General features: G+C 39.7%; 7 protein-coding genes and 5 pseudogenes across 13 annotated transcripts; 8 read left to right on the forward strand and 4 right to left on the reverse strand.

Annotated features, from left to right (window-relative positions):
- Positions 1-13813: 13813 nt before the first annotated feature.
- Positions 13814-33448, reverse strand: LOC123819202 (tripartite motif-containing protein 5-like). 2 transcript variants are annotated; one of them, XM_045839499.1, is made up of 9 exons: positions 33312-33448; positions 26926-26984; positions 23316-23802; positions 22642-22737; positions 21773-21868; positions 17633-17655; positions 16085-16185; positions 15773-15799; positions 13814-15539 (listed from the first exon to the last, which is right to left on the reverse strand). In XM_045839499.1, exons 3-9 carry the CDS (start codon positions 23736-23738, stop codon positions 14962-14964), a joined length of 1344 nt encoding a protein of 447 aa, XP_045695455.1. In that variant the 5' UTR covers positions 23739-23802; positions 26926-26984; positions 33312-33448; the 3' UTR covers positions 13814-14961. The 2 variants fall into 2 exon arrangements, with proteins under 2 accessions (XP_045695455.1, XP_045695454.1); XM_045839498.1 differs by having other exon boundaries at positions 21773-22003.
- On the reverse strand, positions 20901-20978 carry LOC123819329 (annotated as a pseudogene).
- A 14478-nt stretch (positions 33449-47926) lies between the features above and the next one.
- LOC123819245 lies at positions 47927-49823 on the reverse strand (annotated as a pseudogene).
- Positions 49824-58215: 8392 nt separating this feature from the next.
- Positions 58216-59175, forward strand: LOC123819246 (annotated as a pseudogene).
- A 5821-nt stretch (positions 59176-64996) lies between these two features.
- Positions 64997-66196, reverse strand: LOC123819247 (annotated as a pseudogene).
- Positions 66197-77820: 11624 nt separating this feature from the next.
- LOC123819205 (olfactory receptor 52B6) lies at positions 77821-78831 on the forward strand. The gene has a single exon (XM_045839504.1). The coding sequence runs from the start codon at positions 77821-77823 to the stop codon at positions 78829-78831; it is 1011 nt and encodes a 336-aa protein (XP_045695460.1).
- A 7157-nt stretch (positions 78832-85988) lies between these two features.
- LOC123819203 (tripartite motif-containing protein 6-like) lies at positions 85989-104272 on the forward strand. Of its 2 annotated transcripts, XM_045839500.1 has the most exons (9): positions 85989-86038; positions 86380-86548; positions 96301-96783; positions 97312-97407; positions 98081-98311; positions 101013-101035; positions 102415-102515; positions 102800-102826; positions 103022-104272. In XM_045839500.1, exons 3-9 carry the CDS (start codon positions 96352-96354, stop codon positions 103582-103584), a joined length of 1473 nt encoding a protein of 490 aa, XP_045695456.1. In that variant the 5' UTR covers positions 85989-86038; positions 86380-86548; positions 96301-96351; the 3' UTR covers positions 103585-104272. The 2 variants fall into 2 exon arrangements, with proteins under 2 accessions (XP_045695456.1, XP_045695457.1); XM_045839501.1 differs by lacking the exon at positions 97312-97407.
- Positions 104273-112680: 8408 nt separating this feature from the next.
- Positions 112681-124660, forward strand: LOC123819204 (tripartite motif-containing protein 34-like). 2 transcript variants are annotated; one of them, XM_045839502.1, is made up of 8 exons: positions 112681-112915; positions 117512-117981; positions 118608-118703; positions 119377-119607; positions 121679-121701; positions 122848-122948; positions 123220-123246; positions 123509-124660. In XM_045839502.1, exons 2-8 carry the CDS (start codon positions 117562-117564, stop codon positions 124072-124074), a joined length of 1464 nt encoding a protein of 487 aa, XP_045695458.1. In that variant the 5' UTR covers positions 112681-112915; positions 117512-117561; the 3' UTR covers positions 124075-124660. The 2 variants fall into 2 exon arrangements, with proteins under 2 accessions (XP_045695458.1, XP_045695459.1); XM_045839503.1 differs by having other exon boundaries at positions 112681-112905.
- Positions 124661-128613: 3953 nt separating this feature from the next.
- Positions 128614-147749, forward strand: LOC123819206 (tripartite motif-containing protein 5-like). 2 transcript variants are annotated; one of them, XM_045839505.1, is made up of 9 exons: positions 128614-128721; positions 129821-129952; positions 132758-133239; positions 133828-133923; positions 134564-134794; positions 143313-143335; positions 144754-144854; positions 145430-145494; positions 145900-147749. In XM_045839505.1, exons 3-9 carry the CDS (start codon positions 132817-132819, stop codon positions 145954-145956), a joined length of 996 nt encoding a protein of 331 aa, XP_045695461.1. In that variant the 5' UTR covers positions 128614-128721; positions 129821-129952; positions 132758-132816; the 3' UTR covers positions 145957-147749. The 2 variants fall into 2 exon arrangements, with proteins under 2 accessions (XP_045695461.1, XP_045695462.1); XM_045839506.1 differs by lacking the exon at positions 145430-145494.
- A 2158-nt stretch (positions 147750-149907) lies between these two features.
- Positions 149908-181850, forward strand: LOC123819198 (tripartite motif-containing protein 5-like). Of its 3 annotated transcripts, none has more exons than XM_045839493.1 (12): positions 149908-149999; positions 155389-155868; positions 156462-156557; positions 157183-157413; positions 161673-161695; positions 162497-162597; positions 169776-170257; positions 171353-171448; positions 172094-172324; positions 178666-178688; positions 179912-180012; positions 180306-181850. In XM_045839493.1, the coding sequence occupies exons 2-12, from the start codon at positions 155458-155460 to the stop codon at positions 180314-180316; spliced, it is 1806 nt and encodes a 601-aa protein (XP_045695449.1). In that variant the 5' UTR covers positions 149908-149999; positions 155389-155457; the 3' UTR covers positions 180317-181850. The 3 variants fall into 3 exon arrangements, with proteins under 3 accessions (XP_045695449.1, XP_045695448.1, XP_045695450.1); XM_045839492.1 differs by having other exon boundaries at positions 149962-149999; positions 155339-155868; XM_045839494.1 differs by lacking the exon at positions 155389-155868 and having other exon boundaries at positions 149964-149999.
- Positions 180365-181850, forward strand: LOC123819248 (annotated as a pseudogene).
- A 17852-nt stretch (positions 181851-199702) lies between these two features.
- LOC123819249 lies at positions 199703-259418 on the forward strand. Its single transcript, XM_045839558.1, is given in 18 exon segments — positions 199703-199810; positions 200785-201022; positions 203713-204177; positions 204749-204844; positions 205478-205708; positions 211200-211222; positions 212448-212548; positions 212829-212855; positions 213094-213606; positions 242875-242942; positions 249229-249340; positions 249343-249758; positions 250343-250438; positions 251059-251241; positions 256452-256474; positions 257561-257661; positions 257953-257979; positions 258233-259418. Coding segments are annotated over 16 exon segments (3045 nt in total). The 5' UTR covers positions 199703-199810; positions 200785-201022; positions 203713-203754; the 3' UTR covers positions 258838-259418.
- The last annotated feature ends 10190 nt before the right edge of the window (positions 259419-269608 follow it).

The following is a 269608-nucleotide window of genomic DNA, read 5'->3' on the forward strand; positions in this document are numbered from 1 at the left end:
ATACCTCCAAGATCCAGGTGATCTTCCCAGGCACATCTGCTTGCCAGTAATATTTCCCCAAAGAGAAATTTGGCAGCCCAAGACATCAAAAGAGAAAAATTACATGACTATACATTTCTAAACATAAAATGTTCCCAACTGTCACTTTGATCTATAGAAACAACAACATTCAAAAGAGTATTGATTGGATTTCACCATGAACTCCACTGTAGAAAAAAATTATATGGCCAGGTCAAGTATGTAGGGCATGTGTGTCTTCTGACACTGCAGGGAGGAATACTGGGAAATGACTAGGAGGAATTTGTGTTAATGGTTCAGGCATGAGTAGGTAATTTTAAAACTGTTGTATATATACATGTTTGAGAGGAACACATGTAACTAAGATTATGGGGCCTAATGGTAACCACGCTTCTGAAAAGAGATCAGAATATGGTGATTTGTAAGTTCTCAATAACAGTAAATTTCTTTGAGACCTAAAATGACAAATGTTCAATGTTTTTATTAAAAACATAGTGTTTTACTTCCGGCCAAGATGGAGGCATAGGTGGACACACCGTACCTCCACATACAACCAAGATTGGAACAACAACAATTTAGAGGCAGAATAACACCCAGAACTGATAGAGAATTTATCTGAACGGAAGTCGGACAGCCAAGAAGTTGAAGTAGACCCGTTCATCCAGACCAGTAGGAGGGGTGAAGAGGAGCAGCTGGGCATGGGTCGCGGCTAAGAGAGCAGAGAGAGTTGGGCGCATAAGGCAACTGGGGACACCTAAGGCATTTGGGGCATGCAAGATTGCAGTGGGTGGACCCTGAGTACACAAGCAACAGCTGGCAGACCCAGTGAGGCAGTGATTGTGGGGCAGAGCAGAGCGTGCAACCCAGGATCCCAGAGAAGGGACTGAGGTCCCACAGAGAATGGAACTACTGCCACTGTTCCCTCCCACCCCCGCCCCCACATACAATATCACAATCTAGCAACTGGGGTGCCCAGCCCTGATGAACACCTAAGGCTCCGCCCTTCACTGTAACAGGAGTGACCAGACCAAAAAAAATTTTAAAAAGAGAGAGATATGTCTCAAACAGAAGAACAGATCAATGCCCCAGGACTCAACATTTTAAGCGACCGAGAGATAGCCAATCTATCAGATGCACAGTTCAAAACACTGGTGATCAGGAAGCTCACAGAACTGGTTGATTTTGGTCGCAAATTACATGAAAAAATGCAGGTTACCATAAAAGAAATGAAGGAAAATGCACAGGGAAACAATAGTGATGGGAAGGAAACTGGGACTCAAAACAATAGAGTGGACCAGAAGAAAGAAAAACAACCAAACAGGAAAGAATGGAGAAATAAGAATTCAAAAAAATGAAGAGACGCTTAAGAACCTCCAGGACATCTTTCAACGTTCCAACATCCAAATTATAGGGGTACCAGAAGGGGAAGAGGAAAAGCAACAGATTGAACAGGTATTTGAACAAATAATAAAGGAGAACTTCCCCATTCTGGCAAAGGAAATAGACTTCCAGGAAATCCAGGAAGCTCAGAGAGTCCCAAAGAAGTTGGACCCAAGAAGAAACACACCAAGGCACATCATAATTACATTAGCCAAGGTAAAAATGAAGGAGAGAATCCTAGAAGCAGCAAGAGATAAGGAGACGGTAACCTACAAAGGAGTTCCCATCAGACTGTCAGCTTATTTCTCAAAAGAGACCTTACAGGCAAGAAGGGGCTGGAAAGGAGTATTCCAAGCCATGAAAGGCAAGGACCTACATCCCAGATTGCTCTATCCCGCAAAGCTTTCATTCTCAGAGAAGGTCAAGTTAAAGGAGTTCATCATCCCAGGCCCTTTTTTAATGAAATGTTAAAGGGGCTTATCTAAGAAAAAAAAGATTAAAAACACGTACAGTAAAAGGACAGCAAACTCACAATTATTAACAACCACACCTAAAACAAAAACAAAAAGTTTACGACACATGGGCATGAACTAAAGGGAAGGAATGTGGGTGGGAGAGGGTGTGCAGGGTGGAGGGGAATAAAGGGGGGGTAGTGGGACAACTGTAATAGCATAATCAATAAAATATATTATAACCACACACAAAAAAAGCAAACATAAGTCAATAAGTAATAAGCCTCCTCACTTACAAAGTTTCATTTCATCCCCACCTCCTTGTGATATGATGGGAATAGATATGGTCTCAGTGTGAGCCAAAGATTAAAAACAAGACCCAGGTCAATTACTCCAGAAGGCTCAGTTAAAGTTGCCAGGTTTCCTACAATTTAAAAGGAATTTTGACCCTTGTGGAAGCACAACATGATCTTCCAGTACCTGATGGTAAGTCTTACTTGGAGGAAAACATCAGGTCCAAGATATTTACCCCATGTTCATACAGCTCCTCCTAAGATGATTTGAATAATTCATGGTTGTTCATTTATTCAATGTGAATGTAAACCGATATACTATTACTTGTCAAGCATTATGCCATAATTGGGAGAAACAAAGATGAGTAATTATAGTATTCCTCAATAACTTGACTTCTGCTAAGGGTACAGCAAAAAAAAATGTATTAATGTAGGTTTTTCTCAAATCTCTCATCATTTTACACAATATCTATAACTGACCCCATTCACTCCCTAAATTAAACACACACATGTGCAATTGATTTCCAAGTGTTTATTTTTACTCAGTTTTTTCTCTTAAATGCAGGTTAATATATTACCTGGAAAAGAAGCCACAGAAATCAGTAACTTAGGATGTCTCATATGTACCTTACGCTTCACCAACCAAATTGTCTCCTCCCTTACACCCCTTTCTCTGTTACCGATATCCACTCAGTCACTGTCCTCAACATTACAATGCTTACTGACATTTCATTCTCTACCAAGCCAGTTTAGTCCACACCATTAATAGTTTTTAGTCATCTGAACATATTTACCATCACTGATTTATTTTCTTGAACACGTAAGTTCCAATATATTTTTTCTTTTTATCTCAGACTAACTTCTTCCATGACACCAAAAGGCAGGCCAACTTATGGGTCTACACACAAAAAATTACTTTGCTCGCTGTGTTAGGGGTTTGTTGTTGAATATTACAAAAACAATTCAAAGTGGATGAAGTAGAGAAAAGGAATTTGGGGGGATAGCTGTGACTTTAATCAAATTTTAGTTTTGAAGCTCCAACATTGTCATCAAGATCTGGTCTATGTCATTCTCCAATTCTATTTATGCTTCTATATTGACTTTATCCTCAGTTCATGAAGAAAACATGTATCTCCTCTAATAAATTTCTGGAAAAAAAAATAGAACTTGTCTTCCCAGTTACATCAGACTCTGAGGCCCTCATGGCACTGGCCTGCACTGGATCAAATGCCCATGTTAAACCATCATTGTGTTGTTGCTGAAAGAATATAAAGCAATGTTAGAGGCTAGTATCCATATTTTATTGGAATTAATTTAATATTAATCTGAAGTAGATCACGAGAAAATAGGACACATGTTCTAAATATAAAAGCAAACATCAGAAAAGTAGAAAATAGTAAAACTTAAAATTTTATACTAAAAAATCTGTTTAACTTACAAGAAGCTTGTCAATGAGAAAAAGCACAATTAAAACAGCAGGCAATATGTAGAAGCAAATAGGAATATAACTTAAATAGGGCTACATCAACGATTGCATTAAATTTTATTGTCTTAATCCACCTATTAAAAAGCAGAGGTGGTCAGACTAGATAAAAAGCTACTACAATTACTGCTATCTACAACAGATGTGTTTTGTATTCAAAGATACAAATATGGCAAAACTAAAAAGATAGAATTCTCATTTAAATGGTGCAGTAGGTAGTGAGAGTCCCACTCCACTGGGATTGATTCTTTCTTCCTAAGCCATACAATCCCTTGATGATAAAAGCACCAAGCCACTCATGCTTCCTGGCTTTTATACCAGCTCTTCTCTCAGCAGGCAATGCTACTCTCCTCCTGTCATGTAGGACTCACTCTCCTCCTGTCATGTTTGTTTATCAGAAAGACCTGCTTTCATTTGCTTGTTTACAGTTTAACCATTGTCATCACTTGTTCCACATTTACAACCTCTCTTATTATCATGACATCCTACATGACATGTTTGTATATGTGACAAGAGTAAACTATCACATGTCTACATAGAAATAGTAAGTGATTTACAAAAATCATTTGACTTCAATACAGAGTTGAAATTAACCTAACATATTTGGGATATATATCCCTCTTCAGAAATCTAGTCCTACTCCATTGAGTCATTCAGTGACAAACTGAGGTAATATTATCAACCCATTTAACACCCATAGTAATGGGGAAAAGGGTGATAGTGAAGGGATACAGATGAGGTAAGAGGTTTTTGGGAGTCTTGTACTTATAAAGAGTGAAATTTCAGCTTGGCCTGGATGTATGCCAAGGACATTTATAGGACACAAAATATGTGTGTGTGTGGATGGTAGGAAGGAAGATGGTATAAATATAATCACAGGATTCAGTCACACATCTAAAAATAGAGAAGCACAGATGAAATTAATGTCAGTCTTGAAAAAAAGTCTCAAAATATTAGGGAAGATCACTCAACAAGTTACCATTGACAATGAATTACATGTTAACAACTGGTTAATATTCAAAAATACACAGATGACTCTAAATAGAGGGCTTAAACCACTAGGACCTTGACATTCACCTGGAAATAAATAGTAAACTAAATAATCAGCCATATATATGTGCAAATGAGGTGATATGAAAAACACTGAGAGATGTACATTCTGTTGGGAAATTTGAGAAGGCGGGCAGATAAAGGGTTGCCCAATAATTCCAATTTGAAGATGTAAAGGTTGAATTGACTAATTAAGGAGTTGAAGAAACTTAGGGAGAGAAATAAAAATAGTATTAGGTAGAAGAAATGACCTGTTTATGGAAAATAAACAATCCACCTCTGTGTATTTCTTTGAAGAAACCCAAAACACTAAATCAAAAAGACATATACATCCATGTGTTCATTGTAGCATTATATACAATAGTCAAGATGTGGCAGCCACAAAAGTGTCCATCAAGAGATGAATGGATATAGAAGAAGTGGTGTATATATGCAATTGAACATGATTCAGCCCTAAAAAGAATGAAATCTTGCCATCTGCAACAACATGGATGGACCTACAGGGCATTGTACTGAGTGAAATAAGTCAGACAGAGAACAACAAATGCCAGATAATTTCACTTATATGTGGAACCTAAAAAAACAAAATAAATGAATAAGCAGAATTGCAATAGACTTGCAGATACAGAGAACAAATGGATGGTCGTCTGACTGGAGTGGGGATGGGTAAATAAGATGAAGGGATTTACAAGTACAAATTTGTAGTCACAGAATAGTCACAGGAATATTAAGTGCAGCATAGAGAAAATAGCCAGTAATGTTGTAAAATATCAATGGTATGAGATGGGTACTAGAATTATCAGAGTGATCACTTTGTAGGTTATACAAATGTGTAATCACATTGTTGTACATTTGAAACTAAACATCAACTATAAAAATTTTTTTAATGTTTTAAGAAATAGAATAGAGTTTTTTCAGAAAAATTACCAAATCCATTTCTTTGCCTAGTGCAAGGAAACATTGAGTTAGTGGTTGAAGAAAGAAACAATGGAAGGATATATCTAAGGTGAAAAAGAAAAAAATTTAAAGCAGGAGAGGACATCAGAGGGTCATGGGGTGCACTGAGGTAAGAGTAACCCTTGACACTTTGGGGAGAACAAATTCCCTGTGCCTGGTCCCCGGAGACACAAGTAACCCTCCCATGGGAGCTACAGAGATGGGCAGCTTCCCTCCTCAGACTTGCCAAAGGGCTGGTAATTTATCCCTAAGGTTGTGCACAGCTTCCCAAACATTACCAGGATGAGAGTACAAGAATAGCAATAAGAGGGTCTGATCCTGGCAAAGGCGCTAAGATCCTGTCTCTCAAATATACATTCAAAAAAGGCTTTCACTTTTGCTGACCCTCATCAAGAGCTTTTGCTTTACAAAGAGGGAAAACAGGGCTCCATCTCACAGGCTTCACTGGAGAAAAGCAGGAAGGGATTTTTCTGCCTGGAAAAAACAAAGAGTATGAATATTCTGGCTCACCTTGGCAAGGTAGAAAGTCAAAACTACAGAAATGGAACAAGTTCAGGTTAATACAGCCTGGAGAAATAATGGTCCCTCCAAAAAACAAATAAGACTCTTTGCTCTTTTAAACCACCCTTCTTTAAGGTTATTCTTCCTCTGGGCTCAATGTTCTTTTCTGCCACTTTAGTAGAGATACCCACTAGTAGAGCAGTTTCAGAACCACAATTAAAGACATCAAACATATTCAATCCATTCCCCCAAAGCCTCCTGCCCTTTTTTCCTCAGAAACTGGCCCACTTACTTTCAGGAAAAGTTGGGAGTCTTAGATCAGTGAAGAAAAGGTGTAGGTTTAGTCAAGATTCAGTCACCAAGCTAGAGACCAGTTACCTCCCCACAGGACAGAGGTGAGAAATGAAAGTTAATTTATAAGAGTGGAATGAAACAAAGGAAGCAGAACAGAAACTTAAGAACAAAAACAATGGGAAACTACCAGGCTTAATTAACACCTGAAGAAGTTACTGTATTTTGCCTGTGTATAATGCACACGTTTATAATCCTGTGTGCATTATACACAGGATTATCATATCCATTATTATACCCATGGTATGTAATCATTATATCCATGTATAATGTTCATCCTTATTTTTCTCTAAAAATTTTAGGCAAAGAGTGTGCACTCTACATGGCAAAATATGATAATGCCTTAGTACATTCTAGGAATTACACTTGATTGACACTCAACCACGGTTGTTTTTAACCATTTTGCAGATTATGCTAGCAAGAATATTTGAATAAGAAGAATGTAAATTCCAATGACACATTCTACAACTTGCTTAAATACTCAGAATTTCTATTCAATTCTGTAGCTATTAGTTAAGCTCATCTTATATTCATGTACTAAACCACTTAATAGGGATAAAATCATGATCCAGAAAGTCTGAGTATCTGCCCTTTGTAATGCATAGTGTTATTAGTGATAGAGCTTGTTAATTTAAGCTGACTGGTAGCAGCTATCATTGTGAAAGTTAAGGCATCTTAGAAAAGATTCTATTTTTGAGTAGCAGCTACCAAGAGTTGCTATGTTTAGAAAATGTTTGAGCCTATTGAAAAAATTTTTTCACATTATTGAATTTTTTACTGATTTTAGACAGAGAGAAAAGGAGTAAGAGGAGGGGATGAGACAGACAGACAGACAGACAGACAGACAGACATTGATTTGTTGTTCCACTTATTTATGCATTCATTGGTTGCTTCATGTATGTGCTCTGACCACAAATGGAGGCTGCAACCTTGGCATATTGGGACAACACTCTAACTAAGTGAACTACTCGATCAGGGAAACAGCATTGAATCTTAGGGGTCCACCAATTACTTAACAGCTTTTGTTCCTGACCTAGGCCAGCCAAATGAGGAACTCTTCCAGACATAATGGTAGTACAACTGCATCATTGACATTTTGCCAGCAATTAGGAGGCAGAAAGAACATGGAGGTTAACAGATGGTGCTCTTCAAATGTAGTGCTTCTCTGGGTAATACACCTCTGTAATCATCCAATTTCCCCACTTCTTGTGGAAAACATTTGGTCCCTTTTAAAGCATCAGTCAAAAGCAGAACTAATAAAAATGAATAATGCTTAGCACAGGCAACTACCAACCTCACATCTCTTTGTAGCTTCTACCAGGTGACTCTGGGCCACACACAGGTGGTGGCTGACTTTGCCCTACCCCAGAGCCCCTCCTAAGAGGCCTATGAACCAACAAACCTGGTGGCCAGATTCAAACCACACCAGAGCACCACTCAATTAGTGCCACAAATTACATACCCAAAGGGTAGACTCAGCAGTCACTAGAGCACAACTAAAGTGAATCTCCCTCCATGGAGTCAGCTTGTTCACTGCAGTAAATGCTATTCCTCACAGATTCTCATCCTGAGATTAATCCCACCCACCAATCTGCAAACAGCAATCAAAGCTGAACTACAACAAAAGAGATGCACAACCCATAAAAGTGACACTCCTGGAACATCCCATTCAGATGAACAGGGATATCACACAGGAGACCTGCTATAAAAAGTCACTCTGCCAAAATGGGGAGACTTGGCAGATATACATAATACATAGAAATAAACATGGGGAGGAAGCCAAAATTAGGACACAGAGAAACATGGCCCAAATAAAGGATCAGGACAAAACTTCAGAAAAATTACTAAACAAATGGAGGCAATCAATCTACCAGATGAAGAATTCTAAATACTGGCTATAAGGATCCTCACTGAACTAAGGGGAAAAAAAGATGATCTTAGTGAGAATTTCAGCAAAGTTATAGGAAATGTAAAAAATGAAAAAGCATTTTAAAAAGCAGTGAACAATGAAGAATACAAAGAGAAAAATCTGGAAAGCAGAAAGAGAAAAGCAGTTAGTTACTTACAAGGGGTCTCCCATAAGACTATCAACTCATTTCTCAAAGGAAATTTTAAGGCAAGAAGGGATTGGCATGAAATATTCAAAGTGACAAAAAGCAAGGACCTACAAGCTATATTATCCAATCCAGCAAGGCTATCATTTAGAACAGAAGGAGACATAAATAGCTTCTCAGAGAAGAAAAAGCTGAAAGAATTCATTACCACCAAACAAGTATTACAATAAATGTTAAAGGGATTTGAGAAGAAAAAAATTTTTAATGAATTAAAAATCATCAAGAATATAGACAACATGATGAACATTATCAACCACCTTGACTTAAATGTCATATATGGAAGCGGTCACCCAATGAATGCATAATACATTTTTTAAATTCATATGAAAAATTTTGGACATATAATATTTTAAGCTATAAAAGTGTCAATAAATTTAAAAGACTGAAACAATAAAGTACATATTTTCTGATTAGAAAAGAACTAAATTTAAAATACCCAGCAGATGAAATAGTGGAGAAATCACCAATTGTTGGTAAATTAAACAACACAGTTTCAAATATTCCAAGGATTAAGAAAAAATCACAAAGAATATTTGAAAATAAGGTAAATCAGATCAAAATAACAGGTGAATAATCTAAAAGCATGAAATATAGACAAAATATTAGACATATATCTTTAAAAACTGTAACAGAAAAGATTGTATCAAATCAGTGGAATAAATTCTCACATTAAGAAACTAGAAAAAGAAGAGCAAATTAAACACAAGACACTCATGTACACCTGTGCATTTACACATCTTAAAAGGGAAGATGTAATTTCCCTTACATCTTAAAGGGAAACTATGTGAGAGAAAAATCAGTTATATAGAAAGGTCAAAAACATGTAAATCAATAAGACAATAAAGTTCATCCTTTTATTAATTGTAATATATTGATTACACTATTACAATTTTGTCTCATTTTTTCTCCCCCTTATTTCCCTCTACTCTGCACACCCCCTCTCGCCATCCTTCACTCATCTTATTTCATGTCCATGGGTCATACATGGAAGTTCTTTGGCTTCTCCCTTTCTGATACCATTCTTAACCTCCTCCTGTCTATTTTGTACCTACAATTTATGCTTCTTACACCCTGTACCTTTTCCCCATTCTCCTCCCTCCCCCTCCCAGCTGATAACCCTCCATGTGATCTCCATTTCTATGATTCTATTCCTGTTCTAGTTGTTCACTTAGTTTTTTTGTTGGTTCAGTTGTTGATAGTTGTTGAGTTTGTTGTCATTTTACTGTTCATAGTTTTGATCTTCTTTTTCTTAGATAAATCCCTTTAACATTTCATATAGTAAGGCCTTGGTGATGATGAGCTCCTTGAACTTGACCTTATCTGGGAAGCACTTTATCTACCCTTCCATTCTAAATGGTAGCTTTGCTGGATAGAGCAATCTTGGATGTAGGTCCTTACCTTTCATGCTTTCATTCCTTGCTGGAATACTTCTTTCCAACCCCTTCTTGCCTGTAAGGTCTCTTTTGAGAAATCAGCTGATAGTCTAATGGGGATTCCTTTGTAGGTAACTGTCTCCTTTTCTTTTGCTGCTTTTAAGATTCTCTCCTTGTATTTAATCTTGGGTAACATAATGATGATGTGCCTTGGTGTCTGCTTCCTTGGGTCCAAATTTTTGGTTCTCTCTGAGCTTCCTGGACTTCTTGAAAGTCTATTTCTTTTGCCGTATTAGGGAAGTTATCCTTCATTATGTTTTCAAATAGTTTTCAATTTCTTGTCCTTCCTCTTTTTTTTCTGGCACCCCTATGATTCAGATGTTGGAACATTTAAAGTTGTCCAGGAGAATTCTAAGCCTCTCCTCATGTTTTTGAATTCTTGTTTCTTCATTTTGCTTGAGTTGAATGTTTATTTTTCCCTTCTGTTCCAAACTGTTGACTTGAGTCTGGTTTCCTTCCCTTCACTGTTGGTTCCCTGTACATTTTCCTTTATTTCACTTCACATAATCTTCACTTTTTTCTCTATTTTGTGACCATACTCAACCATTTCTGTGAGCACCCTGATTACCAATGTTTTGAAATCTGCATCTGATAGGTTGGCTATCTCTTCACCACTTTATTGTATTTTTTTCTGGATCTGATCTGTTCTTTCATTTGGGCCATATATATATTGTCTCAGCACACCTGTTATGTAGCTGGGGCAGAGCCTTAGGTATTTGCTAGGGCAGGGCAACCCATGTCTCTGTGTTGTGGCCTTGTACATGGGGGAGGGGTCTAAGAAGGAACAATGCCACTTGCTCAGCTCTCTGCCAGCTTTCAGTCACTTCCTCCACTATCCACAAGTAAATTGGGCCCTTCTGGTGCTGAATCCTGGGTGGATGGGTTTGTGTATGTTCTAAGACTGTGGGTCTCTCCAACGAAGTCTCCTGTGAAGCTGAAAGTTTCGCTTGCTGCCTCAACTCCCACAAATTTTTTCAGCCAGAGGTTTTGAGGTTTCATTTCGCCATGCTGGAACCCTGAGTTGTGCAGTCTGTCTTGCTCCCCAGTTGTCTCTCCTGGTTTATCCACATGTGAATGTGGGACCACCCATCTGCTAGCTGCCACCTCACCCACCTGGTCCTCCCCATGCCACCTTGCCATGAGTCCTCTCAATTGCCGCTGCCTGTCTCTGCCCCTCCTACCAATCTGAATGAACGTTTCTTCTTTAATTCCTTGGTTGTCAGGCTTCCATACAGCTCCATTTTCCGTCAGTTTTGTTTGTTTTTCTGTTTCTAAATTTGTTGTTCTCCTTCTTTTGCTTGTTTGAGGAGGCAAAGTGTATCCACCTATGCTTCCTTCTTGGCCAGAAGTCTCCCTCCTTGCACTTCCTAATCCCCTCACCTCTTCACCCATTCTCCCCATCCAACCTCCTATCCAACAACCTTTAAAATATTCTCCATGTCCATGATTCTGTCTCTGTTATCCTTGTTTGCTTAGTTTCTTTTTTAAAGTCAATTGTTGATAGATAAATATTTATTGCCATTTTATTGTTCATATGTTTATCTTCTTTTTTCTTAAATACGCCCTTTTAACATTTTGTATAATAACGGTTTAGTAATGATAAACCCCTGTAGGTTTTTGTTTTGGTTTGTTTTATCTGAGAAGCTCTTTACCTTCCCTTTGATTCTAAATGATATCTTTCCTGGGTAGAACTATCTTGGCTGTAGGTTACTGCTTCTCATGACTTTGAATATTTCTTGCCAATCCCTTCTAGCCTAAAAAATTTGAGAAATCAGCTGATAGTCTTATGGGAACTTCCCTGCGGGTAACTAAGTTATTTTCTCTTTCTGCTTTTAAGATTCTTTCTTTATAGTTCACTTTTGGCATTTGAATTATGCTGGGTCTTAGAGTGAGGCTCATTGCATCTGTCATGTTTGGGACTCTGTGCTTCCTGGACTTGCGTGTCTTTTCCTTCACCAAATTAGGCAAGTTTTCTTGCATTATTTTTTCACATAGATTTCTAATTTCTTGCTCTCTCTCTCTCTTTCTGGCACCCCTATGGTGTGAATATTGGACCTCTTGAAGTTGTCCCAGGGGCTGCTTATACTATCTTAATTTGGGGGGGATTATTTTTTTCTTCTGGTTTTTCTGATGGGCTGTATTTTGCTTCCTTATTTTCATAATCATTGATTTGATTCTTGGTTTCATCCACTCTATTGTTGTTTCTCTATAAATTGTTCTTTATTTCAATTAGCAAATCCTTTGTTTGTGACTGGATCATTCTTATGCTATTGAGGTCCTCACTAAGTTCCTTGAGCATCCTCATAACCAGTGTTTTAAACTGTGTATCTAATAGATTGCTTACCTCCATTTTGTTTAGCTCTTTTTCTAGAATTTTGATCTGTTCTTGTATTTGGCCATTTTCTTTATCTCTTCATTTTGGTGGCCTCCCTGTATTTATTTCTATGTATTAAGTAGAGCTGCTTTGATTTTGTGTCTTGGTAACATGGCTTAATGTAGTAGGTGTCCTGTAGGGTTCAGTGGCACAGCTTCCCATCACTGAAGCTTAGTACTAGATGTGCACCCTTCATGTGAGCTGAGTACACCCTCCTCTTGTAGTTCAGACTTGGTTGCTGTTGGCATATCCGTGGAAGGGGTTTAGCCAGGCCAGTCAGCTGCAAGGACTGGCTGTGACCTCTGACCACCAACCTCCACCCTCCATGGAAGACCAGCTGTGCAGGAACAGAATGGTGGTGCTCCAACATGGTCTGTAGCTATCCACTGGGCTCACTGACCCTGGTGTTTCCTGGGTAATGCAGGCCAAGTTCAGGCCCCATTTGTGTTTTTCTTGGAGCACTCTGTAGAGGCTATAAAGCAATCTGAGATGCATGTTACTTGTGCTGGGCTTGGAGATTCCCAGGCAAAGCCAAGCTATGAATCTGAGCTGGCTGCTGCTAGTGCTGGGCCCTGGGCCTGGTCCTGACTAAAGACAGCTGTTGCTTGTTTGATAGGATTTAGGAAACTGTGAAGCACAAGCCAAGACCAGCCAATCCTATGTAAAAGCAGCATAGGTGGGCCCATAAATTGCATGGGGTAGAGAGTCTCAGGGGGTCTCTAGGGTGGGTCAATGTTAGCCAGGTTGATGGAGTCTCAGATATGGCACAAGCTTGCCTGCTTTGTGGGGGGAAGGTTTAGAAAAGGGATAATGGCCTTTGCTCACCCTGACGCTAGATACTTCAGTTCCTCTCTTTATGCCACCGGTGCCTTTCAGGCTGCTATCCTGGTGCTGAAGCTCAGAGGGAGTGAGTCTGAGTAGGTGAATCTGTGGGTGGGTTCTTTAAGGGGAACTGCTTGGGACTCCAGAAGTTTCTTCCATGGAATCAATCCCCACTTGTTTTTGAAGCCAGAAGTTGTGGGGACTTATCTTCCTGGCACTGGAACCCATGGCTAGAGTCTTGGTGTGGGGCTGGGACTCTGTGCTCCTGAGATATCCCTTCACACATTAAATTTTTATCCTTCACACATTGGTGTGGGACCAGCCCATTCCACATCTGTGCCCCTCCTACCAGTCTGGATGGATGTCATCTTTTTAATTTCATACTTGTCAGACTTCCATTCAACTTGATTTCTGACAGTTTGAGTGATGATTATCATATATTGCAGTTGTAACTTTGATGCAGTTGTGTAAAGAGGCAAGCCATTTCTGCCTACACAGCCATCTTGACTGGAAGTCAAAGTTATTTACTTCTTAAAACAAAGCAAGAGGAATAATATTGAAAGTAAACTAATACATAGTCTTAAAAACATTTATTTCCATCACAGTGACAGGCAAATAAAAAATGAATAGAGCAAACAAAAAATGAATAGACAGCATACTTGATTACTCTTTAGGTACTAAAAATGACAGAAGATATTGAAAACAGTCTTGTTTAATTCACATAATTATACATCAAGTAAATTTCATTACTGTTTTACAAATGGGCAACTGAATCCTATAAAATTTAGATTTTTTTATTAAGGCCCATATGTAGCAAACCAGAATTATAATAAAATTCTCTCTCTCTCAATCTCTCTCTCTCTCTCTCTCTCTCGATCTCACACACACACTCCTATATCATAGGCAGAGCTACAATAATGTGGACAGAAGCACAGAGGTATCTGGCATCTGAAACATGATACTTCAATAAAAACCACCATAGTACCATGAAGGCACAAACCTGTTTCATAAGACACTGGCACAGCTTATATTTCTCAGTCCTTAGTAGAGAAAATGTTTATTAAGTTGAGTTACTTATGTTTGATACTTAATGACATTTTTCTTCTTACAATAGTCCTAATTATGGTGAAATTTTTATACCAAAATTATTTTAAGAATGTACAGTCAATATTCAAGTGTATTATTTAAAGTTATACTGCATGTATTTGGAGACTACAGACTTGAACTCAGACACTCTGAATACAAACCTTCCACTAAATACATATCATTTATGATACTGTCTCCTTCACTCCTTAATGAAGAAGAGACATTGTGGTTGAAGTGACACACCCCTGAGGGCTCATTTTGTAGTGAATGATTTCTATACAAGATCTTGAATAATACACAAATGGTGTTGAAAAGCCTTCCTTATTCTCAGTGGCACAGGAAGTGAGGCTGTAAAAAATGGTAGAGCAGTCACCTTACTGGCTCTTTTAAATGAGCTCATTTTTTTAGCTCATTTAACTGGCTCATTTTTCTTGGGATTAAACAAAATGGTTAAATGAGATTCTCTACTAAGGAAAACAAAATAACGGGAAAAATATGAGATGAGGGAAATTGGACACCCTATTGATGAATGAAGAATATGCAAATGGTAAAAAAGGGGGGACCAACAAGAAAAAGATGGTGAGAATGGTGCAAGTAAGCTTGGTGAGTTAGGTGCACCCAAAAATGTGAGTTAAGGTGTAAGTGGTTTAGGAGCTTGGAGAACACACTGTCATGGGGCCAGTACAATTCATAGGATTGAAATATGGATAAATTTTATGAGAAAAGGAACATGAAAAGAATTTATAGATGAGAAACCCATGGTTTGTAACATTCAAAAATGAGACAGTGCCTGCCTCATAGTCTAAGAAAACCCCAATACAATTGGGAGGAACAGTCAATTTGAGGGTTACTTTTGGGGGACAACTGAACAAAGACTGCTCAAAAGCATTATATTCAAATTGGCTGTTTAATGCTATAACCCAGTAGCCATATTTAGGTTCATAATTTTTACCTTTTTTAACAAAAGGCATATTCCAGTCAGGCCATGTTTCACCACATACCCCCAAGACCCAGGCATGTTTCTGTGACACATCTACCTCCCAGTAATGTTTCCCTGATGTGATAGCTGGTAAACCAAGTACAGCATAAATGTCATAGTTTTCTTTCTGATGAGTATCTTTCTGATTTCTTTTTGCATTGCAATCTAACACACATCTCACTTCTCTCCGATTAGCAGAAATGACAACATTTGATTTTTTCCTGAGAGGATCCAGGGTCATGTGAACTGTGGAAAAATCACAGGGTAGGGTGAGTGATATGATGTAGCTTCATTTGTGCCATTATAGAGGGATCTTGAGAATAACATGAGTGGGAACTGGGATTAACTGAGTTCTATTCTTGGGAAGAGGTATAACACTGCAGAAATATAATATGCATCTGTGTCTTAATACTTGAGACCTAGTACAAATTGTAAAATTCTGAAAGAAGATGAGGACATGGTGGCTTCATGATACTTACCCCAATAGCATCTCATATCTCTTAGCCCTGAAATTATAAAAATCCATAATATTAAACATAAGCAATGGAGTCAGCATTAAAATCTACCTCCTCTCCAGATCAGGGTAAAGACTGAGGTCTATGAGAGGTAATATACAGAAAGGTGAACAAGACAGCTGGTCACTCTCCATTAGCTATGACTGAATCCTCAGCACATGATATCCATCCTCCATTGTCACCTCTATTCACACCTAGAAACTGAACTCTCCTCCCTCTTTAACTCCCACCATTACCAGACCCCCACAGCTATCCACTGATACTGGCATTCCTCACCATTAAACACTTGCAGCATCTCACTCAGGTCAGGAACTTGGAACACTCTCCTTTGATTCTTAGAGACAGTTTTTGGCTTCTTCAGAGTGAAGGTCTTACTCCTAGGGATGACAAAAAAAGATCCCCAAACCTCTGACTTTTTGTCTTTCCAAAACTCTGATTTCTGTCTATTCATCCATTAAGCATTTAAGGCCCCTCCCACAGAGACCCTGAGAAAGGAGAGAGGAGATTCCTGACTTTGGAGTCAAAGGAATGTGCTCATGTCCAAATTTATTACACTCTGTGTAATCTTAGGAAGGCCTTGACCTCTCAGAAGCACAGTTTATTCCTTCCAAAGTGATAATTAACCTATACCTCTCTGCCTCCTGGAATCATATAACATTATATATAATGAAATTTTTTTAAAGATTTTATGTATTTACTTCTTGAAGAGAGGGAAAAAGAGGGAGAAAGAGAAGGAAAGATCAATGTGTGAAAAATACATCACTTAGTTGCCTTTCACATGTCCCCACATGGGGAACCTGCCCCACAACCCAGGCATGTGCCCTGACAGGGATCAAATCTACAACCTTTTGGTTCACAGGCCAGTGCTCAATCCACTAAGCCCTATATAGGGCCTATATATATAGCCCTATACGAGCCAGGGCTATATATAATGAATTTTTTAAAAAATGGTTTCTTGAAACAAGTTAATGTCAGAAAAAGTCACTACAGAAGTGGAAGGATATTATATGAAAATGAAGTTGCATAACCTGGATCCTGGTTGTGTGAGATGTGTCAGGTGTGAAAAATCTGTCTGGAGAGGACCAAGACCTTGAAGGTTTGATCCCAGTTGGGAAGCCCTCAGAATAATGCCTGAGATTTCAGGTTCTCTGGAAAAAAATTGTAACAATTGGAAATGAAGTCATTATGATTATTACACTAATATTGGTCTGAATTTCATTTCTTTTAAGAGCTTGATACAGCAGAGTATGTGTGTAAATTTAGATAAAAAGGTACAGCCCTTTCATTCTGACTCCAAAAGTTCATAGTCAAGAGGGATCAATTGTTTGCACCAGAGGCAAAATATTCTTTGCAACTCAAGTCTATTTTTGGAAAATAAAGAGAACCATATAGAAGGACTAAGTCTCTCCTATTCAGGGCAGACATTTAAGTATAAACGAGTTATCACCAATTCTGGGTGGTTGGTAGGTAAAGAAGACACAACACTACCCACAACCGATCAAGTAGCTATGAAGTACTCAGTTAAATAAGGCATGCTGTGTGAATAAAATTTATAAAATTACATGGATCCGATACTGTAATATCTTATCCCTAACTGCTTCTGACCCAAATTCTGCAACTTTCCCCACCTAAATTCCCTATCATAGAAAATGTGGTCCATTCTCAATAGTTAGAAAACACACAAACCATGATATGAGAACAGAAATTTAAGATAAAACTACACACAAATTTTCCTGCTTTTAGCAATATTTTATTCTAATTAACCACCAGATAACTTTAAGATCTTTAAACCTCTTTTGACCATCTCTAGTCTCCAAAACATACCTTTCCATAATGCCATTCACATCCTAGGGAGAAAAGAGAAGAAGACATGAATCAAGAAATCATAAGCCTTCTCCACTTACAAAGCTTCATCTCATCCCTCCATCTTCCAGTGTGGTGGGAATAAAGATGGTCCCAATGTGAGAACCAAAGAGAAAAGACAAAACACAGGTCAATTAGTACAGAAGATTCATGTGAAGTTGTCAGGTTTCCTACAATATAGAAAGAACTTTGACACTTCTGGAAGCACAGCATGATCTTCCAGCACCTTGAGATAAGATGTATTGAGGAGGAAAATATGAGACCCTTGATATTTTCTCCACAATCATAGGGTATTAATGAGAAGATTTGAATAATTAATGGTCTGTTTATTTATTCAACATAAATGTAAAGTAACATATTACTACTTGTCAAGCATTATGCCATAATTAGGAGAATCAAAGATGAGTAGTTGTAATATTCCTCAAGAAGTTTACATGACTTCTGCTGAGGGTACAAGCAAACAAATGCATTAATGTAGGCTTTTCTCAAGTCTCTCCTCATTTTATACACTATCCATAACTGGCCATATCTACTACCTAAATTCAATATGTGTAATTGATTTCCAAGTTTTATTTTTTATTCAATTTTTCTCTTAAATGCAGTTTAGTATATTCCTTAGTAAAGAAGTCACAAGAATCAGTAACTATAGATGTTGCATGTAACTTACTCTTTACAAACCAAATCTTATCCTCCCTTATACCCCTTTGTCCATATTATCAATATGCACTCAATCACTGTCTTAACCATAATATTTACCTGAATTTCAGTCTCACTGAGCCAGTTTAGTACACATCATTAATAGCTTTTAGTCATCTGAACTTCTTTATCATCACAGATTTATTTTTTGACTATATATGACCATATATTTGGTCTCCTCTACCTCAGACTAAAATCTTCCATAACAGCAAAAACTAGGCAAACTTCTGGGTTTATGCACACACACACACACATATTGCTTTGCTCTCTGTATTAGGGCTTTGTTGCTGTATATGACAAAAATTTTTTAAAAATAATAAAAATAAAAATAAAAAGCAGCCCTGGCTGGTGTGGATCAGTAGATTGAGTGCCAGCCTGAGAAACAAAGGGTCGCTGGTTTGATAACCAGTCTAGCTTTATCCTGGGTTGAAGGCCAGGTCCCCAGCAGGGGGGATGTGAGAAACAACCATACATTGATGTTTCTCTTCCTCTCTTTCTCCCTCCTTTCCCTTCTCTAAAAATAAGTAAATAAAATCTTTAAAAAAACAATTAAAAGTAGATCTAGTACAAAAAAGAATTTGTAGGACAGTTGTAACTTTAATCAAAGCTTAATTTTGAAGCTCAAACATTGTCTTCAGGATCTGGTCTATGTCATTTTCCAAAGTCTGTTTATGCTTCTATGTTGACTTTATCCTCAGTTCATGAAGAAAATATGAATCTCTTTTTTTTGGAATTCATTTGTCTTCCCAGTTGCATCAAATAATTCTGAGGCCCAAGTGACACTGGCCTGCAATGATTAAAGTACCCATGTTGAAGAATCACTGTGTTGTTGCTATAATATAGAAAGCAATGCTGGAGGTGAGTATCCATATTTTACTGAAATTAATTTAGTATTAAACTGAAGTCAATGGTGATATAATAGGATGCTTATTATAACTAGAAAAGCAACCACCACAAAAATAGAAAATAGTACATCTTAAAATTCTATGCTAGAAATAACTGTTTAACTGGAAAGAAGCTAGTCAATGAGAAAGAACCATGAAAATTTCAGGTGACATATAGAAGCAAATAACACAATCTAAATTAAATAGAGCTACATTGACAATTGCATTAAATGTTGTTGTGCTAATCAACCAATTAAAAAGCAGAGATTGTTAGAATACATAAAAAGCCATTTCAATTACTGCTGTCTACAAGAGACATGTTTTTGGTTCAAAGACACAAATACGGCATAAGTAAAAAGATAGAATTCCTAGCAAAATGGTGCTATAGGTAAATACTGTTCTAGTCTCCTCCTACAACCACATCACATTTATAAATAAATTATAGAATAATCACCCCTGAGAACCACATCAAGATGAGCTGAACAGAATTCCTATCACTAAGGATATAAAAAAGTAGCTACCTCAAGACTGGTAGGAGGGACACTGACTAACCGGCTGATACCACACCCACATATAGATGTTAACAAATTTGGGAATATTTTGGCTGCAGAGATCCCACCTGAGTAATGAGGAGTTCCATACCCACGTCAAGTTCCTCAGCCAAGAGTACCAGTGGTGGGAAAAGGAATCCCCATAATACCTGGCTCTGAAAACCAGCACAGACTCAGTCCACATGTGATAGAGGGATCCTACACAACTTGGCATCTTCTTAAAGGACCCTAGCACAGAGTCACTTTCTCACAAACACTTGTCCTAAGCTCCAGAGTATGGACAGAAGCTTGCAAAGGCAAAGGACATACAGAGAGAAACTGAATTGACTGGCTTTAGGTTGAGGGCTGGAGGGGAAACTCTCCCAGGGACTAAAGTACCAACAGGTACCATTTTTTCTCTTGTTGAGCCCTGCCACCACATAGCCTACAGGCCCAGGTCAATGCCAAATCTGAGTCTTCACTAAAAAGATTTAAAGTTAAAAAGCTTAAAAATATAAAAATAAAGAAATCATTAAGAATGTAGATGATGAAATGTCCAACAGTATGAACCAGGTTTACCTAACTGTCATCTACAGACCCTGTCACCCAATGAATGCACAACACACTTTTTCAATCAAATTCATGTAATAAATTTTGGGCATGCAATATTTTAGGCAATAAAGCAAGTGCAAATACATTTAATAGATTTAAATACTAAAATACGTTTTCTGACTAGAAAGAAATTAAATATAAAACACACAGCAGAAGAAAAAGTAAAAAAATCACCAAGTGTTTGTAAATTAAAAAAGAGAGTTTTAAATATCCCAGGGATTTACAAAGAAATCACAAAGGAAATTTGAAAATAAGCTAAATTGAATAAAAATAAGAAGTCAGTAACCCAAAAGTGTAGAATAGTTTAAAATGCATTTACATGATTAAAAACTAAAACAGAAAAGATTCTGTCATAGCACTATTCTAAATTTCCACATTAAGAAACTAGAAAGAGAACAGCAAATTAAACACAATAAGCACACATGTGCATACACGCAAATACACACACTTGTCATATACACATGTACACACACAAGGAAACTACATAAGAGAAAAATCAATGATCTAAAAAGGTTAAAAAATAGATAGCTTAATAAAACAATCATTTTTCTACACTTGATCTTAGCCAAAAGGCCAAGAAGCGATAACAACAATCATTTTTCTTATAAAATATCAATAAATTTAAACACACATAAATTACCTGACAAAAATAAGAGAAAATCACCAAAATCAGGAATAAAAGAGGGAAAATTACTATGAGTACTGTAGAAATAAAAGAAATTCTAAGAGATTATAATGACTAACTTCATGTTTACAAATGTGTCAATTTAGAATGGACACATTTCTACAAAGATGTATATTGTAAAAAAAAAATACTGACTCGAAAGAAGAAAGAAAGAAAGAAAGAAAGAAAGAAAGAAAGAAAACCTAATACAAGTTTAAAAAATATCTGAAACATTTCTAAAAAGAAAGGCCCAGAATGAAAAGGTTTCAGTGGTGAATCTATTGAATAATTAAAGAATAAATAATACAAATTGTACACAATTGTATAATCAGACAAATACAGAAAGTGGAGGAAAATCTCAAATCATCTATGAAAAATAAAAACTCTTAGAATAAAGAGGTTTCTGAAAACTGTTCTTAGGCTAGATCACAGATATAGGAGTCTACAGAATATAATTAAAAATAATCGATCTTTTTTCCATAGTCATATCTTTGCACTGCAGTTGATACATTAATAACAATGAGATTTTTCCTTGTTATTCATGTAAACAATTATCCCTATGACCTCTGAAACAGATACAGGAAAAGGTTACTGCAAGACCATGGGAACCTCAGTGTCACTACCAGAAACAGCACAGTCACACAGCAGACAGAGCAGGAAACTTAGTCATCATTTTCCTCAAGTTCAGGTGCTGGGGATTCATCCCAAGTCTTACCTGAAGCATCTTCATTGTTGACCCCTGCAAACGATGCTCCAGATCTGAGATGAGTTCTTTCAATGACTGGCTCTGCTGGACCAGCTCACTCTCAGCCTGTTCCAAGCAAAAAAGAACATATTCCTCCTCCTCCTCCAGTTTTTGCAGTTCCTTCTGTTCCTCACAGTACAGGAGGCCGTGCAGTTTTTTAAAACAATCCCGGACACTGTGGCTCTCATTTTGTATTTGATTCTTCAGGAATGAGAAAGACAGAGAAGGACTCAGACTATTAGGCAGAGACTGGGAGCCAGAAAAAGAAGTATTTGATTTGGAAGTTCTCTCAGGGAAGGGAGATGGAAGCAAGGGAACAATGCTTGGGGGGGCTGATTTTCCCTATTCTTTTTCATCACATTCTAAAATAATGGCCTTAAGTCTGCACTATTCAGGTCAACTCTCTACCAAAATAGGACACCTGGGTGTGGCTCACCTTTTTACACAGTTGTCCAGGACTGTCATGCTTCCTGCATTACTCCTGACCCCCATCCCCACCCTCAGCCAGACTTTCACTACCAGGGGACAGAGCTATGGAACATTGGCAATTGTCTTCCCCTGGAAGAGTTCAAAGCTTAAAATAATGACAAAAATGAACACAGAATTCACTAGCCATCCTAACCAGAAAGTCTCTCTATGAGAATCACTAATCTGAAAATATCTGTGTTAGTTTGTGACAGGTTCATTTTCAGCCCTGGCCCAGTCAGGATGAAGAATGGCTAATCAATGACTGGACATATCAACAGTCAGAGGCAAGGAGGAAGGGAGCTCCTCATGACTATGACCTAAGATTCAGCCTAGATTCTTGTGTAACTCCTTCAGGAAGAATCTCCCCATACCTCCCAGGAAGCTCTCTCTACTGTGATGTCATCTTTCAACTTCTCAGCTTTCTGCTGTTCCGCCCTCAGCCTGTCCAGAGCTGCCTGGAGCTTCTCCTATAAGGAAGCAATTATAAAGAGTTAAGCCTTGAGCTTTCGCAGCATCAAAATAGAGGACAAATGTGGAAGAAATCAGGCCAGTCTCTGTAGAGACTAGAGTTCACAGAAACTGAAACAATAATTACAATCTGTGACTTGAAAGAAACCTAATGTGGTATATGTGTTCTTTAAGATTCAGGTGATAAAGGCATTATTCTCATGTCAGGAGAAGACTGATTCTCTTTGTCCTACAAAGAGAAACCTGATCCTGTAGTAAGGAAAGAACTCAGGTCCCCATCCACCCAGCTGCCCACTTATCCCTCCTGTCCAAATGGGCAAAGGCAGCTGTGCTTAGACACCAACCTTCCACGTATTAGCACAAGTTATAAAAATATCTGCTTCTTGTTTTGAGCCTACTCATCATTTTGAAATTTTGTGAGATGCACTGAAATGTCATTCACTCTTTAAAAGATGAGCATAGGAAAGAGAGGTCACTGGTTTCAAGCCCGTGGTGGAAAGGTACTTAGAGTCAAATGCAAAGTAGAGATTTCCCATCAGGTATTATTTTCTGTCCTGTATTTCCTCCATCCTGTTACCTTGTACTCCTGGACAACCTCTTCCATGAGGAAAGTGTGGTGACCACGATGCTCTTGAGACCTCTCACAAAGCCAGCAAATGAACTTCCCATCCTCCTTACAGAAGAGCAGGAGTTTCTCTCCATGGTGCTCACAGAGATCTGTCTTTTGCTCCTCTTCTGGGTTTAACTTGACCTCCTTAAGCTTCTTCACTATGTTGGCAACATGCCAATTAGGCTGCAGATTCCCAGGCTGGTAACTGATTTGGCACACAGGGCAGCTGCTCTCCCCTTCTTGGCTTATCATAATTTCCTTGCTGTTTGCAGTGATGCAGGCTTGGCAGAAGGTATGCCTACAGTCCAGGCTCAGGGGTTCTGTCAGGAGCTCCAGGCAGATGGGGCAGGTCACCTCCTCCTTTATGTTTGCCAGGATTCCAGAAGCCATTACAGCTGCTCTCTTGCTCTTACTTGTCCTAAAGGCTGGTGTTCTCTTGCTAACAGATCCAGACCTGATAGGAAACGTTAAAAGGGACCAGAGTAAGAAAGGTAGGAATAAATGATGTTAATTGTTTAGAAATCAAAGTGGGCAGAAACCAAAATTGAAGGAAAGAATAATAGAAACAAGGGAACAAGTTTGGAAACCTGGTATAAAAGTTTAACATAATAATTTCAAACACTCTATTTCTGACTCTATTTGTCATCTCAAATGACAAATTCCAACCTTATATATGAAATTGTTGTTATTTTAAATTACTTTTACTGAATGAAACAATGACCTTGTTACAGTCTACAGGGGGTTCCTCCCCACCTAACTGTGTTTGTTTTGTCTGCCGCCTGAGGAAAGATGTCTCTTAATACCAGAGATCAGTGAAAAGGAAAGGAATTTATCATTCATTTGAAATAACACAAACTAAAGTTCCCCACAAATGCACACAGTCCTTCCAGCACGCTCCATGTGGCAAAAGGAACACTTCCAAAGCCTCGTGGTCCTGACTCTCACCCAAGCTGTATGGTCCCAACCAAGACACCAAAGCCACGTGGTCCTAAACAGATGTGTGGTCCCAAAAAAGAGAGACACCCAACGGCTGCTGTGCCTCCATTTAAATCCCAACACTAATCTTCCTCTGCAGCCTCATTTCTGGCTCCTCCCACAATTGGCCATAGCTGCCCGCATTCTGGGCAGGTGTGGCCCTGTGGTGTGGAGCCAATTATCTCCAAGCTCTTCTGGACCCTATTACAAATCCCTGTTTGGGGCTCCCCTCTTGGCTGCACCCTGTTACAACCTGAGGCCTTTTCTCTCAAGATCCTTTTGTGATCCACCTTCTCCCCTGCTACTTCTTTCCTAAGTCAGACACACCCTTAATGATAAAAGCACCAAATCACTTCTGTGTCTGGGTTTCCATACCAGCTCTTCTCTCAGCATGCAGTACTGGTATCAGTATGACTCACTCTCCTCCTGACATGTTTGTTTTTCAGAAAGGCCTTCTTTGATTTGCCTATTTACAGTTCAACCACTGTTATCACTTGTTGCACATTTACAACTTCTCTTATTATCATGACAGAATATGTGATAATATGTTTGCATATGTGATAAGAGTAAACTTTTTATCACATGTGTACATAGACATAGTAAGTGAATAACAAAAATCATTTATCTTCAATATACACTGTTGAAATGAACCTAATAAGTTGTAGGCCCCCTTCAATGATCTGTCCCTACTCCACTGGGTCTATTAGTGATGAACTGAGGTAACACCATTGACCCAATTAATAGCCAAAGTAATGGGGGAAAGGTTGCTGGTGAAGGGATACAGATCAGCTAGGAGGTTTTTGGAAGTCCTGTACTTATAAAAAATGAATATTCAAGCCCTGCCTGGCGTAGCTCAGTGGATTGAGCGCAGGCTGCAAACCAAAGCATTGCAGGTTCGATTCCCAGTCAAGGCACATGCCTGGATTGCAGGCCACGGCCCCCAGCAGTTGCACATTGATGTCTCTCTCTCTCTCTTTCTCCCTCCCTTCCTTCTCTAAAAAAAAATAAATAAATAAAATCTTTTAAAAAATTAAAAAAAAAAAGAATGAATATTCAGCTTAGCCTGGAAATATGCCAAGGACACTGATAGGGGACAAAAAATATGTATGTATTTGGATGGTGAGAAGAGAGATGGTATAAACATATTCACAGGATCACACCAGTCATATACCTAAAAATATGGAAACACAGATAAAATTAATGTCAGTCTTGAGAAAAGTCTCACAAATTTAGGAAAGATCACTCAACTAATTATCATTGATAATGGATTATATGCTAACAACTGGAGTTAAGCCATAAACACAAAGATGAGTCTAAACATATGCTTATACCACTAGGACCTTGATATTCACCTGGAAAGAACAGTAAATTAAATAATCAGGCATATAAATGCAAATGAGCTGATGTGAAATCACTACTAGAGAGATGTACATTTGTTAGGAAATCCAGTAATGGGAGAAGATAAAGGATTATCCAATAATTCCAACTTGAAAATACAAGGGTTGAATTAACCGCTTAAGAAGATGAAACTGAGGAAGAGAGAAAAATGTATTAGGTATAGGGAATGACCTGTTTGTGAAAGAGATATATCACTTCTTCTGAGTTTGGAAATGGCAGGGTAGCAGGTGTGCAGAAAACTGCCAGGTCTTTGATATCATACGAGCCTGTAGTGACCATGGTATATGGCATTTCCCTGATACATAATATTTAGGGACTCATTTTGAGGAGCAAAAACAAAAAATTATCTGTATTTTTTCACCAGAGAACACAGGGAACATAATTAGCTCTGAACTTTGTAGGCTGTGGAATGTTAGTTGGAGTAGTTGAAAGAGGGGTTCTATGGATAGTTACCTCATGGGATAATCTGATCATAAGTTCCTAATTGGACAAGTCACCCCCCAGGCATATAACTTCTTTACTCAAAGGATTATCTTTGCCTGAAGTGACCCTGTCCACTGTGCGGGTGCATTTAGGTTTAGCACACTTTTGAAATGACCCATTTTCAGTCCTCTTCAAAGAGTGATTACCCTCAAAAGAGCACATAATCTTTACTATCCTGTAATCCAATTTTTGCCTTTTTTCCCACTTTCATGTAATCCTTTTACTATCCCTCTTCATTCCAAATGCATAAAAGAAAGTGCAAACTGCTTTTCCGGAAGCATTTTCAAAACCTATTGAGATCTTGCTTCCAGGCACATCTTCTGTTTGGCTGGAACAAATTTTCATAAAAATTCTGTACAAGTTTTAACATTTACACTTTGGCAGTAGAATTTGGAAGATGAGTAGGATGCATGCACCATTGCCCAGGAGAGAGATGATGATAGATAGCTTTTAGGATAAGGAGATGAAAAAAAAATGGAGAGCAGGAGATGAGAGTGAGACATACCATGAGGTAAAAGGACAGGAAGGGAGTTAGATACATGGGAACAAAGGGTCAACATCAGGTCTGATCTCATATAAGGTGTATGTGACTCTTATATACAACTGCATTTTATTTAGGCCCCTAGAAGTTGTGCTTACAGGCTTTTACAAGATAATCAGTCCTTTGTAATTACTATACTTACATAAACAATATTTGTTTGGTTAGCAGTAAAAACAGTACCTGTTGTTAACCAGTAGAGTCAACCGGGACCTTAGTTCAGCAAACTTGGTACTTGAATTCTGGAAAACAATTCAGAATGAAAACTCAAATTATGAGGACAAGTTTGTTTAGAAACTAACAGAGATAGAAGTGATCCATAGAATGGGGCTCAGAAAACAAGTTACAGAGGCAAAAGTAGGGCCCTTGGAGCTTAGGGGGTGGGGAGAGAGAGACAGAGAGACAGACAGACAGACAGACAGACAGAGGGAGAGAAAGAGAGAGAAAGAGAATGTGTGTCTTGCTCAGTGAAAGAAGGGAGAAGAACAAAAGGTTCAGGCATTCTTGCGGGGGAGGGGGAGAGAGCTCTAGAAAACAAGAAGGTGAGGAAATCTTCAGTCTTGCTCCATAGAAAGTGAGCTTCACTGGATCCTCAGTTCTGAAAGCATGTATTTAAGGCTTTTTTCTGAATTCTCAGGGGAGGATCTCAATAGAGTATTCATCATCTTTCCCAGTGTGTCCTCCGGGTCATGTTTTCCACACATTGGTCAGCACTAGAGGAGAGGGGTCATTAGTCATTGCAGCTAGTCTTAATGCCAGCCATGGTGTCATTCCACCTGTACTTGCTGCCAATCCAGATCTGGACCTGAAACATACCTGAGCCCTAGATGTCATTTCCAGGGGTTAGAGAGTGGTCATGCAAGAGATTATAGTTTTGCCCATTACTAGGCAGCTAGGGCTCTCCACCTTTGTGACCCTCTGCACCTGACCCATCATTCCTACTCTGCTTGTGCCTGTCTAACTGCCTATTACTGTTTCACACATATCTACTAGTTTGGTTTCTTTTTTAAAAAAATGAGGTGACAGGAATAAAGTACCTCCTGTATCTATAAAAGATATCACTGAGAGCACACCTGAGGAACCATGCCAGGATAGGAGAACTATGTCTCCTATCCTGACAGTCTGTCTGTCCTAAGCAAGGTGGAGTCAAGAATGCAAACCAAAATTATTTTAGAGGATAATAAAGAATAAAAAAGCATGTATTTAAGAAAAAGGAGCTGCAGCCTAAAGACACAGATTCAGGTTGCAATGTTAGTTGTGTTTCCCTCTGCAAAGGGGAGGCCAAAATTTATAAGACCAAGTTCTGCCTAGTATTCTATCTAGGCAGAATTCTATCTAGGTCTGTTTTATGTAAATGAGATATCTAAATATAGTGGGGTTTGGTGTGGGGTTCTTCCCTGTACACAGAACAGGTGAGAAGCCCCCTGTCAGCAAATAACTTTATCATGGTCTAGTTAGGTTACATTACACATCCCCTTCTATTTCTTTACCTGTCATCCTAACTTCCCCACAACACACACTCCCTGCCTTTATGATCCTTAATCACTCAGGACAAATTTCATCATTTCCTTGAATACTCAACTCAAAATCATCTTCCTACACTGAGACTTAATCTGAAGTCTATTTAAAATTATAAAGATTTTTTACTAGTGTTTTATGAATACCTTCCCTGTAGCAGCCCTTTTGATTTATTATTGTTGTTCTTTCATTTTATATTTATAACATGGTAATTTTTATTTTGTTTTATAACACTTCTCCTTCTGCATGTTATTTTCTCTGTCATATCTGGATATATAATTTTTGTAGGTACTTAATATTTATTGTAGGTTCAATAGACGTTAATACAGTTTATACTAAGGTATATACACTTGTTCTTGTGATTTTAATAAAATATGTTCAACATTTATAAAAATTTTTTCTCCTGTATTTGGGACTTCTGATAACCTCTGTGGAGCCCATGAGTGTAGATCAGATATGGACATGGTACATGTGTAAGGCACAGACTCTAGACCTCTAAAAAGGAGGAGAAAAGGAAAATACACATCAAAACATATGTGAAAGAGATATCAAGGTACAACATGATCAAAGGTGAAATTAACATGGAGTTCTTTTGACTTTTAGTCCAGATGGCAGTGTAGGTATACACGGTGCTCACATCTCCCACAGGGGCATAAAAATTAAAACTAAACTACAGAACTACCGTCATTCAGAATTGCCTGAAATCTAGGTGAACAGAAGTTCAATAACTAAGACTGTAAAGAAGCAGCCACGTGGAGACTGGTATTAGGGGTGGAGATGCAGAATGGGCTGGTCCCACACCCACATGTGGCAGATAAAAATTGTGAGGAAATCTCAGCTTCAGAGGTCCCTTCTGAAGAACTGGGGGTCTTAGCCCCACACCAGAACTTTCAGCCCAGGGTTCCAGTACCAGGAAAAGAGTTCCCCATAACTGCTGGTTGTAAATAGCAGAAGAAATATTGGCTGATTGAGATGGAGGTTCCTGGAGTTCCAGGCTCTTCCTCTTAAAAGGGCCCATGCACAAACTTATTTGGACTCACTACCTCTGAGCGCCAGCATGGGGGCAGCAGCTCCAAAAGTGCCAGGAACATATGAGGAGGAACTGAATTGTCTTTCTTTCAGGATGAGGGGAGAAGGAGCAGGTTTCTCCCCAACAGAAGTTCTGGTAGAAGTTGCTGTTACTTTGCTGTGCCCTCACCTCACAGAGCTGGCAGATGGGTACCATATCTGAGTATCCATAAATGTGGCTAACACGTTCATCCAGCCCTGGTGATTCCCTGAAACCCCACCCAAAATAACTTTTGGCCCCACCCAACCTCATCCAGAGGCATTTCCATAGAAACAATCTGTATGGCTCATGCCACAGACTTTCCTGAAACTGCTCCAATGAGCAACATCTGACTTTTGTATACATTGTACCACTTGCAAAGATGACACAGTCCTGGCAAAAACACCACCTGGCCTTGGTTCACCATTTGAACTCTCTCAGGTACCTCTAGTCTAGCACAAGTAGCAGTCATCTGCAGATCTCTTTGTAGTTCATGCCAGATGGCCCATTGCAGGGCACAGGTAGCAGCTGATCTTGGCCAGTACCTGCCAAGAGGCCCCAGAGACAGTATACCCAGTGGATAGCTTCAGATCATGCTGAAGCACCAACCAACCACCTCCACAAGCAACACATTCAAGGATGCACTTGGTGGGTACCTGAGCCCTGCTCGAAAATGTCCTGCTAATGGGGTATCCCCAGCATAGCAAATTCTTCACAATAGTCAAAACCAGTCCTCCCATCCTACAGGCCTGGGACTAATCCCACCCACTGATGTTCCAACATCATTAAGGCTCAACTACAACAAGAGGAAACCCATAACTCACATGGAGGGTGCACCTATAGTGCTCAGCTCAGGTGACAGAGGAAGCTAAGCCACTGGGCCCTACAGGACTCCTACTCTGTGCGGCCACTCTACCAAGCCAGAGAGAGGTAGCAGCTCTGCCTAATACATAGAAACACACACATGGAGGCAATTGTAATGAGACAAGAAAACATATCACAGATAAAAGAACAGAACAGAACTCCAGAAAAAAGAGCTAAACAAAATGGAGATAAGGAATCTACTAAATGCAGAGTTCAAAACACTGGTTATAAGGTTGCTCAATGAACTTAGGGAAAGAATAGATGATCTCAATAAGAACTTAAAGAGATAGGACACACAAAAGGATACAGAAAACATAAAAAAAATGCAGTGAGAAAGGAAAAATACACTAAATAAAATAAGGAATACATTACAGGAAATCAATAGTAGAGTAGATGAAGCAGAGGATAAAATCAGTGATTTGGAAGTTTAAAAAAAGGAGAAAACACCTAATCAAAATAGCAAAATTAAAAAAAAATCCTAAAAAAGAGGATAGTGCAATATAAGGAACCTCTGGGACAACTTCAAGCTTAACAGCATTTGCATAATTGGAGAGCCAGAAAAGAAAAGATAAAGAAATTGAAAATCTATTTGAAAAAATAATGACTGGAAACTTCCTTAACCTGGTGAAGAAACTAGATGTACAAGTCTGGGAGCTCAGAGAGTCCCAACCAAGATGAACCCAAAGAGGCCCACACCAAGACACATCATAATTAAAATGCCAAATGTTAAAGACAAATAGAGAATCTTAAAGGAGCAAGAGAAATGCAGTTAACTACAGGCATGCTCCCATAAGACTGTCAGCTGATTTCTCAACAGAAACTTTACAGGCCAGAAGAGACTGGCATGGAATATTCATGCTAATGAAAAGCAAAAACCTATATCCCAGCAGATTCAACCCAGCAGAAAAATATTTTAGAATTGAAGGTCAGGTAAAGAGCTTCCCAGAAAAAAAAAAAAAGGTAAGGAAGTTCATCACAACCCAATCAATATTACAAGAAGTGAAAAAATTGTCTCCTTTAAGGAGAAGAATAAAAAGAAAAATTAGGAATAGTAAAATGGTAATAAATACATATCTATCAATAATTACTTTGAATGCAAATGGATTAAATGCTCCAATCAAAAGATATATGGTGACTGACCCTTACATACACTCTTTTCAAGGAACTCACTTCAGCTCAAAAGACATACACAGACTGAAAGGAAAATAAAAACAAACAAAAAGCTGTGGTAGCATTATTTCTACCAGGCAAAATAGACTTAAATATAAAAAGGCTATAAGAACTGGCAAAGAAGGATTCAATAATTCTACTTCTGTGTATTTATTTGAAAAATAACCCAAATAAATGGGTTAAACCCAAAACACTAAATCCAAAAGACATATACATCCATAAGTTTATTGCAGAATTATTTACAATAGCCAAGATACGGAAATGAACAAAGTATCCATCAAAAGATGAATGGATCAAGACATGGTACATATATATAATGAAATATAATTCAGCCATAATAAAAGTGAAATCTTTCCTTCTGCAACAATATGAATGGACCTACAGGGTATTTTACTGAGTGAAATAAGTCAGACAGAGAAAGACAAAAGCCAAATGATTTCACTTGCATGTGGAATCTAAAAAATAAATAAATACATAAATGAACAAGAAGAACAACAGCAGACTCAGAGATGCAGAGAACATTTCAATGGTTGCCAGATTGGAGGGGGGATGATGAGAAAAAAAGGTGAAGGGATTTAGAAGCACAAACTGGTAGTTACAGAATAGTCAAGGGGATATAAAGTACAACATAGAGAATATAGTCAACAGTTGTATTAACTATATATGGTGTCAGATAGGTACTAAAATTATCAGAGTGATCTCTTCTTTAGGTTATATAAATGTGTAATCATGAGGTTGTACCTTTGAAAGTAAATATCAAGTCTAAAAAATTTTTTAAATATTTTTTAAAGATTTTATTTATTTATTTTTAGGGAGAGAAAGGAGGAAGAAAGAGAGAGAAAGAGAGAGAGAGAGAGAGAGAGAGAGAGAGAGAAACATCAATGTGCGGTTGCTGGGGGTTATGACCTGCAACCCAGGAATGTACCCTGGCTGGGAATCGAACCTGGGACACTTTGGTTCCCAGCCTGCGCTCAATGCACTGAGCTACGCCAGCCAGGAAATTTTTTAAAATATTTTAAGACAAAGAATGGAGGGTTTTTTTTTCTCCCCAGAAAAATGACCAATTCTATATCTTAGCTTACTGCAAGGGAAAATTGAGTTAGAGGTTGAAGTAAGAAACAATGGAATAGTATGTCTAGATGATGAAGAAAAAGATCAAAATCAGAAAAGAACACCAGAGGGTGTTGGGGTGCACTGTGGTAAGAAAAAGCCATGACACTCAGGGGAGAACAAAGACACTGTGCCTGATTTCCAAAGACACAAGTGACCACATGAGAGCTACAGAAATGGTCAGCAACCTGATCTTCCAGGCTCTCTCATCAGGCTTGCCAAAGGTCTGACCTTTGTCAGGAAGGTTGTGCACAGCTTCCCGAAAGTTACCAGGACAAGAGTACAACAATAGCAATAAAAGGGGTGATTCCTGGAAAGTCCCTAAGACCCTGTCTCTCACACATGCATTCAGATAGTGGCTCTCATTTTAGCTGGCCCTACCAAGAGATTTTGTTTTATGAAGAAGGAAAACAGGGCTCCATCTCACAGACATCACTGGAAAAAAGATGAAGGGATTATCTGGCTGGGGGAAAATAGGTTATACTGTTTCACATTGGCAAGGTAGAAAGTCAAAACTACAGAACAGGCAAAAGATGATGAAAATAACACAGCCTGAAGAAATAATGGTCTCTCCAAGAAACAAATAAATCTCTGCTCTTTTAAACCTCACTTCTTTAAAGGTCACTCTTCCCCAGACTCAATGTTCCTCTTCTGCTACTTCAGCAAAAACACGCAAAAGCAAAGAAGCTCAGAACCACAATTACAGACACCAAATACATTCAATCTGTGTCCGCAAAGGCTCCTCTCTCTCCCCTCAGAAACTGGGCCACTTACATTCAGAAGTAGAGGAGCCTAAACTCAGTGGAGAAGATCAGGTGTAGGCCTGATTAAGATTCACTTACCAAAAGGATTCACTCACCAAGCCAGAGTTCAGCTTTCCACAGAGGAGTTCCTCACAGAAATGAAAGTTAAATTCATAGGAGAGGAAATGAAACAAACCAACCAAAAAAGCAGAACAGAAACTTAAGAACAATGTCACCTAATGGTACACTTGGGAAGTTAATGCCTCAGTTTGTTCTAGCACCTACATCAGCTGGGCACTCAATCACTGTTTTATTCCTTTGCAAATTATTCTAGTGAGAATATTTGAATAATAAGAATGAGAATTTTAATGATACATTCTACAGCTTGCCTGAATACTCAAAATTTTAATTCAATTCTGTAACTATTAGTTAAGCTTACCTTATGTTCATGTCCTAAACTATTTACTAAGAATGAAATCATGATTCAGAAAGCCTGGGTACTTGCCCGTCATAATACAGAGTGTGATAGGTGTTACAGCTCTGTTAGTTTGAGCTGAATGGTAGCAGCTGTCATTATGAAAGGTAAAAATGATATTTTCAAAAATATTTTTTTCTGAATAGAATCTATAAAGAGCTGCTATTTAGAAAAATTCTGAGCCTATTTAAAAAATGTTTCCACAACACAATTGAATATTTTTATTTTTCATTGATTGATTTTAGGGAGAGAGAAAGAGGGAGAGAAAGGAGAGAGAGAAACATTGATTTGTTGTTCCACATATTTATGCATTCATTGACTGCTTCATTTTCATGCCCTGACCAGAGATGGAACCCACAAACTTGGTGTATTGGGACAACATTATAACCAACTGAACTACCTGGTCAGGGCGATAGCATTGACTCTGGATCCACCAATTAATTATCAGTTTTTGTTCCTGACCTAGGCAGGCCAGGTGAGGAAACCTTCCTGACATAATGGCGGTACAATTGTGTCCACACATTATCAGCAACTAGGAGGCAGGAAGAACATGGAGGTTGACAGATGGTGCTCTTCAATTATAGTCTTTTGCTGGATAACACTCACACCTCCGTGATTGTTTAATTTCTCCACTTCCTGTGGGAAACATTTGTTCCTTTTTAAACCACTCACCAGAACCAGAACTGATAAAAATGAATAAAATGAAGGTACAACTAATGAATTTCATAGCACTACCTCTACAAGGCACCTACAAGCTCAGTACAGGTAACCACCAACCTCATATCTCTTTGTAGCCTCTACCAGGTGGTGCCTGGCAAGAAACAGGCAGTGGTTGACCTTGGCCTACACCAGAGCCCCTCCCAAGAGGCCCGAGAACCAACAAACATGGTAGCCAGATTCAAACCACAGTAGAGCACCAACCAATTAGTACCATAATTGACACAGCCAAAGAGTGGACTCAGCAGGCACTAGAGCCCACTAAAGTGAACCCCACCATGGAGTCAGCTTCTTCACTGTAGTAAATGCTGTTCCTCATAGCCACTCATTCTGAGGATCAATTTCATCCACCAACTTGCCAACAGCAATGCAACAGAAGAGGCATACAACCCACACAAGTGATACCGCTGGAGCACCCTACTGAGGTAAACAGGAATACTAAAGAACACCTACTACATAAGGCCACTCTGCCAAAATGGGGACACTTGGCAAATATACATAATACATAGATATAAACATCTACTAAACACTCTGCCTCTGCTAAAATGGGGAAGCAGCCAAAATAAAGACACAAAGAAACATGACCCAAATAAAATATCATGACAAAACTTCAAAAAGATAACTATACAAAATGGAAGCAAGCAATCTACCAGATGAAGAATTCTAAACACTTGTTATATAGAGGCTCACTGAACTTAGGGAAAGAATAGATGATCTCAGTGAGAACTTCAACAAAGAGACAGGAAACATAAAAAAAAAATAGCAAGCATAAAAAAAACAGTAAGAAATGAAAAATACAAAGACATAATCTGAAAAGCAGCAAGCAAAAGCAGTTAGTTACCTGTAAGAGGGATCCTGTAAGACTATCAGCTAATTTCTCAATGGAAATTTTTCAGGCAAGAAGAGATTAACATGAAACACTCAAGTGATGAAAAGCAAAGACCTATACCACCTAGATTAACCTAGCCAGAAAGACTATCATTTAAAATAGAAGGAGACATAAAGAGCTTCCCAGATAAGAAAAAGGTAGAGTTCATCATCACCAAACCAGTATTAAAAAACATGTTAAAGGGACTTAAGAAGAAGAGGAGGAAGATGGCAGCAGTGTAGATGGAAACTGAGCCCACTTGGCTTGTGCCCACAGCACAGATTTTGGCTGATCATCTGACAAGTGACCTGAACAATCAATGGAGTATCAGCTGAAAATGAATTTTTGAAGCCAAGGAGTACAGAGGATACTTTTTACCACCTAATACATGATTTTATAAGTTGAAGGGGAAATACCCTAAGTGAGATGCCTATAGCCAGAGAGACCAGATGGAAAATGCAGCTTAGTTTCTCCCTCCATTCCTGGAGCAGGAGGCCCAAGTCCTGCACAAGGAACCCCCATCCCTAATCAGGAGAGACTTGGGAAGATGCACAGAGTCTGAGAGACTCAGGCTGCATGTACACAGCAAGCAGCATGACCATAGTTGCAGCATCAACCAAGAGAGTTCCAGAGAGAAATTCTATCTTCTAAAACTGTCAGAGGCACTGGCAGGCTGGCTCAGCAAGGGGTATTTAGGGTCCTACCCAGACTCAGCTTTATACAGAGCTGCCATCAGCAGCAAGAAGGAAAGAGCTAATCTGTTTACAAAGATTAGCCACTCACATGAAACAGAAAGTTAATTCATCAGAACTACAATATTGTAAATAACCTGGGACAGACCAAGACATGTGGGGCATGAGTGGGAGAACACACCCACTATCTTCCCCGAAGACTGAGCAGCATCTCCCAGGGGAGAACCAGGGTTTCCACCCTCCCAATCACACCAGAAGCCCACTCTAGAGGCAGGTGGAGGTGTTATATGCGGTGCCATCAGACATTAAATGAACCATCCCTAGGCCTCATGCTGATGTAAAGCTAGCAGGGCAGAACAGTGAGGACAAGTCAAGCCTGAAGGACAAAGCCTAAAACTGTGAATCACTTGTAGCCTTGAATAGGCTGCCTAAAACTAGAGTGGGACCTCATCTGATGTTACCAAAGATGGCTCCAGAAGGAGAAAACAGTAGGCAAATATTAGACACTGCTGAGGTGAATTCCACCTTGTTCTTTTTCATTATTTGCATTATTTTTTCTCCTGCATACATTTCTAACATTTTTTCTTCAATTTTGTTCTTACTATTTTACTTTTTATTTTAGTTTTATTCAAAATCTCATATTTTACTCTTCCTTTCTCTTATTTTATTTTGATTTCTTCCTTCCTTTTCTTATTTTCATTTTTTAAAAGATTTATTTATTTATTTTTAGAGAGAGAAAAAGGGAGGGAGAGAAGGAGAGAAACATCAATGTGTGGTTTCCTCTCATGTGCCCTCTACTGGGGATCTGGCCTGCAACCCAGGCATGTGCCCTGACTGGGAATCAAACCAGTGATCCTTTGGTTCACAGGCTGGTACTCAATCCACTGAGCCACACAAGCCAGGGCTTTATTTTCATTTAAAATTTTATTTTTCCCTTCTAAAACCTTGTTCCTATTTCTCTTCCCTCTATTCTCTCAAAATCATTTTTTTCCATTAGTCATCTCACATTGTTTCCCCTTTGTTATAATATCCTCATTCTCTTTCCACTTTATTAATCTTTGCTTGTTTGTCATTGAGAGTATGGTTGTATAGCTATTGTTACATTTATCCCATTTTATTCCCAGGTGTTCACATTGTTTTATTTCAAATCTCATATTTTAACTGTTCCCCCTCCTACTTCATTTTGCCTCCATCCTGCCCTTTCTGCTTCTTTCTTTAAAGTGTATTTTATTGATTATGCTATTACAGTTTTTCCAATTTTTCCCACTTTATGCCCCCTCTGCCCTACACCCCTCAACCCTCCAGCATTCACTCTGTTAGTTCATGTCCATAGGTTGTACATATAAATTTTTTGAATTCTCTGTTTCCTATGCCATTCTTAACCTCTCCCTGTATATTTTATGCCTACAAATTATGCTTCTTAGTCCCTGCACATTTTCCCCACTATTTCTCCCCTCTCCCTCCCACTGAAACCCCTCCATGTGATATCATTTCTATGATTCTGTTCCTGTTCTAGTTGTTCACTTAGTTTTTGTTTTCATTGTTTTTCTTTTTTTAGGTTCAATTGTTGATAGTTGTGACTTTGTTGTCATTTTACTGTTCATAGTTTTGATCTTCTTTTTCTTAGATAAGTCCCTTTAACATTTCATATAAGGACTTGGTGATGATGAATTCCTTTAACTTGACCTTATGTGGGAAGCACTTTATCTGCCCTTCCATTCTAAATGATAGCTTTGCTGATAGAGAAATCTTGGATATAGGTCTTTGCCTTTCATGACTTTGAATACTTCTTTCCAGCCCCTTCCTGCCTGCAAGATTTCTTTTGAGAAATCAGCTGATAGTCTTATGGGCACTCCTTTGTAAGTAACTCTCTTCTTTTCTCTTGCTACTTTTTAGATTCTTTCTTTATCTTTAATCTTGGGTAACTTAATGATAATGTGCCTCAGTGTGTTCCTCTTTGGGTCCAACTTCTTTGGGACTCTCTGAGCTTCCTGGACTTCCTGGAAGTCTATTTCCTTTGCCAGACTGGGGAAGATTTTCTTCATTATTTGTTCAAATAAGCTTTCAATTTCTTGCTATTGTTCTTCTCTTTCTGGCACCACTATTATTCAGATATCAGAATGTTTAAAGTTATCCCAGAGGTTCCTAACCCTCTCCTTATTTTTTTGAATTCTTGTTTCTTTATTCTGTTCCAGTTGGATGTTTATTTCTTCCTTTTGTTCCAAATTGTTATTAGAGTCCTGGTTTCCTTCGTGTCATTGTTAGTTCCCTGAATATTTTGCTTTATTTCACTTTGGGTGTCCTTCATTTGTTCTTTGATTTTGGAACCAAGCTCAATTAGTTCTGTGAGCATTTTGATTACTAGTGTTTTGAACTCTGTATCTGATAGGTTGGCTATCTCCTCATCGCTTAGCTCTTTCTCTGGAGTTTTGCTGTGTTCTTTCACTTGGGCCATATTTCTTTGTCTTGGCATTAAGTTCTAAGGGGGCAGAGCCTTAGGTATTCACTAAGGAAGAGCAAACCTCCTTGCTGCGTTGTGGCACTGTCTGTGGGGTTGGGGTCAGAGAGGGAACAATGCAGCTCATTTTCTCGGCTCTAGCCCCACTTTCTAATGAACTCTTAGTTTCTCCCACTGTGGCAACCCCTGCTGTAGTCCACAGTCAGCTCTGAGCCTCATGTTTCTGTTCAGTCAGCCCTGCCTGCATGATCCACCACCTTGCCGCTGGTTCTCTCTGTCCGCCCATCTGCCCCATCTCCCTCGTCTCCTTCCTACCAGCCTGGTTGGTCTGGTTGACTGTATCTTTAGTTCCTTGATTGTCAGAGTTCCATGCAGTTTGATTTTCTGGCACTTCTGGTTCCCCTTTCTTATTTCCATTTTAAATTTTATTTTGTCCCTTTCTTAGCCTTCTTTCTATTCCCCACTCTTATTATTTCTGCTACCCCTACCCTCTCAAAATTATTCTCTTTCCATTAGTCATCTCATATTGTTTTTTTCTTATAATATTCTTATTCTCTTTCCATTTTTATTAATCTTTGCTCATTCACTCTTGATATTACAGTTATGGTTATAGAGTATTTTGCTGGTGTGGGTTTTGTTTCCTGGATTGTTTTGATATATTCTGGCAGACCCTGTAAAGTAGCATATAGGATATGGTGGGGTTGTAACTCTCAGTTAGCCAGCCAAAGGGGAGAACCCACCAACAAATGAGCCAACAACAACCAAAACCCAGTTATAACAATAGAGCCCACATAAACTATGTAAAGGACATCCCAAAAGCATCAAGTTCAAGAGATCAAGGAGACTGCACCACTGAGTCCCACAGGTCTCCTACCACAGAAGGCCACCCCTGAAGAAAGGGAGTCAAAGCAGATCAATACAATATGCAGAAACAAACAAAAAGAATCACCTAAAATGGGGAGACAAGGAAAAAAGCCCTAATCTAAAGGAAAGGATGAATCCCCAGAAGGAGTGCTAAATGAAATTGGGGCAAGCAATTTATCAGACATAGAGTTCAAAGTAACAGTTATAAGGATGACTAAGGAACTCAGTGAGAACTATAAGAAACTTTATGGGAGTTATAAGGAACTCAGTGGAAACTACATCAGCATGAAAAAAGAACATAGAAACTATAAATAAGAACCAGAAAGAAATGAAGAATATAATATCGAAAATGAAGAATACAATATCATAAATGAAGAATACACTGAAAGGAATTAAAATCAGGCTAGATGAAGCAGAGGATAGAATCAGTGAGTTGAAAGACCAGATAGAGAAAAACACCCAGCAACTAAATGGAAAAAGAAAGATTCATAAAGAAAGAATATAGTTTAAGGGAGCTGCAGGACAACATGAAGTATAACAATATTCACATCATAGAGACACCAGGAGGAGAAGAAAAAAAAGCAAAGGATAGAAAACCTGTTTGAAAACATAATGACAGAAGACTTTACCTAACTTGCTAAGGAAAAAAAGTCAGGAAGTTCAGGAAGCACAGAGGATCCCAATCAAGATGAACCCAAAGAATTACATTCCAAGACACATCATAATTAAAATGGTAAAATTTGAAGACAGAGAATTTTAAATGTAGCAAGGGAGAAACAGCTAGTAACATACAAGGGAACTCCGATAAGGCTATCAGCTGATATCTTGCACTGGCTGATGTGGCTCAGTAAATTGAGCACCAGCCTGTGAACCAAAAGGTTGGCAGTTTGATTCCCAGTCAGGGCACATGCCTGGGTTGTGGGCCAGGTCCCCGGCTGGGGGCATGGGAAAAGCAACCAGTCAATGTTTCTCTCCATCTCTTTCTCTCTCCCCTCTTCTCCACTCCCCATCTCTAAAAATAAATAAATAAAATACATTTGTTAAAAAAGGCTATCAGTTGATTTCTCAACAGAAACACTGTAAGCCAGAAGGGAATGGTATTAAATATTCCAAGTAATGAAAAGGAAAGATCTACAACTGAGACTACTCTCATCAGTAAGGCTCTCATTTAAAGTGGAAAGCAAAATAAGGACCTTCCCAGACTAAATAAATAAATAAATAGCTGAAAAAACTTATCTCCACCAAACCAGCATTGCAAGAGATGCCAAAGGGACTGCTTTATGAAGATGAAGATAAGAGAGGAACACAGGTATGTGGTCGACGTCACTGCGTCATGGACCCTGGGTGAGTGTCCGAGCGGCAGAGCTCGCGCAAATCAGGACACAGGGGATGCAAATGCGGGTGATCAAGAGCAAATGCATGCTCAGGCTTTATTAGCAGTGATATTTATAAAAATATATTTGGCAAGTATTCCTAAGTATATTGAATTTTAGCACAGCTGCACCTATTCAAAACAGCTCCTAACAAGTTTACATATTTGTAGAGTACCCTTATATCTTTGTTCTTTTCCCAAGACTCATTTTCCCAAAACTCAACTCCTGGTGTGAGATAATGGCTCTTATCCTACTAGCCCAGGGGAGTAATACAAGCCAGGAGTCCGGTCTCAGAAAGCCTTCTTTCTGATGCCACCTGGTTTGCCAGGGCTGACACAGACTTCCAGCAGCTTGTCTTTACTCAACCCGAGCCTCAGGAGTCCGCACATTATCCCCACACAGGTACAAAGGGAGAAAAGGGCAATAAATAAATACCTATCGATAATAACCTTAAGTGTATATGGGTTACCACATTTTGCCATGTATAATGCACACCCATGTTTTTTGCCTAAACTTTCATTATATACATTATACCCACATATAATGTGCATCCTCATTTTTCCCTCAAAAATTTGGGCACAAAAGTGTGCATTATACTTGGCAAAATACAGTAAATGCTCAGTCAAAAGACATAGGGTAGTTGAATGAATAAGAAAACACAACTCACATATGTATCTTGCTGTCTACAAGGGACGGAAGAAAATTCCAAGCAAATTGACACACACACAAAAAGCTGGGGTAGCAATACCTATATCATACAAAGTAAACTTCAACACAAAGTTCATAACAAGAGGCAAAGAAGGTCACTACACAATACCTAAAGGAGTAGTCTGACAACAGGATATAACTCTGGTAAACATACATGCACCCAAAATAGAAGCACCTAGATATATAAAGAAAGTCTCAGAGAACTTTAAGGAAGAGACCAATAACAATACAGTTATAGCAGATAATTTTAACACCCCACTGTCAACAGTGGGTAGAATGTGCAATAAACAATGATCAAGGATATTGTGGCATTCAATGACACTCCAGATGAAATGGGCTTAATTGACATTTCAGAGCATTTTACCCCAGTGAAACAAAATATACATTATTTTCAAGTACATATGGCTCATTTTCAAAGATAGGCCACATGATAGGGCATGAAAGAAGCCTCAATGAATCCAAGAAAATTGAAATTATATCAAGCATCTTCACTGACTTGAAACTAGAAACCAACTTCAAGGTAAAAACTCAAAAACATTCAAATACATGATGAATGAATAACATGGTACTAAATACTGAATGGGTTAACAATGAGGTCAAGGAAGAAGTCAAAAAGTTTCTGGAAACAAATAAAAATGAACACACAACAACACAAAATGTATGGGACACAAGGAAAGCAGTCCTGAGAAGAGATTTCACAGCAATACAGGCATACCTAAAAAAAATAGAATCATTTCAAGTAAAAAAATCTAATCCTACATCTTAAAGAACTGGAGGAAGAACAACAAAGCCCAGAGTGAGTAGAAGACAGGAAATAATTAAGATCAGAGCAGAATTAAATGACATACAGATTTTTTTAAAAAATCCAAAGGATCAATGAATCCAGGAGTATGTTCTTTGAAAGAATAAATAAAATTGACAAACCTTTCACCAGACTCATCAAGAAAAAAAGAGAAAGGACCCAAATAAATAAAATCAGAAATGAAAGAGAAGTAATAACCAATGCCACAGAAATACAAAGGATTATAAGAAATTACTGTGAATAAATATATGCCAAGAAATTGGACAACCTTGGCGAGATGAACAGATTTCAAAAAACATGCAATCTTCCAAAACTGAGTCAAGAGGAAGCAGAAAGCCTGGATAGATTGATAACAAGTAGTGAAACTGAAGCAGTAATCAAAAAACTCCCAGCACACAAAAGCCCTGGACTGGATGGCTTCACAGATACATTTTACCAAACATTTAGGGAAGAGTGAACTCCTATTCTTCTCAAAGTATTCCAAAAAATTCAAGAAGAAGGAAGCCTCCCAAATGCCTCCCTTTTTATGAGGTCAGTATCATCTTAATTCCAAAACCAGGTAAAGACACAACAAAGAAAGAAAATTACAGGCTAATACTTCTGATGAACATAGATGTTAAAATCCTCAACAAAATATTGGCAATCTGGATCCAGCAATACATTAAAAAGATCACACATGATGATCAAATGAGATTTATCCCAGGGATGCAAGAATGGTACAATATTCACAAATCAATAAATGTAATACACTACATAAATAAAAATAGGACAAAACCAACATGGTCACATCAATAGATACTGAAAAAGCATTGGATAAAATCCAGCACCCATTTATGATAAAAACACTCAACAAAGTGGAAACTGAAGGAGGATACATCAACATAATAAAGGCTGAATCATACTTAATGGACAAAAATTAAGTTTTTCCCTTAAGATTAGGAACAAGATGAGGGTGTCTGCTTTCATCACTCTTATTCAAATTAGTACTGAAAGTCCTAGCCACAGTGACCAGACAAGAAAAATAAATAAATAAAAGGCATCCAAATTGGAAAGGAGGAAGGAAAACTCATTGTTTGAAGACTACATGATAGTGTACATAGAAAACTCTATAGGGTTTTCCACCAAAAACTACTCAACTGAAAAAGTGAATTTGACAAAGTATAAAGACACAAAATTAATATTCAAAAACCCAAGGAATTTTTGTATACCAGCAATGAACTATCAGAAAGAGAAAGTAAGGAAAAAAATCTCATTTTCTTTAGCAACAAAAAATAAAGTGTCCTGGCTGGTGTGGCTCAATGGATTGAGTGCCCACCTACAAACCAAAGGATGACCAGTTCAATGCCAAGTCAGGGCACATGCTTGGGTTGTGGTCTAGGTCCCCAGTAGGGGGTGTGTGAGAGGCAACCACATGCTGATGTTTCTCTCCCTCTCTATCTCCCTCCTTTCCCCTCTCTCTAAAAATAAATAAATAAAATCTTTTTTAAAAAAGAAAAAGAAAGTGCCTAGGAAAAAATTTAACCAAGGAGGTAAAAGAATGGTTCTCAGAAAATTATAGAACACTGAATAAAGAAATTGAGGAAGATACAAATAAGTGGAAGCATATGCCATGTTCATAGATTGGAAGAATTAACATCATTAAAATATCCATACTACCCAAGACTTCCAGGCAAGATGGAGGTGTAGGTAGATACACTGTGCTTCATCGCATAACCAAAAGAAGAAAACAACAAATTTAAAAACAAATAACAACCAGAGCTGATAGAAAATTAAACTGTATTGAAGTCTGACAACCAAGGAGTTAAAGAAAAAATCAACCAAACTGGTAGGAGAAGCAGAGATGGACAGCTGGGGCACACAGGACTCATAGCAAGGAGGCAAACTGGGTGAGGCAGCCACTGGTGGGGTGGGTAGTCTTATATTTGTGTGCAGATAAACTGGGAGGAACAACTGGGGAGCAAGACAGGCCACACAATCCAGGGTTCCAGCACTGGGAAATAAAGCCTCAAAACCTCTGACTGAAAAAACCTGTGGGGGTTGAGGCAATGGGACAAAGTCCCAGCCTCACAGTAGAGTTCATTGGAGAGACCCACAGGGTCCTAGAATGTACACAAAACCACCCACCTGGGAATCAACACCAGAAGGGCACAATTTGCTTGTGAGTAGCAGCAGAAGTGACTGGAAGCCAGCAGAGAGCTGAACAAGTGATATTGTTTTTTTTCCAACCCCTCCCCCAAATACAGCACCACAATGCAGCAACGTGATTGCCCTTCTCTGGTGAACACCTAAGGCTCCATCCCTTACTACGTAACAGGTTCATGAAGACAAAAAAAAAAATGGACCAAATGAAAGAACAGATCAAAACTCCAGAAAAAAATACAACTAAGTGATTAAGAGATAGCCAGACTATCAGATGCACAAATCAAAACACTGGTAATTAGGATGCTCATAGAAATGGTTGAGTATGGTCCCAAAATAGAGGAAAAAGTGAGGCTATGAAAAATGATATAAAAGAAAATGTACAGGGAACCAACAGTGAAGGGAAGGAAATTGGCAGTCAAATCAATTGTTTGGACCAGAAGGAGAAAAGAACATCCAACCAGAAAAGAATGAAGAAAGAAGAATTCAAAAAAAATGAGGATAGGTTTAGGGACCTCCAGGATAACTTTAAATATTTCAGCATCTGAATCATAGAGGTACCAGAGGAGAAGAGGAAGAGCAAGAAATTGAAAACTTATTTGTAAAAATAATGAAGGAGAATGTCCTTAATCTGGTCAAGGTAATAGACTTTCAGGAAGTCCAGGATGCTCAGAGAGTGTTGGGAACCGCCCTGACTGGTATCAGAAGCTGAAACCCCCGCCTAGCTAAGGCTAAGGGAACACCCTTGGAACTGTAAGCCAGCAAGGAGACAAAAGCTTATCTTCCTGGCAGGAATGCTGCTTCTGCTGCTTTATTCATGACTGAACCCCAAAAAGCTTGGTCGGTTAGCCAAAGATGGGTAAGATTCCCCATGGGGGGAATGACCTAAGACAGGCACGATCACTTTGGAAGGCCCCCCAAAAGAAGGACTTGGGGGGCTACAGCAAAAGGGGGTGATGGACCCTCGCTCCTCGGCTTTGACATAGCCTGAGTTCTCAGTGTCTGGGAAAAAACCTCCTTGTCTCTCGGTTGCCTTAGTTCCCTTGCTCCACCTAAGCCTGAAACAATGACAGGGTGGTGCAGCTCTGTACTGAGAAGTGCGGATTCGCCGGGGTGATCAGGCCTAAGAAAGAACATGTAAATTACTGTGAAACCTTCTTTGTTTAGAATGTTCTCAGTTGAATGAGAAGGGTCTTAGGAGGAAGTTATTTTGTTCCTCAGTCTTACAGCTCTTTGACCCCAACTCAATAGACCAGCAGAGTTCTTTGTTTTCTATAGTTTCTTACTTCCCCCTAATGAGTACTGTACTTTACCTGAATTATTATGCAGAATGAGCCCAATAAAAGCAGGTATGGACGGTAAATCAGCGTGCTCCCCACTGGGGGGGGTGGCCATTCCGTCCCTACTTCCCCACAGAAACTAGTCTGTCTCTGTGCATGTGTGTTTTTTCTCGCATGTTTATCGTCGAGCCATCCACAGCGTTCCGTGGTCACTGCTGGCCGGAGACCCACGCACAACAAGAGAGTCTCAAAGAAGTTGGACCCAAGGAAGCAGGCACCAAGGCACATCATAATTACATTACCCAAGATTAAAGACAAGGAGAGAATCTTAAAAGCAGCAAGAGAAAAGGAGACAGTTACCTACAAAGGAGTTCCCATAAGACTGTCAGCTGATTTCTCAAAAGAAATCTTGCAGGCAGGAAGGGGCTGGAAAGAAGTATTCCAAGTCATGAAGAGCAAGGACCTATATCCAAGATTTCTCTATCTAGCAAAGCTATCATTTAGAATGGAAGAGCAGATAAAGTGCTTCCCACATAAGGTCAAGTTAAAAAAGTCCAACATCGCCAAGCCCTTATTATATGAAATGTTAAAGGGTCTTATCTAAGAAAAAGAAGATCAAAACTATAAACATTGAAATGACAACAAACTCACAACTATCAACAACTGAACCTAAAACAAAAACTAAGTGAACAACTAGAACAGGAACAGAATCATAGAAATAGAGATCATATGGAGGGTTATCGGTGGGGAAGGGGAGGGGTGAGGATGGGGGAAAAGGCAGAGAGAATAAGTAGCATAAATGGTACATAGAAAATAGACAAGGGGAGGTTAAGAATAGTACAGGGAATGGAAAAGCCAAACAACTTATTTTTATGACCCATGGACATGAACTGGGGGGCATGATGTGGGTGGGAGGGGGAGTGCAGGGCAGAGGGGAATAAAGGGAGGGGAATGGGACAACTATAAAAGCAAAATCAATAAAATATATTAATAAATTAAATTAAATTAAAGACTCAAAAAAATCCATACTACCCAAAGTAATCTGTAGATTCAATGCAATTACTTTTAAATACCATAGTTTAAATGGCATAGTTCAAATATCTAGCACAAATATTTCAAAAATACATAGATATATTATGGAACACAAAGAGACCCCGAATAGTCTCAGCAATCTTGAGAAAAGCAAAGTTGGAGGATCACAGTACCTGATATCAACCATACTTCAAGGCCAGTGTAACCAAAATAGTCTGGTACTGGCATAAGAAAACACACATAGATCAGCCCTGGCTGGCGTAGCTCAGTGGATTGAGCGTGGGCTGGGAACCAAAGTGTCCCAGGTTCGATTCCCAGCCAGGGTACATGCCTGGGTTGCAGGCCATAACCCCCAGCAACCGCACATTGAAGTTTCTCTGTCTCTCTCTCTCTCTATCTCCCTCCCTTCCCTCTCTAAAAATAAATAAATAAAATCTTAAAAAAAAATGACTGTTTCAAAAAAAAAAAGAAAACACATATAGATCAATTGAACATAGTAGAAAGCTCAAAAATAAATCCATATCTCTAATGTCAATTAATATTTTCAGTGGGGGCACAAGTATAAAATGGGGTAAAAATAGTCTCTTCAATAAAATTGTTTGGGAGAACTGGATAAGTACAGCAAAAAAAAAAAAAAATGAAACTAGACCACCAACTACACCATATACCAGAATAAACTCAAAATGGATAAAAGACTTAAATATAAGTCATGATACCATAAAAGTCCTAGTGGAAGACATAGGCAGTAAAATTCAGATATCCCACATAGCAATATTTTTGTTAATGTATTTCCTAGGGCAGCAGACCCCAACATATTTGGCACCAGGAACTTGTTTCGTGGAAGACAATTTTTCCACAGAGGGTGGGAGAGACAAGAGTCAGAGCTCAAGTGGTAATAAGAGCAAAGCATCACTTGCTCATCTACCATTCACCTCCTGCTAGATATCTTTGAGAGATATCTCAAAAATGTTATGAACTAGATACACAGTCCTATAGAATATAATTGGACACAATAGTTCTCTCCAAACTCAAATGTTTGCACTGCAATTGGTACATTAATAAGCATGAGATTTTCCTTTGTTATTCATGCATTACATTATTCCTAAAACCTCTGAAATAGATGCTGGAAATGCTACTGCAAGACCAAAGAAACAGCAGTGTCACCACCAGAAACAGCACAGCCACACAGCAGAGAAAGCTTAATCTTCATTTTCCTCAAGTTCAGATGCTGGGGCTTCCTCCCAAATCTTACCTGCAGCATCTTCCTCATTGACCTCTGCAACCCATGCTCCAGCTCTTAGATGAGATCCCTCAATACCTGGCTCAGCTCGAAGGCTGACTTTCAGCCTGTTCCAGGACACAGAGAATATCTCCCTCCTCTGTCACCACCTTTTGCAGCTCCTTCTGCTCCTCAGTGTACAGGATAATTCTCCGTTGTTTAAAACAATCCTCGGCACTTTGGCTCTCATTTTGTAATTGATTCTTCAAGAATGAGAAAGAGAGAGGGACTCAAGCTATCAGGCAGAGACTGGGAGCCAGAAAAAAAGAAGTTATTTGATTTGCAAGTTCTCACAGGGACGGGAGATGGAAGCAGAGGAGCATTTCTTGGGGAGGCTGATTTTTCCTATTACTTTTTCTTCATCATATTCCAAAATAATGGCCTCAAGTCTGCATTATTCAGGCCAACGCTGCACCAAAATAAGACACCTGGGTATGTCTCAGCTTTCACACAGCTGCCCAGGACTGTTAGGCCTCCTGCATTACTCCTAATTCCCACCCACCTCTCCAGCCTAATTTTGAAGGGGAAAGAACCATGAGCCATAGGCAATTGTCTCATGCTGAAAAAGTTAAAGGCTCAAAATAATGACAGAAATGAACACAGAAATCACCAGCCAATCTCACTAGAAAGTCTCTCTATGCGAACCACTAACGTAAAAATATCTGTGTTAATTTGCGACAGGTTTATTTTTACCCCACCCATACCAAGAAAAGGATAAAAAATGTCTAATCAATGACTGGATATATCAACGGACAAGGAATAGGAGGAAAGGTGGTCCTTGGGACTAAGACTTAAGGTGCTGCCCACATTCTTGTCTAACTCCCTTAGGAAGAGTCTCCTGCTACCTCCCGGGAAGTCCTCTCTTCTCCGATGTCAGCTTCCAACTTTTCAGCTTCTTGGTGTTCAGCCCTCAGCCTGTCCAGAGCTGCCTGCAGCTTTTCCTGTACAGGAGGAATCACACCAGAGTGAAGCTATGGGCTTTCTCATCTTCAGAATAGAGGACAAAGCGGGGCGGGAAATCAGCTCAGTCTCTGAAGAGACTAGAGTTTGCAGGAACTGTGAAACAGCAGTTAGAATCTGTGACTTGAAGGAAACCTGATGTGGTGAATGTTTTCTCTAAGACTCAGGTGATGGAAGTCACAATTACCATGTGAATAGAAGACTGATTCTCTTTGTTCTAGAAGAAGAAACCCGACCCTGTAGGAAGGAAAGAACATAGGTCTTGATCCACCCAGGTGCACAGTTACCCCACCTGCCAACAGGGCAATAACAGCTGTGCTTGGGGACCAAACCTCCACCTATTAGCACAAGATATAAAAATATCTACTTGTTTTGACTCCTCCTCATTTAGTAAATGTGTGTAAAGCACAGAAATGTCTTTCAGGACTTAGAAGGTGAGCATAAGAAGAAAAGTGATCACAAGCCTCAGGGCTAGTGTGGCAAAGTAACTAGAGTCAATGCAAAGCAAAGATTTCCTATCAAGTACTATTTTCTGTCCTGTCTTTCCTCCATCCTATTACCTCATACTCCTAGGCAATCTCCTCCATGAAGAACATGTGATGACCTCGGTGCTCCTGAAACCTCTCACAAAGCCAGCAAATGAACTTCCCATCCTCCTTACAGAAGAGCAGGAGTTTCTCTCCATGGCACACACAGAGATCTCTCTTTTGATCCTCCTCTGGGCTCAACTTGGCCTCCCTGAGCATCTCCACTATTTGGCAACATGCTGATTAGGCCGCAGGTTCCCAGCTGGTAACTGATTTAGCACATAGGTCAGCTGCTCTCTCCTCCTTGGCTGACTATGGATTCCTTGTTGTTGGGAGTAATGCAGGCTTGGCAGAAGGTGTGCCCACAGTCCAGGCTCAGGGATTCCGTTGAGAGCTCTAGGCAGATAGGGCAGGTCACCTCCTCATTTATGTTATACAGGATTTCTAAAGCCATTGCAGTTGTTTCACTGCTGCTATCTGTCTTGAAGTCCAAGGTTCCTTTTTTGGGCAGATGTCAGCTTGATGGGAAAAGTTAAAGGGAGCAGAGTAAGAAAGGTAGACATAAAATTATAGTAACTGCAGAAATCAAGGACAGGGCAAGAACACATATTGAAGGACAAAAAAGAAAAGGTAGAGAGACAAGTAAAGGAGTTTGGTGACCTGGTAAAAAGGACAATTCATAATAATTTTAAATGTTTTAGTTTATCTAACATAAGAAATTTCATTTTTATTTGTGTGATGGTTGTTATTGTCCTTTACTTTTACTAAACAGAAGGATGACCTAAGGTCTTTCTATCAAGATCCTTGTGAGATGTTCCTATCAACATCTCTCTCACTTCTTTCCCATGTGCAAACACAGCCTAGATGATAAAAGCACCAAATCTCTTATAGATTTGGGATTTATTACCTGCTCTTCTCTCAGCATGTAATGCCACCCTTGGTATCAGTAGGGATCATTCTCATCCTTCAGTTAACTCCCTGCTTACATGTTTGTTTGTTTGTTTGATCAGAAATACCTGTCCTGCCTTGCTTATTTATAGTGTAACCAATTGCCATCATTTGCTGAATGTTTAGAATGATTTCTCTTATTATGAAATGTGTTTGTATATGTGACAAGAACAAACCCTTTATCAGATGTGTATATAGAGTAGATACGTGACTTAAAAACATCATTTATCTTCAATACACAGGATGGGGATGAACCTAATTTATTCTAGGTTGCCCTTCAGGGATTTGTTCCTACCCCACTGAATTTATCACTGACAAACAGAGGTAACTTCATGGACTCAAGATAACTAGATAATGGTAGCTGTGGAACTGAGGAGGTCTAGACCAGCTAGGAGTTCCTGGAGAGTCTTGTGTTTGTAAATGATAAGATTTCAGTTTGGCCTAGAAATATGCCAAGGGCATTGATAAGAGCCTAAAAGTATTCATGCTTGTTGATGGTGAAGAAGGAGATAATATAACTAGACTCAGAGGAATGCAGAAATCACATATCGGAAAAAAATGAAACATGAGATAAAAGTAATGTCAGTCTTGAGAAAGAAGTACCAAAATATTAGGCAAGATTACTCAACTAATTATCTTACTAACAACTGAACTAACATCCGTAAACACAAATATGGGTCTAAATCGAGGGTTTAAATCACTATAATCTTGATGTGGAAAGTAATATAAAATTACATAATCAGCCATGTATATACAAATGAGCTGATATGAAAAACACTACTAGAGAAGTGTGCATGTTGATGGGAAATCAAATGATGGCAGCAGATAATGGGTTGTCCAGAAATTCCAACTTGAAAACATAAGGGCTGACCTGAAAGCTGAAGAAGATGAAGGAAATGGGAAAGAGGAGAAAAATGCATTCTGTTAAAAAAATGCACCACCTTGTCTGAGTTTGAAAATACCAGTATGTTTGGTGTGGAAAAAACTGTTAGGCTATTGGTATCACATGAGTCTGCAGTGACCATGATATATGGCAGTTCCCCAGTTATGTAGCATTTAGGATCCCCTCTTCAAAAGCAAAAATATTATCAAGCATTGGGCTGTGGAATACTAGATGTATTCAGTGTGTAATTGGGAAGATAGGTTGGATGCATGCACAGTAGCCCAGTGGAAAGGTGATGATAGCTTTCAGGACAAGGAGATGAAGGAAATGAACAGCAGGTGATGAGAGTGAGACATACCATGAGGTAAAAGGAAAAGATTGGCATTTAGATTAGTTACATGAGAACAAATTGTTAACACCAGGCCTGGGCTCCTTCTTCCTATAAATGTAATATTGGTTTACTTTTCTCTTAGTACATTTTTTAATTTAACTTAATTTAATTTTTTTTGAGAAACCTATAACAGCAAACATAGCCTCAAGTAGAAAGTTCATTTGGACTAGAAGGACTTTACACAGACCTCAAATGCTAGTTAATAAATTTAAAACCCACTTTTATAAGGGGATGGTAATTTTGATAACCAAGTATGCCACTTATGGTCAACAAATTTGTAAAATAAAACTTCAACAAAGAATTAGAGTCAGAGGAAATCCCAAAATGTTGGTTCATGACCTCAGGACTTCCCTGGGTAAAATTCAAAACTGGCCCCTGTACAAGGGGGGCAAGGAGAGATTAAAGAAAAAGACAGACCACTCTAGACTGATAAGTGGCAGGTTTAGTAAACAAAGGATCTTACATACAAGACTTGTCTTGGGTGGCTGCAAGCAAATAGATCTCTGTACCCACCTGCCAGCACCTTAAAAATTTTAATAGAGGTTTCAACAGGATCCAGTTTTGTATACCATCCAGATGGTATCAACAACACAGTGCTTTTTTAAGACTGTGTTCTTGAAAAATGGCTCCATCTATGGAAACAGTGGGTGGAATGTGTACTCCAAAAACAAGAAAGGGGGTCAGGAGCCTTAGATTGCCCAGGCCCACCTAATGGGTCAACTGGTGATCACATGCTCTCAATGACTTGCTCCCATAAAGATGTCCACGGAAAATGAGTGAAGGGATAATACCACCACCTAGAAATTAGGGAAAATCTTGAGGAATTGGTTAACTTAATAAGTCTTGGGGATTCATAAGGGTTAGAGAAAGACAAAGAAAACACATTTCAGGATAAAAAAAATATTAGCATTTACAAAGGCTGAGAGGTCTGAGAGGATATGATGTGTTGCAGGGAATGTGTGTTGCTTAGTAGACCCAGGTACATTTAATTAAGTGCTAAGGCGGGCAGACAACTGATTGTTCATTCATGTATTTTCACATTCAAACATTTGATACAGATACACTGAACAGCTGTTAGAAGCAAGGCACTGGCTAAACATCAGAACACAGTGAAGAACAAAAGAGATAGAATTCCTCTCATCATACAGTATTCATTCTGTTGTGAAAGATATATATTATTCAGATAATCAACAGATAATGTGTATAAAAATAATCACTACCTTTGATAGCTGTTATGGAAAACTACAGTGTGTCAAGAAAGTAAATAACAAAGCTATCTGAGTCAGGCCTGAGGAGATAGGAAAAGATTCTTTGAGGAAGATATTTGAAAGACAAGGTTAATTTTAACGAAAAGCTAACATAACAGGTAATATTTATTGGACTCTTGCTGTGTGCCAATTACAAAGCCAAACTCTTTAAAAACATTATCAGATTTGGTCCTTAATCCCTCCCAGTGAGGTAGATCCCCTTATTATTTCCATATTACAGGTGAGAAAAATGACAGGTAGAAAATTTATCTAAGTTATTCAGCTGTTACAGATAATGGCTAGTTTGGTATGAAAGATCCAGAATTAACAGGTGGACTAAAAAATTATCTCAAAGTACTGAAGATGAGAGCTGGCATGGACCCAAAAATGTTTCATAAAAAAGACTATAGGGATGGCTTCCCTAAGTACTTCTAAATGGGAGCCATTGTTGACAATCCAGCTGACTTCTACCATTCAGAAATTCCCAAAAAACAAAGAAAAAAAACTATTGTGGAAGAACTGCTGGCTGACTGAGTTCAGAAGATATAACAAAAGAAAGTACTCAGAGACCATGGCTGAAAAACCAGCAAGTGCAGCAGGAAAAAAAATTTGAAAGAAGAAATTTTGCAATTAATATTCACCAAGCAAACCACAGTATTTTACATTTCCCCTTTTTATTTATTTACTAAAGACGTTTTTGTTAACTAACACCATTACAAAAAAAATAACATAGACTGGCCTTATTTATTTACAGGAATCTCTGTTTGGAAAAAGTTGATTTGAGAGAGAATTGATCGTGTTCCTCTTGGACTAAAAGCAGGTGTATCTATAAAAGACCCAGCCATTCTTAGGAAAAAAGGAAAAGAGCCCTAACAAATTTAATTGGCATTTTTGTAAACTTTTCGATGTTTAGTTATTTAAAGAAAAATGAATTAAACTACATTCAGAAAGTATAAAACATAAAAATTAATTGTTTGGCTGTTAAGTAGAGAATTTTCTAACTTAGGTAGTCTGGCTCCTAAAACCCTACTTCCATTTCACTTTATGGTATCTTATCTCTAGTAGGCTAAAGGAAAGAGGAGAACATTCCAGACACAGATAAAAGTATGTGCAAAGACCCTTAAGGAAAATGAAAGAAGATATGAATTTAACTCCTTAGAAGCAGGTATTTTGTTTATCATTTGCGGTCCATATATTTAAAAAAATAAATGTATGAAAAGTAATGGGCAATAAAACGTTTTTTTTAGTATGTAAATTGCCTATTTAAGGAATTATCTTGAAAGATTATATTGAGTTAACAGCATGTTCCCTGCCCCAGTTTGTCATTCATTTCTTTACACCTTCATCCTACCACCACGTGTTGAGGCAATCTGCAGGCCAACATAGAAGAGGTGATTAAGGGCATCGTGCCTGAGGCAAAACACTGGCTGCAATTTACCAACTCCACCAGTCCTCACCTGTGCGTGTGTACATGGAGACCTGACCTAGACCCTAAGGTTGAGGATTGATTGTGATGTATGTAAGGCACTTTGTACATTGTTAGGAAAATTACATAAGTCAGTTATTTTAAATGTTATCTTACTCTAATTACTGTGTAACATGCTATGGATGCTGATATGGTAAGGCAATGTTTTACTGTCCTTCAGGAGATCACTGATTAGTGAGGAAACACACACATGGAAGTAGGCAATTTCAGTAGAGAGTGACAAGAAGCAGGGAAAAAAAACCACGGGGAGCTCTTAGGAGAAAGAGCAAGATGGTTAAGAATTTAATATTGGAGCTGTGTTTTGTTTTTAATTTTATTGTTGATGCTATTACAAATGTCCCCATTTTCTCCCCGCTTTGCCCACCTCCACCCAGCTCTTGCCCCGCCCTTCCCTCTGGCGGTCACCACACCTTGTCTGTGTCTATAGGCCATGCATATATGTTCTTTGGCTATTCCCTTCACTTTCTTTCATTCAGTCACCCTCTCCTACCTCCCCTCTGAGAGCTGTCAGTCTGTTCAGTGTATCCATGCCTCTGTTTCTATTTTGTTCATTGGTTTATTTTTTTTTCATTAGATTCCACATATAAGTGACATCATATGGTATTTGTCTTTCTCTCACTGGCTTATTTCTCTTAGCGTAGAATAATACGAGTTTTTAAGACAAACTTTGGCAATACAAAGATGCTAGGCAGAGAGAACATTATTTCAAATGAGAAGAAGCAAATGAGAACATAGTGAGCATTGACGAACTGTGAGCACCTTGTTATAGGCACTCCCGGAAGTGGATGAGGCTGAGAAGAAAGAGGGAGATTAGAAGGATTTGGGGAGGTGAGCAGGAACTTGTTCCTTGTGCTTTGGAACTTGGGTCTTATTCTAAAGTCTAAGGGATGAAGGGGTCTGATGGAAAATTTCATTTGGGAGTGAGACAGCATAAAATTGACATATTGCAAAGAATATTCTGGCTGTCATATGGACTTACTACTGGAATGAAGTGAGATGCACTTGGAGCAAATCTTCAGAGACAGCAAAAATACTTTGAAATAGTTGGACTATCTCTGTAGTCCAGGTAGACTTGTGGAGCTGTGGACGCTGAATTGAATAATGCTTCCTCCAGATCTGGGAATACTGTAAAGCAAGGCTAATGAGATGCCTAGGATGAAAGTTTAAAGGAGCATTGACTCTCTGGATCTTAAGTGAGGCTTTAAATTTTGTGCCCTAATGCCTCTATGCAGCTTACTACCCAGTACACAAACAATCAGGGTGTTATTGGCAATGCAGCAGAAAAGGAATTAAATATTTTCTTGACTCATTTGTCCCTGTCTGCAGTTTCGCTGGAGGCAGGACCAGGCACCAAGTCCCAGAGGTCACTCCCCTGGGACTTTCCAGGAGCAACAAATGTTACTGGGCTCATTCTGTGCAGTGGGGAGTTTGCCTTCTGCAATTGAGGGAATGATTACAGGTGAGTGACTTATGTTGCACAAATATCAAGTGCAACACTTCAGGGAACTTAGACTCTAGGCAAGTAGCAGTTACTGTAACCACATAGACTGCAATGGGCATTCCTATGTCTGAGGACTGACCTCAGGAGGTAAAAGAGGTCAAGAGCTAAAATGTACTGTTTTGAATACCCTTCTCCATGCTTCTCATTCTCTGGACCTACATTTCACCCCTGTTCTCCCGGCATAATTCTTCCCTACTTCTGGGCTCAGCTTTCTTATGGTCTTCCCCAGGAATAATTTCCACTCCTCTACCTTGCTTTATGAGCCTTCCTTGGTGACATTTTACAGCTGTGATAATTTCATTTCTACTTTTCATTCACTGAAACACATATGAGGAGATTGCCAGCAGCCTGGGGCCCCTGGATGAAACAGGCTTTAAAGAAGGTCTATTTCAAGAGACCCTCTAACATTTTAACTCAAAATAGAACTCCAGATCTGAAATGTGCCTGGGTGGATAGTCTGGGGAAAGGGAGTTCTTGATAGGTTAGGGAAGTTAGGGATGCTGTGGGTGCTTCTCAAGTCCTATCTCTATGATTGGCTAAATCCTGACTTTCACTTCCTAGTTACCCATAAAGTCTGGGCTCACACATACAACATTTTTTATTTTAAAAGCTTGAGACACCATATCAAAGATGTTATTTTTTTCCAGCAAGTTAATGTTTGTAAGTGGAGAAACTGCCCTAGTTTTTAACATTACGTAACACTAGGAAGATATCTTAATATAAAGTAAAGACAAGTATATATTGTTCCATACACATTTCTGCTCTTTGGTAAATGTAACTCCCTTTTCTTTGTTAGGCTAACAGTCAATACCAGAGTTCTCAAAGGACCAGAGTTAATCCAACAGAAAATTAGAGTACTGTGGGTTAGAGGAAATATTGGATAAATTTCTTTAAGGTTTGAATATATGAATTTCCATATTTTAGGACTATAAGACACACCAGACCATAAGATGCACCTAGGTTTTAGAGGAGGAAAATAGGAAAAAAAATTTTTGAAGCAAAAAATGTGGTAAAATATTTAATAACCTGTGACACTGCTCCTCTGCCGCCACCCCGCCCCCCCGCCAGCCCACAGCAAGCCAGGTAAGCTACATTTGGACTGTAAGATGCATCCCCATTTTCCTCCCAAATTTGGGGGGTGAATCTTATACTCTGAAAAATCATATATATACATTTTTGTAATAATCTGGGTAAACTTCAGTACAGAATCTCACACTGAATTTCAGAGAAAGCACTCATCAAATGCTATAACTGCAGCTCCACTCATTCTCAAGTATTATTGTCCCTAACTGTAATGATAGTACTTTATAATTCAATAAAACCTTCCATTACAGAAGCTTCAAAAACATCTGTACTCAATGGATAATCATTTGTTAAACAGGCAAACAGAAAACACCTGTATTGACACCTTTGTTCATATAGATTACAACCCTAGGGGCAGGATTTTTATTTAATAGGCTTTGAACTCCTTTTTCTCATTATGCACATGTTGATATCTCTGTTCACACAGAAGGTGATCAGTAGATGCTTAGGTAATAGATATACCAATAGTTGATTAGGCAACCATGAAAAATAGGGTGGGAAAATTACTAGAATTGGAGTGAGATCCATGTTTGGCATTGTGCCTGAGTTTTCACAGACAGGAAATATCGGTAGCAGGTTGCAGTGAGGTTTGTGTGAGATTTGGATGAAAGTACCTTGTAAATGGTAAGATATTGGGAGTTAGCATTATTTGTTATTACTTACATTACTATTGTTCACTTTTCACTCAAAAAAAATCTCTGAAGCATTTCTATTTATGACCTATATAGATATTTAAGTTTAGAAAACTCAGTGCATAAGTTTTTTTAATATATTAAATGCCTAAGGATAAAAGAATACCAACAAAAAAGAAAAAAGAACAATTTAAAAATAGTTGATTACATAAATGTGTGTGCTAGATAACAAAGCTGTTGTTTAGTTCAATAAAAAGAAAACTTTGTGTTTTTATTATTACATTCTTTATAAAAAGGCTTAAAATGCTTAGAGAGTAAAATTAATTATTACAGATTTTTAAAATTTGTGGACCATCATGTTAAGTTTACATTAATTGTGTAAGAAAATAGTGCTTGCTGCAGGATTTTCCCTGGGAGCATCTTCTAAAATTTCTTTGATCCCACTTTGAATCTCTAGAATCTTTCTCTGCAAAAACAGATTACTGCACACATGTAGGACCATAATTAAAACCTCTGAGTAGGTGGAAATTCATTAACTGAGATTTTCTATAGCAAATGTGAGCCTACTGAGAGTTAGTAAGTATATATATCCTATTGATTATGACAGACTCACTCTCTAACTCCTTCTCCTTATAGGTAAGTGATGAAAATTTAATTTTACAACATAATTAAGGCATGTCAGCTCCCAGCTATTCCACTGTCAATTATGATATGTTTGCCCTCATTGGCATCCCTGACCTGAGAGACCTACACATGTTGATCTCCATCCACTTCTGCCTGATGTACCTGGTGGCCGTGGCGGGAAACACTACCCTGATCTGTGTGGTGGCAGTGGAGCACAGTCTTCATGAACTCATGTACTTCTTCCTCTCCTTGCTGGTTTTTTGGGATCTGATTCTATCCTCACCCACAGTACCCAAAGCCCTGAGCATCTTCTGGTTCGATGACATGGACATCTCCTTTGGTGGTTGTGTAACCCAGCTCTTCTTTATGCATTTTGCCTTTGTAGTGGAGTCAGGCATTCTTTTGGTCATGGCTGTTGACTGCTAAGTGGCCATCTGCTACCCACTGAAGTATACCACCATTGTTGACCATGATGTCATTGGAAAAATTGGGGGTGCTGTAGTGATCAGGAGTTTTGCAACTGTTTTCCCCATTGTCTTTTTTATGAAACACCTACCTTTCTGCAGGACAAACACCATTGCTCACACATTCTATAAACACAAGGGCTGGCAAAGCTGGCTTGTGCTGATATCACCATCAATATTTGGTATGGAATCTCTGTGCCATTACTCAGTGTTATGCTAGATGTGGTGACAATAGTCAACTCCTATGGGCTCATTCTATGGGCAGTCTTCAAGCTGCCATTCCATGATGCTTGGATGAAAGCACTCAGCACCTGTGGTTCCCATGTCTGTGTCATCCTCATGTTCTACATTCCAGGGATTTTCACTGTCATCGCTCAGCGCTGAGTGCTTTTTTCTCCAAAAAATCCCCAAGCATGTCCACATCCTGCTGGCCAATCTCTCTGTTCTTGTTCCCCCAATGATGAACCCAATTATCAATGGAGTAAAGACCAAACAGACTCATGAATGAGTGGCTCTTGTGTTTTCTTCAAAAGGGAAGTATCGGTGAGGTTGACTGGATCACATTGTGGTTGTTTATAGGCAAGAAGGAAAAGTCCTATTAGAAAAGAAGAGACATTTGCCACTTAGGATAGGCTGTATTTGCTATGAAATCAGTCCTTTTTTGTTAAATAGGGATGATCCAAATTGTATGAGACCTGTATTTCAGAGGTACTGTAAATAGGTTCTTGAAAATCAGTGTATTAATGAAATGCTATCTTTGCATGTCCATAGGGTTCTATTGTACATAATAACATCTCTATTTCTATCAAACAAAAAAATGTATGAAATATAAGTACTTCTTCATCTACTACTTAAATTTTAGATCTCTAAGTGCCCTCCTCAGCTATGATGAATACAAATTAGAAAGAGCGAACAGGAACATTGCATACAAACAGGGGAAACATGAGTCTCCTCCCATGCCCACTTCTAGCTCATTTTATTCACAAAAGACCTTAACAATATTGCAACATAAATGGGAATACTGAATTATACTAGATAATACCATCCACACAAATGAAATATTTACTGCTGTAAGTGTGGCGGGGGGCTCCACCCACAGGGCCCCACTGGCCACCACAGATGAGAATAAGTCTACCAAGACATGATCTGCTTAGGGAGGAAAGGTGGCTGATCTCTCAAAGGAGAAGGGCCAAGAGCATTTTCCTCAATTGGGTTCATTTGCACAGGAATACAGAAAAAGCTCATTAATCATTGTCAGGCAGTAAGGATCAAACCATAGGTAACAAAGAACTCTGAGGGTCTATTTTGAGTCACGGTCAGATGGCTAAAGAGCAATAAAACTTTTGAGGAACAAACTCGCTTCTTGCTTACCCTTATTTAATTGAGAGCATTCTAAACAAAGCAGGTTTCACAGGATTTTACATATTCTTTCTTAGGCCTCATTTCCCTGGGGAACCCACCCTTTCCAGCACAGGGCTGCACCACCCTCTGTCATTGTTTCAGGATTAAGTCAGTCAGGGGAAGTAAGGCAGCCAAGAGATTAGGAGACTTCTCACAGACAGAATGAGGACTCAGGCTTTGTCAAAGCCGAGGGGCAAGGGTTCATCACCCCCTTCTGTTGTAGCCCACCAAGTCCTTCCTTGGGGGCCTCCCACATGATCATGCCTGTCTTAGATAGTTCCCCGCTTTGGGAATCTTAGCCACCATTGGCTAACTGACAAAGCATTGGGGGCCAGTTATGGATGAAGTAAAAGGAGCAGAAGCAGCACCCCTGCCAGGGAGGTAAGCTTTGTCTCCTTAGTGGCTTCTGGTCCAAAGGTTGCCTACTCAGCCTTAGCCATGGGGGGGTTACAGCTTCTGAAACCAGGTAGGGTGGTTCCCCACATACGTGCATGATTTGGGGGGATTTAAAAAAAAGAACAAGATAATTAAATGTTTGGAGATAAAACTTGCCTTGGATGCTGGGTGTCCTATTCAACCTTCCTAATTTGCAGTTGAGCAACCCTCTTTTTAAACTTCTTAGTATCTATCTCACAGGGTTGTTGCATGATGATCCAATTAGAATGGATGCTAAAACATTTTAGACACTATAAAATTTTGTACAAATGTGCTGTGGCACTGTAATATTACCTGTAACTGTAGTTAACATTATTATGTTCCCTGGTATGAGCTTTTACCCTTTTTATGGCCAAAGGTTAAAAATAAAACAAAGGAAAAGCCCTGTCCTTTGTCTACAATAAAGTCTCTTCTCCTTTCCTTTCCCACCAGAATTCATCTACCTACAGTGAACCATCCTCCCATAGCTTTTCCCTATCTTACGTGCACCACCCACTTTAAACAGAAAATGACATTAGGCCACAATTCAGGCTCCTGCACTGCCCACATTCCGGGTAGTATGGGCCAGCCCTGTCCTTCCATCCTTCAGAAGTCCCTACCGGAATTTCAAAGGAAATTTTCCCTTGGTCCATAACCATAGAACTTTTTCTTCCAACTTGTCTGCTCAGATTTCTAGCATATTATGGGATGTAGAGAAAATATTTTTGGTTTTTTTCTGAGTTGGACTTTCTGAATAAATTTTGTCAAAATCTTGGGATCCTGGGCTAAGACCAAGTCTTGGGAAATTAATTTATAACTATAGTTAGTGAGGGAACTCCAAAGAGATCAACCTAACTCCAGAAGTATAGAGACTGACTGGCTTTTAGAGATAAAGACAAAGATCTTATCTTTTTCCCAAAGAGCATTATTTCCCATCAGTCTCCAAAGAAACTTTCTCAGAGGGGATAGAGAGAGGAGAAATAGTCTCTCTGGATTTTATAGGCAGAAAAAAATGTATTTTTCTTCATTTTTTGACTTTATATATATATAGGACATTTGGATAGCCTTAGGGCTAAGGATTGGGTGTGGAGGCCCACACAATGATTATTTCCTTTTTATGTGAATAACGATAATCTGTCCCTGATCCAGAACACTCGTGTGCATTCAAGACAAAATTGATAGTATTAATATTTAAGAACCAACATGTGATCTATACAAACTTCTAGTATATATGGTCTTCTCAACCCTGTAAGTTCTGGATGGTTGCAGTCCCTATGTATACCCTTGTCTCTCCTTCCCATTCTATTACTTGTAGCCACATAAATCCACATACCTAAAGGAACCTATCTAAATCACAATAAAATAATGTGCCCTTCCCCGATCCCAACAATACTACCAAATTTAGAATGTAAAAGTGCATTGGGGAAAACATGACCAAGGGGGCATAAATTTGGAGGTTGGAAGCAAAGAGCCCAATAGTGGCTGAAGTTCAGGCTTTAAGTTAAGAAGTGAGGGCTAGGGCCACCCCAGGGCCTGTGAGTCGACCTCAAAAGGACTATAGACAATGGTGTACTGGTGAATGTACAATAACTGATTTTTAGGAGTTTGATTTGTAGATGAACTGATTCACAAAGTGTAGATACTTCCACTGTGGCAAATTTTAAGTGACTTCCTGGCCAAATTTCTAAAAATTTAAGACCTGGCTCTCATGAGCCTGTATGGACAGTCTCCAGCACACTACTGATGGTAGCTCTTATTAGGCCCAACATAATGGGATTAAAATGAGCCCACAAACTGCAGCTTCCATTTAACTCAGAAAAGATGTGAAAGGGTGAGGTCACTGTGCTAGAGAAATCCTACCTCCAAGAAAGGTAAGAAAATGAGTTGATAAGAACAAAAACTTTGGATTGAGGCACACTTATTTACTATATGCTAATCATATGTAATTTGTATGACAATGAGCATAGTTTTAACTTCCTTATTTGGATAAAATTCACATAACATAAAATTTGCCATTTCAACCATTTTACAATGTGCACTTTAGTGCCTTTTAGTATGTTTACAAGGCTGTACAACTATCACCACTATCTAATTCCAGAACATTTTTTAGAAATAGAAATAATTCATATTTACTTTAATTTAATTGTATTTTAATTTATTTATTTTATTTTTATTGTTGACAGTATTACAGATGTCCCCCATTTCCCCCTCTCTGATCCCCTCCACCCAGCTCCCATCCCTCCCACCACCCAATCCCCACCACCACCATCCCTGCCTTCGCCACACTGTTGTCTGTGTCCATGGGCTATGCATATGTGTTCTTTGGCAGATCTCTTCCACCCCAAAAACAAATCCCATGCTCACTATGCAGTCACTCCTTATTTCACCTTCCCACAATCACCTGGAAAATGCTAATTAACTTTTTGTCAGTATGGATTTTCCTATTCTGAACTTTTAACACAAATGGAATCATATAATAAGTCAGCTTTTTGTGACTGGCTTTTTCACTTAGCATGATGTTCTCAAGGTTCATCCATGCTATATTGTATATCAGAACTTTATTCCTGTTTTAAGCCTGGAAATATATCATTATTTAGACTTAACACATTTGCTTTATTCATTCATCAGTTGATACATATTGACATGAGCTGTTTTTACCTTTTTGGCTATTATAAATAATGTTACTATAAATATGCCTTTGGATTTGAACACCTGTTTTCAATTCTCTTTTGTGTACACCTAGAAGTAGAATTGATAGGTCATTTCATAAACCTATAATAAACTTCTTGAGGAATCACCAAACTGTTTCCCACAGAGGCTGCATCATTTTATATTCCCACTAGTAACATATCAAAATCCCAATCTCTCCACATCCTCACCAATAAATGTAATTTTCTTTATTTAAAAACCAATTATAGCAATCTTAGTGGGTGTGAAGTAGAACAATAAAAAGGGATTGAAAAAAATTTCTTTATACTCATTTCTACTCAGGTTCAAGCTAGGTTTCAGATTCCAGAGGGAAAGTAGTATGTGTGTGCGTTCAGAAGGAAAAGTGAACATAGTTTATTTGAAAAACCAAAAGAAATACAGAGTGGTTTTTATATCAACAGCATGCAAAGGAAAGAGTGAGAGGGATGGAGAAAGAAGAATCAGTGGATACCAAGCAGTAAGTGGTCAGCACCAATCATACCATAAAAGGTTTTGAAGATAAGTTAGGATATTTGGGTTTTATTCTAAGCAAAATGATTAACTGTTCAATGATTTTTAAGTAGAGGATTGACATGATCAAGTTGGAGTTTAGTAACAATAGCACTCTTGTTTTTGAGTAAAAAAATAATTGAGAGAGAGAAAAATTAAGGTAGAAAATCCCTCAATGAGACTGGTGAAAAAAAAAATCCAGGAGAGAGCAAAAGTCGTGGTCATGTTTTAACGTAAAACATGAATAAATTTAAGGATATTCAGAAGACATAATCAATAGCAAATTAAGTTCAAAATAATTAAAAATAAGTAAATAAGTAAAACAGGTTTTGACATGAGAAACTAATTGGCTTTCATATCATTTAGTAAGAGAATTCAAGAGAGTGTGTTGATCATAAAGTAAGGAAGAGAAAAAGATAATTTTTTGTTTCATGTTGATTTTGAAGTTTCAGAGGCATAGTCAAGAGAAGTTATCAAATAGAGAATTAACTATGTAGGACAGAAATAGAATTGGGAGTAGAGCTTTATACTTTGGAATTTTTAGCATACTAATGGTTATTGAATTTATGAGCTGGCTGTTGCTAGTCATTTTTAACCTCACACAAGCTTCTGAATTGAGTATTAGATTTTTTTGTTTGTTCATTTTAAGAGAAAATTGAAATAGGATAAAAGGACCAAAGGAAGAGTAAACATTTTGTGCATTTATGTTTTTGATGGTAGAAAGTTAGGATACTTTCATCTGATGCTTATCATTTTCTTGGAACTTGAAAAATCTTACCTCTTTTCCTCTAATTCTACCACTGATTTTATCCTACAGAAATTAAGTTTTAAAACATATAGTCATTGGATTTATTATTGAAGGGTTTTCTGCTACTGATTTACATAAGAAATTCTACTGTCATGGTTTATTAATTTTATTTTTCAATTACAGTTGGCGTTCAATATTATTTTATATAAGTTTCAGGTGTACACCCTAGTGATTAGACAATTATATAATTTATAATGATGCCCCCTACTATTCTAATAACCATGTGACATCATGCACAGTTATTATAATATTATTAACTGTACTCCCTAGGCTTACTTTACATCTGCATGACTATTTCTTAACTACCAATTTGTACTTCTTAATCCCTTCATTTTTTTAAACCCAATATCCCAACCCCCTTCCCATCTGGCAACCATCAGTTTGTTCTCTGTGTCTGAGTCTGATCTGTTTTCTTTATTCACTTATTTTGTTCTTTAAATTCCACATGTAAGTGAAATCATATGGTATTTGTTTTTCTTTAATAAATTATATTAAATCAATATAATTACTTGACTTTCCACAATCTCTCCATGTCCTCCTCCTCAGGTCACTGCATTCCTTTAGGAAAAAATAGAAGGATAAGTTTGTCTCTGACCTGCTTTGTATTTGTACCATAAATGATGGGATTGAGTGCAAGAGTGATTGACCTTTAGGGGTCAGCAAAGATGATGTGAAAGGTGCAAGAGATATTGTGACTGAAGCAATGTGTAAGGACCGAGAATGTGGCTCGTAAGTAGAATATGAGAATGACACTGACATGAGACCCACAAACACTGAGGCCTTACTGGCTGGCATGTCTGAATGGAAGGTGGAAAACAGCATGAAGAATGAGAGTGTAGGAAATACCAGTGAGGATCAGGTCTGAGACAATAGTCATTACAAGCATGGCAAAGCCATCTCAGATATTGATGAAGACATTAGCACAACAGAGCTGGGACATACCTATGTGCTCACAGTACATGCGAGGGATGATTATGTATCCTGCAGAAGGGCAAATGCTTCACCAGGAAAATAATAGGCAAAATGACATTAAAACTCTGCCCAACAATGCCCATCATGACCTTGACAATTGTTCTACATGTCAAAACACTGCTGTATCTCAAGAGGGAGCAAATGGACACATAGTGATCAAATGCCATACCCAATAAGATGGCTGAGTCCAGAAAAAAAGCTGAAGTGGAGAAAGAATAACTGGGTGAGGTAGCCAGGAAATGTGATGTCCTGAGCTTTCGACCATAATATGCCAAGACTTTTGTGCACACATGAGATGCACAATATGAGTTCTGCAGAGGCCAACCTTGAGAGGAAGAAAAACATGGGTTCTTGGAGGCTGTGGTCCATAGTGATGAAGTGGAGAAGGAGGCCATTACGTGCAAGGGCCCTAAGGAATTCTGATCTAGATATGGAACTACTCCAGCACTGGGACCCCAACTGAATTAAAAGTTGTCAAATTCAACATGGCCATTATGTTGATTGTCATTCCGTAAAGACAAAATACCATATTTGATTTCTGAGACTAATTATCCTTAAGCTCCTTTTAAGTTTTTTTCCATAAGTAGGATCTCTCCCTTCCTACCACCTAACACTAGAAAAAAAAATGCAATCTATCTCTTCTCACAATCTCTACAGCATTTTCCAAAAGGTGCCAAGAAACTTCAATTATTCCCATCTATAGGCATTACCTTACCATAACTGTATTATTACTATGTTGAGACCATGTTCCAACAGATCTATGACCGAGGAGCATATTGGTCTTTTGTTGTCAATTAAAATTCCAAATTGTCTTGTTTTCACCAAATAATTCAGTCTGAGATTTTTCAAGGATGTCAACATTAAATATCCTATCTGACAAAAGTCTCAAGAATATCTAACAGAAATATTCATTTAAAGAAATAACAGGGGCCATGTGTGAATTAACAAATTGGCATTTTTTTAAATGCCAGTGTAACACTAGGACTCAGGTGAGTCAATATACTACTCCCCAGAATTTACCCCCAACCTCTTCAATATCTGGAAGACAATCCAGGTATTTTTAAGATACAAAAATAATTACAATTATTCTTCTGTCAACTCATCAACAATGTTCCTAGGTTCATTATCTTCTTCCAACCTGCCAACTTCCTAATCAGCTACCCTATTATGTCATCACATGGTTCTCACACTGTTGGGAACGACCCTGCTTGGTTTCAGGAACTGTAATCCCCCCATGGCTAAGGCTGAGTGAGCGACCTTCGGACCATATGCCACTAAGGAGACAAAGCTTATCTCCATGGCAGGGGTGCTGCCTCTTCTCCTTTTACTTCACCCTGCCTGGCCCCCAAAGCCTGATCAGTTAGCCAATGACAGGTAAGGTTACTCAAGGGAGGGATGACCTAAGACAGGCACAATCACAAGGGCCCCTAGGGAAGGACTTGGGGGCTACAGAAAAGGGGTGATGGACCCTCTCCCTCGGGTTTGACATAGCTTGAGTCCTCATTCTGTCTGTGAGAAATCTCTTGGCTGCCTTACTTCCCCTGCCAGACTTAAGCCTGAAACAATGCCTTAAGCCTGAAACAATGCTGATGGTGGGTGCAGCCTTGTGCTGGAGAAAGCAGGTTCCCTAGGGTGATTAGGCCTAAGAAAGAATATGCAAAATCTTATGAAACTTGCTTTGTTTAGAATGCTCTCAATGAAATGATAAGGGTCTGAGCAGGAAGTGAGTTTGTTCCTCAAAGATTTATGGCCTTCTAGCTATCTGACCCTGACTCAAAATAGACCCTCAGAGTTTTCTATCTGTATGTTATCTATTTGATCCTTACTGCCTGATAATGATTAATGAACTTTATGTATATACCCTGTATTCCTATGCAAATTTAATCCAACAAAAATTTGTCCAAGCAAGGGTCAAGGTGCTCTCCTCTTGAGAGGGTGGCCGAGGTGCTCCAGAGGCTTGCTCTCCCCTTGAGAGAGAAGTCGCACCATCCCTTTTCCTCCACAGGACTCAGTAGTCCGTGTGAATTTATTTCATTTCATCCATAACGCCATGGACACTGTGGGCTGGTGTCCACGTGACACACTGCTGGAACATTGTGAGCTGAGGATTAACAGCAAACTTTCTTCCTCCTTCATTCCCTATCTCTTATCTGTTAGCTCTGTGATCCTTTTTATGAATCCCTATTTGATGTGCCTATTCCTTTTCTTTTCTACTTACTCATCTACTCAAGTCATCTTAATCACTAATTGAAACCATAGAAAAAGAATTTTGGTTCTTTCACACTGAAATAGAGGACAGACTGACAGTGACCAGAGGGGAGAGAAGAGGGAATTTCAGGGGAGAATGGGAAGGGTTTACAGGAACAAATTTAAAGGACACATGGACAAAAACTAGGGGGAGGGTGGAAATGGGAGGGAAGTGGGGAGGGTTGGGTGGGTGGGCTGGAATGGGAGTAAAAGGGAGAAAACTGTACTTGAACAATGATTAAAATAAAAAAAGATAGATAAATAAATAAATAAAAGAAATTAAAAAATTTTAAAAAAAGAATTTTGGTTCTTTCAATACATTACAAACCCTTTTCCTTCTGATGCTGCCACATTGCTCTCTTTAAAATATGAAATTATCAAGACATTTATGATTCATTTAAAAGAAGGTCATTGCACCTACTATGCCAACAGATTATTTTTATTTTCAGTTTTGCAGTCAATACTTTCCCTGTATAGAGTGATTCTACCTATGTGAATGAGTCTCACATTCTTCCCTAAAATGTATGCATAGAGGTCTCTCCATATTTCTTATCATTCCTACACCTCATTACTTGTATTGTTGTCTTTTCTCAATATGTCTAAATTCCACTTGTTTCCCTTAATCCTTACAAGTGCTGAAACCTCCTCCAGGAAACCTCCAATTTTGTTAAACCATGCAGTTTACTGCTCTGCTTGTGCAATCACAGTTTTAATCATGTTATCACACTATTAGATGGTTGTATTGAGTGTTGCATTACATTTTTTTACTTATTTTCCTGAATTTTCTCTCCCACATATGTGGCCAATCCTGTGTTAATGATTGAGTACTTATTCCTCTTGAGGAAAAAAAATCTGTCTTCACATGTTTCTTTCGGAGTGGAAGAAGGCAAGATTTTACATAGTCAGCTATTAATACAGTCTCAGTAGAATATTGATATTTCGAGTCTGTCATTATTTACTTATTTTTTTATAGTTTGCACATAAACCTTTCTACTGTGTCCCACTTGAATTGGAAAAAAACATACCACCCTGGCTGGCGTAGCTCAGTGGATTGAGCGCAGGCTGGGAACCAAGTGTCCCAGGTTCGATTCCCAGCCAGGGTACCTGCCTGGGTTGCAGGCCATAACCCCCAGCAACCACACATTGATGTTTCTCTCTCTCTCTCTATCTCCCTCCCTTCCCTCTCTAGAAATAAATAAATAAAATCTAAAAAAATTAAAAAAAAAAAACCATAGTTTTAGGACTATAAGACACATCAGACCATAAGACACACCTAGGTTTTAGAGGAAGAAAATAGGAAAAAAAATTTGAAGCAAAAAGTGTGGTAAAATATTTAATAACCTGTGACCCTGCTCCACTGCCACCCTCCCCCCCACAGTACACCATGTAAGCTACATTTGGACGATAAAACACACCCCCATTTCTCCCAAATTGGGGGGTGCATCTTATCCAAAAATACAGTATATGTATATTTCCTTGGCTTAGTGACTCTTCATCTTCAAAGCTAATAATAGTAAGCTTAGTCTTTCTCATATCTCATTCTGACCTCTAAACTTTTTAGAAAATGTGACTTCATATTTCTCTCTGACTCTGAACTTTTCTCTCTCCCTCTTCTGCTTTTAAAGATCATTGTGACATTGAAATTCAGTATAATTCTCCTATTTTAAAGTCAGCTGATTATTAACCATAAATCTTCTTTGACATACAACGACATGCACAGTTTCCAGGGATTAGCTTGTGTGTATCTTTGAGGGGCCATTCATTATTCTGCCTACCACAAGGTCTTTTTACACTGCCTGGTCTTTCTCATTATGCCTCTCCAAGACCCTTTCCACCATTACCTTACCAGATAATACTCACTGGCAACTAATTCTGAGGTTGGTGATTGGTTAGAAAGCCAGTAAGGGGCTTGAGGAGGATAGCTGCAGGATGAGAACAGAGGCCCAAGAGGGAATACAACACAGCTGGGCAGAACATATGAAAAGAAAGAAGAAAAGGGTGCCCAGATAAGAAAGTGAGGAATGGGGAGAAATAAATTTAATTTCAGCTAGAAAAGATAGACACACCTAAAGAGCATAACCTTTTTTTAATCTTGGTTTTCTCAGGGGATGAGAGATTGAAAAGTGAGGGACCTGAAACTTAGTAGAACTCCAGGGACTCCAGGTCCCAGTCAATAACGTCAGTATTTTAATAAATTATTACATTAACATTTCCTTGATCTAGAAATGGAATCACATGTATATGGGATACAACTCAGGGTTTTCGACAGAGGAGAGAACCAGGAAGTGCTGTGATTCTCAGAGCATGGATTGCATAAACAAGTAATTTATAGAAACTTGAAAAATAAATGAATTAAAGTAGGTAGTCTCCAGGTTCTGACAGAATGGTATGATGATGACCCTTTAAATTCTGGATCCTAGGAGACATTTATGTGACTATTTGGAGAGAAGACAGTTGATTGGTTAGGGACACTGGTGAGTTCCATGTGATATGGCTGTTGAGCCAACATGAGTATCAGGCCTTCAGTGCCCTCCAATTGTGATGCATTCAGTTCCCCAGCTCCAGCTCCTGGATTAGGTTTTTGTCTGGATTATTCTATTCTATTTCACTGAACGGGACTTTCTAGTCTTTACTTGTAATTGCATTGAGATACTTCTTGAACAGAAGAAACTCAGTGACTGCAGAGAAAGGTAAGTTAAATTAAACCTTTACATAAGCCACTCCCCTTAGGTCATTGTGTATTATGCTTAGCATGTGATTGGAAATGTATCATTAATATCCAGGTGCTTATGGCAGAAACCTAAGTTATTCTTGATACCACATTTTCCTCACTTCCCATATTCTTTTTTTATTTTATTGATTCTGTGTATGTATTCCCCACACAAAAAAATACTATAGACCTCAGTGTCTTACATCAGCCTTTCATCTGTGAATTGTCTTTCTAATCATGTAACAAATATATGGTACAAAACAAGCTTTATATCTGCAGAAAGAGCTGAAGACACATTGTAATGTTTTGGTGCTAACTATTCTTTCCATTTTATTGATTCAGATATAAATATCAAGTCCAGAATACCTCAAAGGAAAATAGACAAAAGAGGGGGGAAGGGAGGGAGAAAGAGAAGGTCAAAACATCAAGCAGTTGCTTCTTGTACAACCCCAACCAGAGATGGGGCCCACAACCCAGGGATGTGCCCTGACCAGTAATTGAACCAGTTGACCTTTTAATTTGCAGGATGACGCTCAAATCACTGAACCACACAAGCTAGGGCAATACACAGAGTTTTAAAAGTGGCTGTATGCTGACTAACTTGATATAGCAACTGTAACAGATAAAAATGAGTAAAATAAAGCTTCTGTTTCCCTAAAATCATATTTATTCTTTTGACTCTGGCTGTGTGAGTTCTTGCAGATCTCTGAGATCCTTACAAGTAACTGACTTTCTCTCATTTCCACAAGTCAGAGTTGGAATTTCATGGCAAAAAAAAAAAAATCAGAATGAGCAATGACACCAAACCCATCCATTTAGATGATATGAAAGAAATCATTTAACCTTTTAAAATAAAAACACATAACACAAAAAAGCCATTTTTAAAAATCAAAGTAAAATTGTAACAGATTTAAAACATTTGAAAACTAAGCTGTTGTAACGAAGAGGAACCTACATAGACATTGTGACTAAATATATTGAGATTTCCTGAGACAGAAAAAGCACATTAGATGGTGACCATGGTTGAACAACCTAGCACATATACCAAAAGCTACTGAACTGTATAATGCAAAAAAAATAACTTCTGTCTCAATTAACAAACAAATCAATCAACAAAATTAAATAAAGCCTGGCCCAGAAAGGGGAGACTGATTGATGCTATTTCCTATCTTTTGAATACTAGTCTTTAGTTTGTGCTCTGGTTCTTGTAGTCTAGTTTCCATTTTACCCCTCAACTCAAATTCTCCAAAGCATTGCCATCACTATTTATGTCATTTGTCAAGTCCTTTCACATTCATTCTTTCGGTTGGCCCTCACAACTTCATATACACACATACCCACACACAGTCTTTTTAGTCTCTACTGAGCTGTGCTCTCTTTGAAGCCTGCCTTGATCATACCAAGCAGAATTACTCTCCAGGCCTCTTGATTCCACAGCACTCTGTACTCACTGCTGTGTTATAATTACTGGTAAGTAGGTGCTCGTGGTAAGGGAACATGATTCCCTTAAACATTGACCTGAAATGCTGACCCAAACAACAGATATATCAAGGCCTGTCAAATTTTTTGAATGAATATATTCTTTCCTTTAGGATGATGATGCAGACCCCGGCTCCCAGGGTCTGTGTGTTATGGCTGCAATGAACAAATTCACAGGGACTACAGAAGTCCTGTGAGAAAAAGGGACCGCATGGCCACTCTCTGAGTGAGAGAGAGGGCCCTGACCCCTGCTTGGACACGCTTTTATTGCTTTTCTGGGCACATTACATCGTAGATGGTCCTCATTTACTATGCACAGGTTCACTTTAGGTGGTTACCTTTTACAGGTAACAAAGGAGAGGAAGTTGCTAATTACTATGAAGAAAAAGGATATTTGCAAATGTAAAGGGAAAAGTGGTTGAACTGGTTACACTCATCCTTGAGAGATTTAGCATAGATTTTAGGAAGTTACTTTAAAGATATGCAGTAAATACTTGCTGCCTCAATTCAGGGTGAGGGAGTTTTAGCAAAAGCAAGCCTCATAGTAGCCTAGATACAATGCAGGCCTGATTCCCCACTGGAGAGCCTATCTGTGGGCTTGGGTCCTGTGTGCTGACTGGCTCCACACTGGATTTTCCGAGTCAGGAGCTGGGCTACATTCCCCATGCCACACAGAATGGTTCCCTATAGGATGACAAACAAATATAATAGATTTTAGGGGCAATGAAAGGGTGAAGAGAAAGCACTGAGGTAAAAAAGAAATAGGGGTTTGAAAACAGACACTAGATCGGTAATGAATGAAAGAAGCCTGAAAGGAAAATACTGTAGGGAGGAAAATGGGAAGAAAGAAGAAACAATAGGATTGAATGTGTGGAAGAGACCCAATACTAGAATAGAAAATGCAAAAGTAAATTCAACAAAAACTTTCAGGCTAAGCCTCTGAGTCGGTGCTGACCACCTCCCTCAGATGCTCAGAGTGTCAAACAGTAGATCTCTTCTATCTGGCTTTATGCCAAAGCATATCCCTAAGTGCCTTAGGGTCTCAGGTTGAAGAGAGGCATATTGGCCCAAGTGGTGGAGGAGGAATTTGCAGCTGAAGAAGGTAAAGAAAAAAAAGAGGGAGGGGAATCTTTGCTCCCAAAGGAGAGGAAGGAATAAACAGCATGTAAAGGAAGATCTGAGATTCAATTTTATATATTAAGGAAGTTAAGCAGTGTATGAACTGCTTAACAGAGAAACTGTGAGTCTGAGAAGGTGGCATTGAGGAGGTGAGTCTGGGTCAGATATTTTCAGGATGGAGCGGAGGTTGTAAATGTGGAGGAATACATGGGAAATGAGTGCTAGATAAGTAGACAGCTCTGTAGCAGTCTTCAAAGAAGGATGGAACGCTTAAGAGTAAAAATTATCTAGAGTGGCTGGTGTAAACTATTTTCCTGGTAAGTAGGATGGGAGAAGGGCAGTTTGGAGGTTCACTTCCCAGATGAGGATGAAGAGATTGATGAGTAGGGATCCTTGGCTCCTAAGGAGGATAGAAGAATTATAAATGACACAAAGCTTCTATCCTCAGACCCTGAGTAACAATACAAAAATAGTTATTCTACTGTATCTGGGGGACAACTTAGGAAGGACAAAGTTTCTGGATGTTGCATCAGGTGAAGGATTCAAAAGCAGGTAGGAAAATTAATTCACTGAAATAAAAAGGGTAGTTTTTCTAGCAATTTTTCTAAAGATGAGAGAAGCATGAACCAGTGGGCAAGGAAACTGGGCATATAAGTAGTGGAAGGTCTGAACATGGGGGCTGCCAGAGAGACAAAAAGCTCTTGGGGGTGTTCACTAGTTTGGGGATACAGCAACATTAATGGGCGCCTGATTGGAGTAAAAGCAGAAGTCTCATGGGTAAATGATAGAGAGATACTGTGGACAAAGACTGCCTTGGAGGGTGATCATTTCAGAGAACTGGAATTGGAGACAGAAAGTGTATGCAGGCGCTGGCATGACTGACAAAGGTGGGAAGGTGTAGTGGAGGGTGAGCATGGTGAGTGATGTGGGAAGAGTGAACACAAGTGGTACAGTGAGAGGAGAATGTGAGGGCAGATGATCTATGATTACAAACTTGTCGTTTTCACCATATGAGTGTGAGTCCTTGACTGTGCTAATTTACATGGCTGTGTGGTTGAGAACTTAACTAATCATCATTTTTTAAAAACATTCACTACATGTCAGCTCTATCCCAGACAACAAGTGCTGACCTTTAGGGAGTTCATAATATACTGGGGCTGAAAATATTTCAGTGTGATAAATCCTACAGAGAGAAATACATAACTGCAGGGGAATAAAGCATAACCCAGCTCTGGGAACCAAGGAATGTCTTTCTGAGGAATGAGAAATATAAACTGGCCAGGTTAAAGGGAAGGATGGAGATAAAGTGGACTGTATAAAAGACCAGAGAGGAAGAAGAACAAATTTAGAGACACACAATTTGTCCAGCATTGGTAGAGCAAGCGGATAACATGTGTATGTGTATCTACTAGGCAATGGGAAATTATTCTCTATTGTCTAGTAAGCAGCATTCTCAAAACTTAGCTTTTGAAAATATAATTTATATGGGGAATGGCAAAAGCAAGTTTACAACTGTGAGCATGTGAAACACAGAGTTTATTGTTGTATTATTATTTACTAATTATTATAACCCCGCTTTCTACCCACACCACATATGGAGACTGGTTTAGAGACCAGAAGGACTGCAGGTCAGGAAGTCAGTTGGGAGGTCTTTGGATAAGTGAATCTGAAGCCTGAAAAGCAATATATTGTAGATGGCAAATACAGATCTAGGAGGTATTAGTACATGTGGGCCAAATGAAGCCAAGGTAGGTTACCAGATTGGCCAGGGAGACTGAAGAGCAGGGAGAGCCTAGGAAGCCATTCAGCAGGGACCAAGAAGTCCTTAATGAGGCCTGGAAAGGAAGGTCAGAGACAAAGGAAGATCTAGACTGGAGTAGAAAATCAAAGTCAAAACAAATGTTTCATGACAGGTGTGATTCTGAGGGAAAGAAGAGAGAACGGCAGGAAGAAGTAAGACAGGATAACAGAATAAGATATTTTTATTATAGCTGTTAATTTTTGTTTGTTTTCAAGGTTAAAAATATTTGAATGTTCATAAGTAATAAAGGTAAAGATCTAGGAAATTAGAAAACACTGAAGATAAAGAAGAGTGGGATAACTGATGGAACAGAGTCCCTGAGGAGGTAGGAAAGAAAAGGGACTCAGAGAATATTAGGGACTCAGAGAAAGGGACTCAGTGGGGAAATTATTTTTGAAGATATAGACACATACAAACTCATACACATATGTATGCATATACAAATATATGCATGCATGCACATGTGTACATCTGTATGTATTTATGTGTGCATTGTGTTTGCATGTGTCTGTACCCAGCTTGTTTTAAAAATAATTTAAAGAATAATTTATTAAAATAATTTAAAAATTAAAAAAAATAATTTAAAAATAATTTTAAAATAATTTAAAAATAATTTAAAAAATAATTTAAAAAATAATTTAAAGAATCTTACATTTTGTGACAGTATGGATGGACCTAGAGAACATTATGCTAAGTGAAATAAGCCAGTTAGAGAAAGACAAATACCATATGATTTCACTCATATGTGGAATCCAATGAATAAAATGAAAACAGGCAAAATAGACACAGGTTCATAGATAGAGAGTAGGCTGGCAGCTGGAGGGATGTGGGGGAGGCTAGGCAGTTACAGGAATTGAACAAAAAAAAAAAACAAGAGAAAAAACTCATGAACATGGACAACAGTGTTGCTATTGCTGGGAGAGAGTGGGTGGCGGGAAGTGAAGGAGCGTGTAAAGATGTTGGAAGGAGGCTTGAGTTGGGGTGGTAAACACACAATATAGTGTACAGATGATGTATCTTACAGTGGTGCACCTGAAAACTCTATTATTTTGTTAACCAGTTTCAATTCAATAAAAAGTAAAATAAATAGGTAAAATAATTAATTTAAGGCCACAAAAATGGTAACTCTGTGACATGATGGATGTGTTAATTAACTTGAATGTGGTCATCATTTCACAAGGTATTCATATATTAAATTATCATATTGTACACTTTGTAGAGATATGATTTTTATTTATCAATTATGCCTCAATAAAGCTAGATATTTTAAATTAAATTAAAAAACTAACTACGAATTTACTCTGAGAAAATTGATGTGTTAACAATCAATGGGTCTTCCAATTGGTGTGCATAGTATATGTCTCCATGTATTTACATTTTTTAAAAAATCTCTCCTGGCAGTATTTTGTAATTCTCAGTGTACAGGCTTTGCAAATTTGAGTTAAATTTATTTTTAAGTATGTTATGTTTTTAACATACATTTTGTGTGCTTGTACATTTGCATTGCAATCGGAACTTTTAAACTGTGACTGTGTAGCTGTTTGCTGCTAGGAAAGAAAAATACAATTGGTTTATATTGTCCTTGTACTATCTAAATAAACAAATAAATAACTTCGGGGAACTTTTTTGTTTCCAGGCAAAGTAAAATGTAACGGTAACAAAGGAGACATTGAAAGGCATAATGACATTAACACTACTTTCTCTGAGAGTGGAGGAAATGAGGGAAAGACAGGTTGAGAGATAGGATAAATTAACGAGAGTAGAATAATAACACAAGCAGTTTTCTCCAGACAGTTTGGAAGTCTCAGTTATGCAGAAGGAAAATTCTGTTGAAAGGGAGCAGCAAGAATTTGGGCACTGATAAAGTTGTATATTCATTTTGAGGATAATTTAATAGGACTGAGGAAGAGTCAACTGGCCTAAAGGGTAGTCAAGACTGTTTGTATGGCTGCGTCATCTCCTTCATGTCCTAAGAGAGCTGAGGAAAACACTGGTTAGATTTAATTGAAGCCTGAAAGTTTGCAAGGAGAATGATGCAGGAACCAACTGGGGCTGAGACATTATTGGTCATGGCAGAAGAGATGGACAAGTAGATTAGATTGGGAAGAATGTAAAAGACTTCTCACATTAGCAGCTCACAAACCTTAGCATGAATTGGAACTACCTCATGGACTTGCTAAAACATAGATTGCTGCCACCAAACCCATTTTTCCCATTTGTTAGGAGAGTGGTAGGGTTCAAGAAATTTGTAAGTTCCCCAATGACGCTGGTCTGGGCTCCACACCTTCCTCCTGGGTGATAGCCCACACTTCAGGGTCACAGAGGTGACTCAGTTTAATAAGGTTTCCACAGACAAGATTAAATTTAACACACTAAGACCACCACTATGCTCATTTCAAAGACCAGAAAATTGTTAGTCAGAAGACAGGGACTTGTCCAAAATCACACAATCTGACAGCAGATCTCTGACCCGGGGTTTTTCACACTTTGTGTGTGTTATTTCTAAATGATGCAGCTGCCTTCGTGGCCTCTGTATTTGTCAGAATGCCTATGACTGCAGGGGAAAGATACGCAGGGTCTGCATTGCCCACTGGCCTCAATCCTCCTCTTCTACAACCTGCTAATCCGAGATTATTTTTTTTGATTCAGACAGCAGCCTTTCTGGGCATAGACTAGGGCTTTTGCAGTTTATTACCATTTACATACCTATAGAGATTATACAGACTGTTTTTGATTTTCTAGCAATTCCTGTTCTTCTCAGAACCTGTGACACTGCCTGAGTTTGGCAATGTTTCTGAGCCTTGTACTGCCAGAAAGTCTTCTAGCTGTGTGGAGATCCTCCAAATAAGGACACAGCCTGTCTGCGGGCAGGGCCTGTAACTATGCACTTTGTGCAGAGCTTGTGTGTGACTATCTATAGGGAATATGTCTATGTGCATAATGACTGGAGAATCTGTGTGTGCGTGTGGAGGACTTGGAGTTGTTTGCAAACTTTTATATTCACTCTGTTAATGTTTACAAAGTCTGAAGCTCTTTCTCTCCTATGGCACAGGAGAGGATTCTGCAGAAAATCATGACTCTCTTATCTGCCAGCAGCACAGCCACTATGAACAGCTCTGACACTCGCATGGCAGGCTGCCTCCTCATTGGCATCCCTGGGCTGGAGCATCTACACATCTGGCTCTCTGTTCCCTTCTGTACCATGTATGTTGCCGCCCTGGCAGGCAATGGCATTTTAATATGTGTCATTCTCTCCCAACCAAGCCTGCATGAGCCCATGTACATATTCCTGTCCATGTTGGCCAGTGCTGATGTCTTGCTTTCCACTTCCACAATGCCCAAAACACTAGCCAACTTCTGGCTAGGTTCTAGCCACATTTCCTTTGATGGCTGCCTCACCCAGATGTTCTTCATCCACTTCCTCTTTGTGGCTGACTCTGCGGTCCTGCTGGCCATGGCCTTTGACCGCTATGTGGCCATCTGCTATCCTCTGCAATATGCCACCATCCTCACAAACACGGTCATTGGGAAGATCGCTGCTGCCACCCTGACCCGCAGCTTCATCATCATGTTTCCGTCCATCTTTCTCCTCAAGCGCCTCCACTATTGCCGGATCAACATCATTGCGCACACATTTTGTGAGCACATGGGCATCGCTCGTCTGTCCTGCTCTGATATCTCCATCAATGTCTGGTATGGGTTGGCAGCTGCTCTACTCTCCACTGGTCTGGACATCATCCTTATCACTGTTTCCTACATTCACATACTCCGAGCTGTATTCCACCTCTCCTCTCGAGATGCCCGGTCCAAGGCCCTGAGCACTTGCGGCTCTCATGTTTCTGTTATCCTACTCTTCTATATCCCTGCCCTTTTTTCTGTCTTTGCCTATAGGTTTGGCGGGAGACACATCCCACGCTATGTCCACATCATTCTGGCTAATCTCTATGTGGTCATCCCACCGATGCTCAATCCCATTATTTATGGAGTGAGGACCAAGCCAATTTTGGAAGGGGCTAAACAGATGTTTTCAAATCTTTTCAAGGAATCTAGCTAAAGGCTTTCAACTTGAGCTCAATGTAATCCCTTTTTATAGCTATTAATTATTCTATATTCTCCGAATTTTCCTCTCTACATCTTCCAGTTATCTTGTGTCATTCTCACCCATGTCCTAACTTATTTAAATAAATGTTATACTCAAATTGGTGCTCATCAGATTGCAGAGGGGTTAGGAGAGAATGGGTAAAAAAAGGTGAAAGAGATTAAGGAATACAAATTTCCAGTAATTAAAATAACCACAAGAATGCAAAGTACAGCATAAGAAATACAGTCAATAACATAATAATTATGTATGGTGTCAGATGGGTACTAGATTTAACAGGGGATCACTTTGTAAGGGATATAAATTGTCACGACCACCGACTGGCAGTGACTTCGGAATGCTGCAGATGGCTCGTTGAAACACCAGAAAAACATACACACGGACAAACAAGTCCTGTGGAGAAATAGGGATGAAACGGCCACTCTCTTTAGGGGGGAGCCTGCCATCTCCTGCCCGAGAAGGCTTTTATTGGGTTCATTTGCATAAGAATTCAGATACAGCTCATTACTCATTGCCAGGAAGTAAGAATCAAACAATAGGTAACAAGAAAGTCTGAGGGCCTATTTTGAGTCAGGGTCAAAGAGCTATAAAAAACTTTAAGCAACAAACTTACTTCTTCCTTGGACCCTTATCATTCAATTGAGAGAATTCTAAACAAAGCAGGTTTCACAGGATTTTACATATTCTTTCTTAGATCTGATCACCCAGGGAACCCCCCCTTTCTAGCACAGGGCCGCACCACCCTCTGTCATTGTTTCAGGCTTAGGTGGAGCAAGGGAAGTAAGGTAGCCAAGAGATTAGATTTTCTCGCAGACAATGAGTCTGCTATGTCAAAGCCGAGGGGTGAGGGTCCATCACCCCCTTTTCCTGTAGCCCCCAAAGTCCTTCCCTGGGGGCCTCCCACGTGATCGTGCCTGTCTTAAGTCATTCCCCCCTTGGAGAATCTTACCTGTCATTGGCTAACTGACCAAACACTGGGGGCCAGGCAGGGTGAAGTAAAAGGAGCAGAAGTGGCGCTCCAGCCAGAAAGATAAGCTTTTGTCTCCTTGTTGGCTTATAGTCCAGGTTGTTCCCTCAGCCTTAGCCTTGGCGGGGGTTACAGCTTTTGATACCAGGCAGGGCTGTTCCCAACAATAAATGTCTAATCACTATGTTGTACATGTGATACTAATATAACATTATATGTCAACTCTAATTGAAAAATAAGTTAAAAATCAATCCATCATGGAGTAATTCAGCTCAGGCAGTGGCACTGAGACTAGACAACTTCCATTGGACAGCTCTCTGTGACTACACTTGAGGGAGGTATTTTAAATCTCCTAGTGCTGATTGTAATAGGCTGTTTTCATTTTCATGATCATTTACTGAAATAAAATAATGTCCACTTTTCTATAGCTCTTACCAACTCACAATATAGATTAGTGGGCATTTTTTATACTCTTTTGTTCACTAACAGGAATGTAATAATAGTCTAGAAAATCTACAATCAACAAAGATTACAAGTTTTGTAATCTCTCTCTAGAGGTGGTTTCTCATATATATTACGTACTTGCAATAAAAATATGTCTGTAGTATTATGTGGAATTTAGCAATATGCATCAAATGCCTCAAAAATGTTCATTCTCTTTGACCTACTAATTTCTTTGCCTGGAATGTAGCTCAAGAAAATAGTCAGAAATGAGCCAAGAAAACAGTCAGAAAATCTTTTGCAAAGATTTATGCAAAAGTCATTAACACCAGAATTATTTACAATAGCAAAAAACGAAAAAGAGAAATAGGTTTAATAACCTGCATGAATAATAATAATTAAATAAATAGTGCTATATAATATATACTTACTATCAAACATTAGTCAGTCATTAAAAGTAATGTTTATAAAGAGTTTTTATTGATTTGCAGAAAAGTCTCTGGTAGAATATAGAATATAAAGGAGTGAATATAAATAAAATAAAATAAATGTTCTACTAAAATCCACCTTTGACTTATTTTTTTAAATGTGTAGAATACCCACCTCACTTTTTTTCACCTATTATTCAAATGCCTTCTGACCCTTCACCATTTCAAGAAAAACGAACTCAGGCAATGTGATAACTTATCTGGTATCTACCATCCAAATAGGACTTTTCTTAGTATTCATTTGCATTTTCTCCTTAACAAGTTACTTAATTCCTTGCATATCATTTTGACATTTAAATCTGCCAGTTCAACATCTTTCTCACTATGTGTACCCCAAAGAACTCTCATGTCTAAAAATTCATAATCTCATGAAATGATACTTATTTTTATTACTAGCTACACATGTCCATAATCACATATGTGTATGCACCCAAGTTCAGAGATGCTAACACACAGCAACATATGCTACTGGGCACATCCGTTTATTAAAATGTAGATAATTGCATAGGGATAGAGAACTCTTTTCCAACTAAATATGCTTTGTATTTAAAAGTTATATTCATCATTAAAATGAGAAGTCAAAATACCTACCTATATCTAACAGATGTTGATTTGTGTATTCTTTAATGATTTTAAATGAAATATAAACTTCTCTGTGTAATTTGGTAGCTTGTTCACTAATTAATTATTCACACCAGAGATTATGTTAGCCTAATGTACTCTGAGATTGAGAAGAGCTACTCAGCCAGAAGTTTAGTCCAAAATCCTAGACAATCTAGTTCACATCTCAACTCTGTCCACTCCCATACCCTGCCTACAATGAAAGATCCATTGTGTTGGGTACTGAGGATATTGGCTCTGTTTTATCAGAGATCTTTTTATGTTTGTTCCTTTAAGCCTTGTCTAGACAGCATTCCTTAAAGAAAGGGGTAATTTTCAAATACTTTTTATCACTATTGTCCCAAAGCAAAAAAACCTGCTCATAGCAGAAATGCATATCCAATATTTTCAAATGATGTTACAAGTGGCTAATTTTTCCCACTATATAAGGGGTCTTAAAATGCTAGAAAAGATAATCACAAGTTTGATGAAAAAGAAAACAAGGACATAAATAGAATATGCTTAATTATTAATAAGAAAAATACAACTAAGACTACACCAAAATACTATTTCTCACTTGCCTAACTGGCAAAAATGAAAAGGATTAACATTGTGTTGGCAATGTTGTGAGAAAACAGGCTCTTTCACAGACTGCTCATGAATATAATATCATTTGTGAGATTTATCATTTAATCTAGAAATCACATTCTAGGAAATTACCTTTCGAATATATTGTCACAGTACAAAACAACATCTACATAGGATTAGTCATTATGGCAAAATTTTTGTAACTAAAATGTTTGAAACAACTTCATTTAATCCACACCCTTATGCTTACCAGGAGTGTAACTGTTCCCAAGTTACCTAAAGGCTTGAGTCCAACTCCTTTGGGTGAAAGTTGCAGTCACCATATTCAGTGCATACTAGTTATTTGTTGGGGAGCTATACTTAACCTCTTTAAGGCTTAATTTCCTTCTCTGTAAAACAAAAGGCAATAACATCTACTTTACTGTTGTTTTAATTGTTATTAGCTAAATATAACAAACAATAATTGGTATATTAATGAGCATTTTGTTGCTTTCATTTTTTTTACTATTCCAAAATAGCTGAAATATATTTCTTGTGGGGTATATTTGTGTGCACCTCTAGGAGAACTGTATTTCTATAGGTTAAATGCCTAAAAGTGAAACATTTAGATCACAGATTATCATATTAACCTTTAACAATTTATTAAATGTTTCTTTCTGTTTCAAGATGAAATTTTTCTCTATATCTTCTTATTTTATTACATTTTTAATTATATAATTAACACATCTTATTAGTAAATAATTATAGTTAAGAGAATGGACAGCAAATTTTCTCTGATGTTATTTCTACAAAAGTTAACATGTTCTTGTCCAGAATTAAAGGGAGAATTTGCCACATTTTTTGTGTGTGTAGTAAAAACCACCTCCATTAAGAAACAATGCAAGGAAGACTTGCCTTGTAGATTGAGGACTGAGAATCCGAGAGGGAGATTGAATAAGGTAGGTGTGATCAGGAAAGTATGACACATTTATGTAGGGTTTGAGATATTTTTTCTCATTGAGAAGAAATACTACTGCTCTTCTAGGTCTCGATCTCAGCTCATCCCTAATATTATCTGTATTTTTATCCACCCATTCTTAGTTACCCTGAGACTGCCCAAATGAATCATGGCTTTAGTATTTCAATTTGACAAATTTCAAAGGAATTGAAATTGAAACAACAGTGAGAAAAAGAAAAGCTCAGTCTCTTCCCCACCCAGCTTGCATTTTTCCAAGCCTCACAGCCCTCAGTTTCCTTATTATTTTAAACTTTAGCCCTAGAACAAACATGAAAAGACTTCAGATGAAAATTTTTTCTCAACTTCCAAGTGTCACTGCCTATTGATGATTTATTTATTTATGTATTTATTTATTTTTTATTCATTTATTCTTTCTTCTAGTCATATTAATGAGAATTTTTTAAAAAAAACTCCTTTTTTGCCTATGTCCATATGAATTATTACATGGTATGTATGTATATACAGGGATTCCATAAAAATATAGGGCCCCAGAACAGACTGGGCACTTAAGGTTTTAGCCAAGAAGAGGTAAGGGGAAGGTTGTGGTTTGGCACTTGAAAGGAGAGGAAAGCAATTCACATGGATAGAAGGAAAAGCAAATGTTTACTAAATAAATGTTTCTGGGCATCTTTAACAAGAGAGGACTTTGATCAAAGGGGCCTTGCTAGGTTCCTCTCTGTCTATCACACCTAGTTCATATTAAACTACAGTTATCTACATGATAGCTTCCTTCCTGCAGAAGGTCATCTATCATTCTTTTAGGCAGTTAGCGGGAAGGTCAAAGGGTTTTCCTGAGTCTTTTGTGTTTTAAAAATAACCAGTTTAAAATAATTGATATCCCAAAGAGGCATATTTTGGTGGGGCAAACTCCACTTCCCCTCACTCCCTTAAAAATCACACATATTTCTCTTCTTACTTTCCTTCTTCATCTCTTAATTCACATACCTATTCTTCTTAATGTCTTTCAGTAAGATATGAAAGTAAAAAACCTGGATGTACATCTAGACATACTTATTCCTAATCCCCACATATGCATCGTTCCCAAATTGCAGGGAGAAAAAAACTTTTTTCTTAAAACAAATTCATTCCCTTTTATCTAATACTTGATAGCATCTAGTTAAGCACTTTTTCCTCCATACTAAAGCAATAGCTAGACATTTACTCTCCCTGGATTTAGGCATGTTTGTTGCCTCCAGTCTTTTTGAACCTGCTCACTGCTGCCGGGTGATCTTTTCTTACATAACATTTATTCATTCAGAACATGTCACCCCCCACCCTCCCCTACCATCGCTCACACAGACATATGCACCAATTAAAATTCTTTAGCAGCCTGCCATCAACGTCAAGATGATCAAATGGGAAAAGAAAATGGGCCTGAGACAATAGGATGTCTACATGCAAAAGAATAAAATTGGACCTCTATCTTATGCAATAAAAATTAACACAAAATAGATTATAGACTTCAGTATGAGCTAAATTATAAAACATTTAGAAAAAAATATAGGAGCAAGTCTTCATGACCTTGGATTAGGCAAAAAACATTCATAAGTATAACACCAAAAACTACAAGTAACCAAAAAAATTGGATATCATTAAAACTAAAAACTTGTTCTTCTAAGAATGCATTCAAGAAAATGAAACAATAACTCCTAGAAGGGAAGAAAATATTTACAAACCATATAACTCATAAGGGACTTGTATCTAGAATATAAAAAGAACTTTCAGTAACAAAAACACAAATCTAATTAAAAATTGGCAAAAGATCTGAACAATCTTTTCTCCAAAGATATGCAAATATTAGTAAAGCTTGTTTAAAAAAATGCTCACACCTTTAGTTGTTAGGAAAATTCTAAGATGTCAATGAGATACCACTCACATTTATTAAGATGACTATAACAGAAAAGACATACATTAACAAATATTGGCATGGTTGTGGAGAAAATTAGAAACATTTAATTTTGCTGGTGAGAATGTAAAATGGTGCAGTCACTTTGGAAAAGTCTGGAAGATCTTCAAAGCAGTAAATACACCAATTTTATTCTTAGGTATGTACCCAAAAGAAATAAGACACCTAAGTTTACCAAAACAAAAAACAAAACAAAACAAAAAACACAACTTGTGCAAGAAAATCCATAGCCACATTATTTATAATAACCCAAAAAGTAGAAAAAAATCAAATATCTAAAAATTAACAAATAATACATATGTCAATGTGGGAAATACATACACTAATATTATTCAGCCATCAAAAGAATAAAGTACTCGTACATGATACAAAATGAATTAACCTTGAAAATGTCATGCTAAGAGAAGGAAGTCAAATAGCCTGACTTTCTGGTTTGACTTGTCTGGATGCCCTCCTCCTGCTCCGTTCCACTAACCCAACCCACTTCTCCAGACCAGGTCAGGGTCTTCATCTCAGTGTCCTTGGGGCGGGAAGTTCGGCCTACCTTTTTTTTTTTTTTCAGAACTGCTGTGCCATTGAAACTGTAGTCACAGTCCCTAGGCTTTAGAAGCTTTGCTTGTGTTCATAATCATCTAAAAACAAACATTTACAGTCCTTCAGTTATATAGGTTAAATATTGAAGTATAACTTCAATATCTGTAATTTTAATTGATAAATTTTCTTTCATTTGGCAAAACATGACATCATAAAGCCATCATTTTGCAAAACACGCCATCGTAATGCTTGATTCTCTCCTATAACTTTAGATATTTTTACTCACTTACATATTTTAATTAATATATTAATATGGAGTACAGGTGTATTACCCATGTTATTGAACACTGACATGATGTTGGAAAGCCAAAGTAAAGTGAAGACATTTGAGAAATGTCATCTCTGGCCTTCAGGCGTTCTCCAAGGCCTCAGAATTTGTAGTCCGGGAGGAGAACACCTTAGGGCCTGTTGGGACACTGACGACCACACCCCTGAGTGCAGGACCTAAGGCAACGCTGGGCAAATCCGCCCTATCAGCGGCATCTTCTCCTCCCTTTGTCCCGCCTCTTTGAGTCTTTTTGCTTTGGTCTAGGTGGTAGCAGCAGCAAATCTTCGGCTCTGATCCAGGCTGCAGATTCCAGGTCAGTAATCAAGTCCATTTTCAGGCGGACACCATCCCCACTAGTCCTGAGTGCTTGACCTGCCTTCCAGGTTGAGTTGAGTGGGTCGCGGGTGGAAGAGGAGTGAGAGAGACCGCTGCAGGTTTGAGTTGACTCTAATTTGGGAATGGAGCCCAGAAGAGGTGCCTTTGGAGCTAGGAGTAGTAGACTGTAAAGAGTAGTGATAGTTAACCCTGATTCTGGAAGCTAAAGAATGTGGGGAGGCAGCTCTGGAAGGTCTGGTGGGGAATGACAGCAAACTGGGCCTGGCGTGAATTCAGAGGTCAGCAGCCCCTCCCCCATCTCCTGCCTTTCTGCTCCAGGAAGTGAGCACCGTTTATCCTCCACCCAGGAGGCCCGGACCTCCTCCCTGAGGATCTGGGAGCCGAGCCGGCTCCAGCCGGACCTGCCGGCAGGAGGCGGAGGAGACCTGTTTGTCTCCGAAAGGGGCTGTGCCATGCGCTGAGTGCGCTCCAGAAAAACAGCGCAAAAGTGAGTGCCTTCTGTTTCTCGCAGGATGTATTTAAAACTACTTGGCTTGCTCTGTAGTGCCTGATCACCTGGTGCTGCTCACATCTGGAGCACCCTGGCTTTTCATTCCCTCCGTGTGCCCTTCACAGGGAGATGTTTGCCAGTCCCTGTGACTGGGCCGCTTAATGGCACTTGTGGCACAGGTGACAGCAGTGAAAGAGATGAGGTCCCTTCCCTAGGGAGCTCATGATAGAGATAACTTTATCTTTCCTTTTTATCCTTACGGGGAATGAGCTTAGGGACAACATTTAACCAATCATTCAGTCAAGGCAGAATGTGTGGTTAAGGCCAGGGGTGATGGGTGCTGGCTGCCGTCTGTGTTTCGTTTCTGGCTCTTACTCAGACGCGGCTGTGTGATCCCCACCTGCTATTGAGCTTCATTTCTCCCATCTGTAAAATGGACGGAGTAATACTTATATCCTACAGTTTTGGTAGGGAGTGAGGCAGAGTCTTAAACACACAGGAGACCGTCTGCCAAGTATAGATATGCTATTACTGTTACTCAAATGATTAAGTTGTTATGGATAATCTCAATGCCTACCTTTTAAAAATGCACAAGTTTTGAAATAGCATAGAGAATAAAATATGGTAAAATGCACGATGATCAAGGAAAATATGACTACTGACATCTAAATAGGTTAAAATACAACAGTTACGAATTACAAGTGGAATTTCACAGATGCAGGAAAAAAGTCATATTTTATAACTTATCCAGAAAAAAATCTCAATTAATGGGTTATCTAATACTCCGGGAGAAGAAACCTGTGCAGGACAATATTGTAAGAATTTGCAAAGTTAATAATGTTTTTGAAGTGAAGTTTAAAATATTTGGAGCTGATAATGTGCCAATTCAAATACTTGTGGAGCGCCACTTGTTAGATAATCAATTTTAGATAACAGGTTAAAGGAAATATAATCCTACATGAAGATGAAATTATTGTTATTCTGCAAGCACAAGAAACCCAATTTATTTTATAAACATAGTTGCCACCTGTTTGGATGTTTACTTCACTTTCACTAGAGCTCCTAGCTGGGGGGGCAGCTCTGCCCTTGTTATTTCCAATTTATATTCTGAGCCCCAGCCCCCGCTTCCATCTGGTCCAACCTTTAATAGCTCCTGCCCAGCCACTGACTTTATTATGAAAGCCATTTTGATATTGAATTTTAACCTATTCTAATAGATCTCAATATCAGTCCATTCTCTGCCTTGCCTCATCCCCACCCTCACCTTCATCCTTGCCTCACCCTTTTCTAGGTATTTTGTACCCTAAATTGCATCTACTTGGGAAGGAGGCTGCCTTACCTGAGGCACTGCTTCTGAAGCTTTAATGTGCATATGAATCCCTGAAGATGCTCAAGTGCAGAGACTGAGCTGGTTCTGGCAAATGCCTAGAGATCCTGCACAAATAGCTCCACTAGATGCCAGTGCTTCTAGTTAGCAGACCCCTTGGCTTTATTCAGGCTTTTCTGATTTAACTGTTCCCACTTGGTCAGGAATTGTCCTCTTTCATTTGCTAATTTGTTCATCAGGGCTCTAGGACCTCAGGCTGTGGGTTCTGCTCTCCTCACTGAGCCAGACTGGCATCTCTTTCCATTCACACTGCTTTTGAGACCTGACCTCAGTCAAAGACGCAGTTAGCCTTCCATGTCTCTCCAGTAGGCTGCACTCAACTGCAGCTGGTGGTCAAGGGCCTGCTGGTATGAGGAACAGGGTTACTCAAACCCTTGTTAACTGCATTCGCTAACTTGTTCTCCTTCACCATTTCTTTTCTCCACCCTCAACTTTATTATACCCTTTGACAAGAGACTACAGCTCTTACATCATCTTTTTTTATTAAAGAACCCTGTCTTGACTATCCAAAGTGGTGCATTAGTTGGTAAAGAAATATAATAGGGCCACATATATAATTTTAAATTTTTCTAGGAGCCTCATTAAATAGTAAGAGGAAATAGGTAAAATTGATTTTATTTTATTTTACTGAATGTACTAGAAAATTATTAGGACATGTATCAGTATAAAACCCTTAATAAGATATTTTAGATTATTTTCTCTTACTAAACCTTTGAATCCAGTACCTATTCTATATTTGTATCTCATTTCCAGCTAGCCACATTTCAAATGCTCCATAGCCACATACGTAACTACCATCATATTTGACAACACAGTTCTAATTGTTGTTTAGAAGCTCAGGAAGCCAAGCTTTCAATTTTTCTCATTGCATTTCTTCTTTTGTTTGTCAGCTCTAGTGAGTTATAATTTACATCTATTGAGTTATCAGTTTTAAGCTTTAAGTTCCAGGAGTTGTGACATGTATATAGTTGTGTGACCACCAACATTATGATACATAAAGGACATTTCCATCATCCCCCAAATTTCCTCGTGTCTCTTCACAGTTCATCCCCTTCTCATATACCTGGGCCCTGGATTCCACTAATCTGCTTGCGAATAGTATAGTTTTATCTTTTTTACAATTTTTGTAAATGGAATTATACAGTGACTTTGCTGTCAAGCTTCTTTCACTTTGGATAATGCTTTTGAGAGGTATCTTGTATGTTTTAGTAGTTCCATATTATTTTGTAATATGCCATTGTTTGGATGTACCACAATTTATTTATTTACCAGTTAACAGTTTTATGGATTACTTCAAGTTTTGGGTGATTACTGCATTGTATTTATGAAACAAACTCACTCCTAAAAGATCGTGTATACCAAGTACACTTTTGCCTGAAATAAATGTATGTGTATATATTTTTGTTGAAGAAATGTAGTGGGTCTTCAGTTAAAATAGTATGGTATCACCAAAAATTTCTTAAGAGTGGTTTTATATTCCCAGCAATATCCCCCCAAAATTAAGGGCACGGTAAAGAGAGAGCCCGTATACCCTCTACCCCCACACATGCCTGTTACCATCCCCCACCAGAGTGGTACGTTTGTTAGACAACAGATGCACTGGCACTGATACAGCATAATCATCCATAGTCTATGGTTTGCATGTTCTGTGCCTTCTGTGCGTTTGGACAAGTGCATAATGACATGTATCCATCATTATAATCTCAAACAGAGTAGTTTCAGTGCCCTACAAATCCTTTATGCTCTACCTATTCATGCTCTCACCCCAACCCCTGGCAACTGCTGATCATTTCCTTGTCTCCATAATTTTGCCTTTTCCAGAATATCATATAGTTGCAATTTTGTAGCATGTAGTATTTTTAGATTGAGTTTTTTCACTTAGTAATAGGAATTTAAGTTTACTACATGCTTCTTCATGGTTTCACAGCTTATTTCTTTTTAGAGCTGAATGATATTTTGTTGTCTGGATATACCACAGTTTACTTACCCATTCACGTATGAGGGGCATCATGGTTGCTTCCAAGTTTTGACAATTATGAATAAAGCTGCTATATATATCTGTGTTCAGGTTTTTGTGTAGCCATAAGTTTCATCTCCTTCGTTTAAATACCAAGGAGCGTGGTGGCTGGATCATATGGTAAGAGTATATTTAGTTTTGCAAGAAACTACAAAGCTCTCTTCCTAAGTAGTTGCATGATTTTGCATTTGCACCAGCAGTGAATGAGCACGCCTGTGGCTCCCCGTGCTCACCAGCATTTGGAGCTATGTGCATTCCTGGTTTTGGTCATTCTAACAGGTGTATAGGGTCTCTCATTGCTGTTTTAATTTGCATTTCCCGAATGACATGTGAGGTGGAACATCTTTTCATGTGCTTATTTGCTGTCTGTATATCTTTGGTGAGGTGCCCTTTAAGGTCTTTGGCTCATTTTTTAATTTGGTTTGTTTTCTTACTGTTGGGTTTTAAAGAGTTCCGTGTATATTAGGATAACAGTCCTTCATCCAGTGTACCTTTTGCAAATATATTCTCTTAGTCTGTAGTGTATCTTCTTATTCGTTTGACATTATCTTTTGCAGAATGGAAGCTTTTAATTTTAGTGGAGTCCAAATTCTCATTGTTTATTTCATGGATTGTGTCTTTGGTGATAAAATGTTATATCTAAAAGGCATCGCCATACCAAAGATCATCTAGATTTTCTCCTATGCTAACTTCTAGGAGTTTTAGTTTTGTTTTATACATTTAAGTCAATGATGTATCCATTTTGAGTTAATTTTGGTGAAGTGTGTAAGGGTATGTTTAGGTTAATTTTTTTTTTCATGTGGATGTCCAGTTCCAGCCCTATATGTTGAAGACACTGTCCTTGCTCTCGTGTATCACCTTTGATCCTTTGCCAAGACTAGTTGACTGTATGGGGATATATTTCTGAACTTTGTTCTATTTCCTTTATCTATTTGTCTGTTCTTTAGCCAATGCCACGTTGTCTTGATTACTGTATCTTTACGGAAAGTCTTGACTTTGGGTAGCATCAGTCCTCCAACTTTTTTCTTTTTTAAAAAATATTATGTTGACTATTCTGGGTCTTTTGCCTCTCCATATAAACTTTAGAATCAGTTTATTGATATCTGTTAAATACCTTGTGAAATTTTCAATGGGATTGCATTAAACCTGTAGACCAAGTTGTAAAGAGTTGATATATTGACATAAACATGAAATAACTCTACTTATGTAGTTCTTTGAGTTTGTTCATCAGAGTTTTGTCCTTTTCTTTATATAGAGCCCATACATGTTTCATGGATTTGTAGCCAAGTATTTCATTTTGGGGGTGCTAATGTAATGTGTTATGTTTTTCATTTCAAATTGCACTTGTTTGTTGCTGATATAGAGGAAAGCAATTGACTGCAGTCTTACTGAAATCACTTATTAATTCGAGGAGGTTTTTTTGTTGTTGTTAATTGTTTCAGATGATTATGTTGTTTGTGAACAAAAAGGGTTTTTTTTTTCCTTCCCAATCTGTATACCTTCATTTCTCTTTCATATCCCATCACATTAGCTAGAACATTTAGTATGATGTTGAAAAGGAGGGTGAGAGGAGGCATACTTCCTTTATATTTGATCTTAGTGGGAAAGCTTCAAGTTCTCATCATTAAACATAATGCTAGTTGTATGTTTTTTGTAGGTGATGTGCTCTATCAAATTCAAGAAATTCTCTATTCCTTTTTAACTTTGATTTTATTATAAATAAGCATTGGAATTGTCAAATACTTTTTCTGCATCAACTGATATGATTATGTGATTTTTCTTTTTTTAACATTAATTTATTTTTAAAATTTGAACCAGCCTTGCATGCCTGGGATAGATCCCTCTTGGTCATTGTGTATAATTCTTTTTATACATTGTTGGATTTGATTGGCACATATTTTGTTGAGGAATTTTGCATCTATGTTAATGAGAGATACTGGTCTGTAGCCTCCTTGCATTGTGCTTATTTCCATTTGCATTTCTCTGATAACATATGATGCGGAGCATCTTTTCTGCTTATTTATATACCTTCTTTGTTGGTGTCTGTTAAGGTCTGTGGCTCATTCTGTAATCAGAATTTTTTGTTCCCTTATTGTTGAGTCTAATTTACATTCAAGATACTGGTATTAGGTTGTGCTGGGCACAGAATATACAAGTTAGGCACTTCTACTTATCTTCTGAAAGAGATTGTAGAGGATTGGTGTTATGTCTTTCCTAAATCTTTTCATAAAATTCACAGGTTAACTCATCTGGACCTGTTATTTTGTATTTTGGAAAGTTAGTAATTATTGATTCAATTTCTTTAATAGAAATAGGCTTATAAAATTGTCTGTTCTTTTTTTTTATTTTATTTATTTTTTTCTTTTAGAGGGGAAGGGAAGGAGAAAGAGAAGGAGAGAAACATCAATGTGTGGTTGCCTCTCTCATGCCCCCCTACTGGAGACCTGGCTCACAACCCAGGCATGTGACCTGACTAGGAATAGAACCTGAAACCCCTTGGTTTGCAGGCTGGTGCTCAATCCACTGAGCCACACCAGCCAGGGTATAAAATTGTCTGTTCTTATGTGAGTTTTAGAAAATTGTGTCTTTCAGGAAATTAGTCCTTTTTATTTAGGTTATCAAATTTGTGGACACAGAATTTTTTATATTAGTCCTTTACTATGCTTTTAGTATCCATAGAATTTGTAGTAATGAGTGATGTCTTTCCTTTCATTTCTGTTAGTAGTAATTTGTGCCCTCTCTTTTTTCTTATTTAGCCTGGCTGAAGACTTGTGTATTTTATTGACCTTTCAAACACAATTATTTTTAACATTACAATTTCATAAAATAGCACTTTCGTTTCTTTTGTAATGCCCCAGTGCCAACATCAAGTTTATCTATTATGAACTCAGCAGTAAGTTCTAATTTTAATCTCATTATAAAGTTAATTGTTCATCTCTTGGGTTAGGTACAGTGCTAACTAAGCTCTGGGAGATGCCCTCATAATCCCAATTTTATAAAGGTGATAGACCTCATATTCTGGTGTTCTAAGTGAGACTATGTAGGTATGTAGGGTAATATTAAATCAACTAAGTGCCCATTGTCCGTACGTGTGATTAATTTAGTTAAACATTAGTATATTAGGTGATAGATAAATGCTGTGTGATACCAGTCAGTTGCTTGATTTCTTTAACCTGTTAACAGTTTTATTCTGTACCCTTTATAGAAAAGAGGAATAGGAAGGAAAAGTAAGAACAATGGCTCTGTAGCCTGAGCGCCTGCATTGAATTCCTGGATCTACCACTTGGACTAGCTTCCTAGCCTCTCTGGGCCTCAGTTTATACAACTGTGAAGTGGGGTTAAAGGGAAACTCAGTGGTGTTATAAGGAATTCTTGAGTTGTATTATGTATAATAATTAGATTATTGCCTGATGCATAACAGACTTTTAATACTAACTCTTAGCATTGCTGTTAGTAAACTGGGCAAAGCTGATGAACAGGTCCAGGGCCTGCAAGAGCACCGGCAAACACTAGGTGGAAGCATGAGGTTTTTGTTTTCAACTTGGGTTCCAGGAAATGCCCTGTACTCACCCTGCACAGCTATGCATGCTGTGTTTCACAGAATGTTTTTCTTATTCTTGGACAGTTTCTTCAGCCCTTCCTTCTGAAAAGGTGTGTTATTCCTGCAGGTAATTTGAGGCTTTTTACTCCCCCAATTGGTACAAATTACAGGACCTTGTTATCTCAGATTATACCCACATTGACCATGTTGTATGTATTTGCTAGGGGACTAGACAAAAGAAAATTATGAAATCACACTTGCTCTCAGCCCTCCTGTGTCCTCTCCTGCACACGAGCGTCACAGTTGGGACCAGGGCACTAATAGTGTGCCTTCAACTATGTGGTGCGTTTGTGAGCTGGCTGTTCTTAAATAGCCCAAACAAGACTTCAGTTAGGCAAGCAGAGCGTATGGCTTCCAGTGAAAGTGATTCATTGCTGGAATGGTAAAAAGAGAGAGAGAGAGAGAGAGAAAACTAAAAAAAATTCCCAGTGTGTTATAAGACAACAGTAGTGTAATTTAACTACAAAAAACTTCCAAGAACAGCCTTTATGAGAATAAAGATGCTTTTCAATAAGGACGTTTATCTTAACATCCTCAACACAGACAAAAGATAAGGTTAGAATAAGCTCTAGCACCTTGAGTGTCTACCTAAGCAAGCTTCTAGATTTCTTGTTCCAAAGCTAGAGACTGATATATTCAGGATTCAGACCTAATAGAATTGTGGGATTATAGTATATAATGCCTATAAAGAATTCAGCCATTACCTAGCACAAAAGTGATCAGAAAGTGGTATCTTTGATTATTTTCTGCCTTTCTTCCACTCTTCCTTAACACAAATATTTTTATGTATACATACTTGTCTGAATAGTCTGAATTAATGATTGTTTTTGTCTAATATCTTCGAAAACAGATTTGCCCCCTGTGGAAGTCTAAATGGTATACCTCCTTGTAGAGTGCTCTTTATTTCATTCATTGTTACTTCCCCAGGCCAACTGTGGTAACATGCTTGACTCTTAGATCATCTCCCTTGGCGTGCCTGTGTAAGAGCTGTGAATGGGGAGAATTCTGAACCAGAAGACACAAGCTAGCCTACTCCTCATTTTTTTCTTTCCTCATTCATTTTTTTGTTAATATATAATTCAAATAGCATAAAATTCACCCTTAAAAGATGTGCAGTTTAATTTTGGGGGGTATAATCACCAAGCTGTTCAACCAGCACCACTATGTAATTCCAGAATATCTCATCACCCCTAGAAGAAACCCCAAACCCATTAACAGTCACTTCCCATTTAATATAAATGAAGTAGTATAATATGTGGCTTTTGTGTTTGGCTTCATTCACTTAGCATAGTGTTATCAAGGTTCTCTGATGTTGTGGCATGGATCAGTACCTTATTCCTCCCTTCCCTCCATTTTTACACTTTTCTCCTTCTTTTCCAAAGTGCTGTAAGACCTCTTTGTCCCAACCACTCCACCTGTATGTGTACCTTCTCAAGTCTTTTTTCTGTGGACTGTTCTATCACTAGAATGTATGTTCCTCCACCTGTGCCCTCTTTCCCCCACACATGGGCCCCCTAAGGGTTCCATCAAAGTTTATGAGCAGCCCTGGTGAAATTTCCTTCTCAAATGAGAACTCTCCTATTTTCACACTCCTAAAACACCAGGTCTGTGCCTGACTTATACCACCTGTACCGCTTAACTTTCTGCTTAAAATTAGGAAGTTGAGGACAGAGCTTTGAACTAGGAATGTGGATGTGTTAAGTTATGCCAACTCTACAACTTACAAGATGTGTGATTTTTATAAAGTCATTTAATTTCTCTATTTCTTTATCAAAGGGGCAAAAATACTCTTATTTATTCCAAGTTTTCCTATGAGGGATAAAGAAAACGGGAATGTGATTTAGCAGTGGAATGAGGGAAAGAAAGCAGTGTAAATCACAACTGGTTATAAAAGTGTTAGTTGTAAAAATATTACCTCACGTTATTATGGTCATTGTTTCTTCGGGGTTCTGGGGTAGGGGTGAGAGGGCTCTGTGTAGAACAGAGTCCTCACAGTAAATGATACCCTTTGATCTTGGAGATTAGATACTGAGACCCTTGCCCCAGTGATGGCAAAGAGAAGTGTAAAGGCCTAATCTGTGGAGGAATGAGGAAGTCGCAGGTTTTTATTATGAAAAGTTGAGGACTGGTAGGGTGGACAGTGTGGTAGATGGGAGGATACAGTAGCAAACAAAAACAAGGTCTCTGATCCCATGGACCCTATATTCTGGTGAGAGTTCACACTATTAAAGTTATATAGTAGGTGGTGATAAGAACAAAAATCCAGCAGGTAAGTGTATTGAGAGTGATTGTGTGGGCAGCTGAGCCTTAGCTAGGCTCAACAGAGCAGGCCCCTGTGATAAGAGAACATGAAAGGAGAGAGTTGAATGAAGTCAGAGTCTTGCAGATATCTAGGGGAAGCAGTAACAGCAAGTGCAAAAGTCCTGAGACAGCAGTGTGTTTTGGTGTTTTTAACATTGAAGGGGTGTTTTGGTGGACTGAGAAGAGGTCAGACAGATGGTGTCTCATACAAGGCCACTCCTTTCCAGGGCCTCCATTTGTCCCTCCATCCAGTAGGAGCAGAAGGAAATCATAATCTTTGCTCTGGTGAGGTTGCAAATTCATGTCTAATATGAGCTGCGGTAAAGAATGTGTTTGAAATTAGAATGAGAAGCCCTTGTTACCCAATCCAGGATAGTCAGCATCCCTTTTTTTTCTCCCTCATTTTCTTACTCTGACCCTATTTTGTTTGCATATCTACCCAGGATTCTGTAAGCACCTTAGAAGCCAGGCCTGGGCAGGCAGGGGCCAGAAGAATGGCTGCACTGACTTCGACAGTACTGGTCGACATACAAGATGAGGTGACCTGCCCCATCTGCCTGGAGCTCCTGATGGAACCCCTGAGCATAGACTGTGGCCATAGCTTCTGCCAAGCCTGCATCACAGGGAATAGCATGGAATCGCTAATTGGCCAAGAAGGAGAAAGCAGCTGTCCTGTGTGTCAGGCCAGCTACCAGCTCAGGAATCTGCGGCCTAATCGGCACCTGGCCAACATAGCAGAGAGGCTCAGAGAGGTGGCGTTGGGTGCAGGGAAGCAGCTGAAGGTGATTCTTTGTGCACATCATGGCGAGAAACTCCAGCTCTTCTGTAAGGAGGATGGGAAGCTAATTTGCTGGCTTTGTGAGCGGTCCCAGGAGCACCGAGGTCACCACACGTTCCTCATGGAGGAAGTTGCCCAGGAGTACCAGGTGGGAGCCCACATGGAAGGAAAGTAGGGAGGAACAGAGTTCTTGGCAGGAAACTTAATTTCTAGTTTAATTCCTTTGTAGTCCTCTCATTTAGCTAGAGGAATGAATCTAGAATTTTAAACTCCCTCTGGCCAAGAGGAGAGACTTTACATCTTCCTTGCTACGCAGGATCAGCTCTGCAGGCCTTTTGACTCAAGGATGTTGCTGGGGGCAAAGAAGAGGTTTGGTGGATTAAGCAAGGGGGGTATGTTATGTTGGCAATGAGAATAAAAGACTGAAGTAAGTGATCAGGTTCTTACCCTGGGAGGAGAAAGAATTATCCTGTTCCCACTGGTGTCTGTTTCTGTATATAAAAGATAGTTTGACTTTCTTTGTTTTTTTGTTTTTATTTTATTTTATTTTATTTTTTTAATTCCAGAGCAAGACAGGCTTCTTATGAGATTAGCATACTCTGTCCCATTCATTCCTTGTCTGGTCACTGAAACAATTTGACACTGGACCTTGCTTGACTTGATGTGTTTCTTCCAGGATAAGTTCCAAGAGTCTCTGAAGAGGCTAAGGCAGGAGCAGCAGGAAGCTGAGAAACTAAAAGCTGTTATCATAGCAAGGAGGACATCCTGGGAAGTAAGAGAGACTGTTCCTGAAGGTGTCTTGGGAACCAGGGCAGGGAATGGGAGCCAAGGGCAAAGAAACCTGGTCCTGTCTGTTCCCAGCTTGGCTAGAAGGGCTTCCCTTTGCCTAGTCCTTCACTACAACCCTTCCAAAGAAGGTTACTGTTCTTGGTGCCAGGCAGGGAAGAGAAAAGGGATATTTAGAAAATGAACCCATCGAAAAGGTATTCGGCAATTTTTGTTCGTTCGTTTGTTTGTTTTGTTTTGTTTTAATGACAATCGTATAAGAAAGGAAACATGGCTGTCAGCATACAGTTTCAAGCTCTGAAACTTGGAAAGACAGGTTAGGCGCAGGCTAGTCATTACTACCTTCACACTCAGAGTTGGACAGGGAGGCTGATTCAGAGGCACGAGAGGCCTGGGAGGATGCTTGAAATCTAAACCTCACCCAGGAATCGCAGTGTGTATCTAGGAAGCCTTGATAAGGCTGCCCGAGGCTAATGTTCTGGGAAGAGTGGAGGGTAGAATTGAAGAACCAGGTTTTGCAGGACTTTCTTCTCCTTCATGCTTCCTCTACCAGTGAGGCCTGGTCAGAAAAGTAGTGCTGAGTCTGACTCCGCACCCTTTAGAGGGGAAATCCTCAGCTCCACAGACTAGCAGCCTTTTTCTCTTCCATGAACTTGAAGAACCAGATGGAACCTGAAAGACACCGGATCCAGGCAGAGTTTAATCAGTTGAGAAGCATCCTGGACAAAGAGGAGCAGCGGCAACTGAAAAAGCTGGAGGAGGAAGAGAAGAAGGGGTTGAGTATTATAGAAGAGGCTGAGGATGAGCTAGCTCACCAGAGCCAGGCACTGAAGGAGCTCATCTCAGATCTGGAACGTCGGTGTCAGGGGTCCACAATGGAACTGCTGCAGGTAAGACTCATGAAGGAGTACCCAATCCGAGAGACAGGGCAAAGAGAGACTAACTTTCCTGCCCTCCTGACATGGGACTCGTATCCTCGTGGGAGCATGGAAAAAATTCCTTCCACCCTGGAGTGCCTCTTTTTTTTTTTTTTTTTTAAGATTTTATTTATTTATTTTTAGAGAGGGAAGGGAGGGAGAGAGAGAGAGAAACATTAATGTGCGGTTGCTGGGGGTCATGGCCTGCAACCCAGGCATGTACCCTGACTGGGAATCGAACCTGCGACACTTTGGTTCGCAGCCCTCACTCAATCCACTGAGCTACGCCAACCAGAGCTTGGAGTGCCTCTTCTTACTCAGCCGTGCAGAGGTCATGAATAAAGCATAGGTAATTAGAAGTACAGCTGCTAAAAGAATTTTGCTTTTATTTATTATGTAGAAAAGGTGGTCCAAAAGTTCATTTAATACTGCAGAGAAAATCTGCTGTATCCAGTGATATTCTATGGCAGCATTAATTAGTCTTGGAATTATTGATATTTTGGCCTAGAAAAGTTGCTGTGAGAGGCTGTTCTGTATGTTGTAGGATGTAGCAGCATCCCTGGCCTCTACCTACTAGATACCAGTAGCACCCACCCACAGCTGTGATAACAAAAAAACCCTCCAGACATTGCCAAATGTCCCTTGGGGGAATATCTCCCACCTCCTCCCTGTTGAGAATCACTGGCCATTGGGCACCTGTTCTCTCTGAAACTCTTTTGGGATTTGTCATGTACTTTCATCTGTACTTGACAGCTTAGTCACTGGTAAACACATACCAAACTCAAGTTTACTCAGACAGAGATTCTTGTGTAATTACCAGCCCTTCCTTGCTTTCACTCTCTTCTCTAGGGCAGAATCATTTAACACATTGTAATCGGAGTTTGAACTGGTCTTTTAAGATCCAAAGAAGACTGGGCACTGGTGTGTGTGTATGTAGTTCAGCACAGATAAAGATGTCAAATCTAGAGAGATTTGCTGGTGGAGATTGAACTGAGGTTGAAATCAGAAGAGGTGGTTTTTATATAGAGTGAATAGTGTGACTGAAGTTGAGGCAGGAAGCACCCTGTGACGTTCGGGAACCTTCGGGCTCTTCCCTATTTTCTGTTTGTCTTTTACTTTCCTCTTGCTCTCCCTTTGTTGGTATAATAATCATCTCTATACTTACTCTTGGGCCCTAATAATTGGAGTCAGTGGGTAGTTACTTTCCACCTGTTGGAGCTTTTCTTCATTAATTGCTTATGTTTTCACATCCTCATTTTATACTTTTTGCCCTTTTATTTCCATCTTTGATGTTGTGTTAACCTAAAGTTTTCCTCCCTCCCAGTTCTAACCCCACCCCCCACCGCCCTGGCGGACTCCTCAAACTGTGAACATCGCTCCATAAGTTCAAAGGGATCATCAGTTTATGTTGCTAGTCCAGGCATCTGTCTAGACACTCACACCCATTAATGTGACTACCCTGGGGACATTTAATTTGAGTGTTATGTCACAGTCATTTTTTCTAGAGCTTGCCCATCATAGACACATTCTTCCTTCTCTTTTCCATGGCTCTGTGAGATTGTTGCCCATTAAGATTTGGTAGCCAGATATAAGCCTGCAGCTTTCAAGTTTCAAAACATAAACTGGAAGAAATAACCCATAGAAGAAACAGCCATGCAGTGGCCCTTGATTGGATCATTTGAGTTCCTCCGTACAGCCATGCCTTAAAATCCTAGATATTTTGTGTAAGTTGACATATTTACCACTTCTACTCTACCACTTTCCATATTTGGGCCAATTTGAATAGTGTTTCTGTTAAATGCAATAAAAATAACTTCAATAGTTATTCCTGTGTTACACAAATCAAACTGTCAGTCACTGAAGTGTACAAAGCAGAAGTTAGGGAGACCAGATGGGCTATGAGGTAATTCTATTCAAATGAGGCAGAATAGTGGCAGTGATAACCTTGAAAAGCTGGTGGCTAAAACAAGTTAAGGTTGTGAAATGTACTAGTTTGGTCTAACATGGGACATCAGGGTGAATATAAGGTGTTTTTTAGAGCAGTACTTTACTTAAATTTGGTTACGTATGGATGCTGGTATCATTGAGGAAGGTGGAAGATAATAGAGGAGGCCTCATTGGTTGCAGGAAAAGTAAGTTGTCCTTCAAAAATCTTGAGTTGGTGGTACCTGTGGATATGAGAAGTAGAGTTTGGAATCAGTACGTGCGTGCGTGCATGTGTGTGTTGAAATCAAGAAAAATAGAAAATACCAGCAAAGGGAACATAGCAGGTTACAGGAGGTGAGGTTTATGAAACAACCACATTTAAGACCCCTGCTTCATCAGCAATCAGAATGAAGTGTTTGAGGACGGAAATTATGACTTATCATGGGACCAGGCGCTATATCTGGCAAATGCAGGTGATGTACATGTATAACATTACACACAAACAGACACAGGGTTGTAATGAAGGTACTAATGAATGATTCATACCATTTCCTCACATCCCTACATAGGATCGCAGGGACAGTGCGCTCTTGAGTTCTTATCTCTACCTTGTGGCCTCCATATTGGGGCTATCGGTGTTCTCCTTGTATCACACCACGTTGGGGATGGGATAGGGAACCTGGATGAGGCTTTACTGGAGGACAGGGCCTATGGCGCATTGACTTAACCCTGTCTCTTTCTTCCCTAGGATGTGAGTGATGTCACAGAAAGGTATGTGCGGGAGAACACAAGGTGGTTCCTTTGGGGTGACAGATTCCTGTACCCACCCATAGAGTTACCTTGTGGCCAATGGAAAAGGGGAAAAAATCACAAGGCAGGGAAGATTTAGGACTGTGGTGTCTTAAGTTACTCATCATGAGAATTTGGGAGTATTCCAAGATAAAGGGAATGATGGCCTGGTTTCTATGGTAGGAGAATTTGGGTAGCAGGAGGTCACAAACTGAGGATAGTAGTGCCCATGAGAATAAAGGGTTGCAATATCATTGATTGTCCTAGTACCCTGTGATGGAACTCCTTTTCCACAGACATCTGTATCTGTTTCCAGCCCCAACTCTAGTAGTTTATGCCTACCTCAAAATGCACAGGGCTTTTCATTGCCCATGTATTTCATCAAAGGAAAGTTTCCTATCTGCACTGTTTCCCAGGGTCCACGATTTAGGTTTGGGATATCTGCCTTGAATTTCCTTTTCTCTCTTGGCTTTGGAACAGTCAATGTCTTGCTACCTCGTTCTTCTTGCACTTCCATTTTTCTCAGTTCCAATGAAAACATAGACCTGAAGTATTTGAGAAGAGTGGTTTTAGCCTGAAATCAAAACATATTCTCTTTATCCCATACTCTAGAATCTCATCCTTGAGGGTGACTTTGAAAGTTGTCCACATACCAGGCAGCTTAGAACTCCTCACAGACACGTGAAATATGCAGTCTCGTCTCTTCTGAAGTCGACACTCTCAGCCTGGAGATGAGGCTGTCTTCTTTCTCCAACTGGCGCAATCCTAAATCTAAGTGAATCCTAAGAGACAGTGAATTCTTAAGATGCTGTTCTATAGGCTTTTCTTTTTAAGCCTCTGAGAACATCTAAGGCTTAAAGTCAAAACATTTTCAGAAAGAAGCCCTTCACTTGATGCTCTCAAAGCCCCAGTAGCAGGTTTCCTGGTGTTCTGCCTGTCAAGACATATTTCTAGCCCTTTGTGGTAGACCCTCTCAGTAGTCACTGACATTTTAAATATTTTGGTGTGTTTTTCTTTTTTTTTCTTTTTGAGCAAAGGATTTTGCAGCCATTATTTTATTGAATATTATATAGCCACTGAGATTAGCAGAGAGAGAAGGGAAAATTATTATGTCTTACATAAAAACAACAAAACAAAGAGAAGGAGGTTTTAAGGGGTCAAATATTATCAAAGTTTAGACAGCAGCTAGTTTCTTGTTCATTTCTTCTGCCTCCGGTATCAGGGCTTTTGTGGAATGATGCTAATTTTCTTCAGGAAAGCATGTTGAAGTTTGCCAGGGGGCCTGGGAGATGAAGGGGGGCGGTCCTGCACGAACCCATGTGGGTCAGCTGTGTAGGAGATTCATAGTGTCTGTTCTCTAGGAGTGAGTACTGGACTCTGAAGAAGCCAGAAAATCTCCCCACTAAGCTGAAGAGTATGTTTCGAGCTCCAGATCTGAAAAAGATGCTACGAGTGTTCAGAGGTGAGGAAATTGAGGACAGAGAATTTGAACGTGAGATTATCGTAGTAGTAAGAAGCAAGCGGAAGAGAGGATATAGTTGGTATTTGGGAATGGCGGCGAAGAGAGGGTCAGATAGGGTGGGACATACTGTGGAAAGAAGATGCAGTTCATGTTTGGGGGGAATAAAATGGCCAGCTCACATCCTCACAGAATTCTTTGCCATATCCCTCAGTCAGGTAGGGGGAAAGAGACATCAGACCTGAGGCTGTTGATTCTATACATGATTGACTTTTTTGTCATTACAGAGCTGACAGACGTCCAAAGCTATTGGGGTAAGTAGAACCAAGGCCTCTTTGAGCTGCCATGTCCTGATGCTCCCCAGACACACCCCACACACATTCTCAGGTGTAAGCTGGTGACACTTCTGCCCATCCCCCACCACAGAGCTCCAATTCGTACCACCTGCTTCCATGTGATAAGACCCATGCACTCATCCTCATTGGCTGATGTTGTACCTTTTCCCACAGTGGACGTGACTCTGAATCCACAGACAGCTAATTTAAATCTTGTCCTGTCTAAAAACCGGAGACAACTGAGATTTGTGGGTGCCACGCTGTCTGCGTCTCACCTGGAAGAGCACTATGACTGTGGTGTCCTGGGCTCTCAACTCTTCTCCTCAGGAAAACATTACTGGGAGGTAGATGTGACCAAGAAGACTGACTGGATCCTGGGGGTGTGCAGCCATTCAGCAGGACCTCCAATCTCTTCCAGCCAGTTTTCGAGCAATTGGAATGTTTACTCCAGATACCAACCTCAAAATGGATACTGGGTGATTAGGTTACATCATAAACATGAATATAGAGCCTATGAGGACTCTTCCAGTTCCCTGCTACTCTCCATGACGGTGCCTCCTCGCCGAGTTGGGGTTTTCTTAGACTATGAGGCTGGCACTGTCTCCTTTTTTAATGTAACAAACCACGGCTTTCCCATCTACACCTTCACTAAATACTACTTTCCTACCACTCTTTGTCCATATTTTAATCCTTGCAACTGTGTAGTCCCAATGACCCTGCGCCGCCCAAGCTCTTGAATATTCTGCTGCCCCACCCACACCTGAGCAGTGCCTTTTAAGGCTCACCCACACCTCAAGTCTCCTTTCTGACCTTCTGTGCTCTGCATTCTTTCTGCTTTTTCTTTGAACATCAATCAGTTCTAGAATGCACCCGCTGATGACAATGAACAATTACAGATCTTGAGATGGGTTGGTGTAACTAAACCTTTTACTGTTAATCATGGTATAGGATTTTAATAAGAGGTTTTCTCTCTTTTTTTTTTTGGTCATGTAGGGGATCAAACTTAGGAAGTTGTCTTAATTTGCTGTAAGTTTTTGTACTGAATGGAAGATTGATTTTAACAGCTATTGTCTCAACTATTGAGATAATTGTGTGTCATTTTTATTCTATTACTGGAGTACATTGATTTGTTTCAATTTTTAAATATAATACAAATTTCTGAAATAAGCCACTAGAACTTTTTTTGTGAAATACTGGATTTGTTTTTGCTAATACATGATTTAGGTTTTGTTCATATCTGTTTATGAAAGAAATTGATCTGTAATTTTACATTCTTGTAACATCATAGGTTGTATAAAATGCAGTAAATGAGGTAGTAAATTGCTGTATTTTTGTGTAAGCATATATATGAGATTGAGTGTCAAAACCTATTAGAATGTTAATTTTGGTGGCTTTAAAATAAAAATAAAGAGATTCTAGTTTCAATTTTCATTACAGCCTTCATGGATCTTGAAAATAAGGGTAATGGCCCTGGCTGGCATAGCTCAGTGGATTGAGCACGGGCTGCGAACCAAAGTGTCGCAGGTTCAATTCCCAGTCAGGGTACATGCCTGGGTTGCAGGCCATGACCCCCAGCAACTGCACATTGATGTTTCTCTCTCTCTATCTCCCTCCCTTCCCTCTCTAAAAATAAATAAATAAAATCTTTTAAAAAAATGTAAGGGTAGTAATTGAAAGCTTAAAATCTTCTAAATGCATGGAAGTATAGAAAGGGGGAAATGGGAAAATGACTCATCTGATACAAATTATCTTAGGAAGAGAATGTTTTCTTTAGCATCTCCACATCCCCTTTCCTTTAGGCTCAACATGAACAGCTAGTTAGTTAATGAGCAACTATGACTTCCGGAGAAAGGTGTTACATGCTTTTAGATCCCACTGTAAAAGAAATCCTGATGTAAATGTAAAGGTGCAAACAAATACGGGGAGTTGACTAGAGCTGGCGTTCAATATGGTAGCCAAGGGCCACCAGCAATTCAAACATGACTAGTCTGAATCGAGATGGGCTATAAGTGTAAAGTGCAAACTGGATTTTGAAGGCTTGGTTCAAAAAATAATATGAGATCTTATTTTTATATTGTAGATTACAGTTGTGATCTTTTGGATATGTTGGATACACTAAAATATGTATTAACTTGTTTCACTTTACCTGTTTGATGTAGATACTAGAAAATTTTAAATTACATACGTCGCTCACATATTTCTGCTGGACAGCTTATCCTGTAACGTAATTTCTCCCCCTAAGGGGGCTCTAGTATGAGGCAGATATGTTTGTCTTTATATGGACCCTCTACTTCTCTGAGGCATTTTGTAGAGGAAGGTAATAGCAGAGAGAAGAGGATCTGAACATATCTAGAAATCGACTTTTTGGAAGATCATAGGAAGGGATCATGGCCTGAGAACAGATTCTGCATAGTCTGGTCCCTGTCCTTAGCCCTCAGTGTGTTGGGCATTGGAGTTTCATTGTGGTTTGAGGAAATACTAGTTCATCCTCTGGGCTCAGCTCTAGTGTCTGTGGTGAGGTGAAGTGCAAGTCCCAGTGGAAACTCAGTTCCAGTTTGCTCTAGGGTAGGGTTTCATTTGAGACATCAAATTTGTGGAAGACCAGAGGCCAAATGCACACTCATTCTGATTTGGACTTCAGTTGGAAGAAATAGGAAAGGATGCAGAGCAGACAAACCAGTACCTGTAAAGCTGTTGGATCTGGGGATTAAGAGATGTTGGAAAAAGAATCTGTAATTGGATCCTTCCCACTTATTTTGCCTTGTAGTAAATTCTAGACTAAAAGAGTTAGCCCAGCTGTCCTCTTCCTATGGAGGTTTCTAGGAAATTGACCTTAGATAATAGAGAAATCAAAGGGCCTGCTGGGATGCTGTAGGTGAGTTGTAGGGAGAACTATTAGGATGTGTGGGATGAGCCTGCAGTCCTGGCTTTCCCCTGGGGGCATCTGGGCAGAGGCCTACTGGCCTTGACATTTAGCCTAACACAGTATGCTAAAATGCTATGCAAAATAAATCCAAAAACATAACAATGGATCAAATACTAAAGAAATTTATTTCTTGTTCATGTGAAAATGATTGGAACTAGTGGGTAAGTGGCACTATTCCACATGGGATTCGTGGGCCCAACTTGCTTCCATCTGTGGCTCTGCCATCTGTGGCACGGTCCCCTAGGACAGTATTGCATCAGCATCAAGACACCAGAAGGGTAAAGACAACTGGGGAGGCCATGTGTTTCTTAAATCCTTAGTTCACATATGGAATTCATAATTTCTGCTCACTTTCTGTTGCTGAGAAGAGCTATGTGGCCCTACCTAACTACAAGAAAGATTGTAAAAATGTTTAGCCACATGTAATCATGTACAGTCAAATTTCAAGGGAAAGAACATGCAGATTTTGGTAAAGACCTAGTGGCCTGGAGCCTTAAACTCTTCCTCACAGAAGACCCAGGATATTTGAATTTTTTTCTGTGCTGTTCATTCCATCCCATAGCCTAAAGTTCATAAGGAAAACACCAGAAGGGTACTGCAGTTCCCAGGGTCTTGGGCAAGTGGCATAGTTATCCTAACATTTCTCAAGAAGCCTGATCTTTCTAGTGCTGTCATTTCCATTTGATTCTAATTTAAAGGGCAATTTCTGGAGTGAGGAGCTTTTTTTTTTTTTAAGATTTTATTTATTCATCTCTAGAGAGGGAAGGGAGGGAGAGAGAGAAACATCAATGTGCAGTTGCTGGGGGTCATGGCCTGCAACCCAGGCATGTACCCTGACTGGGAATTGAACCTGTGACACTTTGGTTCACAGCCCGCACTCAATCCACTGAGCTAGGCCAGCCAGGGCTGAATGAGGACCTTTTTCAACACCTTTATTGTGATGTCATTGACATATAGCACATATTTCAAGTATAAAATTTAATAAGTTTTGACTTGTGAAACATCATCACCATCAAGCAAATCAAGATATCTACCCTCTTCAAATGTTTCCTCTGACCCCTTTGTAATCTCTTCTGCCCTTGCTTACCTCACCCCCTCCCCTAGCAACCACTATTCTGCTTTTTTTCATGATAGTTTGCATCTTCTAGAGTGTCATATAAATAAATCATTTGGTATTATTGTCTGGTATCTTTCATTCTCCAGAATTTTGCTTATATCAAGAGCCCATTCCATTTTTATTGCCAAGTAGTATTTCATTGTATCAATGGATCATTGTATCAATACAATCACTGAATGTAACAACTTACCCATTTACCTGGTGATGCAAATTTGGGTGGTTTCCAGCTTTGACGACTACAAATATAACTATGTTACAGTTATATGTTATGAACATTTCTTGTAAAAGTCTTCCAGTAAACATGCTTTCATCTCTTGGCTGATTACCTAGCAGTAAAAGAGCTGGGCTACATGATAGATATATGGGTAAGGTTTTTGAAGCTGGCAAACTATTTTCTGAAATGCTAATGCCATTTTACCTCTGAGTTCAGTTGCTCTACATCCTTGTCATGACTTGGCTCAGTCTGTCTTTAATTTTAAACATTTGAGTAGATGTGCAGTGAGGTAATTCACTGTGGACTTAATCTACATTTCTTGAATGCCTTGGGATAGTGAGCGTCTGTGTAGGCACATGACTTCTGCATATCTGGTGAATGAATGGCCTTCAAATTTTTGCTCATTTTTTAAAAATTGGATTTCTTATTTTCTTAATGAGTTTTGAATGTTTTTATACATTCTGTTTTAAAAATATGTTTATTGATTTGAGAGACAGATAAAAAAATATCAGTGTGAGAGAGAAATGTTAATTGGTTGCCTCCCATACACACCCCATCCAGTACAATTCCCTCATTATGAAACTGATTTGCTAATATCTCCTCACAGAATATGACTTGCCTTTTTATTCTCTTAATAGCCTTTCAAAGAGCAAAAGCTTTTAATTTTGGTGATGTCCCACTTAGCAAGTTTATCTTCTATGAATTGTGGTTTTGATATTTAAGAACTCTTTCCTAACCAAGGGTCACAAGGAATTATTACCAAGTTTTCTTCTAGAAGTTCTATAATTTTAGGCTTTACATTAGTAACATAAAGATGTACAAACCACAATTTTAAATGATTTAATGGTTAAAAAAACAAAAGTGGGAACAGAAAGTATCTTGAAATGAATGAAAACAAAAACATCAAAACTGAGATAAAGTTAACCTAGCAGAAAGAAATATATAGTTCTAGTGCTATATTAGAAAAGACCTCAAATCAATAACCTCACCTTCTACCACATAAAAAAAATAGGAGATAAGCAAATGAAATACAAAGTAAGCAGAGAAAGAAAATAATAAAAAGCAGATAGCAAAATAGGGAACAAAAATATTTGAGGAAATCAAACAAAAATGAGATTCTTTAAGAGGATCAATTAAATTAATAAAACTCTAGCCAGATGAATGAAATTGCAAACCCAAACAAAAATATCTGCATAATTAAAAGGCATCTTCTCTTTAACAGAGCCTCCTGGCCCCAGAGATGGTGCCCTGTGCTCACAAAACTATGGAACCTATAGGTTGAATCCAGTTTTTAAAAACCAGAGAAGGTATCTGAATTCAAACAAAAAATCCAGAGAGCACCAAGTACCAGGAATCAGTTCTAGGGCTTTCCCTTCTCATCTCTGAAAGTATGTGTGGCAATCATGCCATGTTGTATTTCTGGGGCCTTTGGACTTGCTGAGTAATATTTACAGATGTGGTGTCCACAGTAGAAAGTTTGGGTGGGCTCAGGAGAATCTCTGCATAAGGAGCTTCAATCTGCAGGATTTTCTGTGGACAACAAGCAGGCATGAGTATCCAGAACCATCACCTGATGGTAACCAGAAGTTTCTCAGCCCTGGGAACCTGAGATCCTCATTAGGATAAAAGTAGAATCTGCACTCATTTGTATGAGATTCTAGTGACCTTCCATTTACCTGAGGATGATCAATGCTGGGCAATCTCTTGACCCTGACTTCAACTTCACACCTGTTTTTCCTTTTTCTTTTTTAAAATCTCAGCACCCTCAACACTTCCTCCTCCACAGTGCCTCTCTCAAGCTGCAGGCACCTTCCCAATACAAATGACTTTCATCTACTCTCCCTAGGGTCAGAAGAAAGGAGTTGTTTTTCTCCTCAGAGTAGCTTGGCCAGCTGAGATGAGATAAAGACTGAAACTTTGGAAGGAACAGATCAGTCAGGGGGAGCAGGTAGAGGAGGGTCTGTGGAAAAGCTAGGGCTTTTGGGGGAAGTTCTTGCACTCTGTGTAATCCAGAGAGCACTATAGGAAGAACTCTATGTTTATAATAAAGCTCTATGGTTCCAGCTTTCCCCTCTTTTCTTTTTCCCTTCTATAAATACCCGTCCATCATGGCACACAAGCCATGTGTGCACATGGCTGGTCATGTCTACATGCACTGGGTTGCAATTCTTTTTTTCTGAATAAACCCTTTTTGGTGATGAAACACCTAGTCAATATTATTTTTCAGTTGACACACCCTACAGGTACAGTCCTGACATGGCCACCAGTGTTCGCAGTGTTATGGATGAAATATGAGATAAATTCACACGGACTACCGAGTCCTATGGAGGAAAAGGGACAGCACAGCTACCCTCTCAAGGGGAGAGTGACTCGGAGCGGCCTGGCAACTCTCTCAAGAGGAGAGCGTCCCTATCCTTGCCTTGACAGGTTTTTATTAGGTTTCAATTTGCACGGGAATACAGGTAAAGTTCATTCATCATTGTCAGGCAATGAGGATCAAACAACAGATAGCATACAAAGAACTATGAGGGCCTATCCTGAGTCAGGGTCTGTTAGCTAAAGGGCTACAAAACTTTGGGGAACAAACTCAGTTCCTGCTCGGACCCTTATCATTTAATTGAGAGCATTCTTAGCAAAGCAGGTTTCACAGGATTTTATAAATTCTTTCTTAGGCCTGATCACCCTGAGAAACCTGCCCTTTCCAGCCCAGGGCTGCACCACCCTCTGTCATTGTTTCAGGCTTAAGTCAGGCAGGGGAAGTAAGGAAGCCAAGAGATTAGGAGACTTCTCACAAACCAAATGAGGACTCAGGCTATGTCAAAGCCGAGAGGCAAGGGTCCATCACCCCCTTTTGCTACAGCCCCCCAAGTCCTTCCCTGGGGCCTTCATGTGATCGTGCCTGTCTTAGGTCATTCCCCCCTTTGGGAATCTTACCCATCATTCGCTAAATGATCAAGCATTGGGGGCCAGTTATGGAAAAAGGAGTAGAAGCAGCGCTCCTGCCAGGGAGATAAGCTTTGTCTCCTTAGTGGCTTATGGTCCAAAGGTTGCTCACTCAGCCTTAGCCATGGGGTCGGTTACAGCTCCTAAAACCAGGCAGGGCAGTTCCCAATACAGTCCTATATCCTAAATGTTTTACATTTTCTTAAGAATACTGGAAACATAATAACAAATCTCATATTACCTTCAACTCATGGGAAGGGTGAAGGACACTTCATGGTAAGTAAATGTTAATTATTTTCATGCCAAACATGCTATTATGTCAAGCAGTCATCTTTAACGAACTCATACAATTTTAGAATATTTATATATATTTTTAATATTTTATTATTTCTAGAGAGGCAAGGGACGGAGAAAGAGAGAGAGAAACATCAATGTGCGGTTGCTGGGGGCCATGGCCTGCAACCCAGGCATGTGCCCTGACTGATAATCAAACCTGCGATGCTTTGGTTCACAGCCCGCGCTCAATCCACTGAGCTACGCCAGCCAGGGCAGAATATTTATATTTAATGTGGGATATAAGTGCATTTTTGTTGTTGAATGTGTTCTGGGAAAGCTAAAGTAAACGGTTGATGCTTTACTGGTGGGATTTGTGACTCTCAGGTGTTTTCACATGTCAGGCCTCAGACTTTCCTCTTCATTCAGTAAATGCACCACTTGGCACCTCTCTGTGCAAAACATGGAAACGGTCCCCTCCACCTACTGACAGCTGGAGCTGCATCCAGGAAGCTTGAACTCTGAAAGTCTACACTGTGTTGTGCTAGCCGCCCTATCAGCATCCCCTTTCCTTCTGAGTCATTCAGTCTCAAACTACCATTGGCTGCAGGTGTGGGCAACTGCAGCCCTGTGTGGTCTTTTATAAACCTGGGCCAAGGATGTCAGTTTTGAGAGAGCATCCCAGCTCCTTTCTGTCTCCAGATTGCTGTTTACCTCAGACAGGGAGACCTGATTTTTGAAAGAATATAATAGCGTATAAAATATACTAAAATAAATTTCAGTGGAAGGAGTGTGATCCTTTTACACAAATAAAAAAGGCAAAGGGTAGCACAAACTAACAAAACTAAATGGAAAGTAGTTCATTACAAATAATTAAAATATTAAAAAATATTGCACAATTCTATGCTTATAAGCTTTAGAATATCTGTAAAGCAGTTTTGTGAAAAATGTTAAAAATGTAATATTTGAAAAACAACCAGAAAACTTTATAATGAAATAAAAATTAAAAGATATGCAAAATTATCTATGAAAGATAATGGAAATGAATTCCATTGGGCCTTATGTGTGTGTACTGATACTTGTGGAGACCCAGAGCTTCTGAGGAATTTCTGCAGGGAATGGCTCAAAGAGAAGAAAGTCCTGCTAAGCCCAGCTCTGGGAGAGCGTGGGGCTAAAGGGAATACTGGGAGTGAAACCAGAAGTATCTGGGAAAGTAACCGTGCAGAAAATTCATTTCCTTAATATCACCTTTTCTCCTTCCTTTTGATTCAAATTGGCACCATCCAGCACCCTGACTCACCCACGTCACTCTTCCAGGTATGTCCACTCCCTTAATCAGTAAGCCCTCAGGACAATGAGATTCTGATCAGCATTAAATAATCTTAGGAACAAAGCCTCAGTTCTATTGACTACAGTTTCAGTCAAAACAGACCTCAGTTGGGTTTCAGCTCCAGATCCACAGAAGTGGAACCATCCCTCCGATGACACCCTCATGAAGCCAGGCAGAGTGACTCCATGGCTGACATTAAGACCCCATACTGTGATCAACAACTCCCTCCTTTTCCCTGACCAATCAGTAGAGCCCACAATCCCAACGCCCTTAGTTGCCAGGATTAATGATTTGCTCCTATATAACCCACCTCCTATAAGCCATCAGGGAGCCAGCTATCAGAGTAATAGCTCACCTGTGACTCTGGGTTTGGTGTCATTTCCTTAAAAATAAACCTTTACTCTTTTTGCTGCAAACTCCTGTTTGTGATAGATTGATTAATTGGGTTTTTATACATATAAGGAGACAAACCCCTTTACTTAATAAAAAAAGCTACCACTGTACTCCTGCTCTGGTATCTATGTAGTGGTTGTCATCATCCTCCAGATAATTTCAGTTCTCCCTCTACCTGCATAAACAAGACTCCATGATGGGACCCTTGTACACCTCTTGTGGCATCTTTTCTGTTTACCTGGAGCTCCAAGTACAATCCCATGGAACCATTTGCAGATTGCTGAACACACCAAACTTGCTTATCATTCCATCCAGGCCATTTCTGCCTCCCAAAGGTATAGCTCCGCTGCCGGGAATGCATCAGAGGAACTCTTGATACCCTAATATGAGTTTCCAAAAGTGACCAGTTTTTTTTTCTACTTTGAACATATGTGTTGGTAGATGATTGGACTGGGTAATTCTTTGTTGTGGGAACTGGCCTGTGCATTACAGAATGGTTAGCAGTATTCTTAGCCTCTACCCACTAGATGGCAGCAGCCTTCCGCGTAGTTATGACAACCAAAACTGTCGGGCACTGACAAACTCCCCTGGGGCAAATCTTTCCTCCCCACCCCCACCCTTTTAGAACCACTGAGTTAAAGTATTACTCTCTGTAGCAGCCCTAAAGGACTGCCGCCCATTTGGCCCAGAAGCTCTTTCCCCTTTCTTTTTCCTGCCAGCTGGGCGAATTTCACTTTCACTTCTCAGCCAGCTCCTGAGGAGGAACTACTTCATGCTGACTGAGTCCCCGTTTGGAAAATGAATCCTAACCAGGCCTGTCTTTTCCTCACCTCATAAACCGGGAGTCAAGACATCTCCACTGGTACCTAAAGGTGGGTGGGGAGGTTATGGAGGGCAGAGGGTGAGAAACTTCCAGAGAAGAGTACTTGGTGAAGTTAGCTGAGTTTAGTTTGCGGCTCAGATGTGCTCTGAAGGGAAGAAAAGCAAGCTTGCAGGCGTCCTGCTGTGAGTGCAGACAGATGGCAGCACTGGAGAGGGGTAGCCTTGAGAGAAAGGAGTGTTCAAGAGGCAGAGGGCCTTGTTTGTTTCCTGCAGGGGCCCTTATTTTTCCAGGCTGAGTTCATACCCTTCCTCTCTAGTTTTGATTGTCTATCTTGCTGAAAGGAACTGGAATCTCTGTTTCTATATCCGTCTTGACCTCTCTCTCTGTTAAGAAGGTAAATAGAAAGTCTTTTCTGCCTGACTCCATTCTCTGTTTGTGAAAGAGGTCCCTGTTTTACAAATGTGTGAAAGCCCAAGCTCAGATAGAATGGAGACTTAAGGGCATGGCCAGGGATAATACTGAACCTGATTCTTTAACTCCCCTCCTAGCAACCACCAAGGAGCTGCCTGTGGCCTTCCTGACATAACCTCAGCTGTTGGCAGCCCTAAAGACAGCAGGCTGAGTGATTTATCTTCTGCCTGCATGCTTCTGATGCTGTCTTTATCCTCTGACCTCCTGAGCTTCAGTCTCAGGAATCTACTTGTACTTTGCTGTATAGACCTGCTTGCTTCTACTTCAGTAGCCCATTGACACTGGTGTCCTCACCTGCCTTAGAGGTCTTAGACACACCTTTACATTGATTGCTGCCTCTACTGCTTAGCATTTTTCTTTGGTCTGAGCTAATTAATAGGGGTTGATTATTGCTCAGAAGGAGCCCCAAGATTTCACAGTCTTGCTAAGAAGTTTGCTCTGACACTATGTCCCTTCCTAAGCTCACTTGTGAGCAACTTGCACAACATTGATATGTTACATATTTTCCAACACATGCCCATTCTGTCCTATAATCCCACTTTTCAGAAATCACTGTTACTACCTTCCTGGGAGTCCATGCCTACAACGGAGAGGGTACATATCTGCCCAGATATTGATTGTCTCCCCTGGGTCAAAAACAAGGCCCAATACATAGCATGAACAGATATATTAATTTATTTTAAAAATTTATTTCATATGAACTAAAGCAGGCCATTGCTATGAAAAAGTGCAATGACTACCCATTCAACATACAAGTCAAATATGTATAGGAGCTCACATTCCAGTTAAGGAGAGATCATAACAAACAATAAATAATTGATACAGTATACAAGAATGTGACTAAGATTATGAGGTAATGTTTTTAAAATGTTAAATGAGGGTGAGGGATCTGCAGTGATCTACAAAAACCCTTGCTAGAGCAGTTGGGTAGAGGGTCATTAATGTGAGGCGGATTTACCCTTGGCCTCTAAGGGGTGGCTGAAGTATGGACTCTGAGCCTGGAAGAAGAGACAGGGAGAGGTGCAGTGTTTCCGAGATCCCCAGGTCTCTGGATGCCAAAAACAGGTTCTATTTTACCCATTGGCAGTTGCTGACCCAGGAAACCAAGGAAAGTATCTAGGATGTCTGAAAACTTCGAAGGACATCCTTCCTGCACTTTACTTCCAGAAGACACTTTCATTTTATTATAAAACCTGCAGAGAGGCATACCGTTTGCATTATCATGAATCCAGATGTTAGGAGAAGACTCAATTGTTGGACACAGTTTTCTAAAACATAGGGAAGCCAGCTGACCTGACAGTTCTATCAGGCGGATGCTGCTTGTGTTCTTTTCTCTATCTCCCTGACTGCTGCTTTGCTCTTGGGTCACTCTTGGACATTGGTGGCGTTTCTGTTCATGTGTGGGGCTCTGCCTTCTTTGTTCCCTTCTCTTTCTGTGGTCATTATGGTGGCAGCTGCTTTGACACCAACTCGTAGCCCCACTCTAATCTGAGGTCCACTACCCCACGGGAGAAAGCATGTTCCATTCCTCTCTCCTTTATAGGTTCTTGATATTTCTCAGCATTGTTTGAATACTGAACACAGAGAAAGACAATGAAACTGCATGATCATGGTTGGCTTAGAGCTTCAGTTTTAAGCAGGGGTAGAAATTATCATTTTGTGTAGACCCCTGGTTTAGCTAGTCATTCGAGCCTGATCTAATCAATTGTCACTGAAGCCAGGGTTTTAGACAAATTTTAGTAGCTGTGCTATTGGATTGCCTACTAACCCACATTCATGGGACTCTTATTCCTCATTAGGATCACTTTATGGATCACTGGAGAAGTAGGTAGTCTTCTAGGCCTAAATGTAACTCCACACAGCACTCATTACCCCCATCTTTTCTTTTTAGAGCAAGGGGAATATTTATATTTTGTTACATACCTCAGATTTTTTACTGTCAAATCTTTTCAACTATATTCATAACCTAAGGCTGCTGTAACAAACTTCCATGAATTAGATGACCTAAAAGAGCAGTAATTTATTCTTTCATAGTTGAAGATACCAGAAGTCCAAAGGCAAAGCAGTGGTAGAGTTGGTTTCTCTAGGAGGCTCTCAGGGGGAATCTGTTCCATGTCTCTTCGTTTCTGGTGGTTTCCAGCCATCTTGGGCATTCCTTGCCTTGTTGCTGTATTACTCAATCTCTGCTACCATTGTCACATGGCCTTCTTCCCTAAATGCCTGTGTACCTTTTCCTCTTCTTATAATGACTCTGGTTATTGGATCTGGTTATCTACCTAACCTCTTCCAGTATTACCTCATCTTAACTTGATTACATCTGCAAATATCTTATTGCAAAATAAGGCTATATTCACACAGGTAAACATATTTGTGTGAGGAACACAACTTCAATCCATTGGAAGAAGTATCAAGGTAGTTATAGCCACTGAGATCTTCTCCCCCTCCCCGACAGTTCCTTGTCTATATTTTTCCCAGGTTCTAAGAGTCAGCCTCACCATGTGACCACTCTGTGGTGTCTTCTGACAGACCACTAGCAATAGTTTCAGATTTGATTTGCCATTCCCACTTGGTGACAACAGGACATAAACCAGTCAGGTTTACTTAGCTTAACAAAGGCATATAAGATAGGAGACACAGCATATTGTCACGACTGCCCCAGCTGAGTTCTAATGAGGGTCCATACAGGGATATGGGAAGGACAATACTTTATGTCCCTCATGACAAGAGACTGTCACTTTTATACCATTTAGGATGTGTCACATTTCAAGCCCTTTTAGGCTACTATAGTGCAAAAGACCTAGCAGTTCTCTGCACACCAACCACACTGGCATTCTAAAATTTGTAGAAGATACTGTGTCCTCCATCAAAGGGGCATTCTCACATGTGATTCCTTCTCCCTAAAATATTTCCCTTTTCTCATTCCATATTCCATCTTTTAGCTTTTAGCTCAAGCTTTACTTATTCAAAGGGGCTATCTTTGATGTTTTCCTATTTAATTTCCCAAAAATATATCCTCTGGAGCCCTGGCTGGCTTAGCTCAGTGAATTGAGCCCGGGCTGCGAACCAAAGTGTCGCAGGTTCGATTCCCAGTCAGGATACATGCCTGGGTTGCAGGCCATGACCTCCAGCAACCGCACATTGATGTTTCTCTCTCTCTCTCTCTCTCTATCTCCCTCCCTTCCCACTCTAAAAATAAATAAATAAAATCTTAAAAAATATATATATCCTCTGTATGGTAGTGTTTATCACACCTACCAGATCTCTGAAAGAGGACCCTGAGGACATTATATTCACCCTAATTCAACTTACTGAATTGAATAATCTTTGTAAGTCACTTGATTCAAGTAGACACACTGAATAAAGGGAGTGTTCTTATTTTTCAAGGATGTTTATGTGAGGAATAAATAGGCCACAGTAATATATAATTGCAACTGGTTAACAATTGTTATGGATAAGATTACTTCCCTATAGTGGTCCTTGCTGTTTCTGTCGGCATATCTGGGGAGTAAATATGAGAAGGCTCTGAAGGCTCTGTATAATTGCGATATAAATTGCAATTATATTAGGAGGTAAATACTTCTTCAGTGGAATCCATTTCTATGATTCCAAAGCTCACCTATTGCTGAACAGCTAATTAATGAAAAAAAGTCTAATTACCTATGAAGAAATGAGGGGATTCTTCACACATTTATCAAGCATTGTGTTCCTGTGTTTTTGCTGCTCAGCAGTGAATAAAAACAAAGTGCCTGATCTATGTGTGGGTTACATTTTAAGAGCAGGGCATTTAAGAAAGGATATCATGTATTATATAGTGGTAATAAGAAAAAATAGCAAATAACACTCTTAGTGATGTTTTAGTGATTGTGCTATAAAAAGTTTGTCATATTAGGCCCGTCTGCTGAGGAGACATGTAAGAAGGGAGTTCAGTGAAGTATGAGAGGAAGTCATACAAATATCAAAGGCAGGATCATTCCAGACTGAAAGAGAAACAAAAGCTCTGAAGCATTAATGGCTGACCAAGTCACTGAATTCAATTTCTGGGTTTTTTTTCCCCCTCTTCTTTTTTATCCATCAATATTTCAGTTTTGGCCAATTCTTAATGTCAACATGATTAGCATCCTTTTTATTTGTGCCATTCTTACACCATCTCCTTCCAATCTGCCCATTCATCTAGGAATCTTTAAGCAAGAAGAGCCTAAGGAAGAAACCAGGGGAACAGCTACCATGGCTTTAAAATTCCTGGTGAACATAAAAGAAAAGGTGACTTGTCCCATTTGCCTTGAGGTTTTGATAGAACCCCTAAGTCTAAATTGTGGCCACAGCTTCTGCAAAACCTGCATCACTAACAATAAGGAGTCAAAGATCGGCCCAAAAGGGGAAAGCAGCTGTCCTGTGTGTGGTGTCAGATATTCACCTGGAAACTTATGGCTTAATCAGCATCTGGCCAACATAGTGGAGAAGCTCAAAGAGGTAAAATTAAGCCCTCAGGAGGGGCAGAAGAGAGATGTCTGTGTGCACCATGGAGAGAAACTCCAATTCTTTTGTAAGGAGGATGGGAAGGTTATTTGTTCACTTTGTGAACATTCTCAGGAGCACTGTGGTCATCAGATATTCCTAATGGACAAGGTCGTCAAGGAATGTCAGGTAAGGCCCATGACGGAGGGGGTGGGAGGAAGGTAGTACTTGGTGGAGAAATCTTTCCATCCTGCTTTACTCACCAGAGCATGATATATAGTACTGAGTCCTGTTATCTCCTCCCATATATGTCTCTTACCCTGTTCTCACCGTCCCATGCCTGAAGGACATTTCTGTGTATTCCTTCCATTTACATAAAGGATGAGCCTAGAGTACAGACTCTGGCCAAGACTGAAAGATTTTCCTACTTTCTTTTTCGTCACATGGATGGAAAATTTCTCTCACAAGTTGAGCTCTCATTGCTCCTCTCAGCAAAATGATTGCTGTTAAACATTGTGGATTGGATGTGGAAAAAGTTTCAACAAGAGAATAGGACTTTCCTTGGCTGTAGCAGGATCAATACTTACTCTAAGAAGAAAGAAAATCAGGCTATATTTGGTGAGGGAATAGTGACTTTCATCACCCAGGAGTAAAGAAAACATTCACCTCCTCAGATTTTCTCTCATGTCATAGATTCTAATCAGTTTCTGTAAACCAGTCTCTTCTGAGATCAGCCTTGTTTATTCCTCATTTATTCTCTCTTTAAGTACTGAGAAAACCCATGGCTTGACTGTGTTGTGATTCCTCTCTCACAGGAGAAGCTCCAGAAATCTTTGGACAGACTGAGGAAGGAGCAGCAGGAAGCTGAGAAGTTGGGCGCTGACATCAGAGAAGAGAGGACTTCCTGGAAGGTATGAAGAGACTGTTCCTGAGGAATTTCTGAGACAGAAATCTTGGCAGGACCTTCCACATCAATCACAAGGCAGTCCCTTTCTCTTTATTCCCTGACATTGGATGAATCCAGAAGCCATTTGATTAGTTCTCTTCCTTGTCCTATCTCTGTTGGGGTGGGGACAGGAGAGTAGATGTTACAAGTAAACATATTACAATACAGATGTTATAAGTACACACAGACACTTGGAATTGAGAGAAAAGACAGACTTTATGGTAGGGAAGGGTAAAGAATTCTGTCTTCCATTCCTCTTTTCCAGCAAGGCTCTAACACATCCAAGTGGAAGGAACACACTGGACAAAGATTTTCCTCAAGGTCCCATTGTGAGAGTGTGGTCATGCAGGAAGGCATCAATGTCCAGGACAGCTGTCTACAACCTACACCTTACTCAAGTTTTACATTTGTTCCAGGGTTGGCCTAGATATGACAGTGTGAGGCCTTTTTGGTTTGTATAGAAAGGAAAATACCACAAAATAAAAACCAGCTTTCCCCAAAATTGTTCCCATGTTTTCACTCCTCTCCTGGTTAGAACTCCCTGAAAAAATAATTTATTTTCCTGGCACCTAATTGCTTGCACAGTAGGCTCTCTGGCTGATAGAATCATTACTTCTCTCTCTTGTTCTACCTTGCAGAATCAGATACAGACTGAGAGACAAAGGATACAGTCAGAATTTAGTCAGCTTAGAAGCATCCTGGATAATGAGGAGCAAAAAGAACTGCAGAAACTGGAGAAAGAGGAGATGAAGACCCTGGATGACTTGGCTGAGGCTGAGAATGAACTGATTCAGCAGAGCCAGTTGGTGAAAGAGCTCATCTCAGATCTGGAGCGTCGCAGTAGATGGTCAGCAACAAAGCTGCTGCAGGTAAAACGGGTGACCTTAGCTGAGATTCCCCAAATACAGTCTAAATTGCTTTCTCTTCTGTGTCTTTGGACTCTAATCCTGATGCTAGCCCTAACAGACAGGTTCCTTTGGCCACGTGGAAGGTCTAATAATAAAGTCAACAGTTAGTGAAGAAAAGAAACGTATGAAACACAAAAAGCCCGGAATTTGAGCTTCCAGATCCACCTGTGACTAAAGTGGTATCTCTCTGGCCATAATCATCATCATCATCTTCTTCTTCTTCTTCTTCTCCTTCTTCTTCTTTTTCTTTTTTTTGTTAAGGAGATTTTAGTTGATTTCTTTGTCATGTACAACCAATTATGCTAATGCAGAGAGCAAAACATTCCTTTAGTTATAAACCCAGCCAGAAGTATTTAAAAGTAAGCCCAAATATATTGAAACATAGTGTTCAGAACAAGCAATCTATACAGTGATGATATGGAAATGCAGACCACCAAAAGAAGTTAAGGATATGGAAGGTACAGGATTGGTTTGAGACAGGGACTAAATATATATTGTTACCATTTTTGACAAGTGGGCATAAGAAAAAAAACAGTATGGTTATAGGTTATACAGGTTATATTTTTAATATATATATACAGGTTATATATAATTCATGTTATATTATATTTATATAATATATAAACATATAATATAATATGTGTTATTATATATTGATGTACAGTATACTATATAATATATTAAATATTATATATTTGTATAATATATAAATATAACATATATTTAAATATTATATAAAATATAATACAGGTTATATTTTAGATATTCTGGATTGTTGCTATGTTTCTTATTTGTCGTGGAATGTATTATCCTGGATACATGACTTGACAGAAATGCCAAAGATTAAATTTGTAAAGTTTGGAATTAATAACACCTGCTGTGAGCTAAATTTTGAAAAGTGGAAGAAGTTTTCTGTATATAATATGATGTATTCTGCAAATAAAGATAGTTTTACTTTTTTCCCAACACAGATGCTTTTTTAAAATTTCTTTTTCTTGCCTAAACTTCTTTTTCTTACATGCTGATGTAAGTAGTGACAGCAGACATCCTTGTCTTGTATTCAGTTTTTCATGATTCCATATGATATGTGGGTTTTTCTAAGATGCCTTATCAGACTGAGGAAGTCCCCTTCTATTCTTATTTTGTTGTTATTGTTGCTGTTTTGGTTTTATCATTAAAAAGTTGGATTATATATCCAAAAAAAATTGGATTTTATCCACTTTTTTTCTGTCTTTTAAATCATCATGTGGTTTTTATGTTTAATTCTATTAAGATGGTGTTTTATATTGATTGCTTCTCTTATGTTAAACCAACCTTGCATTTCTGGGATAAAACAAGTTTGACATGCTATATAATCTTTTATATTTTGCTGGATTCAACCTTGTATTATTTTGTTGCAAAAGTTTGTGTCTATATTCATAATGACTGTTGGCCTATAGTTGACTTTTTGTGTGTGTGATGTCTTTGGTTTTAACATCAGAATAGTCCTGGTGTATAAAATAGGTTGGCAAATGTGCCCTCAATTTTTATTTTTTTTGAGTGATTTATGAATTGTTTGTAATATTTCATCTTTAAACTTTTAGTAGATATCCCCAGTAAAGCCATCTGAGGCTGGACATTTCTTTGCAGAACGATTTTGATCTCTAATCCAATTTCTCTATGTTTTAAGTCTATTCAGATTTTTTATTTCTTCTTGAATCAATATTGGTAGTTTCTGTGTTTCTAGGAACTTGTCCATGTAATCTAAATTATCTAATTTATTGGTATGCAATAATCCCTAGCCTTTATAGTCTTTAATATCTATAAAATCAATGGTAATAGCTCCTCTTTCACTTCTTAATTTAGTAATGTACCTCCATTCTCTCTCTTTTTTTTTTCTTGGAATGGCTAGCTAAAGCTTTGTCTATTTTGTTGGTATTTTCAAATACCGTTTGATTTCTCTGATATTCTTTATTGTTTTTTTACCCTTCCTTTTATTAATCCTCTTTTTATATGTATACCCCTTGACTTGTATTTTCTTTCTTCTTCCTAGGACATGAGTGGAATCATGAAATGGTGCGTATGGGTGATCAGGAGTGGTGCATTTGTGTTATAAAGAAAGGTTTGTAGTCACAAGAGTTATCTGGTTATCAACCAGAATGAAAAGTCTCTCACAGCAAGAAAGCTTAGATGTAGTATTATTTCAAATTGCTGATCATAGATGAGGATTTAAGAGTTCATATCTGTTGAGAATGAACCAGATTCTATGGTAGTGAATTCAATGGTTGAAATTCACCGAGTTAGACCTGGTGAAGACAATAGGGATAAGAGACTTCACTATTAGACTCTTATGACTTCACCCACTTAATTCACTCTCTCTCCTTTCTCTGGTTCCTGTATTCCATAGATACTTGTGTTTACCACATGCAGGGCCTCATCAAACTCTAAAATAAGTTATGGGGCAGCACCTTTACTCTTATTTTGCTTAAATAGAAATAGAGGATACCAGGCCATTCTACAAGGTTCTCTTCAGATTTCCAAAAAAAGACCTGAGCCTTGTGGTTTGTGGCTTTGATCCTTGTGCCAATAATTAAACTCTCCTGTTCACATACCTTAGAAGCTTATATAGGGAAGTTTAGCCTTTGTGTCTAAAGTTGCCAATTTACCTAATAGCTTCAAATTCCTTACAAACACATGAAATTCTAACCATTTTTCACTAAATAAACAACTTCCTCCTTGCCAAGTGTTTTTAACTTTTCCCAGAACACCTGAAGTCTCAAATGTTATTTGTGGGTCACACCACTGGAGATCAGGGTTTGGACTAGGGCATAGGCACAGGCTCAAAAAGAGACCCATATCACAGCCAGGATCTACACTCTCACCACTGATCTGCCTGAAAGCCCACATCTGTGGCCTCTTTTTGGGAGACTCACGTGATGTGGAAAACCCCGAATATCTATAAGGTATCAAGGGAAGAGATAATTATTCTATTTTTACAAGACAAAACTGTTTATTTGAGGTGCAGACCTGCCCAAGGTCACACAGAGGGTAACTGGGAGGGAAGATCCTTTTTCTGGTTCCAGTAGCAGGGCACTCCTTTCTCCCCATCAGGCTTCTCAGGGAAGAAGGGTCAAGTGTATTAATGGTATGGAAGAAGAAGAAAGTGGTATTAGGGGGACACAAGGTAAGAGACCTGGGGTCAATATTTTTTGTCATCCCTAGGAGTGAGGTGTGGACGTTGAAGAAACCAAAACCTATTTCCAAAAAACTGCAGCATGGATTCCATGCTCCAGATCTGAGTAGAATGCTTCAAGTGTTTAAAGGTGAGGAGAGTGGCAGGAGTGTGGATGTGGGACTAAGCTGGAGATGCTATAGTTCCACTGTGAGAATAGAAGGGTGGATGTTCAGAAAAGAAGGGATATTGCTGACAAAGATGTGGTTAAGGGAAAATGACTAAGTTCTGATTCATCCTCTCATTCATCACTTCATAGCCTCATGGTAGTCTTCTCCCCTGCCCCTACTCTAGAGGAGAAATAGCTATCAGTATTTAATCTTTGATTCTAATCAACATTATTAAATCTTTTATCATTTCAGAGCTAACGAATGTCCAGTGCTACTGGGGTAAGAAGTTACTGGGTCTCCAAATCACTTTGTTCTGATCCCCTTTCAGAAGTTTGTGGTTTCGTAAGATTTGATGATCTCAACCCCCTGTGTTCCTCTCACAGCCTAAATTTAATATGTTTCTCCAGTGTTTTACCCCACTTCCCAAATCCATCAATACAAGTCCTTCCTGGTCACTTTCCAAGTTCCCTCTTCATGTCACCACATAAACCAACCTGTAGCTGTCACCTAATCATATCTTTTCTCTTTTTTTTTCCTGCAGTGGATATCACATTGAATCCATTCAACCTCAATCTGAATCTTGTCCTTTCAGAGGATCACAGACAGTTGGCATCTGTGCCAATCTGGCCTATAAAGTATTGTAATTATGGTGTCTTAGGCTCTCAATATTTCTCATCAGGGAAACACTACTGGGAAATTGATGTGTCCGAGAAGACTGCCTGGATCTTGGGGATATACTGTAGAATACGTTCTAGTAGTATAAAGTTTGGTGTTAGACGGAGCACAAAGTATCAAAATGCTTACTCCAGATACAAACCTGAAAATGGCTACTGGGTTATAGGCTTACAGAACAAATCTGAGTACACTGCCTTTGAGGACTCTCCCACCCCAGATCCCAAGGTCCTGACTCTTTACATGGCTGTTCCTCCCTGTCGAGTTGGGGTTTTCCTAGACTACGAAGCAGGCACTGTCTCATTTTTTAATGTCACAAATCAAGGGTCACTCATCTACAAGTTCTCTAAATGTCACTTTTCTCAGACTGCTTATCCATATTTCAATCCTTGGAACTGTCCAGTTCCCATGACCCTGTGCCCACCAGGCTCCTGAGCCCTCTCCTTCCCTCACCCACTCCTGTGTAGCAACTTGTCCTGGGGCTCACCTCCTGCCCCTGAGCTCACTGCTCCATTCACACCATCTCTTCTTTGCCGTCTCCCTTCTTCAGGACTTTTAGTCATTTGGGGGATTTGCACTGTTTCTGATGTAAGTTAGACAGGAAGCTTATTTGCTCATTTACCATTTTCTGTATTCTCAGTAAGAGACATCTAATCCCTCTTAAAGACAGCAATGTTAGTATAACATCTCTGCACTCCCATTTTTCCTTATTTTCCATTATCACTGATTTGAAGAGGCATGAATCACCTGTCTGCCACCAGCCATGATCTCAGGACAACACACAATCACCCCACCCACCCTCACCAACTGAGGAGTATCTGAGTGTGTGTCTTTGTGTTGCCCAGCATACAGCAGCAGGCTGTTCAGAGGGCTGAGAAAAAATGAAAACCAAATATATTTACCCAGAATGAAAATTTTATGTTCAGAGTGTTTGAATCCTGTTTCTTCTCTTACAAGGTGTGTAACAATCAATAAGTTTTTGTTTCTTCCCATAAAATACAAATTGAAATTTTAAACTGCACCACAGTCTTAAGTTCATTGTCTAAAACTGTCACCCAATGTACAGCTTCTATTTATGTGTCCTGCAGGATATAGTGAATATTTGCTCTTGTGATCACTGAAGAGTATAAGTTGTGTAAGTGACCTGTGCAACAGGTCTGTGTCCTTCCTTCAAAGAAGCAGTAAGTGCTTCTGCTGCAGCCTCATTTGTCAGGTTCCAGGTTCTACTGTCAAGACCAGCCCAGTCCCAGTCTTCAGTTGCAGACCTTTTTACACCGAGACTGGGAATGGATCAAAAAACACAAAAGTATGACATTCTTTCAGGTACAGCTTTTTGATGTTCAAACTCTCCTGTGGTGAAACATCTGAGTATAACACCCTACATATCATCCCATGCACTTTTCCCCCCTTACTTTTAAAATCAGTTTCAAGTTATGATAAGGAATAGACTTCCCCAGGAGAAACAAATTTTTTTTTTAGAGAAGCATGCATTATAAATTAGGGCAGGGTACTGCACAGAACGCAAATGAAGATATAAAGGGGTAACAGTGGAAGGAAAAAGAGAATACGTGGCTTGGGAAGATATGTACATGCACACTTATACTTACACACATACACACATAGGTATGTATAAACATAAATATATGTATAACTACATACAGAGTTTTTTATCCAAGTTAACTTTCAAAAATATAAAAATTCCTATCAGGGAAGTAAAGAAATTTGTAAACTTATGAGGTATGTGCAAAAGTTCCATAGCTAATGTGTGGAGGAACCAAGATTTGAACCAGGTCTGTGTATTCCCAACACAGATGCCATTCCTGCAGAGTTCACTCCCCAGGAATAGGTATGAGCCAAATTCCCTAGGATGGGGGTAAAAGGAAAAAAAAACAGGAAATGCTTATTTACAGCAGGAGCCTGGAGCATCATGGGAAAATCTTAGGTGCCAGGAAATATTAATTGATGTACTCACTCCAGTAGCCATTAATGAAGTGGGAGCTGCTCACAGTAGTGGTTAAAGCCAAGCCACATACTTAATGATGATGGTGCTCTTGCAGGTGTCATGTTGTAGAGTGTGAACACTGGACAGTCAAGAGCCTTGACTTTGAAATTTGATAGAATTTCATGATCACACTGATGCTGCTGCCTACTGGTCCATATTCAGTTCAATTAAATTGGATTCAATTTCTCATCATAAATAAATATACTAGGAATAACATAAGAATATTGTAAGAATTGAAAAATAGAATGTTTGCACTAACTTTCTAATTTCTTAGCACATAAGCAGTGGTCCAAATTGTTGACTAAATCTCTTTGTGACTTCAAATAGTGAATGTTAGAAATGTATATTAATTTACTTTGGATATTAATGACTTTGTTATGCTCTGAAAAAGAATAACGATTAAGGAACCACATCATTTTTATTCTTTTCTCATAACAAATATTTCTGTTATTTAAAAGTTCAAATATATGTTATCTTATAAATAGTTTTCTGGTATACAATTCTAGGTTGTAATCTATTTTTTAAACATCCCTTTTGGCCCTGGCTGGTGTGGCTCAGTGGATTGGGCACTGGCCTGTGAACCTAGAGGTTGGTGATTAAATACCCAGGTAGGGCACGTGCCTGGGTTGTGGGTCAGGTCCCCAGTTGAGGGTGAGTGAGAGGGAGCCGATTCATCCATCTCTTGCACATTGATGTTTCTCTCCCTCTCCTTCTCCCTCCCTTCCACTCTCTCTAAAAGTAAACTAATTAATTAATTAATTAATTAATTAAAAATAATAAACTTTTTTTCGAATTTGCAAGTTAGCAATCTATCAATCATATTGTTTTATTTTTATTGTGCTAAAAACACTATGGGACCTAACTGCTTAAATTTTTAAGGTGCTGCAGTCCAAAAGATTTAAAGTTTCAGTTATGCAAAATGAGTAAGTTCTACAAATCTTTTATATAACATTCTGCCTATAGTTAACTATACTGTATTATGCATTTAGCGATTATTTTTTTATTTTAAAATAAAGTTTTATCTTTTGTTGTAGCTACCTACTCTTTTATTTGAATTACTGGAATAGTTTTTTTCCTTAATCTAAGTGAATATACCAGATATAAGTTGATTTGACACTATTTTCTATTCCATAGTAATTCTTTTTTCTAATGAAAGCCTTTTCTGTGTTGCCCAGATATATTTCCATGTCTCATTATTGGTTCACAGTATGACTTACAGTGATAGAGGCAGGGTCAGGAGTTCTACATGGCCTCCCTCAGCATTGGCTTATGTAGATCAATGTCTCCCTTTCCTGGCCAGCCTCACTCTTTCCAGGGAGCTGAAAGGCTGCAGTTGTCCTCAGGAGTGAGAAAAGCACAGGAATGATAGTTCCTGCAGCACAGGGTGTTGTCAGCATGTCTTTGGCATTTTCATTTCCTGCTCTTCTCAACCTACTTATTGGCCAAGAGAAATTCATAAAATGGGCTACTTGGCCAGTGTCTGCTCTGGTCCCTGTTTCACAAGAAATTCTTTGGTTCTCCATTTGTGGAAGACCTGTCATGGGAGAGGGATTCCAAGATAGCTACTTTCAACCCACACACACTCCTCTCTCATAGACACTGAGGGAAACCCATCCTTATAGTCCCTTTGACCTCTGCTTTCCTGTCACCCTATTGCCACAATGACTGAAGCTATAACTCATGAAGAAACACCTGTACACTGTAGAGTTATACAGCAAGCATCTCTCCAGGATATTCATGGGTTTGTGTTCCCTAGAATGTCCAGGCTTCCAGTTCAAATGTGAAACAACTTACAGAAAAGTACCTGAGTTAATCAAACACAAAGGAAAAATTCTTCACACTAGGACATCTTTAGAAAAAAAGAAAAGAAAAAACAGCATCCATGACCCCAACAGAAGCCTACTCCTTATAGAGTGTGAAGCTTGTACATAGCTTTAATATACTTTGCTTCTCAGAAAATGTCATAAGAACAGATTCTTATGGCAGATTCTGGATTCCAAATGAGAAGTTCACTGGGCATCAAGTGTGGGTTTTCTCATGAGGCAAGTACTTTGTCTAAGGTTTTTCCTTCTCTCTCACCTCTGAACTTCTACACTGTTCAAACCAGATGTAACAGCTGCTGTGAAGTCCTTGTGTACTAAATACAACAGGCCCTCTGCCCAAGCCCTCAATCCATTTTACTGAGACCATGGATCTAAAACCTGATCTTATCTGGAAACAACACCTGCACAGTCAGACCCAGAAATAGTGTTTAATCTGGGAACCCTGTGGCCAGTCACACTGACTGATAAAATTATTCATCACAATTACTTCTCTTTTTGCTTTTTATTATGCTAGCACTATAGAGATTATTTGTTAAACAGTGTTAGATGACATTGCCCAATAAATGTCACTTCATTTTGATCTCTGAAGTTCACTTAGGGAAAAGTGTCATTTTGTCCCTATTGAATCCAGGTTCTGAAAGTCAGCATCACCATGCTACCAGTGTGGGAGAGCCCTCCTGACTGACCACCTGAGGTAATTTCAGATCAGAGCATCCATTCCTTCTCACATGACCTAACAGGACACAAATGGGCAGATTCACTTCCTTCAGCTGGTGGATACAGGACAGGAGAGAGCTGTCAGTACCACTGCCTCAGGTGAGCCTGCAGAGTGGGTCCTCACTGTGGTAAAAGACAGACTTAATTCCCTCCTCAGGGCACCTCTTTTGTAAGGTGCCATGGTGAGGTTGATGTGTGGGACAGTACACAGCTTAGGGAAGCCTAATTCTCCAAAGATTAATTACCCTGAGAGCCATGAGAACAGCTTCAGGGAGCAGAGCTCAGCTAGGATTAAAATGTAGTTGCTGGCCCCTTTGACCCAGGCACAAAAGCTTGCTATTTTAAGGGCCCTATGTGAATGTCCTTTATTGGTCCACAGATTGTCTCCTCCCCTTGCCCCTCCCCTAAGAATTTAACTTTTATTTTCGCTCACTATTCTGGAGCTTCTTGGCCCCTGGTGTGGAGAGTGAATCCTGTCCACGACTGCCCCTCAGGCTGGAATTCCAGAACATATAGGCCTTGTTCCCAGGAAGATTGGGGGTGAGTTTCCTTCTGCTCTGTGTGCAGTGCCTGGAGGGTGGCAGCCTGCCCAGAATACCGTGTTCCTCTGTTACAGATCTTGGGCACAAAACCGCACCCCCTCTCACCCCAGGCACCCAGCCAGGCTCTCAAAGGGTGTCCTGTGAGGGCTACCAGGGCCTAAAGGCTCCGACGGGGACCGCAGTGGCAGGCCACCCCTGTTGAGTTGCAGTGGTGGCGCAGGGGTATGGCCCTGGGAGCAGAAAAGAGTGGGGCTTGGGCACTCCCCAGTCAGCTCTCCTTGCGCGGCTGTAGCGGAGAGCTAGTGCAGGTATAACCAGCGGCACCTACAGGTTAGAAGAAGATACAGCCCTGCGGTGGCTGGGTAGTGCCTGGATCACCAATGTCGCACTCACCACACATCTCTGCCTGGGGTGACAGTCCGTCTGGCTTCCGCTTCTCCTTCAGGAGATAGATCTCTTTTGTGGTCTATGTACTTCTCAAACTTCTGCTTCTGCCCCTCTCCTGAATCAAGTTCTGTAAGTCTTTTAGATACTGTGCAGGAGACCCTTAGAGTTCTCCTGGGCATAAGCCTTGTTCATTTTTGAAGGCAAATGTTCTGTAGGCTCAGCACTCTGCAACGAGTCCCCAGGTTAGAGAGCCTGATGTAGGGCACAAACCCATAGGTTCTCACGGATGGTCTAGGCATTTGTGATATCTGTGCAGCGCGGATACCACTCACATTTCCATATCCACCTATCTCCTTGCTTGACCTGGAGCCCTGGCATCACTGCTCAGGCTATGGAGGGTCAACCTCCATTGTGAGGACTCAAGCTCCTAAGCACTTTCCTCTTCTGTGTCCTGTAGCAGCAGGTGATTTGACCTTAGATCCTTGTAGCCACATTATAAAAATAAATTCTGCAGCCCCAAGGCTGAATGCTTGATCTGCACCTCCCTTCTCTATTAGCTCTTCTTGTATCTGAGGATTGGTTGGATCTTGAATGGGATGACAAATAATTGGATGTCCCTACCCCATGTTTGGATCATGCTTCAGTTGTAAACAGGGGTAGACTTCATTTAATATTTACCCCTGATGCAATGCCTACTTCTGATATTGCAGTTCATCAGAGCCTGATCTGGACCACTGTCTCTGCAACCAGGGGCTAACTTCATAAGGCCTCTGAACTGTTTTCAGTATCCGGACATCTGCTGTAATAACTTCTGGTTCTTCTTCGGCCTTGTTTCTTGTCAGGTTGGTTCCCTTTGTGTGTGATGGACGTGGCACCAGTGGGCAGTGTTAGTAGATCTAAATTCATCTTCATAAAGCCTTTATATTTCCCTTCCTAGCACAGAGCTAAGAGAAAACTTACTCTCATATTGAAAATATTTCTTTTACCTTCAAAGTTTGGCAACCATCAAGACATGAATATCTACTGAGACCTTATCTTTCTTTTTTTATTTCTTCCCAGTCCCATTTACTTGGAGCTCCTGAGAGAACTCCTGAGCCTAGACTGTGGCCACAGGGCCATATTAAGTCCAGGTGGGAGAATGAGCATCACTGTGCTACCACTCGTGCTGCCACTCTGATTCCCTCTCTGACTGACTTCTTCTCAGTTTGGATTATCATTCCCCTTTATGTGACCTTATAAGATATAAACTTCCAGGTCACTTAGCTGAGGTAGGGATACAGGACAGGAAACAGAGCATGTCAGCAATGACTACCTCAGGTGAGCTCCCAGTGAAGGTCTTCACAGTGCTGTAGAAGGTCCTTTATTCCTGTTATTTCAGACTTTTAAGAAGCCAGACTTAGTGGACAGGTGTGAAACCACCTTAGGTTATGTTAGCCCAGAGCTACAAAGTACTAATTACTTTGTGGAAGCTCATAAGCACAGCATCCAAAGGCCTAAAAGAGACAGTGTCCGTCAGAAAAGTCACAATCCCCTTATGAAATGAAGTCTAAGCTTTTTAACTGGCAGTTGAGTTCTATAGGAAGTCCTCCAAATGCACTTTCCATGTCAGGCTATTTTTGTTATCAATCATATGGCCTTGCAATGAAGCTGAACTTCCCCTTTATTGTAGCCTCATAAGATTCTCGGAAAACACAATCAAAACCAAATACCCAGCTTATTAGAAGAGTAAGCCAATATTATCTGTACATGAAGAAAGAGCCTGATGTTGGCTTTTTATTCTCAGGTACCTAATCTAACTGCCATCTTTTCCTCTTATCTCATCCTATGTCTCACTCTCTTCCCTGCTCTACATTTTTTTCATTACCTGCTGTAAAATCTATCTTTTCTCCCCTGAGCATCTGTGCATGCATCTGACTCATCTTCCTATTCCACACTGGATCCATCCAACACACCACCACCCAAGTGCAAAGGTAATTATGTCCCTCTTTCTCAGAGGACAAAACATGGGTAATTCCTTTTACTCTTAGAAAAGACCCTAAGCCCTGGCTGGCTTGGCTCAGTGGATTGAGCTCGGGCTGCGAACCAAAGTGTCGCAGGTTCAATTCCCAGTCAGGGTACGTGCCTGGGTTGCAGGCCATGACCCCCAGCAACCACACATTGATGTTTCTCTCTCTCTCTCTATCTCCCTCCCTTCCCTCTCTAAAAATAAATAAATAAATAAAATCTTAAAAAAAAAAGAAAAGACCCTAAATGTCACATAATTGGGGAAGTGCCATATATCATGGTCACTGCAGGCTTATGTGATACAAAAAGCCTAGTAGTTTTTTGCACACCTGCTACACTGCCATTTTCAAATACAGACAAGGTGGTACAACTTTCATGAACCGGTCATTTCTTCCCCTAAATTATTTTTCCTCACTTGTATGCCATATTTCCTTCCCCTTCTTCAGCTTTCAGTTCAATCCTTTTATTTTCAGGTTGGACTTGCTGGACAACTATCTGTCCCCATTGTTTGATTTCCCAATAGCATGCATGTCTCTCTAGTAGTGTTTCTCACATCAGCTTGTCAGCTGATTCTTTAATTTACTGTTACTTTCCAGGTGAATGTCAGGGTCATAGTGGTTTAAACTCTCTGCTTAGACTCATCATTTTGTTTGTAGGTATTAGTTTAGTTGTTAGCGTGTAATTCATAGTCGTTAAGAATTAGTTGAATGACTTTTCCTAATATTTGAGACTTCTTTCCCAGGCCAGATATTCATTTAATCTATGTTCTCATTTCTCCAGTGACTTGTGTGATCCTATGAATATGTTTATGCCATCCCCCCCCACTATCCACATACATACATACTTTGGGGCTCCTATCAATGTCCTCAGCATATTTTCTAGGCAACCGCAAGATTTTATCATTTATCACACAAGACTTGCCAGATCCTTCTAAGTTACCTGTTATGTCTTTGATTAATTCAGTATGGTAGGGTCTGACCTCTGAAGGTTCATCACAACTGTGCATGTTGAAGATAATAATCTTTGTAAGTCACTCAGTGTCTCTATGTACACATCTGATAAAGGATTAGTTCTTGCCACGTACAAAACACATTGTCACATATTTTGTCATGATAAGAGAAATCATTTCAAACATTCAGCAAATGATGGCAGTGGTTACACTGTAAATAAGCAATCAGAGGAGGTCTTTCTGATAAATGAACATGTAAGGAGAGATTAACAGAAGGAAGAGAGTGAATCCTACTTATACTAGGGGCCACATTGCATGCTGAGAGAAGAGCAAGCATAAAAGCCCAGACACATAAGAGGTGTGGTGCTTTTTTCTTCTAGGGTGTGTTTGTACATGAGAGAGAAGAAGCAGGAGAGATATGGGGTCACACATATCTGTTCTGTAAAAGTAAAGGACGATAGCAACCATCACACAGAAAAAAAATGAAATTAGTCATGTCAGATGAACTAAGAGTATTAAAAATTGTTATGAATTGTCCTTTTTACAAGGTTGCTTAGCTCCTTTACTTGTCTCTCTACCTTTTCTTTTTTGTCCTTCAATATGTGTTCTTGACCTGTCCTTGATTTCTACACAGTTAGCATCATTTATTCTAACCTTTCTTACTCTGCCTCCTTTCACCTTTCAATTCTGGCAGAAATCTGTGAGCCAGAGGAGCCTCATATCAGGACAGACAGGAGCAGGGGAGCAGCTGCGATGGCTTCAGGAATCCTGGTGAACATAAAGGAGGAGGTGACCTGCCCTATCTGCCTGGAGCTCCTGACAGAACCCCTGAGCCTAGACTGTGGGCACACCTTCTGCCAAGCCTGCATCACTGCAAATGACAAGGAGTCCATAGTCAGTGAAAAAGGAGAGGGCCACTGCCCTGTGTGCCGTATCTATTACCAACCTTGGAACCTGCGGCCTAATCGGCATGTGGCCAACATAGTGGAGATGCTTCAAAAGGTCAAGTTGAGTCCAGAGGAGGAGCAAAAGACAGATCTTTGTGTGCACCATGGAGAGAAACTCCTGCTCTTCTGTAAGGAGGATGGGAAGTTCATTTGCTGGCTTTGTGAGAGGTCTCAAGAGCACCGTGGTCACCACACTTTCCTCATGGAGGATGTTGCCCAGGAGTACCAGGTAACAGACCAGGATGGAGTAAAGACAGGGCAAAAAATAGTACCTGATGGGAAATTTCTACTTTGCATTCATTCTAGCTGCTTTGCCACTCAGCCCTGAGTACTGTGATCACTTTTCTTCCTATGCTCAACTTCCAAGGCTGGAAGGGGATTTCTATGCATTCCACACAGTTACAAAATGATGAGCAGACTCAGAAAAGAAGCAGGTATTTTTATAACTTGTGCTAATAAGTGGAGGTTTGGTGCCCAACCAAAGCTGTTTTTGCCCCTTTGGACAGGAGGGATAAGTGGGCAGCTGGGTGATTCATACCTAAGTTCTTTCCATACTATAGGATCAGGTTTCTTCTTCTAGGACAAAGAGAATCAGTCTTCTGCTGACATGGGAATGGGGACTTCTATCACCTGAGTCTCAGAGAAAACATTCGCCACATCAGGCTCCCTCAAGTCACAGATTCTAATTTTTGTTTCACAGTTTAGATTAGATAAACTCTAATCTCTTTAAAGATCAGCCTGATTTTTCCCTATTTGTTCTCTATTCTGAAAATGAGAAAGCCCATAGCTTCACTCTGGTGCAAATCCTCCTTCACAGGAAAAGCTGCAGGCAGCTCTGCACAGGCTGAAGGCTGAACACCAAGAAGCTGAGAAGTTGGAAGCTGATATCAAAGAAGAGAGAACTTCCTGGAAGGTTGGTGGAGACTCTTCCTGAGGGAGTTAGACAAGAATCAGGCAGGACTGTGTATATTAGCCCCAAGGGGCTCCCTTCTCCCTTTTTCCTAACAATCAATGTCTAGAGTTATTGATTAACCATTCTTTATCCTTTTCCTGATAGGGATGGGGCTGAAATAGAACCTATCAAAATTAACAAATATTTGTAGGTTAGTGATTCTCAGAGAGACTATCTGCTGAGGATGGCTAGTAAATTCTGTGTTCATTGCTGTCTTTATGTTGAGCCTTTAACTTTCCAGGGGAAGACAATTTCCAATGGTTCATGGTTCTGGCCCTGGTACTGTATGTTAGGTTGAGGGTAGGGGTGAGGGTCAGGAGTAATGCAGGGAGGCATGACTATCCTGGGCAGCTGTGGGAAAACTGAGCCACACCCAGGTGTCTTATTTTGCTTCAAGGTTGGCTTCAATAGTGCAAACTTGAGGCCATTACTTTGGAATGTGTTGAAGAGGAAATAAGAGGAAAAATCAGCCTCCCCGAAAATTGCTCCCCTGCTTCCATTTCCCTTCCCTGTGAGAACTTCGTAATCAAATACTTCTTTTTCTGGCTCCCAGGCTCTGCTTAGTTGCCTGAGTCCCTCTCTGTTTTTCTCATTCTTGAAGAATCAGATACAAAAGGAAATCCAAAGTGTTCAGAATTTTTTTAAAAAACTGAAAGGCATCCTGGACACTGAGGAGCAGAAGGAGCTACAAAAGTTGAAGAAGGATGAAGGAGATATTCTCCATGACCTGGAACAGTCTGAGAGTAAGCTGGTCAAGCAAAGCCAGGTGTTGAGAGATCTCATCTCAGAGCTGGAGCATCGGTTGAATGGGTCAATGAGGAAGATGCTGCAGGTAAGATGGGAAGAAGCCTTAATATTTGAGCTTGAGGAAAATGAAGACTTAAGTTTCCTGCTGTGCTATGTAGCTGTACTGTTTCTGGTGGTGGCACTGAGGTTCTTAGAGTCTTGTAGTAACATTTTCCTGCATCTATTTCAGAGGTTATAGGAATAATTGAATGCATGAATAATAAGGAAAATCTTGTTTTTATTAATGTATCAATTACAATGCAAAAATCTGACTGTGGAGAGAAGAATCTTTGTGTCGAATTATATGATTCTATAGGCCCATATGTCTGTGATCTAGCCTAGAACATTTTTCAGACACCTTCCTATATCCCAAGAGTGTTGGTTTAGTTTTTTCCTCATAGAATAAGTTGAGATTTTTCTCCTTTGTTTTCTGAATAAGCAATTGTGAAAGATTTGTATTCTTTATTCTTTATTTATTCAATAAACTCACCAGTGAAACCAACTCATTCGAGGCCTTTCTTTTTGGAAAAGTTTACATTTTTTTTATTCTAGTAGGTTTTCTTAAGCTTTGTAACATTTCTTGAGTAAATTTTTGATAATGTACATCTTTGCAGAAATTTGTCCAATGTAAGTTGTCAGTTTTGTAAACATGAAGTTAATTATAATCCCTTATAATCTCTTTCATTCCTCCACTAGTACTCAGTAATGTCCTCCCTTTTTATTTGTTTTTATAAGTTTCTACTTTTATTAGTTTTAGATTATGTTTCCTTGATTATGCTATTACAGTTGTCCTAGTTTACCCCCCTTTACCCTCTTCCACCCAGTACCCCCTACTCCTTCAGGCAATCCCCGTGTCACTGTTCATGTCCATGGGTCATGTGTATAACTTCTCCGGTTACTCCATTTCCTGTACTGTAATTTACATCACCATAGCTATTCTGTAATTACTTATTTTTACTTCATAACCCTCTCACCTCTTCACCAATTCCCCCATAACCCCCTTCCATCTGGCAACCGTCAAAACACTCTCTGTATCCATGATTCTGCCTCTGTTTTTCTTGTTTACTTAGTTTGTTTTTTAGATTCACTTGTTGATAAATAGGCATTTATTGCCATTTTATTTTTCATAGTTTTGATCTTCTTTTTCTTGAAAAGTTCCCTTTAACATTTCATATAATAGTGGTTTGGTGCTGATGAACTCTTAGTTTTTTCTCGTCTGTGAATCTCTTTATCTGCCCTTCGATTCTAAATGATAGCTTTGTTGTGTTGAGCAATGTTGACTGTAAGTCCCTGCTTCTCATGACTTTGAATATTTCTTGTCAGTTCTTTCTAGCCAAGAAAGTTTCTTTTGAGAAATCAGCTGAAGCCTTATGGGAACTCTCCTGTAGGCAATTAACTGCTTTTTTCTTGCTGCTTTTAAAGTTCTCTCTTCATCTTTAATCTTTGACATTTTAATTATGACATGTCTTAGGGTGGGTATCTTTGCATCAATCTTATTTGGGACTCTCTGTGCTTCCTGCACTTGCATGTCTATTTTCTTCATCAAATTAAGGAGGTTTATTTTCATTAGTTTTTCAAAGAGATATCTAATTTCTTGCTTTCTGTTTTCCTTCTCACACCTCTATGATGCAAATGTTGGAATGTTCATTACACTATCTTTATTTTTTTTATTCCTTTTTATTCCTGTTGTTCTGATTGGTTGTTTTTTGCTTCCTTATGTTTTCAATCATTGATTTGATACTTGGCTTCACTCACTCTAGGGTTATTTCCCTATAAATTGTTCTTTGTTTAAATTAGTGTATTCATTGTTCCTGACTGGATCTTTTTCATGCTATTGAGTCCTCACTAAGTTCCCTGAGCATCCTTATAACCAATGTTTTGAATAGTGCATCTGATAGATTGCTTGTCTCCATTTCACTTAGCTCCTCTACTAGAGTTTTGATTTGTTCTTTCATTTGAGCCATGTTTCTTCATCTCCTCATTTTGGCAGCTTCCCTGTGTTTGTTTCTGTGTATTAGGTAGAGCTGCTATGACTCTCAGTCTTGGTAGCATGGCCTCATGTGGTGGGTGTCCTATAGGGTCCAGTGGCATAGCCTCTCCTGTCACCAAGCTGGATACTCAGGGTGCACCCTCTGTGTGAGCTGAATACACCCTTTCCTTGTAGCTGAGCCTTGATTGCTATTTAGGGCCAGTGGACATTTGAGAGATTTTTAGGAAAGTTTGGAATATGGGCTGGCTGACCAGTTGCTTGGGTGGCTTACCCTCTGAAAAAGATTCGGTCAGAGGCTTGAATCGGGTGCAGTGGGGTCTCTTAGAGAATCACTAAAATGGAGCAAGAGTGGTGTTAACATGGTTAATGGAGACTCAGATTTGGCCCTGGCCTGTACTGCTGGCTGTGTGTGGACAGGGCTCCATAAGAGAACAGTGGAGCTTGACAGCACTTTAGTCCCTGGGAGAGTTGCCCTTCCAGCCCTCCACCTGAAGCCATCCAATTTAGTTTCTCCCTGTATGTCTCTAGGGTTGTGCAAACTTATGTCTCTTCTCTGGAGCTTAAGACAAGTGTTTGTGAGGGAGTGACTCTGTGCTAGGGTCTTTTAAGAAGATGCTAAATTTTGTAGCAGCCCTCCATCTCACCTGGACTGAGTCCATGCTGGTTTTCACAGCCAGATATTGTGGGGACTCCTTAGCACTGTACTCCTAGCTGAGGAACTAGATGTGGGGCTGGGATTTCTTGTTTCTCAGGTGATACCTATGCAGTCAATACATTCCTACTATTTCTTACCCTCTACAGAGGGTGTGGTACCAGCTAGTTTTATCTCAGACCCTCCTACCAGTCTTGAGGTGGCTTCTTCTTTATAACGTTAGTTATAGGAGCTCTGTTTATCTCATCTTCATGTGGTTCTTAAGGGTGGTTATTCTATATTTTTTTAAAATATATTTTATTGATTATGCTATTACAGTTGTCCCATTTCCCCCCTTCTCTCCCCTCCACCCTGTACCCCCTCTCCCACTCACATTCTCCCCCTTTAGTTCATGTCCATGTGTCATACTTATGAGTTCTTTAGCTTCTACATTTCCCGTACTATTCTTACCCTCCCCCTATCTGTTTTCAACCTACATTCTATGCTACTTATTCTCTATACCTTTTTCCCCCTCTCTCCTCCTCCCACCCCTCTGCTGCTAGCCCTCCATGTGCCCTCCATTTCTGTGGTTCTGTTCCTGTTCTACTTGTTTGCTTAGTTTCTTTTGGTTTTGCTTTAGGTGTGGTTGTTAATAATTGTGAGTTTGCCGTCCTTTTACTGTACATGTCTTTTCTTTATCTTCTTTTCTTAGATAAGTCCCTTTAGCATTTCATAAAATAAGGGCTTGGTGATGATGAACTCCTTTAACTTGACCTTATCTGAGAAGCACTTTATCTGCCCTTCCATTCTAAATGAGAGCTTTGCTGGATAGAGCAATCTGGGATATAGGTCCTTGTCTTTCATGACTTGGAATATTTCTTTCCAGCTCCTTCTTGCCTGTAAGGTCTCTTTTGAGAAATCAGCTGACAGTCTGATGGGAACTCCTTTGTAGGTGACTGTCCCCTTATCTCTTGCTGCTTCTAGGATTCTCTCCTTTGTTTTTACCTTGGCTAATGTAATTATGATGTGCCTTGGTGTGTTTCTTCTTGGGTCCAACTTCTTTGAGGCTCTCTGAGCTTCTTGGATTTCATGAAAAACTGTTCCCTTTGCCAGATTGGTGAAGTTCTCCTTTATTATTTGTTCAAATACGTACTCAATTTGTTGCTTTTTCCCTTCCCATTCTGGTACCGCTATAATTCAGATGTTGGAACGTTTAAAGGTGTCCTGGATGCTCTTAAGCTTTTCCTCGATTTTTTGAATTCTTATTTCATCATTCTTTCCTGCTTGGTTGATTCTATCTTCCTTCTGGTCCACTGTATTGTTTTGAGACTCAGATTCCTTCCTTTCACTATTGGCTCTCCTCCGTGTATCTTCCTCCATCTCTTTTATGGTAACCTGCATCCTTTCATCTAAATTGCGCCCAAAATCAACCAATTCTGTGAGCTTTCTGATCACCAGTGTTTTGAACTGGTGATAGATTGACTATTTCTTGGTTGCTCAAAAGGATGAGTCCTGGGGGACTGATCTGTTCTGTTGGAAACATGTCTTATTTCCGGTCTGGTCGCTCTTGTTATGGTGTGGGGTGGAGCCTTAGGTGTTCACCAGGGCTGGGCACCCCAGTCGCTAGATTGTGACATTATATGTGGGGGCGGGGGCGGGGGTGGGAGCGGGGACGGGAGGGAACAATGGTGGTAGTTCCGTTCTCCTGGGCTCAGACCCTTCTCTGGGATCCTGGGCTGCGAGCTCTGCCCTGGTCCACATTCGCTGCCTCACTGGGTCCGCCAGCCACAGCTTGTGTACTCAGGGATCACCGCTGCATTCTTGCGCCCCTGACGGCTGTCCCGCCGATTTAGCGCCAAATTTTCCCCGAACCTCCGCGCGCCGCCGACCTGCGCCAGCCCCACGCCTGCCTGGTTCATCGTCTCTTACCAGTCTGGATGTATGGGTCTACTTCAACTTCTTGGCTGTCCGACTTCCATTCAGATAAATCTTCTATCAGTTCTGAGTGTTATTCAATCTGTAAATTATTGTTGTTCTAATCTTGGTTGTGCGAGGAGGTACGGTGCGTCCACCTATTCCTCCATCTTGCCGGAATCCGGTTATTCTATAATTTAATTGCAGTTTTCCTGTGGTTATGGGAGAAGACAATCACAGCATTTACCTACTTTACCATTTTGACCAGAATTCTATCTTTTTACTTTTCCCATATTCGTATCTTTGAATCCAAAATATGTCTCTTATAGCTAGCAATAATTGAAATTGCTTTTCCTCTAGTCCAAAAGTCTCGGCCTTTTAATTGGTGGATTCAGAGAATAACATTGAATGCAATTGTTGATGTAGCTCTGTTTAATTTATATTGTATTATTTCCTTCTATATGTTGCCTGCAGCTTTCTTTTTCTTAAATATTTTATTTATTTATTTTTAGAGAGGGAAGGGAGGGGGCAAGAGAGAGAGAGAGAGAGAGAAACATCAATGTGAGGTTTCTGGGGGTCATGGCCTGCAACCCAGGCATGTACCCTGACTGGGAATCGAACCTGCGACACTTTGGTTCACAGCCCTCAATCCACTGAGCTATACCAGCCAGGACGCCTGCAGCTTTCAATGTTCTCATTCTCATTGACAAGTTTCTTTTGAGTTAAGTGGCTATTTTTAGTATAAAATTTGAAGTTTTACTATTTTCTGTGTTTGTGGTGGTTACTCTTCTAATTAAAATATGCATCCTATTTCATTATGGTTTACTTCAGATTAATATAAAATTAATTCCAGTAAAATATGGATATTTGCCTCCAACATTGCTTTCTATATTACAACAGCAACACGGGGATGCTTTAATATGGGCATTTGATCTAATGTAGGCAAGTGCCATACCTTCAGAATTATTTGCCATAACAGGGAAGACAAGTTCTCTTTTTTATGGAATTTATGGAAGGAGAGTCATGCTTTCTTCATGCACTTAAAGTCAACATGCAGGATAAAGTCAGTATAGAAAGCATAAGTACAACTTGGAGAGTGACATAGGCCAGATCTTGATGACAATGTCTGAGCTTCAAAATTAAGCTTTGATTAAAGTTAGAATTGTCCTCCAAATTCCCTTTCTGTTCTTCATCCACTTAATTGTTTTTAGTCATACAGCAGCAAAACCTAATACAGAGAGCAAAGCAATTGTGTGTATTTGTACGTAAGCCCAGCAGTTTGCCTAGTTTTTGGTGCCATGGAAGAAGTTATTCTGCGATAGAGAAAACCAAATATACTGGTACATATGTCTTCAAAGAAGTAAATTTGGTGATTTCTGGCAAGATGGAGGCATAGGTGGATGCACCGTACCTGCACACACAACCAAGATTAGAACAACAACAATTTAGAGGCAGAATAACACCCAAAACTGATAGAGAATTTATCTGAATGGAAGTCGGACAGCCATGAAGTTGAAGTAGACCCGTTCATCCAGACTGGTAGGAGGGGTGGAGAGGAGCAGCCAGGTGCCGGTCGCGGCACGGGTCGCGGCGAGGAGAGCAGAGAGAGTTGGGTGCTAAGGCAACTGGGGGCGCATAAGGCATCTGGGGTGTGCAAGATCTCAGCGGGTGGACCCTGAGTACACAGCGGCAGCTGGCAGACCCAGTGAGATGGCAATTGTGGACCAGGGCAGAGCACACAACCCAGGATCCCAGAGAAGGGACTGAGGTCCCAGAAGAATGGAGCTACCACCATTGTTCGCCCCTGCCCCCACCCCCACATACAACGTCACAATCTAGTGACTGGGGTGCCCAGCCCTGGTGAACACCTAAGGCTCTGCCCCTCACTGTAACAGGAGCGACCAGACCAAAAAAAAAAAAAAAAGAGAGACAGAGAGAGAAAGAGAGACATGTCTCAAACAAAAGAACAGATCAATGCCCCAGGACTCATCATTTTAAGCAACTGAGAGATAGCCAATTTATCAGATGCACAGTTCAAAACACTGATGATCAGGAAGCTCACAGAAGTGGTTGATTTTGGGCACAAATTACATGAAAAAATGCAGGTTACCATAAAAGAATGAAGGAAAATGCACAGGGAAACAATAGTGATGGGAAGGAAACTGGGACTCAAAACAATAGAGTGGACCAGAAGGAAGAAAAACAACCAAACAGGAAAGAATGGAGAAATAAGAATTCAAAAAAATGAGAAGCTTAGGAACCTCCAGCACATCTTTAAACATTCCAACATCCAAATTATAGGGGTACCAGAAGGGGAAGAGGAAAAGCAACAGATTGAGCACGCATTTGAACAAATAATAAAGGAGAACTTCCCCATTCTGGCAAAGGAAGTAGACTTCCAGGAAATCCAGGAAGCTCAGAGAGTCCCAAAAAATTGGACCCAAGAAGAAACACACCAAGGCACATCATAATTACATTAGCCAAGGTAAAAACGAAGGAGAGAATCCTAGAAGCAGCAAGAGATAAGGGGACAGTCACCTACAAAGGAGTTCCCATCAGACTGTCAGCTGATTTCTCAAAAGAGACCTTACAGACAAGAAGGGGCTGGAAAGGAGTATTCCAAGTCATGAAAGACAAGGACCTACATCCCAGATTACTCTATACAGCAAAGCTTTCATTTACAATGGAAGGACAGATAAAGTGTTTCTCAGATAAGGTCAAGTTAAAGGAGTTCATCATCACCAAACCCTTATTTTATGAAATGTTAAAGGGACTTATTTAAGAAAAGAAGATTAAAAAAAGCATGTACAGTAAAAGGACAGCAAACTTACAATTATTAACAACCACACCTAAAGCAAAACCAAAAGAAACTAAGCAAACAAGTAGAACAGGAACAGAACCACAGAAATGGAGATCACATGGAGGTTTATCAACAGGGGAGTGGGAGGAGGAGAGAGGGGAAAAGGTATAGAGAATAAGTAGCATAGATGGTAGGTAGAAAATAGACAGGGGGAGGGCAAGAATAGTATGGGAAATGTAGAAGCTGAAGAACTTATATGTATGACACATGGACATGACTAAAGGGGGGGATGTGGGTGGGAGAGGGTGTACAAGGTGGAGGGGAGTGAAGGGGGAAATGGGACAAGTGTAATAGCATAATTAATAAAATATATTTTAAAAAAAGAAATAAATTTGTGGCGATGAAGAAGTTCAGATGACTAAAATCTGCTGATGGTGTGGACTAAACTGCTTTAGTAGGGACTGAAATGCAGGTAAATACTATAGTGTTTAGGACAGTGACTAAGGGGATATTATAACATGGATAAAGGAATATGAGGGAAGAGACAATTTGGTGAAGAGAAAGGTATATGTGGAATATCCTAAGTTACTCATTCCTGTAACTTATTTACTAGGGAATATATTAACCTGCATTTAAGAGACAACATTGAGTAAAAATAAAACTTGGAAATCAATTGCATATGTTGAATTTCGGGAGTGGATGCAATCAGTTATAGTGTATCAAATGAGGAGAGACTTGAGAAAAGCCTACATTAATGCATTTGTTTGTTTGTACTCTCAGCAGAAGTCATGTAAACTTCTTGAGTAATACTCTAACTATTCATCTTTGATTCTCCCAGTCATGGCATAATGCTTGACAAGTAAAAGTATATCACTTTATATTCATGTTGAATAAATGAACAAGCCATGAATTATTCAAATCATCTCACAAGAGCCTTATGAACATGGGGAAAATATCATGGGTCTCATGTTTTCCTCCTAAGTATACCTTATGTCCAGGTAGAAGCCTCACACTACTTCCACAAGGTGAAAGTTTTTTCTACCTTTTAGCAAACCTGAAAATGTCACATGAGTCTTCTTGAATGGTTGACTGGGTCTTTTTTAGTTTTTTGTTCTTACATTGGGACCATTGCTATTCCCACCACATCAAGGGGTGGTGGGGATATGATGAAGCTTTGTAAGTTAGAAGGCTTATTACTACTTTACTCGTGTTTTCTCTTTTCTCCCTAGGATGTGAATGGCATCATGGAAAGGTATGTGTGGGAGACCAGAGATGGTCATTTTGTGCTGTGAAAAGAGGTTTAAAGCCATTAAAGTTATCTGGTAGTTAGTTAGAATACAGTACTGCTCAGGGCAGGAAAATTCGGGTGTACTTTTATCTTAAATTTATGTTCATAGATCATTTGAGTGTCCTTTAAGCATTGACAATGTACCAGTTTCTGTAGTGGGATGTTTAGGTTGGGAGGTGGGAATTGCAGAGTTTGAGTCAGCAGAAGTTAGGGATAAAATATTGCAGTATTATGAAGCCATGTGATTTCATAAATTTTATTGACCGAGCATGCCTGTATCTAACTAACTCAGGTTCCCATATTTCAGAGCTGCTTGATCTATTGTGGGTGGGTTGTGTCTTCTTTACCTGCCAAGAACCCAGAATTGGAGACAACTCTTTGATATTTAAATTTCTTCTTTAGGACTAGAAGTAACCAACTCCCTTCCATACAGTTCTCTTTATTTTTCAAAAACAGACTTGAATTGCAAAGAATATTTTGGCCCTGGTGCAAATAATAGGTCCCTCTTGACCATGCACTTTTTTTTAAGATTTATTTATTTATTTTTAGAGAGAGAAGGGATGGAGAAAGAGAGAGAGAAACATGAATGTGCGGTTGTTGGGGGCCGTGGCCTGCAACCCTGGCATGTACTCTGGCTGGGAATTGAACCTGCGGTACTTTGGTTCGCAGCCTGCGCTCAATCCACTGAACTACGCCAGCCAGGGCCGACCATGCACTTTTAAAGCCAGAATGAGTAGGGAGCATCCTCATGTCTAAATCTGTACACCTACTTGGCTGCAACAATCTCTTCAAACACATAAAATTCAGATCACTGTCAATGTGATATTCATAGTGTCTTCTTTTCCAAGTGTTAAAATTTTTCCAGAGATTCTGAAATCTCAAATATTATTTGGATGGCCTTCCCATGGGGGAGCAGACTTTGGAGGTCTTGATCCCCTCCAGGCCATATTCCTTCACTTGATATAACTCAGGCAACCAGCACATTGATTCTGCAACCTCACTTGCATGTAATACCTCTTTATATCCATTCAGTGAGTTTTCCTTACATGATTTTGTTTTAAGGAACCAAAGTTTCTTTTTTATAAAAAAAATCATTTCATGGTTTTTATATGATTCCAGTGAGTAAGAGAAGTAGAGGTTAGTTTTCACTTTGGAAGAAATAAACTGTGCTTCTGAGAGGTCAAGTCCTTCCTAAGATCACACAGAGTATATTGTAAAGTTGGACATGAGCACAGTTCTTTGGCTACAAGGTCAAGAGTCTGCTCTCTCCTTTCTCAGGGGTCCATGGAAGGAGGCTCAAGCACTTAATGGAGTGAATAGACAGAAATCAGTTTTTGAAGAGACAAAAATCAATGGTGTGGGAATCTTTTTTGTCACCCTAGGAGTAAGACCTTCACTCTGAAGAAGCCAAAGATTCTCTGCAAGGAACAAAGAGGAGTGTTCCGAGTTCCTGACTTGAGCGGGGTGCTGCAGATGTTTAATGGTGAGGAATGCCAGAGCTGGTGGATGGCTACGGAGTTTTTGTGTTGGTGGGAGTAAGATGGAGGAGCGTTCAGTTCTTAGGTGTGGATAAAGGAGTAAAGGAGGATGGATCTCATGTGCTGATGATGTAGCCATATAATGGCTAGCCAACAGCTATCTTTTTTACACCTCACTCTTCTGCTTACTACCTCACATATGCCCCAGTATTTCCCTTGATCTGGAGAGGAAATAGATTCTAGTGCTCACTCCTTTTCTTATATTTCATTTGAATTTTTATCATTTTAGAGTTGAAAGATATATGTTGCTCTTTGGGTAAGGATAAATCTCTGTATCATGCAGTCTCTTTCCTCATCTTCTTTCCTATTTTTGTGTTTCATATTAGGTCTCTTGTTTTGACATCTGCATTCCCTTTCCAACACACACATTCACATTATGTTTCATCAGTGTTATACGTATTCCCAAGATTAGAACTGAGTTCTTCCTAGTTTCCACTCACATTATTCTCAAGATCCTACGACAATGTCACAAATAAAGGTACATCTTATCTCTGACCCAACCCTGTAATTTTTCTTACAGGGCACATTACCATGGACCCTCCCAAGGACAAACCAAATGTTGCCATTTCTGCATATCAGAGAAAAGTGAGATATGAATATCATTTCTACATGTATAATACAAATTAGAACAATGATTATGCTGTACTTGTCATACTGGTTATCACATCAGGGAAACCTTACTGGAAGGTGGATATTTCAGAGAAACAGGCCTGGATCTTGGAAGTATATGGTGAAAAACTTCCTGGTCTCAATCAGTTTCATGACTGCAGTCTGTTTTCTGACAAGAATGGGCTCCCTGACCTCAATCACCTGAATTTCGGTACACAATTTTATAGGATGCAACAAATAAACAGTGGTTGATCTCTTAACTCTGGTTATCAACCTACAAATGGTTATTGGGTTTTTAGGGTTAGAGAATCAGTTTGAATATAATGATGTTTTTGGAAACTTTCTCCTCTAATCCCTTGAAATTAACCCTTGGCCTTGCAGATCCCGCAGCTCCGGAATGTCCCATGCCAATCCAAGACCAACCTTACCATCTTCTAAGACATCACTGCTGACAGCGAGCCATTGGCCATATTTCTTTTGAGCTGTTTTCAGATACAGTTCCAAGACAGCAAAAAAACTTTTGTGCTCTGACCACAAGAGAGAAAGAATTTGGTTATAAAGGTTCTGCTTTCATAGAATTATTCTGGGATTTATGTGCCATGGTGGTGACTTCAGACATCACAATGGTATAGGCAACAAGCCCAACTACAGGAAGAAAAGTGATGAGAATTTAATCCTGAAGCAGCTGGCTTCAGGGACAGGTGGAGGTACAGGTAGATATACTTCCTTCCTTGCACAACCTCAAAACAAAATACAACCAGAACTGCCAGAAAATCTAACTGTATGGAAGTCCTGTGCTTGTAATTGTTTTATAATCTTTATGCTCTCACCTCACCTCATTGGGTTCCATGTTTTCCTTATTCCGTCCAAGTCTACCTGGGTTGCGTAGTTAAATTTATGATTATGAAATAAAAACTATGCAAAAACCACAGAAGCAAATTTAATCATTTCCCCAACTATTCCTCCTCATCATGATGGAGTTTTCCTAGACTACAATGCTGGCACTGTCTCATTTTTTAAGGTTATAAGCCATGGTTTTCTATCTGTAAATTCTCTTCATGTTCATTTTCTCAGAAAATTGATCCATATTTCAATCCCATGACATGTACTGTCCCCATGACACAGTGTTCTCCAACCTTTTAAATCTCTTACACCTTCACCCTCTGGTCTTGGGTGCATCTAACACACTGAGCTGATCTGCACCATTCTCACCAACTTTTTATTGCTACCTCCCTTTTTGTTTTATTTCAACATCCTTCATTCAACAATAGAATGTAAGGTTTAGTGTAATAGAGAGTAAAGAGAATACTCATGCCTTTTGTCATGAGTATTATTCTCAATGTCTTGTTTGCATTAGTAAAGAATCATAATTTGCTATTTTCCATCATCCCAAAGAAAATGATTAATGCTCCACAAAAAAAATCATGTGTGGAGGTGACATCTATGCCAAATTTTTACAATTTTATTTCCTTTGCCACTGAGAAGAAGAAGGAAAGGTGTTCAACAACTTTCTTTATCTACAATTCAAGGTTTTGTATAGGAATCATTCACTGTAGAATGAGTCTTCAGGAATGTGTCAGTTTACTCATTATGCTCCTCACTCATTAAGGAGTGAAGGAGAATGTCATAAATAGTATGTACTAAACGGGAGTTTTCTGTCCAGACTGTTTGAGTACAAGTCCAAGTCTCTCCAAACAGGTGCAGTGTAACCTTGAATAAGATACTTAAATGTTTGCTTCATTTACTTAAAAATAGTCCTGGTATTTAAAAAAAAAAACACCATAGTTAGAATCATCATGATAAGAAAAGTGTCATGAAGTATAAAACCTGTAAGCATCTCAACGTAATAAACATTTCCTCTTCTAATTACTGAAAAATATAAGCTGTGTCAATGTCTCATGAAACAGATTTGTCACTTCAGGGGCACTACCGTGGTTTTAACTGAAGTCTGGTGTTTCAGATGCCGGATGCCTCTGTGCTACCATCAGGGCTCCTGCAGCTCTGCCTGTGACAGATGAGAGTGTGTGTATGTGTGTGTGTGTGTGTGTGTGAGAGAGAGAGAGAGAGAGAGAGAGAGAGAGACAGTGAGAATTTTATTATAATTCTGGTTTGCTACATATTAACCTTAATCAAATAATCTAAATTCTGTGGGATTCAGTTTTTCATTTGTAAAAAAATTAATGAAATTTACCTTGTAATACTGTGTAAATTAAACAACAGAATATTTTCAATGACTTCTGTCATTTTTTAGCACAAATGAAGTAATGATTACTTCAGTATGCTGTTCATTTGTTTTTTGTTTGCATCTCACTATGACTGAAATAAATTATTTTAAGAATACATATTAGTTTATTTTCAACATTGTCACCCTTGCTTTGTTTTAAGAAATAAAACAATGAATTATAATTTTCATTAGATTTTAGCTATTGTAAAATAAATGTTTATACCATTTCTAGCTACCTAGTCTTTTTTCCTCCATTTCTTCTGGAGTAATTCTATTTCACTGAAATTGGACTTATATATTTGCTTTGTTTTCTCAGCTTTAAAAACTTATTATTCACAGTGACACCATGAGTTGGAAGTACAATTGTGGGATTTCTTTACAATGGTGCAGCGAAGTGTTTTGTTGTCCAGGTCAGTCCTACATTTGCACTGAGTGGAAAGCTCTCAAGAACAAAGAGAAAAGCCCATTCTCCTTCCAATGAGATAAGAGGGGAGTATGTTCATTCAGAAATTGGTGAGATCCCAATGTGTTTTTGCATTTTATTTCTAACTCTTCCCCAGTCAACATCAGAGATAAGAAAAAAAAAGTGCTTTTTGTCAAGTACTGTTTTCTCAGTCCTGTTGTCTCCAGGAATTCCCAACTTCCTCACTTTGGATGACCTTTAATGAGACAAATGACTCCAACCAGGAAATTGCCAGTATCTCTGTGTGTATGCATGCACATGTTTATACCTTTGCTTTCATCATGGAAAGTGGGGGAAATTAATCTCTAAATTTTTCCTGTTGCAATTTTCCCCATATGCAATGTTTTATAATAAATTTGACACAATAAGGATTTATATGGGTCCCTTCCTACCTTTATAAACCTTAATGTTTTGGGGTGCAGGGTCAAATGAAGAGGAATACACAGTGAAAATGTGTGATGACAAAGATGATAAAGGAAAAAGGGCCAGCCTTTGGAATGCAGTTACTGCAAAATTCACGGTTGTCATTGCACCTGCAAAGTATCCAATTTATTTGTTAGAAATAACTTCTTTCACACCTTTGAAACTAAAACTGTCAAAATGGCTCAGCAAATTTGCCTATATTAATTCCATTTCCTGCCTCACAGAGGTATGTAATACCAAAATACCCGTACTTTTCTTAAAAACAACATCTATGATTCAGACACCATGCATGTCTCATATCAGTTAATGTATGAAGATGGCTGAGCTGTGAAACGTAGTTAGTCAGGGACCCCTGTCTGGAGCTTCCCCATCTTGTAGCTGTACCATCTGAAACACGTTCTCAGAAGAACAAGATCCATAACAGGACATGAAAGCACATGTAGGAAATAGAAATGTTTCAGCTCTGCTTTTTTTAAAAAGTAAATATTTTTATTTTATTGTTACACTATGTCATGCAATATTCTTACCTTTTAAATTTATTCTTTTTAATTTTTAATTTACTTCAGTTCTGCTTTTGACTCATGGTGTAAAAAAGACCATGGGAAGTGGGGAAATTGCATGATTATGGAAGTGTGTTACCCAGAGAAAGGCCACACTTGAACAGCACCATCTGCTTACCTCCTGGTTGCTGATAATTTGTCACTGACACAGTTGTGCCACCATTATGTCTGGAAGACTTCCTCACCTGGCCTTCCTCATGTGGACTTCCTTGGCCAGGAGGAAAAGCTGGTAATTGACAGGTGGACCCCTAAGATTCAATGCTGTTGTGTGAAAATTTTCTCAGTAAGCTCACAGTGAAGAGCCTTATCTAAATTTTATTTTTACCTGTCACAATGACAGCTGTCACCACTGAGCTCAAATTAACAGAGCTCTTTCCCTAATTACCTTCCCCATCACACTCTGCATTACAAAGGGCAGGTCCCCAGACTTTCTGGATCATGAGTTCATCCCTAGTAAGTTGTTTAGGACCTGAATACAGAGAAGCTTAACTGATAGTTATAGAACTGAACTGAAATTCTGAGAATTCAGTCAAGCTGAAGATTATATCATTGGAATTCACATTCTCCCTATTCAAATATTCTTGCTAGAATAATTTGCAAAAGGGAGAAAACCACAGTGATTGAGAGCTGTGCTCGGGTAGGTCCTAGAATTTACTAAGGCATTAACTTCCCCAAGTGTCCCACTAGGTGGCATTGTTCTTAAGTTTCTCTTCTGCTCCCTTGGTTTCATTTCCACTCCTAAGAATTTAAGTTTCATTTCTCACCCTTTTCCTGTGGGGAGCTCCTCTGTGGAGAGCTGATCTTTGGCTTGGTGAGTAAATGTTGAGCAGGCCTACAGCTGATCTTCTCCATTGGTTCAGGACAACTGTACTTCTCCTGAAGATAAGTGAGGCAGTTTCTGAGGGCAAAGGACAGGAGGCTTTGGGAGAACAGATTGAATGTGTTTGGTGACTTAAATCGTGGTTCTGAAGCTGCTTTGCTTGTGGCTGTCTTTGCTGAGGTGGCAGAAAAGAGGAACATTCTGAGAGTGACCTTCCAAGAAGGGAGGTTTAAAAGAACAAAGTCTTGTTTGTTTCTTGGAGGGACCGTTATTTCTCCAGGGTGACTTACCCTCCTCTTCCTCTTACTTTGTGGTTTTGACATTCTACCTTGCCAAGGTGAGCCAGAATACTTATACCCTCTGTTTTTTCCCAGGCAGATAATCCCTTCTTCCTTTTCTCTATTGAAGCCTGTGAGGTGGGCCCTGGTGTCCTTCTTCATCTATCCCAAGCTCCTGGTGAGGGCCAGGAGAGATATAACATCCTTTACCTGAATGCACATGGCGGGAGGGATTTTAGGGGCCCTGCCATGGATGAAACCCTATTGAAGCTGAATTCTTTACTCTTTTGTTATCGATATTTTTTATAAAAGTTTATTCATAAATATGCAATGAGTTCCAAGACAATTCATTCTAGCTATAAGTGGCAGCAGAACATGTCTAACATGTTCAAGTTATAACAAGGTATCCAGATGTTAACAGGAATGGAATGAAGAATCACTATTTCTCCAGGCAAAGGAAACAGCTCACTTCCAGGTAGATTTCTTATGTCACATGTGTCCTGGGGGACCCTTCCCCATGGCCTTTGCTTTCAGCAACTTGAGTTTCCTCTGCTCCCGTTATTTGTTTCTGTTTGAATATTTTCCTAGTCTATCTTCTTGGCCTGCTTCTTGGGCTGTTTCAGGGGCTTTTTCTTCCTCTCTTTAGACCACATATGTCACCTGGTGCCTCTTCACTAGACCATGATACTTTTACTGTTATCTTGGTAACTTGTGGGAATCTGTGCACATCCTTCCTGATCAATGGTCAGCCCTTTGGCAAGTCTGGATGATCAGGTTGCTGCACATCTCTGTGGCTCCCACCTGGTCACTTGTCTCTTTGGGGATCCAGTAAACCATGGAACTTGGGGTTATTCTCCTCTGAATTCCATGGCTTACACTTACCGCAGTTTGTCCCATGACTCTTTGCTGCCTGCTCCTGCTTCAGAATACGTTCTGCATCATCTTAGACATAACCTTCAATTGTTTATTACCTTAACCATTTACTTAACTTTTCCCTAGCATGGAGCTAAAAAAAGGAGTTGGTAATTTTTCAGAAAGAGCTCCATCTTAAATTCCCTTTTGAACAATTTGTACCTTAATCTCTCTGATACATATATTTTGATGTGAGGTGTACTTTCCTTTCCTCCCTGTTCTGAGAGAACATGAGTCTGTGTCTAACACGTACAAGGTTCATAACAGGTATACAGTAATTGAATTCTCAAGGGTTCTTGCAGGTCACCACAACAGAAGAAAATAAATTACTATGCAATTTGAAATTTTTGTTAAAATCAAAAGATCAAATGCATGGAGCTCTGGTAAAAAAAAAAGTGTATTAACTTCTATTGAAATCATAACAAATATTATGTACTTACAAAAATTATGTTTTGGGACAGAGTGAACAGGTATAAAACAAAAAAACTAATTTATTATAAATGTAAAACAATGAGACAACAAAAATAATAAACCAAATGGGCTACAACAGGGCATGGCTTGTATTGTTCCCTCGTAAAGATCTTTGCAATTTTAAATACATTTCAGGTTTGTTCTCAGTATGAGAAGGAGATTTCGGTTAAAGTCTTCAAGAAAATGGTATTTTTTGTACTGATTGATTGAGGAACAGAAAGGCAGCCAGTGTGGGTTGGAGGGAAGGTGGGTTGAGAGTATGAGACAGCAGAAGGGGATGCAGAATTGGACCCAACTAGACCATGATGAGATCAACTCACTGATGATGTGCATCTGAACAAAGGAGTGACACCATTAATAGATACTTTAAAAAATCACTTTGGCTGGTGGTGATTCATGACAACAGAAGACTGTATGAGACCAGGGACAGTATCAGGAAGACTAGTGGGAAACCATTTCTGGAATCCAGGTAAAAGACTGAGTTGGATGGGACCTAAGTTGAAGAAAGTACTGCAGGGTTTTGTGATGAACTATGAGAGAAAGTGACGAGACTAGGCCGCTTTCTGAAGAAGGTCTCTGTTACCAACTGACTTCTTTGAAACAAAATGACCTGAGAGGTAGAGCATTGTGGGAAGGTTCATTAAGTGGTTCAAATTAAACCCTGGACTTGAAGGAGGTGGGGGTGAAGAAAAAACAATGAATACAGAAGAATGAAGAGGAGTTGCAATGTTCCTGAGATTTCCAGGCCTCCGGGTGCTTCTGGTGAGAGCCAGGAGATATAACAGGCTCCCCTTCCCACAGGTAGTCTGTGAATCAAGTTGCAAGAGAGGTTTCAAGGATGTTGGCTAAACCCCACATAGGACTTTTTCAACATTGTGGGGACGCTTTCATTTTTCTTGTCCAAACAGCACAGATACAAAAAGCCCCTGTGCAGGCTGTTAGGATATAGTGAGATAAGAAAACTGACACCCTAGTTGGCCCTTACCTTACTCTGTAAACCTCATACATTGGATTATCTCCAAAAGCAAGAATACATTTTGTCTCTGTCTGTCTTAAGTGGAAGGGTTTCAATGGTATAATGCTTCTTCAATGATAGAATACAATAAAGGAATAAAAGAAAAATAAAAATGTATTTAGTTTTCTGGGGATGCCATACAAAATGTACTATAAAGTAGGTGGCTTAACCAAAATTTCTTCTCACAGTTCTGGAGGCTAGAAATAAAACATCAGTGATGTTGGCAGGGCTGGTTCCTCTCAGAGCTGTGAGGGAAGCAACAGTTCCAGGCCCCTCTGCTGGCTGCACTCCTGATAGTTGCTTGCACTCACTGGCATTCTTTCTTATCTAGTGAATCACTCTGATCTCTGCTTTTATCTTCACAGGGCATTCTCTAAACATGCATGTTTATCTGTACACAAATTTCCCATTTATAAGGACACAGTCATGTTGGATTAACACATATCCTAATGATGTCATTTTAACATGATCACCTGCAACAGCGTCTTTTTGAAAGACACAATTCAATCCATAATAGCACTTTACGTGCTTGGAACAGGACAGTTTATTTCTCCAAGACATGGTATCCTTACATATTGAGTCTTCCCTCTCCTGACTGACAGATGCCTCATTGGAATTTATGTTCTTCAGGTCTCTGTTGTATGTGTGATCCTGATCACACCTCTCCTTCCCTAAAAACACACACATTTATGTGCCTTTTGACATGCTCCCTTACGTCCTGGCTATGGTATAGGCCCCAAGTGTACAAATACAAAACTCCCCAGAACTACCCAGATGGTTTTGTTCTCTCTGTTTCTACACCTCCATAGCACTGGGTATCAATCTAGTTCGTGCAACCTCTACCTTTACTTGATCTGTGCAGTAATGGAGAGAACACTGAATGGCACTATTGAGGATAGTATGTTTCCCACACCGGTACCCCTTTTAAAAGAATGACCTTGAACTTTGTCTTTTATTTTATTTACACATCTAAAGAATATTTTTTTTTACTTTTAAATTCATATTTTATTATTTGTTTTAATTTAATTTTCAATTACAGTTGACATTCAATATAATTGTGTTTTAGTTTCAGATTTACAGCATAGTGCTTAGACAATCATATAGTTTACAGAGTGATTTCTCCCCCACTGATATTTCAAGTACCCACCTGGCACCATACGTAGTTTTTTACCATAGTATGGACTTCATTCCCTATGCTCTACTTTTACATTCTGGTGTTGATTTTGTGACTATTTTGTGTAATCCTTAATCCAAGAAGGCAGTAGTTATTTATCAAAAATTTCAAATAAGAAATAAATGGGTCAAGGTAATTTCTAAATTACAACTGGTTATAAAACCGTTAGTAATAAAATGACCTCTCTATTGTGGTCTTTGCTGTTTCTGTAGGTTTCTCTGGGGAATGAGTTTCAGGGCACGTGGATGCTCTGTGGGGCACAGGTGTGTTAGCAAGGAAACAATTCTCAGGTATTGGAGAACTGCTGATTATGGTATAAAAATGAAGAGCTGATTCAAAAGTTCCAATCTTCCATGGAGAGATGGGGAGCTTCTAGTTTTCTATATGCATCAAATATTGTGTTCCTGTGTGATGCACTCTTCTAGGTATAGAGGACACATCAGTGGACAGAATGGTGCCCAATCTATTCATGAATTTGTTTTTAAGAAAAAAAAGTAAACGGTTAAAGAAAGATGTTATATATTTTATAGTAAAATAAGAAAAATAGAGGAAATTTATAGCAAGTGCTAGTATTGACAGTTTTGCTGTAGATACGCTGGAGCAGGCCCTTCTAATAAAAGGCCATATAGGACGGAGACTGAATAAAATGTAAGAAGAAGGCATGCAGACATCAGGGAGAAGATCATGCCATGCAGAGACAAGAAGTACAAAATCTCTGAGACAGCAGTGGGTTTTCTAATTTTAATATTGAGGTTATGTTTTTTCATGGGAGAGAAAGGCAGGAGAGATGAATCTCAATGACAGATGCAACGTGGAAGAATTCTGACTCACAAGACCATATGCTTTCACTGTTACAAATTTACCAGTAAAAGTAAATCTATAAAAACACAAGTGATATTAATGGTAGTCTGAGACTTGGGATCAGAATGGGAGTGACTGCTAATGGCATTAGCTTTGTTTTCAAGAAATAAATATGTTCTAAAATGAAATTCGGTGATAGTTATACCATTCCATAAATTTACTAGAAATTATTATACTCTTAAAACTATACATGTGATGTAAATATAACTCCATTGAATTATTAAAATAAAATAAGTAATGCAAGTGATAGGTTTAGGACTATTCCATTCAGAAAAGAGCAAGTATAAAAACCTAGCAGTCTGCAGTAACGTTACTGTAACATGTTGGATGTATTTGGGGGAGGGGGAAACTAAATAAGACTCATGATGGAGAGGCACAAAGCTCTTGGTAGGAAGGGCCTCAATTTGTCCTTCTATCCAATAGAAACAGAGAAAATAGCAATCTGTCATTGCCTCAAAAGGATGAAATTTGTCATGTGACATGAAGTAAGAGTAAAGTATTTGAAAGTATTACCAAGCGCCCTTTTCATCCTGTCACTGACCTACCCTTCTTCTCTCTCTCTTTTCCTTTCCTAACTGAATATCAATGTTTTGTCCTGTTCTAAATCTCTGTACATCAGTGTCCTTTCTCTTCCTGCCATTCTTATCCTTTCCCCTTTGGTATCACCAGCCCCACAGAAGTTTGTGAGCAAGAAGAACCTCTGGAGTCAGGACAGGAAGAAGCCAGGGGAAGTTGGCCATGGATTTTTCATCACAAGAGAGCATAAAAGAGGTGATCTGCCCTATCTGCCAGGAGCTCCTAAGAGAACCCATGAGCTTGGACTGTGGCCACAACTTCTGTGAAGACTGTATCACTGTGTACAGTGAATCAGGGAACCCTCAAGAATTGGAATGCTGCTGTCCTGTTTGTCAGAGCAGATACCAGCCTTGGAACCTCCAGTTTAACTGGCAGCTGGCAGAGAGAGTGAAGAAATTCAGGGAGGTGGACATGAATTCACACCAGCCAAGGAGGAGAGATCTCTGTGAACACCATGGGGAAAATTATGATATCTTCTGTAAGGACGATGGGAGGGCTATTTGCAGGCTTTGTGTCCAGGAGCACCAAGGTCACCAAATGTCCCCCATAATGGAGGTGGTCACGGAATGTCAGGTAAGACACAGGGTGGGTCATACTTGACATTGAACAGGATGATATCTGAAATGAAATTTTCACTTTTTAATCCTACTCATTCTCCTTGTCATCATAGAACTAGCCCTGCATTCTCTTGTCGTACCCTTGGCTCAGCTTCTGAGGCTTGAAGAACATTCAATGCATTCTTTCACTTTCTTCAAGCATAAGTGGAGACAACATGATCTTAGCAAAAAGAAGTTGTATGACTGAGAGTTGCTTCCTAAAATAAGCTCTGATTGCCCCTGTGAGCAGATGGGATTTTTAGGAACATTTGCTTATAGGAGAGAAAAGTGTCCATGAGAGGAAAGGACTTTACTTGCTGCACGATCAGGTCTTCCTCTAGGAAAAGAGAGATACAAGGTACTCTTGATAGAGGGGTGATAACTCACATCACCCAGGGAGAAAGAACTTGCATCACCTGCTCAGATTTCTGTCTACATTCTCAGTTCTAATTGCGGTTCATTTCTAAAACTTTAGTGTCCTCTGAGGTGAGTCTGATTTCTGATTCATTTATCCTTAATCCATGTTCAAAGAAAGCTCATAGCTTGACTTTGGTGATTTCTTTCTGACAGGAGAAGCTCCAGGAAGCTCTGAAGAAGCTGTCACAGGAGCAGCAGGAAGCTGAGCAGTTGGAAGCTGACATCAATGAAGAGAGAGCTACTTGGAAGGTAGAAAGACATTATTCCTGAGGGAGTTCTGACATAGGAAACTGGGCAGCCTCTTTGTCTAATTACAAGGAGGCCACTTCCTTCTTGGTACCTCATAATTAATGAGTCCAGAAGATATTTGATTAGTCCATTTGATTAGTTTTTCCCTGTTGAGGGTTGGGGGCTACAGAGTAGATATGTCACAAGTAAAGCCACTGTTTTGGAGGCAAATACCTAGAGGGAAGCAATGTAAAAATTATTCATGAATTCCATGACCCATTTCCATTGTCAAGTTTGAGGCTCTGATACTTACAGAAAACTCATTAAGGAAGGCCCAGGATTCCGTTTTGCAGATATGGGTGGAGGAGTTTCATATACAGTATGGCATAATTGTCCAGAACAGGTCTCTACAATCTAAGCCACATCCACATAGCACATTGTGTCCCCTGGTGGACCTTGGGAAAGTAGACTTGAGTGAATTACTCTAGGAAAAACTCAAGGAAAAATAGTAGGAAAAATGGAATGTGAAAAAGCCTGGAATGGCTTTTTTTCTTTTACCTCCTAAGTGCCTGAAGAAAATATTTCTTGTCTTGGCTCCCAAGGCTCATGCAAGACTGACAACCTCTTTCTCTTCTCATCTCCAAAGAAACACATGCAGACTGAGAGAGAGAGGATTCTGCAAGGGTTTGAACAAATGAGAGGCATCCTGGACAAAGAGGAGCAGAGGGAGCTGCAAAGGCTGGAGGAAGATGAAGTGAATGTGCTGGACAACTTGACTATGGCTAAAGACCAGATGGTCCAACAGAAGCAATATATGAGTGAGCTCGCCTCAGATCTTCAGCGTCATATGCATGAATCAAGTATAGACATGCTGCAGGTAAGACTTGGGATGGGGCTCCCAGATATAATGAGATTCAGAGAAAACAGAGAGATTAAGTTATTTTCCCTTCTAGGTCCCTGCACCTTCTTTCTCATTAAAATGTTCCATTGACCACTCAGAGCCCCTTATCTGTCATTCATTTCAAGGGTCATTGGGAAATTCAGTATACAAATGGCAAGAGAAATTCCCATGGCTGTTATTTATAAAGGATTGGACAAAATTTGAGAAAAGAGTCTATAGGCTTCTGTTATCTGTGATCTAGCTGTAAAGAATTTCTTCACTGAGCTTAGTCAAATAACTGACTTCTCTCTTTGTGTTTGATTTTTTTTATTGTTTTAAGGAGTGGCAGATGTAATGTAGACTAATACTGGGTAAGGGATGAGCACATATGAATATGCTTGTGTTTGTGTGTTTGCACTGGCTAGGGAAAGATTGGGGGAAACCTATAGAGACTTGATAAAGGGATGGTACTTATTATGAATATTTAACTTTTTTCATGAAATTAACTGTACGACTGTGATCTTAAACTATGAAATGTATGGAGACTCAGGAAATTTCAGATTTTCTCTGCTTGACTTTTAGCCATTCTCTCTTGCTAGCTGAACAAGAATTTCAATTTATTTTATTGTTGATCAGTTAGACTTGTCTTCATTTTCCCCCCATTACTCTCCCCCTGCCCTACCCACTCCAACCTCCCAAATTCCATCCTCTCCCTCCTATTGTCTTTGTTCATGGGTCCTTTATACATTTTCCTTGATGACCCCTTCCCCTTCTTTTGCCCATTATTACCCTCACGCCTCTTCTCTGGTCACTGTCAGTTTGTTCTTTATTTCCATATCTCTGGTTCTGTTTTGCTCATTTGTTTTGTTGATTAGGTTCCACTCATAAGTGAGATTATATGGTATTTGTATTTTACCACCTGGTTTATTTCACTTACCATAATGCTCTCTAGTCTAATCCATGCTGTCTTGAAGGGAGCTCCTTCTTTCTTTCTGTGGAATAGTATTCCATTGTGTAAATGTACCACAGTTTATTGATCCACTGATTTACTAATGGGCACTTAGGCTGTTTTCAGCACTTGTCTATTATAAATAATGCTGCTATGAACATAGGGGTGCATAGGTTCTTTTGAATTGGTGTTCAGGATTTTTAGGGTATACTCCCAGTGTGGAATTGCTGGATCAAAAGGAAGTTCCATTTTTAGTTTTCTCAGGAAATTCCATACTGTTTTCCACAGTGGCTGCACCAGTCTGCATTCCCACCAACAGTACACTAGGGTTCCATTTTCTCTGCAACCTCGCCAACACTTGTGTGTTGATTTGTTTATGATGGCCATTCTGACCTGTGTTGAACAAGAATTTCTTAACTTTGGTTTGAGTACTAGAGTAATCAATTTCTATCTGTTAAATCTTTACTTCTGCCTTAAAAAGCATATTTCTTAAGGTATAAGTTACACATAAAATCACCCATTGTAAATATGCAATCCTAAGATTTTTAGTAAATATATCGAGATTCTTTACTTACTTACTGTTTTGTTATTCTATTACAGTTTTCCCAATTTTTCTCCCTTTGCCCTCCCCCATCCAGCCCACCCCCCACTCCCACAGTCAATTCCCACACCATTGTCCATGTCTGTGTGTCATTCATACATGTTCTTTGACCAGTCCCTTCTGTTCTTTCCATCATTATCCCTCATCCTACCCCTCTGGCTGCTTCCAGTGGTGTCTGTTATTCTCTTTTTCTTGTTAGTTTATTTTGGTCATTAAATTCTTCTTATGAGTGAGATCATATGGTATTTGCCTTTCACTGACTAACTTATTTCACTTAACATAATATTTTCCAGTCCCATTCATGATGTTGAACCATGAAGAAATTCAGTTCAACATTTGTTGAAAAGACTATCCTTCTAGCCCTGGCTGGCGTAGCTCAGTGGATTGAGTGCGGGCTGGGAACCAAAGTGTCCCAGGTTCGATTCCCAGCTAGGGTACATTCCTGGGTTGCAGGCCATAACCCCCAGCAACCGCACATTGATGTTTCTCTCTCTCTCTCTCTCCCCCCTCCCTTCCCTCCCTAAAAATAAATACATAAAATCTTAAAAAAAAAAAGAAAGAAAAGACTATCCTTTCTCCCCTGAATTACTTTGGCACTTTTGCCAAAAATCAATTTGCTCTAAAATGTAAGGATATATTTCTAGATTATCACTGTCTTACATAAATGTCTATATTTATCTTTGCACTGACACTCCAAGCTTTTGATTACTATGGCTTCATAAAAAATTTTGAAATAGGGTAGGGTAATTCTATTTAGTTCTATGGTAAAACAATTCTATGCTAAGCCAGTTCTCTCTGGAGACCATTTAAACACCTCTGCAGCAGGGACCATTTGGAGAATTTTACTACCATTGAATGGGTAGAGGCCAGAAATGCTGCCAATTCAGATGCAAAGCACAAGGCAGGCACCACTGCAAAGATTTATCAGGGCATAATCCAAGTAGTGTCAAAGCTGAGAAACACTGTCCTAGGTCCATTAAATTTTCAGTATCTTGTTAATTTTTACTAAAACCCTTGTGGGATTTTTATAGCGTGAGGAGATGGTGTCAGCTAAGGGATGGACTGTATAGGACAATTGTTTGTCGATCTAAACTCATTTAATTACTCCTTTTCCTCTTGATTACGCTTTGAGGAACCATCTCTACTCTCACTCTATGTAGTTAATTAGGGATGATAAAATCAGTAGCTTTAGCAATATATGTGTCTATCAATTCTAGGAAAATCAGCCTATTCAATTCACGTAGTTTTACCAATGTTGCAGTAATTATTTTAAGATATGTACTTGACCCAATTCAGGACAATGATTTGTATGCTTAAAATATTAGGGTTATGTCTAGAAAGAGAAATTCTCTTTTCTGCTAGGTAATATATCATGAATTATCATTTAAACCAGGATATTCATGTTGACACCATATAGAGTTTGAAATGAAATTCCATATATTGAATAGAAAATAAGATTTTGGGAAGAAAAAAAAAACAGATCCTGATGACAAGATTTTTCCCTAAAAATCTAGCTATTACCAAAGTGATATGTGCTTTCTGAGTTTCTCATTTCTTTATTTTAAATTTACGTCAGTTTTAGCTGTTTTTACATATACAATAACAACAAAAAACTTAATGCAGAAAATTAAGTTTTTCGAGGATGTGCAGCCAAGGCTTTGTTGTTATAAAGGCTTTAGAGTAAAGAAGGGGAAACCAAATACATTGGTGTATTTCCACTAAAAAAATTAGGCTAATAATGTTAAAAAGGAGGAAAAAGATGGCTAAAAGAAGCTTATCACATGGACTGAACTGGTTTAATATCATATTAAAATTTATAAATTATACTATTTAAGACAGTGATGAAAAGATATTGATCTGGATACTGGAATGTAAAAGGTTGGAAATCAGTCAATTACATTTTAGACTTTTATGCCGCTGGTTTCTATGGCCTGTTTCATATGTAAAACTTGATGAGTTTCCCTTCTGGTAGTGTGTAGGAGGTACATGGAGTGAGGGGAGGGAAGCCAGAGGAACATTTGTTTGAGGGTCTAGTTTGCTTGTTCCTGCAACAAAAGAAAATATACTTCCTGAGGAATTATTATTTATTTTTGATAACCCAGAAGCCAGAATGATGTCTGACAAATAGAAGATTTTGCCTTTGTCTCTATAATAAAGAAAAGTATAATGAATTAAGGGGTTGGTTCATCAATGTATATTTAAAAAACTGTGGGCCGACTCTCTTCCTTTTAAATATTACATCTCCAGACTCTTGAAATGTCTTTCTAACATCCTCACATGAGCCTTTGGGAGGTTTGGTCTGGGTGTTATCTCTAAAGTTTGTCCCCATTTATTTATTCTGACAATCTTCTTATTCACACCATAGGCAGGAGTGCTAGGGGTGTGAGGAGGAAGGTGAGTAAAACTTTGTGAGGTAGGAGGGCTTATCACTCCTTCAAGATTTGCCAGGCAAAATAAGGAATGTATAGTTAAATTTGAATTTCAGATAAATGACACATCATTTTTTAGCAGAAGAGTCCTAAAGAGTCCATAGGTAAAGAGTCTTTAGCTAAAGAGTCCTTTAGCAGAATATCCTAAATATTGCAGAGGTGATGATTGTACTAAGACATACTTGGAATTTATCTACAATTAAATTTTAATTAGCCATGTTAATTTTCTAAATGTGGAAACCTTACACTTGACTTACATATTGTCTCTTCTCCCCAGGATGTGATTAACACCTTAAGAAGGTAAGTGTTCCATACCAGGCATGGTCCTTTTTTGTGTGAGGACAGAATTATAACAGTAAGAGTGATCTCGAATCAATCATAATTTTAAAAAGTTTGTGTATTACACAGTTTCAAATTGATGATGACAAGTGAAACTATTTAATGGTAGGGATGTGTGTGGTGGGGGGTTACAGAGTTTGGGTAAATAGAAGCATCGGAAGTAAGGGATTGCAGCATCAGAACTCAACGACTTCACTCATTTTAGTCAGACCTCAGCCTCTGCCTTAGCATTTGTTTCTATACTTCATAGGTGCCTATCTTGTCACAGGAAGGATCATGTCTTCTTTATCTGCCAGGCCCCCAAGTTTTCTGCAAGGAGAGTTTTGCACAGACTTTTTAGGTGATGTTCTTTGGGTTGCAATAGATAGATAAATAAATAAATAAATAAATAAATAAATAAATAAATAACAAGTCTCAGGGAATAACGACTTTAGTCCTACTGTCAATGATTAACCTCTTTTTGCTTAAACACTTTGGCATCTCATAGGGAAAAAAACGGTTTTTCTCTTTCCTATAAGAAAAAATGGGAAGAACAAGGGCTTCCTGAGAAGTCCTTCCCTAGGTCACTCAGTGAATGGAAAGGCAGCCACAAAGACATTTCTTCAGGCTGCATTGTCACTGCCCTCACCTCTCCCTCCCTCAGGTTCTTCAGCGAAGTGGAGTACGGTGAGGTGGCATCAGTGGAGGGAAAGCCGAGGGAGACATTGGTCTTTGAGAGACACAATGTCAGAATTGTGAGCAATCAATTCTTTTCTTCTCTAGGTGCGAGATCTACACCTTGAAGAAGCCAAAAATTGTTTCCAACAAACCAAAGAGTGCATTCCAAGTTCCAGGTCTCAGTGGGATGCTGCAGAAGTTTAAAGGTGAGGGGAGCCAGGAGAATGATATTTTATGAAAAACAAAGTCTAAGCTTACTAACTGGCATTTGTGTTCTAAGGAAGTCCTCCAAATGCAGTTTCCATATCAGGCTATTTTTGCTGGCAATAATATGGCTTTGCAAGTCAGCTAACCTTCTTCTTTATTGTAAAATAACCTTATAAGTTTCTCAAAAAAACCCCACAAATTAAAAAACAAATACCCAACTTATTAGAAAAGTAAGCCAATATTACCTCTCCAGGAAGAAAGAGGCTGATGTTCATTCTGATCCTGTGTTGATAATCTTAAATGACAATCTTTTCCTCTTACCTCCCCCTATGTCTCACCCTCTTCCACTGCTCTCCATTTGCTTCATTACCTTGTCCTGAAAGCTATCAAAATCTCTCCCCTGGCAACTGCATGCATCTGACTCATCCCATTTCCACACTGATCCATCTAACACACCATTACCCAAGGACCAAGCTAATTGTATACCCCCTTTTTGAGAAGAAAATATGGATAATTTCTTTTGCTTTTGGGAAACAGCCCTGAAGGATTACATGACTGGGGAAATACCATATATCATGGTCACTGCAGGCTTGTGTGTTACCAAAGGGCTAGCAGTATTCAGCATGCCAGCTACACTGTCATTTATAAACTCATACAAGTGGTACGTCTTTTTGGAACAGGTCATTTCCTCACCTACTACATATTTTCCTCACTTGTATGCCATATTTCCTTCATGTTCTTCATTTTTCAGCTCAACTCTTATGATTTCAAGTTGGAATTGCTGGACAACTGATTATCTGCCCCCATTGTTTGATTTTCCCAAAGCATGCACACCTTTCTAGTGCTGTTTTTCATATATATGTGTGTGTGTCACATACATACATACATACATATTTATATATATATATCTGAAAAACATATGTATATCTGAGAAATATGCACACACACATATATTTGGCTGGTTATTTAAAATACTGGCACCATATTTTTCAGATTATAAGGTGAACTTTTTCCCCAAATGAGACAGATACCAGCCAGCAGTATCCATCGCTGCAGATGCTCGTCAAAACACGAGAAAAACATACACATGGACAACTAAGTCCTGTGGAGAAATAGGGAGGAAATGGCCACTCTCTCTATGGAGAGCACCCCGAGTCACCACCTGAGTAGGCTTCTTTTAAAAATACAGATACAGTTTGTGGATTACAGTCTGAATGGGAAGATAAAACAAGTAGGTAGTTTTCAAAGGGTCTGGCAGATCTCCCGCTGGGATTCTGGGCTTAGATTTTGGTGTTTTATCACTTAGAAAGACTACAGGGCCTAAAAGGCTAGTTACGTTTCCTGCCTGTGCCTTCATATTCTTTTTTTTTAAATTTAATTTAATTTATTGAGCATTTCTTTTTTTTAAATGTATTTATAGAGAGGGAAGGGAGGGAGATATAGAGAGAGAAACATGAATGTGCGGTTGCTGGGGGTCATGGCCTGCAACCCATGCATGTACCCTGACTGGGAATCAAACCTGCGACACTGGTTCGCAGCCCGCGCTCAATCCACTGAGCTACGGACATTTCTTTTTTTTATTATATTTTATTGATTATGCTATTACAGTTGTCCCATTTCCCCCCCTCTCTCCCCTCCACCCTGTACCCCCTCTCTCACCCATGTTTCCCCCCTTTAGTTCATGTGTCATACTTATCAGTTCTTTAGCTTCTACATTTCCCGTACTATTCTTGTCCTCCCCCTATCTATTTTCAACCTACATTCTATGCTACTTATTCTCTATACCTTTTCCCCCTCTCTCCTCCTCCTACCCCCCTGCTGCTAACCCTCCATGTGATCTCCATTTCTGTGGTTCTGTTCCTGTTCTAGTTGTTTACTTAGTTTCTTTTGGTTTTGCTTTAGGTGTGGTTGTTAATAATTGTGACTTTGCTGTCCTTTTACTATACATGTCTTTTCTTTATCTTCTTTTCTTAGATAAGTCCCTTTAACATTTCATAAAATAAGGGCTTGGTGATGATGAACTCCTTTAACTTGACCTTATCTGAAAAGCATTTTATCTGCCCTTCCATTCTAAATGAGAGCTTTGCTGGATAGAGCAATCTGGGATGTAGGTCCTTGTCTTTCATGACTTGGAATATTTCTTTCCAGCCCCTTCTTGCCTGTAAAGTCTCTTTTGAGAAATCAGCTGACAGTCTGATGGGAACTCCTTTGTAGGTGACTGTCCCCTTATCTCTTGCTGCTTCTAGGATTCTCTCCTTTGTTTTCACCTTGGCTAATGTAATTATGATGTGCCTTGGTGTGTTTCTTCTTGGGTCCAACTTCTTTGGGGCTCTCTGAGCTGCCTGGATCTCCTGGAAGTCTATTTCCTTTGCCAGAATGGGGAGTTCTCCTTTATTATTTGTTCAAATACGTGCTCAATTTGCTGCCTTTTCCTTTCCCATTCTGGTACCCCTATAATTCGGATGTTGGAACGTTTAAAGGTGTCCTGGATGCTCTTAAGCTTTTCCTCGATTTTTTGAATTCTTATTTCATCATGCTTTCCTGCTTGGTTGATTCTATCTTCCTTCTGGTCCACTGTATTGTTTTGAGACTCAGATTCCTTCCTTTCACTATTGTCTCTCCTCCGTGTATCTTCCTGCATCTCTTTTATGGTAACCTGCATCCTTTCATCTAAATTGCGCCCAAAATCAACCAATTCCGTGAGCTTCCTGATCATCAGTGTTTTGAACTGCGCAACTGATAGATTGGCTATTTCTTGGTTGCTCAAAAGGATGAGTTCTGGGGCACTGATTTGTTCTTCTATTTGAGCTATCTCTCTCTCTCTCTTTTTTTTTTTTTTGTCTGGTCACTCCTGCTACGGTGGGGGGCGGAGCCTTAGGTGTTCACTGGCGCTGGGCACCCCAGTCGCTAGATTGTGACATTATATGTGGGGGCAGGGGCGGGGGCGGGAGCGGGGACAGGAGGGAACAATGGCGGTAGTTCCATTCTCCTGGGCTCAGACTCTTCTCTGGGATCCTGGGCTGCGAGCTCTGCCCTGGTCCACAATTGCTGCCTCACTGGGTCCGCCAGCCACAGCTTGTGTACTCAGGGATCACCGCTGTGTTCTTGCGCCCCGAATAGCTGTCGTGCCGATTTCGCGCCAAATTTTCCCCGACCTCTGCGTGCCACAGACCTGTACCAGCCCCGTGCCTGCCCAGCTCGTCTTCTCCTACCAGTCTGGATGTACGGGTCTACTTCAACTTCTTGGCTGTCCGACTTCCATTCAGATAAATCTTCTATCAGTTCTGAGTGTTATTCTATCTGTAAATTATTGTTGTTCTAATCTTGGTTGTGCGAGGAGGTACGGTGCATCCACCTATGCCTCCATCTTGCCGGAAGTCCTCGTGCCTTCATATTCTAATTCAAGAGCATCCTCCAGCAAGCAGATCTCATAGGATCTTGCATATTCTATGTCCCAGGGCTGATTACCCCGGGGGCCCACTGACTCTGGTCTGGACTGCACTGCCCCTGTTATTTCCACAGGCCTGAATTGGGCAGATGAGACAAAGGCATCTGGGAGACTTGGATTTCTCACAACTAAGAACAAGGATTCAGGTCTTGACAAAGCCGAAGGGGCAGGGGCCGATGTCTATCACCCCTTCATGTCCACAGCACCCCAAGTCCTTCCCTGAGGCCTCCACGTGATCATGCCTGTCTTAGGTGATTCCCCCTGTGGGAAATCTTACCCGTCATTGGCTAACTGATCAAGCATTGGGGGCTGGCATAGAACAGGCAGCATTCATGCCAGGGAAATAAGTTTTTGTCTCCTTAGTGTCTCCTGGTTTGGAGGTCTCTTACTTAGCCTTAACCACGGGGGGTTACAGCTTCCTGAGACCAGGCAGGGCAGATCCCAACACCCAAATTTGGGAGGAAAACTGGGGTGCATCTTATAGTCCTGATGTAGCTTACCTGGCTCACTCAGAAGGTGGGGTGGCAGTGGAGAGGGGTCACAGGAGGCAGGAGCAGGATCCCCGCTGCAGGAAGCTGGAGGTGGCAGGAGTGGGGCCATGCTGTGGGCCCTGGGCTGGGAAGAGGGGGTATCCTGGCAGTGCAAAACGAGGGAGGCAGAAGTGGAGTCCCCACTGTGGCATACTATAGTGCTAGGGAGGAGGGTATAGGCAGTGCAGGTATGTTAGGAGAAGAAAGCCTGCGGTGCCCGTACATGCCTCCATCATGTCACTGGTGTGTCCCCATTAACATTAACATAGGCAAATTCCACTGCAGGGTCACATGTCAGTTGGCCCTACAACTGTTGCAAAACTGTAACTCCCATCATGCTTGGACAAGTTGGGATGATGGGAGTTGTAATTTGGCAACAGCTGCAGAGCCACACAGGTTGTGCAAAACTGCTGTCCCCATACAAGAGTGTTGCACAACCTTTGGCCCTCCAGCAGCAGATCCCCCATAACAGTGTGTCATCCACTGATGTTCTCAGCTACAGTGCCCCCATAACTATCAAGGACACAGTGCTGGTAGTTCTGTCATTACTGCATATTGTTGTAGAAAGATACATTAGTGTACCATAGTCTCCTGCTGAATCTACTGTAATTATGGAAAGATGTCAATACAGAAAAAGATTTTTTATAAAATCCCTTTTAAACTGAAGGTAGTGAAGTACGCCAAAGAACATGGGAACAGAGCAAGAGAGAAATACTTTGGGCCACCTCCAACTGAAAAAATGACACGGGAATGGAGGAAACAGGAGGATCAACTGCGAAAAACAGACAAAATGAAATAATGTTTTTGTGGGCATGCTGCAAAATGGCCACAGTTAGAAGTGGATATGAAAGAGTGGATCACACATCATGGGAACAATGGCTTTTCAGTATCTACAGAAATGATCATATGTGAAGCCAAATGTCTTGCTGCAGAGAAAGTCATTGAGGACTTCACTGGATCACCATCATGGTGCCACAGATTTATGAAGAGATGTGGCCTTGCTATGCACACCAAAACTAGGATTGCACAAAAAATGCCTATAGAATATGAATCCAAGATTGTATCTTTTCACAAATTTATCTTTTCTTTCTTACTGAATGTAAGAAAGAAAAATGAATTTGAAATAAGGCAGATTGGGAACATGGATGAAGTCCCGTTAACCTTTGATGTGCCATCCAACAAGACTGTTGATGTGAAAGGTGCCAAAACCATAACCGTCAAAACCTCAGGGCATGATAAAACCCATTACAGAGCTGTGTTGTCCTGCTGTGCAGATGACACCAAACTGCCACCAATGCTGATTTTCAAGAGAAAAAACATGCCAAAAGAGGCAATCCCAAGAGGAGTTATTGTTCATGTTCATGACAAAGGATGGATAGATGAAAATAGCATGAAGCTATGGATAGAAAAAGTGTGGTCCAAATGTCCTGGAGGGCATCTGAGAAAAGCTGCTCTGTTAGTGCTTGACCAGCTTAGGGCACATATCACTGAATCCACAAAAAAAGATTTAAAGAAGAGAAAACCCATTTAGCCATAATTCCTGGGGGCCTTACCAGCCAGGTGCAGCCTTTGGGTGTTTCCATCAACAAGTTTTCATGAGAGAAGAGTAGAACAAATGGATGGCTGCTGGAGATCATGATCTGACACCAACTGAATGAATGAAGAGGCCCACTGTTACCCAAGTTTGTGAGTGGGTAAAAACCTCATGGCAGTCAGTTAAGGATGAAACCGTTGTGAGGTCCTTCAAAAAATGTGGCATCAGCAATACCTTTAATGACTCTGAAGATGACGTCCTCCATGAACAGAGTGATGACAGTGATACTAGTGATTCTGAGGAACTGAGCTTCACAAAAGTGGACAGTAGTGACAAGGAGTTCTTGGGGTTCCCTGATGATTAGAGGAGTTTCTGTACTTAAAACTTAAAGTCAGTAATAATGGTTATTAATGCTACTGCTGAGTTCTGTTTACATTTACATTGGTGAAATATTATGTTATTTATGTTATCAAGTATTTTACCACATTTTTTGCTTCAAAATTTTTTTTCCTATTTTCTTCCTCTAAAACCTAGGTGTGTCTTATGGTCCAAAAAATACAGTACTTTCCAGGTGAATGTTAAGTGTCAGGGTTAGAATGGTTTAAACTCTCTATTTCAACTCATCGTTTTGTTTGTAGGTATTAGTTTAGTTATTAGCATGTAATTTCTAGTCATTAAAAATTAGTTGAATCGTCTTATGTAATATTTGAGACTTCTTTCCCAGAACACAGGACATCTGTGTTCTTATTTCTGCAGTTATTTGACTTCTGTGATCCTATGAGTATATTTATACTCTCTCCCTCAGCACCATCCACACTTTTGGGCTCCTAAAATGGTCCTTGGTATATTTCCAGGCAAACATGACATTTTACCATTTATCAACACAAGACTTCCCAGAACCTTCTAAATTACCTGTTTTGCCTTTGATTAACTCATTAAGGTAGGAACAGACCTCTGAAGGGGCACCCTGAATACATTAGGTTCATCTCAGCTCTGTGTATTGAAGACAAATAATCTTTGTAATTACTCACTGTGTCTATGTACATATCTAATAAAGGTTTTTCTCTTGCCACGTACACAAATACATTGTTACATATTGTGTCATGATGATAAGAGAAGTCATTCAAAACACATAGTGGATGATAGCAATGGTTACACTGTAAATAAGGAAGTCACAGCAGGGCTTTATGATAACTTAATACATAAGGAGAGAGTTAACCAAAGGATGAGAGTGATTTCTTCTTATACCAGGGGCAGCACTATGTGTGGAGAGAAGAGTAGGTATAAAAGCCCAGACACGTAAGTGTTTTGGTGCTTTTATCATCAAGGATGTGTCTTCTTCATGGGAAAGAATAAGTAGATGAGATTTTGGATCACAGAAAGATCTTGGTAGAAAGAGCCTCAGGTCATCCTTGTAAAAGTAAAGGACAACAACAACCATAGCACAGATAAGAATGAAATTTGTCATGTCAGATAAACTAAAAGTATTTAAAATTGTTATGAATTATCCTTTTTACCAGGTCACCAACTCCTTTCCTTGTCTCTTTACCATTTCTTTTTTGTCCTTCAATATGTTTTCTTGCTATGTCTGTGATTTCTACACAGTTAGCATCATTTAATCTAACCTTTCTTACTCTGCCTCCTTTCACCTTTCAATTCTGGCAGAAATCTGTGAGCCAGAGGAGCCTCATATCAGGACAGACAGGAGCAGGGGAGCAGCTGCGATGGCTTCAGGAATCCTGGTGAACATAAAGGAGGAGGTGACCTGCCCCATCTGCCTAGAGCTCCTGACAGAACCCTTGAGCCTAGACTGTGGGCACACCTTCTGCCAAGCCTGTATCACTGCAAACAACAAGGAGTCCATAGTCAGTCAAGAAGGCCAGAGCAGCTGCCCTGTGTGCCGAATCACCTACCAGCCTGGGAACCTGCGGCCTAATCGGCATGTGGCCAACATAGTGGAGACGCTCAGGGATGTCAAGTTGAGTCCAGAAGAGGAGCAAAAGACAGATCTCTGTGAGTGCCATGGAGAGAAACTCCTGCTCTTCTGTAAGGAGGATGGGAAGTTCATTTGCTGGCTTTGTGAGAGGTCTCAAGAGCACCGTGGTCACCACACTTTCCTCATGGAAGAGGTTGCCCAGGAGTACAAGGTAACAGGATGGAGGAGAGACAGGACAGAAAATAGTACTTGATGGGAAATCTCTGCTTTGTATTGACTGTAGTTACTTTGCCACACTAGCCCTGAGTCTTGAGATCACTTTTCTTCCTATGCTCACCTTCTAAGTCCTGAAAGACATTTATGTGCATTCCACACAATTAAAAAATTATGAGCAGACTCAAAGAAGAAGTAGATATTTTTATATCTTGTGCTAATAGGTGGAGGTTTGGTGCCCAAAGAAAGCTGATTATGGCCCCTTTGGACAGGAGTGGTAGGAGGGCAGCTGGGTGGATCGATACCTAAGTTTTTCTGTACTGATGCAGACACCGGCCCACAGTGTCTGAGTCATTATGGATGAAATGAGACATTCACACGGACTTCCGAGTCCAGTGGAGGAAAAGGGACAGCACAGCTTTTCTCTCAAGAGGAGCAAAAGCTTTGGCCCTTGCTGTGACCGGCCTTTATTGGGTTTCTTGGCACACTATGTGATGGTCCTCATTTACTATGTACATGTTTGTAAAAGGTGGTTACCTTTTACAGAAAACAAAGGAGCCAATGCTGCTAATCACATCCTAGAAGAGGGATATTTGCAAATGAAAAGGCAAAAGTGGTTGAACCAGTTACACTCATCCTTGAAAGGTTTAGCATGGATTTTAGGAATTTACTTTGCAATAAATGTCCTCAATTCAGGGTGAGGGAATTTTTTAGCAAGAGCAAGACTCAAAGCAGCCTGGGCACATTGCAAGCCTGATTCCCCCTGGGAGAACCTATCCGTGGGTGTGGGTCCTGTGCATCTCTGAGTGGGAGCTGGGCCCACACCACACAGAATGGTCTCCTACACCATACTACAGAATCAGGTTTCTAGTACAAACAGAATCAGTCTTCTCCTGACATGGAATGGGGAATTCTACCACTTGAGTCTTAGAGAAAACATTCACCATATCAGGTTTCCTTCAAGTCACAGGTTCTAACTGCTTTCTGTAAACTCTAGTATCTTCAGAAGTCAGTTTGATTTTTCTATCTTTATCCTCCATTCTGAAGCTGAGAAAGCTTATAGCTAGGCTCTGCTTTGATTCCTCCTTCACAGGAAAAGCTGCAGGCAGCTCTGAACAGGCTGAGGGCTGAACAGCAGAAAGCTGAGAAGTTGGAAGCTGACATCAAAGAAGAGAGAATTTCCTGGAAGGTAGGAGGAGACTCCTCCGAGGGAGTTAGATAAGAATGTGGGCAGATCCTTGAGTCTTAGTCCCAAGGGGCTCCCTTCCTCCTATTCCCTGAAAGTTGATATGTCCAATCATAGATTAGGCATTCTTTATTTTTTTCCTGATAGGGGTGGGGCTGAAATAGAATTTGTCATAAGTTAACACAGATATTTGTAGTTTAGTGATTCTCAAAGAGACTATCTGGTGAGGATGGTTTGTGAATTCTGTGTTCATTGCTGTCATTATTTTGAACCTTGAACTCTTCCAGGGGAAGACAATTTCCAATGGTACAGGACTCTATATCCCAGTGCTCAAAGTTAGGCTGAGGGTGGGGGCTGAGTTCAGGAGTAATGCAGCAAGGCATGATTGTCCTGGACAGCTGTGGGAAAGCTGAGCCACACCCAGATATTTTATTTTCCTTCAATGTTGGCTTCAATAATGTGGACTTGAGGCCATTACTTTGGAATGTGTTGAAGAGAAAATAATAGGAAAAATCAGCCTCCCCGAAAATTGCTCCCTTGCTTTCATCTCCCTTCCATGTGAGAACTTCCTAATCAGACACTTCTTTTTCTGGCTCCCAGCCACTGCCTGATCAAGCCTGAGTCCCTCTCTCTTTCTCATTCCTGAAGAATCAGATACAAAATGACAGCCAAAGTGTCCAGGAGTATTTTAAAAAACTGAGAGGCTTTCTGAACACTGAGGAGCAAAAGGAGCTGCAAAAGCTGGTGAAGGAGGAAGGAGATATTCTCCATGACCTGGAACAGTCTGAGCATGAGCTGGTCCAGCAGAGCCTGGTGTTGAGAGATCTCATCTCTGAGCTAGAGCATCGGTTAGAGGGGTCAATGAGGAAGATGCTGCAGGTAAGATGGGAAGAAGCCTCAGCATCTGAGCTTGAGGAAAATGAAGACTTAAGTTTCCTGCTGTGCTGTGTGGCTGCACTGTTTCTGGTGGTGACACTGAGGTTCTCATGGTCTTGCAGTAACCTTTTCCTGCATCTATTTCAGAGGTAATAGGAATAATTGAATGCATGAATAACAAGGAAAATCTTGTTTTTATTAATGTATCAATTGCAGTGCAAAAATCTCACTGTGGAGAGAAGATTCACCGTTTCACATTACATTCTATAGGCCCCTGTATCTGTGACCTAGCCTAGAACATTTTTCAGATACCTCCCCATGTCCCAAGAGTGTTGGTTTTGTTTCTTCCTCATAGAATGAGTTGAGATTTCTTTCCTCTGTGTTTGAATGAGCAATTATGAAAAATTGGTATTATTTATTCCTTAATAATTCAATAAAGTCAGCAGTGAAACCATCTAAGTCTGGGCCTTCCTTTTTGGAACAGTTTAAAAATATATGTATCTATGTATACATACACACTATTTTATTGAGTATGTAAATTTATATATTGAATACATACATATATAAATACAGGAAAAATATATATAGTATTGAATGTATAAATTTATTTATTGTGTTCACAAACATATAAATTCAGTAAAGTATATGTTTTTTCCTGTATTCAGTTTTTTAACATTTCTTGACTCAGATTTTGATAATGTACATCTTTGTAGAAATTTGTCCATTATAAGTTGTCATTTATAATCATGAAGTTAGTCATTATAATCCCTTAGAATCTGTTTCATTTTTATAGTATTCACAATGATATCCTCTCTTTTATTTCTTATAAAGTGATTTGCTTTTCTGGGAGGGTCAGTTTGGTTAATTTTACTGATGCTTTTCAAAAATAAACTTTATTATTTTATTTATTTATTTTTAAAGTTCCTCTGTCATTGACTTCTGTTCTTTATTATTCTGTTTCCTTTATGTTCCTGTATTTACACATGTGAACTGAGTGTGTGTATGCACATGTGGTACTGTGTTTAATTTGCTGTTATTTTTCTAGTTTCTTAAGGTGAGAATTTAGACCACTGATTTGACACAATTTTTCCTGTATCAATTTTAATGATATAAAACACTGTTTTTGCTATATTCTATACTTCTTGATTATTTACTTATCATTTGGATTCAATTAACTTATTTTCAAATTTCTTTTGTGATTTTTTTTCTTATTCTTAAACTCTTGGTATCTTTGAAACTATAGTTTAATTAAAAACACTGGGTGATTTTATACTTCTTCTTCTGAATATTTTACATTTAATTCCTTTCTAATCAAAAAGCATAACTTTTATTATTTCAATTTTTAAATATATTGACACTTCCTTTATAATCTAAAATGTTGTACATACAAAATTTTTATATAAATTTGAAAAAATGCATATTGTGCATTCATTGTGTGAAAGGGTCTATAGATGCCACTATAATTTCTTTTCTTCTCCTTAAGTCCCTTTAACGTGTCATCTATTTCTTATCTGGAAATCTCTTTTGGTCTCTTTCAATTCTTTTTTTTTAATATATTTTATTGATTATGCTATTACAGTTGTCCCATTTTACCCCCTTCACTCCCCTCCACCCTGTACACTCTCTCCCACCCACTTCCCCCCCTTTAGTCATGTCCATGTGTCATACTTATAAGTTCTTCAGCTTCTAAATTTCCCATACTATTCTTACCCTCCCCCTATCTATTTTCTACCTATAATCTGTGCTACTTATTCTCTGTACCTTTTCCCCCTCTCTCCTCCTCCCACTCCCCTGTTGCTAACCCTCCATGTGATCTCCATTTCTGTGGTTCTGTTCCTGTTCTACTTGTTTGCTTAGTTTCTTTTGGTTTTGCTTTAGGTGTGGTTGTTAATAATTGTGAGTTTGCTGTCCTTTTACTATACATGTTTTTTCTTTATCTTCCTTTCTTAGATAAGTCCCTTTAACATTTCATAAAATAAGGACTTGGTGATGATGAACTCCTTTAACTTGACCTTATCTGAGAAGCACTTTATCTTCCCTTCCATTCTAAATGAAAGCTTTGCTGGATAGAGTAATCTGGGATATAGGTCCTTGTCTTTCATGACTTGGAATACTCTTTTCCAGCCCCTTCTTGCCTGTAAAGTCTCTTTTGAGAAATCTGCTGACAGTCTGATGGGAACTCCTTTGTAGGTTACTGTCTGCTTATCTCTTGCTGCTTCTAGGATTCTCTCCTTCGTTTTTACCTTGGCTAATGTAATTATGATGTGCCGTGGTGTGTTTTTTTTGAGTCCAACTTTTTTGGGGCTCTCTGAGCTTCCTGGATTTCCTGGAAGTCTATTTCCTTTGTCAGAATGGGGAAGTTCTCCTTTATTATTTGTTCAAATGCGTGCTCAATCTGTTGCTTTTCCTCTTCCCCTTCTGGTACCCCTATAATTCAGATGTTGGAATGTTTAAAGATGTGCTAGAGGTTCCTAACCTTCTCCTCATTTTTTTGAATTCTTATTTCTCCATTCTTTCCTGTTTGGTTGTTTTTCTTCCTTCTGGTCCACTCTATTGTTTTGAGTCCCAGTTTCCTTCCCATCCCTATTGGTTCTCCGTGCATCTTCCTTCATCTCTTTTATGGTAACCTGCATTTTTTCATGTAATTTGTGCCCAAAATCAACCAGTTCTGTGAGCTTCCTGATCATCAGTGTTTTGAACTGTGCATCTGATAGATTGGCAATCTCTTGGTCACTCAAAAGGATGAGCCCTGGGGCATTGAGCCCTCGGGCATCTGTTTTCTGTTTGAGACATGTCTCTCTCTCTTTTTTTTTTTTTTGGTCTGGTTGCTCCTGTTACAGTGAGGGGCAGAGCCTTAGGTGTTCATCGGGGCTGGGCACCTCAGTCGCTAGATTGTGATGTTGTATGTGGGGGCAGGGGCGGGAGGGAACAATGGCGGTAGCTCCGTTCTCCTGGGATCTCAGTCCCTTCCCTGGGATCCTGGGTTGCATGCTCTGCTCGGGTTCACAATTGCAGCCTTACTGGGTCCGACAGTTGCCGCTTGCATACTGAGGACCCACACGCTGCAATCTTGTGCGCCACCCGCTGCGATCTTGCATACCCCGGGTGGCTTACACGCTCCCGGTAGCCTATGCGCCCAGTTCTCCCTGTTCTCCACTCTCACAACCCGCGCTCGGCTGCTGCTCATCTTTGCCCCTCCTACCGGTCTGGATGAATGGGTCTACTTCAACTTCTTGGCTGTCCGACATCCATTCAGATAAATTCTCTATCAGTTCTGGGTGTTATTCTACCTCTCAATTGTTGTTGTTCTAATCTTAGTTGTACGTGGAGGTACGGTGCGTCCACCTATGCCTCCATCTTGCCAGAAGTTCCACAGTGCTCTTCTGGTCTCTTTCAATGCTAAATGATAGCTTTGTTGGATAGAGTAATCTAGGTTGTAGGTCTTTGCTTTTCATCACTTGACTAATGCCAATCCTTTCTGGCATGCAAAGTTTCTGTTGAGAAATCAGCTGATAGTCTTATAGGAATCTTACAGGTAAACAACTGGTTTTCCCTTGCCCCCTTTAAGATTATCTCTCTGCATTCTTCATTCCTCACTTAGTTATTTTTATGCTATCTGTTTCATTATGTTTCCTGTTTCTTTGTTGAAGTTCTCATTGAGATCATCTATTCTTTCCCTAAGTTCAGTGAGCCTTCTTATAAACACTGTTTAGAATTCTGCATTGGGTGTATGGATCCTTGCCTCCATTTTGTTTAATTTGGAATGTGTTGAACATAAAATAATAAAAAAAAATGTATTCTTGCTTCCATCTCTTTTTCCTGTAAGAACTTCCAAATCAAATACTTCTATTTTCTGAGGTTTTATCCTGATCTTTGATTTGGGACTGTATCATTGTCTTCTCATTTTGGCTGCCTCCCTATGTTTATTTCTGTGTGTTATGTACATTTGCCATGTCTTCTAGTCTTGGCAGAGTGCCTTATGTAGTAGTAGCCTTTGCTGTTTTTTTTTTTGCTCACATGAGCACTGGGCTCTGTGCGTGTCCCTAGTGTGGGCTGTATGTGTTCTCTTGCTATAGTTGCGCCTTAATTACTTTCAGCACATCTGAGGCTAGGAGTGACCCTCAGGCTGAGTGGCAGTGAGTAATACATTGGCTCCAGTGAAGAAGTTGACTCCGTGGAGTGTGATTAACAATAGTGGGGATCAGGTGCCTACTGTGTCTATCCTTTGGGCATGTCAATTGTGGCCCTAATTGAGTGGCACTCTGGTAAGTTCTGAAACTGGCCACCAGGTGTATCGGTTCTGGGTCCTCTTGGGAGGGGCTCTGGTGTAAGCCAAGTTCAGCCACTTCCTTTCTCTCAGCACCACCTATTAGGAGCAACGAAGTGATCTGTGGTTGGGTAGTTGCCTGTGCTGTGTTTGGAGATGTGTTGGAGATGCTATGCAGTTCACTAGGATGAGATGACATAACTGCTACCCTGAGACCACTTAGCAAGAGGGAAAGTTCACACTAGGTCAGCCACTGCTTGTTTGGGGTTTGTGGAACTTGAGAGATTTTAAGAAAATTTGCAGCATGGGCTGACAGGCCAGCTGCTTGTGTGGATTATCCTCTGAAAGAAATTTGGTCAGAGGCTTGAACTGGGTACAGTAGCATCTCTGAGAATCACCCAGATTGGGCAAGAGTGGTGTTAGCCTGGTTAATGGAGACTCAGATTTGGTCCTTGCCTATGTCTGGTGGTTGTGTACAGAAGGGCTCCAGAAGAAAAAGATGGAGCCTGTCATCACTCTAGTCCTTAGAAGTGTTGCCCCACCAGTCCTCCACTTGAAGCCAGACAATTCAGTTACTCCTCATATGTCTCTGGCACTTTTCAAGTTTCTGTCTCTTCTCTGGAGCTTAGGGCAAGTGTTGTGAGGGAGTGACCCTATGCTAGGGGCCTTTAAGGAGATGCCAGGTTTTTCAGTAGCCCTCCATCTCACCTGGACTGAGTCCATGCTGGATTTGACAGCCAGATATTGTGGGGACTCCTCTTCCCAGCACTGGCACTCCTGGCTGGGAAGCTAGATGTGGGGCTGGGACTTCACATCTATCAGGAGGTACCTCTGTATCCAAGATATTCCTACTAATTCTTAACTTGCACAGGAGGGTGTGGTAGCAGATGGTTTTGTCTCAGGCCCTCCTACCAGTATTGAGGTGACTTCTTTATATCTTTAATTGTAGAACTTCTGTTCTGCTCATCTTCAAGTGCTTCTCAAGGGTGATTATTCAGTAATTTATTTACAATTTTCATTTGGTTGTGGGAGGATACAATCACAGTATCTACATACACCAACATTTTGACCAGAATTCTATCAATTATTTTTGCCCTACTTGTGTCTTTGAATGCAAACTATGTCTCATGTCACTAGCAATAACGAAATTGTTTTTCATCTAGTCCAAGAATTTCTGCCTTTATTTGGTTAATTAAGATAATAACATCTATTGAAATTCTCATGTAGCTCTATTTAATTTATATTGTAATTGGGGTATATTTGTTGGGGTATATTTGTATATTTGTTTCAATAAGTTGCCTGCAATTTTCATTGTTCTATTTCACATCAACAAGCTTCTTTTGAATTAAACAGATATTTTCAATATAAAATATTAAGCATAGTAGTTTCTATTTCTGTTGTAGTTGCTCCTTGGAACACAATATGCATCCTATTTTATCACGGTCTACTTCAGATGAATATTAAACTAATCCCAGTAAAATATGGATACTTGCTTCCAAAATTGCTTTCTATTATTATATGAACAACACAGTGATGCTTTAATATGGGCACTTGAAAGACAGTGTATCAAATGAGGAGAGACTTGAGAAAAGTCTACATTAATACATTCATTTGTTTGTACCCTCAGCAGAACTCATGTAAACTTCTTGAGGAATACTACAACTAGTCATCTTTGGTTACCTGGTATAATCCTTGACAAGTAATAGTACCTCACTTTACATTCATGTTGAATGAGTTAATGAGCCATGACTTATTCAAATCATCTCATGAGAGCCTTATGAACATGGGTAATATGTCATGGGCCTCATGTTTTCCTCTTAAATATGCCTCATGTCCTGATAGTGGAAGCCTCATGCTGTGGTTGCACAACGTGAAAGTTTGCTTTACCTTTTAGGAATCCTCAAAACTTCACATGAGTCTTCTTGAATGATTGACCTGAGTCTTCTCTGTACTTCTTGGGTGTCACTTTGAGACCATCTCTGTTCCCCCCATATCAGGGAGTGGTGGGATGTGATGAAACTTTGTAAATGAGGAGGCTTATTACCACTTGACCCATTTTTTTCTCTTTTCTCCCTAGGATGTGAATGGCATCATGAAAAGGTATGTGTGGGAGAACAGAGATGGTCCTTTGGTGCTGTGAAAAGAGGTTTAAGGCTATTAATGTTATCTAGTGGTTAATTAGAATACAATATTGCTCAGGGCAAGAAAATTCTGGTTTGGTTTTATCTTAAATTCCTGTCCACATTTCATGGTTTGAGTGTTCTCTAACTACTTCTAATGGACCAGTTTGTGTAGTGGGGAATTTAGGTTGGGGGAGGTGCTGAGTTTGGGTCAGCAGCTTTTAGGGTTGAGATGTTGCAGTATCAGACACCTGTGACTTCATAATTTAGTCACCCAGAATGCCTGTATTGAATTCAGGTTCCCTTTATTTCTTAGTGATTTTATCTATTGGGCATAGGTTGTGTCTTCTTTACCTGCCAAGCACCCAGAATTGGAGAACACTCTTTTATATTTAAAGTTATCCCTTGTGGGTAGAAGAATCCTGGTCCCTTCCATAGAGTTCTCTCTTTTTTTCTTCTTCAAAAAACAGATGTGAATAGCAAAGAATATTTTGGCCTGGTGCAAACAACTGATCCCTCTCGACCATGCACTTTCAAAAGCAGAATGAAAGAGCAGCATCATTATATCTACATTTGAATGCCTACCTGGCTACAACAAGCTGTTCAAACATAAAAACTGCCAACCACAATTAGTATGGTATATATAATGTCTTCTTTTCCAGGTGTTATGTTGTCCCTAGAGAAACAAAAATCTCAGATTTTATTCTGAGAGTCTCCCTTCTGGGAAGCAGACTTTAAAGTCCATATCCCCTCCAGACAGTAGTCCCTCACTGGGTAGTGGTATCTGTCAAATTACTAGGAGCCAGGTTCTGCCACCTCTCTGTCATGTAATATCTCTCCACATCCATTTGGTGAGTTTTCCTCACATTGTTTTGTTTTAAGGAACCAAAGTTTCCATTTAAAAAAAAAAGCCATGTAATTTTATATGATTCCTAGTGGTAAGAGAAGTGGAGGTTAGTTTTCATTTTGAAAGGAATTAACTGTGCTTCTGCGAGGTCAAGGCCTGCCTAAGGACACACACTGTGTACTGTAAAGTTAGCCAGGAGTGTATTCCTTTGGCTCCAAGGTTGGAAGTCTGCTCTCTCCTTGCTCAGGGGTCCATTGAAGGAGGCTCAAGTGCTTAGTGGGGTGAGTAGACAGAAATGAGTGGTTTTGGAGAGCCAAAAAGTCAGAGGTGTGAGGATATTATTTTGTCATCCCTAGGAGTAAGACCTTTACTCTGAAGAAGCCAAAAACTGTCTCCAAGGAACAAAGGAGTGTGTTCCAAGCTCCTGACCTGAGTGAGATGCTGCAAGCATTTAATGGTGAGGCATGCCAGGGATGGTGGGTGGCTGAGGGTGTCTGGTGATGGTGGGAGTTAAAGAGGGAGGAGGGTTCAGTTTCTAGGTGTGGATAGAGGTGGCAAAGGAGAATGGATATCATGTGGTGATGATGTAGCCATAGTTAATGGGGAGTGACCAGCTGTCTTGTTCACCTCTCATTTTTCTGTTTACTATCTTGTATATTTCCCCAGTCTTTCCCATGTTCTGTAGAGTAAATATATTGTAGTGCTGACTCCTTTGCTTATATTTACTGGTATGGATTTTTATCATTTCAGAACTGCCATAAGTGCATCGCCATTGGGGTAAAGAGATATCACAGCCTCATGAAGTCACCATGACCTCATCTTTTTATAAAACTTTATATTTTCTACCTGGTTATATGTGGGTTTCTTTTTCAATTTTTAAATTTTTTTTTTTTTTTTAGAGAGAGAGAGACAGAGATAAAGAGAAACAGAGAGACAGAGATAGGGACAGCAATAGAGACAGAAATATTAACTTGTTGTTCAACTTATTTATGCATTCTTTGGTTGCCTCTTGTATGTGTACTGACAGGAGATGAACCTGAAACCTTGGCATATTAGGACAATGCTCTAGCTGAGCTACCGACTCGGGCTGGGTCTTGTGTCTTAAGATCCATATTTTTTTCCCCAAAACACATATATTTCTTCAGTTTTGTACCTTTCCAGTTCCCACTCACATTACTTTAAAGATCTCCCTTACAATACCATAAATAAAGGCACATCAAAGTTTTTCTATACCCTGTAACTTTTCTACAGTTCACGTGACTCTGGATCCTCCCAAAGATGAATCAAAAGTTGTTGTCTCTGTGGATCAAAGACAAATAAGAAATCCCTCTTCTAGATTAATTTATAAAGGGTATAATAATGCTTATGATCAATTTGGTGTCCTGGGCTCACCGTTTATTACACCAGGGAAACATTACTGGGAGGTAGATGTGTCAGAGGTACATGCCTAGGTCTTGGGGTTATGTGGTAAAAAAATCCCCTGACTCAAACATGAAGAGTTTTGTTAGACATGGTAGCAATTGTCAACATGTTTACTCTAGATATCAACCTAAACATAGCTTCTGGGTTATAGGATTAGAGAACCAATTTAAACATAATGCTTCTGTGTAATCTTCCTCCTCTGATCCCTTGAAATTAACCCTTTCCCTGACTGTTCCTCCATGTAGTGTTGGGGTTTTCCTACATTGTGATGCTGGCACTGTCTCATTTTTAAACAAAATGAACCATGGGTTTCTCATCTATAAATTTTCTTCATGTTCTTTTTCTCAGAAAATTTATTTATATTTCAATCTTATGAAATGTGCTGGCCCCATGATACTATGTTCTCCAAGTTCTTAAATCACACCCTCAACCACCTCTATGTAGTACCACTGGCCTTGGATACATCTAGTGAACTGAGCTTATCTGCACCATTCTCTCATCTTTTCCTTGCTGCCCCTCCTTGTTTTCCCTGTTGGTCACCCATCATTCATTCATCATGAGGGTGTACAATTTGCCTTGGGTCACATTTCTCCAAAATCTTGTTTACATTAATAGAGAATCTTAATTCATCCTTTTTTTCTATACTCCCAAAGAAAATGACTATTGCCTCATAAAAATGCAGTTATAGAGGTGACATCTCTACCAATATTTACAATCTCATTTCCTCTGCTACTGAATGGCAAGATGAATGATAACTTTTCAAGAATTTTGTATATGACTAAAGGCCTTGTATAGGAGTCATTCACTACAGAATGAGTACTCAGGGGTGTGTCCCTTATCCATCAAGGAATAAAGGAGAATTTTTAGAAATAACATGTACTAAGAGTGGAGTTTTGTGTCTACAGTGTCTGAGTTCAAGTCCAGTCTCTCCAAATACACACAGTGAACCTTGAATAAGATACTTGAATGCTGATTTTACTTTCTTAAAACATTCCCAGTACAGAAATCACACCATAGGTAGGATCATTGTGAGATGAAAAATGCCATTAAGTATAAAATATATAAATGTCTCAACTTAAACATTTTCTACTAATTATTAAAAATATAAGCTGTGTCAGTATCTCATGAAACAGGTTTGTGCCTACATGGACAAAGGGTGTTTTTTTTTAAGATTTTTATTTATTTATTTATTTTTAGAGAGGGAAGGGAGGGAGAAAGAGAGAGAGAGAGAGAGAGGGAAACATCAATGTGTGGTTGCTGGGGGCTGTGGTCTGCAACCCAGGCATGTGCCCTGACTGGGAATTGAACCTGCGAAGCTTTGTTTCACAACTTGAGCTCAATCCACTGAGCTATGCCAGCCAGGGTGGGTGTTTTTTTCTTTTTTTTTTTATCAAAGTTTCATGTTTCAGATTCCACATCTATCTCTGTTACTGTCAAGACTACTCCAGCTCTGCCCATGGTAGATCCGTATGGTTTTTTGTATGTGATGGTGAATTTATTATTATACTTCTAGTGTTACTACACATTACCCCTAATCAAGTAGAGGAAATTCTAGAAGACTCAGTTTCTCAGTTGTAAAAAAAATTTTACTTGATTTATTATTGTGAAAATTAAACAACAGAATGCTTTCAATTACTTCCATCATTTCTAGCACATAAATAGTGATCAGGTATACTGTCTATTCTTAGACAGTTTTTAGTTGGCCTCTCAGTATGATTGAAACAAATCATTTTAAGTAGACATATTAGTTTTCTTTCAATATTATTATCCTTGCTTTAAGAAATAAAATAACTTGTAAAAAATAAAACTTGCTTTAAGTTTTAGCTAATCAAAAAATGAATATTTCTGTAAAACCATCTAGTCTAATTTTTTCACTTTTCTGTAGTAAATATATTTCATTATAATAGAATTTCGCTTCAGACTCTGTTTGCCCTGCTTTAAAGAGTCATTATTTACAGTAATACAATAAGTATAAGAAGTACAATTACTGGATTTCTTAACAATGGTATAGATAATTATTCCCCCTTCCCACCCTTGGTCAGCCTAACTTTTGCAGTGAGGTGAAAGTTTTCAGGAACAAAGGGATAAGCCAGTTCTTTTCCTCCAATGAGATAGCAAAGGCCTTATTTCTGCAATGGATCTTCCCAGCATTCAGGACTTGATAGAATCCCCTTGTCTTTTGAAATTTTATTGTCAGCTCTTTATTCAAAGATGTAGGAATTAAAATAACTAGGTAAATGAACAGATAGATATGTTAGCATATTTAGTTAGCTAGTTATGAATATGAAAGGGTGCAAAGGTAATTCAACATTGAGCATAATAAACTAAGGAGCTGAATCAAATATGAAGCTTAATAAACTGGGGAAACTAAATGAGATACTGGAACTGCTTCATTAGGAAGTCACAGCATTTTACTAAGGCTGATTTACTAGGAACCTATAGCATTAACAGACCCATTCACACACTCCAGGAGATCTCTGACTTCCAGAATTAATCCTCAGAGCTGGTAGGGAAATATCCCTGGGGCATTGATGGCCAGCTGTCAGCATTTGGGGGAGAAGAGTTGGGAGATTTTTCTGCTGGACAGATGCCCAGTACAAGTGAAAAAATGAACCAAGGCAATGTAAGCACATGTACCAGATGATGCAGCACAAATTCTGGACATGAGCCATAGAAGTTAAGATGGTGACACAAAGAAAGAGAACTTAGCCTGAGAAAACAATTAGAGTGGAGAGGAGGTGCAAACCTCAGTGGGTCAAGGAAAGGGATTGGCTAGGGAGAGGGCCCCAACTGGGCCAGGGAAAATCAGAAGTGGATTAGATGACAGCTTTCTCTTTACAGAGAACCAAGAAAACATACGGAGGTTTATCAGGATTCTTGAGGCACTGACTGCTGGACCCTGCTTGCCCTCTACATCTCCAAGGATCTATTATTTTCCTTCACCCCCTCAAAATCTTACCACTATATTTAGTCTTTTCCATGTGCCTGCCCTTTTCACGACACCACAAAAGAACCCATTTTCAGCAGCAACAGTAAGGCTGTTTCTGGTAACCTAGATGGTATTGGAACACACAATTACTGTGGAGGGTACTGGTCAGCAGTATCCATCTCGGCTGCGGATGCTCATTGAAACATGCTAAAAACATACACAGAGACAACCAGGTCCTATGGGGGAATAGGAACAGAAAGGCCACTCCACACGTGGGGAGCCCCTTTGTCACCCTCTCTCCTGGAGGGGGCCATGGCCATTCCTCATGTGGGGAGCTCCTCCTTCCCCCTTTGGAGAGGCTTTTTATTGGTTTTGTTTGAATAAGAATTCAGGTAAAAGCTCATTACTCATTGCTAGGAAGTAAGGATCAAACAATAGATAACAAGGAAGTCTGAGGGCCTATTTTGAGTCAGGGTCAAAGAGCTGTAAAACTTAAAAGAACAAACTTACTTCTTCCTTGGACCCTTATCATTCAACTGAGAGCATTCTAAACAAAGCAGGTTTCACAGGATTTTACATATTCTTTCTTAGGCCTGATCACCTGGGGAATCCGCCCTTTTCAGCACAGAGCTGCACCACCCTGTCATTGTTTCAGGCTTAGGTGGAGCAAGGGAACTAAGGCAGCCAAGGTATAAGGAGATTTTCTCCCAGACAATGAGGACTCAGGCTATGTGAAAGCCGAGGAGCAAGGGTCTATCACCCCCTTTTGCTGTAGCCCCCAAAGTCCTTCCTTGGGGGCCTCCCACGTGATCGTGCCTGTCTTAGATTGTTCCCCCCTTGGGGAATCTTACCCATCATTGGCTAACCGACCAAGCACTGGGATTCAGTTATGAATGAAGCAGCAGAAGCAGCGCTCCTGCCAGGGAGATAAGCTTTTGTCTCCTTGCTGGCTTATGGTCCAAGGCCACTCCCTCAGCCTTAGCCTTGGTGGGGTGGCGGTGGGGTTACAGCTTCTGATACCAGGCAGGGCAGTTCCTAACAAATCCCCAGACAGATAGATCATAAAAATGAATGAATGAATGAATGAATGAAATGGGTTGTCTTGGTCATACCTGCATGTCCATAAGAGTGTAAATAAAAAATTAATGAAAAAACCCAGTTCCTTCATAATTATCCAGGGGTGAGAAATGAATACAACTTGTTGAAGATTTTTATAAATATTCATCTCATCAAGTAAAAAGGAACAGATTCTTGTCACGGGAACCAAAGGTAACCCAAGTCCATTCCTCACTTGACTGTCTATTTTAGCCTAGAAAATAGATAACAATAAATAAATATAAAATTTAAACAAAAGTTATTAAAGGGCCATTTTTAGACAAAACAGTGAGTTATTTATTAGTAAAAACCTCCCATCTGAAGTTCCCCTCAGCGCATCATAGTTTAGATTTCTCCAAGAATATAGTGAAAGATGTTGAAACAGGAACTTACAGAGCAAGGCTTCTTCCTGCTATTCCAAGCTGCAACCTCAGTTGCCACAAACCACATGCACCTTTGCAGACATCTCTTGGAAGCAGTTTCATATACAGGCACTTCCTCAGCTCAGCAAACATATACACTAGTAAGATTGCTGAGGTGCCTCAGACACTTCCAATGAGAAAACCCTGTCTATGCTTGTTGCCTGAGCATTGGAAAATAACTTTCAGTAGGCAGAGGTAGTTGAAGAGGGAACAATTGGTCAGATGAACATGCTTGACAGTCCTCAAGGATATTAATGTCAGAAAAATGTAATAAAATAATACCTAACCAATTGCTGTTTGAATGAAATACTTTCAACTTTCCAGTCTGTATTAAAATTTTTTAACACCATGCTTGCATTTGGCCAAGGAAATAGTATTGGTTCTAAGTACATGAAACATAATTAAAATAGCAATATAACAAACACTCTGGGCTCAGATCTCAGATGTATATTCATTTTCAATCATTCATTTTTTTCCTTAAAACAAATATTTTAAAGATTATACCCATATGCTTAGTCCCCAGGACATCAGAAGAAATATATACACTAAACTTATGTCAGGTACCATGCTTTGTGTGGGGAATATATCTCCAGATTAGGTGGACAGAGTCACTGCCCTCATGGAACTTATAGCTCACTTGGAGCAGGCAGCAGACATTACACAAATAACAGTTCAAATGAAGACATGATTATAAGTATGATAAGGGAAAGACAGGCAAAATACAAGATGCAGAGTGTATTAGTGAATCTGGAGATATGAAGCTTTGAAGATTTATGTTTCTTGTCCCAGATGTTTTATATCATCATATTTTCTCTTAAAATCTAAAGCATTAGAGATGATGCTAGAGCAGTTAAATGTCTGTCATGGCTAAGAAAAGAATTGTTCCATAGGGAAGATTTCTAGGAGGGTGAAGAACATTGGTGGTGTAACTTGAGACTTCTTTTGGCTAACATAGGAGGACAATCATCACAAAAATTGCCTTAAACTGTAATAGGTTACTTATCCTCATGGTTGGGAAAGTGGAGGAGAAAGAGTAAATATAAGATGTGACTGATTTGATGACCAATAGTTTTTTTGGGTTAACGCTTTTGGTGCTTAGAAAGTTATCATGATAATATTGCTGCATCATGACTCTGGTCTATCTGTAGGTCAAAGTGAGAGCATAATAAAATGGCTAGCTGTTGTGATTGCTATTACTACAATAATAAATCCCCTTAAAGATTTGAAGAGAGAATAACGTGTCAAGGTGGTGTTTTGTGGTATGTTGAAAAACTATTACCTTAAAGGTAGCTGCACAGTGAAGGTGAGTGAAGTGATTCCATGATTATGATTTGTAAAATATTGAGAGATCTGCTCAAATAAAAGATAGAACATAGGTGTTTCTGAAAATCAACTAAAACAGTTCATGATAATTTTAAGTGTTTTGTACTTCTAAGAATTATTTAAACCTTCAGTCTGCTATTTATATAGAACTTTCTTAAATAATCTACTTCATCCAATTATCTTATCTGTAAAAAGTAGAACACTGTCCAACAATTCAAGCATGCTTAATTGAGTCACTAGTTTTTATCTTCTTTGATTTTTCCCTTCCCTAGAATTGTGGTAAAGTAGCAACAACGGGGAGATTTCCAACCCAACATAAAAGGTGCTATTCAATTTACAGTTCACCAGTTGTCAGCCTCAGATGTAACAGTACATTGTTGAAAAGGCCATTGATAATAAGTTTTGAAGTGCTGTAATTGCTGTAAAAATATTTGATTTCCTATCTAAAGAGAATGTTTATGTCTCTAATGACTTAGGACATCCCAAATTCATTCCAGTTTCCTACACGTACCCATCATTAACAGTATTAAAACCCCTTGCTAATATTATATAATATCTGTATGACAGGGGCAAAGTAAAAACATTAACATTCTTCTAAGTACCTGGCATTTATATACCCCCTTACTTTCACAAAGCACTGTCCAACAAATTATTTTTACTACTCACCACAATATCCTGAGGCAGTTGGCCATTGTTGTTCAAACACAGCGTTGCAAGACTTTGAGGTTCTGTCCGTGCATTTGCTTTCTTTAGGAATAGGTTTAAAAAATTATATTTAAATTTTCTAGATACAAATCTCCTTGTGTGGGACCCAGGATCAGTATTTATGTAAAGGTCTCCCAGGTGACTGTGTTTCAGACTATCCAAAGATTGAATTTAAGAATCACTGGTGTATTTGTTTTAGTTGTGGTTGTTAATAATTGTGAGTTTGCTGCCATTTTACTCATATATTTTTTTTATCTTCTTTTTCTTAGATAAATCCCTTTAACATTTCATATAATAAGGGCTTGGTGATGATGAACTCCTTTAACTTGACCTTATCTGAGAAGCACTTTATCTGCTCTTCCATTCTAAATGAAAGCTTTGCTGGATAGGGCAATCTTGGATGTAGGTCCTTGCCTTTCATGACGTTGAATACTTCTTTCCAGCCCCTTCTCGCCTCTAAGGTGTCTTTTGAGAAATCAGGTGACAGTCCTGTGGGCACTCATTTGTAGGTAACTCTTTAAGCAAACAACTAGAACAGGAACAGAACCACAGAAATGATTACATGGAGTGTTATCAACAGGGGAGTGGGAGGAGGAGAGAGGGGGAATTCTCTGTATTCTACAGAGAATAAGTAGCATGAATAGTAGGTAGAGAATAGACAGGGGGAGAGTAAGAATAGTATGGGAAATGTAGAAGCCAAAGAACTTATAAGTATGACACATGGACATGAACTAAAGGGGGGAAATGTGGGTGGGAGGGTATGTACAAGGTGGAGGAGAGTGGAGGGGGAAAGTGGGACAACTGTAATAGCATAATCAATAAAACATGTTTTTAAAAAGAATCACTGGTGTAGAAGTCATGAAAAAATAATTTAAAGATGATAAGGTACAAATTTTACTAAAAAATGAGTAGAACATGTGTTTCAGTGTCAATGAGCATTTTAAGCCCGCTCTGTATGGGTAGTCCCCAAATGTGTTATATATGAAAGTTCTTTTAAATTAAAGATACTAGAAATCATTTTTTAATTTTTTTATTTTAATTGTTGTTCAAGTACAGTTTTCTGCCTTTTACCCCCATTCCAGCCCATCCCCCCAGCCCTCCCCACCTCCATCCTGTTTCCACACCCCCTAGAAGTCATTTTAATTTTTTCCATCACTTATACCTTCTTCTACCTCAATCATCCCCTGTCACTGTAATGATCACACTGTTGATTGCTGCATTACAGTGAATCTCAGAAAGTGAAGAAGAGAAAGAGTATTTCCAAGGTGACAGTATAACTAAGGAATTAAATGGGGTATGGAAACTAGGAAAAGGGAGGAGTAAAATATAATTCTGATATCCAGGTATCTGATATTTTATGATGCTCTTAAGAATATGAAATTGGGGGCAAGAGAGGTTTTTTGTGTGTGTGTGGTTGTAAGGGGGCAGGATCTCCCTTTCAAAGATGTTCTAACACTTTCTAGCTGTTATGATAGCCCCAAATGATTCATGTTCTGGCTAGTAAGTCTGTATGTTGCAAAGTTATTGCTGTCTACCTACTGCCAACTGAGGTGTATCTTCACAAAAAAATGAAAACTAGGAAATGACTCCAATACTGTTCCTTTCTTCCAAGTGTCTATTTCACTGTAGATTCTGATTGCTTGTTTCACTTGTTTCACTCTCTGTGCCTTCAGGTTTAGTTTGCATTACTTCTCTTTGCTTTTTAAAAAATATTTGTGCAATGTTTATAATGTTGATCTACAGGTTAAGGTTATTTTGTTAAAATATGTACCTCCTGGAAATGGAACCTCACTTTTCCTTGCTTTGCATCTTATTAGCTGTAAGTTGAATCACTGGATTTTAGGGTCTCTTTTATGCAAACTGCCAGATGTTCCTCAAAGTGATTGTATCATTTTACCTTTCCTCATACTTGCAAAAGAGAACAACGGCTATATGGAGCATGGTGGTTAAAGCAGATATATGAACAGTGATGTAGTTTCAGGTCTATTATATCACTGAAACAGGGTTTTGGAGAGCTCGGAGTATGATAGTGCATGAATGACAAGCACAGCACAGGGTGCCGACTGCAGTGTTCAAAAAAAAAATGAGCTCCCTTATCCCATGACCCCTCCTCTGTTCATACTTCTTCCTTTTCCAATCCTTCCACAGATCAACTGTCCATCACTTTACTCCTTTCCCTTTGAATCTCTGAACTGACCCCTCACCCTGGGTTGATATTTTGGAACTCTCTTATAAAGCATTAGATTTTCAACTGAGAAACTCAGGTCCTCTCAAGAAACCTGAAAATTTAGGCCAAAAGGAAACCTGAATCTGCCATGCTTCTCTCACCACATACACTTTTTCGCCAGTGGTGATGATACTGGCATGCTCCATGTTCCAGTGCTGTGTTCTGTGTGACAGGGAAAATGAACCCTTCTTAGGCTCTGTATTTTCACTCTGTTCACGACATCTCTTGCTTAGTGAGGAACCTGATGAAATGTCTTTCCCTTTGTCCTCTGGATTTTTTAACATTTTCCCATTTGAGAAAACCCTGGGGCAAAGCAAAAGTTAAGGTGGTTGCAGTGTAGTATAGTAAAGGTTCATGTGATTGCAGTCATATACAACACAATTCTGAGAAAAATCTGAAGGAAAAAAACAGAAGACATGAACAATTTTTTGGTTAAAGATTGTACAAGGAGAATCATAGATATGTTAATAATACCAAAAGAATATCTGAATTTGATTATGAACCACAGCATTGTGTTCATAGCAGGAACAGTATAATAGAAGCATAATTTATCACCCAGATGCTCAATTCTGTTAAAACTACATATACAGTGATATATCTGTATACATATTTATCACTCCTTATATGCAACACCTTCTAGTAGATATGCATCAATAAGCAACAACAACAAAAGAGCCCCCCCAACCTGACTTCATGAAACTTACAGTTGTGGGTGTAGGGTGGGGTGGGGGCAAAGTTTACTAGTAAGAGTGTAACAGTAAGCTCCTATCGCAGTCTTCTTATTGCCCTCCACGTGTGCATTTTTATTTTCTAAGTCAGGTATACTAAATGAGTTCTGGCTCTGAGAAATAATCCTTGTCTAGAGATGACTTCCTGAGAAACCCTAGGAAAGAAGTCCTGGAGAAGGAGTCTGTGGGGTCTCCACGGGCTACAGCCCCAGCTTCTAGACCAGTTCCGCACAGACACCAGCAGAGCTGGGAGCTATACTGGGCCCTGCTCAGAGATGAAAGAGATAATGTGGGAAAGAAAACAGGGAAAGTTACAGAGTTCATCAAAGCTTCAAACACCTGTAATTACTATGATATAGAATTTCGGCATAGCTGTTCACATAATTTGCTAGCACACTGTCCTTTCTGAGTCTGTGAGCCTTAATGATGTGACAGCTTCTCTGCTCTGTAGCTTCTTTTGTAGTCACTAGTCCTCCAGTAATTCCAAGTTCACACTCTAGGACCCACTTCAGTTCCTGAAACGTCATTAGTCTTGTTCATCTTCTCCTTAGGCCATATCTGCCACCCAGAAACTGAGCTCATCTGAGAGATCAGGAGCAGGAGGAGATCATGAAAAGGATTCCCATTAGGGGCATCTTTACAACTTCTCAGACAAAAAAGTGAGAAGCTTGATTGTTAATAATCTGAAAAGATAACAGAAGATGTGGCATGACCCCAAGATCCTAAGACCCATGAGAAAAGAAAGTAAAACTAGGGGTGCCTCTTTATTTATATAACTACCTCTTCTTCTGTTAAAGGAACAACTATACCCCTGAGTAACTCAGATGGTAGATATATTCAAAGACTTTTTATTTTTTACTCTGGATTCTCCTCATCTGACCTGTTCTTACTAGATTAAGAATGATTTTGTGCATTATTACCTCTACAACATTCTTCTTGTACCCTTAACAGTCCCAACACATGTTTTGAAATTGCACTGTTCACCTGAGTCATTATCACAGTTCATTTGTGTCATTTAATACACAATTGTAGAAAATTTTAGAATTGTTTCATATTCTATTAGTCAGGGTTCTCCAGAGAAACAGAAACAATATGTGGCATTCTGCTGGACATGGGTCCTCCAAACCCTTTTAATGGAAGGCTTATCTGGAGCCTCGGGTCAGAAGGAATGTGTATGGCTTTGGAAATAGATTGTAATTCCCTCCTCGTCTCCTTTTGGGACAGGTTTCTGGTCCTGTGTGAGTGCTTCTTGACCTTTTCTCTTTGCAGGCACACACTGAGGTTTTGTAGTTTGGAGTCATGAGCAAGACACATGCCCCCCTTGCCTGGGACCCCTTAAAACAAGTCTCAGACTCAGGGAGGGGAAGTTCTGCCTTGCACCACTGGTGCTTCCTGTAATGTGAGTCATAAAGGCCGTGCCTGCTGCTTTCAGTCATCCTTGTGGTTTTTTCCTCTTATCAGAATGAGCAGCTGATATCTCTGGGCTCCACCTCCTGCATCACAAATATTATATGTATCCCTCATACATATGAAGGAGATTGCTTATCATGAATTGGCTCATATGATTATGGCATTTGAATAGTTCCGGGCCCTGCTGTCTATAAACTGGAGACCCAGGACAGCTGGTGGTGGAACTTTGTACAAGTTTAGAAGCTTGAGAACCAGAGTAGTCAAGGGAGCATGTCATAGTTGAAGGGCAGGAGAAATGTTCACCTCAGCTCAAGCAGGCAGGCAGGAAGCAAAAGGAACAGCTTCTTTCTCCTTCTGCCCCTTTGTTCTGCTCAGGCCCTCACTCTATCTTACTGAGACCACAGATCCAAATTGTAGTCTCTTGTGGAAACAACACCTGCACAATCACACCCAGAAATAATGTGTGGAAGAGAAGGGGCCACATAGAAAACTGACAGGCTCAGGGGAGGCCTGCATAGCAGCCTTACACACTCAGAGACTGAAAGTAACTATAAAGGAAAGGAGGGTCTGAATTTAAAACTTATTAACTAAAACAGTTAGTGGTGGGTAGGCACATGCTAGGCTGATATTTTTCCCTAATCAAAGGTCAATATTTTCTTTAACTGACTCTGTGTATTACCTTTTTGCCTCTATGATAGCATACCTTTGGAATGTCAAAGTGACTTCCCTTTTTTCAAACCCCTTGGGCACACCCGCTACACCAGTGCTGAGAACATAAATCCCTTTGTTACAGAACACACCTGGAGGGGGTAGGGAGGGTACTGTGAATGATATACTATTACCGAAAGGACCCACCCTTGTTCTCTGAGGCTCCCCCCTGCCCCCACCCCTCACTAGGTTCCCCTTGCCTTGCTTGTTACCAAGGAAAGACATCTCTCAATGCCAGAGATTGGTGAAAAGAAAAGGGATTATTTATTTAAAAAGTTATACAGAGTAATGACTTAATGTCTTCACTAAAAATACTAAAGTCCTTTAGAACACCCACAAACGCACAATCCTTCCTTCTCCCCTTTGCCCTGTGTGGGGTACCATATCTCAGGAAAAGAAGTGGAAGTCCATGGTTCAGGCAGCCCCTCAGTTTTGGCACCATCAGCTGTATTGCTGCCATGATCTCCAGTTAGTCTAAAACCTTCTCACGTGGCACCTTCTCATGGCCCATTAGCAAGAGTCATTTTACCTCTTTTCTTCCCACAGCATCTCTCCTGCATTCTTCCAAACTGCTAAGAGAGTGCTTACATTGCTGCTACATCTTGCCTTTTAGCTTCCTAATCTGCATTGCAAAGGGAGACCCAAAGCCATGCAGTTCTTCTCTTCCAAAGCCATGTGGTGTTTGTCATGGCTGCCATACCTGGGTTTAAATCCCAGCGCCAATCTTGCTCTGCAGCACCATTTCTGACTGCTCACACAATCAGTTACACCTGCCAGCACTCTCATATTCTTCCAGGTTTACTGGGCTGCCATAGTAAGTCCAGGCTGGCTTGGGCCCATGGTGCTGAGCCAATCATCTCCAAGCTCTCACACAGGTGCTGTAACCAGGGAGAGTTGCCTCCCAGTTGCATCATGGGTTGAAGTCACTCCCATCCCCTTGGCTCAAAGCATGGCCACAGCTATTTAACATATCCATGAAACCAGTTAAAGGTTATAGGTATGTTAAATAACCATTCTAGAGGTTATCTACAAAACTGTTGCTATTCAAAGCAACACTCAATGGCCCTGCTCCTCACATCCCATCCCCCAGCTCAGACTTGTGGGGATGAGGACAACATATATATATATTTTTTCTAATATTTCCTGGACACCCTGAGTTCTGGACCTCATTACAAATCCCCATTTGGGGGCCCCCTTTGGCTGCAGCCTGTTACATTAATAGCTGTAATCATTCCTGGGGTAAGGGAGATGGGCATGATTTCTGAATGTATCCTGGGAGCTCATAGCACCTGCGAGAAGCAGAGAAGCAGTTCCCCTGTTATATCGCCTGCAGGAGAAGCAGGAAGGTGGTTTGCCTGAGTCACCGGGCCACACCTGCCCAGACTGATAATGGCAGCAGAGAGATTGTAAACTATACAGAGAACTGGCAGAACATAGCTCATTGTGAGAGGAGTCGGAAATGGAGTCATGAAGAAGTCTAATTTTGCATGCAAAAAATTAATTTAGGTACCAAAATGAAATGGCATTTTGGCCATTTTAAACTGATATTATTTCTAGTTAAATCTTCCTGTTTCTGTAAAGTACTTGAAGTCAAGACTTCCTACCAAGGGTACTAATGAATGCTGGAGTCTGGGAGTCTCCAACTTTGGAGGCACAATTTCCCATGTTAATTTTAGTTTTATTGTGAGACTTGTAGGGTCTGCACTTCAGACTTTCTGAAAGCAATTCCAATCACAAAGCCAAAGTTAAAAACCTGCCACTCATTTTTTTTCCTTCCAGTCCTGTTTATCCTGGGTTCTCTCAACCCTTAATCTTAGTCCTGAAACTGGAATAGACCTGAGTCTGTGCTGCCTGTCACATACCTAACCCAATAAGCAGAGACAGGGATTGCATCTATAGGCACTTTATTCATATGGCTGGTGATCTGAGAAGACTATGGATTCATACCCTAATAGACTGTCTTAAATTCCATTCCAAAATGGCCCTTTTTATAAGGAGAACAAATTGCAAAGGGAGACCCAAAGCCGGGTGGTCGTCTCACCTGGGAGTACAATGGCTCAGAAACCATCTTGAATTGCTTGCAGTCCTCCTGAGGCACATAGGTGGAACTGCTTATGGTCTCCTGGAGTCAGGGTGGGGTTATACCTTCAGTTCCTGGAACAATAGCTTTTACATGCATTGATTACAAGTTTATTAGCCATTAGTTAAACTAAAAGTTTCCAACTCTTGAGTCCCCTATCAGTTCCACCCTGAGAATTTAAAAAGAAATCTCAAATAAAGACAAAGCCTCATACCTTAAAACAGGGAGGTCAGGAATTCCAATTGAAACTCACTCAAGTTCACCCTTTGCACAACAAGAAGCCTGTGAGGCATGATGGGCCCCTGCTGGTATCTAGCAGTAAGTCCAGGTTTGAAAAGTGGTTGTCGGTAGGCTTCCTTGTAATCCTGTTGCACTACACCAAGTTAGCATCAACGTAAGGGACATTTGAACCTGTAGAGAATTTGTGGTGGGTTAATTTGAGCCAAGCTGACAGCAATTGTCCGGAAGCAGCATAGCAATGCATTGAGAAATGTTTTTGAGAGTGGCAGCTTAGCACCTTATTTTATACTTTACCGGAGGACACCTAAGTGGGGTTTCATGAAATCCATTTGTGATTGATTAGGGAGGCTGGAGAAAGCAAAGTATGTGTGTGTTGAGCGGCGGGGCGGGGGGGGGGGGGCGGGTACCTCTGGGATTGGATAAAGGCTAAAATAATTGACACATACTTTATTTAAATAGGTGGGTAAAGGTGGGTAAAGAATAGTTAACAGTCAACAATTAACATGATAACAATAAAAGTGAAGGTGTAATAGGGTGCAGCCAAAGGGGGCCCCCAAATGGGGATTTGTAATGAGGTCCAGAACTCAGGGTGTCCAGGAAATATTAGAAAAAATATATATATATGTTGTCCTCATCCCCACAAGTCTGAGCTGGGGGATGGGATGTGAGGAGCAGGGCCATTGAGAGTTGCTTTGAATAGCAACAGTTTTGTAGATAACCTCTAGAATGGTTATTTAACATACCTATAACCTTTAACTGGTTTCATGGATATGTTAAATAGCTGTGGCCATGCTTTGAGCCAAGGGGATGGGAGTGACTTCAACCCATGATGCAACTGGGAGGCAACTCCCCCTGGTTACAGCACCTGTGTGAGAGCTTGGAGATGATTGGCTCAGCACCATGGGCCCAAGCCAGCCTGGACTTACTATGGCAGCCCAGTAAACCTGGAAGAATATGAGAGTGCTGGCAGGTGTAACTGATTGTGTGAGCAGTCAGAAATGGTGCTGCAGAGCAAGATTGGTGCTGGGATTTAAACCCGGGCATGGCAGCCTGGGACCATGCAACTTTGACAAAAGTTGAGACTGTGCAGCTTTAGGGAGCACCCTTTCTGTCATGTGGCTTAGGAAGCAGGAGAGACTTTGCCTGGAAGAAAAGGTGTGAAAGTCTTCTTGCTGGTGAGCCATGAGAAGGTACCACATGGTTTTGGATTAACTGGAGATCATGGCAACAACACAGCTGATGGTGCCAGGACTGAGGGGCTGCCTCAACCACAAGCTTCTACTTCTTTTCCTGAAATATAGTACGCTGGACTGTACAAAGGGGAGAAGGAAGGACTATGCATTTGTGGGTATTCTAAAGGACATTGGTATTTTTAATGAAGACACTAAATCATTACTCTAAGTCTGTATAAACTTCTAAGTAAATAATCCCTTTCCTTTTCAGCAATCTCTGCCGAGAGACATCTTAACCTGGTGACAGGCAAGGCCAACCTAGTATGGGGGTGGGGACCCTGGAAGCATGAGGGTGGGTCCATTCAGTAACAGTATATCATTCACCCCCACACCCCTGGGTATGTTCTGTAACATTAACATAACTATTAAATTTGCCGAGTTGCCATAGAGGCAAAGTACGTCTCAATTGCCTTCCTCTGCCCTGCTCCTGCCTCCCCCCACCCCATCTCTGAAACCCAGGCTGTGGAGGGTGTTACTTTTTTTTCTCTATTCCCAGGCATCTTTATTCAGAATCCCATTACAGATATGCGGCTATTAATACCTGTCTAGTTCATTGTTTTTGTTAGAGTTGTATTTATTGAAAGTGAATGTATTTGACAATAGAGGAACCTATGTTTCTACAGGTTATGAAATGTGTTTATAAGAGCCTATCTATGAAATACTGGCTGCTTATTTTTGGTTATGATTGGAAATTGAGGTTTCTAAAAGTGAAAAATTTATACTGAGTTGGAAAGAAGTTGCATGGTTTTGGTAATAGAAGGCATTAGATAGAAATACTTTTGAGGGAAAAGGAAGGAAGAGAGTTTGAAGATGGTTATTTATGAATGGATAAGAAGGTCTGGGAAAATCTGAAAGTTGTGAAAAATTTGTAAATGGTTGTAAAAGTATGTGAAAGTTTTAAGTTTATAGCCATAAGTGGATAAGTTGCCATTGTCTTCTCTACAAAAATGAGCAATTCAGATCATATGTATGGTCTTGATGTGTATGGGTTTGATGTGCCTGATATGTGTTCATGTGTATATTATGTGTAGTGTGTTTTCTTCTGCCTCCAGATGGCATTACTTGGGTATAATATTTTATTGGCTTACAGAAATTAAATATTTATGTAACTGAAGGAGGATCCTGTGGTCTGAACAAAATATTTAATATTAAAACTGGTTTAAGTTGGATTGATGTCTTTGAAAGTTGTCACCATAAAACTTTTTTTCTCCCAGATTAATGAAAAGGTTTATGTTATGGTCTTTTCACTCCCTTTGCTTGATGAACCTTCCCAAAGCTTAAGTTTTAAGAGACTTTTAACCTAGAAATGACTTTGAGTTCTTCCAATAGACCCTGGAGTACATAAAGTTTTTATTCTGTCTCCTTATAGAAGAGTTTTCAAACTAGTTAGGCTTATTTGAAATGCTTGAGGCTACCTGGGAAGCTTTGCCAAATTAATAATAAGAATAAGAGTAACTATATTGTAATTGTATACCTCTTGGCTTTCAGCTGGGAAGATTACAATTTTACTTGGATAGTAATGCCCCTGGTACATACAAGAGAGTCTCACCTATTGTCTTAGATACTAAAAGCCCATTTAGATAATGTTAAATTTCCTAGAAATTCTACTCTAATCCAATATATAGATAATTCAGTTTATACTCTAAGAAATTACTAGATTCTGAGAAGAACACAATAGAATATCATAGGACAAGTTCTGATTCTGTTTACCCCAGTAAAATACTTTGGTTATCTGATTTGTAAAGAAGGGCTACCAATTAACTCTGAAAGACTAAGAGGAATCCTATTTTTACCTCTTCCAAAAATAAGAAATCAGCTGAGAAGATTTTTGGGTTTGACTGGATATTGTCACAGTTGAATTGCAAATTTTTATTAATGGCCCAGCCTCTATATGTCTTATTAAAATCAAATTGAGCTGAGCACTTTCTAGTGCCTAGGAATGGTTTGTTGGAAACTCCTTGATAATGCTGATTTAATTAAGTTTAGAGGTGGATCTTTGAAAAATAAACAGGAATGTTACTGACCTGAATATGCAACAACTTCCATGGTGGACCAATCAAAGTTCTTATTTATCTGAATAAGATGTGCCCAACAAGCCTAATAAATTTTTAAACTAGGACTTTTCAATTGGCCAATCACAATTTTAGAGTATTGTAGAAGCAGCAAGGCTTCTTAATATTCTCAGGACAGCTCATAAAGAATGGAAAGTAGTTTTCAAAATTATTAAATGACATACAAAGTGGAAACAATTGGCAATTATCAAAACACCAAGACTTTCTAATTCTGCTACCATGGAAGCAAAGGGTAAAACATCTAACTGATGCTACAGCCAGTGAGGCAGCGTTAAACAGAAAAATTATCCAGACTTGAGAATGATCCTTGCTTTGAAACAAACAAACAAACAAACAAACAAGCAAACAAGCAAACAGAGAAATGAAGAAACCTGTTCCACAGTTCTAATGGGCAGCTGCAGAGGAAAAGGGAATACGGCAAAAAGAGGGGGTACCTCTGTCTCAGGCAAACAGATATGGTTGGCCACAATCAGATACCAATCTTACCTATAGGAGCTTAATTATGTATAGGGAACTTTAACACGTACATGAGCTAAAATTGGAGTGCTAAAAGATGATTGATTTCATGAAGTAAACAATATTCCTGGAAACTTCCTACTATAGCTCATAAAGTATACAGCAAATATTTAATGGATTTCATGTAACCCTCCTCCTTTGATCTCCTGATGTCTCCTTTTTTATTGTAATGTGGAAAATAAGGTGCCAAACTGCCATTCTCTGAGCATTTCTCAATCTCTTGAGATTTTGCTTCCTGGCAATTGTCAGTGACTCAGATAAACTAAGCAAAATTCTCTATAGGCTTCAAGGTCTCTTACATTGACAAATGTTTACTCTGGGTACCCTGTGGCCAGTCATATTGACCCATGAATCATCCATCACAACTACGTCCCTTTTTGCTTTTTATTATGCTGGAACTATAGAGATTATTTGTTACACAGTGTTTGATGACATTGCCTCCCAAAAGACAATTCATGTAATTTGATCTCTACAGTTCACTTAGGAAAACGTGTCATTTTGTCCCTGTTGAATCCAGGTTCTAAAAGTCAGCATCACCATGCTACCAGTGTGGGAGAGCCCTCCTGACTGACCACCTGAGGTAATTTCAGATCTGAGCATCCATTCCCTCTCACATGACCTAACAGGACACAAATGGGCAGATTCACTTCCTTCAGCTGGTGGATACAGGACAGGAGAGGGCTGCCAGTATCACTACTTCAGGTGAGCCTGCAGAGTGGGTCCTCACTGTGGTAAAAGACAGACTTGATTCCCTCCTCAGAGCACCTCATTTGTAAGGTGCCATGGTGAGGTTGATGTGTGGGATAGTACACAGCTTAGGGAAGCCTAAGTCTCCAAAGATGAATTACCCTGAGAGCCTTGAGAACAGCCTCAGGGAGCAGAGCTCAGCTAGGATTAAAATGTAGTTGCTGACCCTTCTGACCCAGGCACAAAAACTTGGTATTTCCTAGGGGCCCTATGTGAATGCCTCTCATTGGTCCACAGATTTTTCTCCTCCCCTGCCCCTCCCTGAAGAATTTAACTTTCATTTTCGCTCTGCTATTCTGGAGCTTCTTGGCCCCTGGTGTGGAGAGTGAATCCTGTCCACGACTGCCCCTCAGGCTGGAATTCCAGAACAAATAGGCTTTGTTCCCAGGAAGATTGGGGGTGAGTTTCCTTCTGCTCTGCGTGCAGTGCCTAGAGGGTGGCAGCTTGCTGAGAATACTGTGTTCCTCTGTTACAGACCTTGGGGCACAAAACTGCACCCCCTCCCAGCCCAGGCACTACAGCCAGGAGTTCAAAGGGGTCCTGTAAGGGCTGCCAGGGCCCAAATGCTCAATAGGGACCACAGTGGTGGGCAGGCATTGATAGAGTCTAAAAGGTGGCTCAGGAAGTGTGGCCATGGAAGAGGAAAGAAGAGGGGCATGCGCATTCCCCAGTCAGGCTGAGGGGCTGCAGCAGGGAGATGGTGCTGGTATCACCATAACCTATAGGTAGCACCTATAGGTTAGAGGGAAATGCAGCCCTGTGTTGATAAGGTAGTACATGTAGCAGCATTGTCGCCTCACACCACAACTGCCTTGTGTGAGTCCAACCGACTTCCACTCCTCCTGCAGGAGATGGATCTCTTTCCTTGTCTATGCACTTCTCAAACTTCTGCTTCTGGCCCATGTCCTGGGGCGAGTCTGTAAGTCTTTCAAATCCTGTGCAGGAGCCCCTAAGAAAGGACCCCCTGTGCCTTAAACCCTTTGGGTTCTCCTGTGCATAAGTCTTGTTCATTTTCAAGACAGATGTTTTGTAGGTTTAGCTCTGGGGCACAGGTCCCTGGGATAAGCAGTCTGATGTGGGGTGAAACCCGTAAGTCCTCAGGGATGGTCTAGGCAGTTTTGATATCCTTGCAGCTCAGAGACCACTCATGCTTTCATATCTAGGCATCTCCCTGCCTGTTTTGGAGCCCTGAAGTCACTGCCTAGGTTGTGGGGGGTGAACCTCCATCTGTGAGGCCTCAAGCTCCTCTGCACTGTCCTCTTCTGTGTCCTGTAGCATCAGGTGATTTAACCTTAGGTCCTTGTAGCCACACAAAAAGTAAATTCTGCAGCCCCAAGGTTGAATGCTTGTTCTTTGCTTCCCTTCTCTATAAGGTCTTGTGTCTCAGGATCAAGTGGATCCTGAATGGGATGACAAATAATTGGATGTCCCTACCCATATTTGGATCACACTTCAGTTGTAAACACGGGCAGAGATCATTTAATATCTACCCGTGATGAAACGCCTACTCTGCTCTTGCAGTTCATCAGAGCCTGATCTGGACCACAGTCCCTGCAGCCGTGGACTACCTGCATATGTCCTCTGGGCTGTTTTCAGCATCTGGACCATTAGGTAGAATACACTTCTGGTTCTCTTTCAACCTCATTCTTTATCAGGTTCCCTCATATGTGATGAACATGGCACCAGTGGACAGTGTTAGTAGATCTAAATTCATCTTCATACAGCCGTTATAACATTTCCCTTCTTAGCACAGAGCAAAGAGAAAACCTTATGTCATACTGCAGACATTTTCTTTACCATCAAAATGTGGTACCATCTACTAAGATCTTATCTTTCCTTTTTTATTTTTTCATAGTCTCATTTACTTGGTGCTCCTGAGAGAAATTCTGAGCCTAGACTGTGGATATGGGGCCATATTGAGTCCAGGTGGGAGAATGAGCATCACTGTGCTACCACTCCATGATACCCTTTTTAAATGACCACCAGCATCTTTTCCAGTTGTGATGGTCACTCTCATTCATGTGAACTGATAAGATATAAACTGCCAGGTTATTAGCCAGTCTAGGGATACAGAACAGAAAACAGGGCATGTCAACATTGGCTGCCTCAGGTGAGCTCTTAGTAATGGTCTTCTCAGTGCTATAGAAGGTCCTTTATTCCTTTTATCTCAGTCTTTTAGGAAGCCGGACTTAGTGGCCATGTGTAAAAATACCTTAGGTTATGTAAGCTCAGAGCTACAGTGTACTATTTACCTTGTGAAATCTCATAAGCATAGCATCCAAGGGCCTAAAAGAGATAGTGTTGCTTAGAAAAGTCACAATCTCCTTATGAAATGAAGTCTAAGCTTATTAACTGGCAGTTGAGTTCTATAGGAAGTCCTCCAAATGCACTTTCCACATCAGGCTATTTTTGTTATCAATCATATGGCCTCACAATGAAGCTGAACTTCCCCTTTATTGTAGCCTCATAAGTTTCTTAGGAAACAAAACCAAAACCAAATACCCAACTTATTAGAAGAGTAAGCCAATATTGCCTCTACAGGAAGAAAGAGCCTGTTGTTGACTCTTTGTTCTCAGGTACCTAATCTAACTGCCATCCTTCCCTCTTACCTCATCCTATGTCTCACTCTCTTCCCTCTCTACATTTGCTTCCTAACTTTGTCCTGAAAGCTCTCATCTTCTCTCCCCTGAGCAGCTGTGCAAGCATTCGATTCATCTTCCCATTCCACACTGGACCCATCCAACACACCACCACCCAAGGGCAAAGATAATTATGTCCCTCCTTTCTCTGAGGGCAAAACCTAGGTAATTTCTTTTGCTCTTGGAAAAGACCCCTAATGTCACAATACTGGAGAAGTGCCATATATCATGGTCACTGCAGGCTTGTATGATATCAAAGGCCAAGCAGTTTTCTGCACACCTGCTACACTGCCATTTCTAAACTCAGACAATGTGGTACAACTTTCATGAATAGATCATTTCTTTCCCTAATATATTTTTTCCTCACTCATATGCCATATTTCCTTCCCCTTCTTCATCTTTCAGTTCAACCCTCTATTTTCAAGTTAGAATTGCTGGACAACTCACTATCTGTCCCTATTGTTTGATTTCCCACAACATGCACAGCTCTTTAGTAGTGTTTCTCACATCATCTTGTTGGCTGATTCTTTAATTTACTGTTACTTTCCAGGTGAATGTCAGGGTCATAGTGGTTTAAACTTTCTGCTTAGACTCATCATTTTGTTTGTAGGTATTAGCTTAGTTGTTAGCGTGTAATTCATAGTTATTAAGAATTAGTTGAATGACCTTTCCTAATATTTGAGACTTCTTTTCCAGGCCAGATATTCATTTAATCTGTGTTCTTATTTTTCCAGGTATGTGGCTTGTGTGATCCTATGAGTGTATTTATGCCATTTCCCTCCCCGCCATCCACATACATACATACTTTGGGGCTCCTATCAATGTCCTTGGCATATTTTCCAGGCAGCAATTAGATTTTACCATTTATCAACACAAGACTTGCCAGATCCTTCCAAGTTACCTGTTATGTCTTTGATTAACTCAGGATGGTAGGATCCAACTGACCTCTGAAGGGGACACTGAACACATTAGGTTGATTGCAAGTGTGCATGTTGAAGATAAAAACTCTTTGTAAGTCACTCACTGTCTCCATGAACACATTTGAAAAGTATTTGTCCATGCCATGTAGACAAACACATTGTCACATGTCATGACAATAAGAGAAATTATTTCAAAGATTCAGCAAATGTTGCCAGTGGTTACACTGTAAATAAGTAGTCAGAGGAGGTCTTTCTGATAAATGAACATGTAAAGAGAGATTAACAGAAGGAAGAGAGTGAGTCCTACTTATACCGGGGGCTGCACTGCATGCTGAGAGACGGGTAGGTATACAAGTTCAGATGCATAAGGGGTTTGGTGCTTTCATCTTCCAGGATGAGTTTTTCACATGGGAAAGAAGAAGCAGGAGAGATGTTGGGTCACACAAGGATCTTGCTATAAAGGCCTCAGGTCATCCATTTGTTCTGTATAAGTAAAGGACAGTAACAACCATTGCACAGATAAAAATGAAATTTGCCATGTCAGATAAACTAAGAGTATTTAAAATTGTTATGAATTGTTCTTTTTACGAGGTCACCAAGCTCCTTTCCTTGTCTGTCTACCTGTTTTTTTTTCTTTGTTCTTCAATATGTGTTCTGGCCCTGTCTATGATATCTACACAGTAAGCATCATTTATTCTTACAATTCTTCCTCTGCCCCCCTTAAATCTCTCCAATCTGGCAGAAATCTCTGAGCCAGAGGAGCCTCAGATCAGGACAGATTGTGATGGCTTCAGGATTCCTGTTGAAATTAAAGGAGGAGGTGACCTGCCCCATCTGCCTGGAGCTCCTGACAGAACCCCTGAGCCTGTGCTGTGGGCACAGTTTCTGCCAAGCCTGCATCACTGCAAACTACAAAGAATCCATGGTCAGTGAAGAGGGGCAGAACAGCTGTCCTGTGTGCCGAAGTAGTTACCAGCCTGGGATCCTAAAGCCTAATTGGCATATGGCCAACATCGTAAAGACACTTAGGGAGGCCAAGTTGAGTCCAGACGAGGAGCAAAAGAGAGATCTCTGTGAGCGCCATGGAGAGAAACTCCTGCTCTTCTGTAAGGAGGATGGGAAGTTCATTTGCTGGCTTTGCGAGAGGTCACAAGAGCACCGTGGTCACCATATATTCCTCATGGAGGAAGTTGCCCAGGAGTACAAGGTAACAGAGTGGAGGAAAGACAGGGCAAAAAATAGTACTTGATGGGAAACGTCTACTTAGCACTGACTCTATTTACTTAGCCACCCTAGTCCTGAGTCCTGTGATCACTTTTGTCCCTATGCTTACCTTCCAAGGCCTGAGGAACATTTCTGTGCATTCCACACAATTGCAAAACAGTTAGCAGACTTAAAAAAGTAGACATTTTTATAACTTGTTCTAATAGGTGGAGGTTTGGTGTGTAAGCAAATCTCTTCAATGCTTCTTTGTACAGGATGGGTAACTGGGCAGCTGGGTGGACTAATACCTAAGTTCTTTCCATACTACAGGATTAGGTTTCTTCTAGGACAAAGAGAATCAGTCTTGACATCAGAATGGGGACTTCTATTACGTGAGTCTTAAACAAAACATTCACCACATCAGGTTTCCTTCAAGTCACAGCTTGTAATTGGTGTTTCACAGTTCCTATAAACTCCAGTCTCTTTAGAGATCAGCCTGATTTTTCTCCCCTTTTCCTCTATTCTGAAACTGAGAAAGCCCATAGCCAGCCTCTGGTGTGATTCCTCCCTCACAGGAAAAGCTGCAGGCAGCTCTGGACAGGCTGAGGGCTGAAAAGCAGGAAGCTGAGAAAATGGAAGCTGACATCAAAGAAGAGGGAACTTCCTGGAAGGTAGGAGGAGACTCTTTTTGAGGGATCTAGACAGAAATCTGGACAGATCCTTGAGTCTTAGTCTCAAGGACCTCCCTTCTTCCTCTTCCCTGACAGTCAATATGTAGTCACTGATCAGGCATTCTGTATCCTTTTCTGGTGTGGGTGGAACTGAATTAGAACATCTCACAAATTAACAGATACTTGTCGGTTAGTGATTCTCAGAGAGAGTATCTTCTGAGGATGGCTAGTGAATTCTGTGTTCATTGCTGTCATTATTTTAAGCCTTGAACTCTTCCAGGGGAGGACAATTTCCAAGGGTTCATGGCTCTGTACCTCAGTACTCTATGTTAGGTGGAGAGTGGGGTTGAGGGTCAGGAATAATGCAGGGAAGCATGACTGTCCTGGGCAGCGGTGTGAGAGCTGAGCCACACCCAGGTGTCCTATTTTGCTTCCAGGTTGGTTTCAATAATGAGGTGATTAATTTGTAATGTGTTGAAGAGAAAATAATAGGAAAAATTACCCTTCCCCAATATTGCTCTCCTGCTTCTGTTTCCGTTCCTTATGAGAAATTCCAAATCAAATACTTATTTTTTTGGCTCCCAGGCTCTGCCTGATAGCTTGAGTCCCTCTTTTTCTTTCTCATTCCTGAAGAATCTGATACAAAATGAGAGACAAATTGTCCAGGATTGCTTTAAAAACCTGAGAGGCATCCTGGACTCTGAAGAGCAGAAGGAGCTACAAAAGCTGGCGAAGGAGGAGGCAGATATTCTCCATGACCTGGAACAGTCTGAGAGTGAGCTGGTCCAGCAGAGCCTGGTGTTGAGAGATCTCATGTCAGAGCTGGAGTATCGGTTGCAGGGGTCAATGGTGAAGATGCTGCAGGTAAGACTTGGGAAGAAGCCCGAGCATCTGAACTTGAGGAAAATGAAGACTTAAGTTTCCTGCACTACTGTGTGGCTGTGCAGTTTGTGACAGTGACACTGAGGTTCCCATAGTCTTGCAGTAACCTTTTCCTGAATCTGTTTCAGAGATTATAGGAATAATTGAATACATGAATAACAAGGAAAATCTTGTTTTTATTAATGTTTCAGTTACAGTAAGAAAATTTGACTGTGGAGAGAAGATTCATCGTTTCCAATTATGTACTATAGATCCCTATGTCTGTGTTGAAGCCTAGAACAGCTTTCAGAAACTTCCTCATGTCCCAAGAGTGTTGGTTTTGTTTTCTCCCCACAGAATGAATTGAGATTTTTCTCAACTGTAATTTTTGAATAAGCAATTGTGAAAGATTGGTATTATTTATTCCTTCATAATTCAATAAGTTCACCAGTGAAACTATCTCACTCTGGGCCTTTTTGAAATGTTTTTAAATATATATATACACATATACTTATGTATATTATTTTATCAATGTATATAAATTTATATATTGAATGCATACATATATAAATACAGTATATATATTTCATTCAATATATAAATTTGTATATTTATATCAACATATATAAATATAGTAATATATATGTATTTTCCTGTGCTAAGTTTTCTTAAGTTTTTTAACATTTCTTGAGTCAGATTTTGATAATGTACATCTTTGTAGAAATTTGTCCATTGTAAGTTGTCATTTATAAGCATGAAGTTAATCATTGTAATCCCTAGAATCTCTTTCATTTTTACAGTAACCACAGTAATGTCCTCTCTTTTATTTCTTATAAGGTGATGTGCTTTTTTTTTTGGTCAGTTTCATTGTTTGGTGAATTTTACTGATGTTTTTAAAGAATAAACTTTATTGTTTTATGTATTTATTTATCTATTCTAACTTTCCTATATCATTGATTTCTGCTCTTAATTATATTCTTCATTTACATTTGTATATTTTCACATGTGTACTGAGTGTGCATATTCATATGTGTGTATTGTGTTTAATTTGATGTTATTTTCCTAGGTTCTTAAGGTGAGAATTTAGACCATTGATTTAACACAGTCTTTCCTGTATCATTTTTAGTGATATAAATACATTGTTTTGCTATATTCTATGCTGACTATTTACTTGTTATTTTGATTCCATCTAACTTATTTTCAAATTTCTTTTAGGATTTTTGTTGTTGTTGTTCACCTTCTTAGTATCTCTGAATCTATTGTTTAATTAGAAACACTGGGTGATTTTATACTTATTTCTTCTTATGAATATTTTAAATTTAATTCCTTGCTAATCAAAAAGTATAAATTTTATTATGCCAGTTTTTGAATGTATTGATACTTGCTTTATAACCTAAACATTTTTATATAAATTTGAAAAGAACATGTATTGTGCATTCATTGTGTGAAAGGGTCTACAGATGCCATTGTAATTTATTTTCTTCTCCTTAAGTCCCTTTAACCTTTCTTGTAAAACTTTTTCTTATCTGGGAAGCTCTTTGGGTCTCCTTCAATTCTAAATGATAGCTTTGCTGGCTAGAGGAATCTAGGTTGTAAGTCCTTGCTTTTCATCACTTGACTAATGCCAGTCCTTCTGTCATGCAAAGTTTCTGTTGAGAAATCAGCTGATAGACTTATGAGAAACTTATAGGTAAGTGACTGCTTTTCCCTTGATGCTTTTAAGATTATTTCTCTACATTCTTAATTTCTTACTTGGTCTGTGTTATGCTTTTTGTCTGCTCCATTATGTTTCCTGTCTCTTTGTTGAAGTTCTCATTGAGATGACCTATTCTTTTCCTAAGTTCAGTGAGCCTCCTTATAATCAGTGTTTAGAATTCTGCATCTGGTGGATTGCTTGAATCCATTTTGTTTATTTTGGAATGTGTTGAAGAAAAGATAGTCAGAAAAATCAGCCTCCCCTAAAATTGTCTCCTGCTTCCATCTTTTTTCCCTGTGAGAACTTTCAAATCAAATACTTCTTTTTTCTGATGTTTTATCCTGATCTTGCATTTGAGACATGTTTCTTTGTCTTCTCATTTTGGCTGCCTCCCTATGTTTATTACTATATATTAGGTATATCTGTCATGTCTTCCAGTCTTGGCTGAGTGGCCTCATGTAGTAACATCCTTTGCTGTTTTTGTATTCACATGTGCACAGAGCTCCAGGGGTCTCTCAGAGAATCACCAGGATGGGGCACAAGTGGTGTTACTCTGGTTGATAGAGACTCAGATTTGTCCCTGGCCTGTGCTGCTTGCTGTGTATGAACAGGGCTTCACAGGATAACAATGGTGCCTCCCAGTACTCTAGTCCTTGGGAGAGTTGCCCCACCAGTCCTCTGCCTGAAGCCAGACAATTCAGTTTCTCCTTATATGTCTCTGGCACTTCGCAAGCTTCTGTCTCTTCTCTGGAACTTAGGACAAATGTTGTGAGGAAGTGACTCTGTGCTAGGGTTCTTTAAGAAGAAGCCTGGTGTTTCAGTAGCCCTCCACCTCACCTGGACTGAGTCTCTGCTGGATTTGACAGCCAGATATTGTGGGGATACCTCTCCCCAGCACTGGTACTCCTGGCTGAGGAGTTGGATGTGGTGCTGGGATTTCTCATTTCTCAGGTGATCCCTCTGCACCCAAGATATTCCTACTATTTCTTAACATCTACAGAATGACATAGTGCCAGCTAGTTTTGTCTCAGCCCCTTTTATCTGACTTGAGGTGGCTTCTTTTCTACAGCTTTAGTTACAGTTCTGTTCAGTTCATCTTCATGTGGTCCTCAAGGATGGTTATTCTGTAATTTAGTTATAAATTTCATATGGTTGTGGGAGGATATAATCACAGCATTTATGTACTCCAGCATTTTGAGCAGAATTCTATCAATTTACTTTTGCCATATTTGTGTCTTTGAATCAAAAATATGCCTCATATCACTAGCAATAATGAAATTGCTTTTCATCTAGTTCAAATATCTCTGCCTTTTATTTGGTGGGTGAAGACAATAACCTTTAATGCAATTCCCATGCAGCTCTATTTAATTTATATTGTCATTTGCTTCTATAAGTTGCCTGTAATTTTCATTGTTCTCTGTCCCATCAACAAGCTTCTTTTGAGTTAAACAGATATTTTTAGTATAAAATATTAAGTGTTATTAGTTTCTATTTCTGTGGTAGTTGCTCTTTTGAATACAATATGCATCCTAATTTATCATGATCTAAATTAATACTAAATTAATCCCAATAAAATATGGATACTTACCTCCAACATTGCTTTCTATATTACAGCAATAACACGGTAACGCTTTAATATGGCCACTTGATCCAGTGCAGGCCAGTGCCATGCAGGCCTCAGAATTATTTGATAAAACTGAGAAGACCAGTTTTCTTTTCATATGGGATTTGTATGAGGAGATTCATGTTTTCTTCATGAACTGAGTAGAGTCAATACAGAAAACAAATAGAATTTGGAGAATGACATACACAAAATATTGTCTCCCAAATTCTTTTTCTCTACTTCTTTTGGGAGTTGCCCTGCCTGGTTTCAGGAGCTGTAACCTCCCCAAGGCTAAAGCTGAGTGAGAGACCTTTGGACCAGAAGCCACTAAAGAGACAAAGCTTATCTCTCTGGCAGGAGCACCAATTCTACTCCTTTTTCCATAACTGGTCCCCAATGCTTGATCTGTTAGCCAGTGATGGGTAAGTCTCCCCAAGGGGGGAATGACCTAAGATAGGCATGATCACATGGAGGCCCCAGGGAAGGACTTGGGGGGCTATGGAGAAAGGGGGTGATAGAACTTTGCCCCTTAGCTTAGGGGCAAAGAAATAAAAGTGTCAAGAAAATAAAATTTCTTTTATTCAAAGAAACAAAAGTGTCAAACCTGAGTCCTCATTCTGCCTGTGAGAAGTCTCCTAATTTTCTGGCTATCTTGCCTCCTCTGACTGACTTAGGCCTGAAACAATGTCAGAGGGCAGTACAGCCCTGTGCTAGATAGGACTGACTCCCTGGGTAATCAGGCCTGAGAAAGGATATGTAAAATCCTGTGAAACCTGCTTTGCTAAGAATGTTCTTAATTAAATGATGAAGGCCCTGGCAGGAAATGAGTTTGTTCCCTTAAGTTTTGTAGCTTTTTAGGTGATAGACCCTGACTCAGAATGAGCCCTAAATAGTTCTTTGTATGCTATCTATCACTTAATCCTTACTGCCAGACAATGATTAATAAGCTGTATCTGTATTCCTGTGCAAAACACCAAAAAACAAAAAACAATAAAGGCTTGTCTAGGCAGGGGTGCAGGGCACTCTCCCCTAGAGAGAGTGGCCTGCCCCCTTTCTTCCACAGGACTCGGTAGTCCTTGTGAATTGGTCTTGTATCCCATCCATAACACCTCAGACACTGCTGGCCGGTGTCTGTGTCATACTTCATCCACTCTTAATTGTTTTTCATCATACTGCAATAAAGCCCTAATACATAGAGCAAAGCAATTGTGTGTGTGTGTGTGTGTGTGTGTGTGTGTGTGTGTAAACCCAGCAGTTTGTCTAGTTTATGGTGTCATGCAAGAAGTTAGTTTGAGATAGAGAAGACCAAATAAATTGGTACATAAGTATTCAAAGAAATAAAAGTGTCATGATTAAAAAAAGTTCAGATGACAAACAACTGTTAACAATGTGGAATAAACTGGTTGTATAGACAATAAGATGCAGGTAAATGTTATATTATTGGGACAGTGACCAAGGGGATGATAGTAACATGAACAAAGAAGTATAAGGAAGGGAAGACACAATATGTTTGATGAAGAGTAAGGTACATATGAAGAATCTTAAGGCACTGTTTCATACAGCTTCTTCACTAGGGAATATATTAACCTACCTTTAGGAGGCAAAATTGAGTAAAAATAAAATTTGGAAATCGATTGCACATGTTGAATTTTGGGAGTTAATGAGGCCAATTATAGACAGTGTATCAAATGAGGAGAGACTTGAGAAAAGCCTACATTAATACATTTGTTTGCTTTTACCCTCAGCAGAAGTCATGCAAACTTCTTGAGGAATACTACAACTAGTCATTTTTGATTACCTGGTATAATCCTTGACAAGTAATAGCACATCACTTTAAATTCATGTTGAATGAGTTAATGAGCCATGACTTACTCAAATCACCTCATGAGATCCTTATGAACATGGGTAATATGTCATGGGCCTCATGTTTTCCTCCTAAATATACCTCATGTCCTGATAGTGGAAGCCTCATGCTGTGGTTGCACAACGTGAAAGTTTGCTCTACCTTTTAGGAATCCTCAAAACTTCACATGAGTCTTCTTGAATGATTGACCTGAGTCTTCTCTGTACTTCTTGGGTGTCACTTTGGGACCATCTCTCTTCCCCCCGTATCAGGGAGTGGTGGGATGTGATGAAACTTTGTAAGTGAGGAGGCTTATTACCACTTGACCCATTTTTTTCTCTTTTCTCCCTAGGATGTGAATGGCATCATGGAAAGGTATGTGTGGGAGAACAGAGATGGTCCTTTGGTGCTGTGAAAAGAGGTTTAAGGCTATTAATGTTATCTAGTGGTTAATTAGAATACAATATTGCTTAGGGCAAGAAAATTCTGGTTTAGTTTTATCTTAAATTCCTGTCCACATTTCATGGTTTGAGTGTTCTCTAACTAATGCTAATGGACCAGTTTGTGTAGTGGGGAATTTAGGTTGGGGGAGGTGCTGAGTTTGGGTCAGCAGCTTTTAGGGTTGAGATGTTGCAGTATCAGATCCTTGTAACTTCATAATTTTAGTCACCCAGAATGCCTGTATTGAATTCAGGTTCCCTTTATTTCTTAGTAACTTTATCTATTGGGCATAGGTTGTGTCTTCTTTACCTGCCAAGCACCCAGAATTGGAGAACACTCTTTTATATTTAAAGTTATCCCTTGTGGGTAGAAGAATCCTGGTCCCTTCCATAGAGTTCTCTCTTTTTTTCTTCTTCAAAAAACAGATGTGAATAGCAAAGAATATTTTGGCCTGGTGCAAACAACTGATCCCTCTCGACCATGCACTTTCAAAAGCAGAATGAAAGGGCAGCATCATTATATCTACATTTGAATGCCTACCTGGCTACAACAAGCTGTTCAAACATAAAAACTGCCAACCACAATTAGTATGGTATATATAATGTCTTCTTTTCCAGGTGTTATGTTGTCCCTAGAGAAACATAAATCTCAGATTTTATTCTGAGAGTCTCCCTTCTGGGAAGCAGACTTTAAAGTCCATATCCCCTCCAGACAGTAGTCCCTCACTGGGTAGTGGTATCTGTCAAATTACTAGGAGCCAGGTTCTGCCACCTCTCTGTCATGTAATATCTCTCCACATCCATTTGGTGAGTTTTTCCTCACATTGTTTTGTTTTAAGGAACCAAAGTTTCCATTTAAAAAAAAAAGCCATGTAATTTTATATGATTCCTAGTGGTAAGAGAAGTGGAGGTTAGTTTTCATTTTGAAAGGAATTAACTGTGCTTCTGCGAGGTCAAGGCCTGCCTAAGAACACACACTGTGTACTGTAAAGTTAGCCAGGAGTGTATTCCTTTGGCTCCAAGGTTGGAAGTCTGCTCTCTCCTTGCTCAGGGGTCCATTGAAGGAGGCTCAAGTGCTTAGTGGGGTGAGTAGACAGAAATGAGTGGTTTTGGAGAGCCAAAAAGTCAGAGGTGTGAGGATATTATTTTGTCATCCCTAGGAGTAAGATCTTTACTCTGAAGAAGCCAAAAACTGTCTCCAAGGAACAAAGGAGAGTGTTCCAAGCTCCTGACCTGAGTGAGATGCTGCAAGCGTTTAATGGTGAGGCATGCCAGAGATGGTGGGTGGCTGAGGGTGTCTGGTGATGGTGGGAGTTAAAGAGGGAGGAGGGCTCAGTTTCTAGGTGTGGATAGAGGTGGCAAAGGAGAATGGATATCATGTGGTGATGATGTAGCCATAGTTAATGGGGCGTGACCAGCTGTCTTGCTCACCTCTCCGTCTTCTGTTTACTGTCTTACATATTTCCTTGATTGGAGAGTAAATATATTGTAGTGCTGACTCCTTTGCTTATATTTACTGTTATGGATTTTTATCATTTCAGAACTGACTGATGTGCGCCGTTATTGGGGTAAGGAGAAACCACAGTATCATAAAGCCCATGTCCTCATTTTCTTTCAGAACTTTGTGTTTTCTCTTATGTCTCTTATTTTCAGACCTACAATTCCTTTCCAACACCACATACATATTATGCTTCAGCAGTGTTAGACCTACTACCAAGAATAGAACTAAATTCTTCTCAGTTTCTACTCATGTTATTCTCAACAGGTATGTCACATCCCTCAAACAACCCTGTAATTTTTCTACAGATGACATTACCCTGTACCCTTCCACGGACAAACGAAATGTTGCCATTTCTGCAAATCGGAGGCAAGTGAGATATGAGCACCATCTCGATGCAAATACGAAGGCTTCTGCTGTACTTGGCTCACTGGTTATCACATCAGGGAAACATTACTGGGAGGTGGATGTGTCAGAGAAACAATCCTGGTACTTGGGGGTATATGGTAAAAAAGACTCTGATACCTCTAGTGATCAACCTAAACGATGCTTCTGGGTTATAGGATTAGAGCATCAGTTTAAATATAATGCTTTTGGGGAATTTTCCTCCTCTGATCCCTTGAAATTAGCCCTCAGTCTGACTGTTCCTCCCCGCCGTGTTGGCGTTTTCCTAGACTATGATGCTCGCACTGTCTCATTTTATAATGTCACAAACCATGGGTTTCTCATCTATAAATTCTCTTCATGTTCCTTTTCTCAGAAAGTGTATCCATATTTTTCTCCTATGACATGTACTGGCCCCATGACACTGTGTTCTCCAAGCTCTTAAGTCTTATACCCTCACCCACTTCTTTGTCACACATCTGTCTTTGGGTACATCTAATGCACTGAGCTCATCTGAACCATTCTCACCAGCTTTTTATGGCTGTCTCTCTTTTTTTTCATTCCAATATCCTTCATTCAAAAATAGGGTTTACAATTTGCCTTGTGTCATTCATATTTTTCCCAATGTCCTGTTTGCATAGAAAAGAATCTTAATTCATTATTTTTTTTATAATCACAAGTAAAATGACTAATGCCTCATAAAAAAGCATATGTGGAGGGACATCTATGCCAAATTCTTGCAGTTTCCTTTTTTGTGTCACTGAGAAGGACAGATTTTCAACTTCTTTTATATATTGTTCAGTCTTGTATAGGAATCATTCACTACAAATGAGTCCTCAGGGATATGTCAGTTCAATCGCAATGTTCCTTCTTCATCAAGGACTGAAAGAGACAGTATCAAAAATAATAGGTACCAAGTGGAAGGTTTGTGTTCAAGTGTCTGACTTCAAGTCCATTCTCTCAAAAAAAAATGCAGTGTAACATGCAACAAGATAGTTGAATGCTGGCTTCATTTACCAAAAATTGTCTTGGTACTAAAGACACACCAGATTTAGGATCATAATGAGAAGAAAAACTTTGTGAACTATAAAATTGTGTCTCTACCTAATAAACATTTTCTCTACTAATTAGTGAGAAATACAAGCTGTGTCAGCATCTCATGAAACAGGTTTGTGCCTTCAAGGGCACTAGAGTGGTTTTTTCTGAAGTCTCCTTTTCAGATGCCAGATACCTTGCTTTGCTGTCAGGACTCCATGAGCCATGCCTGTGATAAATGTGTGTGTGTGTGTGTGTGTGTGTGTGTGTGTGTGTGTGTATGAGAGAGAGAGAGAGAGAGAATTACAATTCTGGTTTGCTACATATTGATCTTGATAAAAAAAATCTACCTTAGAGAGAGAGGAAGATGGCAGCGAGGTAGGAGGGAGCAGATTTCACTTCCCCCTACAAATGGGAGAAAAATCTAGCCAATCTACAGAGGAACATAGCAAACAGCCAACAGTACCCCAGCATATATGAAAATAGGAGACCAAAAATTGTAGCAGACATTGAAAAACCAGATGGTAAGGAGAGTGTTTCAGGATAATAAGGGCCCAGGGATCAGCACAGGGACCAGGGAGGCTACAGCCCCAGGCCTGGCACCTACCCGGTCTGCCACAGGGCTCTTGGGAGAGAGCTGGGTCAACTGCTCTCTCCCCGGCCAAACAAGGTTTGAGCAGCACCAGGAGAGACCTGGTTGCTTGAAGTCACAGAGAGGGGAATAAGGACTAAGTGGCAAATACACAGGGGTTGTGAGCACCCATGCATAGGCCTGGGAAGAGTGTGTGCCCAAACCTGTGTGACCAGAGGCGGCCTGGCCAAGCACACGTGCCCACAACCTGGTGAGAGTGTATGTTGTGGTAGGCCCAAAGCCCACAGCCCTAAACCCGGGGAGAGTGTGCTCTGAGGAAGGCCCAGATCCCACACCCAAGGCTCTGTGGAGAGTCACCAGGCAAGCTCTGGGGAGAATGCGAGGTTAGCCCTGGGGAGAGTACATACGAGGCTGAACGAGTGCTGAACAGGGAAGGAGAAAAGCGATACCAATCACCCCTCAGCCTGCTGCAGCCAGCAAGATGAGAAAAACCAGTTTGGCCAGTTTGAAACCAGCAAGAGGTGTTTTTTTTGTAAGTAAGTTTTAATTTTTCTTATTTTTTCTCTATCAATTCCTTTTGTTTCTTTTTCCTTCTTTCTTGTTTCATTCCTTCTTACTTTCTTTCCAATTTTATCTCTTCTTCCTTCCTCCTTCTGCTTATTTCTTCTTTTAAAATACCCACAAGTGAGACAAAAAAACCTGGAACTGTGAAAAGACCAGAGTTGGACCCAAAAAGGGGGCATCCCGATAGCTGAGACAGTGAGACAAATTTCACTTTGCTATTACAGATAACCTGCAAGTTATTGCATATTTGTATTATTATTTTTTCATTATTATTACATATTTTATTTTAATAGTATTTTTATATTCCTCTTCTTTCTGTTTAATCTTCTTTGCTTGGCTGGTTATATTGTATCATCTGACAAGTTTCCCCTGTGCTCTCACTCATAGTGTATTGCTAATTTCCTGTCCTTCATTTGACTTGTGTTCCATTAGCACACTGCTCAAGGTCTTATACTACCTATTCTTGTTATCCAGATCTCATAGATACTGTCATATGATTGCTGCTCTAATATTATTGTAAATAATAGCTATTCCATACAATTGTAAATACTACACAACACCCCTCCCAGATCTTAGCCCACTTCACAGTTTCCTGAACACTATTACTGTAGTGGTTAACTCTATTCTCACACACTATTCTTATTTATTGTCCTTTAGTCTCATGTTACTTCAGAATGTGACTTCCCACAACCTAACTGCTTTCTAGATCTAACTCACAATCCTTCCTTCCCCATCAAGAGTCTTATCTTCTTTCCATCATTTCTAAAACCTGGCTAGTCAGGTGGAAGATCACGGTTAGCACCATACATAGCCAAAGGATCTCCTATGTCTTCTCTACCAACTGCTACTGTAAATATCATAGAATATTCTCTTGCTGCCTTAAACCATTTTGCCTTCCCCCTCCAACTGACCACAAAAAAGAGTAGGTGGAAGCGGTGAACATCAGGATACCCACTGCAAGAGGAAACCCAACAACAAAGGAACCACCAACAGATAACAACAGAAGAAGGTGAAGGAGGGAGTGGAAACCACACAAACCAAAATGCAGGATCTATCTGGAAATACAACTAAATAGTGGAGAAATTACCCAGTATAAACAATTGAACAAGAGCAAGAGAGAATCCTCAAAACCTTGTACACATGGAAGAACCAGCTGCAACACAACCTGCCCTCACCAGCACAACAAAATACAAGAGGTGGTGGACAGAGTGACCCTCAGTTAACCAGCTGCTGGGAAGGACCCACCAAAGAAAGACCCAACAACAATCAAAACCCAAAGACAAATACTTAACCAACTTAAAGGACAGCCCAAGACCAGTGAGCTTGGGAGATCAAGGAGACCGCACCACTGAATCTCACAGGTATTCCACCACAGAAGTTCACACCATAAACCCAGGGAGCCAGAACACATCAATTTAAGAAGCTGAGGTTAACAAGAAGAGTCTCACAAACAATGGGAAGACAAAGAAACAATCTCCAAATGAAAGGAAAGGAGGAAGCCTCAGAAAGAATGCTAAATGAAATAGAGGCAACTCAACTATCAGATATTGAGTTCAAAGCAATGGTTATCAGGAAGCTCAATGAGCTCACAGTGAATTACCAGAAACTACAGGGAAATTACAGTGAACTCACTGCAAATTATATCAACATGAAAAAGGAAATAGAAGTTGTCAACAAGGGGCAAAAGGAAATGAATACAATATCTCAACTGAAGAACACAGTAGAAGGAATCAAAAGCAGGATCAATGAAGCAGAATATGGGATCATCCAGTGAGCTGGAGGACAAAGTAGAAAAAAAAAACCAGAAAGAGCAAGAAAAGGAAAAGAGGCTCAGAAAGAATGAAGAGGTATTAAAAGAAATTCAAGACAATATGAAATGAAATAATAGCTATTTAATAGGCATACCAGAAGGAGAAGAAGAAGAGCAAGGGATAGAAAACCTATTTGAAAAAGTAATGATGGGAAACTTCTCTAATTTGATGAGAGAAAAGGTCACACAAATACAGGAAATACAGAGAGTCCCAATCAAGAGGAACCCAAAGAGGCCCACTTCAAGACACATCATAATTAAAATGGCAAAATTTCAAGACAGAGAATCTTAAAGGCAGCAAGAGGGAAACAGGAAGTAACATACAAGGGAGCCCTGGTAAGATTAGCAGCTGACTTCTCAATGGAAACTCTCCAAGCAAGAAGAGAAGGCAAAGAAATATTCCAAGTAATGAGAACCAGAGGCCTGCAACCAAGTCTACTTTACCCAGCAAGGCTCTCAATCAAGATAGAAGGCCAAATAAGGAGCTTCCCAGACAAAATAAGTATAAAAGAATACACCTCCACAAAATCAGCTCTGCAAGAGATGCTAAAGGGACTGCTTTAGGAAAAGGAAGGACAAGAGAAAGAAAGAGAGAGAGGAACACAGGTACGTAAATGGCAATGAATAAGTACCTATCAATACTAACCTTAAACGTGAATGGACTAAATGCTCCAATCAAAAGACATAGAATAGCTGAATGAATAAGCAAGCATGACCCACACATATGTTGCCTACAAGAGACCCACCTCAGGACAAAAGACCTACACAGCCTGAAAGTGAAGGAAACAAATTTTCTGAGCAAACAGACGGGAAAAAAAAAGCCGGGGTAGCAATACTCATATCAGACAAAATAGACTTCCAAAAAAGGGCCATAAGGAGAGACCCAGAAGGTCACTTCTTAACACTCAAGGGAAGAAATCATCAGGAAGAAATAAACATTGTAAATATATATGCACCCAACATAGGAGCACCCAAATACATAAAGAAAATCATAGAGGACTTCAAGAAAGATATTGACAGCAACACAATTATAGTGGGGATTTTAACACCCCACTGTCAAAAATGGACAGATCTTCGAAACAAAATATCAACAAAGATATTGTGGCATTGAACAATGCCCCAGATGAAATAGACTTATATATGGACAGAGCCCTCTATCTCAAAGAAGCTAAATACACAATCTTTTCAAATGCACATGGAATATTTTCAAAGATAGACCACATGATAGGACATGAAACAAGCCTCAACAAATTCAAGAAAACTGAAATCATATCAAGCACTTTCTCTGACTACAAGGGACTGAAACTAGAAACCAACCACAAGGAAAAAAACCCCAAACACTCAAAATCATGGAGATTGAATAACATGCTATTAAACAATGAATGGGTCAAGAATGAAATTAGGGAAGAAATCAAAAAGTTTCTGGAAACAAATGAAGATGAACTCACAACAACCCAAAACTTATGGGACACAATGAAGGCAGTCCTGAGGGAGAACTTCATAGTGATACAGACCTACTTAAAAAAGATAGAAACCTTTCAAACAAATAACCTAACCCTATGACTACAAGAAGTCAAGGAACAACAACAAAGACAGCCCAGAGCAAGTAGAAGGAAGGAAATAACCAAGATCAGAGCAGAATTAAATGACATAGAGACTAAAAGCACAATTCTAGGGATCAATGAATCCAAGAGCTGGTTCTTTGAAAAGATAAACAAAATCGACAAGCCTTTAAGCAGGCTCAACAAGAAAAAAAGAGAGAGGACACAGATAAACACAATCAGAAATGAAAGAGGAGAGATCACAACTGATACTACAGAAATACAAAGGACTGTAAGAAATTACTGTAAGGAACTGTATGCCAAGAAATTTGAAAACCTAGGTGAAATGGACAAATTTCTAGAAAAACATAATCTTCCAAAACTCAATGAAGAAGAAGCAGAAAGCCTGAACAGACCAATAGCAGCAGATGAAATTGAAGCAGTAATCAAAAAACTCCCAACACACAAAAGCCCTGGACCAGATGGTTTCACAGGAGAATTCTACAAAGCATTTAAGGAAGAGCTAACCCCTATCCTACACGGACTATTCCAAAAAAAATCCAAAATTATGGAAGAGTCCCAAACTCTTTTTTTTTTCAAGAGACTCTATTCTTTTTTAAGATTTTATTTATTTATTTTTAGAGAGGGAAGGGAGGGAGAAAGAGAGAGACAGAGAGAAACATCAATGTGTGGTTGCTGGGGGCTGTGGCCTGCAACCCAGGCATATGCCCTGACTGGGAATTGAATCTGCGATGCTTTGGTTCACAGCCCGCACTCAGTCCACTGAGCTACACCAGCCAGGGCTCTAAACTCTTTTTAAGAGGCCAGCATCATCCTAATCCCAAAACCAGATAAAGACACAACAAAGAAAGAAAAGTTCAGGCCAATATCACTGATGAACATAGATGCTAAAATACTCAACAAAATAATGGTAAACTGCATCCAACAAAACATTAAAAAGATCATACACCATTACCAAGTGGGATTCATCCCAGGGATGCAAGGATGGTACAAAATTCGCAAGTTAGTAAATGTAATACATCACATAAACAAAAGCAAAGACAAAAATCACATAAACATATCAATAGATGCAGAAAAAGCATTTGATAAGGTACAGCACCCATTTATGATAAAAACACTCAGCAAAGTGGGAATAGAGGGAACATTCCTCAACACAATAAAGGTCATATATGAGAGACCTACAGCCAATATCATACTCAATGGGCAAAAACTAAAATTTTTTCCACTAAGAACAAGGAACAAGAACAAGATCCACTAAGAAGATCAGGAACAAGACAAGGTTGTCCACTTTCACCACTTCTATTCAATATAGTATTGGAAGTTTTAGCTACAGTGATCAGACAAAAAAAGGAAATAAAAGCCATCCAAATCAGACAGGAGGAAACAACACTGTCATTGTTTGCAGATGACATGATAGTGCACATAGAAAATCCTATAGACTCCACCAAAAAACTGCTTGACCTAATAAATGCATTTGGCAAAACAGTGGGATACAAAGTCAATATCCAGAAATCAAAGGCATTTTCATATACCAACCATGAAACAGCAGAAGTAGAAATCAAGAAAAAAATCCCATTTGATATAGCAAAAAGAAAAATAAAATACCTAGAAAAAAACCTAACCAAGGAGGTAAAAGACCTGTATTCAGAAAACTACACAACTCTGAAGAAAGAAATTAAGGAAGACACAAACAAATGGAAGCATATGCCATGTTCATGGATTGGAAGAATTAACATCATCAAAATGTCCATCCACCCAAAGCAATTTATAGATTCAATGCAATACCTATTAAAGTACCAGTGACATATTTCACAGACATAGAACAAACACTCCAAAAATTTGTATGAACCATAAACAACCCTGAATAGCTGCTGCAATTTTGAGCAAGAAGAGCAAAGTAAGAAGGATCACCATACCAAACTGTATTACAAGGCCACTGTACTCAAAACAGCCTCATAGTGGCATGAAAACAGGCACATAGACCAATGGAACAGAACAGAGAGTCCAGAAATAAACTGAAGTCTCTACAGTCAATTAGTATTTGACAAAGGGGGCAGCAGCATAAAATGGAGTAAAAAATAGCCTCTATAACAAATGGTGTTGGGAGAATTGGACAGCTACGTGAAAAAAAAAAAAAAGAAAGAAATGAGCACCAACACACACCATACAAAAAATAAATTCAAGGTGGATAAAAGATTTAAATATAAGTCATGACACCATTAAAGTCCTAGAGGAGAACATAGGCAGGAAAACCTCAGATATTTCACACAGTAACATTTTTTCTGATATGTCTCCTAGAGCAAGGGACATAAAGGAAAGAATAAACAAATGGGATCTCATCAAAATGAAAAGCTTCTGCACGGCTAAAGAAAACAGTATTAAAATAAAGAGAACAAACTGTATGGGAAAACATATTTGCCAATGATACCTCAGACAAGCATTTAATCTCCAAAATATATAATGAACTTACATGCCTCCACTCTAAGACAAGCAACCCAATTAAAAAATGGGCAAAGGACTTGAACAGACACTTCTCCAAAGAGGACACACAGAGGATCCAGAGACACATGAAAAGATGCTTAGTATCGCTAGCTATCAGAGAGATGCAAATTAAAACCACTATGAGATACCACTTCACACCAGTCAGAATGTCCATCATAAACAAATCAACAAACAACAAGTGCTGGAGAGGTTTTGGAGAAAAGGAAACCCTAGTGTACTGTTGGTGGGATTGAAGACTGGCACAATGACTATGGAAAATAATATGCAGTTTCCTCAGAAAACTAAAAATGGATCTGCCTTTTGACCCGGCAATTCCACTGCTAGGATTATATCCTAAGAACTGAAACACCAATCCAAAAGAACCTTTGCACCCCAATGTTCATAGCAGCACAATTTACAATAGCCAAGTGCTGGAAGCAACCTAGGTGCCCATCAGTAAATGAATGGATCAAAAAACTATGGTACATTTACACAATAGAATTCTATGCAGCAGAAAGAAGAAGGAGCTCCTACCCTTTGTGACAGCATGGATGCAACTGGCAAGCATTATGGTAAGTGAAATAAGCCAGGAGGTGAAAGACAAATACCATATGATCTCACCTTTAACAGAAACCTAATCAACCAAACAAGCAAGAAAGCAAAATATAAAACAAAACAAATGAGCAAAATATAACCAAAGACATTGAAATAGAGAACAGGCTGACCAGTGGGGAGAAGGGAGGCAATTTCAGGGGAAAAGGGGAAGGGTTTATAGGAACAAGTATAAAGGACACATGGACAAAAACTGGGGGGTGGTGTTGGAAATGGGAGAGAGGCGGGGAGAGCTGGGTGGATGGGCTGGGATGGGAGGAAAAGACAGAAAGCTGCACTTGAACAACAATTAAAACTTTAAAAAATCTACCTTTATAGGAGGGATCCAAGATAGTAGAGGAGTGAGTAGAAGTTACACTAACATCCTTCTAGGACTAATCTGGAATTACAACTAAAATGTGGACAAATGACTCAGAACAAACAACTGAATAATATTGAGAGAAAAGACTTACAACCTCGGCAAGGCCTCAAATTCTAAATGTTTCCCTGCATTTTGCAGGGTCTAATATCTGTGATCAGTTCCATTAGCCCTAATTGGGCTGCTTGTCATCTGTCTCAAATGTGTGGTTCAGAGATTTTATGTGTGACATCGGATTTCTCACTCTAGATCTCTGTTTTGAAGATATTCTCCTAACACTTTCTCGCTGCAGTGGTAACACCAAATTTCGTCTTCTTCTTCTAGCTAATAAATCTATATGTTGCAAAGTTATAACTGTCTGCCTACTTCCAACTGAGGTGTGTCTTCAAAAGAAATCAAAACTAGGAGATACCTCCAATACTGTTCTTGTCTTCCAGGTGTCTATTTCACTGTAGATTCTGATAGTTTGTTGCACTTGTGTCACTCTCTGTGCCTTCAGGTCTAGTTTTCTTCTTTTTCTCTCTGCTTTTTTTTTCTTTTGTGCCATTTTCATAATGTTGATCTACAGGTTAAGAGGGCTGTTTTGTTGAAATATATATATCTATTAGTGGAAATGGAATTTCACTTTTACTTGCTTTGCATATTGTTAGCTGTAAGTTGAATTACTAGATTTTAGGTTCTCTTGTTCTACAAACTGCCAGATTTTCTTCAAGGTGACTGTACCATTTTGCATTTCCCCATACCTGCATTAGAGAACAATGGTGATATGGAGCATGGTGGTTAAAGCAGAGATATTAAGAGTGATGTAGTTTCAGGTCTATTAAATGATATATGATTGAAACTGAAGGTTTCAAAGAGCTCAGAGTATGACTGTGCATGAATGACAAGCACAGCACAGGGGTATTGACTGCAGTGTTCAAAAACAAAATGAGCTCCCTTATCCCATGATCCCTCCTCTGTTCAAACTTCTTTCCTTTCCAGTCCTTCCACAGATCAACTGTCCATCACTTTACTCCTTTCCCTTTGAATCTTTGAACTGACCCCTCACCCTGGGTTGATATCTTGGAACTCTCCTATAAAGCATTAGATTTTCAACTGAGAGAGTCAGATCCTATCAAAATTTAGGCCAAAATTTTGCCTAAATTCATTACCTGAAGCTTCCATACTCTCTCACCACATACACTTTTTCACCTGTGCCACTGATACTGGCATGCTCCATGTTCCAGTGCACTGTGTTCTGTGTGACAGGGAAAAGTGAACCTTCCTAAGGGCTCTGCATTTTTACTCCTGTCATGACATCTGCTCAGTGAGGAACCTGATGAAATGTCTTCCCCTTTGTCCTCTAGATTTCTAACATTTTCCCATTTGAGAAAGCCTTGGAGCAAAGCAAAAGTTAAGGTGGTTGCAGTGTAGTAGTAAAGGTTAATGTGGTAGGAGTCATATAAAACACAATTCTGAGAGAAACCTTAAGAAAAGGGACAGAAGATATGAACAATTTTGGGTTAGAGTTTATATAAGGAGAATCATAGAAATGTTAACAATCCAAGAAGAATACCCAAATTTCATTATGAGACACAGCAATCATGTTTGCAGCTGGAACAATATAATGGAAGCATAATCAATCACTCAGATGCTCAATTCTGTTAAAACTACATATACAGTGATCTATCTGTATACCTATTTATCACCCTTTATATGCAACAGCTCAAATACATATAAGGAAATAAGCAACAACATGGAAAAAGTCCCAACCTGATTTCATGAAACTTACAACCCAGGGTGCCAGTTGGGGTTGGTGTGAAGATTACTAGTGAGAATATAACTCTAAGCTCCTCTTGCAGTCTCCCTACTGCTATCCACTTATGCATGTCCATTTTCTATCCAGGCTATACTAAATGAGTTCTGACCCTTAAAATTGATCTTTGCCTAGAGGAATCTTCCTGAGAAATCCTAGCCAAGAAGCCCTAGAGAAGGAGACTATGGAGTCTTCATGGGCCACAGCCCAGGCTTCTGGACCAGTTCTGCATAGGCACGAGCAGGACAAGGGAGCTATACCTGGGCCTGCTCAGGGATGGAAGAGATACTTTGTGAAAGAAAATAGGGAAAGTCACAGTTTATCACAGCTTCATAATTGAACACCTGTAATTACTATGATGTAGAATTTCGGCATGGCTGTTCACATAATTTGCTAGCACGCTGTCTTTTTTGGGTTTGTGAACCTTAATGGTATGATAGCTTTCATGCTCTGTAGCTTCTTTTGTAGTTACTAGTCTTTCAAGATTTCCGTGTTCATTCTCAGGGATCCACTGCAGTTCCTGAAACATCACTAGCCTTGCTCATCTTCTTGTAGGACCATATCTGCCACCCAGAAACTGAGCTCATCTGATACATCAGGAGCAGGAGGGCACATTGGAAGGATTTCCATAAGGGGCTTCCTTATAACTTTTCATAGAACAAAATGTGATGCCTGATTGTTGTTAATAATCTTAAAATGCTATTGAACAGCAAGTGGGATCCTACTGCCCAGTACCACATTCCACGCAAAATTTTGGAGGCAGAGTTTTTTTGTTGTTGTTAAAGATTTTACTGATTTATTTATTTAATTTTAGACAGGGGAAGTAAAGGACAAAGAGAGGGAGGGAAACATCAATGTGTTTGCCTCTCATGTACCCCGCACTGGGGACCTGGCCTGCAACCCAGGCATGTGCTGTAGACCTGGAATTGAACTGGTGACCTTTTGATTCATAGGCTGGAACTCTACCAATGATCCACACCAGCCAGGGATGCAGGTAAAGTTTGTTGATAAAGGAAAGGAGTCTTTATTCAAAGACTACACAGTTTTGGAATAATAGCTTTCCACATGCATTAGTCACTTAAGCCTACCAATTAATGCTAAGCTCTTTAAAGTCCTGACTTCCTATATCATTTCCCCATTAGTACTAGTTTTTAATTATCTTATTTCTATAGGATTAGTTTATAAACTAAAACAACATAAGATAACAAAGCTACACCATTTTGGAAGAATGGCAGGCTTCTCCCTCAGAGCTTGTTCCCTCTAGAACAACCCAAAGAATAAACCCTCCACCCTCTGCCAGGCCAACCTGATCCTAGGCTGGACCCAGAGTTCCTTCTATCATTCTTTGGGAAATGGAGGCAACTGCCTCAGGATCATCTAGTCATACTCAAGGAAGGGAGCAAGAGAGCCAGTCTCACCCTCATTTCATTTTAAATCTGGAATTATGATTCCTTGCACACTGGAGGTTTTCATCTTTTCAGCCAGCCTTGTCATACCCTGTTTACCATTGCCTTGGACAGCCTCCTCCTTTAACCTTCCCTACACCTCCCCAGTGATCTGTTCATATATCTCTGTACCAAAAAGATACCAGAAGAAGTGGCATGGCAACAAGATCCCAAGTTCCATTAGAAAAGGAAGTTAAAGTAGGGTTGATTCTTTTTATGTATGTGTGTATGTATGTATGTATGTATTTATTTAACACCTCTTCCTCTGTTATAGAAACAGTTACTCCCCAGACTAACTCAGATGGTAGATACAGTCAAAGATTTTTTTTTTAACTCTGGGTTAAAAAAACTCTGGGTTCTTCTCATCTGATATGTTCTTACTGGATTAAGAATGACTTTGGGCATTATCACCTCTCTAGCATTCTCCTTGCACCCTTAACTGTCCCAACACATGTTTTGAAATTGCACTGCTCACCTGATCCATTATCATTATCACAGTTCATTTGTGTCATTTAATACACAATTTTAGAATTCTTTCATATTCTGTTGGTCGGGGTTCTCCAGAGAAGAAGAAACAATATTGTGGGGTTGTGCTGGACACGGGTCCTCCAAACACTTTTAATGGAAGGCTGGTGAGGGGCCCTGGGCCAGAAGAAATGTATATTGCTTTGGAAATGGATTGTAATTCCCTCCTTGTCTCCTTTTGGGAGAGGTTTTGGTCCTGTGTAAGTGCTTCCTGACCTTTTCTCTTTGTAGCTACACACTGAGGTATTATAGTTTAGAGTCATGAGCAACACATGTGCCCCCTTTGCCTGGGGCCCCTTAAAACAAGTCTTGAACTCAGGGAGGGGAAGTTCTGCTTCCTGTAATGTGAGTCATAAGGGCCATGTCTGCTGTATCCAGTCACCCTTGTGGTTTTCCTGCTTATCAGAATTGGCAGTTGAGTTCCTTGGGCTTGACCTCCTGCATGACAAATATTCTATATTTCCTTTATACATATAAAGGAGATTGTTTATCAGGAATTGGCTTGTGTGATTATGGCATTTGAATAGCTCTAGGCATGCTGTCCACAAGCTGGAGACCTAGGACAGCTGGTGGTGTAACTTCGTCCAAATTTAGAAGCTTGAGAACCAGAGTAGTCAAGGGAGCATGTCATAGTTGAAGGACAGGAGAAATGTTCAGCTCAACTGAAGCAGGCAGGCAGGAAGCAAAAGGAACAGCTTCTTTCTTTTTCTGCCTCTTTGTTCTGCTCAGGCCCTCACTCTATCTTACTGAGACCACAGATCCAAATCGTAATCTCATGTGGAAACAACGCCTGCACAGTAACAACCAGAAATAATGTGTGGAAGAGAAGGGGCCACATAGGAAACTGACAGGCTCAGGGGAGGCCTGCATGGCAGTGTTACACATTCAGAGACTGAAAGTAACTATAAAGGATGGTCTGAATTTAAAATTTTTTAACTAAAGCAGTTCATGACAGGTAGTCTTGGGCTAGGCAGGTAGTCACATGCTAGACCAGTATTTTTCCCTAACAAAGGTCAATTTTTACTTTAACTGAACCTGTCTATTGTCTTTTTGGATCTATGATAACATGGCTTGGGAATGTCAAAGTAACTTCCCTTTTTCTGAATCCCTTAGGCACAACCAGAAATCCCTCCACTGCTATTGTTATCACGTTAATTGTTGACTGTTAACTGTTCTTTACCAACCTATTTGAATAAAGTGTGTGCTTATCATATTACCCTTTATCCAATCCCAGAGCCCCCACTTGGGCTGCCACCCCACAACCTGCCCCCAACCATGCCCCCTGCCACCAGCTTTGCTTTCTCCAGCCTCCCTAATCTATCACCAATGGATTTCATGTAACCTCACTTAGGTCTCTTTCTGTGATTGTAATGTATAAAATAAGGTGCTAAACTGCCATTCTCAAAAACATTTCTCAATCTGTTGAGATATTGCTTTCCGGAAATTGTTCTCTGCTTGCCTCAAATAAACCCACCAAAAATTCTCTATAGGTTTGAAAGTCTCTTATGTTGACATTAACTGGTGTAGTGCAGCAGGATTACAAAGAAGCCTACTGAGGACCACTTTGCACATCTGGACTTGCTGCTAGGTGCCAGCAGGGGCCCGTTGTGCATCACAGGCTTCATATTGTGCCAAGGGATTACTCAGGTGCATTTCCTTTGGAATTCCAGGCCTCCCTGTTTTAAGGTCTGATGCTCTGGCTTTATTTGAGCTGTCTTTTTAAATCCTCGAGGTGGAATGAAGTTTAAGGATTGAGAGAACCCCGGCTAAAGCAGGACTGGAGGGAAAAAATGAGGGGCAGGTTTTAAACTTTGGGGTTTTGTTTGGGAATGCTTTCTGAGATTCTGAAGTTCAAACTCTATAGGTCTCACAATAAAACTAAAATTAACATGGGAAATTGTGCCTCCAAATTTGGAAACTCTCAGACTCCAGCACTCAGTAGTACCCCTGGTAGGAAGTCTTGACTTGCAAGTACTTTACAGAAACAGGACAAGTTAACTAGAAATAGTATCAATTTACAATGGCCAAAATGCCATTTTCTTTTTGGTGCCGAAATTAGTTTTTTACATGCAATCTTGGAAAATGCCAGCGCTAAAATGAAACTGGATAAATAGGAAGTATACGCTTCTAAAAAGAACAGATACATTCTTAAAAGTTAAGAAATTTTGCAGACATCTCTGAACTATAAAAGGCTTCTGAAGATAACAAATGCCAACACCCTATTCTTCCCCCTTCTACAACTCTGAAACCAAAGTCTGTCTTTGAAATGCAAAACCTGGACTTCTGACCAAGATGGAGGCATAGGTAGGTATACTGTGACTCCTCATACAACCAAAAGAAGGACAACAACAAAGTTAAAAACAAAAAACAACCAGAACTGCCAAAAAATGGAACCTTATGGAAGTCCACCAACCAAGGAGTTAAAGAAGAAACATTCATGCAGAGCAGTAGGAGGGGATGAAGATGGGCAGCCGAGATGGTGAGGTCTCGTAGCAAGGCTGCTGCTGAACGACTAGGTGGTTGGTGTCTGGAGGAGCAAGTGAGGTGGCAGAGGGCAGAATGCGCAGTCCCACATTTGCATGTGGATGAACCAGAAGGAATAACTGGGGAGTGAGAAAGACCATGCGACCCAGGGTTCCAGTACGATGAAATAAAGTCTCAAAACCTTTGACTGAAAAAAACTTGTGGGGTTTGAGGAAGCGGGAAAAAACTTCCAGCCTCACAGGAAAGTTTGTTAGAGAGGCTAACAGGGTCCTAGAACATACACAAACCCACTCACCTGAGAATCAGCACTAGTAGGGCCCAATTTGCTGTGGGTAGAGGTGGAGGTGGCTGAAAGCCGGCAAGAGCTGAGCAATCAACATTGTTCTCTCTCTGACTCCTTCCCCAGACATTGTCACAAGGCAGCAACATAGGCTGCCCCCATTAGGGGATACCTAAGGCTCCACCCCTTACTATGTAATAGGCACACATAGACAAAAATATGACCCAAATGAAAGAATAGATCAAAGCCCCAGAGAAATACAACTAAGCAATGAAGAGGTAGCCAACCTATCAGAGGCACAGTTCAAAACACAGGTAATCAGGATGCTCATAGAATTGGTTGAATAAGGCACAAAACAGAGGAAAAAGTGAAAGCTATGACAAGTAAAATAAAGGAAAACATACAGGAAACCAACAGTGAAGGGAAGAAAACTGGTACTGGAATGAATGGTTTGGAGTAGAAGGAAGAAATAAACATTCAGCCAGAATAGAATGAATAAACAAGAACTTAAAAAAATGGGGAGAGGCTTGGGAACCTCCGAGACAACTTTGAACATTCCAACATCTGAGTCATAGGGGTTCAGAAGGAAAAAGAGAAACACTAAGAAATTGAAAACTTATTTGAAAAAAGAATGAAGGAGAATTTCTCCAATCTGGGGAAGGAAATAAACATCCAGGAAGCTCAGAGAGTCCCAAAGAATTTGGACCCATGTGGCACACACCAAAGCTACATTGCTCAAGATTAAAGATAAAGAGAGAATCTTAAAAGCAGCCACAGAAAAGGAGAGAGTTATGTACAAATGAGTTCCCATTAGACTATCAGCTGATTTCTCAAAAGAAAGCTCACAGGCAATAAGGGGCTGGAAAGAAGTATTCCAAGTCATAAAAAGCAAGGATCTACATTCAAGATTACTCTACCCAGCAAAGCTATCATTCAGAATGGAAGGGCAGATAAAGTGCTTCCCAGATAAGGTCAAGTTAAAGGAGTTCATCATCACTAAACCCTTTTTATATGAAATGTTAAAGGGACTTGTCTAAGAAAAAGAAGATAAAAAATATTAACAGTGAAATGACAACTAACTCACAACTATCAACAACCAAACCTAAAACAAAACAAAAACTAAAACAAAGTGAGCAACAATTAGAACAGGAATAGAATCACAGAAAAGGAGATAATGTGGAGGGTTATCAATGGGGAGGTGAAGGGGCCAGAATGGGGGAAATGGTACAGAGAATAAGAAGCATAAATTATAGGTAGAAAGAGACAGGGGGAGGTTAAGAATAGTATAGAAAATGTAGAAGCCAAAGAACTTGTATGGGCAACTTATAAGGACATGGACTAAGGGTGGGGGGAGATGCTGGTGGTTGGGGAGTTCAGAGTGGAGGGGAATGAAGGTGTGAAAATGGGAGAACTGTAATAGCATAATCAATATGAGATACTTAAAAAGAAAATAAATAAAATTTTTAAAAAGAGCAAAACCTGGTCTCCAAGAGCTCTCATCTGAACCATCTCTTAGTATACAAATTTTTGGAAGGTAAGTCTTATCAAAAGGGTTAAAAAAAACTTGGCCATATCTGTACAGTTCACATTCTCTCCACTGCCATTATCAGTCTGGGCAGGCATGGCCTGGTGACTCAGGGCAAACCACCTCCCTGCCTCTCCTGCAGATACTGTAACAGGGGAACAGCATCCCTGCTCCCCTCAGGTGCTGTGTGCTCCCAGGATACATTGAGAAACTCATGCCCATCTCCTTTGCCCCAGGAGTGAGTACAAGTTGCCATAGATAGGCAAAGTACATCTCAATTCCTTTCCTCTGCCTCCCCCATCCCCAAACCATGTCTGTGCAGGTTTTTTCCTCCTGTATTCCCAGGCATCTTTGTTCTGAACCCCTTTACAGATTTGGAGCTGTTAATGAGTGTCTTGTTAATAATTTTTTTGTTGTTGTTAGAGATGTGTTTCTTGAAAGTGAATATATTTGTCAATAGAGGAAACTATGTTCTACAGGCTATGAAATGTGTTCATAAAAGCCTATCTAGGAAATACTGGCTTCTTATTTTTGGTTATGATTGGAAATTGAGGTTTCTAAAAGTGAAAATTTTATATTGAGTTGGAAAGAAGTTGCATGATTTTGGTAATAGAAGGCATGAGATAGAAATACTTTTGAGGGAAAAGGAAGAAAATGAGTTCAAAGATGGTTATTACTGAATGGAAAAGAGGGTTAGGGGAAATCTGAAAGTTGTGAAAAATTTGTAAATGGTTGTAAAAGTATGTGAAAGTTTTAAGTTTATAGTGGTAAATGGATAAAGTTGCCTTTGTCTTCTCTACAAAAAATGAGCAATTGAGATCATGTGTATGGTATTGATATATACGGATTTGATGTGATTGATATGTGTTCATGTGTATACTATGTCTAGTGTGTTTTCTTCTGCCTCCAGATGGCATTACTTGGGTGTAATATTTTATTGGCTTACAGAAATTAAATATTTGTATAAGCGAAGGAGGATCCTGTGGTCTGGACAAAGTAATATTAAAACTGGCTTAAGTTGGATTGATGTCTTTGAAAGTTGTCACCATAAAATTTCTTTTTCTCCCAGATTTATGAAAAGGTTTGTTATTGTCCTTTCACTCCCTTTGCTTGATGAACCTTCCCAAGGCTTAAGTTTTAAGAGACTTTTAACCTAGAAATGACTTTGAGTTCTTCCAATAGACCCTGGAGTACATAAAGTTTTTATTCTGTCTCCTTATAGAAGAGTTTTCAAACTAGTTAGGCTTATTTGAAATGCTTGAGGCTACCTGGGAAGCTTTGCCAAAATAATAATAAGAATAAGAGTAACTATATTGTAATTGTATACCTCTTGGCTTTCAGCTGGGAAGATTACAATTTTACTTAATAGCAATGCCCCTGGTACATACAGGAGAGTCTCACCTATTGTCTTAGACGCTAAATACTGATTTACGTAATGTTAAATTTCCTAGAAATTCTATTCTATTCTAATATGTGGATAGTTCAGTTTATACTCTAAGGAATCACTATATTCTTAGAAGAACATAGTAGAATATCCAAGGACAAGTTCTGATTCTGTTTACCCCAGGTAAAATACTTTGGTTATCTGATTCGTAAGGATGGGCTACTAATTATCTCTGAAAGACTAAGAAGAATTCTATTTTTACCTCTTTCAAAAATAAGAAATCAGCTGAGAAGATTCCTGAGTCTGACTGGATATTGTCACAGTTGAATTGCAAATTTTTATTAATGGCCCAGCCTCTATATGTCATATTAAAATCAAATTGACCTGAGCACTTTCTAGTGCCTAGGAATGGTTTGTTGGAAACTCCTTGATAATGTTGATATAATTTAGTTTACAGGTGGATCTTTGAAAAATAAACAGAAATATTACTGACCTGAATATGCAACAACTTCTATGGTGGGCCTATCAAAGTTCTTATTTATCTGAATAAGATGTGCCCAACAAGCCTAATAAATTTTTAAACTAGGACTTTTCAATCGACCAATCACAACTTTAGAACATTGTAGAAGCAGCAAGGTTTCTTAACATTCTCAAGACAGTTCATAAAAAATGGAAAGTAGATTGCAAAATTATTAAATGATGTACAAAAATGGAAACAATTGATAATTATCAAAACATCAGGTCTTTCTAAATCTGTCACCATAGAAGCAAAGGGAAAACATCTGGCTGATGCTACAGCTAGTCAGGCAGCTTTAAACTGACAAATTATCCAGACTTGAGAATGCTCCTTGCTTCAAAACAAACTAACAAATGAACAAAGAAATGAAGAAACCTGTTCCACAGTTCTAATGGGCAGCTGCAGAGGAAAAGGTAATACAGCAACAAGAGTGGGTACCTCTGTCTCAGGCAAACAGATATGGTTGGCCACAATCAGAAACCAATCTTACCTATAGGAGCTTAATTTCCTATAGGGAACTTTATCACGTACATGAGCTACAATTGGAGTGCTAAAAGATGGTTGATTTTATAGAGTAAACAATATTCCTGGAAACATCCTACTGTAGCTCATAAAGTATACAGCAAATATTTAATGGATTTCATGTAACCCTCCTCCTTTGATCTCCTGATGTCTCCTTTTTTATTGTAATGTGGAAAATAAGGTGCCAAATTGCCATTCTTTGAGCACTTCTCAATCCCTTGAGATTTTGCTTCCTGGCAATTGTTGTCAGTGACTCAAATAAACTAAGCAAAATTCTCTACAGGCTCCAATGACTCTTACATTGACAAACGTTTACTCTGGGCACCCTGTGGCCAGTCATATTGACCCATGAAATCATCCATCACAACTACATCCCTTTTTGCTTTTTACTATGTTGGGACTATAGAGATTATTTGTTACACAGTGTTTGATGACATTGCCTCCCAAAAGACAGTTCATGTAATTTGATCTCCGCGGTTCACTTAGGGAAAAGTGTCATTTTGTCCCTATTGAATCCAAGTTCTGAAAGTCAGCATCACCATGCTACCAGTGTGGGAGAGCCCTCCTGACTGGCCAACTGAGGTAATTTCAGATCGGAGCAACCATTCCTTCTCACATGACCTAACAGGACACAAATGGGCAGATTCACTTCCTTCAGCTGGTGGATACAGGACAGGAGAGAGCTGTCAGTACCACTGCCTCAGGTGAGCCTGCAGAGTGGGTCCTCACTGTGGTAAAAGACAGACTTGATTCCCTCTTCAGGGCCCCTTGTTTTTAAGGTGCCATGGTGAGGTTGATTTGTGGTACAGTACACAGCTTAGGGAAGCCTAATTCTCCAAAGATGAATTACTCTGAGAGCCTTGAGAACAGCCTCAGGGAGCAGAGCTCAGGTAGGATTAAAATGTAGTTGCTGGCCCCTCTGACCCAGGCACAAAATCTTGGTATTTTAGGGTCGGTATGTGAGTGGCCCTCATTGGTCCACAGATTTTCTCCTCTCCTGCCTCTCCCCTAAGAATTTAACTTTCATTTTGGATCCCTAAATTGGAGGCTCTAGGCCTTTGGTGTGGAGAGTGAATGCTACCCAGAACTGTCCCTCAGGCTGGGATTCCAGAACAAACAAATAGGCCTTGTTCCCAGGAATATTGGGGGTGAGTTTCCTTCTGCTCTGTGTGCAGTGCCTAGAGGGTGGAAACCTGCTGAGAATACTGTGTTCCTCTGTTACAGACCTTGGGGCACAAAACTGCACCCCCTCCCAGCCCAGGCACTACAGCCAGGAGCTCAAAGGACACCCTGTGAGGGCTCCTGGGGCCCAAAGACTTGGAAGGGGACACAGTGGTGGGTTGTCTTTGGTAGTGTCTGGAAAGTGGCACAGGGGTGTGGCCCTGGGAGAGGAGGGGAGTGGGGCATGGGCACTCCCAGTCCGCTCTGGCTGAGAGGCTGCAGCAGGGAGATGGTGCAGGTATCACTAGCAGCACTTACAGGTTAGAGGGAAATGCAGCCCTGCCATGACAAGGTAGTGCTTGTATCAGCATTGTCGCCCCACAGCACATCTACCTTGTGTGAGAGTCCCATCGGCTTCCACTCCTTCAGGAGATGGATCCCTTTCCTGGTCTATGCACTTCTCAAACTTCTGCTTCTGGCCCATGTCCTGGGCAAGTCTGCAAGTCTTTTAAATCTTGTGTAGGAGACCATAAGAAAGGACCCCCTGTGCTCTACACCCTTTGTGTTCTACTGTGCATAAGTCTTATTCATTTTCTAGGTAGATGTTTTATAGGTTTAGCTCTGGGGCACAGGTCCCTGGGTTAAGCAACCTGATGTAGCGTGAAACCCATAGGTCCTCAGGGATGGTCTAGACATTTCCGATATCCCTATGTTGATGGGAGAGACCTGGTTCTTCTTGCTGACGCATGTAAAGAATTACATATCAGCAAATCTAGTAGTATGTAATCAGTTTATTAGTGGCTCGCTTCCATGGAAGAGAACAGGATTGGGTAGATTAGGTGGTGAAAGGGAAAGTTTCAGAGCAAAGCAAGGTGAGAAAAGCAAGAGCAACTGAAGACCAGGGTGGCAAGCCCCTGGGCAGCCTAAGTCTGGGTGGCCAGAGGCCCTGTAGCCTGAGCCTGAGAGCCAAGAGCCCCCGAGAGAGAGAGAGAGAGAGAGAGAGAGAGAGAGAGAGAGAGAGAGAGAGACAGAGAGAGCGCGCACCCTGAGCTCCCGAGCTCCCGAAAGGGAGAGAGAGAGTCCTTTGTTCTCCAGACTTATATAGTTGGTGGGATAGGAGAGACAAAAGTTACATATTGATTAACGGGTAAATGTGGCGCCAGCTTTCCTGGGGAAATGTGACTACCCAAATTCAGGGATGAATGGGGGTCTGTCCGCCCGAATTCTTTTTTTTTTAAAGATTTTATTTATTTATTTTTAAAGAGGGAAGGGAAGGGGAGAGAGAGAGAGAGAGAGAGAGAGAGAGAGAGAGAGAGAGAAACATCAATGTATGGTTGCTGGGGGCCATGGCCTGCAACCTTGGCATGTGCCCCTGACTGGGAATTGAACCTGCGATGCCTGGTTCGCAGCCCGCACTCAATCCACTGAGCTACGCCAGCCAGGGCGCGAATTCTTATCTTGCTCCAGACTCCATTTGGTCATCCTGTTGTAAAACAAATACGTGACAGGAAGCAGTTAATTAAAATTGGGGCACTTTCCAAAGTTATTTATGGGCTCTTCCTGTAAGGAGACTCCCTCCTAAAATAGATAGTGACCAGAGGTAGGCAATTAACCAAAGTTGTTTTATGGGCTCTTTTTGGGCACCGGGGACACTCTCCCACATTCAGGCCTTGGGATGAAAGCACAGTTTCAAGGATTTCTTTCCCAGATAGTGGAAATGTTACACTGACCCCCACTGAATTTCTTTCTTGCTAATATAGTGTTTCTTGTGATATTGAAACACCTGGCAATATTATCAGAACAGGCTTAGGACTGCTGACTTAGCATGTGAGACTTGTCTCCTCCCTGACTCGGTTTCTCTTTATTCTACCTAATTGGTAAAAGGCGTTTCCTGGCAACTAGAGTGCTAAATGCTGGCCAGTGACAGTATTGCAGTCTTAGAGTTCTTCCTATGCTGTCTCCTGCTTCACCTGTAGGGCAGAGACCACTCATGCTTTCATATCTAGGTATCTCCCTGCCTGTTCTGGAGCTCTGGAGTCACTCCCTAGGTTGTGGGGGTGAACCTCCATCTGTGAGGCCTCAAGCTCCTCTGCACTTTCCTCTTCTGTGTCCTGTAGCATCAGGTGATTTGACCTTAGGTACTTGTAGCCACACAAAAAGTAAATTCTACAGCCCCAAGGTTGAATGCTTGTTCTTTGCCTCCCTTCTCTATAAGCTCTTTTTGTGTCTCACGATCTGGTAGATCTTGAATGGGATGACAAATAATTGGATGTCCCTACCCATATTTGGATCAAACTTCAGTTGTAAACAAGGGTAGAGGTCATTTAATATCTACCCCTAATGCAATGCCTACCTCTGATGTTGCAGTTCATCAGAGCCTGATCTGGACCACAGTCCCTGCAGCCAGGGGCTACCTGCATATGGCCTCTGGGCTGTTTTCAGCATCTGGACCATTAGGTGGAATACACTTCTGGTTCTCCTTTAGCCTCATCATTCCTTATCAGGTTCCCTCATGTGTGATGAACATAGCACCAGGGGACGGTGTTAGTAGATCTAAATTCATCTTTATATAGCCTTTATAACATTTCCCTTCTTAGCACACAGCAGAGAAAACCTTATCTCATATTGTAGATATTTCCTTTACCATCAAAGTTTGAAAACCATCTACTGAGATCTTATCCTTCTTTTTTTTATTGTTTTATAGTCTCATTTACTTGGTGCTCCTGAGAGAAATTCTGAGCCTAAACTGTGGCCACAGTGCCATATTGAGTCCAGGTGGGAGAATGAGCATCACTGTGCTACCACTCGTGCTGCTACTCTAATTCCCTCTCTGACTATCAGCATTCTTTCCAATTTGGATTATCATTCCCCTTTTTGTGATCTGATAAGATCTAAACTGCCAGGTAATTAGCCAGTCTAGGGATACAGGACAGGAAACAGGGCATGTCAGCATTGGCTGCCTCAGGTGAGTTCTCAGTAATGGTCTTCACAGTGCTATAGAAGGTCTTTTATTCCTTTTTTTCTCAGTCTTTTAGGAAGCCAGAGTTAGTGGCCATGTGTAAAAATACCTTAGGTTATGTAAGCTCAGAGCTACAGTGTACTATTTACCTTGTGAAATCTCATAAGCACAGCATCCAAGAGCTTGAAACAGACAGTGTTGGTTAGAAAAGTCACAATCTCCTTATGAAATGAAGTTTAAGCTTATTAACTGGCAGTTGAGTTCTATAGGAAGTCCTCCAAATGCACTTTCCACATCAGGCTATTTTTGTTATCAATCATATGGCCTCACAATGAAGCTGAACTTCCCCTTTATTGTAGCCTCATAAGTTTCTTAGGAAACAAAACCAAAACCAAATACCCAACTTATTAGAAGAGTAAGCCAATATTACATCTACAGGAAGAAAGAGCCTGTTGTTGACTCTTTGTTCCCAGATATCCAATCTAACTGCCATCCTTCCCTCTTACCTCATCCTATGTCTCACTCTCTTCCCTGCTCCACATTTGCTTTCTGACCTTGTCCTGAAAGCTCTCATCTTCTCTCCTCTGGACAACTGTGCATGCATCTGACTCATCTTCCCATTCCACACTGGACCCATCCAACACACCACCACCCAAGGGCAAAGCTAATCATGTCTCTCCTTTCTCTGAGGGCAAAACCTGGGTAATTTCTTTTGCTTTTGGAAAAGACTCCTAATGTCGCAATACTGGCGAAGTGCCATATATCATAGTCACTGCAGGCTCATATGATGCCAAAAGCCAAACAGTTTTCTGCACACCTGCTATACTGCCATTTCCAAATTCAGACAAGGTGGTACAACTTTCATGAACAGGTCATTTCTTTCCCTAATATATTTTTCCTCACTCATGTGCCATATTTCCTTCCTGTTCTTCAGCTTTCAGTTCAATGCTTCTATTTTCAAGTTAGAATTGCTGGACTACTGACTACCTGTCCCCATTGTTTGATTTCCCACAGCGTGCACACCTCTCTAGTAATGTTTCTCACATCAGCTTGTCGGCTGATTCTTTAATTTACTGTTACTTTCCAGGTGAATGTCAGGGTCATAGTGGTTTAAACTCTCTGCTTAGACTCATCATTTTGTTTGTAGGTATTAGTTTAGTTGTTAGCGTGTAATTCATAGTCATTAAGAATTAGTTGAATGACCTTTCCTAATATTTGAGACTTCTTTCCCAGGCCAGATATTCATTTAATCTATGTTCACATTTCTCCAGTGACTTGTGTGATTCTATGAATATATTTATGCCATCCCCCCCACCACTATCCACATACATACATACTTTGGGGCTCCTATCAATGTCCTCAGCATATTTTCTAGGCAACCGTGAGATTTTATCATTTATCACACAAGACTTGCCAGATCCTTCTAAGTTACCTGTTATGTCTTTGATTAACTCAGTATGGTATGGTCCAACCTCTGAATGGGACCCTGAATACATTAGGTTCATTGCAACTGTGCATGTTAAAGATGAAAAATCTTTGTAAGCTACTCACTGTCTCTATGAACACATTTGAAAATGATTTGTTCCTGCCACATAGACAAACACATTGTCATGTACTATTCCATGACCATAAAAGAAGTCATTTCAAACATTAAGGAAATGTTGCCAATGGTTACACCATAAATAAGCAGTCAGAGGAGGACTTTCTGATAAATGAACATATAAGGAGAGATTAACAGAAGGAAGAGATTGAGTCCTACTTATACCAGGGGCTGCACTGCATGCTGAGAGAAGAGTAGGTGTATAAGTTCAGATGCATAAGGGATTTGGTGCTTTTATCTTCCAGGATGTGTTTTTCACATGGGAAAGAAGAAGCTGAAGAGTTGTTGGGTCATATGACACAGATACTGGCCTGCAGTATCTGCGGTGCTGTGGATGGGCGAGATACGAGAGAAATTCACATGGACTACTGAGTCCTGTGGAGGAAAAGGGACAGCACAGCTACCTTCTCTCTTCTCAAGGAGACGGTGCCTTGGAGTGGCTTGGCCACTCTTTCAAAAGGAGAGCGCCCCGCGCCCCTGCCTGAACAGGCTTTTATTAGTTTTTTTGGGTAGGAATACATATACAGCTTATTAATCATTGTCTGGCAGGGAGGATCAAAGGATAGATAAAGTTCAAAGAACTAATAGGGCTCACACTGAGTTGGGGGTCTACCACCTAAAAAGGCTACAAAACTTAAGGGGCTAGTCCTGGCTGGCGTAGCTCAGTGGATTGAGTGAGGGCTGTGAACTAAAGTGTTGCAGGTTCAATTCCCAGTCAGGGTGCATGCCCAGGTTGCAGGCCATGACCCCCAGCAACCGCACATTGATGTTTCTCTCTCTCTCTCTCTCTCTCTCCCTCTCCCCCCCTCCCTTCCCTCTCTAAAAATAAATAAATAAAATCTTAAAAAAAAACTTAAGGGGCTAAACTCATTTCTTGCCTGGGCCTTTATAATATAATTAAGAGCATCCTCAGCAAAGCAGGGTTCACATGATTTTATATTCTTTGTCAGGCCTAATCACCCCTGGAAGTCCATAGTTCCCAGTACAGGGTTGCACCACCATTTGTCATTGTTACAGGCTTCGGTCAGGCAGAGGAGACAAGGCAGCTGGGAGACAGGAGACTTTTTGCAAGCAGAATGAGGACTCAGGCTTTGTCAGAGCCGAGGGGCGAGAGTCGATCACCCCCTTTTTCCATGGTCCCCAAGTCCTCCCCTGGGGGCCTTTCCATGTGATCATGCCTGGCTTAGGTGGCCCCTCCCATGAGGGATCTTACCTGTCATTGGCTAACTGACCAAGCAATGGGGGCCAGGCAAAGAGCAGAAGCAGCTGTCCTGCCAGGGAGATAAGCTTTGCCTCCTTAGTGGCTTCTGGTCAAGAGGTCTTTCACCCAGCCTTAGCCATGGTGGGTTATAGCTCCTGAAACTAGGCAGGGCAGTTCCCAACAGTCACACAAGGACCTTTCTAGAAAGGCCTCAGGTCATTTTTTTGTTCTGTAGAAGTAAAGGACAATAACAACCATTGCAGAGATAAAAATAAAATTTGCCATGTCAGATAAACTAAGAGTATTTACAATTGTTATGAATTGTTTTTTTACAAGATCACCAAGCTCCTTTCCTTGTCTCTCTACCTGTTTTTTTTTTTTTTGTCCTTCAACATGCGTTCTTGTCCTGTCTGTGATATCTGCACAGTTAGCATCATTTATTCTTACATTTCTTCCTCTGCCCCCCTTAATCACTCCAATCTGGCAGAAATCTCTGAATAAACTTATTCACTGTGATTCAATGAGTCAGAAGTACAATTGTGGGTTTTCTTTACAATGGTGCAGTGAAGTGTTTTGTTTCCCTGATGAGCCCTACATTTGCATTGAGTTGAAAGTTCTCAAGAACAAAGAAAAAAGACTTTCCTCCTTCTAGAGATAGGAAGATAATATGTTCATTCAGATCTTGATGGGCTCCCAATGTCTTTTCGTATTTTTATTTTCAACTCTTCCCCAACCAAGTTCAGAGCTAGAAAAATGTGCTTTTTGGTCAAGTGTTGTCTTCTCTCTGTCTTGATTGTCTCCAGGAATTCCAAACTTCCTCATTTTGAATGACCTTTAATGAAAGAAAGGATTCCAACCTGGAAATTTCCAGTACCTCTGTGTTTATGCATATGTTTATACCTTAGCACTCATCATGAAAAGTGGGGGAAATTAATCTCTAAAATTTTCCTTTTACCTCTGCCTTCCTGCCACCCCATTTGCCCTTATGACTCTTACAGGAAATAATCTACACTATTGAAATATTGACAAATGACTCTCCAAGGACATGCATGTACTTTCATTTCCTGGAATACTTGATTCCAGGTGAAGCACCTAGTTACAAAGAAAGACCTGAAATTTTGTATGCAACACAAAATATCTTCACACTTTTTAGCAGAGGCTCCTGGCACCACAATGGACCCCTCTGATGAAAAGAATATGACACTCTTAAGTGGCTTCTAGTTATGCTCTCTCTTATCAGAAAACTGGCAGAGAAAATTTCCTGGGATCAAAAGTCTGGTGGGTACCAAGTGCAAATTTGCTCTCTACATATCAGTTCTAGGACTTTCTCCACAACCTCTGAATCTCTGACTAGCAATAATGCCTTCTTGTATTTCTGGGGCCCTGGAACATGCTGGAATATCAGTGAAGCAAATGTGTAGCCACAGGGGAAAGTTTGGTTGGGCTCAAGACATAAGGAAACTGCAACCTATAGGACCATTCAAGGACAATGTGTGGATATCTAGGAAAATCACCTGATGGTGATCATAAGTTTCTTCATTTGGGGACCTGAGATCATCATTCAGATAAACATATGACCTGCACTCATCAATATGGCAACTCAGTAAAGATACTGAGTTGAAGATATTTTAGTAGTTGTTCTGTGGTTTAAGCTTATTACTTTGATATTTTTTACAGATTTTTGAGGACTTGTTTATTACTTTCATATTGGATAATTTCTATTAATCACCTTTAAGTATCATTTAGTCTTTCTTTTATGATTCTAAGTTTCTCTTGAGCAGACCTGGATTTCTTTTTAGAGTGATTTTAGTTTGTAGTTTTAGTATTTTAATTAAAAACAAAAACTATTTGGTTTTCATTTTTGACATGTCCTATTTGGTGATTATTATATTTTCTTCTATATCTTTTACCCCAGATATAATAGCTGCTGAAGTCCTTGTGTACTAAACACAACATCTGGATTATTTCAGAGTTGGTTTCCATTGATCACCTTTTCTCTTGAATATGGGCCATGTCCTCTACTTTTCTCATATGTTGAATAATCTTTGATTCCCTCCCTCAGGGGAATTGTTAATGAGATGTAGAGCCTCAGGATTCTGTTTATCTTTCTGAAGAATATTATTGGTTTTTTTTCAGTAGTTAACCTAGTTGAACTCAAATTCTAAATTCTCCCCTGCATTTTGTAGGAGCTGTTATCTGTGATCAGTCCCATTAGCCCTAATTGGGCTACTTGTCTTCTATCTCAAATATATTTAGTCCAGAGGACTGGTCAGAGTTTTTATGGACAACTTGGGATCTCCCTCTGGATCTCTCTTATAAAGATGTTCTCCTCATACTGTCTAGCTGCTGCACTAGCCCCAAATTATTCTTGTTCTTCCAGACATAAGCCTATATGTTGCTGAGTTATAACAGTCTATCCACTACCAATTGAGGTCTGCCTTCAAAGCTATGTTGACAGCAATACCACCAATAGAACAGAACCATGATTATCATTACCATGTTCAATGTAATTAAAATAGCATCCACAGCAATATAACTGTAAGCCTTTCTATTTCAATATCACTCCTCATATAAAATGTTTTATAATAAATTTGACACAATAAAGATTATCATAGATTCCTTCCTATCTTCATAAATCTTACTGTGTTGGGTGCAGAACTTGATAAAGAGGAATACTCAATGATAGTGTTATGTGATGCCAAAGATGATAAAGAAAGAAGTACCACCTCTCAGCACACAATTAATGCATAATTTACATGATTATTATTATTAAGCATCATGAGTTTATTTGTTAGAAATTACTTCATTCATATCCTTGAAACTAAAACTGTCAGTATAGCTCAGCAAGTTTGCCTCTTTTAATTCCAGTTTGTGCCTCATAGACATATGTGAATCAAGAAGAGTTTATGAGACATTAATTTACTCTTCTGTGGTTTACCAACAATACCAAAATATCTGTGCCTTAATTAGAAAAAACATCAATGTTTCAGTTGCCCTGCGTGTCTCTTATGAGTTAATGTATAAAGATGGCTGACCTCTGCAGTGTTGTCAGTCAGGGACCCCTGTCTGGAGCTTCCCGATCTTGTAGCTGCACCATCTGAAACATGTTCTCAGAAGAACAAGATCAATAAAAGGGCAGGAAAGTGCATAGCAAATAGAAATATTTGAGTTCTGCATTTTTTTAAATTATACTTACTTTATTTTTATCTTATTATAGTACTATGTCATGCATTAGTTGTACCTCTTTTTAATTTGCTTTTAAAATTTATTTCAGCTCTGCTTTTGACTAATAGTTGAAAAAGGACCAGGCCTTCTACAGGAAGTGGGGAAAGTACATGATTATGGAGGTGCGTTACTCAGAGTAAGGCTAAACTTGAATAGTACCATCTGCTTACCTTCTGGTTGCTAGTAACTTGTCAATGACACAGTTGTGCCACCATTATGTCCTGGCCTGCCTCAATTAGGAACAAAAGGTGTTGATTAACTGGTGGACTCCTAAGATTCAACATTGTTGTGGAAATTTTTTCTCAGTAAGCTCATGGTGAATAACATTTTCTAAAATTTTATTTTTACCTGTCACAATGACAGCTGTCACCACTGAGCTCAAATTAACAGAGCTCTTTCCCTAATTACCTTCCCCATCACACTCTGCATTACAAAGGGCAGGTCCCCAGACTTTCTGGATCATGAGTTCATCCCTAGTAAGTTGTTTAGGACCTGAATACAGAGAAGCTTAACTGATAGTTATAGAACTGAACTGAAATTCTGAGAATTCAGTCAAGCTGAAGATTATATCATTGGAATTCACATTCTCCCTATTCAAATATTCTTGCTAGAATAATTTGCAAAAGGGAGAAAACCACAGTGATTGAGAGCTGTGCTCGGGTAGGTCCTAGAATTTACTAAGGCATTAACTTCCCCAAGTGTCCCACTAGGTGGCATTGTTCTTAAGTTTCTCTTCTGCTCCCTTGGTTTCATTTCCACTCCTAAGAATTTAAGTTTCATTTCTCACCCTTTTCCTGTGGGGAGCTCCTCTGTGGAGAGCTGATCTCTGGCTTGGTGAGTAAATGTTGAGCAGGCCTACAGCTGATCTTCTCCATTGGTTCAGGACAACTGTACTTCTCCTGAAGATAAGTGAGGCAGTTTCTGAGGGCAAAGGACAGGAGGCTTTGGGAGAACAGATTGAATGTGTTTGGTGACTTAAACTGTGGTTCTGAAGCTGCTCTGCTTGTGGCTGTCTCTGCTAAGGTGGCAGAATAGGGGAACATTGAGTCTAGGGAAAGAGTGCCTTCAAAGAAGGGAGTTTTAAAAGAACAGAGTCTTGTTTGTTTCCTGGAGAGACCATTATTTCTCCAGGCTGACTGACTTACCCTCCTCTTCCTCTTACTCTGTAGATTTGATTTTCTACCTTGCCAAGGTGAGCCAGAATACTTATACCCTTTGTTTTTTCCCAGGCAGATAATCCCTTCTTCCTTTTCTCTATTGAAGCCTGTGAGGTGAAGCCCTGGTGTCCTTCTTCATCTAACCCAAGCTCCTGGTGAGGGCCAGGAGAGATATAACATCCTTTACCTGAATGCACATGGGGGGAGGGATTTTAGGGACCCTGCCATGGATGAGACCCTGTTGAAGCTGATCTTTTAACTCTTTTGTTAAATTATTGTCATTTTTTACTAAAATTTATCATTAAATATGTAGTGAGTTCCAAGACAATTCATTCTAGCTATTAGTGGCAGCAGTTGTTATGATAAGGTATCCAGATATTAAGTAGGAATGGAATTAAAATAACCATTTCTCCAGGCAAAGGAAACAGCTCACTTCTGGACAGATTTCTTTATGTGACCTGTGTCCTGCGGGGGCTCTTCCCCATAACCTTTGCTTTCAGCAACTCGAGTTTCTTCTGCTCCCCTTTTTGTTTCTGTTTGAATGCCTTATTTTCCTAGCTTATCTTTTTGGCCCGTGTCTGGGGTTGTTTCAGGGGCTTTTTCTTCCCATATTTAGACCAGACATGCACCTGCCACCTCTGACCTAGACCAAAGTACTTTTACTGTTGTCTTGGTAACTTGTGGGAAGCTGTGCACATTCTTCCTGATAAATGGTCAGCCCTTTGGAAGCCTGCACAGTCAGGTTGCTGCACATCTCTGAGGCTTCCAGTTGGTCACTTGTCTTTTGGGGGGTCTAATAAGCTGTGGAACTCAGGGGGTTCTTCTCTCCTGAGTTCCACGGTGTACTCTTACCTTAGTTTACTCCATGACACTCTGGTATCCACTCCTGCTTTAGAACATATTCTGTATCATCTTAGACATACCCTTCCATTGTTTATTACTTTAATCTGGTTCTTAACTTTTCCCTAGCATGGAGCTGAAAGAAGGAGTTGGTAATTTTTCAGAAAGAACTCCATCTTAATTTCCCCTTTGAGATATTTGTACCTTGATATCTCTGTTACCTATATTTTTATACGATATGTAGTTTCCTTCCCTCCTTCTTCTCAAAAACATGAATCTGTGTCTAACATGGACAAGGTTCATATCTGGTATATTAATTGAATTCTCATGTGTTATTGCAGATCACCCCAAGAGGGGAAAGTAATTATACATTTTGAAATTTTTATTAAAATCTAAAGAAGAAATGCATTCAACCCTAGTAAAAAAAAACTGTGTTAACTTCTGTTGAACATACAACATATATTATGTACTTACAAAAACTATATTTTGGGGCAGAATGAGGAGGTCTAAAAAAAGGAAGAAAATTATGTTATAAGTGTAAAACAAAGATACAACAATATTAAAATAAATGTGCTATAACAGGACAAGGCTTATATTGTGCCCTGATAAAGACATTTGCCATTTTAAAAAAATTTCAGGTTAGTTTTCAGTGTGAGAAGGTGATTTTGGTTGAAGTCTTCAAGAAAATGATATTTTTTGTACTGATTGATTAAGGAACAGAAAGGTAGCCAGTGTGGGTTGGAGGGAAGGTGGGTTGAGAGTGTGAGACAGCAGAAGGGGATGTGGAATTGGACCCAACTAGACCATGATGAGATCAACTCACTGATGATGTGCATCTGAACAAAGGAGTGACACCATTAATAGATACTTTAAAAAATCACTTTGGCTGGTGGTGACCTGTGACGATGGAAGACTGTATGAGACCAGGGACAGTATCAGAAAGACTAGTGGGAATCCATTTCTGGAATCCAGGTAAAAGACTGAGCTGGATGGGACCTAAGTTGAAGAGAGTACTGCAGGGTTTTGTGATAAACCAACTGTGAGAGAAAGTGTTGAGACTAGGGGTAGCTTTCTGAAGATGGCCTCTGTTACCAAATGACTTCTTTGAAACAAATTGACCTGAGAGCTGGAGCTCTTGCAGGGAGGTTCATTAGATTGGTGCAGATTAAACCCTGGACTTGAAGATGAGGTAGAAGAAAAACAATGAATACAGAAGAATGGGGAGGAGTTACAATCTTTCTGAGGTCCCCAGGTAGCTGGCTGCCAAGAACTGACTCACTTCCCACAGGTAGTCTGTGAATCAGGTTGCAGGAGAGGTTTCAAGGATGTTGGCTAAACCCCTCATAGGACTTTTTCAACATTGTGGAGACACTTTTATTTTTCTTGTCTGAGTTGCACAGATACAGAAAACCCCTGTGCAGACTGTTAGGATATAGTGATATAAGAAAACTGACACCTTAGTTGGCTCTTACCTTACTCTATAAAAACTCACATAGTACCATCTCCAAAAGCAAGAATGCATTTTGTCTTTGTCTGCATTAAGCCGAAGGGTTTCAATGCTTCTTCAATGATAGAACACAACAAATGAATATAAGAAAAATAAATGTGTGTTAGTTTTCTAGGGCTGCCATACAAAATGTAATACAAACTAGGAGGCTTAACCGAAATTTCTTCTCACAGTTCTGGAGGCTAGAAATAAAACATCAATGATGTTGGTAGGGCTGGTTCCTCTCAGAGCCATGAGGGAAGCGATAGTTCCAGGCCTCTGCTGGCTGCACTCCTGATAGTTGGCTTACACTCACTGGCATTCCTTCTTGTCTAGTGAATCACCATGATCTCTGCTTTTGTCTTCACAGGACATTCTCTATGCATGCATGCTTATCTGTATACAAATTTCCCCTGTTTATAAGGACACAGTGGTGTCAGATGAACACATGTCCTAATGATATCATTTTAACATGAACACCTACAAAGTCACAATTTCCAAACAAAGTTACATTCCAACATTCTGGGGGTTGGAATTCAACATCTTTTCAAAGGACACAATTCAACTCATAATAGCACTTAATGTGCTTGGAACAGGACACAGTTTATTTCTCCAGGACATGGCATCCTTACATATTGAGTCTTCCCTCTCCTGACTGACAGATGCCTCATTGGAATTTATGTCCCTCAGGTCTCTGTTGTATGTGTGATCCTGAGTATATACACCTCTCCCTCCCTAAAAACACACACATTTATGTGACTCTTGACACATAGCCTTAAGCCCCGGACAAGTTATTAGACCCAAAATCTACAAACACAGGACTCCTCAAAACTACCTGGTTTTATTCTCTTTGTTTCTACACCCTGATAGCACTGGGTATCAATCTAGTTCGTGCAACCTCTACCTCTATTTGATCTGTGCAGTAATGGAGAGAACACTGAATGGTATTATTGGGCATGGCACATTTCCCAACACCTCTACCTATTTTAAAAGAATGACCTCGAACTCTATAAGTCATTTATTATACACACACACCTAATGAATATTCTTTTTTATATTTAAATTTATTTTTAATTATTTTATTTTAATTGAAGTTTCAATTACAGTCAACATTCAGTATAATTCTGTATTAGTTTCAGATGTATAGGATAGTTCTTAGATAATCATATAGTTTACAGAGTGATCCCTCCCCCACTAATATTTCAAGTGCCCACCTGGCACCATACATAGTTTTTACCATAGTATGGACTATATTCCTTATGCTCTACTTTTGTATTCCCCTACTGATTTTGCGACTATTTTGTGTATATCTTAATCCAAGAAAGGAGTACTCATTTTTCAAAAATTTCATATCAGAAATAAATAGGTCAAGGTAATTTCTAAATTACAACTGGTTATAAAACTGTTAGTAATAAAATGACCTCTCTATTGTGGTCTTTACTGTTTCTGTAGGTTTCTCGGGGAATGAGTTTGAGGGCATGGGATGCTCTATGGGGCACAGATGTGTTAGCAAGGAAACGATTCTCAGGTATTGGAGGACTGCTGATCATAATATAAAAGTGAAGAGCTGATTCAAAAGTTATAATCTTCCATGGAGAGATGGGGAGCTTCTGGTTTTCTATATTCATCAAACATTGTGTTCCTGTGTGATGCACTCTTCCAGGTATAGAGGACACATCAGTGGACAGAATGGTGCCCAATCTATGCATGAATTCATTTTTAAGAAGAAAAAGTAAACAATTAAAGAAAGATGCTACATATTTTAAAGTAAAATAAGAAAAATATAGCAAATATACGGCAGGTGATAGTATTGACAGTTTTGCTATAGATACACTGGAGCAGGCCCTTCTGATAAAAGGCCATATAGGACAGAGACTGAATAAAATGTAAGAAGAAGGCATGCAGACATCAGGGAGAAGATTATGCCATGTAGAGACAACAAGTGCAAAATCTCTGAGACAGCAGTGGGTTTTTTGGGAGAGAGAGGCAGGAAAGATGAATCTCAATGACAGATGCAAAGTGGAAGAATTCTGACTCACAAGACCATATAATTTCAGTGTTATGAATTTTCCAGTAAAAGTAAATCTGTAAAATCACAAGGGAGATTAATGGTAGCCTGACACTCTGGGTCAGAATGGGGATGACTGCTAATGGCATTAGCTTTGATTTCAAAAAATAAATATATTCTAAAATTTGGAATTTAGTGATAGTTATACTAATACCATTCCATAAGTTTACTAGAAATTACTGTACTCTTAAAAAAACCATGTGATGTAAATATAATTCCATACAATAGTCAAAATAAAATAAGTCATGCAAGTGATAGGTTTAGGATCATTCCACACAGAGAGAAGAGCAAGTATGAAAACCTAGCAGGCTGCAGTAACGCTAGTGTATTTAACATGGATGTGTTTGGGGGAGGGGAAAACTAGATAAGACTCATGATGGGAAGGCACAAAGCTTTTGGTAGAAAAGGCCTCAATTTGTCCTTCTATCCAATAGAAACATAGAAAATAGCAATCCGTCATTGCCTCAAAAGGATGAAATTTGTCATGTGACATGAACTAAGAGTAAAATGTTTGAAAGTATTACCAGCCCTGGCTGGCGTAGCTCAGTGGATTGAGCGCGGGCTAGGAACCAAAGTGTCCCAGGTTGGATTCCCAGCCAGGGTACATTCCTGGGTTGCAGGCCATAACCCCCAGCAACCTCACATTGATGTTTCTCTCTCTCTCCCTTCCCTCCCTAAAAATAAATAAATAAAATCTTAAAAAAAAAAAAAGAAACCAAGTGTGTGGTGATGTTTTTTTTTTAAAAAAAAGAAAGAAAGTATTACCAAGTGCCCTTTTTATTGTGTCACTGACCTACCCTTCTTCTCTCTCTCTTTTCCTTTCCTAACTGAATATCAATGTTTTGTCCTGTTTTAAATCTCTGTACATCAGTGTCCTTTCTCTTCCTGCCATTCTTATCCTGCCCCCTTTGGTATCACCAGCCCCGCAGGAGTTTGTGAGCAAGAAGAGTCCCTGGAACCAGGACAGGAAGAAGCCAGGGGAGGTTGGCCATGGACTTTTCATCACAAGAGAGCATAAAAGAGGTGAGCTGCCCCATCTGCTGGGAGCTCCTAACAGAACCCATGAGCTTGGACTGTGGCCACAGCTTTTGCCAAGACTGTATCACTGCAAAGAGTGAATCAGGGAGCCCCCTAGGATTGGAATGCTGCTGTCCTGTTTGTCAGAGCAGATACCAGCCTTGGAACCTCCAGTTTAACTGGCAGCTGGCAGAGAGAGTGAAGAAATTCAGGGAGGTGGACATGAATTCACACCAGCCAAGGAGGAGAGATCTCTGTGAACACCATGGGGAAAATTATGATATCTTCTGTAAGGATGATGAGAAGGCTATTTGTAGGCTTTGTGTCCAGGAGCACCAAGGTCACCAAATGTCTCCCATCATGGAGGTGGTCAAGGAATATCAGGTAAGCTCCAGGGAGGGGAAATGTTGCATAATACCTGAAGCGAAATCTTTACTTTTTAATCCTATTAATTCTCCTTGTCATCATAGAACTAGCCCTGCATTCTGTTTTCATACCCTTGACTCAGGTTTTGAGGCTTGAAGAACATTTCTGTGTATTGTTTCATTTTGTGAAGAATAAATGTAGACTACATGATCTTAGCAAAGAGAAGTTGTATGACTGAGAGTTGCTTCCTAAAATAAGCTCTGATTGCCCCTGTGAGCAAGTGGGATTTTTAGGAACATTTGCTTATAGGAGAGAAAAGTGTCCATGAGAGGAAAGGACTTTACTTGCTGCAGGATCAGGTCTTCCTCTAGGAAAAGAGAGATACAAGGTACTCTTGATAGAGGGGTGATAACTCACATCACCCAGGGAGAAAGAACTTGCATCACCTGCTCAGATTTCTGTCTACATTTTCAGTTCTAATTGCCAGTTTCATTTCTGAAACTTTAGTCTCTTCTGAGATATTCCTGATTTCTTCTCCATTTATCCTTAATCCAGGTTCTGGGAAAGCTCATAGCTTGACTTTGGTGATTTCTTTATGACAGGAGAAGCTCCAGGAAGCTCTGAAGAAGCTGTCACAGGATCAGCAGGAAGCTGAGCAGTTGGAAGCTGACATCCATGAAGAGAGAGCTACTTGGAAGGTAGAAAGACATTATTCCTGAGGGAGTTCTGACATAGGAAACTGGGCAGCCTCTTTGTCTAATTACAAGGAGGTCACTTCCTTCTTGGTACCTCACAATTAATGAGTCCAGAAGACATTTTGTTAGTCCTCAGTCAATTCCTTCCCTATTAAGTGTTGGGGGCTACAGAGTAGACATGTCACAAGTGAACGTAACCATTTTGGAGGAAAACATCTAAAGGGAAGCAATGTAAAAATTATTCATGAATCCCATCAACCACTTCCATCGTCAAGTTTGAGGCTCTGTTACTTCCATAGAACTCATTAAGTGAGGTCCAGGATTCCCTGTTTTTCAAGTATGGGTGGAGGCGTTTCATATACAGTATGTCATGATTGTCCAGGACAGGTGTCTACAATCCAAGCCTCATCCAGGTAGCACATTGTGTCCCCTGGTGGGCCTTGAAAAAGTAGACTTGAATGAATTACTCTAGGTGGAGCTCAAGGGAAAATAGTAGGAAAAATGATTTTCCCAGGAATCGCTCATTTCCCTTTTACCTCCTCAGTGCCTGAAGAAAATATGTCTTGTCTTGCTCCCAAGGCTCATGAAAGCCTGACTGCCTCTTTCTCTTCTCATTCGCAAAGAAACTTATACAGACAGAGAGAGAGAGGATTCTGCAAGGGTTTGAGCAAATGAGAGGCATCCTGGACAAAGAGGAGCAGAGGGAGCTGCAAAAGCTGGAGGAAGATGAAGGGAATGTAAGCGAGCTTGACTCAGATCTCCAGTCTCATACGCCTGAATCTGCAGAGTCTATAGACATGCCTCAGGTGAGAGTTGGGATGGAGCTCCTACATAGAAGATTCGGAGGACACACACAGATTAACTTTCTTTTCCTTCTGGGTCCCTGCACCTTCTCTCTCATTAAAGGTTCCATTTACCCCTAGTGTTCCTTCTCTGTTATTCATAACAAGGGTCCATGGGAAATTCAATATACAAATTGCAAGAGGAATTCCCAGTGCTATTATTTATAAAGGGTTGGGCAAAATTTGAGAGAAGAGTCTATTGGCTTCTGTTATCTGTGATTTCGCATTTGTAAGGCATTTCTTCACTGAGCTTAGTCGAACAACTGACATCTCCTTTGTGTTAGATTTTGTTGTTGTTTTAAGGAATGGCAGAGGTAATGATAGACTAGTACCTGGGTAAGGTATGAGCACATATGTATGCTTGTGTGTGTGTGTGTGTGTGTTTGCATTGTCTAGGGAAAGATTGGGGGAAACCTATAGAGACTTGATAAAGGGATGGTACCTAATATAAATGGTACCTAATATAAATAATGTAATCTTTTCATGAAATTCACTGCATGACTATGATCTTAAACTATGAAATGTATGGAGACTCTTAGGAAATTGAGATTTTCTATGCTTGACTTCTTGCCATTTTCCTTTGCTAGCTGGACAGGGATTTCTCCATTTTCCCCCTTTACTCCCCCCCTTGCTACCCACCCCCACCTCCTACATTCAGACCTCCTCCTCCTCCTATTGACTTTGTCCATGGGTCCTTTATACATGTTCCTTGACTTGACCCTTTCTCCATTATCTCCCTCCCCTCTCCCATCTGGTTACTGTCAGTTTATTCTTTATTTCCATTTCTCTGCTTCTATTTTGTTAGCTTTTTTGTTTTGTTGATTAAGTTCCACTTATAGGTGAGATATGGTATTTGTCTCTTACTGCCTGGCTTATTTCACTTAGCATAATGCTCTCCAATTTCATCCATGCTGTTGTGAAGGGTAGGATTTCCTACTCTCTTTCTGTTGCATAACATTCCATTGTGTAAATGTACCACAAGTTTTTGATCCACTCATTTACTGATCAGCATGTAGGCTATTTCCAGCACTTGGTTATTGTAAATTGCATTGCTATAAACATTGGGGTGCATAGGTTCTTTGAATTTGTGTTTCAGGATTCTTAGAGTATACTCCCAGCAGAGGAATTGCCAGATCAAAAGGCAGTTCCATTTTTAGTTTTTTGAGGAAATTCCATACTGTTTTCCACAGTGGCTGCACCAGTCTGCATTCCCACCAACAGTACACTAGGGTTCCATTTTCTCCACAACCTCTCCTGCACTAATTTTATGTTGATTTGTTTATGATGGCCATCCTGACCTGTGTTGAACAAGAATTATTTAACTTTGGTTCCAATACTAGAGTAATTAATTTCTGTCAGCTGAATTTTCACTTCTGTCTTAAAAAACACATTTCTTAAGGTATAAATTACACATGAAATCACCCATTGTAAGTATGTAATCCTAAGTTTTCTAATAAATATACTGAGATTCTTTTTTTACTTATTATTTTTGTTATTCTATTACAGTTCCAATTTTTTGCCCTTTGCCCTCCCCCATCCAGCCCACTCTCCACTCCCACAGTCAATCCCCACACCATTGTCCATGTCCATCTGTCATTCATGCATGTTCTTTGACCAGTCCCTTCTGTTCTTTCCACCATTATCCCTCAGCCTACCCCTCTGGCTGCTTCCAGTGGTATTTCTGTTTCTATTTTGCTCATTAGCTTATTTTGGTCATTAGATTCCTTTTATAAGTGAGATCATATGGTATTTGCCTTTCACTGACTGACTTATTTCACTTAACATAATATTCTCCAGTTCCATCCATGATATTGGGCCACAAAGAAATTCAGTTCAACATTTGTTGAAAAGACTTTCCTTTCTCTCTGAATTACTTTGGTACTTCTGCCAAAAATCAATTTGTTTGGAATATAAGTGTTACAGAGCACAACAAGGGGGAGCCTGGGACGATATACTATTACTGAAAGAAGCCCCCAGGTCCGTTATGTCCACTGCCAGAGGAAAGATGTCTCTCAATGCCAGAGATTCATGAAAAGGAAAGGAAATGTTTATTTAATGCTATACAAACTTAAAGTAGTGACCTAATGTCTTTATCAAAAACCCTAAAGTCCCTTTAAAACACCCACAAACAGACACGGTCCTTCCTTCCCCCTTTGCCCAGTCCAGAGTACCGTATCTCAGGAAAGGAAATAGAAGTCCATGGCTCAGGCAGTCCTCTGGTTACTCCCAGTTAGTACTCCATCTCGACTGGGAGACCTCCCTGGGTTCCTGGCACCCTCAGCTGAGTCGCCGGGACCTCTGCTAAAACCAGGTGGTGGTTCCCCCTTCTAAAGCTGAGGGGGTCCCCACTCAGGCAAAGGCACATGGTCCTCTCTTCCAGGGCCACAGGAGTCCCCACTCAGCCAAAACCGTGTGCTTCTCCCCCTGTGCAATGGCTGCAAGGGGGGCAGGGGTCGCCACTCTGCCAAAGCTGAGTGGCGGTTCTCTGCTAAAGCCGCATGGTGATTCTCTCTCGCAGGGCTGTGCGAAGTTTCCACTCTGCTAAAGCTGCGTGGTTCTCTCTCCTTAATAGCTGTGATCTTCTCTGCACTTCCACAGCTGCATGGTTCTCCCTCTCAGGGCTGCTGCCTCTGGGTTTAAATCCCCGCGCCAGTCTTCCTCTGCAGCCCCATTTCCAACTCCTCCCACACTCGGCTTCACATGCCAGAACTCGTATCCTTCCAGCTTTACTGGACTGCCATCATGAGTCTGGGCAGGTGTGACCCCATGTCGTGGAGCCAATCATCTCCAAGCTTCCATGCAGGTGCTGTAACACGGGGGACCTGCCCCCCAGTCACGTCTTGGTGGGGTAGTTACTTCCATTTTCCTGGCTCAGAGTATGGCCACAGCTATTTAACATATCTAAGCGACCAGCCAAAGGCTATAGATATGTTAAATGACCACGCCAGAGGTTTAGCTACAAGGCTGTTGCTATGCGAAACAGCTCTCAAAGGCCCTGCTCCATTTGTCCCTTCCCCCAACCCACACCCTGGGTGGGGGGGTGAGAACATCCTAAAATCTCCTGGACACCTTGAGTTCTGGACCCCATCTCAAATGCCTATTTGGGGTTCCCCCCCTTGTCTGCACCCTGTAACATAAGGATATATTTCTAGATTATCACTGTCTTACAAAATGTCTACATTTATCTTTGCACTGACACTCCAAGCTTTTGATTACTATGGCTTCATAAAAAATTTTGAAATAGGGTAGGGTAATCCAATTTAGTTCTATGGTAAAACAATTCTATGCTAAGTCAGTTCTCTCTGGAGACCATTTAAACACCTCTGCAGCAGGGACCATTTGGAGAATTTTACTACCATTGAATGGGTAGAGGCCAGAAATGCTGCCAATTCAGATGCAAAGCACAAGGCAGGCACCACTGCAAAGATTTATCATGGTATAATCCCAGTAGTGTCAAAGCTGAGAAACACTGGCCTGGGGCCATAAAATTTTTAATATCTTGTTAATTTTTATTAAAACCCTTGTGGGATTTTTATAGGGTGAGGAGATGGTGTCAGCTAAGGGATGGACTGTATAGAACAGTTGTTTGTTCAACCATAGTTCAGTACTTTTTTAAAAACCATCTCTCAATTACCTTTTGAGGAACCATCTCTACCCTCACTCCACATAGTTGATTAGTGCTGATAAAATTAGTAGCATTACAAATATATGTGTCTCTTAATTCTAAGTAAATCAACATATGTAATTCCTATAGGTTTACCAATGTTGCAGTAATTATTTTAAGATATGTATCTGATCCATTTCAAGGAAATGATTTGTATGCTTAGAATATTAGGGTTATGTCTAGAAAGAGAAATTCTCTTTTATGCTAGGTGATATATCATGAATTATCATTTAAACCAGGATATTTATGTTGACACCACATAGATTATGAAAAGAAAGTTCATATAGTAGGTAGAAAATAAGATTTTGAGAAGAAAAAAACAGATGCTGATGACAAGATTTTTCCTAAAAATCTAGCTATTACAAAGTGATACCTGCTTTCTCTGTTTCTCCTTTTTATTTTGAATTTAAGCCAGTTTTAGCTGTTTTTTCATATATACAATAACAACAAAAGACAATGCAGAGAGTAACATTTTTTGAGGATGTGTAGTCAATGCTTTGTTGGTATAAAGGGTTTAGACTAAAGAGGGAGAAGCCAAATATATTGGTGTATTTCCATTAAAAAAATAAGGCCAATTATGTTAAAATGGGGAAAAGAAGATAGCTACAAGAAGCTGACCATATGGACTGAATTGGCTTAATATGGTATTAAAATTCCTGGTAAGATATACTTTTTAAGTCAGTGATGAAGAGGATATTGATCTGGACAATGAATGGAATGTAAACAGTTGGAAAACAATGACATTTTAGACCTCCTCTGCTGCTGGCTCCCATGGCCTGTTTCATACATAAAACTTGATGAGATTCCTTTCAGGTAGTGTTTAGGAGGTACATGGAGTGAGTGGAGGGAGGCCAGAGGAGCATTTGTTTGAGGTGCTAGTTTGCTTGTTCCTGCAGCAAAAGAGAATATACTTCCTGAACAGTGTAATTATTAGTTATTCATTTTTGATTCCCCAGAGCCTAAATGATGTCTGACAAATAGAAGATTTTACCTTTATTTGTCACTATAATAAATAAAAGCATAATGATTTAAGAAGGTCTTCTCATGAAGGTGCATTAAAAAACTATAGGGTGACTCTCTTCCTTTTCAATATATTACAACTCCAGACCCTTGAAGCGTCTTTCTAACATCCTCACATGAGTCCTTGGGAGGCTTGGTCTGGGTGTTATCTTTACAGTTTGTCTCCATTTATTTATTTTGACTATCTTCCTATTCACATCATATCAAGGTATGCTAGGGGTGTGAGGAGAAATGTAAGTAAAACTTTGTAAGGTAGGAGGGCTTATTTCTCCTTCAAGATTTGCCAGAAAAATAAGGAACATTTAGCTAAATTTGAATTTCAGGTAAACAGTACATCATATTTTAACAGAAGAGTATCCTAAATATTGCAGAGGTGATGATTGTACTAAGACATATTTGGAATTTGTCCAAAATTAAATTTTAACTAGCCAGGTTATCTTCTAAATCTGGAAACCTTACACTTGACTTAAGTATTCTCTCTTCTCCCCAGGATGTGATTAACGTCTTAAGAAGGTATGTGTACCAGACCAGGCATGGTCCTTTTTTTGTGTGGTAATGGAATTATAACAGTAAGAGTAATCTTGAATCAATCATAATTTTAAAAGTTGAATAATTTTTAAAAATTTGGGTATTACATGGTTTCAAATTGCTGATAACAGGAATGTGTGTTGTGGGAAGTCACAGAGTTTGTGTGAATAGAAGCATGAGAAATAAGGGGTTACAGTATCAGTATTCAATGAGTTCACTCCTTTTAGAAGACCTTGGTTTTTGCCTCTGTTTATTTGTATACTTCATAGGTGCCTATCTTGTCTCAGGGAGGATCCTGTCCTCAAGTCTTGGGGAATGATGACTTTAGTCCTAGTGCTAATAATTAACCTCTTATTGCTTAAACACTTTAGCATGTTATAGGGAAAAATTGTTTTATTTGTCTGAAATTGCCTACCTATTTGGCAAGCATCAAACACATGAAATTCAGATCACTATTAATTTGGATGTTATAGCTTCTTGTTTCCCAAATATTTGTAATGTTTCCCAAGAGAATGTGACCTCATATGTCATTCTCAGCATCTATACTGAGATAACAGGTTTAGGAGACCTTCAGCCTTCAGATGCAGAAGCCACATACTTGATAACCTAAAATTTTCAGTAGCTTAGTTCTAGAGCTTTCCCACTATCTACCTGGAAACCCATATTTCTGGCTTCTTCCTAGAGGACCAAATGATGTAGCAGTGACTTCTGTTTATATCAAATATTCTTTTTTTTAAAGCACCAAAGAACTTTTGAAGATACCATTATTTCATCTAATACCATATTGTTTTTAAGAGGGGAAGCATAAGGAGTTAATTCTTCTATTTTAGAAGAAAGAACATAGGCTTCATGAGAAGTCCTTCCCAAAGTCAGTCAGAGGGTAAATGGAAAGGCAGGTATGAAGACATTTCTTCTGGCTGCAGTAATAGGGCTCTCACTTCTCCCTCCCTGAGGTTCTTCAGGGAAACAGAGTTGAGCGAGGATGCATCATTGGAGGGACAGGTGAGGGAGACTTGGTCTTGAAGAGACACAAAGTCAAAAGTGTGAGCAATCAATTCTTTTCTTCTTTAGGACTGAGATTGACACCTTGAACAAGCCAAAAATTGTTTCCAACAAAGCGAAGAGTGCATTCCGATTTTCAGATCTCATTGGGATGCTGCAAATGTTTAAAGGTGAGGAGATCCAGGGAAAGAGTGTGTGTGTGGGGGGGGGATTCTCATAGTATAAGAGCAAAATTGGGGAGTGGGTGTTATTTACATATGATAAAAAAGAAGTAGTCATGAAAGAAGAGATAAATACCCAGTGCAGAAGATGTAAACATATCTAAGGTGGAAGGGACAGGTGTCTTCTTCGTTTGACAGCCTCAAAGAACTCCCCTTTTCTGTTCCCACTCTAGTGAAAAGATAGGTACTGTGTTTCTGCCTTTGCTTCTAACAACATCACTGAAACTTTTGTCATTTCAGAGCTGACAGAAGTCCAAAGCTACTGGGGTAAGAAGCCACAAGTTCTTCAAATCACCATGTTTTGACCTCTTTTTAGAAGTATTTGTGATTCTAAATGCCATAATCTTAGTTACGTGTATTCCTCCAAAACAGGCATACCTATAACAGTTCTAAAGTAATCTATCCAACACTGTCCCATTAACTCATTTTCCTCCCAGACAATTCCCAGTATTCCTCCCCACAGTGTGACAAGACACACCTGACCTATGTAACTCACCTGACTGTGTTATTTTCCCTACAGTGGACTTGATGCTGAATCCACTCAATGCTGTTTCGAATGTTGTGATTTCTGCGGATCAGAGACAAGTGACAGTTGGGCAACATTGTATGTCTAGTAATGTATATCCATGTAATCCATGTAATTTTTCTGCTTTTGATGTTGTGGGCAACCAACATTTCTCTTCGGGGAAATATTACTGGGAAGTTGATGTGTCTGGGAAGATTGCCTGGATCCTGGGGGTATACAGTACACCAAGTAACCTCAACAGAAAAAAAAGCTCTGGGTTTGTTTTTAACCCAAATGTAAATTATTCAAATGCTTACTCCAGGTTCAGACCTGAAAATGGCTTCTGGGTTATAGGCTTACAGAACGAATCTGAGCACACTGCCTTTGAGGACTCTCCCACTTCAGATCCCAAGGTCCTGACTCTTTACATGGCTGTTCCTCCCTGTCGAGTTGGGGTTTTCCTAGATTTTGAAGCAGGTACTGTCTCATTTTTTAATGTCACAAACCAAGGGTCACTCATCTACAAGTTCTCTAAATGTCACTTTTCTCAGACTGCTTATCCATATTTCAATCCTTGGAACTGTCCAGTTCCCATGACCCTGTGCCCACCAGGCTCCTGAGCCCTCTCCTGCCCTCACCCACTCCTGCATAGCAACTTGTCCTGGGGCTCACCTCCTGCCTCTGAGCTCACTGCTCCATTCACACCATCTGTTCTCTGTTGTCTCCCTTCTTCAGGACTTTTAGTCATTTTGGGGGTTTGTACTGTTTCTGATGTAAGTCAGACGGGAAGCTTATTTGCTCATTTACCATTTTCTGTATTCTCAGTGAGAGACATCTAATCCCTCCTAAAGACAGAGCAGTATTGGTGTAACAGCTCTGCACTCCCATTTCTCCATATTTTTGTTTATCACTGATCTGAAGAGACATGGATCACCAGTGTCCACCAGCCATCACCTCAGGACAACACACAATCATCCCACCCACCCTCACCAACTAAGGAGTATCTGAGTGTGTCTGTGTGTTGCCTAGCATACAGCAGCAGGCTCGTTCAGAGGGCTGAGAAAAAAAACTAAAAACAAAAGTAATATATGTATCCAGAATGAAAATTTTATGTTCCAAATTTCTTAGTTCAAATCTTGTCTCTTGTCATAAATGGTGTGTAACAATCAATAAATTTTTGTTTCTTCTCATAAAATACAAATTGTAATTTAAACTATACCTAACCTTGAAGATGGCTGTGTAAAACTAACCTCCCCTGAATGTAAAGCTCCTATACATGTGCCCAGCACAATTACAGTAAATATTTGCTGTAATGTCACTGAGAAATGTAAGCTGAGGTAACTTGTGCAACAGGTCTGTGCTCTTCAGAGGAGCACTAAGTGCTTCTGTAGCAGCCTCATTTGTCAGGTTCCAGGTTCTGCTGTCAAGACCAGTCCAGTCCCAGCCTTCAGTTAGAGACCTTTTTACACCCAGACTGGGACTGTGTTAAGGCTCTTTCTTGGAAATAGGTCAGAAAATGCAAAGTATGAGTTGCCAAGACTGTCCAGCAGAGGGAACCATGTCAAGGGACAACTATTGTTTTAGGGACAGCCTTTTGGTCTTCAGGACTTTTTCTTGCTGTGAAACATCTGAGTACAACACCCTATAGACCATCCCATGCACTTTTCTCTTCTTTACTTTTAAAAGCAGTTTCAAGTTATGTTGAGGAATAGATTTGTCCAGGAAAGGAAAGGAACACACTTTTCTTAGGAAAGCACACATTATAAATGAGGGTCAGCTACTGCCCAGAACCCACATCAACATGTAGAAGAGTAATTACTTGTCCCAGTGGGATAAAAAAGATGGTATTTGTCTGGGAAAAATGTGTCCATGTAAATTTATACTTGTACACGCATACATATACAACATATGGCTATATACGTTATTGTATATACGTATAAATATATAGGGAGCACCTTAATCTAAGTTAATTTTTTAAAATATCATAAAAGAAATAATTCTTTATCAGGGAGTTAAAAAATTTACAAACTTATGAGGTATGTTCAAATATTCTATAGCTAATGAGTGGAGGGGCCAAGTTTGGAACCAGATCTGTGTTTCTCCAGCACAGGTACGCTTTCTGCTGTTCACTCCTCAGGAAAGGTAAGAGCCCAATTCCCTAGGATGTGGAGTGGAAGGGAAAACCCAGGAGATGCTGATTTATAGAAGGAGCTTGGAGAATCATGGGAAAATCTTAGGGGCAAAAAATATTGATTGTCGTGTTCAATCCACGTAGCCATTAATGAAGCAGGGGCTGCTCAGTATAAGTACCGTTGAATACTTAATGACCAGGGTGCTCATGCATGTGACACGTTGTAGAGTGAACACTGTACACAGTTGAGCCTTGACTTTGAAATCTGGTGAAACTTCATAATCATACTGATATTGCTACTCACTGGTCTATATCAAATTAAAATAAATTGGATTCAGTACCTCATTAGAAATAAAAAAATACTAAGAATAACAAATGAAGATCGGGGGATTGAAATATAGAATGTTTGCACCAATTTCTCATTTGCTAGCATATACACACTGGTCCAGATTGGTGTCAATTTTTTCACTCTGTAATTTGAAATAGTGACTGTTAAAATGAATATTAATCTACTTCAAATTGTAATGATTTTGTTATGCTTTGAAATAGAATAACTTGATTAAAGAACCACATCATTTTAATCTTATCTCTTTGCATAAAAATATATATATTTTAAATTTTCTAATATATTTTATCTTATACTTTTCTTGTGTACAGTGCATTCTAGATTGTGTATAATTGCTTTTCTCAAGACATTTTCTGTGAATTTACTATTTAATATCTGCTATCAATCACATTGCCTTTTTTATTGTGGTAAAAAACACTTAATGTGGGATCTAACCACTTACATTTTAAGTCATTGCAGTTCACCAAGTTTAAAGTTTCAGTTAGGCAAAATGAATACATTCTACAAAGCTACTAATAACATTTTGCCTGTAGTTACCTTTACTTATTGTACATTTAGTAATTATTTTTTATTATTAAATAAACTTTTATCTTTTGTATCTACCTTCTCTTTTATTTGAAGTACTGGAATAGTTTTTTTTAAATCTAAGTGAATACACTAGATATATGTTGATTTGTCATTCTTTTCTAATTACATAGTAATTCTCTTTTCTAATGAAAGCTTTTTCTCTGTTTGTCCAGATATATGTCCATGTTTCAGGTGTTGATTCCCAGAATGACTTACAGTGATAGAGGCAGGGTCAGAGGCGCTGTATGGGCTCCCTCAGCAATGACATATGAAGGTCAATGTTTCCTTTTCCTGGTCAACCTCACTCTTTCCAGGGAGCTGAAAGGCTGAACTTGTCCTCAGGAGTGAGGAAAGCACAGGACTGAGTATTCCTGCAGCACGGGGTGTTGTCATCATATTTTTCGCATTTCACTTCCCACAATTCCCAACCTACTTATTAGGCAAGAGAAGTAGAAATAATGGGCTACTTGTCTAGTGGATGCTCTGGTCCTTGTATTACAAGAAGCTTTTTAGTTCTCATTTCTAGAAGAAATGTGGGAGGTGGGAGAGGGATTCAAAGACAGATAATAGATATGTCCAGTCTCTCTCTTCCCCTCTCCCTCTCTCTTCCTCACTCTCTCTGTCTCTCTCAACACACATACACACAGCCAAACAATCCTCTCTCATAGACAGTGGGGGAAACTGATTCTTATTTATAGTCCCTTTGACCTCTACTTTCCTGTCACCCTGTTGCCACAATGACTGAAGTTTTAACTCATGAAGAAACACCTGTACACTGTGGATTTATACAGCAAGTATCTCTCCAAGGATACTCATGTCTTTGTGTTCCCTGGAATGTCCAGGTTTCCAGTTCAAATGTGAAACAACTTACAGAAAAAGCACCTGAGTTATCAAACACAAAGGAAAAGTTGTTCACACTAAGACAGCTTTAAAAACAAACAAACAAGCAAACAAACAAACAAACAAAGCAGTACCCACTGCCCCAGCTGAAGGCCATTCACATTGCTTGTTCTCAGAAAATGTCCTAAGGAGAGATTCTGGACTCCAAATGAAAAGTTCATTAGGCATCAAGTGTGGGTTTCCTCGTGTTGTAAATCTCAGCAATAGGGTTTTTTTCCCTTCTCTAACCTCTGAATTTCACAATGATAAACAGTCATCTTGTTAGATAGTGCTGGCTCATTAATTTGGAGATATTTGTTCCAAATACAAATCTTAAGGGTAATGGTTCAACAGAATTTCAGATAATGAGCAGGCTTCATCCTGCAGATTCATCCATATGGGAAATTAGTTGGCAGTAGTACCTAGAGCTACCATAAATTGATGACCAGAAGTTTCTAAATCATGGGGACCTGAGATCCCCATTGGTATAGTAGACCATCCTGTGTGGTGTGGGCCCAGCCCCCAGTGGCAAATATTTACTGCAAAGTAACTTCCTAAAAACCATGCTAAACTTTCCAAGGATGAGTGTAACCAGCTCAACTACTTTTGCCTTTTCATTTGCAAATATTCCTCTTCTGTGAAGTAATTAGCAGCATTGGCTCCTTTGTTTTCTGTAGAAGGTAACCACCTAGAGCGAACCAGTGCATAGTAAATGAGGACCATCATGTAATGGGTAGAGAAACCCAATAAAGACCTGGGATGGTAGAGGCTGTGGCTTTTTGCTCCCCTTGAGAGAAAAGCCATGCTGTCCCTTTTCCTCCACCAGACTCAGTAGTCTGTGTGAATGTCTCATTTCATCCACTGCAGGCCAGTGTCTGCATCAACTGGAGTAGAGTCACTTGATACATATTCAGTTATATCAAATTCCAAAAAATCATCTGTTTTGCCCAAGATTTATGATGGGGAATCCATTGATCCTGAGTCCTAATCTCTCCATAATGCAACTACAAGTTTATTTTTTACATCAAACGTACAGCAACTCTACTAAGCCTCCCAGTGCTGTGAGCCCTTTCAGACCAGGTGGCACATCTGGTCATCCTGGGATGGAAAGTGAGGTGGTGTTTATCTTCTCAGGGTAGTTTGTTTCTGGACATTATTTTAAAGGAATATATAAATTTAATTTTCTATTTATTAATTGCTAGTTTATAAAATATAATGGTCACTATTCATTTTGAGTTGTATTATTTTGTTTAATTCATTTATTAATTTTAGTTTGTTTCTGTGGATTTATTTTTATATTCTACATAAACTTTTATATTATCTACAAATAAAGATGGTTTTAGTTCTTTTGTTCCAATATTCGTGTTTTTATTTATTTTTCTTCCCTCACTTCTTAGGCTATGGTCTACGTTTGATGATGAATATAAGGGGTGAGTGTTGACATGTTATTTGAAATGTTCCCAATCATAGATAGAATGTATTCAGTATTTGACCACTATATATGATGTTAACAGTGGGATCCTTTTATTTTTCTTTTATGAGATTGATATTCCTGATTATTATCATGACCAAATGTTGAATTTCTAGTGACACTTTTCTGCATGTATTGAAAAAAACATTTAGTTTTTACCATTTGTGTTTCTCATTTCAACCAGCTACCTAATATGTTATTATTGTTGCATTTTAGAAGTTGTTTTGGGGTTTAAGCCTGTTACTATGATATTTCTCACAGATTGTTGAGGACTTGTTTATTATTTTCATATTGGATAATTTCTATTAATCTACTTTAAATTTCAGTTACCCTTTCCTTTATGATTCTAAATTTCTCATGCATCAACCCTGGATTTGTTTTTAGAATGATAGTACTTCGTAGTTTTAGTAATCAATTCAAAACAAAAGCTATCGTTTTTGATTTTTGACATGTTCTATTTGGTGATTATTATAAGTATATTTTTTTCTATAGTCTTCACCACAGATATAATAGATGCTGTGAAGATTTTTTTTCTTTTTTTTCTTTTTACTAAATACATCTGGATTATTTCAGAGTTAGTCTCGATTGATCACCTTTTCTGTTGAATATGGGCCATGTCCTCTACTTTTCTCATATGTTGAAGAATTTTAGAGTACCTCTAAAATTCCCTTAGGGAATTGTTAATGATCTATAGAGATGCTGGATTCTACCTTTCTGAAGAATATATTTATTTTTTGTTTATTTTTTTCAGTAGGTTAATTTGGTTGAACTCAAATTCTAAATTCTTCCCTGCATTTTGCAGGGTCTAGTATCTGTGATCAGTTCCATTAGCCTAATTGGGCTGCTTGTCATGTATCTCAAATGTGTGGTTCATAGATTTTATGTGTGACATCGAATTTCTCCCTCTAGATCTCCATTTTGAAGATGTTCTCCTAACACTTTCTCACTGCAGTGGTAACACCAAATTTTGTCTTCTTCTTCTAGCTAATAAATCTATGTGTTGTAAAGTTATAACTGTCTGCCTACTTCCAACTGAGGTGTGTCTTCAAAAGAAATCAAAACTAGGAGATACCTCCAATACTGTTCTTGTCTTCCAGGTGTCTATTTCACTGCAGATTTTGATTGTTTGTTGCACTTGTGTCACTCTCTGTGACTTGGGGTTTAGCTTTCGTCTTTTTCTCTCTGCTTTTTTTTTCTTTTGTGCCATGTTTATAATGTTGATCTACAGGTTAAGAGGGCTGTTTTAATTAAAAAATATCTCTCTATTAGTGGAAATGGAACTTCACTTTTACTTGCTTTGCATGTTGTTAGCTGTAAGTTGAATTACTAGATTTTAGGTTCTCTTGTTCTACAAACTGCCAGATTTTCTTCAAGGTGACTGTACCATTTTGCATTTCCCCATGCTTGCATTAGAGAACAATGGTGATATGGAGCATGGTGGTTAAAGCAGAGGTATTAAGAGTGATGTAGTTTCAGGTCTATTATATGAGATTGTATGATTGAAACTGAAGGTTTCAGTGAGCCCAGAGTGTGACTGTGTGTGAATGACAAGCACAGCACACAGGTATTGACTGCAGTGTTAAAAAAAATGAGCTCTCTTATCCCATTACCCCTCCTCTGTTCATACTTCTTTCTTTTCCAATCCTTCCACAGATCAACTGTCCATCACTTTACTCCTTTCCCTTTGAATCTCTGAACTGACCCCTCACCCTTGGCTGCTATGTTGCAACTCTACTATAAAGCATTAGATTTTCAACTGAGAGAGTCAGATCCTATCAAGAAACCTGAAAATTTAGGCCAAAATTTTGCCTAAATTCATTACCTGAAGCTGCCATACTCCTCTCACCACATACACTTTTTCACCTGTGCTGATGATACTGGCATGCTCCGTGTTCCAGTGCACTGTGTTCTGTGTGACAGGGAAAAGTGAACCTTCCTAAGGGCTCTGCATTTTTACTCCTGTCATGACATCTGCTCAGTGAGGAACCTGATGAAATGTCTTCCCCTTTGTCCTCTGGAGTTTTAATATTTTCCCATTTGAGAAGACCTTGGAGCAAAGCAAAAGTTAAGGTGGTTGCAGTGTAGTAGTAAAGGTTAATGTGGTAGGAGTCATATAAAACACAATTCTGAGAGAAACCTTAAGAAAAGGGACAGAAGATATGAACAATTTTGGGTTAGAATTTATACAAGGAGAATCATAGAAATGTTAATAATCCAAGAAGAATACCTGAATTTCATTATGAGACACAGCAATCATGTTTGCAGCTAGAACAGTATAATGGAAGCATAATCAATCACTCAGATGCTCAATTCTGTTAAAACTACATATACAGTGATCTATCTGTATACCTATTTATCACCCTTTATATGCAACAGCTCAAATACATATAAGGAAATAAGCAACAACATGGAAAAAGTCCCAACCTGATTTCATGAAACTTACAACCCAGGGTGCCAGTTGGGGTTGGTGTGAAGATTACTAGTGAGAATATAACTCTAAGCTCCTCTTGTAGTCTCCCTACTGCTATCCACTTATGCATGTCCATTTTCTATCCAGGCTATACTAAATGAGTTCTGACCCTTAAAATTGATCTTTGCCTAGGGGAAACTTCCTGAGAAATCCTAGCCAAGAAGCCCTAGAGAAGGAGACTATGGAGTCTTCATGGGCCACAGCCCAGGCTTCTGGACCAGTTCTGCATAGGCACAAGCAGGACAAGGGAGCTATACCTGGCCCTGCTCAGGGATGAAAGAGATACTTTGTGAAAGAAAATAGAGAAAGTCACAGAGTTTATCACAGCTTCATAATTGAACACCTGTAATTACTATGATGTAGAATTTCGGCATGGCTGTTCACATAATTTGCTAGCACACTGTCTTTTCTGGGGTTGTGAACCTTAATGGTATGATAGCTTTCGTGCTCTGTAGCTTCTTTTGTAGTTACTAGTCTTTCAAGATTTCCGTGTTCACTCTCAGGGATCCACTGCAGTTCCTGAAACATCACTAGCCTTGCTCATTTTCTCCGTGGACATCTGCCACCCAGAAACTGAGCTCATCTGAGAGATCAGCAACAGGAGGGCACATTGGAAGGATTTCCAGAAGGGGCTTCTTTATAACATTTCATAGAACAAAATGTGATGCCCGATAGTTGTTAACAATCTTAAAATGCTATTGAACAGCAAGTGGGGTCCTACTGCCCACCACCACACTCGAAGCAAAATTTTGGACACAAAATTTTTTTTTGTTAAAGATTTTACTTATTATTTTTTTTGACAGGGGAAGGAAGGGACAATGAAAGGGAGAGAAACATCAATGTGTTTGCCTCTCATGTGTCCCCCACTGGGGACCTGGCATGCAACCCAGGCATGTGCAGTGAGACAGGGAATTAAACTGGTGACCCTTTGATTCACAGGCTGGCACTCTACCAATGATCCACACCAGCCAGGGGTGGAGGCAAAGTTTGTTGATAAAGGAGTCTTTATTCAAAAACAACACAGTTTTGGAATAACAGCTTTCCACATGCATTAGTCACTTAAGCCTACCAATTAATGCTAAGTTCTTTAAACTCCTTAGTTCCCAAATCATTCCCCCATTAGTACTAGTTTTTAATTACCTTATTTCTATAGGATTAGTTTATAAACTAAAACAACATAAGATAACAAAAGCTACACCATTTTGGAAGAATGGCAGGCTCCAAGCTTGTTCCCTCTAGAACAACCCAAAGAATAAACCCTCCCCCCTCTACAAGGCCAACCTGATCCTAGGCTGGACCCAGAGTTCTTTCTATCATTCTTTGGGAAATGAAGGCAACTGCAGCAGGATCATCTAGGCATACTCAAGGAAGGTAGCCAGACAGCCAGTCTCTGCCCTCCTTTTATTTTAAATCTTCTGGAATTATGATTCCTTGCACACTGGAGGCTTTCACCTTTTCAGCCAATTTTGTGGTATCCTGTTTACCATTACCTTGGGCAGCTTCCTCTTTTTACCCTTTCCTACACCTCCCTATTGATCTGTTCAGATCTCTCTGTATCAAAAAGGAACCAGAAGTAGTGGCATGGCAACAAGATCCTAAGACACATTCTAAGATCCTTAGAAAAGAAAGTTATCTAGGGTTGACTCTCTTTATGTATGTATGTATGTATGTGTGTATGTATGTATGTATGTATATATTTAACAACCTCTTCTTCTCTAATAGAAATAGCTACAACCAAGACTAACTCAGATGGTAGATACAGTCAAAGGTTTTTTTTTTAAACTCTGGGTTCTTCTCATCTGATATTTTCTTACTGAATTAAGAATGACTTTGTGCATTATCACCTCTCTAGCATTCTCCTTGTACCCTTAACTGTCCCAACACATGTTTTGAAATTGCACTGCTCACCTGAGTCATTATTATCACAGTTCATTTGTGTCATTTAATACACAATTTTAGAATTCTTTCATATTCTATTAGTCAGGGTTCTCCAGAGAAGTAGAAACAATATTGTGGGGTTGTGCTGGACACGGGTCCTCTAAACACTTTTAATGGAAGGCTGGTGAGGGGCCCTGGGCCAGAAGGAATGTGTACTACTTTGGAAATGGATTGTAATTCCCTCCTTGTCTCCTTTTGGGAGAGGTTTCTGATCCTGTGTGAGTGCTTCCTGATCTTTTCTCTTTGCAGGCACACATTGAGGTTTTGTAGTTTAGAGTCATGAGCAAGACACGTGCCCCCTTTGTCTGGGATCCCCTTGAAACAAGTCTCAGACTCAGGGAGGGGCAGTTCTGCTTTGCTGATCTTCCCACACTGGTGCTTCCTGTAATGTGAGTCATAAAGGCTATGTCTGCTGCATTCAGTCACCCTTGTGGTTTTTTCACCTTATTGGAATGAGCAGTTGAGATCCTTGGGCTTGACCTCCTGCATGACAAATATTCTATATTTCCTTTATACATATAAAGGAGATTGTTTATCAGGAATTGGCTTGTGTGATTATGGCATTTGAATAGTCCCAGGCACTGCTGTCTACAAGCTGGAGACCTAGGACAGCTGGTAGGGTAACTTCATCCAAATTTAGAAGCTTGAGAACCAGAGTAGTCAAGGGAGCATGTCATAGTTGAAGGGCAGGAGAAATGTTCGCCCCAGCTCAAGCAGGCAGGCAGGAAGCAAAAGGAACAGCTTCTTTCTATTTTTGCCTCTTTGTTCTGCTCAGGCCCTCACTCTATCTTACTGAGACCACAGATCTAAATCGTAATCTCATGTGGAAACAACACCTGCACAGTAACAACCAGAAATAATATGTGGAAGAGAAGGGGCCACATAGGAAACTGACAAGCTCAGGGGAGGCCTGCATGGCAGTATTACATACTCAGAGACTGAAAGTAACTACAAAGGATGGTCTGAATTTAAAATTTTTTAACTAAAGCAGTTCATGGCATGTAGTCTTGGGCTAGGCAGGTAGTCACGTGCTAGACCAGTATTTTTCCCGAACAAAGGTCAATCTTTACCTTAACTGAACTTGTCTATTGTCTTTTAGGATCTATGATAACATGGCTTGGGAATGTCAAAGTAACTTCCCTTTTTCTGAATCCCTTGGGCACAATCAGAAATCCCTCCACTGCTATTGTTATCATGTTAATTGTTGACTGTTAACTGTTCTTTACCAACCTATTTGAATAAAGTGTGTGTTTATCATATTACCCTTTATCCAATCCCAGAGCCCCCACTTGGGCTGCCACCCCACAACCCGCCCCCAACCATGCCCCCTGCCACCAGCTTTGCTTTCTCCAGCCTCCCTAATCTATCACCAATGGATTTCATGTAACCCCACTTAGGTCTCCTTCTGTGATTGTAATGTATAAAATAAGGTGCTAAACTGCGGTTCTCAAAAACATTTCTCAATCTGTTGAGATATTTCTTTCCGGAAATTGTTCTCTGCTTGCCTCAAATAAACCCACCAAAAATTCTCTATAGGTTTGAAAGTCTCTTATGTTGACATTAACTTGGTGTAGTGCAGCAGGATTACA

The sequence above is a fragment of the Phyllostomus hastatus genome, unplaced genomic scaffold, assembly GCF_019186645.2.
Source record: "Phyllostomus hastatus isolate PE091 unplaced genomic scaffold, TTU_PhHast_1.1 phas_contig_304, whole genome shotgun sequence".
Lineage (NCBI taxonomy): Eukaryota > Metazoa > Chordata > Mammalia > Chiroptera > Phyllostomidae > Phyllostomus > Phyllostomus hastatus.

Bases quoted from the DNA above. Each gene is read 5' to 3' on its own strand.
- LOC123819202 (XM_045839498.1), bottom strand. From the start codon at position 23,738: ATGGCTTCTGGAATCCTGGCAAACATAAAGGAGGAGGTGACCTGCCCC. The intron at 22,738-23,315 runs GTAACAGGATGG...GCTTCCTTATAG, and splicing joins AGGTTGTCCAGGAGTACAAG to GAGAAGCTCCAGGCAGCTCT. The intron at 15,540-15,772 runs GTAAGTATCATG...ATTTTTCCACAG, and splicing joins AGATATGAGATGCTATTGGG to TTCACATGACCCTGGATCCT.
- LOC123819205 (XM_045839504.1), top strand. From the start codon at position 77,821: ATGGCACAGGAGAGGATTCTGCAGAAAATCATGACTCTCTTATCTGCC.
- LOC123819203 (XM_045839500.1), top strand. From the start codon at position 96,352: ATGGCTGCACTGACTTCGACAGTACTGGTCGACATACAAGATGAGGTG. The intron at 101,036-102,414 runs GTATGTGCGGGA...TCTGTTCTCTAG, and splicing joins GTGAGTGATGTCACAGAAAG to GAGTGAGTACTGGACTCTGA. The intron at 102,516-102,799 runs GTGAGGAAATTG...TTGTCATTACAG, and splicing joins GATGCTACGAGTGTTCAGAG to AGCTGACAGACGTCCAAAGC.
- LOC123819204 (XM_045839502.1), top strand. From the start codon at position 117,562: ATGGCTTTAAAATTCCTGGTGAACATAAAAGAAAAGGTGACTTGTCCC. The intron at 118,704-119,376 runs GTATGAAGAGAC...TCTACCTTGCAG, and splicing joins AAGAGAGGACTTCCTGGAAG to AATCAGATACAGACTGAGAG. The intron at 122,949-123,219 runs GTGAGGAGAGTG...TTATCATTTCAG, and splicing joins AATGCTTCAAGTGTTTAAAG to AGCTAACGAATGTCCAGTGC.
- LOC123819206 (XM_045839505.1), top strand. From the start codon at position 132,817: ATGGCTTCAGGAATCCTGGTGAACATAAAGGAGGAGGTGACCTGCCCT. The intron at 133,924-134,563 runs GTTGGTGGAGAC...TCATTCTTGAAG, and splicing joins AAGAGAGAACTTCCTGGAAG to AATCAGATACAAAAGGAAAT. The intron at 134,795-143,312 runs GTAAGATGGGAA...TTTTCTCCCTAG, and splicing joins CAATGAGGAAGATGCTGCAG to GATGTGAATGGCATCATGGA.
- LOC123819198 (XM_045839493.1), top strand. From the start codon at position 155,458: ATGGATTTTTCATCACAAGAGAGCATAAAAGAGGTGATCTGCCCTATC. The intron at 170,258-171,352 runs GTAACAGGATGG...CCTCCTTCACAG, and splicing joins AGGTTGCCCAGGAGTACAAG to GAAAAGCTGCAGGCAGCTCT. The intron at 171,449-172,093 runs GTAGGAGGAGAC...TCATTCCTGAAG, and splicing joins AAGAGAGAATTTCCTGGAAG to AATCAGATACAAAATGACAG.